The sequence below is a fragment of the Pinus tabuliformis genome, chromosome Q (assembly GCF_031772625.1).
Source record: "Pinus tabuliformis cultivar Carrire ecotype Pingquan chromosome Q, CPIR1, whole genome shotgun sequence".
In the NCBI taxonomy this organism is placed as follows: domain Eukaryota; kingdom Viridiplantae; phylum Streptophyta; class Pinopsida; order Pinales; family Pinaceae; genus Pinus; species Pinus tabuliformis.
The window spans coordinates 1,377,855,648-1,378,144,005 of NC_142296.1; the positions used below are offsets into that span (position 1 = coordinate 1,377,855,648).

The window sequence follows — 288,358 nt, forward strand, 5'->3', positions numbered from 1 at the left end:
CCTAAACCAAACCACTTTTATTGTGTTGTCTAATTCTAACCCAATAAACCAACCACGATGTTTCTTTCTAGCCCACCATGCTTTGTGATTGTGCTTAATTGGCCCCGCAACAACTTCTCTTCTTACAAAATGCTAATGAGTCTCTTGAGGCCATTAAAGGTCCTTTTTCAAATATTAAACAATAGTCTTGCCTTTTTTTCATTAAACAATGATACTATTGGTTATCATCGATGACTAGAATAATGAATAATGAATAATGATATTAGTGGTTCGCAATGATAAGTCCAAAGAAGCCTTGATGAGTAGAATAATGAATAATGATATTAGTGGTTCGCAATGATAAGTCCAAAGAAGCTTTGATGACTAGAATAATGAATAATGATATTAGTGGTTCGCAATAAGTCCAAAGAAGCCTTCATTTTCAACTAGGGGGACTTCTCATATAAATCATTTATTTATGGCTCTTGCTCACATCTTTCCATGACAAACATTACTTTCATCTTAGTGATCCAACTATTTTTAAAAGTTGTAACTTAAATGACAATTTCATAAAAGAATAGCAATAGTGCGGCCGTCCACATCCTAGTAAACATGTTTGCTCTAATAGCACTATATTCTTCAATCTTCCAACGAGGTTTATCTAAACTTTCTTGCTCAAAAGATATTCTTGTTGGGCACATTTCCAACTTTTGAACTATAATGATCCTTTTTAATGCAAAACAATTTATGATCCCACGTGCTTTTGCACTTTACTAATAATCAAGATATCTTTGTGGCGTGGGTTCACCTACTTATTTCAAAATTTGATCACTTTTATTGCTTAGTATGATTATGAAAATTAAACCCTTGAATTAGGAAGGCACATAAAATAGCATGATGATGTTTTTTAAAACATCATTTTACCCTAATTTCTATAATGTGTTTTGTAATGAATTGTTACCCAAATTATATCAGTGTGTTGTGTAATGAGTTGTTTATCTTCAATTATAAATGTTAAATTTCTTTTTAAATGTACTTGCTTTAGTGAAGTCTCATGCATGTTAGAATTATTCCATGTTTTTGGCCCTAAGTGGTTACTTTAGTGAAGTCTCGTGTATGTTAGAATTACTCCAAGTCTTTAGGCCCTAAATCGTTTTTGTAAGCCAGCACTACAGAAAAATTTTGTGTTGAAAAAGAATTTTTTTGAATAGTTAGTGCCAAATAACATTATCAGATTTTCCCTCTTGGGCACTCCATGTGCATATCAAGGGCATGGGTGCAGGGATACACACTCAGAGAGCATCATTTTGACATCCATGGTCTAACGAGGCCACAATTTCGCCCAGAAAACAATGGAAATTCCAGCACGATTTTGAGAAAATCTGGGAGAAATTTTTGGAAACCCAGGTTATAGCTGTCAAGCTTCAAGGTTTTGGGTGCCCCAAGGGTTCTTGATGATGCTGAATCCATTTTCACTATCAAACAAACGATTCAAGAACTCCCAAGATTGGATTTCTTGAAAAAAATCTTGCCTGATTCCAGCGAAAATTTCTTCCCATAGGCGAAATTGTGGCCTCGTTAGGCAACACCATTTTGGATGTTTCTGGTTTCATAATGTACAATGCACTATTAAGTGGAAATTCCAGCACAATTTTGAGAAAATCCGGTAGACATTTTTGGAAATACGGGTTACAGTTGTCAAGCTTTAGGGTTTTGGGTGACCCGAGGATTCTTGATGGTGCTGAATCCATTTTCACCATAAAAAAAAACGCTCCACACAATCTCAGGATTGGATTTCTTGAAAAAAATCTTGTCGGATTCCGACAAAAAATTCGCCATCCGGCCAAAATTGTGGCCCTATTAAACAACACCATTTTGACATGCATGTTGACTAGGTGTGTTTCTGGTTTTAGAAAGTACAATGCACTGTTGATTGGGAGTGTTTCTGGTTTCATAACGTACGATGCACTGTTCACTGGGCGTGTTTCTGATTTCAGAATGTACACTGCACTGAAGTAGATCAGGAAGCATTTCATGTATTACCAGGAAGTCTCTACAGTGCAGGGCCCCAATAAGAAATTTGAAAAAAAAACTTTACTTAATATAAAAAAGTATATGGGGTGTGCCCACAAAGTCTCCAACGGCCAAGTTGTTCTCTGGGTAGCTGTGGACCCCATGCAGCATAGAAAGCAAAATAATTAATAATCAACATTGTACTAAAGAGGATTATCGAAGATGGTGAATTTAGGTAAACTCCGTAAGGGTTTAGGGTAAAACCCTAGGTTTTACTGCAACATCTCTTTGCAGGCACCTGGCGCTGGGCACCCGATGACCGATAGTTTCTCTCTCCGTTTCCGTTGCAACCGCGCCTGTCTCCATCTGTCGACGGTTACTGCTAGCATCATGGGCGATTCTATGGATGTCGAGGAGCTCGATTTTACCGAGGACCCTTTCCCCGACCGTGTCATTTTCAGAAACCCTAATCTCTCTTCACCGGCATCTGGCTCTACCCTCCCGTCCGAACCTGCTCTGTCTATTTCTGCGCCGATGGTTTCCTTTCCGGGGCACTATACTGCTCCTCTGTTTATCGGGTCGCTTTCTATCGAATCTCCAGCTCTGGACTGCCCCCCGTTATCTCCTGGTACTCTTCACATTCTTACAGCTAACACTCCTCCTTCGCCCTCATTTGACCCAAACCCGTTGGCTGACCATCTCCATCCGTCCATCTCGACCTTTTTCTCTGCGCCATCTGAAGATATTCATGCATCTGAGGCTCCAAACCCTCCCTTTTCTGCGCACTCTCTGTCGGGATGCTTTGAGACCCCTGCAGTAAAAGTCAAGCCTGCGAAACATACCTCTCTGGAAGGTTCACCTGATCCGTTGGCAGATCATCCATCTGCCCCTCGTACTGGGAAGCGGAAGACAAAGTGTGTGAAGGCGACTTCAAAGGACATCATCATTCGGTTCGGCAAGACCTCTGCTATCGGGGAAGCGGCATATATGGCTAGCACTGTTTTAGTTGGACACGTTCGAGGCAAAGCATATTCAGCAACCAGACTCACCCTATGGGTCCGTGAGATTTGGGGTGGAATGCTAAAGGAACTGCCCAAGGTGCAGGTCTTACCCAGAGGCTGGTTCGCCCTACATTTCGCAAAAGAAAACTACACGGATTTGGTACTTGCAAGGTACTGGCACATTGAGATGGCTCCGGTACTCCTCAAGAGATGGAGTCCCCTCTTCGACCCAGAGAGGGAGCAAATAGGGGCAGGGCCACTCTGGGTACGCTTGCCAGGGCTTCCATTACAGTACTGGTGCGAGGAGGTTTTCATCAGAATTGGGAATGCCCTAGGAACCTACCTGGACCATGATCGAACTTTCGTGCGGTCAAAGAATAGAACCCTAGCTCGCATCATGGTTCATCTGGATACACTCGAGGGATTGGAAGAGAAAATCACACTTCAATGGGGGAAATACACTAGGGTTCAGATCTTGGACTATGAAGGAGTTCCCTTCCGCTGTCGGAGATGTCACAGGGTTGGAGACATTTTTAAAGACTGCCCACTCATCAAGAAATCAGAGGATCCTCCGAAGGCATCTCCTGCACCTACAAGGATTGACTCGTCGGCTCTGCATCGCTCACCTATTCCGAGCCCTATCCCTCCAGCCAGCAATGTCCCCTCGAAGACGGTGGACGAAGCGCACAGATCGCCATCGCCCCCACTTACCAGAGCTCGGGCCACAGTTGAAGCCGCAAAAGCATCGGGTATTCCTCTGACCTCTCTATCTCCTTCAATTGCATTATGCACATCTTTTGTTCCATCCTCCATTATCACTTTTGTGGCACACTGCTCTATGGCTACACCTCCTTCCATTGCCACCACCGCGCCATCTTTGCACTCACTATCCACATCCTCCACCTCTCCATCTTCTAATAGGAATTCATCATCTCACCATTATAATCTTCGCTCTCGTACCCTATCTAGCGTTACACCGGCACATTTCGCTGGTTTGGGACTCACCCTACCTGGTTCGGCTATTCTATCTTCTCGGGGGAGGAAATCAGACCTCTCCAAAGCCATCAAGCAAGCAGGGGCTGAGGTCGCCTCTGGCAAACAATCCACTCTCGATGGGGTTCTTAGAGCACTGAACACCCCAGGTAGGGTTCCCCCATGAAGTGTCTCTCATTCAATTGCAGAGGCATGGCTAGTGCCTCCAAGAAACTAGCCTTGCACATACTTTTTGATGTAGAACCTTCTGACATTATCCTGCTTCAAGACACCCTAGGTGAGGCTGATTTCATCACCAGCTCCCTAAAATCTATATCTCCTGGATGGAATTCTATGGCGCTGGATGTTATGGGTCGATCAGGGGGCCTTGCCATTGGATACAATCCCCGCGCCATCAGAGTTTTAGCATCTTGGGGTGGCCATGTATTTATTGGCTTTGACATTTTTTCGGCAGAGCTTGGTATTAACCTAAGGGTCATTAACATTTATGGTCCCTGCCATCAGAGGGAAAAATTTTGGCAACACCTGCTTAATCTTACAAATTTTTTCCCCTGATCACATCATCCTAGGAGGAGATTTCAATTTCTCTTTGGGTTTTAGTGAATCTTGGGGGTCAATGGCACAAGTGGACTCTATTACGGGATACATGACCAACCTTCTGGAGCAGCATAACTTGGTGGATGTTCCCATGAATAAGCCTCTTCCTACATGGTGAAACAGAAGGGTGGGCGAAGCTGCACTTGCTCGAAGATTAGATCGGTTTCTGATGAAGGTCCCCCTTATGCAGCATTTGCATCACTATAAACAATGGGTTGGCTCAGGGGGCATCTCTAATCACTCCCCCATTTATCTGGAGGTGTTTGGTCCTCATCCTAAACCAAAAGCCCCATTTAAATTTAACCATGTTTGGCTACAGGACCCTGAGTACATTAACATGGTCTCGGAATTCTGGGTTGCCAACCCGATTGATAGGTTTGATTCCTTGACTAAGGGTTTCTGTCAAAACCTGTCTCAGCTTAAGCATCTATCTATCAATTGGGCAAAAGAGAAACATCAGAGGGAGGAATCGCTTTTAACTCACATTGAATCTGAACTGAGCACTTTGCTTGATGATCGAAACCTGGGTTTTGTTTCAGTAGAAGACAAAACTCATTTGATTGAGCTAGAAAACCAAAAGGCTAGGATATTGAAGGAGAGAGAGGAATCCTTGCGCCTCAGAAGTAGAGCTATATGGTTAAAAGCAGGGGACGACAATACAAGATTCTTTCAGAATTATGCAAATGGTCGAAAGGTATGAAACACCATATGGAACTTACCACTACCTGAGGGGGGGAGTTGTTGATACCTTTAACAAACTCTCCCATCTTGTCACTTCACATTTTAGGAATCTCTACAAAAATCCCCCTGGGTCAAATCTCGCTGATATCATCAATGTGGCTGGACATTTTTCCAGATTTGTAAATGATGATGAGGTCGAGGAGTTAACTGCTCCTGTTACTGCAGGTGAACTCGAAGGTACACTGAAATGGTTTAAAAAGGACAAGAGTCCTGGAGCGAATGGGTGGACCATAGAATTCTATCTTGCATTCTATGAACTATTGGGGAATGATCTGTTGAAAGTTGTGGAAGAATGCAGAATGTCTAGTTCTCTTTATAATGTTGTCAATTCGACCTTTATAGCCTTCATTCCGAAATCTGATACACCTTCCTCTTTCAATGACTACAGGCCTATTTCATTATGTAATTGTCTGTACAAAATCATCTCCAAGGTCATTGCTAATCATCTTCGCCCCATCTTATCCCGTCATATTGCCCCCCAGCAATTCGTCTTCCTTGAGCATCGCCAAATACATGAAGCCATTGGCTCGGCCCAAGAGGCCATCCACTCGATCTGGACAAAACACCTAAAGAGCATTATCCTAAAGATCGATTTGGCTAAAGCCTTTGACCGTGTCAGCTGGCTTTACATTAAGATGCTTCTCATTCACCTGGGCTTTCCCCATGACTTCATCACTTGGATTATGGCTTGTATTACCTCCCCTACCTTCAGTGTTCTCATCAATGGATTTGCCTCCCATTTCTTTCATGTTGAGAGGTAGCTCAGACAAGGTTGCCCTCTCTCACCCCTTCTCTTTCTAATTGTCATGGATGGGCTTAGTCGTTAGCTCGCCTCGGCCAAAAGAGATGGCAGCCTTCGGGGTCTTAAGATATCTGATGCATGTTTCCTTACTCACCTACTATTTGTAGATGATGTTCTCATTTTCCTTGATGGGAGCATTCGAGACTCTCTCACTTTTTCCAAAATTCTCACTTTTCTCGTCGGCTACTGGTATGCAGGCAATCATGCAAAATCTACCATTACCTTAGCCCTCACTTCCATCCAGGATTCACAACTTGCTCAACAACATTTCCCTTATTGTATCATACCCCTGGACAGGGGTTTCAAATACTTGGGTTTCTGGATAAAGCCTCTCAGTCAGAAAATCGCAGATTGGGTTTGGCTTGTCACCAAACTGGAAAAAAGGCTTTCAATCTGGAGCCACAGATACTTATCCAGAGCTGGCAGATTAGTACTTATCAAATCTGTTCTTAGGGCCACACCTGTATTTTGGATGGCACTTGCATGGATCCCTGGGAACATTCTAGCCCAATTACAACAACTTTGTAACGGATATCTTTGGAATGGCCACCAAGACAAAAAGATATTTGCCAGGGTCAGCTGGAACAAGATAGCTCTGCCTAAAAAATGGGGAGGCTGGGGACTAAAAGACCTTCCTCTCTTTGCACAAGCCCTCGCTGCAAAAATGGGCTGGACTCTTCTGACTGGACAGAATCTATGGACTTCTATCTCATATCATAAGTATATATGGCCACAGCAAATCATGGACTGGGTTCGCTTGCCGAGCTGGCCTAGATCTGGTATTTCATCTATCTGGAAGGCACTCTTACACTCCCTGCCTAGCATCAGGGACAACCTTGTTTGGAGAATAAACGATGGATCAAAGGCTCGCATTGGATTGGATCCTTGGACTGGAGGTGGTGGTAGATTTCAATTGTCTCGAGATCTCATACATCATCTACACTCCCATGAGATCAAGGTGATAGCACATATTGTGGACCCATAGAATACCAACATTTTCTCACAAGGATGGAAATCAGCCCAGCAGCTTGATATACCCCCTCTTTGGCAACAGGAATGGCAAGAATACATCTCTACATTATGTGAATCTCACATCAGGATAAAAGATGGACCTGATGAACTGGTCTGGTGTCTAGCTGAGAATGGCATATACTCTCCAAAGACCGGATACCTCAACCTAATCTCTCACAAACAGCTGGAGCAGACCACTTTCTGGTGGAAGAGTATATGGAAATTAACATCACCTCCAAGGACCAGACTTTTCTTTTGGTGTATACTCAGAGACAAAGTTCCAACAGGAGAGTCTCTCCCATCGAACTTTTCATGGTCCACATTCGTGTGTCTTATGCAATAATTCTTCTGAATCGACTCTCCATTTATTTCTTAAATGCACTTCCCTGATCAATCTTTGGCAAAATATAACCACTTCCATTCATTTTACCGGGCATTGGGAAGGTGAAGATATTGGTCGAGCATGGGAAAGCTGGTGTAATCAACATCAGGGTTCTAAATTACAAAATCTACCCCTTATCATCAGCTGGCATATATGGCTGGCTCGGAATCGTGTCATATTTGATAACAGACCTGTGTGTTGGCCTCACGTCACAGCCCGCATTATATCTGCTTATAACGAGCTGCCTGAACCTCATCAACCTCGACCCCGGAGGCCACATGACCCAGCACCTATTGACAAAAATTTACCTTGGGCATTCTTCGGTGGCACGGCACAACACCATGGATGCGATGGTGGTTTTATTTTTTACTTAAACAATCAGCGTTTCTACAAAGTAAAGATGGGATTAGGAGATGGAACAAACAATTTTGCAGAACTCGTTACTCTTTGTCATCTTCTGCATTTTTCATTGGGTCATAATTGCATGAATTTAAACATATATGGGGACTCAAAGATCGTTGTAAATTGGTTCAATAATATCACTGTTTGTCACTCTCACACACTCAGTAATATTTTGGATGAAGTGAATTTGTACAAGGCACAGTTTAACATTATCTCATGCAATCACATTTACAGGGAACATAACAGTTGTGCTGACGGGCTATCCAAGGAGGCCACGGCACTTCCCCAAGGAGAGTGGATGATCCAGGAACAGTGAGGGGCAAATGAATACCGCTACTACCACCGGCCGTATATTGATCAAATCTACCACAGGGCAGGGAGCCCTTGATTACTGCTTTTCTTGTATTTATTTTTTGATGAACATGCTTGACAAACTCTGTGAATATATTTTTTTCAGGCTATATTTTTAAGTGTTATTGCCCTGTGTGGCATATGTACAGCCATATAACAGAGTCTTTTTTATTTTTCTGCATAACAGAAAATGACCGAACACCCTGCGTGGTGATGAAAGCTCAAAGTAGCACAAGTTTTTGGCAAAATGTATATTTTTGACAGAGCCTTAGTGGCAAAAAGGATACAGCATATGCTAATAGCATCTACAACATGTAATTTTTCAAAATTAATGAAAGATTACGATTTTTCCAGTGGAAAAAAAACATTTGTACTAAAAACACTAAAATACGAATATTTGTACTGGAAAGTAGTTTAAAAGCTCATCTGTTTGTGAGTTGAATAATAAAGACAATAAAAATGTAAAGCTGGAGTACAACTTACAACTTGTCTGTATTTGATACAGCACTAGTTGTGTTAGTTGTGTTAGTGGCATTCTTGGTGTTTTGAAACCATAAATTATTATTGCAATACTGGTTTATTATTGATTTATTTCTTATAAAATATGCATTGGATATAAACATTAACACTCAAATATATCAAAAGAAAAATATTATTGTCACAAAATGCTATGTTCAGCAATATGAGAAAATAGTGGAAAATCGTCATGTGTTGCCTCTAAAGGCACCGTGTAGTACATATAAGCAACCTGGAGTACAACACTTTAAATGTTCCATAAAAGAAAACATCTTCAAAAAGTTAAAATAACAAGAAGGAAATCGGTAAAGTTTTAATGATTATGTTTACTATACTAATATTTCATTTCATCTCAACTGGCATTTCTAGCTATTTTTCTGATTTTGAAAATATGTAAATTGGAGATTTCCGCAACACGTTTCTTATATTTAAGACCTCTACCATACCTGCACCAGCACATGTGCACCGGGTAAGTTTAGATGCTCACTGATTCAATCCAAGTTTGGAAGACTTTCGAGGCTACAATGCTTCCTTAACATAAGTGATGTGCATCCACCACTTATCAAGAGGTGGAGGACCATTTACATTGTGGGTCGCCCACTTAATAGCCATGATGGCTCAATCGCATGAACAACGGCCACCTTGCACGAGTGTGCCGGCACTCTTTTTACGCATCAACCCCTGGTGGGGGGTATAACAGCACCCCACATTTAACAACCGGTTAACCTCTTGTGGCAGATTCAATCAAACTTAAAAGCTGTGACAAATCAACTTGAAATACCTCTCAAGGTAATCTTTGGTTGTGAGTTCTAAATATAGTTGTTTGTCATGATAGCCTTCAATCCAGAGGATTATTACTCATGCTCATATCCATAAAAAAAATTCACATATATAAAGGAACATGCAAGGATAAGTAAAAAGGGAAACACGGAAGCCTTCAGTCTTAATGGACGGCGGCAGTTAATCCTGTTCTGAATAATTTATATAAGTGAAAAGTCATACGAATATTTGAGTCATTTTTCTAGGCATAGGTAAGCCAGCCCAGTTGTTACAGATCATGAGCATCAAAAGCCAAAGCAAAGGGATATTTCCAGACAGAGGATGAACTGGTGTTGGAAGAATACGACAAACTTGCTTTCAACACTAAATTCTTCACGCACACTATATTTCTGTCCCATGACTGGACTACATCTTAGCTTTTGACCATTCAATGATCTATCACTTCCGCAAATAGGGACATTTCTCCTCCATTTGAATCTCATGAGATTTTTCTTGCAGTTCGTAAGTACCCCAAATGACACTGCGTTTTCTCAAAATTGAGCATCTATCAAATGATTTATATGGTTTCAAGACTATAGCTTGAGAGAATGTATAGTTTTCATTCTGGCCACCCTACTCTATACAGATAGTAGTTGGATGCTTCCCTGTTCTGCACACATCCTGCAAGAGGCTTACTTCTGCCAATTTAACACATTCATTTAGTTAAATCTGACCTATCTTATCTGTCTCCACAAAATTTGCCATGCCCCTTTTATAAGAATGAAAAATATTTGTTGGTGCTTCTTGGGTTTCTTAGTTATGAACTTCTATTTATTATCAGTCAATAAGGCTTCAATGCAATGTTGGTAAACCATAAAGACAGTTTGCAAGTTTAGAAACAATGTCAATTTGCATGTTGACGAAAGACTATAGAGCAATGCTTTCCTAGTCAAATTACATGTCCTTTTGCAAGACATGCTGAAACAGAATATGAAAGAAACATTTATAAGCAAAGATTCTTTGTCGGGATATGCATACGATTATCAAAATGTGCATAAATAGTAGACTGGTTAATCTCAAGCTGCCACTCCAGACTTTCTAATTGCTGGATTTACTAAAAGAATTGAAATGGAAAAACAAAGGTAAAAAATCACTTGTTTATATGTGACTTTAACCTCCACCGAGAATAGGAGGAACTGCTACATGGATATGCATTCTGAGATGGGGCACTGTTGTTTGCTTCGGGTACCTGAGGCTTGTTTTCTACAGGATTGGTGTCCCAAGAAGATGGACCACCTGTTCCAATCTCAATTTCTGTATGGTTTTGCAGAAAAACATGTCCAACCTTGGAGATTTTTCCTTTAGGTGCATTGCCTTTCTTGTCTCCACCCAAAATAGTCACTACTCCACTTTCCACTTTTGCTTTGAAGTCGTGTATATCACTAGATTCTTCAAAATTCCTTTTCCTATTTTTAATAGCTGCATCAATCATTGGTTCTACAGTCTTTTGTCCTGGAGCAATGAAATCAATGAAAGGCTTATCTTCATCACTTTCATCTTTGCCAATTTCCTGTTCCTTTTTAACTTTATCCTTGCTTTTCATACTATTTCTTTTGGGATTATCATCAAGAACCTTACTCTGACGAGGTATTAGCATCTTGCTTGTGCCATTGGCATCTTCTTGACCTTCTCTGATTGGATTGTTTCCATCTGATGACATCTTGTTTGTGTTCTGATGCTTTTGGATATTCAGAACTGGATGTGCATCGAGAATCTGCAACTTTGGATGCAATTCTTTGATCTGCTCAGAAAAACATTTGTTATCCCTCTGAATTTCTTATAAACATAAGCATTTGAAAAATCAATTTGTTATTTGTACTCCTATTTTTGAAAAGAAAAGATGAAATACCTTCTCTTGATATCGTTTTTCTTCACATACAGGGTTCCCATGTAAATTTAGGTTTCTCAATTCATGCAGACTACTAAGGACCTACAGTTTATAGCATTAAATAAAATCATATATTCAGAATATATAGAGAAGTTACTTTCTAAACAATGAGATATTACAGGTATTCCACACTCCCAGTGGAATATATTAATAAAAGATAAACTGTTTCTCTGTCCCTTTACCTCTATATCTGACCATTGGCGTAGATAATTGTGTCCCACATCCAGGATTTGAAGCATGCCATTTTGTTCCAATTCTAGTGGGAGACTCTGGAGAAGGCGGGAAAGGGTTATATAATATCTTATACTCTTGCTTTTACAACCATTTGTACCAAAAAAACCAGAGTGCCAAATTTAGACCTAAGAATGAATCTGGAATATGCACCAATGTTGCAAAACTAAACATTGGAAAAAAACCAATGTGGGTCTACTCAGGAGATTGGAAAAATTAGGAAAAAATGGGGAAAAAACTGAAACTCAGCATGCTGAAAACACAGAAAAAATAGGAAACTTTGAGAGAAATTGAAAAGCTTTGCAACATGATTAACACAGCCACCTACTTACACTCGTTTTATATAAAGAAGCATAAGGGAAGTCATATATAAAAGCATTATAATCAAGACAGAAAGGAATGCATGAGAATACAAATAAAAATCCTAGTAACAGCCATTCTTAAAAGAAAGTAAAAAGTAAGCTAGCTATCCATTAAAGTCCTTTCACAGATAGAAACACAAAGGTGATAAAAAAAAGGAGACTAAGAGCATTAATCAACTGATCTGTACACTGCCATGGAGATTCCACTGGAACAGTCTGTTACAACAATCTTACAATATTCTGAATTCTTTTATTATGCAGTGACTTTCTTTAGATTCAGATTTAGTATTGCTAGCTTAATGCACAAAATACTGAAATAAACTGAAACTGAAAGGGAAGGAGCTAAGAAAATAACACACCATCCACTCAATGAACACAAGATGTACCCTGGGAAAACCCTGCTAAAAGATGAGTTCTGTGCTCTGCTCTTTTCTTCTCAGTTATGAAATGCAAATACAAAAAAGGGGCAATCATTATGGACACTGTTGCCAGTATGGCTGCTAAAAGATTTACTACTTCATCTATTCTTCTTCAATATCCCACTCCTAGATGCCCTCCTCAACTATGGAACAATACACAATACAATAAGAATGGAACACCTTCCATTCCTTGTAACCAAATATTTAACATGGTCTGATCTTTGTTTACAGTTAGGGTTAGGGATTTTGCATGCCTCAACCCCTTAATAGGGTTAGGATTTTGGTCCCTCTAGAATACTCTTGAAAGTCCACATGTGACTAGCTCGAGTAATTTGAGCTGACATGGCATCCCCTCCATATCATGGTGGTTAATATGATAGGCCAACTATTAGGATACATAACTTATAATGTCCCCACTAATTAATTTTAATAAGTACGTACCAGTTTTTTGTAATTTTGGCAATGGGGGAAAATTTTGGCATCAAAACTTAAGAAAAAGTGGGTGAGGAGGCACCACTTAATTTTTGAAGAACAGAGGCTCCAAACATTAGGAAAAAGGGAAAATTAAATGGTGGAATGTGGGGGCCACCTCAAGGAGGGAATTTAAACACCTTGAGGAAATTTGATGTGGAGGGAAGAGACAATAAGGGAGGTCAAATTGCAGTGAAGACAATTAATGAAAAACAAATAATAATATCAAGAGACAGAAACATGGCGGAAAAGGGTTTTTAAGCCTGATTGTCTATTCACAAAGAATGATGATGCAATATTTATACATCAAGCTATGTCTCGAGATAGTTAGTCTATCTTGGACATGCAATCTCTTGGTTGAGTGAATATCTCAACCACACACTAATCTAGGAGGCTAACTAGTTGAACGAATCTCTCAACCAACTAGACCTCAACAAACTCCCAAGTATTAAGAACAAACTCATTCTAGAATTAATGAGCACATCAAAGACAAGTAGGAATTATATTTTCCAAGTTTCATAATTTTATTATTTTGGACTTATTGATTGTGAGTATGAGGCTAACATTCCCCCCCTCAATCATAAGTCCAGAGTAAGAACCTAGTACCATCTCCATAATCTTCATGCTGAAACCACTAAGTTGAGCCTAGTGTTTTAAAAAAACAGCCGAACCGATTCGAAATCGACCGAGCCAACCCCTACACGGGCCGGCTCAATACAAAAATTGGTCCAAAGATCGGTTTGTTACCGAACCAGCCAAGCCGGTCACTAACTCGGTCTGTTTGGTAACAGACCGGCGGGCGCATCCGCTCTTGTCAAACTCGGTCTACGGCGGAAAAGGGAGGGAAAGTGAACTCCAATTTAGATTTTTTTTTTTTTTATAGATATTTTGCAAGTCCATCTAACCTCTCCAAAGCCTATAAAAGTTACTCAACCCCATAAACTTTCCTCGCAGCTATCTCATTGCATTTGTGTGAGCATTTGTGAGGAGTTTATGAAGAGTTGTCGAGTTGGTTTTTGGAGCAGCAATGAGGAGTCTCTTGGGCAATCATTGGAGCAGCAGTGAGGAGCTTCTTGGGAAGTCATTGGAGCAGCATTGAGGAGGTTGGAGCCTAGAGGTTTTTTTTTTTTCACTTCTCAAATCTGTCTTTGCTTGGTTTTTTTTTACAAATCTGGAAATTGAAAAGAGTAATTTTTGTAAAAGAAATGAACATTGAAGAGTTGTTTTTTCTTCTTTTCATTTTCGGATATTTTTCCTTTCATTTTCAAGTCCAAATATAAGAAAATGGCTCCTAGAAAGAAAGATGTTTGGGCATATGCTGAGATGATTGATAATCAAATGCATTGCAAATTTTGTCATAGAAAAATTAAGGGAGGTGGAGGGGGCATTCATAGGCTGAAACAACACTTCGCTGGTATTAGAGGCCAAATTGCCCTATGTGCAGCGCCAGCAAAACAAATTGGGGGTATTAGAAAGGAGTTGCTAGAAATTTTTGAGAAGTTTGAGGAAGAAAAAGCTAGGCAAAAAGAAATAGAGGCTGCAGGAGGAAGAGAAATATAAAACACATGATGGCTACCAACCCCAATTTTGATTATTAGGGCTCTTCATCTATCCCTTGCACTGATGCATCCAACCCCTTTCGCTATCTTCCTCCCTCTTTGGAGTCTATTCAAGAAAAGGGTAGGGGTAAAATTAAAAATAAGGGTGATATCAAAAGTTATTTCACACCCTCCTCTCCCTCTGATATTGCACATGGTCCTCAAGCTAATAGAGGTCAAATGCAACCCACTTTAGATGACCATTGGAAGAAAAAATTGAGAGAAATTGTCTGTGATTACATAGCTAGATGATGGTATGATGTTGATATCCCCTTCAATGCTTCTCGTTCACCATATTATGAACCTATGTTTGATGCCATATTTGTTGTTGGAAAGGGCTTCAAAGGCCCTACTATGCATGAGTTCAGGGGATCTCTTTTGCAAAAAGAGGTTTTGTCCATTGATGAATATTTGAAAGATTTCGAAAGCTCATGGGCAAAAACAAGATGTACCATCATGTCAGATGGATGGACTGATCAAAGGAATCATACCATCATAAACTTTCTTATCTTTTGCCCACAGGGAACCATGTTTCTAAAATCGGTGGATGCATCTGATAGGGTGAAAGATGCACACTTGTTGTTTTAGCTTTTGGATGAGGTTGTTGAAGAGGTGGGGATGGCTAATGTTGTTCAAATCATCACAGATAATGCCTCTAACTATGTTCTTGCTCGTAAAATGTAAACACAAAACCATCTTTTGGACCCCATGTGTTGCACATTGCATAGACCTCATGCTTGAGGATATTGGTAAAATAGATTGGATCAAGAACACTGTAGAGCATGCCAAAAGCATAACAAAACATATCTACAATCACTCATGGATTTTGAACCTAATAAGGAAACACACAAGGGGCAAGGATATTGTTAGGCCTACCATCACTAGATTTGCAACTCATTTTTTGACATTGCAATCTATGCTTTCCCAACATAGAAACTTGCAGAGGGTGTTTTCCAGTGATGAATGGAATGAATGCCAATGGCCTCGCAAACAGGAGGGCAAAGATGTGAGAAAGAAAGTTAATATAGAAATATTTTGGAAAAAGGCAACAGATATTGTGAAGGTTGTTGAGCCATTGGTTAAGGTGTTGCGATTAGTGGATGGGGAAAGATTGGCTATGGGCTTCATTTATGAGGCTATGGATCAAGCAAAATAGCAAATAAAGGCAGCATACAAGGATAGAGTGGCTAAGTATGGGTCCATTTGGGAAATAATTGATCAAAGATGGAACAATCAACTCCATCGCCTTATACATGCAACTGGGTTTTTCCTGAACCCAAGGTATCATTATAAAGCTCTCGAGGTAGCAGCTTTGACTAGGGAGGTTAGAGATGGATTGATTGAGTGTCTTGAGCATATGGTCCCTATGGAGAATGACCAGCTGGAGATACACTGACAGATCACTTGTTTCAGCAGAGCCACAGGTACCTTTGGCAAGAACCTAGCAAGGATTGCAAGGGAAGCAGATGAGCCAGGTCATCAAACAATTTCAATTTTCAAATTCTTACTTTGTTAAATTGTTTATAATTTGAAAGTTGGATATAATTTGTTGAGCTAACTCATTACAAAACTATGTTTTTTTGCAACACAATGGTCGGAGGCATTTGGTAGCCATTGTCCTCAATTGCAGAGGTTTGTAATCCGTATTTTGAGCCAAACTTGTAGTGCTTTTGGGTGTGAGTACAATTTTTTTGTCTTTGAGAGGATTTACACGAAGAAGAGAAATCATTTGGAACAAAAATGGTTAAATGATCTAGTCTATGTCCAATACAACCTCTCGCTAAGACGCAACCAATTGTTGAACAAAAGACCTAATACAAATCCCATTTTGTTGGAAGATATTGATCCAACATCAGATTGGGTAGTGGAGAGTCATCTAGCAGAGTTTGATTATGATGAGGATAATGATCTTGATTTGGATTCATACATGAAGGCATTAGTTGAACATGATGTTCAGTTAAATGCAAATCCACTAGTACAAGGCCCAACCCCATGTCCTCCAGTTGCAAGCACTTCCTCTACTCAACCACGACGTAAGCACATAGCTCGTCTATCTCAGTGTGCAATTGTTGCACCTGCTAGTGCTACTACTTCTACAGTTGCAGTTGGAGATCATGATGAGGAGGAGCCATGGGTTTCCCTGTCTGATTCTAATTCAAAGTCTGAACCAAATGATGATGGCTTCTCTAGCAGTAGCCAGTAGTGACTAGTGATGTTTTGTTGTGGAGGCCATTTAGAGCCTCCTTGGTTATGTGTTTTTGTTCTTATCTCTATATATTACATGTATTGGACAGTGCATTGGGTGCCATTTTGATATAATGGATATATTCATGAGCCTACTTTGATCATATGTTGTCTTCTCTCTATATTCTAATGCTTTGTGTTTGGAAACCTGAATGAAATCTTTAAAACTATGTTTTTCATACAAAAAAAATATTTAATGTATTTTTTACAAAGACTGAATCACTGAAATCAACTAGGTCGAGTCAATACCGAGTTGGAGTCGGAGTCGAAGTCAACCCTAGGCCGATTCGGAGTCTGAATCGGAGTTTTAAAACATTGGTTGAGCCTCAATGAAAAGTGCCTAAAAACCGCCAAAACTGGATGCCAAAAACTCCAATATGAAGAGAGCGAACCAAGAAAAGTGAATCAACTGCAAGTCTGACACATCCCTGAAAATGCTTGACAACTCAATCTAATGCCAAGCTACAATGCAAAAGGATCTATCTATCCTTTGCTAGGTCCAATGACCATCCAAGTGAACAAAAATGCCCACATTTTCTCTCAATCAACATCCCAATCGCTTGTCCACTGACAAATTTTGATTCCCACTGGAAAATTGTGTTGTTGTCGAAACTTTCAGTCTAACAACCATCATCATCAATTCAATTTCAATTTCATCATCAATTTTCCCCTTTGTCAACTAAAATGAGAGACCATAACCATCTGCATTTGTTTTGAACTCCCTCCCCCCCTTCAAATGTAGGAGAGTTTCATTGTTGTACTCCCCCTTTTAGGTGCATGAGAGTATTATCTTTTCACTATTGGCTGCAATATTTGTCTTCATGTGAGATTGAATTCTACGATAAAACATATACAATCATTTGACTATAGATAACCACTCCCAAGGATCAATCCATGCATAATTAATCTTCAATCTAGTTGGTTGGTTTCATTTGCAACATTTCTCTGACGAGTGATTCTTCTTACTGCAATGGTGACATGGAGATCAAAACAATGATCTGCCACATGACCTGCTCTTTTACAATGCTGACATTTTGGCTTTTCTTCAACTTTCTCATTGATTTATGATGTTGCTTGATCAAGAAATCCTCCACTGATGAACTTGATTGGTTTTGAATAATCAGGAATATGCAAATTGTTGTCATCTTTTTCATATCCTAAACCACGTCGATTTTCGTTGTATTGAGTAGTGAAGATAATATCGGCGATATATCGCCGAATATCGTAAATATCGCAATATTTTCGGCGAACCGAAATATCGCCAAGAAAATATCACGATATTTCCAAGATAATGGCGATATATCGGCAAAATATCGCGGGGCGTGTTTTGCCGCGGCTAGATAAAGGAAAAATCGCTTTTTTTTCTTCATTTTTATTTCTGAGTGTTGGAGAAGGAAGGGGAAGAGTTTTGTGGTGGTTGTCAAGGAGGGTTTGAGGATCAAACAACGATTATCACCACCAACTAAGATTTTTTTGTGGATCAAAGATTGAAGAATAGTGAGACAAACTTCATTTCTTCCATTAACAGGTATGTTCTTAAAAACCCCTATGTTAATGATTTTTTCATAGATTTAGGGTTATGCTTGCTTGCCTCTTTGCCTACCAACATTTTGTTTCTTTGTTTTTTTCCATTTGCTATGATTTTCATGCCCATGAACCAATGCAAGGGTTTTCTCCATATTTGGACAGCAAGCTTCATTTTTTTTCAACTTTCTTATGCACCCTCTTATTGCCATTTTTCATTCACATTGCAAAATGCAAATAATGTAGTAATTTTTTTTGAATGAGGTGGTTATTACTTATTATTTTTTCATTTTATGTTGGGGGGTTTAATGCCAATTTTTTGTTTTTTTTGTGCCCTAGGTTTGAATTAGTTCACTACAAATGTCAAATATGCCAAAACCCTTGGACCCATTTTGGGAGTATGGGGACACTGTTGGTGGGGCAAATCAGGCATATATATCATGCAACTTGTGTGGGACCAAGATGTCAGGAGGGGTTACACGATTGAAATACCATCTGGCTAGACTCTCTGCATATGATGCAGAGGTAATGCCTTGTATGGTTTCTAGTGCAGAGGTTATACAAAAAGCTCGTGAAGCAATTGCTGAAAAAGACAGAAAGAACGCTGTTAGGGAGAGGCCAATGGTCTCAGATAGATAGCTGCTAGTTTTATTTGTTTTGCAACTTTTTCTACATATAAGTTTATAACTCATGATGATGAAATACTTTTAAAGTTTTATATATGTGATGTTATTTTGTTTGAGTCCTTGATTGGACAATTATCACTATCAAGGATCAGCAGGATATGTGATGTTATTTTGTTTGAGTCCTTGATTGGACAATTATTAGGGATCAACAGGATTTGGTATCGCCTTTGAAGTTTGATGTATCATTTCTATTTGACATCATATATATCAGTGCCTTCTTCATATTTATGTGCCAATGTGTTTAGTTCATGTTGTTATTGCTTTATATGTTTAGAAATCTGAAAAAAAAAAATGAATATATTATGCATTTTTTATGCTTGCCAATATTTGCCGATATTTTCGCCGATATTGCCGATAAGATATTTTCTGGACCCTCGCCGATATTTTGCCAATACCAATATTTTCAACACTGGTATTAAGTTTCTTCCCATGGTTTGATGATTGGCTTGGAAGAAGACAGTTGAACTTGTTTATGTACAACTCTACACTTGAAGTTGTATCGTTGAGTGGCTTGGAATGATCTTCATTATTTGAATTTGTGTTGTTTAATGTCTTATGACTCTTTTGTTGCACCTCACCACACTGTAGTTGTGACTCAAGTTGGAGAAATTCAACCGTCTCATGTGCATAATGTAGATGTCTTTTAATATCAGCAAGAATGACATTGCTAATTTTCACTGCGTCTTCAGCAGTGGATAGTATCAGATTGTTCACAAGCTTAACAATTGAATACTTTGCTCCATTTGAACTCGCTCGCTTGCATTTGTTTGCTTAAACTTGCTTTCTTGAACTGCACGCTCGCTTGATCTTAGATTTGTGCTTTGCTTCTTTCAATTTCACGCTCACTTGATTTTGTTTTAACAAGCTTAGGGTGTCGGCTACTACCGAAAATGCACCCAAGTTAATGATTTTACAACAAGTAGATGACGAGTCCAAATGACTTCTCTTGAAAGAACTCAACCTTCTATCAATTCTGACTTGATAATTCAATCAAGGCTTGAGTGTTGGGTTCAACTGAGAATGCCCCCTTGGTGTTACAACATGACAAAGACAACTTCAGCATTATAAGCTTTTACTTGACTTCAATTTGACTCCTAACATTAATGACTCTCAAATACATGATTTTGACTCTTTCTCGGTTGACTTACGTTAAATGTGTGCTTCAAAGAAAATGTTTCAACTTTGATTTTACAAAATTTTGACTAGACTCCAATATATTTTTGACTCACACCTTATCACTCCAAAATTACAAAAATCACTTATTACTCTAAAAAAGCATTTTTCACTCCAAATTAAAAAAATCACTCCAAAACTATAAATAAAAACCTCACCTTCTCTATCCATTAAATCACTTTTACACACTCCCCATTAAAACAATTTAATATTTTTTTAATTAAATTACTTTATAAAAAGTAATTTAACGAACTTTAAAACTTTGAAACTTTTATGCATGTAAAAGTGAAACTTTATGTACTCAGGGTAGTGCCTTGTGTAAAAGAACCATGCAAGGACCTTGTCGAAGAGTTGTTGCAGACGCCAGTGAAGGTGAGGTCGAGGTGTGTTGGTCGTTTGTGTCTTCTGGCAGCTCCAGTGGGCCCTCCTTTTTCTGACAATTTGCATGCTCTTCAAACAAATCTACGAGCAGCACATCATCTGTTGGCTACCAAATCTACATAATTTCTATGCATCCATATGTTTGGACCCTGCCATGTTTCAATGTAGATCACAACCTCTCATCCACACAACAAATGTTGGATTTTGTTGTCACCTAAGTCACCTGACACGGGGATTCGGGACACGTAGGATTCGAGATTCGTGGTGTCGGATTCGGACACGCTGACCCCCCGGAACAGGACACGTTAGGACACGTTATATATTATTTTATTAAAAAAAAAAAAATATATATATATATATATATATATATATTAAAAATTAGATATTATCATATTTCTTACACAAATTTTAAGACAATTGTAGTTTTCTCATTAAGTCATCAAATCAAAATGTGTTACATAGATAGTGTTGGTGCAATGCCAATGGCAAATAGAAATAGAAAATATAAAACAACTACAGGTATACAAGCCTCAAGGCATCAATCAGCATCAGAATCAGCATCACTGTCCCCATCATCATGGTCCCCACTGCTCTCCTCTGCATCCTCCTCCTCCCCTGTATCCATAGTCGCCTCTGCATCTACTGGTATGGAGGTTGACCCCTCTAAGTCATCAAATCTAATAGGCTCTAGCACTGGATCATTGAGATCCATGTTGGCCAATGCCAACTCAACAGTGGTGTCCAAACCCATATCATCAGGAACAGTGTTACTTGGGAGCGGGAGCGACATATTCAGAAGCTCTTGGTTTGGTGCTCTTGATTAAATACGAGTTCCATACCCTAATACATGACAAAATTCAATGGAAACATTGCAATCCCCCAATCTTAAAATCCTGAAAAACTGATAAGTCTGCTGGATTTTGAATGAAATCTAAAATTCTACTTTCTCCAGATGAAATCCAACGAGGCCAGAACCACTCTCAAACATCCTGAGTCATTTCATGGTAATGTTAAAAATTTAAGTAAAAGGATGAAAATGAAGATTAAGGAGAATGTCACTTTTACTTTGAGAATTTAACATTACCATGAATAGCGTATCAATACTAGGGCCTAGACTTGATCATGACGCTGCCAAAATGCTCTACTCCTTGCTGCAACAACACAAATCACTTGCCAACAGCACAAATCACTTGCCAAATGAAAATATTAATGAGCAAACACGCCCTTTTCTTTCCCGCACTGAGCTTATCGAGTCCTGGAAACAGGACACGTGTCCCAAAATCGTGACACGCTTCTGAAAATCGCGACACGCCCTCGGACACGACGTGTCCTGTGATTTGGACACGAATCCGGACCGAATCGTGTCGGATTCGCCGGATTTGGGATTCGCAGGGGGTTTAGGACGAATCCGGTGACTTAGGTTGTCACGCTCTCAACTCAACTCGTTCCATGGTTCTACGCTCAGCTCGCTCCACTATGTTGATTAACTAGCAAAAAAACGCTTATAATGAAATCTGTGTTATGTGAATAATTGGATAAATGGCTTGTATGTAGGAAGAAATCATCAGTAGGATAGAACGCATTTGCAAAGTAGACACATCAATGCCCAATCAAGTTATCACAGTAGCAACACGGAGGACACAGAGATTAATACAGATTTCAGAAATGAGTAACCCGTTTCAAATGATTCAACAATGTTGAGCAGTGGATCTCGCTCTTCCACCACTCCCATCCAATCAAAGAGATAGAATGAGACTCGACGCCTCCACACAATAAATTTTATCATGCAACTCCACACAAATTGTAGCGATCTGCAACAATCTTTCACACATGAAAATTATCACAAATTTCACAAACTCTTTCAAGAGACTCCAGTGTGATTAACACTCGCTCCACGCAGGTCTTTTTCCAACGTGGCTTCACTAGATCATATTCATGTAGTCTTCAAAGTAACGATTCCCTTTTGGAAATGATTCTTTCAACATTTCGATTTGATTTGTAATGACTTTCGTTCCTCAAAGGAAATGAATCCTCGAAAACGCTTCATGAAGGAACGCCCAAACTCGATTCTTCAATGTTGCTCTCAAAATAATTTATGAGATAGAGGTATGCAAAGAGCCCTTGTTACACAAGGCAAGCAAAATCAGTGTCTCCACTTGAACCTGAGTTGTGCAATCAACAAATTGCCACACTGTCCAACAATTAACTGAGATTCGAACGCATTCGAGTAAATTGAACAAGAATGAATTTTCTCTACAATAATTATGTCAACACATAATTCATTTGAACACGCTCTGCTGCATAGCAAGGCTTTTTTCTCACAGTTATTAATCCATATATGCAGAAATTTATAAGCGGCGGATTAAAAGAACCCAAGACATATTCCTCAATCCAATCCTCAACATCGATTCTCGTAGCTCACAAATGAGCTTACCACACAACTCTCAGCATAATAAAAATCAACCAATGTTGCAACACTCTTGCAGACAACGAACACATCTCCAATTGTTGACACACTATGCAACTCCACGCAATGATTTCTCTGAATTCATCCTGTTAACAACAACTACGTCAACATGATTAGAGCAGACAGCACATCGCCTCAATTGCCAATCCACCCAGCGATTCGTACAAGGGATCTTCGATAGGAAAGAACATTGTTCTTTCTGATACCCGGATAAATTCACCAACCTAGCATGGCCATTTTCCATTGGTCACTGAGTTATCTCCAGCTTACTATGGATGTCGATGGAGGAATCACCTCGACACTGAGTGCTAGTTCACACTAAGTCTTGAAACCACTCATCCACTGTGCTCGGCAAGCACACAAGACCAGCCGCCAAATCACCTTTCGTCAAGTTATACAAATGATCCATGCCAAATTTCGGCCTCCCTACGCTGAGCTATCAATGGTCTTGCTAGACTGATAATATGTATATCGACGGTCAACAGATTGAGTTACTTCGGCCCATTGTGTTGCATTTGTTCAATACATGTCCTTACCCTGTCACGTCTTAATCAAGATTTAATAATTGCGACAATAATAAAAAGAAAAGAATGCAAAAAGTAAAAGCCAGAAAACTTAACACTCCACACACTAGCTCTACACGCCATACATCTTTCACAAACTCTTTGAGCCCATAGCTTTGATACCAATTCAAGGCAATTAATGAAAAATAAATAATAATATCAAGAGATAGAAACATGGCGGAAAAGGATTTCTAAGCTTGATTGTCTATTCACAAAGAATGATAATACAATATTTATACATCAAGCTATGTCTCGAGACAGTTAGTCTATCCTGGACACGCAATCTCTTGGTTGAGTGAATATCTCAACCACACACTAATCTAGGAGGCTAACGAGTTGGGAGAATCTCAACCAACTAGACCTCAACAAACTCCCAAGTATTAGGAATAGACTCATTCTAGAATTGATGAGCACATCAAAGACAAGTAGGAATTATATTTTCCAAGTTTCATAATTTTATTATTTTGGATATTATTGATTGTGAGTATGAGGCTAACATGGACGGCCCACAAGTAGAGAAAAGGGCAACAAGGATAAATAGAAGAGAGGAGCATCATTTTGGGGCATTTTGTCAATTTTAAAACTGAACTAGAGCTTCTTAGCCAAGTCAACTCGTGTTGCTTAGCACAAGGGAATTTCCAAGCGGAAATTTCCATCTCTCTCTTCGGTGAACCTTGAGTGTCGCCCTAGGAGAGCCATTGCTATCATTTGGAGTTGTTTTGGAGTTGATTGCAAGAGAATCTAGCATTTTCTACATGTTGCTTGGGCGTAGTTGAGGAAATTCGCATCATTTGGGGAGACAACTTCTTTGCATGCTAGATTCTGGGAATTTGGGAGTGATTTCTCCTGGAATTTTGCTGGAGATTTGTGGTGGTTTGCAGGTCAGAACTCGGGGAGAATCTTCAAGCTAAATTTGGCCTTTTGAGGGCTTGGGCAGGTGTCATTGGTAGAGCTTAAGCAGGGGGCAAGAGACAAGGAGGTTTGGGGAGATAAAGGGCTGGAGAAATAAGGGAAATTTAAGGAGGAATTTACAAGAATTTTGCAGAGAATTTTGAGGAGATTTGTGAGCACCCTACAACATTTATCCAGCAATGTGTACAGCAGAGGAGACTGGGAAATTCACACTATCTTGTGTGTCTCCATGAGAGTTGGTTTGGAGCCAAACCCTTTCAAGGATCTGTTGGGCTTGTTGAGAAAAGGCACCAGCTCAATTTGTAGAATTTTCTGAGCACATCTAAAGCCGATTTCCCATTTTCTTTCTAGCAACAGATGCAGTGAATTTTATGAGTCAGCGCAGAGTTTGGAGGGGAGATTTTCCAACACTTGGGAATCACGATTACAACTGGGGTTTTGCCTTGCTTGCTGTAGCAAGCCCAGTTTTTTCTATTCCTATCTATTTGTACTCCATTCTGCTCAAAAATAATAAAATGGTTCAGAGATTTTGATGCACTCCCATGCGTATTCTGATATATTGTGTGTGTAGAAATTTTGGTTTTTCTTTGTTGACCACTAAAATGTACTTAAAAATTTAATGACTCCATGCTTGAGGATATGTCTGAGGGATCATGTACCATCAAAGATCATATATCATCAGAGTTTTTAAGCTTTATCTTCTTCTTCTCATTCTTCTTTTATATTGTACTCAGATTCCGCAAGCTCTGCAGGGATGTTGTAAAGTGATGCTAGTATGATGAAGCAAATCATGTAACAGGCCTAGGTAACTTGGGACATTGTCATCAAGTGGGTTTACTCTAGAAGGCTTTTTAACTTGGTTAATTATTGGTATTTTTTAGCACTTAATAATTAATTGAGTTTTTCTTCCAATCTATAATGCTAAAGCCAAAGTGCGGCTTGATGACAAGGCCTTGTGTGAGACCTAGTGTCTATCATCATTGTATATTACCATACTAGATCACTCAAAAAAAAATAGTAGAATTTGATTAGGTTTAGGGGTCAATTTTTTAATTTTTAAAATTTCCCGCGGGACGAAAATTTAAATAAATTTTGAATGTAAATTGAATTAAATGATGTCTAAAGAAGTTGTATGGCGTATGTGTGCTCAAAATTAGACCTCTACTTCTATACTTTCTACTAAGACACACTTTGAGGGGTAAAAAATAAGTTATAAACCCTCAAAACCCACTTTTCCTAAGTCTATGGGAAAATGTGGCAATAAATTGAGCCAGCAATTAAATAAATGGAGAAAAATAAATATCCACACATGCCAAAATGATGTGGAAATGAGGTGGAAATTCATCAAAAGGTCAAAGTCAAGTTAGAAAGTGATGTGGACTCCACCTAGGCCACAAATCAAGGAAGTCAAATTTCTCAAGGAAGGGACCACGAGTTCCAAAAAAAAAATGCACTTTTTGTGGAGATAACTCAAGTTTAAAGGAGTGATCAAGAGTTTACTCAAGATATGATTCGATTTCATGGAGGAGTGGAGAAGTGGTCTCCTACCACTCTACTCCTCTCCACATGTGTCCTCCTTCATCTTCCACGAGTCCCTCTTCTTGGATAGCGTGGGCCTCCTTGGAGAATTCGACTTGCGTGAGGTTACATTGAGATTCTCACCATTCTACATTGGGATTCTCACCATTCTTCATTGGGATTTGCTCCCATTTCTCTATTTAAGTGAGCTTTGGGCTCTCACTTTGTATCTTTGAAACGAGCTATTGGGCTTAAGGAGACTTTGCTGGATTGTGTACTTACTTTCATATAATAAAAAGACTTTGGGGTATTACATTGATGGTGTTCTCCTTCTCTCTTTGAGGTGATGTTGTTTTGATTTATGTGCTTTACTTTCTACATGCAATTTGGATTATGTTAGCTATCATCTTGCCATTCATTTTGGATTAATATATGCAAGTTATCTTGTGTTTATTTTTTATTAGAGAAATACTCTTAGAGTGAGAAGCACTAGATGATTTTAGGAGGAATCTCTAGCCTTCTCACCTATTGTACTATCTAACTCCTTTATGAATGCTAATATCTATTTCCAAGTGTGTAGAAAATGTTTTGAAGTTTTGTGAAGGATTACTTGGGCATGGGAGAAATCTCCAATAGACTAACTCACTCTCAAGCTCAAGGATTGAAGGACCCAATTGATTTTGCCTCAAGGATCTTATCTTACGAATTGCAAAGAGGGAGTTTCCTTTCCTTTGGCTCTCTTAGATCACAAAAGCATAATTTAAATTCTTTCTTAATCTATGTGCTTCAAATAATTTATTTGGCTTCTAGAGCTATTGCAAAGGCTTGGCCTTTCTTGTTTGCACAAGAGAGTTTCTCTCTTGTTGCATGCATTTGGATTTACATTGAATATCATTTTTTACATGAAACCATGAAGCTAATTTTGTCCTCTTGCTTGCATTGTGTAGATTAAAAGGAGGATTGGAGAGCTTCATCTTGAAAAGTGTTGATTGAAGATCAAAAATATGATTTGTTTTGCAGCCCCAATTAGCTCACATTTGGGGCAGATTTGAGGAAAAGAGAGATCCAAACGAATAACTCTTGTTTGCAAGACCTTTAGCACATACTTGAGCTGAAAATCAAAAAGACTGTGAGCCCATAGAGGCCTAGCCTCTAATTTTGTTACTATTTCATAGCTTTGTAGAAGGCTGATTTTTGTATATAAAAATCAGTCCTAATTTTTCAGATTTCAAAGGGCTTCTCATTTGCTCCTCATTTGCTTAGATTTCCAAGGAGAAGTTTGAATTTTCTTGAGTACTATTGTAGAGTTTCTCCCTTGGTTGAGTTGAGGCCTTTGAGAGGCTCATCATTGTAACAAAGTCTCCAATAAAAATTTAATTTTGCTTGTAGGAGCTTGCAAGATTTCTCCCATGGTATCCTATCTCCCCATTTAGAGGGAGGCTCCTCTTGGGTGGATTGACATTGCATGGTTTAAATTTTCACGCTTCATTTCACTTTCATACGAGGTGAAATGTATGAAGAAGGGCCATGACCTATATTGCATTGGTTTTCGAACAAGGGAACGGCAAGGATGCGTCCCCGAGATGACTAGAGAGCATCCCCAAATTTTTCAAGGGATGGTGGGTTGGGGACAACAACAATAATAATAATAATAATTTAGAATTCACCATAAACAATTGTAGTTGCTTCAAGCTTGAAAGCATAACAAACTATACTACATAGTATTATGCACAGCCTTGACACATGCCAATTCTCGAAAAGCTCAAGTAATTTCAAAAAGGGCTAAGCGACATTCCATTATTGGCTGCTAGACATGAGCAAAATGCAATTTAGCTATAAGAATCTTAAGCACAACAATTTTCAACTTGCAATAAGATCCATGAAGGGTCTATGAGTCAGAGAACCATCTCTATTATAGCTTTTCTTCCTCATATTCTTATTAATGATGATTATATTAGAACATAAAAGGCATTTCCTTCTCAATAGGTTGTGCAAACTTTTACAATTATGTTGAAAACCACTATAAAACACTTTGTAAAGAGATTAGATTCATATTTAAAATTAAGAAGGTGATTGAATGGGAATTTATTCAAACATTTAGTACCCAATCTAAGTTACTAATGTTTGATTCTTTTCACAGTGCTTGAGGTTGGGATGGTGGAAGCACTAGACTTGAATGAAACTTGGAAACCCATGTAAACTATGTAAAAGTTGAGACAACACGAAGAATCATGTGAATAGGAGCAATAAACACAAGGATCAGCCCTTTGAAATGTTGCAATTCCCGTTTCCTTAACATGGAAGCTTTGCTTGTTGTAATGTTGTTGTTGGATATACAATATTTAAATCACCAGAAATCCAAGTTGGAACCCAGCGTATAGAACCCATGTTTTGAGCTACAACTTTAGATTCAATGTAATACAAAAATATGGATGGGAAAATTGATCATATTGTCTAATCATCAATGTCGGTGATTGTCAAAACTAAAAATATCAGTGTTGTTAAAATCGCGATATTATCGTTTAATCGTTATTATTTCAACTAAACGATAAAATCACGCGCAGTAATCGGATTAAAAAAAAAAAAAAAAAAAAATATATATATATATATATATATATATTGAGGAGGAGGTGACCCAAGCTACCCCTGTCACAAGTAGAGGACATGGTCTACCTCCTGTAGCTCCTAGTTCTTCAGCTTCTAGAGCACAGCAAACTCCAGAGTCTACTGCGGCCTGCCAATTCCACTGACATCTACATCTAGAGGGGCAAAGGAAATCAGTAGTATTAGACTTTAGTTATTTGGTTCATTTCATTGTATATGACATTATGACTCATGAAATAAGATACATTATTATATTTTTTGTTGATATTTTGAGGTTGAGTTGAGACTCAAGAGTCAGGACTTACTATTCAGGACATGATTCACTGTTATGTGTGATTTTAGCACTAGAAATGATATTAAACATCTTATATATTAGTTTTTTTATCATATTTATGTGTCAATGTATTTATTTTATGTTGTAGATGGTTTAGATATTAAAAAAATTGAAAAAAAATGAATATTTTTGTACCAAACGATTTTTTCCCGATTATTACCGATTTTTTCCGATTTTTTCCTTGCGCCGATATTATCCCGATAACGATTAGTGCAACATTGAAAAATATTATGCCCTGAATATTCCTAAAATCTGCCCAAAAAATCTCTAAAATTTGCCCGGACATCCCTAAAATCTACTCAAACGTCTTAGGGATGGCCAGCGACTCTCAAAGTCCGTGATGATGTCCCCAACAATTTGTGAATGTTCCTAAGGGTCCCTAAGTCCCCGAAACACAAGAACACAATGCACATGGGTTTTTTTGGGGGGACAAGTCCTCATGCAACATACCTTATAACCTTAAGTGGCATATCATTATTATTTTTATTTAACATATAATTTATGTTTATTACATTGCTTCTCGCTACAAGGATGCTTTGTACTAAAAGAATTATAATGGAAATACTTTGTCACAATTTTAGCTTGTAATGCCTTCTCATGATTCTCTCCTCTTATAGCAATGATGGTTGAAAATATGAGATTATATGAGCTATGAGGTGTTGAGCAAAATCGTTTCATTGTGAAGGGTCTAACCACCCTAATTTAACCCTTTGTGGCATTGTGTTCCTCACCCCAACCACGTCGTCAGCGATTAGGATTAGCGAGATACCCTCCCTCTCTCTCTCAACACCAAGATCTCCACTCTCTAGTCCTTCTATTGTATTATTGCACTTAATAATATTATATCTTTTGGTTAATTTGCTAGCAAATAACTTAGCTAGACAATTATAATTCATTCTTTTCATTTTTCTTTTGCTTTCAGCATTGATATAGGAGTTGTTTTCCCACTCCGACACTATATTTACAATAGGTGTACCTTTTAATCCTACTAACCTACTTTTGTGTTCATTTGTAGGACATTAATAAAATTATCTTATGTTATAGGAACATATAGGTTGTAGTGTTCCTCTGTTTTGTGGCACAGGATTGGCAGTGAATCGAAGTAGTTGATTGAAATTATTCTAAGACCCATATGCTCTCTCTCTCTCCCCCTCCATATATATATATATATCAATATATCAGGCATTCTGGACATAAACTACATTAGGTTTATGTGAGGTTCTGTAGAGTGTGATAGAGGTGTTTAGAGGCCCTGCTTCAATGAAGAAAACTCTTCTCTCTGGTTCTAGACAAAGCATTACTGTGGTGTTTATAGGCTTTCTTTTTATTAGGTCTATGCAGAAAAAATTTCTCTCTCTATCGTACTCCAGCAATATTGATTTTGGCAATAAATGTTCCTTGATTTTGAGTTGGGTGAGGCATCAATTTTTTCTATGTTTTCTTGTTTGAATGTGTGATCATTGTTGCCTCACAATCTAACAAATCCTATGAGAGGCCTAACAAGACAAGGGCCAGACCAAAATACAACAATGAGGTGGAGGCCACTGTCACCTCAACACTCCACCCCATGCTCTTTAGTGGAGTTTCACCACAACGGAGGCTTCCCAATATAAGTCACGTAAAAGATATTCTAAGGCAAAAGCTCAAAGGTGACAGCTTTAATAGGCTCAAGAAGGGCCCTTGGACTAAGAACAAGGCTCAATTCAATAAATCAAGGAATAGCATGCCTTCCAAGGAACCTACCAATAGTACTTATAAATTATGGCCTAGGGTTTGAGTAATATGGTGCAAAAGTGGCACACCTAGGCATATAAGACCCAGAAAAAGGCTTGTAAGATAGGTAAACAAAAATGAGCCACAACCCTTCAATAGCCCTAAGTGTTAATCTAGGTTGTCATTGATGTCAATATGGCAGTGTTTGTGATGGCAAATTCTTTGATACAAGATTGCTCATTGATGCCAATTGATCATAATGTTCATAGTGATGAAAGTTTGATATATGATGATATGATGAGATGGAGGAGCCAAGTGGATTGAATATATATATATATATATATATATATATAGACAGAATAGAAGCAGTAGACCCAAGAAGGAAAGCCATTGAAAGTCAAGAACAGGAGCAGTCAAAGAAGAGCTATTGGAAGAGTTCTTCGGAAGAGTTATCGGAGGTCACAGGAAGATAAGCCACAGGAGCAACAACTATCGGAAGAGCGGAAGAGTGAAGAGAAGTCACAGGAGTAAGAACCCAAGAATAAAACCATGTAATAACACCGCATCAGAGAATTTATAATGGAGGAACTTGTTAAAATTGGCAACTAGGGCCAAACTTCATGTGGGTCACCTTATTTATGGCTGCTAATATTTTTCCTAGATTCCTCTTGTCGAGAGGTGTAGGATTGATCTAAAGATCATTCGATTCCGATAAGTATTTATGAAGATATGAATTTATTTTGATTATGGACAAATTGTCAAGGTCGGCCAACAAACTTATGTAGGCTCAGAAGCCCAACAGTCATGTCTATTCAACCTCAACATTTTGCATATAAATACAAGGAGCATTCTCCTCATTTGGACACTTCACTCTCACACACCTCTCTCTCTCTCCTGCGCAGAAAAAAGTCTCTCTCTCTCACACGTGTGGCTGAAAGGAAGATGTCCTAGGGCAAAGAGGACGCAGAAAAAGGACAGCAAGTCATCTTTGACCAGCGTTGACCTTCCAAGAAGTGTGGATTGGGTGTGGTTGCCTCTCCTAGGCAGGCCACAATTTTTGGCACAAAAATCGAGGTGATCTGACCTCTGGTTTGACCGGTATTGACTGCCCTAGTTTAGGGTTGCAGTTGACTTCAGAAATCTGCACTTTGACTGAACTTTTGGGGCTGTTCTAGGGTTGTTTCTTCAAGCTGTTCGAGGACAAGTTGACCAGAAATTGACCAAGTATTTTAGAGGTCAATTTCAGCTAGTTTGACCAAGTTTGACTTTGCTGATCTAGGGTTTGTTGTTGCTGATATAAAATTACAGAATTCAGATTTTGTACTATTTCTCTCTACTGAACTATTGAAGATAAAAGAAGATTTGATCAAAGGGTTTCCCCAAATTGGGGTTTGTCCCTGGCTAGCTACCACATCTTGTGTCTCTTGTCTTGGCTTGTTTTCGGTTGATCATTTAATGTTCTATCTGCACTTTACTTAATGTATATGTGATTGCTAATAAAAAGAAAAATAATTAAATTGCTCTAAGCATAAAACATACCATAATTTAACATGGCATCGGAGCTGAGGTGAAAACAAAGCTCAAGCAAGAGCAAGAGCAATCACCGAAGAGAAGGATTAGCAAACAATCTTAAAACATGGGGTCCTCAACACACTTCCCTGCTGAAGACAAACTCCGTGAGAAGTCTGACTATCACGGATGGAAGATGTCTCTCAATCTAACATTAGAAGAACAGGAAGTATTGGACCATGTGAGAGGCGGAATTGTTGAGCCTCCATCAAATGCATCCGCTGCTGCTAGGAACAAATGGACCAAGGGAGAATTCAAAGCAAGGAAGATCATCCAGGACTCTATCGACAAACGCTTGGTGGCCTATGTTTTCGAGCTGAACACCTCCAAGGAAATCTACGATAGACTGGTGAGTTTATTTAAAGTTAATGATGCAAATCAAGTCTTGTTTCTTAGAAATAAGCTGAAGGAAATTAAGAAGGGCAAAGATGAAAGTATGCAAGCATATTTCTTAAGGATCACCGAGATCAAGAACGATCTCCTATCTATTGGGGAAGTAATTCCTGACAGGGAAATGACACTCACAACTCTTGGAGGACTACCATCTGAATGGTATATATTCAGGACTACTCTTCTCAACAATAATGTAATTCCTGGATTTGAGGAATTAATGGCAAGATGCATTCAAGAAGAAACAAGGATGGAAGAGCAAGAAATGCCCATACTTAAAGGTCATCCCGCTGCCTTTTCTTCTCATGCTAAAAGAAGAAACAATTCCGGGGCTAAATTCAAAGGAAAGGCTGGACCAAAGGGTGGAAGAAAAGGACGATGTTACAATTGCAATAAAACAAGTCACTATGCAAGGGAGTGCCCTGATAAAAGGGACTCACACCAGGACGATGATCAAAATCCCTCTAAAGGCAATCAAAGGAATGGCAGGTCAAATGGCAAAGGCAAAAGAAGTGTCGGAAATCAAGGAAGAGGACAACCATTCAAGAAGGCAAGAAATTCCAGGTATGAATCTAACACCGTTAACAATAAGCAAGATGAATATTATCTACCAGCAGCTCTATCTACCTCTGCTCCCCCAGACTCGCTGGGAAATTGGCTTATTGATAGTGGTGCCTCAAGGCACTTCATTGGTTACAAAGAAGCTCCCTATAATCTGATAAAGAAGGAAACCAACCTGGAAATTGTTCTTGGAGATAATTCAAAATATCCCGTGAAAGGCGTAAGAAATGTCACTCTTCAATTGAATCAAGGTAATACAATCCACCTACAAGATGTATTATATGTACCTGATCTCAAAAAGAACCTGGTGTCCATTTCGGCTATGGAAGACAAAGGCTACAAGGTGGCCTTCAGCGATGGCAAGGTACGTGTATGGAAAAAGAATATTAAAGATGCCTTCACACTTGGGTTTCAAGTTGATTCATTATATCAGGTCGGAGGAAGTCTGCTAGGTGTCATGTCTTGTGACACATCTCTTCAGTCTGAACTATGGCATCAGAGGTTTGCTCACCTTCATTATAAAGCTCTACCCGATGTGAGACAAATGGTGACAGGGATGCTCAAATTCCGAATAGAACAAGAAGGTGTATGTCCAAGATGTGCCGAAGGAAAGCTCAAAAGGGGACCATTCCCCTCAAGCCAAAGCAAGGCCTCCGATATATTGCAGTTGGTTCACTCAGACATATCTGATATGATGCCTGTGAACTCCTTGGGAGGATATTCATATTACCTCACTTTTACAAATGATTATTCTCGCAAGACTTGGATATACTTCTTGAAAAAGAAGGATGAAGTGTTCTCCTGGTTTCGACACTTCAAAGCCTTGATCGAGAATCAAACCGAGAAGAAGATCAAGACCTTAAGGACTGATAATGGGACTGAATATGAATCCAATGAGTTTCATGACTTTTGCAATGAGGCTGGCATTAAGAGGGAGACTACTACACCATATACTCCTGAGCAGAATGGTGTGGCGGAAAGGAAGAACCGTACGATTGTGGAAGTTGTCCGTGCTATGCTCCATGATCAAAGACTTCCGAAGTTTTTATGGGCCGAAGCTGCAAACACCATCGTATATGTACAAAACCGATGCCCTCATCAAGCATTGGGTTCCAAGACTCCCGAAGAGATGTTCACTGGTAAGAAACCTGATGTATCTCATTTTAGAATTTTTGGAAGCCCTGTATATTTTCATGTGCCAAAGGAGAAAAGGAATAAATTGGGTGCATCTGGAAAGAAAGGAATCTTCGTGGGCTATAGCGAAAATACCAGTGTTCCACGGGGACGCGTCCCCCAGGGTTGGGTGCGCGCACCCCTCGCACCCCGCGCACCCGGGACGGGGAGTCTCTTGGGGGTGCGTTTCCCCACGCACCCTTTTTGGGGAGTCTTGGGGAGACGCAAGGGGGTGCGTTTCCCCAGTGTGGGAGTCTAGACTCCCCAAAAAGGGTGCTTCTGGGCGTCCCCCTTCAGTGTGGGAGTCTAGACTCCCCAAAAAGGGTGCCTCTGGGCGTCCCCCTTTAAATTTGTCTAATAAGACTTAAAAATTCAAAATTCAAAATCAAAAATTCAAAAATCAAAACCATTAAGTTTTTTTTTTAAACTAAAATTAAAACTAAATAACTAAAACTTAAAAGTCTAAAGAAAAAATTAAAATTAAAACTAAATAACTAAAACTTAAAAGCCTAAAACTTAAAGTTAAAAGCTCATTTCATTTCAACCCAAAGTCATTTCCATTTCACTCTTAACTATTTTTGAGTTTGAACTTTGAAACTTTGAGTTATATAGATTTAGTGCTCAAACTTTGAAAATATACTAGTATGTTTTGCTTTCAATTTAGATTCTAGAATGATGAATGATGAATTTAGTTTTTAAATCAATGTAGATTGTAGAATGATGAACCATTGAATGATGAATGATATCGATCAATGTATTTGAATATTTTATTATTGATTTTTATTTTTGCTTTTCGAATCTCATGGTATGTATGAATAATAATTAATTCAATAATGAGACTTGTCACTTGAGTATGTCATATGAATGATGTATGTATCAAAATGAATGATGAGGATGGATCAATGATTCAAATTTCAATTGTCTATTTAATATTTTTATGCTTTCATTATTGAACAGTGAACAATGAATATGAACTTGATATATATATATATATATATATATATATATATATATATATATATATATATACCTCGACGACTCCCCGCACCCCCGAAATTTCCCTAAAATTTGAGGGTACTCCCACACGTCCCACCTGTGCGTCTCCCCGCACCCGCGTCTCCCCGGAACATTGGAAAATACTAAGGGCTATAGAATTTATGTCGCTGGTCAAAGAGAAGTCGAGATTAGCCATGATGTCACTTTTGACGAAGATATGGCTCTTAGCAAAGTAGACAATCTTCCTACTCTAAGAGGATCTAAAGAAGCTGACACCAAGGAACCGAAGGAAAAGGAAGATGAGACGATGCCTGATGTGATAGAACCTATGGATCCTATTGATCCTCCTTCGCAAGAGCCTTCCTCTTCTAGGAAGAGGCCTTCATGGCTTAGGGGGACACTTGATGATGTTGAAGGACACATTGCATCCCGAGGAACCTTCCGTGAAAGTAAGAAGTCGAACAGGTATCAGGGATACCCGACCATCATGAGCACGATCATCCAAAATGAGCCTTCATCATTCACAGATGCTGTCAAGCATCAAGTATGGAAGGATGCTATGACCAAGGAATATGAGTCCATTATGAAAAACGATGTCTGGGATGTGGTCCCCAGACCCCAGGACAAAGTCGTTGTCACTTCAAAATGGCTTTACAAGATAAAGCATGCAGTTGATGGAAGTGCGGAAAAGTATAAGGCTCATTTTGTCCCTCGTGGCTTCTTCCAGAAGGAGGGTATAGACTATGACGAAATATTTGCACCTGTTGCCCAATATACCACCATCCGCTCAATCATAGCCCTTGCTGCTTCGCAAGGATGGAACCTACATCAAATGGATGTCAATACTGCGTTCTTACATGGTTCGATCAAAGAGGAGGTATATGTGGAGCAACCCGAAGGATTTGAGATTTATGATCGAGAATCTCATGTGTGCAGGTTGAAGAAGGCCCTCTATGGGCTAAACCAAGCACCCCGAGCATGGTATGAGAGAATCAATAGCTACTTGATGAAGCTGGGATTCACTAGAAGTGAAGCCGACCCTAACCTTTACTTGAAGGTTATAGATGACAAGCCTCTCATACTGGTGCTTTATGTTGACGACCCCTTTTTAACAGGTGCAAACCTTCTCATTCACGAATGTAAGAGGGAGCTAGCTTCTGAGTTCGAGATGAAATACCTAGGACTCATGCACTATTTCCTAGGACTGGAAGTCTGGCAGAAACCAGGGGAGATTTTCCTATCTCAAGGAAAATATGTGGTGAAGATATTGGAAAGATTCGGCATGGTGGACTGCAAGCCCGTAACTACCCCGATGGAGCTTGACTTCAAGAAGTTAAGCGGTAGTGTTGCCAGACCCGTTTTACGAAATGCTACCGAGTATCGACAACTCGTCGGAGCATTAATGTTCTTGGTGAACTCCCATCCGGATATATGCTTTGCAGTCAACACTTTGAGTCAACATATGGTTGAGCCTCGCCACTCACATTGGATTGGTGCCAAGAATCTGCTGAGATATCTTCGTGGCACAATCACTCATGGGTTGAGATACATTGCCAGAGATGTGAGACTACTTGGGTATACTGATGTTGATTGGGCAGGCAGTGTGGTGGACCGAAAGAGCACTTCCAGGTGCTGTTTCTCTTTGGGATCTGCCTCGATATCCTAGATGAGCAGGAAGCAGAAGTCGGTGGCTTTGAGCACCGCCGAGGCAGAGTACATTGCTGCTAGCATGGCCTCCTGTGAGGCAGTCTGGTTGCGAAAGCTCTTCAATGAGTTGTTTGGATTTACATTGGATACCACCGTGATTCTATGTGACAACCAGAGCGGGATCCGTTTATTAGAAAATCTCGTATTTCATGATCGCTCCAAGCATATCGATATCAGGTACCACTATATTCGAGATATGGTGCAGCGAGGAGCAATAAGGCTCCAACATATCGGTACAAATGAACAAATTGCCGACATTCTGACAAAGCCCCTAGGAAAGGTCAAATTCCTGACTTTCCAAGAACGACTTGGTGTCGTTCAGAGACCCTCTTATGAGGGTCGAGTATGATGTATTGAGCTCTGGGAGCTCCAGGGGGGCGCGAGGTACTTCTTGGAGCGACATGTGACCACAGGGCGACTCACCATCCCCTGGTGGTGCACTATGTACAGGGTAAAAGGTTCAACCTTCCCCTGTGACACCCCGTGGCGACTGTGGAACAGGATGATTAGTTCTCCTGTGGGCCAGGATGATTCGTTCTCTGTGGCGACTATGGAACAGGATGATTAGTTCTCCTGTAGGCCAAGATGATTAGTTCTCCATGGCATCCACAAGACAGTATGATTCGTTCTCCTGTCGAGGCATCCTACCCATGCAATCTGGGACTCATGGGAAGTACCTCTCATCTGATCAATGAGAAGGGAAATGAGGATAGGGACCATAGTAGTTCTATCGATGGACGCATCGTTGTATCTACCATACTCCCTATGCTAGGATGACCTCCATTGATCTGGGATCAATGATACTGATCTGGGATCAGTGAGAGTGGTACACACTCTGAGACTAACTTCGAGTCAGTGGAGGATGGTATGATACATCCTCGATCATTTCTTGTTCTTCATAGTTCGAGCAAAGCAAAGCAGAGTAGAGCAAAGTGGGGTCAAGCTGTACAGGACAGTGCATTTGATGGATGGATAGCAGTGACAGTCCGACAGATTGCAGATGAAGTTCTCCCTAGTTGAGAGGGAGTGTTAAAATTGGAAACTAGGGCCAAACTCCATGTGGGTCACCTTATTTATGGCTGCTGATATTTTTCCTAGATTCCTCTCGTTGAGAGGTGTAGGATTGATCTAAAGATCATCCGATTCTGATAAGTATTTATGAAGATATGAATTTATTTTGATTGTGGACAAATTGTCAAGGTCGGCCAGCAAACTTATGTAGGCTCAAAAGCCCAACAGTCATGTCTATTCAACCCCAACGTTTTGCATATAAATACAAGGAGCATTCTCCTCATTTGGACACTTCACTCTCACACACATCTCTCTCTCTCTCCTGCGCAGAAAAGAGTCTTTCTCTCTCTCACACGTGTGGCTGAAAGGAAGACGTCCTAGGGCAAAGAGGACGCAGAAAAAGGACAACAAGTCATCTTTGACCAGCGTTGAGCAGCATTGACCTTCCAAGAAGTGCGGATTGGGTGTGGTTGCCTCTCCTAGGCAGGCCACAATTTTTGGCACAAAAATCGAGGTGATCTAACCTCTGGTTTGACCGGTATTGACTGCCCTAGTTTAGGGCTGCAGTTGACTTCAGAAATCTGCACTTTGACTGAACTTTTGGGGTTGTTCTTGGGTTTTTTCTTCAGGTTGTTCAAGGACAAGTTGACCAAAATTGACCTAGTATTTTAGAGGTCAATTTCAGCTAGTTTGACCAAGTTTGACTTTGTTGATCTAGGGTTTGATGTTGCTCATATAAAATTACGGAATTCAGATTTTGTACTATTTCTCTCTGTTGAACTATTGAAGATAAAAGAAGATTTGATCAAAGGGTTTCCCCAAATTGGGGTTTGTCCCTGGCTAGCTGCCACATCTTGTGTCTCTTGTCTTGGCTTGTTTTCGGTTGATCATTTAATGTTTTATCTCCAATTTACTTAATGTATATGTGATTGCTAATCTGTGGCTAATAAAAAGAAAAATAAGTAAATTTCTCTAAGCATAGAACATACCATAATTTAACAGAACTTTATCAGCGGTTCCATTATATTAAGTTATGTAACACCGCCCAAAACCTCTGATGTGCGATATAAGGTGCGGACCTGACGTGATTATATAACAATTAATATAACACCGCATCCGCCACATCGCAAGTCCTTTTAAAAGTTGTTGTCATGTTGGAGTTCCGATTGCGATATAATATATGGACCCGATAGGACTATCGAAACAGGTTTATTGTATTATTGCGTTCGCAACGTCGGAAGTTATGTACCGCAAGTCTTAAAGGATGTCACGTTAAAACACCGATTGCGATATTACTGCGGACTCGACTGCACCACTATAATATGACTCAATGTAATATCGCATCCGCGTATCAGAACTTTCATATCACAAGTCTTAACGGGATGTCACGGTAAAATGTTGATTGCGATAGTATTACGAGCCGACGATTGTGATAGAGTGGTGGACCCTGAACTGCCGATTGCGATAGAAGCTATGGACCCGTCGGATTTATTAACAGCTGCTTGATACTATATCGCATCTGCTCCATCGGCAGTAGGGGTATCGAGATGTTATATCGTGAAGCCATAAGGTTGCGATTGCGGGATTTTCACGAGTTGCGATTGCAGGAGTTCAGAAAAATTGCGATTACGATTAAAGCTATGACATGGCGTGTGGGGACCTCTATTGATGCGATTTCCGTAAATAACAAGGCTATGTTATAATTTGTTGAATATTAACAAAAGACTCTCTGATATATATTTTTAATATACAAGTCGGCCTCCCTCCAATAGACGTGACCTTTGGTCATTGGTGAAACTCGTATAAAAACAAGTTAAAACACTTCACTTCAAGGCATGGATCTCGAGCATCGATAACAGAGAAGAAAAACAACTCACAACTCGTGAACTTGAAGGAAGCTAAAGGACGGGCGAAAAGAAAAACAGTGAATTTACGCTAAAGGTTGAGCGAGACAGAGAAAAGAACAAAGTCAAAGGTCGAGCGAGTGAAGAAAGAAACCGAAGGTCCAGCAGAGGAAGAAGAAAGCCGAAGGTCGAGCTTCTGTTAACTGGGTTATTCATTAAAAGATCGGACCTATGATGAATCCGTTAAAGCACAACCCGCGATCTATTACAAGGACTGCATAGACAAGATTGTTTCTAATTGAACGCACAACGTGAAGCTGTGATGTTCACACCTCTGAAGTACTCCTAAAGCAGTTACCACGACAGTTAGAACAGAGGGTTGAAACAGAGAATTGTTTGTGTACAGAACTTAGTACAGTTCATTGTAGACACATTGAAGTTGTGTGAAGACTATTGTAGATCATGATGGTTATTTGAAATCATCATGAGGTAACTCTGCAGACTCTGTTTGGGCAATATGAAGAATTGTGAAGACTCCTTCATATGAAGACAGGTTGTCATTGATGTAGCAGTGAAGTTGTAGATTGACATAACACAGTGAAGAAGATTTTGAGAGCAGTATAATACAATCAAAACATTTCTTGACAAAGCAAAACTATAGGGTCGGATCCCTTGGGGTTGGTGCCTCAGAATTGGAAGGATTGGTGTCCTTGGAGTTGGTGCTCCTAAATCCAAGGTTGGAGCCTTGACAAGATAGGGTCGGAGCCCTTGGGGTTGGTGCCTCAGAATTGGAAGGATTGGTGTCCTTGGAGTTGGTGCTCCTAAATCCAAGGTTGGTGCCTTGACAAATATAGGGTAGGAGCCCTAGAGGCTGGAGCCTCATAAAAGACCAAGTTGGTGCTTGGCAACAGGTTGGAGCCTAGGAATTGAAGATCGGTGTCTTCATCAAGGGTTGGAGCCCTATATATATTGCACCCGATTTACTGTAAAGATTATATTAATAAAAGAATTTATTTCTATTGTTCATTTTGTGTTCTAAATATAACTAATTTAACTGGTAAAAGTAACAATTGGAAAGGAATACAGATTCACCCCCCCTCTCAGTATTTCCAACACTAAGTTGAAGCCTTAATGCTAGATTAGGGTCTCCTAAGGAAAAATTGCCTAAGGTTTGTGATGTCAACCCTAGTTGTTCAAAAAGGAAGATTTTGATGTTACAAGGTTCAATCAGCAAGAAAAGCCTCAAAACAAGGCAACGAGTTGACCCTAGTTAAATTCGACCTTATGCCCTAGCCCTAGTGACTTACTGTGAAGGGCCAAAATTGAATAGGAGGGTGAAAATAATGTTCTTGTAATTTTTTACCATCTCTGTGGAAGCCAATGCCCACTACTTGAGTGATGGAGTCTACAGGAAAATTTAAATGGAGATATCAAACTTCGGAAGGGAGTAAGGGGGAAACCCTAAGCTACCACTTTCAAAACCTTAGCTATCACTCATTACGGGGATATAGGCAAGAGAAAAGAGCTCTCTAGGAGGTTCTCAAGGGATGTTCAAGATTCTTAATTAAAGCATGTAACATTTCACCAAAATTTCATACAAAGATATGCATTTAGACAAGGAAATAGAAACCCTAACAAAATATATTGTATACAATAACTATAAAAGATATCCCACAACAAAAATACTCACAAGATATCAATGAACAATCCTTCATTATCCCAAAGTAACGTCTCCACAATAAGGATAGGTCTCCAATAGCAAAAATATCCACAAATATCACATCTTGACAAGAGAAGCAAGCTACAAGAGCTAGGCCATAAAATCTCTAAGAGGGTTAAAATAGTCCACAAGCGATGATGAAATGAAATGTGAGGTCACCTTTTATTTACATGAAGTCTACCTCACCTAATTTTAGCTAAGAAGCACCTAAAACAAGTTTGATAATGAATAAACACAAGTAAACCTTGGGTTGCAAGCCAACCCACTAGCTCAACATGAAAGTATGCCAAAATATACCCATATTTGTGAGTCATAAGCCTCTAAAACGATGACATCGTGCCCTTTATTAGCTCCAGTTGAGTGATGGCGAAGAGAAGGATGAAGTTGTCTCCAAGCATCATGGTCATCCATCATTTAAGGAGCAATCCTCAAATCCAAACTCAAAGCAGCTCCAAAGGTCCCAAATCCAGCTAGGCTTCCCCCCATGTCATCTCCATGGGTCTTCATTGGTCAACATAGTCCTTCCTTTCTCCAGCGTTAGAGCTCCATTAGGTGCAACAAGCCCTCCCTAGTCATCTCATGGAAAACCATCCTCATCTAGGCGTTGAGTTATGGTTTTCCCATCAGGTAGTGCCAAGGCTAGCCTAGGGGCATGTTGGGTGCAATGGTGCAATCATCAAGAATCCTTTACGCTAGGAAAAAGTAGACCAACATCATGGGTCCTAGGGTTACACTAAGATCTGCATCAACTACTCAAGTCATCATATTGCCCTGTTGATAAATCTATAGGGCACTAATTAGAATGGTTTCTCTTATACTTGATAACTATTTGTGATGTCTTTTAACTTTTTCTTACTTATTAGCTTCTTCTCTTATTATTATGTTGTTCTTATCATCAAACAGCTACAAAACAAAAAGATCAACAGTACACAAGAAAAAAGGATATAGGTTGCAATCCAGGGCCAAAACCTCTCCACTTGAGAGGAAAACCCACAAATCTCCTCTTCTTATAGATTCTTCAATTGACGAATTCCAAGACCTCTAGACCAAGACCAATACCCTTCCAAGACCAAGTCCAACCTCCTTGATGATGTGCTTCCTTTTGTCCAAGTCAAACCCAAACAAATCTCTTCCAATAGCACAACTTCGACCCTCAGCAACAGAATTTCAGCCTCTACTATAGGTCTGAAATTTTCAGCCCTCCCAGCAGTAGCTACTTCCACACGTGTGAGCTTATTTAGGGTTTTCAAGACTTCTTCAGACCTTCGCTTGACTTTCTCCTTCTTATAGGGCTTGAGGATGGCCTAATGAGCCTTCCTTCGACCTTCTTTCTGTACTTTTCCAAGTTCGATCCTCCAGCAGCAAAACCTAACTCAGCAGCAGAAACCCTAGCTTCCTTCCTTCGCACATGTGAAAAGAGAGAGAGAAAATAGCCCAATCACTTGATCTTCATCCTTCTTCCTTCGCTAGCCTCTTTCTTCTTCTCCTTCGCTTGCTTGATGAGAACGAATTGTGTCTCTAGGAGGTCAAGTTCCCTCCTCTATATAGGCTTCCAAGGTGGACGAAGTCCCTCAAAATAGGTCGACTTCTTAGCTGGCAAGCCAACTTGGCCTTGGAGGTTATTTTGACACTTTTAAATACAAAAATAATTCTTTTTACAATTTACAATGTGCCCGATGGGGTCTTCAATATATGACAATGACTCTTTTGACTTCTTGACCTAGGACAAACCCTAGAAGCACTTAATGGGTGTTTGACCTCTAAAATAAAAGACCTTGAGCATGAAACCCATGCTCCACAGTAATAATAATATTTTTTCTTTCATTTTACAATATACAAGAATCAAAAGTACATTTCATATTTATGAAGACCAAACCTAGTTACACATTTTTCAACATGCCCAACGTTTTGGTGCAAATGGGTAACGTTGCATTTGCTAAGTCATCAACCTCTCCGTAGGGCCTAATTACACCTATGGAGTGGGTGCCCTTAAGGCCTGTGTTGTTGTGGGCCACCTAAAACGACCAACTCAAACTCAAGTGAAAGCAACCATTCATTACAAACTAAGATCATATAAGCATCTAGGCGGACTAAACTTGTATGTTAAAGGCATATTAATACTTCAAACTAGGATCACCTACCAATATCTAACTAGAGCAAGTCCCATAAGGTTTCCCCTACCTTGGTAGGAGAGGTTAATAAACCCTATTAGGTGCTTCCAACCCCCAAGGGGAAGTGGCATTTTCGAGGTTGACCCTTCAACCAATAGGTGTTGGTGTAAATGAGTGGCAATGGAGGGGGAAAGGCTTCATGGCCAAGTGCCATGATTAAGGCAACCAACTAATGGGAGTCCACATCCTGAGTGTATAGATGTAATGGAGGGAGCAATCGTGGAGGCATGAGTTAACCCTACTCAGTCTGCTTTTTCCACCCCTCTAGTGCACCTTTTACTTTTTCTTAATAATGCTTTTTATTTTGGGTTCATAGCTCAAGGATATAGCTTGCTCTTTGTGATGTAGCATTTAATTTTACACCCTAAAATGAGACAGTTATCACTCATCAGGGTTGGGACAGGCAAGGGTTCCTTTTGATGAAATAGATCACCAAGTGCTCAAGAACATAGTGATGGATAATGAGGGTAGAGCTCATGCTAGGATTTTTCCAACGCATTAATTTATGTCCTAACCATCTTTTGCATTTTGATTTTTCTTTTTCTTTCATTGTGACCATCTTATGCTTTTCCATTCTTTTAGTTGCATCAACCTCCAAGGCAATGTTTCCCAACCCTACTCAAGGATGTGGATAAGAGGATGCCAAATCCCAATGAACCAATGATAAGTTGGACCCAAAGAATGGAGATGGTATATAAGAAGTTTATAATGTGACATGGAAAGTGTTAAGTATGGTGTAAGGGAGAATGAACACGCTATTTCAATCCAGGTTTTCCAAGTAGTGCCCCTCCCATAACCCTATGGCCTCAAGGGAGGTCCCACTGGAATAGGGCTAAGCGTTAACCCCTCTAGTAAGGTGAGACGAGAGAGAACAAATTTATAGTCAAGATCGGTCAATCTTCCAGATCAGCACTTTATCCATACTAAATGCCCAAAACAACAAGTATAAGCATCCAATTGCAAAATGATTAAAGTCCCTGTCGAGTGGTAAAGAAATGCCAAATGGTGAGAGGTGCATGGTTGATGCAAATGGTGGAGGCATATGGCATACCATCATCAAGTAGTGAATGTCAGGGCTCGTTGGCTAGCTGGCTATCAAATATAGGAGAAAAGTTTTCTCCTATACCCATTTTGGTGGGTAATAATCACATTAGCCTACAAGGCACATAATTACTCTATTCACATTTGCTTGAAAGATGGGCAACATGCCTGCAAATTCACTGCCACTGATAGATGGTCATAGGCTAGCAGAAGGAACTATTGAGATCACAAGAAAATGAGGAGATCGGATGGTGTTGAGAAATCTATAGGGCAATAGTTAAGATGATTTCTCTTTTCTTGATAACTACTTGTGATGTCTTTTTACTTTTTCTTACTTATTAGCTTCTTCACTTATTATTATGTTTGTATATCATCAAACAACTACCAAAACAAGAAGAACAATAGTACACAAGAACACAGAATGTAGGTTGCAAGCCAGGGCCAAAACCTCTCCACTTGAGAGGAAAACCCGCAAATCTCTTCTCTTCTTATAGATTCTTCAATTGACGAATTCCAAGACCTCTAGACCAAGACCAATACCCTCCAAGACCAAGTCCAACCCTTCCGGATGATGTGCTTCCTTTGTCCAAGTCAAACCCAGTCAAATCTCTTCCAGCAGCACAACTTCGACCCCCAACTTCAGAATTTCAGCCTCTACTACAGGTCTGAAATTTTCAGCCCTCCCAGCAGCAACTGCTGCCACACGTGTGAGCTTATTCTGGCCTCCCAAGGCTTCTTCAGACCTTCGCTTGGCTTTCTCCTTCTTCTAGTGCTTGAGGATGACCTAATGTGACCTTCGTTGACCTTCTTTCTCTTCTTTCTTCAAGATTGAACCTGTTGTGAACAAATAAAGATTAAAATATAGAAGAAAAAAAACCCTAGTCCAGCAGCAAAAACCCTAGCCTTCCTTCGCACGTGTGAGAGAGAAATAGCCCAGAAACATTTATTCTTGGTCCTTCTCCTTCTTCGTTGCCTTCTTGGCCTTTCTTCTTCACTTGAATGAGTGAGTGATGAATGTCCTCCAAGGAGTTCGAGTTCCCTCCTTTATACAGGCTTCTAAAGGTGGAATGGCTCCTCAAAATAGCTCGACTTCCCAGCTACCAAGCCGACTTGGTCTTGAAGGGTATTTTCTTTACAAGTTACAATGTGCTCAATGGGGTCTTCAACTTATGACAATGACTCTTTTGACTTCTTGACCTAGGAAAAACCCTAGAAGCACTCAATGGGTAAGACCTCTAAAATAAAAGACCTTGAGCATGAAACCCATGCTCCAAAAATAATAACAATAATTTTATTTTATTTTACAATATACAAGAATAAAATGTACATTTCATATTTATGAAGACTGAACCTAGTTACAGATTTTTCAACACTCCCTCTTAACTAGGGAGGTATTCATAAATGGTACATGGACATTCTCAATCTGAAGAGATCTCATAAGAAGAGTTGGATTGGTAACCCATTTGTTTAGCATCATAACAGCCCGCATTGTCATATAGCACAGCTTTGACTAGCAACTCTATCTCTCCACAAGATCAGAGCACAATGCTTGCGACACCAATGATTTATAGACACCATCATCATTGTCTCTCAAGGCACAAACCCCACTTGGGTGTTCACAGAGTATGTCCTTCCTTGGACTATTCTTATCTTGGATTGCTAGTCTTCAAAGAATATCGGTACTCAACTACTCTTATCTTGGATGCCCTACCACATCCTCAAAGAGTATCGGATGCCAGATGCTTACCCAATCCTCCATTCTGTCTTCCCAAGTGAAGACAAGAATGATGCACATATCTCTCCCTCTCAGCCAAGGAGGATATATCAACCAAACCAAGCTTGTATCTCAAATACACAAGCTTCTCACTAGGAAGAGATTTTGTCAATATGTCAGCGACCTGCTCATTGGTGGAGATATACTATAGCTGCAGCACAACATCTTGTACTAGCTTCCGAATGTAATGATACTTGTTGTTTATATGCTTTGCCTTTCCATGAAACACTGGGTCTTCAGACCAATGTGGAAAAAGTCTAAGTCGGGATTAAATCGGCAAGGGTCCAAAAGTTGAAAAAGTCGTTAAAGTCGGGAGTTTTTTGAAAAAGTCGGCAAAATTTAAAAAATACAAAAATATTCATTTTTAAAAAAATCCGGACTTTTCAATAAAATCCCGACTTTTTCAATAAAATCCCAATTTTTTCAAAAAAAATTAAAAAATCGTTAAAGAAACTACCTCATTCACGATTTTTTGGAAAAAGTCCCGATTTAATCCTGACTTTTTCGATTTAATCCCGAATTTTTCAACTGGGAAAAAATAGGCAAAAATCGACCGATTTAATCGGCCAGCCAAAAAAATCGTGTTTTGGGGATTTAATCCCGGTTTTTTTCCGACTTTTTCCACACTGCTTCAAACAATCTTATACAACTAGTGTTATCACAATGTAGCATTGTAGGGTCCACGGGTCCTTCGAATAAGTCGAACAGTAGCTTCCTCAACCAAACAACTTCTTACTTCACAGGCTGCAATATATTCAACCTCAGCACTACTCAAAGCAACCGTATCTTGCTTTCTGCTTATCCATGAGCTCATGGAGGGTCCCAAACTGAAACATCCACCTGTAGTGTTCCTTCCATCCTGCTCACTGCCTCCCCAGTCGGAATTTGTATATCCAATCAAGTGGACATCATTCCTCCTTACATATTTTAGCGAGTAGTGGATTGTTCCTTGCAGATATCTCAGTATGTGCTTGGCTGCTATCCAATGATCATGCTTCAGCTCCACTTGGAACTGACTGAAAATATTCACTGCAAAACATGTATGGTCAAGTATTCACCAAGTACATCAGTGAGCCAATCATTTGTCTATGCCTAGTAGGATCCACCAGGCTAGATTCGGAACTCCTTAGTCTCTTCAAGTTTGTGATCATCGAGGTTGTCATTGGTTTGCAATCCATCATGTCAAACCTCTTCAACATCTCGATTACATACTTCCCTTGACCTAGGTATATCTCATCAGGTCCCTGCCAAACTTCTAGTCCCAAATAATAGTGCATCAGACCAAGATCCTTCATATTGAATTCTGTTGCTAGCTACTTTTTGCATTCTTCAATTCGACCCTCCACACTTGTTAGGAGAAGATCATCCACATAATTACAGGCTCACCTTTTACAACCTTGAAGTAAAGGTTTTAGGATCAACAGAACTTTTTGTGAAGCCCAATCTTTGAAGGTATGCATCTATCCTTCCATACCATGCCCTTGGTGCCTTCTTAAGGCCATATAATGCCTTCTTCAATCTGCAAACATATGCCTCTCTATCTTTGACTTCAAATCCCAAGGGTTGCTCTATATAGACTTCCTCATCAATTGTGTCATTCAGGAATGCAGTCTTAACATCCATTTGATGTATATTCCATCCCATCGATGCTACCAAAGAGACCAATGATCCAATAGTTGTATACCTTGTTGTTGGAGCAAATGTCTCTTTACAATCGATGCTTTCTTTTTTACATAAAGCCCCTAGCCAAAAATCTTGCCTTATACTTGTCAATACTTCCATCTGCTGCATGTTTAATTTTGTACAGCCACTTGGAAGTTACCACAGACTTGTCTTCAGGCCTAGGTACGATCTCCCATACCCCATTCTTCATTATCAATTGGTATTCTTCGTTCATAGCATCTTTCCATTCTTGATGATTGACAACTTCCTCAAAAGTGGATGGCTCTGCTTCTATTAACTTTGTCATATATGTTGTGTACCCTGAATATCTTTTGGGCTTCTTGCTTTCTCTAAATGTGTTTTTAGCTGCTCCATGTCCCTATGCATCTAATAGGGTGTCTTTCAACCAATTAGGTCTCTTTCTAGTCCCGGAGACTATCACAAGTTGTATAGGTTCACTAGGACCTTCATCTTCATGATTTGATTCTTCTTCCTCCCTAGCAACTTCCTCTTCCAATACTAGAAGTTCTTCATCATCAGAGTCCATAGGGAGATCTTTTGATTTCTTGAATGCAATACTTTCGTCAAATATCACATCTCGACTGATTTCTATTTGGTGTCCTTCTTTTATGTAGATCCTATAGGCCTTTGATGAATTACTGTAGCCAACAAATGTTCCCTTCATGCCTAATGGGTCCAACTTCTTTCTCTTGTCATTCAGTATATGAATATAATTAGGACAACCAAAAATTCGAAGATGATCTACGTTTGGTTTCTTCCTTGTGAATACTTCTTCAGGAGTCAAGTTATCTAGTGACCTGTGGGAACTTCGATTTTGTATGTATACAATTTTCTTTGTTGCTTCACCCCACAGGAATTTCAACAAATCTTGATCATGTATCATTGCTTTCACACTTTCTTCAATGGGTCGATTCTTTCGTTCTCCAACTCCATTTTGCTCGAGATTATATGGGACTATCAACTCCTTCTTAATCCCAAACTCATTACAGAAAGCTAGAAGTTCTCTTGAAGTATATTCTCCTCCATTATCAGATCTCAATATCTTGATTCTCCTTTTTGTAAGGTTCTCTACTTCAACTTTGAATTCTTGAAATTTGGTAAAGACTTCATCCTTGGATTTCATTAAGTAAACCCAAGTTTTCCTAGAGTGGTCATCTATAAATGTGATATAATATAGATGACCTCCAAGTGACTTTGGAGTCATAGGACCACAAACATTGGAATGAATAAGATCCAAGATTTCTTTTGACCTTGAAGCATTGCTTCCAAATGGTCTCTTGGTGTTCTTACCCAATGCACATCCCTTGCAAACTCCTTCATGATCTTCTTTCAGTTTGGGGATGCCATTTACTATGGTATTTAAGATTGGTAAGATTTTGTAGTGGAGATGACCATATCTTCCATGCCAAAGTTCACATGGGCTAACTTCAATCTAAACCAAAGCTTGAGCGAGGGGAGTTATTGTTAATTTTTCATAGGGCTCTATTGTTTTTTGCTTTGATAATTGCATTTCTCCATTAACACATTAAGTTCACCCCATAACACCATAACATTATACATATTTACATCATTATTCGTCAACAAATGCAACTACATAGAAAGAACAATAACATCATCATCAATGTAGCGGAACAAAGAGGAACATTACAAGAAAAGCATGCACACATAGAGACCAAGATTGGTCGGAGACTAGGGCAAAACCCACTATGGGGAAAACCCTTGCAAATCTTCTTCTAATAGATTGTCATCAATGATTCAGAAAAAGAGAGTACAATGATCCATTTCTTCACAACAACTAGAATATCCATGGAATCCATCTAAACATCAAAGCTCTGATTCAGATAATTGTAATGTACTGTCATTGCCTGTAGTCTACTGCCGAACACTTCTGTAACTAAGCGAAATATTCGAAACACTGAAATCTCATCTTGGAGTCCCGGACGCAGGGAAGAGGAGTTGTGTGAGCGACTAGACAGACATGGTCGCTCTCTATGAACTGCATGACAGCGACTATGGTAGCTTGATCGCTCCCATACCATTTTGTGCCAACGACCGGGGACCAAACTCCCAGTCGCTCTCATGAAGACTCGATGCCAGCGTCCAAGGGTCCCTGGTCACTCTCATGACCACTCTGTGCTAGCAACCAAGGACTAAATTGCTCAATTTTGTGCCAACGTCAAGAAATCAGAAAACCCTAGTTGAGTGCGAGCTTCACCCTATAGCTTCGGACCCTTGTGCGAGCTTCCTCCATTAGACCTATGTGAGCCAAGACAAAATACAAGAGGAGAAGAGAGCTTGATCAATGTGTCTAAATGAGCTTGAGGCCTCTTCTATTTATAGGCTTCCATGAGGGTCCACTTGATCTATCCATGGTACATGTGCGTAGGGCCGACCTGATCCAGAATATATATATGAATAAAATAATTCATAACTCAACTTTCGCTTGTCCAAATGAGGTGATCTTTACGTCAATTTTGGTCCTCTCGAAAAGAGGAATCTGATGCATCATCATCTACATCAAATGAGTAGTCCAAAGTGGAATTTGACCTCAATTGCATATTTTTAACACTCCCTCTCAACTACGGAGAATTCCACCTGCCAATATTGGACCATCAATCAACATGACATACGTCCCATCTCAAGTATATCATCATCTTGGATCATCAATGTACATCTCTTGCTTATTCCTGCTTCTTTGTCCCTGCTCATATGCTGAATATTCTCAAATCTAGAAGAAGAAGAATTTGCTAATGGAGGGGAACTTAAGCTTCCACCCTCTATTCATCAGGCTACAACCCGAAATCTCTATCAACGGACTACTACCCAAAACATCAGTTGATGGGCTACTACCCGGAATATCAATCGACGGGCTAATACCCGAAATATCTGTCAACATGTTACTACCCAGAAATATGTGTCAACGGGCTACTACCCAAAAATATGTCAACGGGCTACTAACCAGAAATATGTCAACGAACTACTACCCAAAAATATGTCAACGGGCTACTACCCGGAAATATGTCATCAGGCTACTACCTGGAAATGTCATTAGGCTAATACATGAAAAGTCATTGGGCTACTACCCGGAAATACCATCAGGCTACTACCCGGAAATGTCATCGGGCCACTACCCGGAAATATCGGCAAGGAGTCAGATCTACGACCCGCATCATCATCGGAGAGCATATCATCAAGGAGCACATTTCAACCTAGAACCATAAAGGGGAGCTACTACTCATCCCGGAATATCATGGGGGAGATACTACTACGACCCCATATCGAGCAATAGGTGATATAGGGGAGCTACTACTCAACCCATCCTATTGCCTACTGATCTTCCCATCAATGACCCTGAATAGTCAAGTGGTAGAACACCTACATCATAATCCTATCTTGGGCGAGATACCTAACTTACCAAAGGTAAGGATCTCACATCCCCAAGCCTCCTCAACTATTGGCCAGACGGAGAGGGATAATCCCAACAAGCCCAGCTTGTGGGTATGATGCCAACTGGGGTATACTCTGCAAAGACCAAGATAGGGTGAGCTACTACTCCAACCCTATGGGTAACAGATAGGGGTAATGCCCTATTGTCCAGAGTTCCCTCAACCCCAAGAGCCCTCTATCTCAATTCCTCACCCTGGGAGCTCAAACAGGGGGGAAGAGTATGGCTCAATGTCCTTGATCAGCGCTGCTCTCATCATACTCATATCATCGTACTTGTATCAAGTAATCATCATCTATCAGTAGCAGTTGACACCTGATTAGACAGGACATCAAATCAAATATCATGTTAGAGCATAAATAATCATATAAATCACAAAAGGATACCATAATCATCCTCCCTCTTAAGGAGGTGCCAACCACAAGCCTAAGCTTGTCTCGTACAGTTGCACTGTCTCAATATATGAGAGTATCGCAGTGCCAACTATATATATATGGGATTCTCTTCCAATCAGATCCCACTTTTTATTATCGTAATGTATCCATGTCATATCCACATCATGATCAAACGGCTCTCTAAGGAGCTTCTTCATTCTGCTCATAGCTAGTCATGCTAGCAACATCATACTCAACCACGATTGTGACACAGACCTCTCATCATGGCAGATCTGATACTAAGGCAGCACTCATATGTGCTCATCAATAATCAACATCAGCATCTCCATATAGTCATATATCATAAGAATATCTCAAACCAAGAATAGATCATATCATGCAAACATCTCGAAGGATTCTTGGCGGAAATGTGTATGAAGCGGCTCAATCATGAACTTATTCAGGTTCTATGCACATTATATATATATATATATATATATATATATACAGATGGATGTTCAAAACAGAACATCAATGCTTCAATCAACTATCGGATGTCATGTCAAGTTCAACAACATCTTTAACTTCAAATCAGAGTGTCCAAGGATTTGCATTTCCACTTCTCAATGCTTCTTTAATAGTTTCACAATATAGATCATCTTTTCCCAACTTCAGAAATCAATTCATCATGCCATGATACATTATTACGAGCTTCAGAAGCCATATCCCTCTTACTTAGATCATCAGAGGATCTTTACCTGACAATAGTAGATCGTCAGTAAATAAAAAAACAAAATCAAAATCAAAGTCATACCTTGGAACACTTCTGAGGTAGAGGCTTGGATTAACATATCATCCTAGCTTCATCAGATAATTGTCAATGCTGACATATCTGGATTGGGGGAGCTTGCTTCATGCAATGCTCACTACAACCATAACACTTTACAAAACCATCAACCTTTCATAAATCCTTATTGTGCAATCAAATCAGCTCATCAAAGTTTAGAAACCAGATCAATATTGATATCAAAAGTCATCAATATCTCATTGTCAATTCTTTGAACCAGATGACAAGTAGGGCTTTCATCAAGTCATGACATCATCTATTATCATGCCAACAAGTTGTCATCAACCACACAATATCAATCAAGTCATTCCCATAATACAAGTCATTGGAAGTCACTATGCTCATATATCATTGTCATCAAGACAAATCATCAGTCGTCAAGTCAAAACATTAGACATCATGTCAATATCCAAATTTGCTATCATAAAACATATCTCAATCATTGAGTCAGAGATCTAGGTCATCATCAGACATCATACAACTCATATATATCAATTAGCCAAATCATGTCAAACTCTTATAGCACAAACTTCAAACATAATGACATATCTATATGTATGTCATGGTCACCTGCAAACATTCAAACTTCCCTGCTTTCAAATCTTTCGAATATTTGCTACTTATCTGTGGAACTGACATCCTCCAGGTGAACATCTTGATTCAGAGTTCAGACAACTTCAAAAATCTTCAGATGATGGTCAACAGTAGTCAAACCTCTAGATGCTCCCTTCAGGTTAGCATGGGAGTGACTTTAGTTGTCTGGACGCTACCTAGGCCTTAGCATGCGTGCGTCCAGGGACAAGTATTCCCAATTCTATGCATGCGTCTAGAGAAGAAACCCTAATTTCTGTATAGGCTTCAGATCTGAGACCTTGTTGCAGATCAATAATGTCAGATGCACATAAATCATATTCCAATAGTACATAATGCAAATAGTAATAAGAGTAAGAATCTTGAGAAGAGATTCTCCCTCTGACTGGGAATCTACTTCATTTGTCTTCTTTCATGTCATCAACCTATCTTTACTAGAGTCATGCAACTGCAGATCTGTTAGATCATAAACATCTATCTATCATGGCTATCAGCATCATGTTCACATCAGCTACTACATCATATCATGAAATAAATATTTCATCAAACGTTAGATTCACGTGATAGGGACAGCGGACAAGTTTGACAACATACTTCAAAGATCATGAACACAATATCACTTCAATCAAGTCAATCCATCAGGTTTAAGGCATTCATTTTTACCATATGCCATTGTTAAAGACATGACCACGATTAATAAGAGATCTAGAGTATCAATCGCATAGCTCTATCATCAAGGTCACCATAGGACCAAGTTAGGACCAAAACAACAAGAGTGTCAACATACTTTCATTGTACTTATCAAAGGCATTATCGGTATCAATGAGGTAACCTTCTATAACAGATCCATCATGTCAAGGGCATGTCAAGTATCAAGAGTATCATTTACAAGAGTCAAGGTACTAGCCTTCTTCACAGAATCAAGAACAACATATGTTAGCCAAACCTCAAGTTATACCACTATATCCAAGATCAGCAATAAGTAGCCTCGTAGAATCAAGAATATCAACATGATCAAAATATTCAATACCAGGTGCACCATTTCATATAAGTTCAAATCTCTTTCATATGCAAGCATGAGCCATTTGCGAAGTAGACATTCACAACAGACCATGAGGCTTACCTAGTCATCCAATGTTATAGCTAAAACATAGCATTGAAACAATATACCTTCCATACCTTGTAGTGTTCAAATACATGTGCACCTTCTCATAGACAACTTGCAGTGCTTGTTACCTTTTCATCAAGTACCTCTTTACCTCTTTCCAGATCTAGCTTTTCTTTCCTGCATCTCAAATGATCCTCAAGAGGGATCTACTTATCACATCTCATCAAGGAGGTTAGATACAAAATATACATGCAGGAAGTAAAAGCAATGATCAAAACAAAAATTATAATAATCAGATCCATAAGTCTAAACAAGAGTAAAGACACAAAGAAACATTATAAGTCAAGGAGTACTTATCTTCAATGTGAGGTGATCCTCTCCCTCTCGAACTAGCCTTCAAGACTCATCACGACCCATAGTCCACATAAGAAAGTTGCCTTCAATCAACTTTATCAATAACCAAGTCATCTAGGGCTTCATCAAATCTGTCCCAAGTGCTTGAGCATCTTCACATAGATCATGCTAGAGTTTCATACATCAAATCTCAAGTCTTTGCCATAAACCAAGGTTTCTCTCAAACCCTAACCATCAAATCCTTATGCACTAACTACCTAGGGTTTCCTTCATACCCTAGCATTCTTTTAGGTCTCCACCATCCTCTTCTTGCTTCCATCAAAAGTGTCTCCATGGGGGTGATCTCCATGGCTTTTCTTCAACCCAGCTCTGATACCATGTTAATTTTTCATAGGGCTATATTGTTCTTTTCTTTGAATTGCGTTTCTCCATTAACACATTCAGTTCACCCCATAGCATCATAGCATTATACGTATTTACATCATTATTCATCGGCATATGCAACTATGTAGAAAGAACAATAACATCATCATCAATGCAGCGGAACATAAAGGAACAATAGAAGAAAAGCATGCACACATAGAGACACCAGGATTGGTCGGAGACCAGGGCAAAACCCACTATGGGGAAAACCCTTGCAAATCTTCTTCTAATAGATTGTCATCAAATGATTCAGCAAAAGAGAGTACAATGATCCATATCTTCACAACAACTAGAATATCCATGAAATGCATCTAAACATCAAAACTCTGATTTAGATAACTGTAATGTACTATCACTACCTGTAGCCTGCTGCCGAACACTTTTGTCACTGAGCAAAATATTCGGAACACTGAAATCTCATCTTGGAGTCCCGGACGCAGGGAGGAGGAGTTGTGCAAGCGACTATGACAGACATGGTCACTCTCTGTGAACTGCATGATAGCGACTATGGCAGCTTGGTCGCTCCCATACCATTCTGTGTGGGTGACCGAGGACCAAACTCCCAGTCACTCTCATGGAAGACTTTGTGCCAGCGTCGAAGGGTCCCTAGTCACTCTCATGGACACTCTATGCCAGCGACCAGGCACTAAATTGCTCAGTTCTGTGCCAGCATCCTGGAATCAGAAAACCCTAGTTAAATGTGAATTTCACCCTGTAGCTTCGGACCCTTTTGCGAGCTTCCTTCGTCAGACCTGTGCGAGCCAAGACAAAATAGAAGAGGAGAAGAGAGCCTGATCAATGTGTCCAAATGAGCTTGAGGGTCTCTTCTATTTATAGGCTTCCATGAGGTTCCACTTGACCTGTCCATTGGTACATGTGCATAAGGCCGACCTGATCCAGAATATATGTATGAATAAAATAATTCATAACTCAACTCCCGCTTCTCCAAATGAGGTGATCTTTAGGTCGATTTTGGTCCTCGAGAAAAGAGGAATCTGATGTTATCATCATCTACATCAAATGAGTAGTCCAAAGTGGAATTTGACCACAATTGCATATTTTTAACAGTTATCAATCTATAGTCTTCCTTCACGAATCCCAATAATTCTAGCATCTTCTATGCTTGATATTTTACCCCATACTACAACCTTTCCATTAATGAATGCAACTTGATCACCCTTGTCTTCTAAGCATGAAATGTAAAGTAAATTCTTGTGCAAACCTAGAACAAATAAGATATTGTTGAGATGAATGTTTCCTCCATTTTCCAACTCAATCGAGGTTGATCCAATTCCTCTCACATGGTAGCTTTTATTATCACCAAGTTCTATCGAGTAAGAGGACTTTCCTTTTGATAATGTCTTCAATTGTTTATGTTGATCAGTCAAATGCCTTGATGCTCCACTGTCGATCACCCAAATATTCTCATCTTGAAATGTGCCAGTGAGTGTTGAGAATAATCCTTCATCCTTTGCAGATGTCTTGGTCTGTCTCGGTCACTTCCTTCTTAGGAGAAAATAGGAGATCCCATACTTTTTTGATGCCCTTCTTGAGTTGACTTGCCACCTTCATACACTTCTTTAGGAACTTCTTTAGTGTAGTAGAGATCTTCATTATGCCCTTAGCCAACCTTAGCTCTGATACCATGTTGATAAATCTATAGGGCAATAGTTAGGATGATTTATCTTTTCTTGATAGTTGTTTGTGATGTCTTTTTACTTTTTCTTACTTGTTAGCTTCTTCACTTATTATTATGTTTGTATATCATCAAACAACTACCAAAACAAGAAGAACAATAGTACACTAGAACAAGAATGTAGGCTGCAAGCTTGGGCCAAAACCTTTCCACTTGAGAGGAAAGCCCGCAAATCTCTTCTCTTCTTATAGATTCTTCAAATGATGAATTCCAAGACCTCTAGACCAAGACCAATACCTCCAAGACCAAGTCCAACCCTTCCAGATGATGTGCTTCCTTTTTCCAAGTCAAACCCAGTCAAATCTCTTCCAGCAGCACAACTTCAACCCCCAGCTTTAGAATTTCAGCCTCTACTGTAGGTCTGAAATTTTCGGCCCTCCCAGCAGCAATTGTTGCCACACGTGTGAGCTTATTCTAGCCTCCCAAGGCTTCTTCAGACCTTCGCTTGGCTTTCTCCTTCTTTTGGTGCTTGAGGATGACCTAATGTGACCTTCGCTGACCTAATTTCTCTTCTTTCTTCAAGATTGAACCCACAGAAGAAAAACCCTAGTCCAGTAGCAGAAACCCTATCCTTCCTTGCACGTGTGAGAGAGAAATAGCCCAAAAACACTTCTTCTTTGTCCTTCTCCTTCTTCGTTGTCTTCTTTGCCTTTCTTCCTCACTTGAATGAGTGAGTGATGAATGTCCTCCAAGGAGGTCGAGTTCCCTCCTTTATATTGGCTTCTAAAGGTAGACGTGGCTCCTCAAAATAGACCGACTTCCCAGCTGCCAGGCCAACTTGCCCTTGAAGGGTATTTTGACACCTTTAATGACAAATAATTTTCTTTACAAGTTACAAAGTGCCTAATGGGGTCTTCAACTTATGACAATGACTCTTTTGACTTCTTGACCTAGGACAAACCCTAGAATCACTCAATGGGTGCTTGACCTCTAAAATAAAAGACCTTGAGCATGAAACCCATGCTCCAAAAATAATAATAATATTTTTCTTTTATTTTACAATATACAAGAATCAAAGTAAATTTCATATTTATGAAGACCAAACCTAGTTACACATTTTCAATAGATGCAACTAAACAACAAACCCAGAGCCTGCAAATGTAAAGGAGAAAACCGCACAAAACAAATGCATCTAGAGTTGTCGAAAAGATGTTATAGAGTGAGAAAAACACAACCATAAAACAAGAGAACGCCGAAAGATATAGTGTCCGTAGGCTTCATCGATTGTATGATAGAATGACGCCCATAGGTTAAAGAATAATTGCAAGATCATATAGGACATTACACGAGAATTGGGTTGTGTATTTATACACACACAAGTTGGGTATCTTCCCTAGAGAGGTTATGGGCCCACATAAGTAGGGCATGCTCGCCATAAGGCTTACTGAGACTAAATATCAAAGTTGACTAGGTCAACATTAAGCATAACCTAATAATACAATAAATGATGCCCTTGGCCATAATTATTGCCTAACAAAATGCATCAATGACACAATTTGAGACAGCGGTGTCAAGAACACACACCATTCTCAATAGGAACCACTTCAATACCATTCATAAAAGACTAATTGGTTGCTACATAGAGCCATCATTAGAAAAGGAATAAACCAATAAATCTAAAGTCAAATATAAGTCCAAAGACAAAAATGTTTTTAAAAAATGTTGAATGATGGTAATTACAATTGAACAACGATAGCTAAATCACAATGGAAGAACATGACCTTTAGAGGACTTTAATAATAATTTATATTAACAATTTTGTCAATTAAACTCATTACAACAAGGCTAAAAAGAATTGTTGTGCCTAGATATGGAAACCAAATCTTACAGCCAAAAATATACCATTACTTGTCATTCTTGGTGATTAATTTATTTTAAGAAATGTAAGAGTGCAAACTCTCTCTCATCTTATGAAAGATGGAACCTTATGTCAAAGGGCAGATATACAAATTAAGAATATGAAAAAGGGAATAATTAGGAAGTTTCTAAATAGTACAAGGAATGTCAAAATAACATTTTTATAACAACATTTGTTATACTTGAATTTATGTAACAAAAAGTCAAAGGATCTTAACTCAAGAGGTATGGTTCACAATTTGTGAACCAAGTAGCATAGGTTCAAGTCTCCCGAGACATGTTGGCCTTTGTAGCACTCATTAAATATTGGTTCTATGAGGCGGAATAGTGGCAGTTGTTTCTACGAAGTTATTGATTGTGCCTAGCGGAATGTACTCATTATTGTTTAAAAAAATATATGTAACAAAAAATATATATTGATTGATAGAATAGTTTATATGAATAAATGATGATACAATAACCCTCTTTACGGTCTACTTATAGCATTGATTGGTCTCGAAATGAAAGGGTACATGCCCCTTGAATTTTTATTAGTTAATTAAATTATTATTATTTACTATTATTATGTTTATAACATTGCTGCCCTCTTAAGAGATGCTTTGTCCTCAAAGCACGGTAAATAAGATTTTCTCTAGTTGAGCATGTCTTTGTGGTGGAATGAATTTTGTCTGTTTTTATGGGTTTGAATTTGTTCGTGTTTTGAGTGTTGGTGAGGTTCGTGTGTATTGTCTGCATCTTCTTGAGTGGAAGCTTCAAGACCATATAATTTATAGCATTGACCTTGCCAATTAAACTACATGAATTGTTCTTCAAGGTTGGTAGTATAACCTCCCAACTGTAACAACCATTCCACACCTAGCACCATATCCATTTCCTCGAGAAATAAAGCATAGAGTCATGTTTGTAGCTCTAGTTCTTATATTTGAAATGAGGTTTTATAACATTTTCCTACTTCTTTGACCTTTTTGTCCATTAACGACTATAACGGTGAGGTCCCTGGTAGGGTACACAAAGGGTTAAGTCATTTAGCAACAACAATGTCTATACAATTATGAGTACTACCATAATCTACAAGTATTTGTGACATTTCCATCTCGTATGACTCCTTTATGCTTCAAGGTCTTAGTTTATGTTTGCCTTGTCATGGTTGTTGGTAGAACTGTTGGGTTGCTCTTTTTTTCTTATAGACTGGATCATCTCCTTTTTGAGATATGGTGGAATGTATTTTGAAATTGATGGTTGTAATTGCTCTTTTAGAGTAATTATCTTTTTTTGAAGTTTGTTGTTTTCATTCCTATTGGGCTAAGCACATGAAATTGAAGCTACTGATGCTTTTTTCAGCGTATCATCATGGTTTGAATTTGCATTGTATGCTACAATGATTTCATCATTTGTCTTCTAGGCGTCTACTTGCTTCCCATCCATTATTATATAGTAATGAAATGACATGTCTTCACATCTATGCCCTGGTGTCCAATTCAAGGTTGCGGAGGAGCGGCTCCCCCCCCCCTCAAACCTGCTCCCAAAGCGCGCTCCCAAAGGGAGCGACCCCAAGAGCGTGCTCCTGAATTCTCTCCCGCAGGGAGCGCACTCCCTAAAAAAATTTCCCTCCTTGACCATTTTTGCAAATTTGTTTTGCAAAAACATTCCAAAGGAAATTTTTTTCAAAGGAACAAGAATTTTTGAGTGGGGCAACCTAATGATCAAGCTTATGGCCCTAATATTGATATGTGATTCATGGTAATGTTAAATTCTTAAACTAAAAGTGATATTCTCCTTTATCTTTCATTTTCATCATTTTACTTAAATTTTTAACATTACCGTGAAATGACTCGAGATGCTTGAGAGTGGTTCCGACCTCATTGGATTTCATATGGAGAAAGAAGAATTTTAGATCTCACTCAAAATCCAACAGACTTATCACTTTTTCATGATTTCAAGATTGGGGGGACTGCAATGTTTCCATTGGATTTTGTCATGTATTAGGGTATGGAACTCATATTTAATCAAGAGCATCAATCCCTCTATGTACCTTGATGTTAGTGACATTGGTTGTTGAACAACTCTATCATGACCCTACTAAAAATGTACCCATCACTCAAAAAAAATCTTGACTTGAGATGCTATGTTTTTTCTATCTTATGTTAATGCTTAGAGGGTGATATTAATGACAAAGATCCCAAGATAGGCAATGATTTTGATGATATGTAGGTATTTGTTGTAGCATGATTTGTTTGGATGCCAGAGGCCATCTAGAGCCTGTTTGTTGATGTATTTTCAATTTTAGAGATGGATTGCACTCTATGCTATTTGGATATGTGCACCCTTACATGTTATATAAATCAAAATTTGTAACTTGTGGACCTGTGGTTGATGAAGACTTTAACTACTAGATGATTGATGTTATATGATTTAATCCATGTTTTTATGCTTTTTATAACTAATTCATCATTCTACATGCTTGTGTTGACATATATGCACCAAAATATATAAAAATATATATTATATAAAAATTCGCTCATGATCCGCTTCCAAACTGGGAGCTTTTGAAAATGTCGATCCCCGCTCCCGCTCCCAAGTAACCTTGGTCCAATTTTTCCCATAGTTAAAACCAATGTTTTTCTTCTTTTTCCCTCTCTTTGATTCACTGCTACTTGTGTCTGAGTCCTTCTCTACTTCGCAAGTATATAATTTCTTATTGTTGCATTTCTTCCTTAGTGACCATTTGTCTCCACAATATCTACATTTGTTTACTCCTTTCTTATCTAGGTCTTGGTGCTAGTTTTCATCTTCCCTGGTGAATGATAGCCTATTAATCTTGTTTTCTTGTCCAAATAATTTTGGTGCATGTCTAGCATCCTCAATAGTTTTAGGGTTCCATAATTTTATTTCATTACAGAAGTAATCCTTCAATTCACATTTGCACATTAGCAATTGTTCATCTATGAATCAACTTTGTCTTGTTGCTAGAACTTCCCAATTATGTGTATGGTCACACTTATATTCATATTTCCACCAAGTTTCTGGGACGTGGGGACGGGGGAGCAGGGAAACGCAAGAGAGGCCTATGTAAAAGCTCCCCACCAATTTTTAGGAAACGTGGGGGGACGCCGGGATCTTTAACACAGGGGACCCCGACAAAAATAGTAAAATACTAAAAAACTATAAATATATCATTGAAATTTTATAATTTAACTATCTTTATCATTATATAACACTTACATCATGAAGGATAAATCGATGAATCATATAATTGAAACAAATTTAAAACAAAAAGCGTTATACAATCATACATGTAACTATAACATTGTACAATGAAAATAAAATTTTAAACCATATTGAAGTTCCAACTGTGAATACTGAATATTGAAATAAAAGTTAAGCTCGATACATCAAGATTCAAATTTTTATAGAGTCAAGTCTAATATATAATATATTATATATCAAGATTCAAAACAAACGAAAGTCTACAATTGAAGTCCGAAACAGAAAAGCAGATAACATAAGAACATATCAAAGGACAAATGAGCATAATTGCTCAAGGTAATGCCCCACTAGTCTCCTTTGATCCAACTACTACATGAATAAATTAGGATCAATCATGTCACCATATGAATCAAAATCACTTGCATTCTCAAACATGCTAAGTGGCACATCAACCAACCACATCTACGTCTCATCAAGGCCCTCCTCCATATCTACCTGTGGATCATCCTCTGGATCAACATCCCATCGTGTTGTTGGTCCCTTCAAATATCAAATAATCAAACCCCCCCCATCGATTCATAGTATATTTATAATATTTTATAAAAAAGTTTAGAGATTTGACTTTTTTTATGATTTGACCTCAATTTTTTTGGAAATGCAGGAAACGTTTCCTCTTTTGGGAGGAAACGCTCCCCCTTCGAGTTTCCTCGCGTTTCCATTTTTTGGGGAAGTGGGGAAACGTCCCCACGTCCCCGGAGCGCAAGGAAGCGTGGGAACGTGATTCCTAGGTGGGGGGACGCGTCCCCGTGGAACACTGCTTATATTTCCTTTTTGTTTAAGATGTATCAATTTGTTGTACAGATCATTGTCTTCCTCATCATGAAACCTTTTTAATAAGACAGTTGTGAAACTTTGCCAATGAAAAGAATGAGCATCACATTTTCCGATCCACTATAAAAATCAATAGTACACTTCCTTCTAAGTTGTTGGAGGTTGTCTGGCCCCAAAGAAGTTAAAGTTGTAGAGTATTCATGGGGCTTGGGATGCATGACAAACAAACAAGTTGAAGCTTATGCCTTTCAGGGGATTCAATTAGCCAAAGAAAAACAGGTAACTTCTCTCACTGTTTTGGGAGACTCCCTCCTTATTCAGCATTTGGTGAAGGGCTCCTCTTTGAGGTACAAAATGTTAGAAAGTCTTATGAAAAGAATTAAGAGAGCAGCAGTTCTCTTCAATAGTATATTTCCATGTTCTTTGTGATCTCAATATAGATGCGAACTTACGTGCTAATGAAGGGTGTAACTTAAGAATGGGAGATCTAGAAATTAATGGTTGAGTCAGGCCTTCCCTGATTCCTTAGAGCTAAATGGATTAGCATTACATAATTATGAAAGACTGCATTATCAATCAGTGATAGTATGATGTAAATTTTGTTTTATGTTGGGTCAGTTTTGTAAGGTATAGTCCCTCTGGGAAAATTTGTAGTTTTGTTAGATAAGAGGTATCAGGAATTTGAAGATATAGATATGTACTACCTGATGTATTTGCGGTGATCCAGGTGCAAACTTGCATATAAACACAAAATTTACATTTTGGTTTAAAGAAAAAAATTGTTGGAGGCTGTCATTATTTTCTCTTCACTCAACGAGGTGTTTGATTCCAAAACACTGTCTATTTTGTTGACCCAAACAACTGCTCCTCTATGGTCCTTATAGTCATACTTCGGTAATTCCTTTTTAATTTTTTGATTATCTCTATTTGGAATTCTTGTGTGATAATTATTGTCTGAAAAAACTACTTTAGGTGCTTCTTGATGTCCCTGATCATTTGTAATTTGTGATTCTTGACTCCGTGTTTGTTTTTTAGTCAGCTAAGGGTTTTACAAATAATGTGTCTACCCTTTTGATTAGCTAATCAATTTTTTCGCCATGGAAGTCAAGTATCCTAGTCATCATTTCTCATGCTTAATGCAGTTTGCCATCGATTCTCAAATTCCACTATCAACTTATCAATTTTGTCTTCTTTTCTACTAGTTTATTGATTTTATCTATTGACTCTTTTTATCCTTCCCCTAGCTCTTTCTATTCCTTCTCAACATTGCCAAGATGATATCTTATGCTATTGACCTCATCTCTATATCGATTAACCTCTGAAAGTAATTTGTCATTGCTAACCTGAAGCCAAATTTCCGATATAAATCCCAAGCTTTTAAGAAAAGCAATTTAGGGAGGGCAGCCACCTTTAGGAAAAAATCATACAAATGCAACTAAATGACCACTGAGAAAATCAAGTGGTGTATGGGTTTTGGGAGAATTGGTTGTCCAGGTTGATTTGATGTTGGGTACAAATTTCAAGGGCATGTCAGTACGAATTGTAGTATGACAGCAAGGGCAGCTGAGTGGCAGTTAGTGTGGTTGCAAATCTTGTACCACTGTGGATGGTACAGTGGCAGTGACAGGTAGTATAGTGGAGGTGGGAGTGGATGGTATGGTGGTAGAGCTATAGACAATACAGATTGACAGTGAAAAGATGGTACGACTAACAGGTTGAATCAGTGTGTACAGCGGACTGGGTGGCCGAGCAAATGCACAGGCCAAAGTATGGTAATGTATGGAATGCAGTTTATATGACAATTTACGGCTTCTTTATACAGCCTGTGTGGATGACAATTGTACGAATCGCTTGTATTGTGCTAAGCAGATTTAATGCACGAAACTGGCCAAGATTGGCTCTGATACCAGTGTTATAACAGTTATTGTTATACTCAAATTTCTGTAATAAATTATATATTGATTGATAGAATAATTGATAAGAATAGACGATGATAATAACCACCGTGACAGTTCACTTATAGCATCAACTGGTCACAAAGTGAAAGGGCATGTCCCCTTGACTTTTCATTAATTACTAACTTATTATTTTCATTATTATTCTATTTATAACAAACAGGAGAGAGAGCCCCGAGGGTTAGCTCAATTGATTGAATTCCCGTTGTTAAAAACACCTCGCTAATGGGAAGTCACGGGGTCAATTCTCCTCGATGCCCTCAGGGTTAGGCTTTGCTAATAAGCCGGTGGGAAGTGATCCCTTTGGGTGGATCTGCAAGGATATTTCTTCAGAAAAAATAAATAAATAAATAAACAAAGTAAACAAATAAAAAGGCAGGAGAGAAACATGTCACATTGAACATCACATATAGCAAAACCAGGAAATATTTTCACACAAAGAACTCTATTCTAGAAGTAGATTCTGCAATTCTAGGTGTGCTTGACGTATACCATTAGCTGATTATGGGAAAGACGAAGTTCTTTCAAAGCTGTATTGCGTTTGAGTGACGATCCAACAGTTTGCAATCGACAATAAGACATGGATAGCTGCCATATATAAAAGGAAAGAATAAGAATTGTGTAACCACCAATCAACCAGTAATTCCATCTTCCTTTTCTAAAAAAATTATACAGCAAAACACCCTGCTGATCCACAAGACAGATGACAAATGAAACATTGAAAACAATAATAGTCTACTTACTTTTGTGATTGAAGATAACTTCCCTAGTGATTTGTCCAACTCTCGAATGGGATTATGTGAGAGCACTGCAAATTGAAATTAGAACCCATAACCTTATAACAAAGAAGCAAAAAGATCAAAGCATAAGGAAATCTAAGAAAATACCCACTGAGGTTTCCATCTTACAGACATAAATCATTTCAGTTAACAGATATATCATTACCGTTGGGACTGGATAAAAGCATCTAAAAGCAAAATACCATTTCATAGATGAACATATTATTCAGCCTTTTGAGACACTCAATATTTGAGTCCTAACAGTCTGGCCATATTCACCACACAAGTCGACACCATTATAAAAATCGTTCTAAAAGATGAGCTTTTTATGTTATCTTGTTTAGAAATTAATTTGTAATCAAAGCCAAATAACAGTCAACTTTTCAAATAAAACATACAGTTTCTGCCAACAGGTCCTTTATTTACTGCTTTGATTGATGGAATGTTGAGCAATCATGTTTAGCTGCCCACCAGCATTCATTCTTACTGCTGGAATGGCATTTTAAAAGAGATGAGGTAAGCTGCAAGTTCCAGGTGAATTTGGCAGAATCGATGCCCCTCAGACCTGCCATCTAAGCTTAAGGAACTCAATGTTATGTGGTACATTGTAGTACAACCACTCGGGATGTGTTTCTCAAAGCACTTCCAAGAGGGAAAAAAACTTGCAATTTCTAACATTGTTGCCATATATATGGATGCACCTTCTGTTGAATTTTTGTAGCTATGGTTGGTCTCCATAATGTATCACTTGTACTTGTAATGATGAGAATATAAATTATATTTGTAAAAGAAAATTTTATTTGAAGCACGTTTTTCATGCTTACAACAAAAAGAAAATATTTATTTGTTTTACATTCAAAAGAAATTTTCATAAAGCATGTTCCTCATGACCTTATCAAAGCGCGAAAAATGAAGTATTTGAATTTTGTATTTTTCCTCCACAAGTGATCAAGTCAACCCTCCAAGAGACATCCCGGCCTGCCCATGAGAGACACCCATTTTCTTGATTGGAAGGCTATAAGTAGCCTATTCATTCCTCTCCAAGATTGCACTTCGGATCATCACATATCTCTGTTCTGTGCGAAGAAGACAAGGAGTATAAGGAAGAATTCAGAAGGAAGATATTCACTCTATCTACCCTCGCTCTAGCAATCAAAGGGGCTGAGTTCTGGATGATTTTCTGAGGTATATTTCTCTGTGGCATAGTGCGAAGTTCTGAAGTACTGATTTTGTGACATCATCCGAATTCTGAGGCTGAGACAGAGGACGAATTCTGGCCCTCTTGGAGACCTTGTTCTGTGGTATACTTCTGTGGCATAGTGTGAATTCCTAGGCAGAGTTACAGGATGAATTTCGGCCCTCTTGGAGACCTTGTTGCAGAGATTCTGTGGATAGAATTGAGGACACTTGTCTTGGATTTTGTGGAGGGTTGGCTTGGCTCTTGGTGGATGGTCATCTTGCTGGTTAGTTGACTTTGATGTATCTCTTGTTGCATTGATTCTCTAAGGAAAAGGTTGGCTGGGTTTTCCCCCATTGTGGGTTTTCCCAGGGTAAAATCTTCTTGTCTCTTTGTGCATTGTGATCTCTATTGCTCTAGTGTTTCTATGGTTGAATTTCTGAATGTGTAATTACTTAATGATACATTGAAAGAGCTAAATAATCATCTATATCATTGGAAGTAATTATCAAGTTTCAGAAATAAGTACTTGTATCTATTGTACTGGAAAAATCAACATGGTTTCAGAGCTTTGATGAAAGAAAGAGCACAGAGATCATTCTTGAAGAAGAGCTCCTTGAGATCACTTTGAAGAGCAGCCCTAGTTCAAGGTCACATTACAAAAGGAAGTAGTCAGAGGTCTGCCATTCTACCAAACCAATGATGAAGATGTCACTCAAACCACGTCATGAAAAAGGGGCATGAAATAGAACAGATAAAGGACCAAAGTCCTATCTCTAAATCTCCGTCTATCTGCCTCAATAGGCCTCAGTCCATTTCAAAATAAAGATGACACAGAACCTATTGCCAAGGTCAAAGACCAAATATTCAGTAAGTCTGGAAGGTATTCTTTCTTAATGATACAACAGTTTCAAACCTCAAAGAACCAGGAATCATTCTTAATTTTGAAGGCCGAAACTTTTTGAAAAAGATCAAAGTCTCATATTGAAGTTAGATCAAATAAAGCTCCAGCTTGTCTTCAGTAGGAAGATCTGTAATTCTCAGAGCTTATTACGTTAGGCCAAAACTTTAAGATATCTCAGAGGGTTCAAAGGTCAGACAATCTCAAAACAATTGCCTTAGAAGGCCGAGGATCTAGATCGTAAAGCCAAGTTAATATGGAAGAAGCAGTCCAAAAGAATCTGAAAGTGTCTCTGTCTAAAAATAAGTCAGTCTACATTTTATTCATTAATAGAAGTTATCAAGGCCGAAAATAAAGCAGATATGGCCTCATATGAATGCTTCAGGAATACTAATAATCTTGTCAAGAGAAAGTTCATCTACCTATCCAAAAATCTAGTCTCTAAAACAAATATACAGTTGGATCTGCTTGTATGAGTAATTCGTGCTCTACTCAGGTCAAATTAAAAAGGAGGAATCACCATCCAAAGAAGCGAGTTCTGCTCTATGCGAAAGAAAATCTCTGGAAGAATCCTACTGAGTCTCTCTGTAAGCCTGTAAGGCTGATTCACTGAGGCTTTGTGGTAAGGCCTCAGAGCTTAGAGTATAAAGGGTGAAGTTTTGTATCTCAGAAAATTTCCAAGGTCTGAAAGTTTCATTAAGTCAACAAAGCAATCTCAGAAGGACGAGGTTGTGTTAAGTGGCAAGATTGAAGCTTAGAGCAAGCATTTGTACAAGTGATGAGTTAAACAAAGGATCCAGCAAAGTCTGATGCGTGTGATCATAAGAGCTAAGATGCATTTCAAGGATCCGAAATGATGTCTCTTTGAAGGAAGAAAAGATCTCTGCCTACAAGCAAGCTAAGTGACCTTTTTGTTTTTTTTTCAATTGGTGTCTTGGTAATTGTGAATGTGTTTTATGGTCCTCATAGATCTGTTATATATTATTGTCTAATCCAAATAATCTTGTTTTTCATGTGAGCTCATTACAATGATGAGGACCGGAAAGCCAGGGATCCAAGCTACAATGAAGTCTGAAGGCAAATAATGGTCGCTTGCGGAAAATATGTGACCCCTACTGAAAGGTTAGGTTGCAGCCATTTCAGATATGGCAAGAAATGTGATAGGGTTTCTGGAAATCCATTGCATCAAATACAGCAGTTGCATCCCAGATTAAAATTCACTGGTTGTCTCTAATACTATGACTGAGTAATAACCTCCAGTTTTGAGCTATACGACTCTAGGTGCCATCACCTGAATAATAGAGTTATGTAAAATAGTTCTTTCTCCTCTCCGAACAAGAGGAAGTTATAAAGGATATTGGAGCTGACTGTCCCTTTGATAAGAAGCTTGAAAGATTCCTTGATAAAAATGAATACTGAATGAAAGGAATTGAAGCAGAATCCTGAACTTCTTGAATAGATCTGTTGATAGCACATACACTGCTGTGTACATTTGGACTCTGAAAACAAATATTCTGTCCAGAACGATATAATTCATTCTCTGCACATTGAGATGAAGAGTAAAGTAGCTAAAAGACTAAACATTGCTACTGCTACAATATTGCTTAGTTTACAAGCATCAAGGATAATCTAGGGTTTTGGTCATATGAAGATAAAATCTAGGGTTTGGAAGTATTTAGACTTCTAGGGTTAGTAAACCCTAGTAAGTAAAAAGGGTTTATGAACAAACCCCAGATTTGGACGTTTCCGCTGAAAGAAGAAACCCCAGCCCTTGCAATGACACCATGATGATGCAATCAAAGCCAATGAAGTTGCAGATGGATGCAAGAGGACTAAAGATCAAGAGGGAGTTGGTATCCTCTGAAAATATAGGTATTCCATATCTCTCTTATTCGATTATTACTATTGTTGTTGATTTTATTAGTTGTTAGTCTCTTGTTTTTAGATTCTTTGCTTGGTTGTGATTGTTCTCCCTTGGTCTCCTAGTGAGGATTGTAGGTACTTAATGAAGGCTACTAGAGATTTGATAGAAAGTGGGAGAACAAAGCAAAGATATGAAAAGATGACTATCCCAGAAATAGGGATTTGTGATGAGAAATCTGGACACAGAAGGAGCAGACAAATCGGCAAGATTGAAGTATGCCATCGATCTACAATCGAAAAAATGTCAGTGATGACTTCCAAGATGAATTATGCAGTAAATGGCAACTTGAGGAGAAGTAAAAAGCAGAGGATTGCCTCAGTAAGTGGGAGAAGACTATTACAGATCTTGTCAGACTCCTCAGATTTGATACACTGGGGTTGATGGATCAAGGTCGATCCTATATATATGATTTGTTTTTCTGATAAAAGGAAGAGCTCATGTGTCAAAGGAAGCTGCATTGACCGAAGCAGTGAAGGCTTTCCTAACTTCAGAGGGAGTTTGCTGCTGAATTTGATATGAAAGATTTTGTGTTTGATGCACTACTATTTGGGAATGGAAGTTTGGAATAATGGATTGTAAGTCCATGTCTACTGCCATAGTGAACAATCTGAGAAGATTCTGAGTCACAACAGTTGATTGGCTCCTTGATGTATTAGGTTGGACATTTGTTTTTGCACAAATGTTGAAAGACAGGAAGAGCTCATCCAGAAGTTGCTTTTGTTCTACTATGATTTCATGAATATGCAAGAAGGAGAGGTTAAGTATATTGTAGCCTGGTTGATGAGTAGTGAAGCAGTGTGGCTTTGGAAAACTACTCGAGGGACTAGTTTATCATGTGTTGGAGTCGACCGTGAGAAATTGTGACAATCAAAGTTGTGTGAGGCTTTCTAATAACCCTGTGTTTCATAACAGGTTGAAGCACATCGAGATCAAGTACCACTACATTCGTGACGTAGTGCAAAAGGGAGCAGTGAAGCTCTGGTATATTCTGTTGGAGCCTGTCTTGAGTGAAACTTGTATACTTCAGGGACAAGTTGAGACTTGTTGATACCTCTCATAGTGAGAGGGAGTGATGGCAATATAGCAGAGGACGGTCATTCTTCCTATGTCAAGTGTGTTGACCCAGATTAGGAAGAATGGTCCTCAAGGCCTGGTTACTCAAAAGAGTGGGTGCCTTTCAGTGTTTTGGCCCGTCACAAGAAAGAGTGGGTGCCTTTCAATAAGAACCCCTCTATCAGTGAGAGGGAGTACTAATGTGATATCAACAAGGACATTGCTTGGACTATTAGTGACAACAAGAGCATGGCTCGGACTGTTGATGAATGGACAACAGGGGCAGGAAAATTGCCCGAACTGTTGGTGAGATAGCATGAGGGATGGACATTCTCGAGAGGAATGGTCCCTCGAGCCTGAACACTCAATGGAGTGGGTGCCTTTTTAGCATCATGGCCTTTTTAGCATCATGGCCTAGAGTGAGGCCTTTGGAGTTGGGACATGTGTTTCCCTAGGGTTTGACCATGGGTGATGGCAACCCTGAACTAGGAGGAGTACCATGAGGTGAGGCACCCACCGGATCATGGTAACCTAAGTCACCTGACATGGAGATTCAGGATTCGACAAATACGGGGGGATTCGAGTGTCGTATACAGATATGTTGACCCCCCAGAACAAGACACGTTCAGATACGTATATATTTTATTATTATTATTATTACTATATATATTAAAAATTAGATATTTCTTACACAAATTCTCATTCATGATACAAATTCATTGATTTAAACATAAATCTTCATCTAGATGTAAGTTTTACAAAGTAACATTACGCATACAAAATTACAAATACAATTGTGACATAAATGATAAATCATAAATTATAAATTTATAATATATATTCAATTCATCAATGATCCAATCAGAGAAAGACAAGATAGTAAGATAAAGATACTGTAGTTTTCTCAATAAGTCATCAAAATCAAAATGTGTTACTGTTTACATAGGTAGTGCAATACCAATGGAAAATAGAAATATCAAATACACAACAACTACAACTACAAGTCTACAAGTATACAAGCCTCAAGGCAGTAGGTAGCTCATGACTGATGAGACATCAATCCTCATAGTCATCATCAAAATCAGCATCATTGTCCTCATCATCATGGTCACCACTGCTCTCCTTTGTCGCATCCTCCTCCTCTGTATCCAAAGTCATCTCTGCATCTGTTGGTGTGGAGGATGACCCTTCTACAGTATCACCATCATCAAATCTGATAGCCTCTAGCACTTACCTGTTGCTTGAATCTCCTTGAAAATGCTCCCACACCCTTTGCTCCTTGCTCCCAAACACCCACAACAAACTAAACAAGTGAATGTGCAAATAGAATGGGGAAATACGCCTTTCTAACGCCGCACGGGTTCTTGATTTCTGGATTTGTGTCCGAAAATCGGACACATCGTGTCTTGATCGGGACACGTTCTGGATTCAAATGTGTCCCGGTTTTCGGACATGAATCCATCTTAATCATGTCCGATTCGCATGATTTGGGACACGTAGGGCTTGGGGGACGAATCCGGTTTCATAGATGGTGACAAGTTTGAGTGAGTACCACTAGTTAGGAGTGCTAACCTGGGTTGTGGTACCTATTGATGATGATGATGATGTTGATGTAGGTCAAGAGTGTTGACCTAGATGTTGATGTTATCAATGAGTTGTACCTTTCCTTGGAGAGATGATGTATACAGAGAAAATCTGGATAGTCATTATGAATACCTCCCTAGCTAAGAGGGAGTGTTGAATTTTTTTTGCTATGGTCGATCTTCATAATGTATCTCTTGTACTTGTAATGATGAAAATATAAATTATAATTGTAAAAGAAAAATTTATTTGAAGGCATGTTCTTCATGACCTTATCAAAGCGGGAAAAAAGAAAAAATTGAATTTAGTATTTTGCCTCCACAAGTGACCAAGTCGGCCCTCCAAGAGACATGTCAGCTTACCCATGAGAGACACCCATTTGCTTGATTGGAAGTCCACAAGTAGCCTATTCCTTCCAATCCAGGATTGCACTTTGAATCATCACAAATCTAACTTAGACACAGAAGATGATATGAGATGAAGATGGAAGGATCAAATGATGAGAAGAGATGAGAGGACCAAGGACAAAAAACACTATCCCCGACAACGGCGCCAAAAACAAAGTGTCTAAGCATTGTGACAACACTATGTTTCTACATTGAAACCCTAGCTCATTAGGGTTTGGTGGAATGTGGGAGCAAGACCCTTATATTATCTTAGAAATGATTTCCTTGGTATGTGTGTTTGTCTGATCAAACCCTAGTCTAATCAAGTTTGTATATCTAACTCTTATTTGATATTTTTGTGAAGTTGGGTTTGACTAACACATGATATGAAATGTATTTGCATGATGATGAAATCTAGGCATATATAGATATGTCCTTTTGATTGAAACCCTAGCTTGGTCTAGGTCAGATGTATTAATGTTGTTGGACATATGATATGCTTATGAATGATTATGAATTCCTAGATATGTGTGTTGACCTAGTCATTGATGGTCATAAGTCTTAGGATTTAATGGAAGTCCTTGTCTGAGATTCTAGGATGATGATATTTGGAAATCCAGGGTTTGCGGCTAAATCCTAGTAGCAGTTACATTGTCTAGTATGTGTGATATAACAATTTGAGATCTATTTATTTAAAGATTGTTGAGATTGTGAAAATGGAATTCTAGGGTTTTTGGAGTTGAACCTTAGTCTTAGTAAAAATCTCTGATATATGATGACAATATGATAATTTGAGATTTGTGTAAGATTGTTGAAATCTGAGTTTTGATTGGGATTGATGGTTGATCGGAAATCTAGGGTGTTCAACTAACCATAGTGGAAATTGGTCATGTTAAATGACTAAGCTGTGATTGGTTTTGATCGACTCTTGTGTATGAAATCTAGGATTTGTATGAACCCCTCGTGCAAAGACTAACACATGAATTTTGAAAGGTTGTTAGATGCTTTGTAGATCTATATTTTGTTTGAATTGTTTCTAGGGTTTTCTATATGTTGAAGTAAGGTATGTCATACCTTTGGAAGAAACATTGAAATGGAATGAAAGTTATTATGAAGTAGTCTAGGGTTTATGACGAAGTCCCTAGCAAGATATTGATGAGTATATGTCTCTTGTTTGTAATTAGGTCTCAGTATCTGATATGTATAAAGTTGAAATGCTTCTATGATTCTGATATGGCTAACTTCATGCTTCTATAGACTTGGTTGTACTTGCTATTTAAGTTGTGCAGGTAGACAATCTTCAATATGGTGAAGATGCTCATTGATGTGATAAGCACGAGAAGGATAACTCTGATGAAATGGTTGGAAGCCACGAAAGATTCTCCGATGTCGAAAAGAAGAAGTTGACCTCCCGAAGGAATTCTGCATAGAAGAGATCTCCATAAGATTAAGAGGGAGTCCGGATAGAGAGGTGCTTCCTGGTTGAGAGGGAGAGCATAGCTTGGTTTTGATTAAAGAATGAATTTCGAAGGATATGTTGTTGCATGAGTAGGAAAGCAAAGTATAAAATTGAGGAATCTTCTATCAAAGATTCAATTGATTGTCCTACTGAGTTGAGAAGCAACATCTAAAACAGCCCCGGAGGTTTGTATTTGATTATGTACATGTGAAAGTATGTTATTGATTGGGGTTGTGTTTGTACAGGTGAAACTCTCGAAGAGCATGCTAGTTGCCGATCAATTTGATCAAGAGAGATTTGTTGTCCTTGATCTGCCGGATCAAGGGGTGTTGAGGCTTTGTGAGTGAAACATTGCCTGGGAAGACATCTGGCCGACACTTCGTGTTGATGCCTGGGTCCCGAAGTTGGAAAGGTGGTGTTGGTTATTGAGCTCTGTTTTGAATACACACCTGGATTTTTGGGTTGATGGTTAACAAGTAACCCTGATGATACCTATAGGGGTTGAAATCTTGAGACCATCTTATTCCCACATGGATAGATTGCCCTGGTTAGGAATCTAGTTTGTGGCATTGCAGTGCCTAAATTGTTGCGAAACCACATGGATAGATTGCCCTGGTCAAGAATCTAGTATGTGGCATTACGGTGCCTAAATTATTGAAAGACCACTCGAATAGATTGCCCTAGTTAGGAATCTAGTTCATGGCATTGCAGTTCTCCATGGTTCATATAGTTTGAGATTTTCCATTGTACTTGTACATTATGAATAGCTCCCTAGTTAAGAGGGATTGTTGGAAAATGTAACTATGTTTGGTCTTTCTTAATGTACTTGAGTCATCATGTAATGTACTTGTCGAAAGAATAAAGAAAAAGAATATTATTATTATTATTATGACTTATTAAAGCATGGGTTTCATGCTTGGGTCACCTTGTTTTAGGTCAAATTCCCCATCGAGGACTTCTAGGATTTATTCTGAGTCAATAAATTCATTGTACTTTTAAAGAGACCCTTCTTGGGCTTTTGAATCATGTAAAAAGGTTAAGTATTGAGTCAAATATGATTTATGTATCCTCCACACCATGTCAGCCTAGAAGAAGATCAAGTCGGCCTAAGGACCCTATTCGACCTCACATGGAGCTTATAAATATAAGCTCATCGAATTCATTTGGAGCATCATTCTCTCACACAAGTTCGATACCTATTATAGCTGGGAAAAAGTGTGAAGTTCTCTTGTAGCTGGGAAATGGTGCGAAGTCTATTATCAGGAAGCCGAAGTAAATGCGAGTTTGGGGAAGTCTAAGGAGAAGGGAAAATTCAAAATTTTGGTGCCTCTCTCTCGCGGTTTCGTGCTCTGGATTGAGAGATCGAAGTCTTCCAAGTTTGTTTGTTGTCGGAAGCTGTTGCCAGTTGTCGAAAGTTGCTGGAAAGGGGTCGAATTGTAGGAGGCTGACTTGGTGGGGAAGAAAGAATATTATTGAAAGGAACAATTTCTTGACAGGGTTTTCCCCTCGAGGGGGGTTTTTGCCCTGGCATAGTGCCTACATCTGGTGTCTATTGTTTTATGTGTTGCTGCTTTGGTAATTGCTTGATGAACTAAAGGAAACAAGATATAATCATATAAAGAATCGTAATATTCAGAAACATCACAAGTAATTATCAAGAATAAGAAAATATTTCTGCGTTTCTAAATTTCTAGCAAATTTTAGCCCACTTATGATGAACTACTAATCATAATATCAGATTTGAAACACTTATTACAACTATAAGTAAAGTGAACAATCAGTGCATTATCAATGCTACAACAAGTGCCAAATTATGCCCAAAACTTACAGTGGGCTTGCCAAACTGAAAAATTAGATTTTTAGGGCTTTTAAGATGTGATATTCAGAAAATATCAGATCTGATTTCACAATTATGCAGAGATATTCCAGCAAACAAAATAGTAGATCTAAGCTAGATATGCAATGCCCAAGTGGCCAAAGATTTAGGTTAATTTTATAATGAAATTTTTAGGATGTCTAGACCACTTAGAAGTAATTTTAGGGTTTTTAATTCAATGAACATTTTATTACAGTGAGAAAAAGAGGGTTTAGAGAGCAAACCCTAGGCCCAAGGCTTTGTAGTGACCCAAATTTAGTCAAAATTTCACCAATGGTTTTGCCACCTGAAAACATCAATTTTGAGCCACTTTCTCTTGCAAAACCCACCAAGCTTCAGTCCAAAAAATTTCAGAAATAGGCAGAGGTCAAATTTGGGCCAAAAGAGGGCAACGCTAAGCCTAGTAGGGCTAGCGTTGGGCAAGAGAGGGCTTAGGAGTCCAAGGAAGAGGCAATGGAGGCGGGAAAAGGCCAAGGAGGATTGACACAAGAGGGAGAAATCCCTCTAAGGGCTAGCAACTAGGGTTAGAGGTTGAATGAGGGCTAAAAAGGGGTCAAAAACGGGAGAGCGAAGGGCAGAGAGGAGGCCAAAAGGAGGATGGAGGAGGAAGAGGCCAAAAGAGGGCTTGAAAATCCCACGGCTAGCCCTAAAGGTAGTTGTCTAGGGTCAATGAGGGAGGCCGAGGCCTTCTAAGGCCATGGCTAGGGCCAAAAATGGCCTTAAACCCGTAGCGTTGGGCCAAGGAGGGAAGGTCGAGAAGCTTGGAGGGTGACACAGGCCTGCAAGAGGCCATAAAAGGTAACGTAAGGGCCTCTTAGGCTGACACAGGGCTAGGAGAGGAAGACGTTGGACTTGGAGAGACTGGATCCAAGCCCAGGAGCGCTGAAACTTGAAACCCTTCTTTCAGAAAAATTAATTTGCTCCAGATCTAAAATTTATTGCAATTTTTCCGAAGGTTGGCCCTGCAAAAAAATTGGAGACTAGATCTTACCCTCAATGGCCTAGATCTAGCTCCTTCACTAGATTTCATCTGCAAAAATGGAGATAAAAAATATCCAAAACCCCAATATATACAAAAATTCTCAAAACCTCAAAACCCCAGTTAGAAAATAACTTACAAATTATATTATACAAAATTATTCACAAGACTTACAAATATACTAGGCTTTTGAAATAAATTTTAAGAAATAATTTTTTTGAAATTTTCTTTGATAAATTGCTAATAATACTTTGGAAAATTAATGTAAGCTATTGCCTTAGCGAAGTTAAATAAACCATAATATTTGAAGTCCAAACAAGGTCAGTTCATGCCCATAGTTTGTGAACTTGGAGCCCAAGGACTGGGAAACCTGCAAACACTATATATTTTTCTCAAGAAAAGCTTGTTAGACATATGGCGAATCAAATCACCTAAGATAAACCCAAAATCTACCAATAGAATGATCTTATCCCCATCTAATGAAAAACAAACTTTTAAAAATATTAAGCACAATATAGGAAAGTCTATACCCAGCACATACCACAAATCAATGAACAATGAACACCATGAACTGCACCCCAAAGTCTTTATTATGATTCAAAAAATGTTCCCAGCAGGACAGTAGTGTTACATCATTTTTTTCTGCATAAATTTTTTAGCCAAAAATCAGATGGCTTGAGACTCAAATGACTCTCTATTTATAGATAAATCCTCCAAGTGGAAAAATAACGGCCAGTTGGCTTGATCCTCGTCAAAGTAATCTCGGTCGTTGAAAACATTTGATTTTCTTTTAATCTCCACCGTTGAGATATTAATTTTTGAGGAATTTTCGAATTTATCATTAAATCTCTTTTTATTAGCTCAAAATTAAGTATTTTGAGCGAATTTCCTCAAAATTTTGACTTTGACTTAACCATCAAGGTCCAAGGATCTATTTTTTCTTGAAATTTCCAATATTCCCTTGTTAGAGGACCTCCAAAAATTAATTCCTTTGAGACCCACGAATTTTTCCACTTTGAGAAATTAATTTCTCTAGACATTTAATTTTGACCCTAATTAATTAAATTTATGGCTTAGGATTTTAATTTATTTTTGCAAAAAAAATTAATTAATCGACACTTGAGGGGATTTAATATTTTTTCCACCCACAAATATTTTAGCCATGATGTCCAAGTATGAGGAACCATGCACTAAAATATTTTTTCATAATATTTTTACATTCAACCCTCAAAGGGGGAACACCCGTTCAATATAGACCCTCAAAGTACATACCTAATTCTGCGACACAATATGATCTAGTAGACCAAGTGATTTGTACTAAAATAATTTAGCCAATTAGCTTAAATTATTCCCAAACCACTTTTACATAAGACTCAACTAGAACACTAGGACTCACCTAAGACTTTGATAAAGAATTCCACCCTAGCTTTGGAGTGAGGCTGGAGGGAAAAACTTTGCTGATCATCTGTGTTTAGAAACACAAATGAATCAGTGAAATGAAAAACCTCCTAGAATGAAACTCTTGCCAAAATAATAGGTTTACCAAGGTTGTTACATGTTGAGAAATCTAGGGCATTCAAAGTTAAGAGATTTTTCCGCTTGATAATTGCTTGTGATATACTTTTACTTCTTAACTTATAGTCTTCTCTTTGTTAGCTTATTAATGTGTTCTTCTCATCAAGACAATTACCAATATGCACAATAAAAGACAAGTGACACAATATGTAGGCTTCTTAGCCAGGGCCAAAACCTCTCACCTCTTGAGAGGAAAACCCGATCAAAATTCTTCTTCTAGATCTTCAATTGATAAGTACCAAGACCATGACACAGACCCTTGACTCTAGTATCCTCCCAAGAACCTTGTCACTAACCTTGATGCTCTGCCTCTTCCCTTCCTCACCTTTCTTCTTGATCTCGAACTACTCTCCTCAGCTCCTTCTAGAGAAACTTGGTCTCTATCCTTCACACTGCTCCTTCTCGACTTTCTCTAGAGAATCTCGGTCTCTAGGCTTTCATTGGTCTCCTCTAGAGAAACTCGGTCTCTAGATCTCTACTTCGGTCACCCAGAAGAATCTTCCTTTGTTGCCCCAAAAGAAACCTTCCTTCATTATTCCAGAAGAAACTTCGTTGTCCCAAAAGAAACCCTTCTTCGCACTGCCCCAAAAGAAACTCCTTCATTGCCCTATCTTCGCACTACCCAAAAGAATCCTTATCTTTTCACTTCCCAGAAGAAAGACTCCTTTCCTTTTCGCACTTCTCTTTTACCCTTCTTCGCACTTTTGTTCTTCTTTCTCCTTCGCACTTCTGCTTGTCGAAGTTGGACCGAATTGCTTGCTCATAATGGAGGACAAGTGTGTCTATATATACACCTCACCTCATGTCCTTTAGGCTGACATGACTGTTGGAGGTAGGCCAACTTCTTCTAGAGAGTTCCTTCATTGTTGTAGGCTGACTTGAAGAGGATAGATGACAAGTTCTTGGAGGATACTTTACATAGACAAGATTGACCTTTTACAAAGTGTAACATGACTTCATTACATGACAATGACTCTAACATTTTATGACTAGATGACAAATAAATCCTAGAGACTCTCAATGGGAGTCTTGAATCAAAAACAAAATCCCTTGCTCATGAAACCCATGAAGAAAGTTAATAAAATAATTTTATTTTTCTTATTTACATCTCATTACATAAAATCATATTTACATGTCATTATGAAGATCGAACCTAGTTACACTTTTCAACATTACATACATTCATGATCCTACTAGCATCATTTATATTACAAATTTGCAGAATGGGTTTACAATGACTCAATAAATTGTTGATTGATGATCCGACCTTTTGAAAAAAAATTGGTGAATCTGCTTCCTTGTAACTTTGACAAAAAGTGTGCAACAGCGCCATTATCACCCCCCCTCGTCATCAGCTATCAAACTTGGGCATTCTTGACATCATCAACCTCCATCCGTAGACTTATTCACTTAGTATTCTACATCACCGAGGGCCATTGATCCAGCTATAAACATGTTCTTGATGTTGTCCTATTGTTGTATCTTTCTTTACTTCATTTTATCCTAGTATTAGCTTTGGCATTTTTTAGGTGTTGTGTTTGCAGTTTGCACTCCCACATTGTACTTGTACTGGATGTATCCTTCAGTGCCATTGGCCTACTTTTGTGGTCATCTGTTGGACATTAATACAATTATCTTATCATTTATTTTTCTCCTTAGGTCTGACTCTCTCACTCTTCACTTGAGAAAATCATTCCTTAGGCTTTCGTTCATAATTTCTTATTGAGCTAAATCTCTAACCCTATTCTCCAAAATCATGGATGGATAGGATTAAATCCTAACCCACTTAAGATCAATGGTAGATATTAGATCTAATTCATGAAAGTGAATAATTCATTTTTCTTTATAAAACCTTAGCCCAATAGCCAACATTAATTAATTAATTAATCAATGTGTTTTTCCTAAGTTAGACTTGGGAAAAAAAACACAAAAGTCAATTACTCAACAAATTAAGCAAGTGCCTAGAGAGGTTTCGGACAGCACCTACATGCTTGACACTTAGCCTATGCAAAAGTACCTATCCGTTGTTATAATCATTAACATGCCATTCTCCATTGGTTCAAGAAGAATTCCTAATTGTTACAATTTGACCATGGGTTGGGGTTGTTCTGCATCAATTAGAGAATGGGAATGTGAGGAAGCATGCCCACTTTAAAATCTATACCGTTTCCATTTACAACTAGGGAATCCGTGAGAAGAAATAGGTAGTATGCCCTCTTCAACAAGAGACATTGTCTTCTTACTCAAATGTGTTCTTTCACACAGCCTCGACCTATCAACAGCTCAACCACATGTGCTCAAGCCTCAACCTATCCACTTCTGCTCTTGACCATAGGGAGCAGTTGACACAAATATTCAACCCGTACAATAGGCCCATCCATCTTCATGCGGGTTAGTGTAAGTTTATATAGTTTAAAAAGTTTAGTATATACTATATACACATAATTTTATGTTATATGTGGATTTTTATTATTCATAAAGTTAATATGAGTTGATTTATATAATTTAGAATGAATTTAATTAAGTTATATAATTAGATAAACATGAGCCCACATAGCATAGAATAGACAGTGATGTGGTGTACCATTAAGTCACTCCGTGATGTGAAGGTCACTGGTTCAAAACTCTGTGGGCAAAAATCCAAAGATGTTAAGGGTTGGTGTGACCTAGGCCAGGTGCGATCCCCAGGTGATTTTGACAGCTTAGATGCCCTTGGGTCACGGTTTCTCAAGCCACAGGTCAAACCTGAAGTAATCTCCAGAGAACTCGGACAACTTGACAAACACAATTAAAAAAATAAAATAGATAAACATGTAATCACACACAATTTATTATTTTATGCTATAATTTAATTTTAAAATAATATAAAGAATGTATATATATATATATATATATATATATATATATATATATATAGATATTGATTCTAACTTAATGGTGAACCTCATTCGAACTTTATCAAAAAAATTGAATCCGAATCAAACTTAATCATTGCTGAACCCAAAAAATGTGCTGTAGCTTCCTTGGGGCATATACATTCTTCCTAAATTGGAAGGAGGCTTGAGTTTGATGGATATTTTCTCGCAGAGAAGGATTCTAGTAGCAAAACAGATTGTGAATGCAATAACAGCATTGTCCCTTGAACAGACTGAAACAGGTAAAAAAGAATCCACAAAATTCATGAGTAGTTTGATTTATATGATATTGTCTCAGCATTGCATCTGTTTAAAGTGCAAGATTCATTTATAATCAAAGGCATATGGAATCCTGGAAAAATGTTGCCAAGTTCCTCGCCTGGAGTTACTGTAGAAGTAGAAAAGATTGGGTTTTCTCATTTTGTCCCTAAGCAATTGGAAGCTTCATGATCATTTTTCTGTGCTTCTTCCCTGTTTTAAAGCTAGGTAAGTAAGAAAAGAATCGTCCTTTGAAGCAACTTCTGGGATTCAAAATCCAGAAATTGGAGAGTGGTGGACACTACTCTGCAACAAGGTGGTTCTTCCTTCTGACAAAACTGCAATTGGAAAGCTACAGGAAATTATACCCGCTGATGAATTGTCCTAGATAAATAATATAATGCAAGGCCGTACTTGGCGACGCTGGAAATGGGTGTGAGATAAACTGATTTACCTACTACAAAAGTAGAAGGTTGTGCTTTATTTTGCATAAAATATACCCTTTGGCTCCTACTCTTAACCCTCGACGGGTTTCTCCAGATGCACAATCCCAATGGATTAACAGGTTAAGCAAAGCTTGGTCTTACAGACTCTCTTACAAGCTTACAGACTGGTCTTATCAGTGATTGCCAATAAAGGTCAGATTCTTAAGCAACAGCTTCACAGATCATAAGCAACCCATATGTCCTAATGTTGAATCAATCAAACATATTTTCTAGGAATATCATATTGCTCGTGAACATAACAAGTTCAGCAGAGATTTGCATTCATGTTGCTGTCTGCCTTACATTGGAGAGCTGCTATTCTTGGGGACTCTAGTTTGCTTATTCTCTCTATTATGATGGGCTTTGGCACTGTGATCGTATAGAAGCTCTATATTCATTATGGAAAATGTGTTGTCAGTGTACTTTTGATCTCATTGCATTAGTTTTGGCAGGAGGAAGTAAGTGCTCAAGCCACAGCTGAAGGATACTTGCTTCTAAAAGATGATAAATTATAAAAGTTGTTCAGTGGCTGAATACTTAAATCTTGTAGCAGCTTTATCTGCAATTAGGAGATTTTCTTGATGATTGTACATTTCCATATAATCTCGTCACTCTTTGTATCCCTGTATATACCTTTCAATTCATATAAGCAGTACAAGTAAATAATGAAGTATTATAAATGAGTGAGAATGCATGACAACACACATGCCTACATACACACAAATATATATATATAGTGTTGCATGCATATGGATATTTACACACACACATAGATGTGTCTGCATAACATGTAAATTCAACATTTCAACAAACCAAGATATTGTTCATATGTCAAGAAAAGGCAAAGAGGTCATATATAGTTACAATAAAATAATAGTGAATAATTAATAACTATATGCATGATTATGCAGTTAATCATAAGACTTCAATAATGAATCTACTAAACATGCAAAAAGATTAGGAATTCATGTCTACTCTTTTGATCTTTTAGCTTTTTTTTTCTTTTTTTTTAAAGCTATTTTTAGCACTCATAAAGGAATCAACATGTTGGAAACCTTCCTTGTTGATTGGGTATTTCATGGGAAAAGCATTGTTCCTAGGTTTCAAAACTTCAAGACAAAATTAAAATATAGAAAATGGAGGCCAACTGAAGAAGGTTTCCAAGGGTTTCTAAGCATCCAAGGTTCCAACAATGACAATGGTTTTATCTATCTGGCTGCAAAAGCCTGGAGGGTTAACTACAGTGGTTGAGTGCTTTAAGCTTTATGCAGCTGGTCTCATGGTCACTCTGTTGCATGCCTCACTTGAGGTCCCTACCAGGTCAGACACTGTTGTGGGTTCAAACTGGGTTTCCCTACAGGGAATATATCACTGAGGGTGCAAAAACAGAACTTATCAAAAATACCAGGGAAAATATCAAAATATATCGGCAGACATAAACTTGGCCATTAAAAGCTCAGAAAATCAGCAACCAAGAAAACTCAGAAAAAATGGAAAAACTAGAGATTTTAGTAACACTGATATATATATATATATATATATATATAAAATAGATTGGTTTTGTAAAAGACACATAAGGTAAAGTTTTGGTCAAAGATCTGGTAAAAGTGCTGCTAGGCACATTCTGTGTCCTCTGTGGTGGACATAATATGTATATTTCTCTACGAAAAATAAAGTTTTTTTCTCTGGGATAAATAAAATTTAAACATGTGCGTGTGTGTGTGTACACCCTTCTGTATGATTTTGAGTGTGGCAAATAAACAAGTTATTTTATTGAATTTGCTTTTCAGATACCCAGTAGCTATGATTCCGATCTGCATGTACCTATTGTCTTTATATTCCAAGATTCTTTTCTTGGCATGGCATTCCCATTTTCTCAGAACATTGGACTAAAATACTGAAATATTATAATTTCCTAATAATGAAGTTTGGGAATGTCTCAAAATGTAAAAACTCAATTTCATGTGCTTGATTCTGGTAAAATTAGTTCAATTAGAATTTGAGCATACCCAGAAAGATTTCTCCTGTGCAGCTTGCCCTAAATGCCATATTTAAGGAAACACCTATTCCAATATACTGATAAAAGGATATAGTATGTAATTGGTGACAACCATTAAACCAAAACATTGAAGCTACAAGTGTCATCAAACAACGATATACAATAGAGAACACAGAAAAGCGTACCAAGAGCATTGAGATTAGTAAGTCGATCCAATTTGCAAACTGAAGTAATTTCGTTATCTGCAAATTGATGCACTTTCAAGTCAACAACTGTTCAGCTAAACAGCCAAGCTCAACAGTGTCTTTTAACATACGAGTCAGGTTCGTTGCAGTCCAATGCATTCTGAAACCAATCCTTACATAATGCAAGATCACAGAAATATATGAAGAATAGACTCAGAGATATGAATATATCAACTTACCATTTAGGATGACAGCCCTCAGATCTACAAGACAAGCAACCTCATCCATAGTTGTAAGCTCATTATGACTAGCATTCAATACCTATAAGAAAGTTCAGATCTACAACAGAATGAGAAACGTTAAAACAAACATCTAATGCCATAAATATAAAGGCTTGTGTACACACACAACTCTTGATCATTCTATGATCCACGAAAACAAAAGACAATAGAGATGTGGATATTCTCGAGACAACTGGTTGTAGAATATAACATGCTAGTATATGAGTCATGAGTAGAAAGGAATGTAAGGTTTCAAGCTAAAATAAAACCATGTTCCACCAAGTTTCCAGGAGTGGGGAGATGAACAAGTGAGATGTGTGGGAGCACCCCCAAATTTTAGGAAAACATGGGGGGCTATGGGATGTCAAGTCCCTAACATAGGGGTCCTTATTCCTAAAATTATAAAATATAAATATAATAATGATAAAATCCCTACAATAACAATTCATCCCATGAAAATTCATCATTGTGCAATCCAAGTGAAAATGCTATAGTCCAGCCAATCCTAAAAGCCCGAAAAATGTTAAGTCTGCTGAATTTTGGATGGGATATGAAATTCTACTTTCTCCATATGAATTCTGATGAGGTTGGAACCACTCTCACACATCTTGAAACAATTAATGATAATGTTAAATTTTTAAGAAAAATAATAGAAAAGCTAAGACAAAGGTGTTAAAATTGGCAACCAGGGCAAAACTTCATGTGGGTCATCTTATTTAGGCTGATAATATTTTTATTAGATTCCTCTCATCGAGAGGTGTAGGATTGATATAAAGATCATCTGATTCCGATAAGTATTCATGGAGATACGAATTTATTTTGATTATGGAATTATTATCAAGCCGACCTACAACTCATGTAGGCTCAGAAGCCCAACAGTCACATCTATTCACCCACCAACGTTGTGTATAAATATAAGAGGACTTTTCCTCATTTGGACTCACTCATCTCATCACATCTCTCTCTCTCTCTCTCTACTGCGCAGAAATGAGTCTCTTCTCTACTGCGCTGAAATGGGTCTCTCTCTCACACATGTGAAGCCGAACGCTGTTGAACCTGAAGCTGCAATTGCAGAAGTAAAGATTGACCTGCGTGGCCTAGAAGATCTCCTCTTTGGAACTGTGTTGTAGGTTTATCTGAACCTCCTCTGAAAGCCGCAACTTTTGGTGGTGGAATGAAGTCAATCCGACGAACGGTTTGCAAGATATCGACTGCCCTAGTTTGAAGACGGAAACTGCTGAAACTGTAGCTGCAACTGCAGAAGTAAATATTGACTTGCGTGGCCTAGAAGATCTCCTCTTTGGAACTGTGCTATAGGTTCATCTGAACCTCCTCTGAAAGCCGCAACTTTTGGTGGTGGAATGAAGTCAATCCGACGAACGGTTTGCAAGATATTGACTGCCCTAGTTTGAAGCTGGAAACTGCTGAAACTGAAGCTACAACTGCAGAAGTAAAGATTGACCTGTGTGGCCTAGAATATCTCCTCATTTGAACTGCGTTGTAGGTTCATCTAAACCTTCTCTGGAAGCCGCAACTTTTGGTGGTGGAATGAAGTCAATCCGACAGTCGGTTTGTGAGATATCGTCTGCCCTAGTTTGATGATGAAGCCACTAATGTTGATGCTGCTGATCTAGGGTTTGCTACTGTTGATATAAATCAGATTTATTGTACTGTTTCTCTCTACTAAATTATTGAAGATAAAAGAAGATTTGATCAAAGGGTTTCCCCACACATTGTGGGGATTTTCCCTGGCTAGCCGCCACATCTTGTGTCTCCTGTCTTGGCTTGTTTTCTGTCGATCGTTTAATGTTCTATCTGCACTTTACTTTATGTATATGTCATTGCTAATCTGTGGAATATAATAAGAAAAAGAAGTAAACTGTTATAAGCATAGAACATACCATATTTTAACAAAAGGTGAATGTCACTAAGGTAATATAAAGGAGAAGGAGAATGTCACTTTTACTTTAAGAATTTAACACTACCATAAATTACCAAGGTCATAGACTCCTCAAAGCTCTACCCCTTATTTCTGATATATCTTCATGGTTTGTTGGACAAAAAATGTGGGTTGAAGCACTTTGACATCCCCCTTCTAGGGGAGGAGGATGCCCAAACATCCGCCTTTTGGGGAAATGTTTCCCCATGTGTTTCGCCAAGTTTCTCCCAAATGGGGATCAGGGAAACGTTTCCCCTGTACTGTCCTTGGGCAATTTTCCTTCCTAGGATTCTTTACTTGCCTAGGGTTTTCAATAGAACTTAAAACATTTGTATAACAACAAGCATTCCCTATACAATTCACCATTAATTTCAATAACCATAATGGATAGTAACGTCAAAATTCACGATGGAAGTCGATGATCCAGCGACCCATATTCACCTGTCTAGTATAAGTACACCCAATGCCAAAACAATCCAAATAGTTATAATTTTATTTTGAGCAGAGTTAGGTTATTGGTCACTGAATTATGCTAGTGGGGTTCTGACAGTAAAACATATAGTTCATTCACCCAACAAATTATCCGTAGTTTAATTCCAACAATCCAACACAAGACGTCGAATCCCAATACAATTCCGACAATGCTAATTCTAATTTCAGAGCTTCAATGTTGATTAACTACACTAATGCGACTATACTCTACTTGGCCAATTATGACTTCAGTACGAATCCTTGGTCCTGTTGTAGGGCTGACTGAAGGTGCGCTTAAACTTCAGGAATGAACTATGCGCTGCTTGAGAGAGGGAGCGAGGTATCTAAGGGGTAACCGAACTCTGGACTGATGTTAGATAGAACCTCCTATGTTGGCCTATCCTTGTTTCCAACAGTGCAGATCTGTGCAACTAAAACCCTCATATTTCCTTAGAAACGCCTCGTTGTCCTGCACTTAATTTTCATAACCTCAATCTGTGTTCTGTTCAAAAACCCTAGGACCAAAAGAGATGCTGTTATTCTCAGGAGAATACCCGTCTGCTACAGGAAATGTCTCCAGGGGACTTCATTCAACCTTAAGAAACTCAGATCTACCCACTAATTCTCTTCAAGGACCCTCGGTTGTCATCAAAAAACACTTCTGGGACTTCGGCCTGTTTCAGGTGGGCTACAGGGCCATGCAGATCTGTCACAGAGCACTACAGGAATTTCGTATAGTCTTCAAGCTATGTGTCTTGTCTCAGAGAACCATCCAATTTATCACAGAACAGATTCGTGTAACTTCAAGAACGATTTGTCACAAAACTCTGATATGTTTCTGACCTCAAACAACTCGTTGAGCCTTAGGGTTGAATTCAAACTAGTTGCTTTCAATGGACATTGCCTTAGAACATATCTGCTCAACTTGTTAATGCTTCATTGAACCAGAGACTTCTTCAATAACCTGTAACAGAACAAAGCAGGAAAATAGAAAAAGAACTAACTAGGGTGGAATCTTTCACCACCAAAATTAGTAGAAAGAAGGGGTCTTAAAACCCTCAAGCTCAAAGAAAATAGAGATAAAATTATCCAAATTAACGATGATCCAAATGAATTCAACCCTCTTGTATTTATAGATTTCCTAGAGGGGATTCTCTCCTTAATTGATGCAGTAAAATTCACACCAAACCCCAACTTTGGGTTTCTTTGCCCAGCTGCCCCAAAACTTGCCCAAACATTGAGTATTTTAAGGTTTTCCCCTTTATCAAGGACTATAGCTTATGGGGATCAATAGGCTTCATTTTCTCTTGAACGATTAATCTCTCGGGAACATTATAGTCCCCCCTTCCCGACATTGCTTGTCCTCAAGCAATCACAAGTTCTGCTGCTGCCCACAACCTTGCCAACCTCACCTGTGATTCTTCATTAGTGGGAACTTCTTTCGAATTAAGAGAATGTTCGATGGAAACAGTTTCCTGAGTTCCCAAAAATGACTGAAAAGGAAGAGCTACCAATGCCTTGATTTTCTCCACTTTGCTTCTTACACAATCCTGCTCAGTATCAAACCCTTTAGAACTCCTTTCGCTCTTTTGCTTCAATCTTGAAGGACCCAGCATAGCTGCCAATCCTTGAGTTGGCCTTTTATGTGCCTGTACCAATGTCACTCCAATTTTTGGACCAACTTTATCTCTAATCTCTGGTGGCTTCCTCCAGGGCCGCACAGTTGGGCTCCAAGAACTTACAATCAGATGTGCTTGCACCATTCTGGATCATTTTCCCAGAATTTGAAACTTCCATTTTATTCTCTATGTTTACAACTGCAGGTTTCTCAGAAGAGCAACCTTCCATTGACAAAGGTTGTTGGAAAAATTTTCCCATGATTGACAAACCAGATTACCCTTAGTTTTATTTATGATTGCCTGATTGCCCTTTACAGATTCACATTTCTTATTGAAAAGCAATGAATTAGAGGCTCGACCAACAACAGTAGAAACCAGACTGGCCTTCTTGCATGGAATTGTTCCAACAACAAAGGTATCAGTAGATGAGCTTGAAGATTCTATGAACTCTGCCTGTTTCTTTTTAATAAGATTCACGGGTTGTTCGGTATACATATTTTCACGATTATCAGATTTGATAAAAACTGAATCTGTTAGATCTAGGACTTTTGTGATCCATAATGTAGATATCAGTCTTTTGGATTAATCACATTGTTTGGATTTGGTCGACGTTTCGAACCAACTAATGTGGTTCATCCTCAGGACAAAGGTAGAAATCGACCGATCAGAGTGAATAAATAGCAGGGATGTATCATTGCTAGGGTGGATCATTTCCACCACAGGAAACTCATAGAAGCGATTGAAATTGAGAAGCATGCCAAAAACCTTAATAGGGATGATGGCTGGAAATTGAGTAAAAGCTGGATTCCAGCTCTCTCCTCTTGACTCTTCCTCCTTTCCTCTCCTTTCTCCTCTTAGTTTCTTCTGGTTTCCCCCCCTTTTTCCGCCCTCAGGCCCTTTTTCCCCCTTTTTCTTTAACTTCAAATTTTTGAGCTTAACTAATCCTGATTCTTACCTTGTAATCCTTTAGATTTATCTTAGGAAGATTGGTTCTCCTCTAAATATTTTAATCTTAATTAGTCCAATTACTAATCCTCTTTTCTAGTAAACCTTTAATTTCATCTAAGGTAGATAGGTTTTCATCTAATAATTTTAATATTAAATTATAATTATATTAAAATATTTTATTCCAAATTTATTCCAAGCACTGTGCCTTTAACCTAATTTAACTTGAATTAATTTCAATTACACCTCATAAACCTCATAAATTATTATTTACTAATAATATGGGTAGATAATTAATTTATGTTATCATAACTAATTATTTACAGATAATATTACTATTAGTAAATAATCTATTTCATAATTAAACATTTGATCACTACATAACGGCTAGTATCACTCCAAATATGAGACCATTAGATTAGTCAAACCCTAACAAACAATTAATTATTCTAGATAATATAGAATTTGATATTATTTAATAATAAAATTTTAATAAATAATAAATATTTAACTACTATATAACAGCTAGTTTCTAACTAAATTATTAAACAATTCAACTAATTAACGGCTATTTTTCAAACAGCTAACTCTGGGCAATGATACATCCCTGCTATTTATTCACTCTGATTGATCGATTTCTCACCTTGTCCTGAGGATGAACCACATTAGTTGGTTCGAAACGTCGACCAAATCCTAACGATGTGATTAATCCGAAAGACTGATATCTATAAAAAACTGAATCTATTCTGTCATTTGGAACCTCTCTTGCAGCCTTCCTAGAAACTTGTTTCAGTGGGTTTGGAGAAATTTCAACTGCTTTATTTCTCATTTCCCTGGCTTGTTTTATAACACCAAGTATAGCAGCAAGGTTCTGCTCAACAAAAGGATGCCTGTCATTGACAAACGCACACAGGTCATCTGTGGTACAAGGAATCCTCTTAGCAATTTGTAGTAGTACTTTGTTTGACAATATATAGCCAGTGCTATCTTTTTCCACACAAACTATCGTGTCCCTCCATTCATACAAGCCAGCGGGAATTGAGAGTTGTTCTTGTCTGAGGTTTTCTTCCTGTAATCCATAACCTTGTAAATAAGACATTTCTGTCAGAAGTTCTTTTTCATAGAGCTGCAAGCATATATCACGGCTGCTTTTATAAACCTCAAAAAGTGGAAACTCCCTGGTCACCAATGGCATGAACTTTAATCTCTGTTGCATTACGTCATGGATATACTGAGTATCCTTTCCCGTATACTTCAACATTTCTAAAGGCAGTTGCCCTAGACGCCAATCAGCAGTCTGGTAATCTTTATCAGCATTGATATCACAGAAGTGTTGTAGTAGAAACTTCAGGCTACTTCGCTTCAATTGCAATACTCTTTAGGCCTGGCCAGTATCAAATAAGTTACATATGAAAATTCCAAGGTCACACTGCAGCCATAGTATATCTCGATCTGCTTCATGCATCACCCTTTTCATACCAGGGTTTGCAAATATGTGTCTCAAACAAGGACCAATGTACTTGTGTAATATCAGGGTATCAACCACAAAGGCCTCTGCTCTTGTATAATTTTTCATCAAACATGTTAAGCCCTAGAAAGAGCTATACTGATTGTGCTCAAGATCAACAGCAATTTCACTTGCTGATTCCAATTTCATGGCCACTTCTTTAGGGTTCTGAACTCTCTCTACAATTTTGAATGGCATACTCTCCCATGGGGTAGGCTGAAGAGGTTCAAGAAACTCAGATTGATCATAAGCAAATTCAACTTTATCAAGCTGTCCCTGTAAAGGATGAATATATTTGCTCCCATCTTCAGCCTTCTGCAACCCTGGATGCTTGAAAGGCACATTACTATTATCCACAAATATATTGTATCTGTCCTGTGGCCGAGGTATGCTGAGGATATGAAACGTCACCTGGCTATGCCCACCACTGGTTTTCTTATCCAGTGAAAGCACTTTCATGCTTCCAGAAATATCCCCTTCGACTGTCATGGCCTTCACACTCAGAGCCAACTTCTACTCTCCGCCCTTTCTTCTGCTTCCATAAACCAACTGAAAATCACTTTCTATGTCATCCAAACTACCCGGTTTACTGCTACGATGCTCCTGTCCAAACCCTTGAACTGTGATCCAAAGCAGAACATGGGTAGGCTTTGAATACCCTCCCTGTAAACTACCTTGGGACTCTTGTATAAGATAAGATTTTGACTTTCAGCAGAGTGTATATCTTCCAATTCGCCAAAAGGTGGCGGTAAAAGAGAATTCCCAGTTTGCCTGAAGTTCATAAACATGCACCTATCCATATCTGAAAACTCACTGTTGCTGTTGACAGTATTGTCAAAACCGAGCTTAGATAAGATAAGATAAGATAAGTGTATTTATGTCCAACTAATGACCACAAAGTAGGTCAAAGGGACTGTTGAGTACAATGATGTATATACAAAGCGGGAGAACCAAACGGTCTCCTATAAAAGATACAATGCATGAAGTAAATCAACATTTGGCCCTAGCGGAGAAGATCCAAGAGCTAATAGGTCTGAGGATTAGACCCATATCTCCTAACATCCGAGGCTGAATGAATAACACTGAAGAAACTCAACAAAGTCTGTTGGCCCGATGAAGAGCCGGTGGCAAGTGCAAACTGTCCACTAAATCATTTCCTGGGGGGGTCCGCGTGCTGCTGAATGCTGGAGGACCTAGTCCGTCTCCCAGGAACGGATCTGAGACAGATCTGCTGTTGAGATCTCGTGTGGCAAGGTGAGGTCCCACGAATCCTCACTGATCTGGAGTCTGGATACGTATTGGTATCATCTGGATACGTATTGGTATCAATCGATCTCTTAGTGCCCCTGTCTGAAGATAGTACCCTGAAAAATGTCGTGATCCTTTATGCGGGGTCTGGTCTGATGGGAGGTTGAAGAATATGCGCTCAGAACCTAAGAGCCTCCTGCATATATAGGGCCAAACATCTCTGATCGAGATACCTGAAAAAGTCGGCAAGGGTCTGAGAATCTCTGAACAAGCAATGAAACCTTCCTCTGAAATGCACCTCGGTCCCCACTTCCTGTAAGTGACATACCTGGCATAGTTTGTCTGGTCTATCCACTTAGTGGTCCATCTCTACTCGAAGTCTATGAGAACATACTCTGAAATGGCCTAGAGGAATGCGAAGAGCATGCATCCATTGGTGAAACATATACTGGGGTCGAACAATGAGCCCGTCTCACAACTCCAAGGAGTGCTCAGCGTAGAAGGCCATCTTTGGGCGCAACCCTCTCGGAGGATGACCCAGGTGACCTGGACAAACTGCCTGTAGATGTCCTCCCTAATGATCTTGTTTAGCTCCTGTCTAGTAGGTAAAAGGTGACTAGGAGCTTCTAAGGAATATCGTAAAGGAGGGAGCTGATCCAACTGAATTCCCACTAACTCTAAGAGATTTGTAACTCGTGTAAACCAACATCTAGCTTGGCCTGAGGGAGTAGAATAGGCAATAGTCTCAGAAGAGCAATATACCAAGTAAGGATAATGGTCCCTACTCTTTATCGATTCTGCAAAGCCCTGGACACAATGCAAGAATGAAACCAATCTGAAGACCGTCTCAAGCCGAAAGGCTGAGCTCCAAACTCTGCAAGGATGATGTGTTGCGATATTGTCATTTTGCACCTAATGATGCGGCGGAGAAGAAGAATTTGAACTCTCTCAGCTGAAGCAAAATCTGACTCAAGTAAAGACGATCCCCAAATCTCTGAGCCATATAGAACAGTGGAAAAGATCAAGGTGTCCATGAGGCTCATCTTGGACGAGATGTCCTGGAAGTGATGTCGAAAGCACTGTCTCTCGAGAAGGGCTAAGGATCCATATCCTTTGTTGATCTGCGGCTGAAGCGTTGGTCGCAAACTGAAGCGGGGGCCTGAGAATTGCACCCCCAAGTAAGTATACGTGTTGGTGATCTCAATCTCCTCCCCTCTAAATAGAAAGTGAAGGTATGAGGTTTTCTTCAACCCAATGAAGATAATAACCTTGGTTTTACCCCGGTTGACCGTCATCTGTCGATGATCACAAAACAAAGCTAAGGCATCCAGCTGCCTTCTGTAATCCTTAGGGATAATTTCTCCATCTGTGTCTTTCCCCAAATCTATACCACCTTCACAATCAAGATGTTCCCCAAATCCATATCATTTTCACAATCAAGGGGGGCACTAGCTATCTCCGCTAAGGTTAGCATTCCAACTTCTGGTTAATGGTTGGACAATCCATCACAACCATTATCTTCATTCCCTTCCTTCTTTTTAGGGTGTACAACCATGTCCATGCTTTTGTCTTTGTTTCAGTTTCTTTTGTACTTTGATTTTCAGGCTTGGGCTTATTATCAGTATCATTTGATCTGCCTTCCCGCAACTAGTCCAGAATTCATTCCATTTCCATATACTTGCCTTCTGTTGTATGCTCTTATCATCAAGTTCAAGCTATTGAGTTTCCAAAGTACTTAGGAGTTTCCTAATTTCCTGCATTAGATTCTCTTCATAAGGGTTTTCAAGGGCCATAACCCTCAAAACTTCCTTCAAACAGCATGCAGCTACGAGCTTCAACATTTTGTCTTTATGCCTCCTGTATTCATCCAAGTTTGTCAGTGCAGGAACCATAGCTGCTAGAACCAGTTGAGAAGGTGGTTGTTCCACCACCTGTAGTTGTCCTTCACCTCTTCCAATGAACAAAGAAGGACAACTTCGGATGGAGAGGAGAGTTGATCTATTGCTTTAAAAAGTTATCTTTCCATCATCATATCGTTATTCTGATTTGTAAGACTGTTGGTCCTTCATCCAGTTAGACTAGATCCCATAGGTAATCCTTAGGCTAGCAGGATTCCAGCTCTAATACCATTGTAATGTCCTAAGGTGATTTTCCTCTCTAGGATTCCTTACTTTGCCTAGGGTTCTGCAATAGAACTTAAAACATTTGTACAACAACAAGCATTCCCTATACAATTCACTATTAATTTCAATAACCATAATGGATAGTAACTTCAAAATTCATGATGAAAGTCGATGATCCAGCGACCCATATTCAACTATCCAGTATAGTTACACCCAACGCCAAAACAATCCAAATAATTATAATTTTATTCTGGGAGGAGCTAGGTTATTGATCACTGAATTATGCTAGTGCGGTTCTGACAGTAAAACATATAGTTCATTCACCCAACAAATTATCTGTGGTTTAATTCAAACAATCCCGCACAAGACGTCCAATTCCAACACAATTCTGACAATGCTAATTCTAATTTCAAAGATTAATTGTTGATTCTTAATTTCGGAGATTAATTGTTGATTCTTAATTTCAGAGCTTAATGCGACCATACTTGGCCGATTATGACTTCAGTACGAATCTTTGGTCCTGTTGTAGGGTTGACTAAAGATGCACTTAAACATCAGGAATGGACTCCAAGCTACTTTAGAGAGGTAGTCAGGTATCTAAGAGGTAACTGAACTCTGGACTAATGTCATATATGCTCTGAACGTCCTGCGTTAGCCTATCCTTGCTTCACACAATGTGGATCTATGCAGCTAAAACCCTCATATTTCCTTAGAAACGCCTCATTTTCCTGCACTTAATTTTCAGAATCTTGGTCTGTGTTCTATTTAGAAACCCTAGGAGCCAAAGATATCATTAGTCTCAGGTGAACACCCGTCTGCTAGAGGAAATGTCTCCAGGGGACTTCATTCAACCTTAAGAAACTCAGTATAAGACTTAAATGAGTTTGAAATGGGTTTGTTCTCGATAGAACGCCCTGCAATCGATGAAATACACCTACGGTTTGACAACCAGCAGAACCCTGACAATCCTGAAGGAGCAGCCTGGAAACGAACGGCTACCGATCGATAGGGAGACATGCAAGCCCCAGCGGGGGGGGAGATCCCCTCCTATCGGAATGTAACAACCGGCGAATCAAGCGAGAAAACCCAAAATCAGCTAAGTTCCCCTGAAGTCGTCGGCCCTAACAATGGTCCTATCCTTGGAGCTCGATGGCAGGCAAGAAGTAGAGGGCAATGTTTGCCATGTGCAACAGAGAAACCCAGATTTGTAATACCTCTGAACAAACTGGAGAAATACCACAGTTATATGAAGGATCATGCGATGATATGCAAATTCGTCAGAGTCTGGCTGACGGAGAAACCCCTGATAAAGTGGATCCGTTAGAAATGGCAACCAAAAGGCAATGTAGGGCTCAAGTTGGGGGCCAAAGGATTTTTCACAGTAATATTCTCAAACCTACAGGATAAGGAAAGGGTCTTTGAAAATGGTCCATATTTTCACCACAATGCAGGGTTGTTTATGAGATATTGGGAGGAATGCTATAACCCAGATAAGGAGCAATTTCTGGCAGCCCCTGTTTGGGTCCGACTCTTTGGCCTCCCAATGGATTTCTTATTGATCAGTGGTTGTCATTGATGTCAACCCAAGCAGCACCAGGGGCTACCCCGATCTTGCATGGGCATTTTGACTTGACAACTTACTCTATTTTGAGTCAAGGATCTTCTAGATGGATTCTACTCGTCGAGATGTTTCCGTTGATATATGGCACGCCAAGTAATTCTTCATGGTTTGAGAGATATTCATGTTTTTAGTTAGTAACCCCAGTGAGTGGGCTAAGACCCTATGGGGTTGTGGCATGGCACTCATAATTGGTTGTGGTCGTTAAATAGTCAATAATTAATAATGTTTTTTTGCTCCTAAAATCCCTCCAATATTCACTTCTTGAGGATCCTCTCAACTCAAGACATTCATATAAATAATGATCCTCATACCCTCCTCTAGTAGGGATTTTGTGGCTTCAAACAGGGCATCGTGGCATTTTCGCTATAACTTTTTTTCTGTGAAGCTTCAGAAGCTGAAATAAAACCATTTAAGTCGAAATCTTAATGAACCTCGTGACCGAATTTCAGATCATGGTTCGCTATATTTTCAGAGATATGATATGAGGAAGTTAGGGTTTTTGCAGGCTCCCGAATTCCATGTCAAACAGGTGAAGTTGGGAAAATTGCCAAAACTTTCTCTCTGAGCACTGGATTCAAATTTCGTAAATAGTGACAGAAAGAGGATGGACTGTAGTTTGTTGGGTATCGTTTTTAGGGCTGAAAGTCGCAATAGTGACACGTGGCACTTCGTACAAGTTCGCTCTACTAAACTAGTCTATAATCAGGTCATCGTGGGAGATTGGGCATAACTCTTTCTTGAAGAATCCAATCTTGATCAGACCTGTGGGGTTGGAAAGAGGACTCAGAGGGCTACCACAGGACGAAATTTCAGACCTTGGAGATCCGAAATTACATAGATACAATAGATTCAATATCGAGCTCCTACAAGGCAAGAAAAGGCATGCATTCAAAGATCACTACAGTAAGGACCACACATCAACAGTCAAGGGTAAGTCTCCTACAACAAGGTATGTATGATTAGTGTTTACATTTGAAATATAAGTATCATCTCTGACATATGTTTTTGCAGGACAACGTAAGTACATAAAGGGTCTCGGTTATATCTCTATGTCTCTATATGCCACTGTTAGTTTTAACTTTTGATACCACATTTCGGATGTCCTATTCTTGATACTACACATTTGATGCTACATATTCTTTATGCTACACCAAGTCTGCTAAATCTATATGATGTTGTAAGTTCATGTTACTTGTCTTGTGATAGTTAATAGAATGGTCTCTATTATCGTACTTAGAACTTGGTCCATCACAAGCCTAGGGTCTGTCATCAATTTTTATTGTCTATATCTTTAGGTCAGTTTTGGATATAGTCTTGCATAGAGTCCAGGCCTATATCAAGAGTGGAAGTCTTTGTCTACTGCTGCAACAAGTCAACAACAAAAGTGACAAGCACACTTCAAGTACGCATTGTAATTTTAATTTGTATTTATTCATTATTATGCACTTACATGTGTTTTGTAGGCAGAGGTAACTTGAAGGGTATTTTGTTTTGTTTTGGGATTGGTTTCGTCGAGCAAATTTTGCATGCAGGTAGAAGAAGATTCAAGTACAACTTCAAGCAAGAATTCAAGAGCAGAAGTATCAAATCAAAGGAAGCATTGCAGCAAGACATCCTTTGAAGACATGACAGTCATCCGTATATTGTGAAGAAATGTCAAGGCCAAGAGAAATCATTGTAAAGTTGTAAAAGAGTCATTTGTAAAGGTGTCATCATTGGAAGAGTCATTATTGTAAAAGAGTCAATCTGCCTAGAGTCAAAAGGGCATTATTGGGAGGTATAGGAGTCTTTGTTGGGATGATGTCATGGTTCGGCTGCAGGTCATAGTGTGATTGGGTGTTCGGACAAAATCATTGTAAACCATATTGTATTGTGGATCATTGTCCCTAGTACGGGAATCCACACTCTTGTCTCATTTCAGTCATTATAGGGTGGCAGGGAGGTGCTAGGCTGGTGCATGAAGTCGCCTACAGGTTGGAGCCTGTGAACACTTCAGGGTGGTAGGTTGGTCTAGGATGTTGGGGCATTCATTCAGTTGACTACTGAAGAAACTGGGGTGTTGGGGCGTCCTTCCAGTGGGAGCTGGAAATGAATGTTTTTCTAGAATTCTAGAAATTTGTTGCTTTCATTTCAGTTGGGGCTGAAGATTAAAAATTTATTAGAAAAGTGTTCGGTGGTTTTTTTGACCCGGAGGGGGTTTTCCACCTAAAATTCTTGTGCCTATTGTGTTCTTTTATTTATTGTTATTACTGCATAAACATTAATAATAATTGAAGATTAACTAATGCCCTAAAAATATTTAAAAGTGCTAATTGCTAAGGAATATTGATTCAGCCCCCCTCTCAGTATTTCCAACAATTGGTATCAGGGCTTGGTTCCTTCAATAACATCTTAACCACTAGAAGTCAGTTTTCTGAGCATAGAGATGGGAAAGTCAAAGAAGCAAGTTACAAGGATTTCAAAGGAAGGTACAGGTATAACAAAATGTAAAGAAAGTGAGTATTGTGTACCAACCCTTGATTTTCATTTAAACAATTACTAGATATGGGAATCCAAGTTGGAAGTACATTTGCAGGCACATGGAGTATGGGAATCAACTGTTTCTGGAAACACATCTACCGACGAAGCTAAAAGGTACAATTGACCCGGAGGGGGTTTTCCACCTAAAATTCTTGTGTCTACTGTGTTCTTCTATTTACTGTTATTACTGCATAAACATTAATAATAATTGAAGATTAATTAATGCTCTGAAAAGATTTAAAAGTGCTAATTGCTAAGGAATATTGATTCACCCCCCCCTCAGTATTTCCAACAATTGGTATCAGGGCTTGGTTCCTACAGTAACATCTTAACCACTAGAAGTCAGTTTTCTAAGCATAGAGATGGGAAAGTCAAAGAAGCAGGTTACAAGGATTTCAAAGGAAGGTACAGGTACAACAAAATCTGAAGAAAGTGAGTATTGTGTACCAACCCTTGATTTTGATTTAAATAATTACTAGATATGGGAATCCAGGATGGAAGTACATTTGCAGGCACATGGGGTATGGGAATCAATTGTTTCTGGAAACACATCTACCGACGAAGCTAAAAGGTACAATTCAAAGGCCATGAATGTAATTTTGTATGTTTTGACAAATCCTATGAAAACAAAAGTTGGTCAATGTTCAACAGCTAAAGCTCTTTGGGAAAAGCTTCATAATCTCTATTCAACAAAGCAATCAGGTCAAGATGTTATTGAAAATTCGGATACTTCTGATTATGATGAAGAAATGGGAGAAATGAGTAAAACAGAAATTCAAAATCAAGTGATCAAGGTGATAAAGGAACTTAAAAGTCAAAAGGAAAAGACAAGACTTTTGGAAGCAGAATTGAAGACAACAAAAGAACTCATCAAAGAAAATGAAGAGTCTGAGAAGATGATTAGTAGTCTTAGAACTCAATTGGAAGAAATCAAGAATACAACGACACGAGACCTCAAGAGAGAAGTCCAACAGAAGCAACAAGAACTCGACACAGCATTTGCAGAGATTAGCAGGATCACACAACAGATGCAGGAAGCAAAAATTGAAAGGAAGGAATCTGATCAAAGATACATATCCGCTATTGACCAAAAGAAAAAGGAATTAGAAACATCTTCAGTAGAAATAAGCAGGCACATGATTGAAAATGAGAAGCAAAAGGAACAGATACAGGTTCTCAACGGAGAAGTAGAGAAGACCACTCTTCTCAAGCTACAAGTTGAGGAGGCAGAAAAAAGAAGGAAGATCTTGAAAAGATGGTTTCAAAAAGATCTTGCTCAAAAGCAAGAAGAACTTGATGCAACTCATGATGAGATCAACAAACTCAAGGGATCGCAAAAAGAGCACTTACAAGATAAGACAGATGAAGAAGCAAAAAAGAAGGCAATTAAAGATGGTAAAGCTCCAGTTGATGAAGGTACAAGCTCCACATCTTTGCAAAATGATTCTAAGAAGGAAGTTGATCAAAGTGAAAAGCCAAAGAAGAATGTTACAACTCCAAAGAACAAGACCAAAGCAATCAAGAACAAAGGACCACAACAAACTACAACACCACCTCCAAAGAAGAATGAAAAATATTCCAAGTATGTTCATTTATTTAATGGTTATTGTTTTTCATGCGCTAACTATGGACATATGGCCAAGGATTGTAAAGTTATTGACAGGTACAATTCTCAAGGACCATCGCATCCGAATGAACCATTCAAGTACGCACATTTATTTAATGGTTATTGCTCTTTATGTGCCAACTATGGACATATGGCTAGGGATTGTGAAGTTTTTGACATGTACAATAATTATCTGCAAAACCCTAGAAGCAAGTTTGCAAGATCACGAGACAGGTTCCATGATGATTTTTGTCAAAAGAGAATACGTGCTAGATGGGCCAAACATTGAATGTTTCAAATGCCATAACTATGGCTATAGCACTCGCGGTTGCATATATCAGATGGAATTACCTATGGACAACATTGAATGCTTCAAGTGTCATAACTATGGGCACATGGCTTGAGATTGCAGGAATAAGAAGGTCTGGAAAAGGAAATAGGTATAGGAAGACCAAGCAGATAACAGGGTTTCAGCAGTTATGCTTTCAGGATTTGTAAAAGCAAAAGGTCATGAGGAATTAGCAGTTGCTTCAAATAATGACTCTAGTCAAGATGGCCCGTTAGGTGACTCGCTATTTTGAACAATCTGGCTTGTTGACTCCTTAATGTTTGTAGAGGAGGAGTCTATGCAGTAGTATATGGCACAAGTCTATGATTGACAGGAAGGTAGTTTGAACAAGATGGCAGTTTCATTACAGGTTAAGGGGAGCAAAACAGTTGAAGGATTACAGGTTACCAGGAACAAGGAAAGATTAGTCTGCAAAGGATATGCATAGGTTGAAGGAATCGATTTTGAAGAAAAATTTGCTCCTGTTGCCAGAATGGAAGCTATTAGGATGTTTCTCGCTTATGCTTGCTCGAGAAAAATCAAGGTCTACCAAATGGATGTTAAGTCAACTTTTCTAAATGGTGAATTGGAGGAAGAAGTTTACATTGAAAAACCCGAAGGTTTTCTGCTCTCTGACAAAGAAGACTACATTTGCAAATTAAAGAAGGCTCTATATGGTCTCAAGCAAGCTCCTAGGGCTTGGTATGCTCGTCTTGATGGATATCTACATCAACAGGGATTCAAGAAAGGAAGTGCTGACAACAATCTTTATGTGAAAGTGGATCGAGAACCTAACAATAATCGTATATGTGGATGATATAATCTTTGGAAGCAGTGATGACAGATTAAGTAAAGACTTTGCCACAAAAATGCAAAGTGAGTTTGAAATGTCTATGCTTGGCGAACTGACATACTTTTTAGGGCTTCAAATTTCTCAGCAGGATAAAGGAATATTCATATATCAAACCAAGTACATCAAAGAAATGCTCAAGAAATTCCAAATGGAAGATTGCAAGCCAGTCCTTACCCCCATGGTAACAGGTTGCAAGTTAAGCTTAGAAGACTCATCAAAGGATGTGGACCAAAGGTTGTATAGATCCATGATTGGTAGTCTCCTATATGTGACAACCTCCCAGCCAGATGTGATGCAGGCAGTTGGACAAGTAGCACGATTCCAAGCAGCACCAAAAGAATCTCATATCATTGTCGTCAAAAGAATTCTTCGATATCTTAAGGGCACAGCGGAATATGGTCTCTAGTATCCCAAAGGAAATGATTTGGTCATCCAAGCTTATACAGATGCAAATTGGGCAGGAAGTGTTGATGATCGTAAGAGTACCAGTGGAGCAGCGTTCTACCTAGGTGGTTGCCTTGTCTCATGGTTAAGTAAAAAGCAGTCTTCAATCTTGTTATCCACAGCGGAAGCAGAATACATCGCGACAGCAGCTTGTTGTACTCAAGTTCTCTAGATGAAGCAAACCTTGCAAGATCTTCAAGTTAAGTTTGATGAGCCTATTCCCATCTTTTGTGATAGCAACAGTGCCATCAGTGTCTCCAAAAATCCTGTGATGCATTCCAAAACAAAGCACATTCCGATCAAATATTATTTCGTTAGAGAGCAAGTCGCCAAAAAGAATATCAAGCTTGAATATGTTGGCACAAAGGAACAAATTGCTGACATCTTTACCAAACCATTACCTCGTGAAGCATTTGAGTATCTGCGCCAAAAGCTTGGGATTCTCCCAAGTTCTCATTAGATTTTTTCTCTTATCTAACTAAGTAGAAAGGGGGAGAGAAGGTGTGTACAGGTCCACAGGATGACAGTTTGTCAAGGGGAGTTACCCTTTGCCATTGATGACAAAGGGGCAGAGAAGGCAGTAGGAAGAGGAGTCATGATCAAAGGGGGGGTACTTGTGTTGCCATCAATGCCAAAGGGGGAGATTATTGATCAGTGGTTGTCATTGATGTCAACCCAAGCAACACCAAGGGCTACCCCGATCTTGCATGGGCATTTTGACTTGACAACTTACTCTATTCCGAGTCAAGGATCTTCTAGATGGATTCTACTCATCGAGATGTTTCCATTGATATATGACACGCCAAGTAATTCTTCATGGTTTGAAAGATATTCATGTTTGAAGTTAGTAACCCCAGTAAGTGGGCTAAAACCCTATGGGATTGTGGCATGGCACTCATAATTGGGTGTGGTCATTGAATAGTCAATAATTAATAATGTTTTTTTCGCTCCTAAAATCCCTCCAATGTTCACTTGTTGAGGACCCTCTCAACTCAAGACATTCATATAAATAATGACCCTCATATCCTCCTCTAATAGAGATTATGTGGCTTTAAACAGGTCATCGTGGCATTTTCGCTATCACTTGTTTTTTGCGAAGCTTCAGAAGCTGAAATTAAAACCCATTTGGGCCGAAATCTTGATGAACCTCGCGACTGAGTTTCAGATCTTGGTTCGCTGTATTTTCGAAGATATGATCAGAGGAAGTTAGGGATTTTGCAGGCTCTCGAATTCCATGTCAAACAGGTGACGTTGGGAAAATCATCATAACTTTCTCTTTGAGCATTGGATTCAAATTTCGTAAATAGTCACAGAAAGAGGACAGACTGTAGTTCATTGGGTATCGTTTTTAGGGGTGCGGGTCGCAATAGTGACACGTGGCACTTCGTACAAGTTCGCTCTACTGAACCAGTCTATAATCAGGTCATCGTGGGAGATTGGGCATAACTCTTTCTTGAAGAATCCAATCTTGATCAGACCTGTGGGGTTGGAAAGAGGACTCAGAGGGCTACCACAAGACGAAATTTCAGACCCTAGAAATTTGAAATTACATAGATACAATAGATTCAATATCGAGCTCCTAGAAAGCAAGAAAAAGCATGCATTCAAGGATCACTGCAGTAAGGACCACACATCAACAGTCAAGGGTAAGTCTCCTACAACAAGGTATGTATGATTAGTGTTTACATTTGAAATATGAGTATCATCTCTGACATATGTTTTTGCAGGACAATGTAAGTACATACAGGGTCTCGGTTATATCTCTATGTCTCTATATGTCACAGTTAGTTTTGATACCCAACATCGGATGTCCTATTCTTGATACTACACATTTGATGCTACATATTCTTTATGCTACACTAATTCTGCTAAATCTATATGATGTTGTAATTTCATGTTACTTGTCTTCTGATAGTTGATAGAATGGTCTCTGTTATCGTACTTAGAACTTGGTCCATCACAAGCCTGGGGTCTGTCATCAATTTTTATTGTCTATATCTTTAGGTCAGTATGGATATAGTCTTGCATAGAGTCCATGCCTATATCAAGAGTGGGAGTCTTTGTCTACTCTTGCAACAAGTCAACAACAAAATTGACAAGCACACTTCAAGGACGCATTGTAATTTTAATTTGTATTTATTCATTATTATGCACTTACATGTGTTTTGCAGGCAGAGGTAAGTTGAAGGGTATTATGTTTTGTTTTGGGATTGGTTTCGCTGGGCAAATTTTGCATGCAGGTAGAAGAAGATTCAAGTACAACTTCAAGCAAGAATTCAAGAGCAGAAGTATCAAATCAAAGGAAGCATTGCAACGAGACATCCTTTGAAGACATGATAGCCATCCGTATATTGTGAAGAAGTGTCAAGGCCAAGAGAAATCATTGTAAAGTTGTAAAAGAGTCATTTGTAAAGGTGTCATCATTGGAAGAGTCGTTATTGTAAAAGAGTCAATCTGCCTAGAGTCAAAAAGGCATTATTGGGAGGTATAGGAGTCTTTGTTGTGATGATGTCATGGTTGGGTTGCAGGCCATAGTGTGATTGGGTGTTCGGTCAAAATCATTGTAAATCATATTGTATCATGGATCGTTGTCCCTGGTACGGGAATCCACACTCGTCTCATTTCAATCATTATAGGGTGGCAGGGAGGTGCTAGGCTGCTGCATGAAGTCGCCTACAGGTTGGAGCCTGTGAACACTTCGGGGTGGTAGGTTGGTCTAGGATGTTGGGGCATCCATTCAGTTCACTACTGAAAAAACCAGGGCGTTGGGGCATCCATCCAGTGGGAGATGGAGAAGAATGTTTTTTTCTAGAATTCTAGAAAGTTGTTGCTTTCATTTCAGTTGGGTCTGAAAATTAAAGAATTTATTAGAAAAGCGTTCAGTGGTTTTTTGACCTGCAGGGGGTTTTCCACCTAAAATTCTTGTGTCTACTGTGTTCTTTTATTTACTGTTATTACTGCAGAAACGTTAATAATAATTGAAGATTAACTAATGCTCTGAAAAAGATTTAAAAGTGTTAATTGCTAAGGAATACTGATTCACCCCACCCCAGTATTTCCAACATTTTTGTGACCCATAAATACTGGAAGGTATAGGTAACTCAATAGGCAGATTTGTAAAAATATCAGAATCCACACGTAGGGGATGATACACCTCCTATGCTCGGATCTGTGTTTATATGAATATTTCGGAGCCCATCCCTGAATCGATAGAACTGGAATATCAAGAAGAAATATGGCAGCAGACCTTGGATTATGAGCACATCCCGTTCCGTTGTCACTGATGTCATGAGTATGGCCACTTGTACAAAGCATGCCCGATGAACCAGGAAGACTGGCCAGACCTAAAGGAGCAACAGAAGAACCCCCCACAAGAGGCAAACAAGGGGTTCAAAGAGGTCATGCATAAGAAGAAGACCACAAGAGTGCAGCAAAATCCAGGAAACCATAACCAAAAGCAAAAGGCAAATAAGAATAGATATGAGGTGCTGCAAGAAGAAGAAGAAACAATAAACGAGACAGAAACAATGGAGAATCAGGACAAAGAAAAGGAGAACAGTCATGCTAAATCAACGACCACCCCAAAGAGAAAAGCCCAAATAGATCTGACAGAAAAAGAAGAGCAGGAACCAGTAGATCTCACCACAATGGAAGTCGATGCAGCCAGGGATGAGTTGAGCACGGAAGAAGTTCTGAAAAGACTCTTGAATGAGTGGAGACACCTTGATGAAAGATTCATTCCAGAGGATCAAAAGAAATTGTATAAAGAAACCTTCCAGCAATACATGGCTACCCAAGGACAGAGACAAGGAGACATAGCAGAGCAGCTCGGCATGCAACAAGAAACTTCCCAGGAATAGCACAGCCGAAGTAAAGGAGGGAAGAAAAGGGGGAGAAGAAATCTACAGGAGTCAATTCAAATAATGGGAGAGATGTTGGTAAACACGGGAAGGGTAGTACTACTCTCAGCAGTATTCCAACAACTTAATAAAGTTAACCAATGATAGTGATCTCATGGAACATAAGGGGCCTTAACAGCTAAGGAAAACAGAGGTACTTACAAGATCGTTTGAAAAAGGAAAAGCCTCAAATAGTTCTCCTACAGGAAACAAAGGTAACAGGAGAAAAAATAGAGGAGATACTATGAAAAATGAAACCGAGATATGAAGTAGTAGCATTAGATGCGATGGAATCACTATATTATGGAATCCTACCAAGGTAATGGTGGATTACTGGATAGGAATGCCAAGAATTTTGACTGGACGATTTCGTAACATAGGGACCAAAGAATGGATCATCATTTCAACAATGTATGGGCCTCACACTCCTGGAGAGAAGGAAAGCTTTATCCAGAGCATTAGGAAACTAAGCCAAATGCATGCAGAAAAACTATGGCTAATAGGAGGGGATTTCAATCTGATAACTTCACTGGAAGAAAAAAAAGGTGGGATAAGAAGGGAAGAACTAGAAATGGAGCAGTTCAGGGACATGCAAGAAGAGTTGCATCTAGTAGATATTCCGACCATCAATGGAACTCATACCTGGAACAACCGTAGAGGAGGAACCCGCCAAATAGCATCAAGGTTAGATCGGTTCTTGGCAACGGAAAATTTAATAAGTAGGGATGTATACTATGAAGCGTCAATCTTGCCATGTATGGGATCTGACCACTGGCCAATTAAGCTAGAAGTAGACATGAAACAAGGGCAGAACAAGAGGCCATTCTGGTTCGAAGCCTTCTGGCTTCGCGACCCTACCTTCTTAGAAAAAATGAAGGAATGGTGGAGATCAAGTATAGAACAAGGGAGGAATAAAATGCATACATTCCAGCTACGCCTGAAAGAACTCAAGGGAAAAATAAAGAAATGGAATAAAGAAGAATTTGGCAATATTCAGCAAGATCAGGAACTGCTACAGGCTAGGATGCAACGAGTTCAACAACAGATGATAACAAATGGCCGTTCAGAACCCTTAGTGGAGGAAGAAGGAAAGCTACTGACTAGGATTGAGAAAAAGGAGGAAGCAAGAAGAGATCTTGTGGAAACAAAAATCGAGAGTCCAGTGGCTCTGGGAGGGAGAAAGGAACACCAGATTCTTCCACAAAGCAATGATACAACATAGACAATACAACCAAATATTCTCATTACTAGACCAGGGAGGAAACTGGCTGGTGCAAAATGATGAGATGGAAAATTTGTTGGTGAATCACTTCCAAAACATAATGACAGAACCGAATCCTGACAGGTCAGAAGCAATAAACAGGATAACCAGGCATATCCCCTAGTTGGTAAGCAGGGACCAGAACTTAGCACTAATGAGGGCTATTACCTTGGAAGAAGTGGAGGAGGTAGTTAAAGGACTGGAAAAGAATAAAGTGTTCGGTCCGTATGGCTGAATTTTTTCAGGCAACATGGCCGATTCTAGGAAAAGACATCCTGGAAGTAGTGGAAGAATCCAAAAGAACAAAAAAGGTACATCCTGCCCTAAACTCAACTTTTATAGCTCTTATTCCAAAATATGATCACTCTGAAGAGCCCCAAGGGTTTAGACCTATAGCATTATGCAATGTAATTTATAAAATCCTCTCAACTATAATGGTAAATCGGCTCAAACCGATCACGGCAAATTTTGGACGATATAGTTACTGCTCAAGAGGCAATCCACTCCCTTAAGAACCTCAAAGCCAAAGGAATGATGATCAAGCTAGACTTGTCGAAAGCATATGACCGTTTAAGCTGGACCTACCTTCAAAGTATCCTGAAAGCCTTGACCCCTGATGGATAAATTGGATCTCTTCTTTCATATCGACCCCTATGTTCTCTATCCTACTGAATGGAGCACCATCTGAGGCTTTCAACGCAACAAGAGGGCTAAGACAAGGAGACCCGATCTCCCCCTTTCTATTCATTTTAGCAGTTGAAGGTCTAGGAAGATATGTCAAAGCAAAAGTTCAAGCAAGACAATTTAAAGGTCTGCGCATGTGGGGAAACGATCTTCCTTTAACTCATCAACAGTTTGTTGATGACATTATGATGTTCTGTCAAGCTACTCTCAAGGAAGCAAGGTCCCTCTTGGCCATACTGCAAGATTTCATGAATGCCTCGGGAACTCAGATCAATAAAGATAAGTCTGATATCTTTTTCTTTAATACAGCTGCTCAATCTCAAGCCTTCCTGGCAAGAGTAATGGGCTTTCGAATAGGAACCCTACCATCGAAATACCTTGGGATTCCGTTAAGCCTTAACCCACTCAGAGTGGCAAATTGGAAGGCTCTCCTAGACAAGATTCAAGGTCGCCTTCAAAACTGGACCTTTTGAGCACTTAACATGGCTAGTAGAGTCATCCTTCTAAAGGCGGTGTTACAATCAATTCCTATCTACCAGCTCTCAAGTCTAGCAGTGCCCAAAACTGTTTGCAATGATATGACAAATATCTTTAAGAAATTCCTGTGGCAAGGGCCACAAACAACAAAGAAATGGGCTCTTCTTTCCTGGAACTGGCTAACGAAGCCAAGAAAAGCAGGGGGTCTGGGCCTTCGAGACCCGTACACTCTGAACCAGGTTATGGGGGCCAAACTATGGTGGAGATGGATACAGGGAGGTAATGACTTATGGAAAGAAATCTGGGGAAGAAAATACGGAATGCCTAGGACGACCGAAGGAAGACTGAGAACCCAGGAAAATACAAAGGGATCGGCTATATGGAACCTAGCAGCAGAAAATAGAGAATTGATAAGAAACCACAGCTTCTGGGAGATCAGGGGAGGGGATAAGGCCAGGTTCTGGCAAGATGCCTGGCAGCAGAGGGAAAAACTATTCAGTAGGCAGGACCTAGTGGAAATATTCTTAAACACAAACCGACTAGCAAATCAGACGATGAATAAATTCTGGGAAGCAGAAGCAGGATTAATATGGAGAAAATGGAAGAGGAGACAACACTGGCCAGATGCACCAGACTCTCTCCAATGGGCAACCTATGATAAAGAGGTGGACTCCAGAAGAATAACGATAACAGAGGGAACGGATATTATAAGGTGGGGATACAGAATTAAAGGAATGTTTACTATACAAGAAGGATACTACCTGAAAGCAGAACATCAACAACAGCAAGGGTTACCCATATGGGAACGAATATGGAAGGATCAACTATGGCCGAAAGTAGCTTTCTTCCTATGGGTGGTCCTCCATGGCCGCGCCCTAACATGGGACCAACTACAGAAAAGAGGGATGCAAGGACCATCGGTTTGTTGCACATGCGAAGGACAAATGGAAACAATGGAACATCTACTAAACGCCTGCATATATAGCAACGCCCTATGGCAGAATCATGAAATTCTCTTCGGACACTCGGACAGAGATTACTCAAGCACAAAAACAACAATGGAAAATTGGAGGAAGAAAATATACCAGAGCCCCATCCTTAACCAAGCCTGGAACATCTCCTTAGGATTTCTCTTGTGGGCGGTGTGGAAAGAGAGAAATCGGAGAATCTTCAAAGATGAAAAAAAGACAGCTACGGAGGTGTGGAAGCTGATAATACAGAATATCCGTGAAACTATTTTGGCCGAGAAATGGTACCCAAAAGACTGGGAAACAACACCATAGGAGAGCCGAATAATGGAGATGCTAAATCTGAATCTGCAAATGCTGATGCCTAACTCCTGGAAGCTAAAACCTACACCCCTGCAATCCCTATCATACTTTGATTTCCCTCCTAAGGATTTCATAAAACTAAACTTTGACAGAGCTGCCAAAGGAAATCCGGGAGAAGCGGGACTAGGAGGAGTGTTCAGAGATCACCAGGGCCAAACAATCCAGTTGTTTGCAATGGACTGTGGAATAGCGAGCAACAATGAAGCAGAATTCAACGCACTCAAACAGGGACTAGAAATCGCTCGAAGGGAAAGATATCAGAAGATGGTGGTGGAAGGGGATTCCACATTGGTGATTGACACAGTGAAAAAACTCCAGCAGGGAACCCAATGGGAAAAATTAAGCAAGAGCTGGAGAACAGCTAGATTAGTCCAGGAAATAGGAATCCTGGTACAAGGGATAGAATACCTCATCCCGACACATGTTCGCCAATCAGGGAACATGGCAGCTGATTTCTTAGCAAATTGAGGATGTGGCAAACCGAGAAGCAACTTGGACATCCCGGGGAACGAGATAAATCAAACCGAAGGAATGAACATTCTTAGGGAGATCCTGGGAAAAGATAGGGAAGGAGGACAAAACCCCCGATTGGGGTGTGAAGGGACCCTAGATCCGGACGGAATACAGTTATGACAGAAGGAATAATGAAGAGGGTACGTGGGCGGCCCATTCAAGGACCCCACATGAAGGAGGTGGAAGAAGCTGGGAAAAGGAGGCAAGTGGAGGATGCCTCGGGAACGCAAACAGGTAGGTGGGTGAACATTCAAGAAAAAAAGGTGGCGAGAGAGTTGGGTGAATGCATGCGAAGTGTGAGAGGAGAACGAGAGCCAGGTGTTGCGGGTGGTAGCCGAGAGGAGAGCAAGAGAAGGGGCGGTCGTCGGCATCCGGATAACCTGGAACGAAACTGGTATGTAAACCAAACTTCCCTAAGCCTAGATTTGGCACCAATGTCGCAAAATTGGAGGAAAGTCTAGCATAAAAGGAGGGTGGTGTCGAAAGTAATTGGAAAATGTTGGTCCTGTCTTAAGATGTTGATGTCTGGTTTCTTAATTGCTGAAAGAAATGAAAAAATACATGAATTTGGGTTCAATTGTCTGTTGTTAATGTCTGGACATGAATTGACTACATTTCATGGAAGGCGGGGGGGAAAATTAATCTGCGGAGGGTTTGGAGGGTCTCTCAAACCCGAGGGAAAGAAATTGATAACTGCCATAGGGAAATTCTGCAGTCTGGGATTGAGAAGAGGCTATGACTCCTCTGTTAGCCTACGGGGGTCTAGTAGTTTCCAGAATCAGTGGGGGGTGAGAGGGGGGAATGGGAAATGTAAGACAGGCCCTGTGAGGTTAGTCTGGCTACTGGGGGGTTGCCAAACCCCAAGGGGAAGGAAAGAGATTCAGGGGAATAGGAATGGGGGGAATCTAGACCAGGGGGACTCTACATGGCCGAGGGGAAATCCATTCTCAATGACCCTAAGTCGAGATGGACTGCAAGGGCGGGCCAAAACTCGAAAAGATAAGAGGGAGGGGTTGGTGCATATCAAGTCTAGAGGGTCTGCCCTGGTGGCAGAATCGGAGCCAAAACCCTGCTTTCCCGACGTTGGAATCCCAAATCCTTGTCGGCCAGCTCCTAAGAGTGGAGAGGGACCACTGCGGGGATCCCAATTGATGGTCTCCAGGGGGACTTAGAGTTGAGGAGAGAAGTGATAACCCTGTTGTTGCTAAGAATTGGGGGCAACCGAGTTGCCGAGAAGCAAACTTGCAGTTGGAATGCTATAAAGCAGAATTATAAGGAACGACAGAATGTTATGAAAGAAATTCGGATTGGTTTTAATGTATGCACTTATGTTAACATTACAGGTTTAATTAACTCCTATACTCTTCAGTCCTCGACGCTCCAACATCAGGAACAAGTAAGAACGCGAGAGGGGTGGGGACTGAAGGAATTGCTGAAGGAAAAGATGGTGAAAGCATAAGCGAGACAGGGAAGAAAAGGAGGTCGGCGAGCAGGTAAGCAGGCAGAGAAGAAAATGAAGGGTCTAGTGGCTTCAGCGAGCAAAACCCAGCGAAAAAGGGGAAGAAAAACAGGCGAGGAAAGTATGCATAACTTAATGCATGCTTACCATGCAGGCACCCCAGCACAGGTAAAAGCAGTAATAGTGACGTGGGAGACAAAGTTAAATGCCAATGCGGCAAACGAAGAACTTCCAATGGAAGACTGGGAGCCATTACTTATTGACCCAAGACATATTAGAGGCCACCAAACACTGTTCAGACAAACCATCCAGCAGTACTGGGTCATGAAGAATTTGCTGGCAAGGGCAATGACAACATATAGGGACAGAGAAGAACCAAAGCAAGCAAGGTAGGAGGAACCAAGTTTAAAGGACATTCAAAAGGAAATCCAGGCTGTGTAGGTACAGCAATATCACCAAAACCTTCGTTTTGGGAGAATGGAAAAGAAGATCCAAACCTTGTTGCAGAACGAAGTGCCTGGGTCAAGTGCCAAGGAGCCGGCCCCTGTCGAGTCATCTGATGACTAATGCAAAGTAGTAGAAAGTTAATTTTTGTTATTATGACGATTAGCATTTACTTTACAAGTCAAACATTAAGAAAAGCATTAAGTATATAATAGATACAGTCGCAAAATTAACATGGAAAATAAGGATCAAACTCTTTAAATTTTGGACAGCTTTTGATGCTGATCGATGGCCAACAGACCTAGTTTCCTTCGGGCAGGTTGAGGCCACCAGATATATTTTGTTATCTACTTATAGATAATTAATAGAAAATGGAAGTACAACCAAGCTTACACAAAAAAATACCTTAAGAAACTCAGATCTACCCACTAATTCTCTTCAGGGACCCTCGGTTGTCATCAAAAAATTACTTCTTGGACTTCAACCTATTTCAGGAAGGCTACAAGACCATGTGGATCTGTCACAGAGAGGTAAAAGAATTTCGTCTAGTCTTCAAGCTACGTGTCTTACCTCAGAGAACCATCCAATTTATCACAGAGCAAATTCATGTAACTTCAAGAACAATTTTTCACAAAAGTCTGCTATGTTTCTGACCTTAAACAACTCGTTTAGCCTTAGGGTTGAATTCAAATTAGTTGCTTTAGATGGACGTTGCCTTAGAATAGATTTGCTCAACTTGTTAACTTGTTAATGATTCATTGAACCAGAGACTTCTTCAATTACTTGTGCCAAAACAAAGTAAGAAAATAGAAAAAGAAGAACTAACTAGGGTGGACTCTTTCACCACCGAAATTAGTAGAAAGAAGGGGTCTTAAAACCCTCAAAGCTTCAAGCTCAAAGAAAACGGAGATAAAATGATCCAAATTAATGATGATCCAAATGAATACAACCCTCTTATATTTACAGATTTCTAGAGGTGATTCTCTCCTTAATTGATTGAGTAAAATTCACACCAAACCCCAACTTTGGGTTTCTTTCCCCAGTTGCCCCAAAACTTTCCCAAACATTGGGTATTTTGGGGTTTTCCCCTTTATCAAGGACTATAGCCTATGGGGATCGATAGGCTACTTCGTCTTTTGAGTGATTAATCTCTCGAAAACATTACAGTGTCCCCCCTCCCTAGAGCATGGCAAATGTAGAGGGCACACCCCCCACCCTAGGGATGCATCCCAATGGAACACCAAAATAAAACATTGTTTAAGAATGACACTATTGAACATTAACATAAGCAACTAGTGAAATTGGTGCTAAAAACGAGAGAGAGCTAGGGTTTGAGAAGGTAAGGATCTAGGTTTTGATATAGTTCTTTGCAATGGAGATCAAACGATGGGTGGGTGTTGCTCCCTCCTTCCACGATGTTTTGGTATGGGACGATCACAATCCTCACTAGCAACCATTGCATAATGAACAAGATAAAGCAACAAAGATCCAATGAGGAGAGGGAATGGAAAGAAACTCTGATACACAAACAAGAGACTCAGGTGACTCAAAGCAGAACACTAAGGAGAATATTGTGGAAATGTGCATCAAAAAATTCATACCCAAGCCGATCAAAACATCAAAGTATGATATTACTTCACCTAGAATCAATGAATATACTTTGTACACGCAAAATCATGCAATTATAGGTAAGTCTATGGGAATTTAACCATCTAAGAGGGCCCTAATTTGGTATATCAATACAAGATGGAAACCAGAAGGGTATGTGGATCTAAATTTAGGCTCAAAGGGTTTCTTCACAGCCATATTTACCAACTTGAAGGATCAAGGGCAAGTCATTGAGAATGGCCTTTAAGAATGACTTGTGATTCATTGATCCTTCAAGTCATTGAAAATCTCTAGTCTACATTCGTTCGTATTCTTTGTTGCAATAATTCTGGGATGCGAAAAATCCTATAATGGTTAGGCAATACCTTGGGTTCCTTTGTCAAGATATTTGAAGTCACCAAAGGTCACTACACCTCTTACGCTCACATCTATGTTTACATGAATGTCTCACAAGCCCTGCCAAAATCCATTTTCTTAAGCTACAAGAACTCGAATTAGATCCAAAACATCGATTATGAGCACATGCCATTTCACTGCCGAAAATGTCATGAACGTGGCCATCTCTTTCATGATTATCCCTTAGATGCACCACCAACTCTTGCTAAGGTATCCCTAGAGAAAGATGTCGAGGGTTTTGAGAAGGTGATAAATAAAAGAAAGCCCATTAAAAAACCAATAACACAGCAAAATACAAAAGGAAGCAAGAGAAGCAATAGTTTTGAAGTCTTATCCAAGGATTTTGAAGGATAAAAGGAAAGAAAAGGTCTTGACCTAAATCCCAGAACACTAGAAGATGATTAAAGGTTGCATTATGGATCCTAAGGAACAGCACCAAAGAAGGAAAGTTGATCCAAACCATCGATTATGAGCACATTCCATTTCACTGTCGAAAATGTCATGAACATGGCCATCACTTTCATGATTATCCCTTAAATGCACCACCAACTCCTACTAAGGTATCTGTAGAGAAAGATGTTGATGGTTTTGAGAAGGTGATAAATAAAAAAAGCCCATTAAAAAACCAATAACATAGTGAAATACAAAAGGAAGCAAGAGAAGCAATAGTTTTGAAGTCTTATCCAAGGATTTTGAAGGAGAAAAGGAAAGAAACAGTCTTGATCTAAATCCCTGAACACCAGAAGACAATTAAAGGCAACATTATGGATCTTAAGGAACACCACAAAAGAAGGAAAGTTGATAATGAGAATGACTATATCTATACAGAAGGAAATGAAGAAATGATATTTGGGGGAGAGGAAATAGGAGCCTCATAAGACGTAAAGGAAATGTTAATTTCTAATACTAGATATGACTATATTCCAAGAAATTTTTAAAACCAGTAAATTATTTTATGTAATTACCGAATAAAATACACTGGTATTTTAACTCATAAAATTAGCAGCAGAAGCACAAATAGGAAATCAATCACACAACAAATATAAACTCTCCAATTATCCTTCATTTTAATTTCTCAAAATAATGAGGGCTCCCTTACAAGGAAATCGGCCCATAGAGAATTACAAAATTTTATACATCAATGGTGTTAAATTTTGAATACCAGCCAAAATTATTTTCTCACGGCAATTTATTTATTTACTCAAGTAAACACTGAATTACTCAAAAATAAAATCACTGGTATTTTTAACTTCTAGAAATAAATATATGCAACGGAATTTAAATCAGAGAGATCAATCACACATTGCAAAAAATAATTCACCCACAACAATTCTTCGTCATCTATTAATCTAGAAAATCTAGGTTTTCGACACACAAAGATACAAGGAGAAATACAATATCTGAAACCTATAACTCGGCTCCCACAGAATGAATTCAGCCCAAGGAATTCTGCTTCTACGAAATCAACCTCCGAAAGAAATCGGCCCAAATAATCAACCAACAAAATCGACCTACGCCCTCCTTGCATGCCACTGTTGCGCACTAGGGAAAACTCGGCCCTCCAACAATTCAACTTCCTCCAGATCAAATCAATCTCCCTCTCGCAACTCAACCTTGCAATTCCCTCCACTCAGCGTCCTGGATTCGCCCTCAATCCACTTGCATGTCTCCTTCTCTGCGCTCCAGTGCACTGAGCCACTCACACTAGAGAAAATTGCTCTCTTCGTGATGACTCGCTCACTTGAGTTATGTGTGTCTTCACCTCTTCACTAGGCCTCCCTTATAATCTTCATTGAGACCAAGTTCCTAACCCTAATCTCTCTTCCAAAACATCTAGGAGATCAACAGTTGAGATTATTTCTAAGTCACTTAAATAATTAAATTATTATCCTTAGAAAGTGACAATTGTCCACAATAATTAATTGACTTTAATTATTGTATTTTTCCTAAGTTAAGACTTAGGAAAGAAGGCATAAATCACTTACTCCACCAACCAAGCACACTTAGGAAAGAAGACATAAATCACTTACTCCACCAACCAAGCACCTAGAAGAGGCAAATAATGTCTTCCACATGCTAAGACACCAAGCCTATGTAGAAGACTTTCTGAAGCTATCACAAACTTCAACAAATAGAACATGGAAAAACTCAACCCCTTAGAAAACTCAGCCCGCTGAAGAATCCCAATCTGCAAATTCTGCTTTCCTCTCTCCTAACCGCCCCCATACAACCCATTCACTGGACAACTCACTCAAGCCAAGCCAAGCCAAGCCGTAAATCATATGGCTTCCCTGCGTAAGCCCTCAACTTGTGCAAGCTATATCTCGGCCCTCAACAAATTTGGTACTCAGTAACTTGACCTCCACAAGTTTCCTTCTCAAGAATTTACTATTGAAATGTTTCTTCTTCCTTAGCCCTGGATCTCTCACTCTACACTTGACAAAATCACTTTCTCAATGATACGATGTGTCTTCCTCCTCTCCTTATGCTTTCTTTTATAATTTCTTATTGAGCTAAATCCCTAACCATAATCTCCAAAGTGAAGGATGGCTAGGATTAAATCCTAACCCACTTGAGATCAACAGTGGATATTAGATCTAATTCACTGAAGTGAATAATTCATTTTTCTTTAGAAAACCTTAGCACAATAGCCAATGTTAAATAATTAATTAATCAATGTGCTTTTCATAAGTTAGAGTTGGGAAAGAAACATAAAAGTCAATTACTCAAGAAATCACGCAACTACCTACAGAGGTTTTGGTGAGTCCTACATCCTTGACACTTAGCCTATGTTACGTACCTATCCACTGCTATAATCATCAATGGAAATACGAACTTGGGGAACTAGATCTACAAGGCACAGCAGAAACAAGGAAGTGAAAAGATACTAACTCCATCACGGAAAAGCGGTTACAACTCCTAAAAAATGTGTTCATCGAGAGTAAAGAAAAGCAGAACACTCAGATTCGAGGTAAGAACCCAACATCCCCTTCTTTGGGAGTAAATACTAAACACCACCAATGTCAAAGAGATTTCCAAAATTGCAAAGGAGGAGAGAAAAAGAGGTAGGAAAAGAAATGAACGATGGTTTTCCCCATCAGGGTTTCTAGGGTAAATCACTGTGTCAAAATTTTTGTGTAGATGGTTTCTATTTCCACTGCATTTTAATGTTTTGGAACTCAGTGTATTGCTGTTCATAAAATCAGATCTGGAAAATATTTTATCTTTCGAGTTTAAGAATCTAGGAATAATTTTTATTGGAATAGTATATCAAATCTTAGTTTGGAGAAACAAAAAAAATAACAATTGGATTTTGTGACAACATTCCTAAAACCTGAAATTACCCTTTTGAAACCTTCTTCTTTCCATGCATGCACCAAGCACTGCATGTCATACAGGTGCATGGGAACCCTATTTAAAAATAGCACTGAGGTTTGAAGATGTCTAAACTAAAGTGTTGACTATGGCATCCCCCAGCGTAAATGAGAAAATTTTGAAAGAAGTCGCCCCGATCTCAAACACTAGAACCAAGAAGATGTTATCATGAAAGTGTTGAATTCAACATTTGAACTTGCATGGGCAAGTTAGGCATAAAAAGGACCTCCTCACTTATGAAAACGGTGATGATCTTGTACTTTCATTTCTGCAATTGTTCAAATATGGAAATGAATTTTGAAGAATATTTAATCTAATTCCCTTCAGTTTTCCAAAAGACCTTCTTGGTCCCAGGGGACAGTAAATCATCACCACATGAAATAAGATATCGATGAGTCCGAGTTAACATTGTGATAGCATGCTTAGATCTTTTAGGGTAGCACCAATTCTTACTTTTATAGGAGTAGCATTTGCACTCCCACTTTGTATTAACACTTACGTATTGTGCAATCTCATTGACATACCTGTGGTCATTTGTTGGATATTAATAAACTTATCTCATCTTATCTTATACAGGTCAAGAAGGTTCCCGTGCAAGTACATGATCAATTGTCACAACTTGCCCCAGTCATAGTAGGGGTGGTGTCTATGCAAAATGAAAATATATTTTTAATTTCATAATCTAGAGACAAATTTTGGAGCAAAAACTAACTATGGAACTATCACAAAGAGCATTAAACTACTCTGACAAGCTATAAGCAATTCTAGAATAAAAATCCATGATCACAAAATGCATCTTGTTTCCTTCTTGTAATACCTGGATCACATAGAAGTTGAAATGATTATCAAAGAACAACTATTTTCCTGCTTGATTGTCTAGTTTGTTTATGATTACAACATCTCTTGGCCATTAAAGGTATCTGATCCCAATTCATTCCTCCATCGTGGAGAAAAATGTAAAAGGGCTTAGGCACAAGCGTGCCACTGCAAAATAGTCAAAAGGTATGTCGAAAAGAAGGAACACAAGATGGAAAATGAGCAAAGAATCTAACTCATAACAAAATAAAATACGAATTCCTTTCAATATTGTTGTCAGCTATGTCCTGAAATGCAATATAACTTTTCCAACAAGCAGTGGGCTCATAGTAAGTAGGAAAAGTTATAATGACAATGACCAGGGTACAAAGCCCAGGAGGTGTACTCCCCATGCTAATATAGTTGAAGCGGATAGGCTAGGTGCAAGTATTGGGTGACTGACAAAATAGATACTGCTTAACTGTGGCATTTAGATCAAGGATAGTAAGGTAGTTGCAACAATGATACGTAAGGGGAAGTGGGGCCAACTATTGAAGCAAGAAGCCATTACCTATCAAATAGGGAAAATTGAAATGTAATGCAAGTTACAAACAATATTGTGTACCTCACAACCCTACCAAAAGTCAAAATAAAGGAGAGTTATTTCTGGAAACATTGCTTGCTCATTACCATGAGACATAAGACAGCTTTCTTATTTCAAAAGCACATATGAGAAACGTACTAAGACTGAAACAAGTCAAATAATTCAGGAAAAGATTAACACCACTCACAGTCATCTTGGATAAACCTTCAATTCCTTTTAAGCTTTGAAGACAATTTCCTGCGACTGAAAGCCATTTCAAGTTTGCACACAAGGCCAATCCCTGTCCAAAGTCATCAAAAAATACATGTAAAAAAATAAAATGGCTATAGCTAAGGAAAATACTGTTCACGGCATATTGTATCATAGCTAGAGTCACACTTAACACTGTTTTATTCCATTGCTCAGGTTTCTTGCCCAAAAAAAACAGATCAGTTTTATGTATTACCGTGGTTTTCACTTTTCACCCTAATAGCTTTACACTGAAGCATTACCAATTAAACACAGTAAGTAGTGATGCAATAAATATTCTGTGAGAATTCCTTCATGAAAAAAACCAAAAAGGCGTACCATAAGCAATAGAAAATAATAAAAATGATTAGAATCCTAGAAAGTAGGAATGAGTAACGACGAAAACAAATGATAAAAAGGAGAACAGGTGTTTGCAGCTTCAGACTCTGAATTGAACTAGGACAAAAAGATAAAGTCAAAAGATTTGAGTCATCTTTAATGTGGCATTCACCAGATGTTTGGGTCCATATTTCCAACAAAAAAGAATCTAGTGTCACAAGGGAATGACTTCACCCAAATGGAGGGTGCACCATCCATGCTTCCCACATTTCTGGGACTAAGAAACTCAGGAGGAAGTTTCCCTATGTACCCCTTTGGGCATGTTACCCACCAAAAGTGGGTGATCACATAGGAGAAATTTTTCTCCTTTCATCTCTTCAACCAGCAGCCAGCAGCCCCTGACAGCCACTAGTAGCCAATGATGATGTGCCATTCATATCTCCATTGCCTGCATCAGTCATATGTTTCCTCACTTGGTTGGTGACCACATAGGAGAAATTTTTCTCCTTTCATAGCTTCAACTGGCAGCCAGCAGCCCCTGACAGCCACTAGTAGCTGATGATGATGTGCCATTCATATCTCCGCCGCCTACATCAATCATATGTTTCCTCACCCATGTGGCAAGAGCGCACATTGGAAGGTGGGCTTCCAATCAAAAGGTACTTTTTATTCATTTTGCAATCGGGTGCTTATGTTTGGTTGTATTTTGGGCATTTGGCATGGATTATGGGGTAACTTGGAAGGAAGATGGGCTTTGACCATCGTTTTGTTCCCTCACCTTATATGGGGGTTAATCTTTCAGCCTAGTCCAGTGGGATCTCATTAGTTCATTTACTTGGTGTGGAGGGAATCTCTGTCCCAGCATTTACTTCGTGTGGAGGGAATCTCTTTCCAGTGGGTTAATCTTTCCACCTCCCTTCTTTAGGTTCAACTGACCATTCTGGTACAAGGGGACTGTGAGGGAAAAAGAGGTAAATGGATTGCTAAAATCCAAGAATACGACATGGAGATCAAACCCACGAAGCTGATCAAGGGGCAGAGATTAGCTAAAATCTTGTCTGAATCAAACTGCCAAGCCTTGGGTATAAATTTACTGACAGAGGAAGAAGAAAGCTGAAGAGAAGAGGAGCAGAATAAGGTCAAGACTGCAACACAGAAAATCCAAATGAAGTACCTCGTGTCTCACTGGTATAAACATATAATCCACTATTTACTTTTTCTGAGTTGTCCAGTCAATTTTGATAAAGTTAAATACAAGGCTTTGAGGCTACAAGCCCAAAAGTTTGTCATTTCAAATGGCCAACTATATTGGAAAGACCCAGTGGGGATTTTTCTTTTATGCTTGGTTGAAGAAGAGATCCATAAAGTGATGGATGAGTTCCATAATTGTGTGTGGGGGGGGATTATAGTTGGAGAGCTATAAAGGCCATAAAATTCTCAAAGCAGGTTTCTATTGGCCCAAGTTGTTTGGTGAGGTACATGCATATGTTCAGGCCTGTGAGAAGTGCCAAATGTTTGCTGAAAAGCAGAAATTAGCACCTTTTCCTTTAATCCCTGTTTTTGTTGAAGAACCTTTCAGACAGTGGGGTTTAGACTTCATTGGGGAAATACACCCACCCTCCAACGGTCAGCACAAGTGGATTCTTACAGCCACTACTTCACTAAGTGGGTGGAAGCAGTCCCAGCTAGAAATGCAACCGATGTCGTGGTTATCAAATTCATGGAGGAAAATATCCTTGCTAGGTTCGGTTGCCCAAGGAATATTATCACTGATAATGCTCAAGTTTTTAAATCTGCCAAGTTTCTGAGCTTCTGCCAGAAGTATAACATCATTGTGGGTCACTCCACTAGCTACTATCCACAGGGAAATGGATTGGCTGAATCATCAAATAAAACCTTGGTAAGGATTCTTAAGAAGACAATATCAGAAAATCAGAAAAACTGGGACTCACAACTGAAGTTTGCTTTATGGGCAAATAGAGTTACTACCAAGAGGTCAATTGGAAAATCTCCTTTTGAATTAGTGTATGGGAAAGCTGCAATTTTCCCTATACAACTAGCAATGTCAGTGGCCAAAATTCTACAGGATGTTGATGAAGAGCCAAATTCTCTAACCAGGAGGATCAATCAACTAGTAGAACTTCAAGAAACCAAGGGGGAGGTGACTCAGAATCTGATTCAATATCAGGAAAAGATGAAGGCTTTGTTTGACAGAAAGGCAAAAGACAGAACCTTATAGCCAGGGGATTTGGTGCTCAGGTGGGATGTCAGATGAGAAGATAAAGGAAAACATGGAAAATTCGATCCCTTATGGTTTGGGCCTTTCAAGATTGCTAAGGCAAAGGGGAACAATACTTTCTTGCTGGAAAACTTGGATGGTGAAGTGCTTGAGATGCCTGTGAATGGGCAGTTTCTCAAGCTTTACTTCCAGCACTAAAGAGGTCCATTTTCACCCATTGTACATATTGGCTACTAGTATGCAGGTTCTCAGCACTTTGCCAATAAGGCACTGTCCCGAGTTGGAGCCACTGTTGTCACTTATTACACCTTTTTGCAATGATGTCAAATGGTGGCCAAAAAAGGGAGAGCCTGAGTGCAAAAAGGCCAAAGAGGAGAGCAAATATCAGAGGCTGAAATCACGAGGAGGAGGCAAAAATCAAAAGCCTAAGTTTTAAATCCAAAAGGAAAGTTGAAATCCAAAGGGACGCCGGAATTTCGGGACCCGATCACATCGGAGCCCAATATCGGGAAGGCTGGCAGGAAGGCACATCGGAGGTCAATTTTTCGGAGTATTGGAACTCTTTTTAATTCCTTTGAAAAACTTACAATGAAGAGACACTCTGATTTAAGCTAGCACTCGATCGCCAAGGGTTCCAAAGGACCAAGGGGCGCAGAACACAGCGGGACCTCTGAGCATATGTCATCGAAACATCTGAGTTTCGGAACTCCTTAACAAATACACCTTTTTGGAAAGCGCTAAAATCTTGGAGGAAAGGGAAATACAAAGGAGACTTTTGAAAATCCAAAGACCCCATGACCTTTTCTCTCTCCTCCGAAGAAGACACTTGGCAACTGGTGATTTGTCCCGAAAAGCAAACATGGTTTATCATGTCAGCGTGACATGACGGCATGGGGGACACGTGTCAGTCAATTTTGGCATTTTTAAGGGTCTAAATGGGCAAATATGAGTGACACGTGTCACTACTAAGGAGGCGCCACATGGAGATGAGGACGTCAGCATGACATCACTTCGAAGGTCTGCATTTCGGAGGATGGTCGCCATCGGAACTTACTTTTAATTCCTTTTTTAAAATCTTCCGATGAGAGGGGCTTCGATATACGCTTGTACTTGGTCACAAAGACTTAAAAGAACCAAGGGCGCAATGCTGGCCGGAGCACCTAAATGCTAAGAAGGAATATCGGAGGTTGAAAGCATCAGAACTCTTTCGGAAAAAGTTCTGATGAAGAGGGCTTCCGATACAGACTGTTGCTTGGACACGAAAGTACAAAGGAAACTAGCGCAAAACCAAGGACCCTAGGGACCCTCCTTTTCTGTTAATTTTAGGTATGTTCTATGCTGATAGCAAATTTACTTCAATTTTCCATATTAGCTCAATATCAATTCCAAATTAGCAATCACATTAAGCATGATAGTAAAATGTAGACAGAACATAGACATAAATCGTAGAAGACAACCCAAGACAATAGGACACAAGATGTGGCGTCAGCCAGGGACAAACCCCAATGTGGGGAAACCCTTGATCAATTCTTCTTATATGTTCTTCAATAGTTCAGTAGAGAGAGAGAGATAGTACATATACATCAGAAGTCAACATTTTTACTTATCTAAATAAGAGAAGAGATCTTCTCTAAAAAGATGGCACATGAGGCAGCTGATCTGATCTCAAGTGAAGGCATACTGCTTCAACTGATCCTCCAAGGTGACTCCATCACAATGCAACACCCATCATTGTGCTGCACCTCATCATCATGCTGCACCCGTCACTGTGTTGCACCCAATCATTGAGTTGCTCTTCATCACTATGTTGCTCCCATCACTGAGCAGTACCACATCATCATGTTGTACTCATCATCAACAAGTTGTTGCAATGTATCGTGTTGCTGCTATATCTACATGCCCATCATCACCATGTTGTACCATTGTGCAGTATTGTACTGCATCCATGCTGCCCACATCAGTCACTGCATTCATCCAAGTATGTTGCATCTAAACATATTGTCAATACAACCATGCATGTGCAGCACCATAATGTCCATTGTGTTGCATCTAAACATACACTCATCCATGCTTGTTGTAATCATTATGCTGTACATAAAGCATCCAATATGTTGCAACCTATTTACACTTATCAGCCTTAGCTGCTTGCTATGGCTTGCAGCCTAGCAAAGCAGCTAGTCTATGGTTGTTTAGGCTTCATATTCAGGCAGTGGAGAGCTTCTCTATGACAGCAACCAAGTCCTCTAACAGTCCTCTTTAACTGCCTCTAACAGCCCTCCTAAACTGCCTCCAACAGTCCTCCTAAACTGCCTCTAACAGTCCTCCTAAACAGTCCTCCTTAACTGCGGATAAGTTCCTTCCATTGATTGTGTCTAGGGCACCAACATGAAACATAAGACTGCGGTTAGGAATTGCAATTCACAGCAGTTAGGGCACATGAAAAACCCTCCTCAAACTGCGGCCTAGAACAACGTATGAAGGATCTCTTTTAGGGACAGTGTTTAGCTCTTCAACATGACTGTGTTTAGGACAGCTTTACATGATTGCATTTAGGGCAGCTTCACCACGACTACGTTTTAGGGCAGTTTCACCACGACAGCGTATTAGGGCAGCTTCACCATGACAGCGTATTAGGGAAGCTTCATTATGCAGCGTAGCTTCTTCTTACCCATGACAACAACTAGGTCTAGGGCATCTCCTTAACTACCTGTACACCTGCAGCTAGGGCATTCTGCCTTCATGACTGTGTTTAGGGCATCATTAGGCCAACGGTTAGGGCTTGCTTCATACCAGCGTTTAGCCTTCTCCATTAGGGCAACATTGTCTCTTAGGATCTCTCCTCCCACCAAAACCCAAAGACAAGTGGAGAGGAAGAGACCACAAGAAGAGTGTGTGTAAATGACTAGCAAGCCACCTCTTTTTATACTAAAACGTTAAGCACAAGTGTGGGCAATTTGGTTGCTGGCCGATCTTGACGAATTGTCCCATAACACAAATAAATTCATATCTCCATGAATACATGTCGGAATCGGATGATATTTAGATCAATCCTACACCTCTCGGTGAGAAGAATCCAAGAAAAATATCAGCTGCCATGAATAAGTATACCCACGTGGAGTTTGGCCCTAGTTGCCAATTTTAACACTCCCTCTCAACTAGGGAGAACTCCATCTGCTAATCCATCTACCAGACTGTACTATCTCTGCCATCAGTGCCCTGCACTGCTCTGCTGAACTATGAAGAAGAAGAAGTGATCGAGAATGTATCATACCATCCTCTACTGACCCGAAGTCAGTCCCATATAAAAGAGAGTGTCTCATACCACTCTTACTGACCCGAAGTCAGTTCCAATAAAGAGAGTGTGTCATACCACTCTTACTAATCCGAAATCAGTTCCAAAAGAGAGTGAGTTATATCACTCTTACTGACCCGAAGTCAGTTCCAATTGATCCCATATCAATATCATCCTAGCATAGGGAGTACGGTAGTAACATGATGCGTCCATCGGTACTACTATGGTCCCTATCCTCATTTCCCTACTCATTGGCCAGATGAGAGGTACTTCCCATGAGTCCCAGACTGCATGGGTAGGATGTCTCAACAGGAGAAGGATGAACCACTCATCCTGCCTACATGTCGCCAGGGGTATCCCAGGGGAAGGCTGAACCACTCACCCTGTACACAACAAATCACTAGGGGAAGGCTGAACCACTCACCCTATGACTGTGTCTCGGCATGAGAAGGATGAACCACTCATCCTGTCTACATAGCAGACCACTAGGGGAAGGCTGAACCACACACCCTATGGTTGTTCATCGCTCCACGATGTACCCCCAACCCCCCCCCCAAAGCTCCCAGAGTTCAATGTCCATATCATACAGGACCCTTAGGAGAGAGTCTCTCCACGACTCCTAGTCGTTCTCGGAAAGTCAAGAATTTGACCTTTCCTAGGGGCTTTGATAGAATATCGGCGACCTACACATTAGTCCCAATGCAATGGAGCCTTCTTGCTCCTCGGTGTACCATATCCCTGATAAAGTGGTACCTGATGTCTATATGCTTGGAGCGATCATAGAACACGGGATTCCTCAACAATTGAATCCCCCTCTGGTTGTCACAGAAGATCACGACGGTATCCAGCACGTGTCCAAACAGCTCACTGAAGAGCTTCCACAACCAAACAGCTTCATAGGAGGCCATACTCACTGCTATGTATCCGGCCTCATCGGTGCTCAAAGCAACCGACTTCTGCTTCCTGCTCATCCAGGATATCGAAGCAGAACCCAAAGAGAACCAGCACCTAGAAGTGCTCTTGCGATCCTCCACACTGCCTGCCTAATCAACATCAGAATAATCATGTAGCTTCACATTTCCAGCAATGTATCTCAATCCATGAGAGATTGTGCCCTGAAGATATCTCAAATTATTCTTGGCACCAATCCAGTGAGACTCAACCATATATGGTCTCAGCATGCTAACAGCAAAACATATATCCAGACGAGAGTTCACCAAGAACATCAATGCTAGTATGAGTTTATGAAACTCAGAGGCATTTCTAAAATCAGGTCCGACATCACTACCACATAACTTCTTAAAGTTAGGCTTCATCGAGGTAGTCATGGGCTTGCAGTTCATCATTCCAAATCCGGAATCCAACTCCCTCTTACTTTTGCAAATGAGAGGGTTTGCACCTGTTAGAAAGAGGTCGTCCTCATAAGGTGCCAGTATGAGAGTTCTAGCATCCACAACCTCAAAGCAAAGGTTTGGAACGACTTCACTCCTAGTGAATCTCAACTTCATTAGATAGCTATCCATCCTCTCATATCAAGTGTGGGGTGTTAACTTCAAGCCATAGAGGGCTTTCTTCCACTTGCATACATGAGACTCCCGATCATGAATCTCAAACCCCTCTGGTTGTTCCAAACCTGTGGACTTGCTACATGAGGGGAATGGTCCCCTTGTAAGATTTTCCTTTGGTACATCTCAGACATGTACCTCTATGCTCTTCTTGAATTCAGGCATCCCCATCACCATCTGTCTCACATCAGGTAGGGCCCCATAATAAGCAGACCTTCAGTGCTATAGAAGAGATGTGTCAACTGACATGGTCCCCAATGGACTTCCTGCAACTTGATACAAATTGCCAACCCTGAACCCAAGAATAAAAGCATCTTGAAAAATTCCTTTTTCAAACACGTACCTTTCCATCGATGAATGCCACCTTGAAACCTTTGATTTCCATTGCCGAAATGGACACCAGGTTCTTCTTGAGATCAGGTACATAAAGAAATTCTTGTTAATCAATCGTGCTACCCTTATTCAATTGAAGGGTAGCATTCCCTACACCCTTTCCGGGATAGGTGGCATTGACTCTAAGTATAATCTCCACGATTGATTCAATCTCTACCAAATTAGAGAGAGCTTCCTTCTATCCGATGAAGTGCCTTGAAGCACTACTATCAATAAGCCAGATTCCCAAAGAGTCTAGAGGAGAAGTAGTGGAGAGGGCCAATATAAGATAATACTTCTTTAGCTTATCAGAAACAACATTTGATTCTTCATACCTGGAGTTCCTTGCTTTCTTTGAAGAGTCGGCCATTTCCTTGATGACCTGCATTACCTGTCATTCCTCCAGTCATTGAAGATGTCCCTGGAATGATTGTTATCATCATCAAGTGATGTGTCCCTACCATTCGGACACTCCTTTGCATAATGGCCAAACTTATTGCAAGCAAGGCATCTGCCTTTCCTTCCACCCTTAGATCCGAACATCCCATTGAAGTGATCTTCAGGTAGGCCATTAGATGCTTCTGTTGCGCCACTCGGATAATATTCTCTTCTTCGACTTCACCCTTGGTGAATTTGAAGTGGGATGAGGAACCCATTGAGCCTTTTGTCCTTTTCCACTAGTCTTTCGTGATTGCTCTTTCGCTCTTGCTTGGGCTCTATCTTCACCTCAGCTTTGATTCCATGTTAATTTTAGGTATGTTCTATGTTGATAGCAAATTTACTTCAATTTTCCATATTAGCTCAATATCAATTCCAAATTAGCAATCACATTTAGCATGATAGTAAAATGCAGATAGAACATAGACATAAATCGCAAAAGACAAGAGGAAACAAGATGTGGCGCCAACCAGGGACAAACCCCAATGTGGGGAAACCCTTGATTAATTCTTCTTATATGTTCTTCAATAGTTCAGCAGAGAGAGAGATAGTACATATACATCAGAAGTCAACATTTTTACTTATCTAAATAAGAGTAGAGATCTTCTCTAAGAAGATGGCACTTGAGGCATAGCAGTTGATCTGATCTCATGTGACGGCATATTGCTTCAACTGATCCTCCAAAGTGACTCCATCACCATTCAGCACCCATCACTGTGTTGCACCTCATCATGTTGCACCCAATCACTGAGCTGCTCTTCATCACTACGCTGCTCCCATCACTGAGCAGTACCACATCATCATGTTGTACTCATCATCAACAAGTCGCTGCAATGCATCGTGTTGCTGCTATATCTACATGCCCATCATCACCATGTTGTACAATTGTGCAGCAATGCACTGCATCCATGTTGCCCACATCAGTCACTGCATTTATCATGCTGCATTCATCCAAGTATGCTGCATCTAAACATACTATCAATACAACCATGTTGATGTTGACAATACAACCATGCATGTGCTGCACCATACTATCCATTGTGTTGCACCTAAACATACACTCATCCATGCTTGTTGTAATCATTATGTTGTACATAAAGCATCCAATATGCTGCAACCTATTTACACTTATCAGCCTTAGTTGCTTGCTATGCCTTGTAGCCTAGCAAAGCAGCTAGGCTATGGTTGTTTAGGCTTCATATTCAGGCAATGGAGAGCTTCTCTATGACAGCAACCAAGTCCTCCTTAACTGCCTCTAACAGCCCTCCTAAACTGCCTCTAACAGTCCTCCTAAACTGCCTCTAACAATCCTCCTAAACAGTCCTCCTTAACTGTGGATAAGTTCCTTCCATGGACTGTGTCTAGGGCACCAACATGACACATAAGATTGCGGTTAGGGCTTGCACTTCACAGCAGTTAGGGCACATGAAAAACCCTCCTCAAACTACGGCCTAGAACAGCGTATGAGGGATCTCTTTTAGGGACCGCGTTTAGGTCTTCACCATGACTGTGTTTAGGACAACTTTACCATGACTGTGTTTTAGGGCAGCTTCACCATGACAGCGTATTAGGGCAGCTTCATTATGCAGCGTAGATTCTTCTTACCCATGACAGCAACTAGGTCTAGGGCATCTCCTTAACTCCCTTTAGACCTACGGCTAGGGCATTCTGCCTTCATGACTGTGTTTAGGGCATCATTAGGCCAGCGGTTAGGGCTTGCTTCATACCAGTGTTTAGCCTTCTCCATGATAGCGTAGAGCCTTCTCCATTAGGGCAGCATTGTCTCTTAGGATCTCTCCTCCCACCAAAACCCAAAGACAAGTGGAGAGGAAGAGATCACAAGAAGAGTGTGTGTGCAAATGACTAGCAAGCCACCTCCTTTTATACTAAAACACTGAGCACAAGTGTGGGCAATTTGGTTGCTAGCCGACCTTGACGAATTGTCCCATAACACAAATAAATTCATATCTCCATGAATACATGTCAGAATCAGATGATCTTTAGATCAATCCTACACCTCTTGACGAGAGGAATCCAAGAAAAATATCAGCTGCCATGAATAAGTATACCCACATGGAGTTTGGCCCTATTTGCCAATTTTAACACTTTCTCTCTCCTCAAAACTGGACACATGGCAGCAAATAGTTGGTTCCGAGAAGCTAATAGGGCATATTACATCAGCATGACGTGGCGGGACAAGGACATGTGGCAAGCGATTTCAGTGTTTCGGAGGGCCTAAAGGTACAGATCTGGGTGACACATGTCACTATCCAGGAGACACCACGTGGAGATGAGGACGTCAGCAAGATGTCACTTCGGAGGTCTGCATTTCAGAGGAAGAGGCCATCGTAACTTTGTTTTAATTGGTATTCAAAAAGTCTTCCGATGAGAGGTGCTTCAATATTTGTTGGCACTTGGTCACGAAGACTCAGTAGAACCAAGGGCTCGGACCAAGGCCAAGCACCCAAACATTATAAAGCATTTCAGAGGGAAAGGCCATCGGAAATTTTATTAGAAGAACCTCCGATGGAAGGAGCTCTAAAATCATGTGGCATTTGGTCACAAAGACCTAAAAGAACCAAGGGCGCAGAGCTGGGGCCGAGCACCGAGAGTTGTGAGCCCATCGGAAGTGGGAGTTTTCGTAACCCAAATGTTAATTCCAATTTGAAAACTTCCAATGGTGAAGGGGCTCTGAAATAATGTGGCAGTTGGTCCTTGCCATCCAAGGAACCAAAGGCGATGCACAAATTACAAAGGGAGATATGCCCCCGACAGGGGCCCAAAGGCTTTAGCACCCAAGCATTGAGCCTGAGTTCACAGCACCCGGTCCCATGGGATAAACAGGAAGAGGAGCTTGAAAGGCATCGAAACTTTATGTTTTTAGAAGGTTATTTCAAATGAAGTTACGAGGATAGAAGGCTCTAATATTGCAGCACCTATGTATTACACCTTTGGTCACAGGTAGTGGTCCCATGGTTGAGAAACAAAGAAGGAGCTTAAGCAAGAGGAGCCAAGGGCAATCAGATTTTTGTGTTTTCGTAACCATCTTTTAAAAGAGTTATGAGATATATTGGGTTCCGATAAGTATGGCCTAGAGTGTATGAAGATGGATGGGTCGGCAGTTATGTTACTCGGCACCGCCAATGCCACCACAGTTGATTGCTTCCAGCTCGAGAAAGTGGCGAATTCAAGCAATTAAAGTGAGAAAGCAACAGGCATATCGATCGGTAAATGCATAGGAACACCGTGGCAGAGACGTGGCCTGATTAGAGGCGATCACAGGAATTAGCATGGAGATATTTTGTCGTGGTCATCATTAAGTTGTCCCAAACTTTGTTATTTTGTAATTTCTACATTTTAAAAAAGGAATCAAATCTATGGTAATCATTTGGGCAGCAAAGCTTCCGCATGCCGAGACAACTAGTCGATCAGACAGCTGGAGCATCGCTGAGATATTTTGTAACTATTGTTTCAAGCTTCCCCTCTCCTTATAAATAGGGGGAAGAAACTCATTTTAAAGGTTCCCAAATCTTGTATTCTAGGGGTCCGAATTTTGTCTCTACAGAGGTTTCGAGTTCTGTTTACAGAGGAGGTTCCAATTTTGGTCCGAATTTCTTGCTCCATGAGTCTGCTTCGTTTCTACACATTTTCGCCTGTTTGGGCCAATGGTATGTAATTCATTCTGGAAGATTAATGAAGAAGTCTGGGTTATTCCAAGCATTTAGGGTATGCAATATGTGTTCTCCTTTGTATGTCATTTCATATGTGTTTCTCTTCCTCTGAAATTGTGTAAATAGAAGTTGTTGGATTCACTCACAAATCATGGATTTACTTATGTTATATGGTAGCAATAGTACCTGTGAAATCAGAGATTTACTATGTTATGCTGTAACAGAATGTACCCATGAAATATCGAGCTAGAAACCTTAAAATGCACTCCACAATTTCTACACTTTCATCTTCTTATTCTTTCATAATTCTGCTGGGATTTGTTGCTTAGGATTTTGTGTTTATCCATCCCTCTGCACTGAATTCCCTCCTCACTTTCCCTCTTCCCATCTTTACTGCAACGACAAAGTTTAAGCTGCATTCTCTGTGTGTCGGCCACCAGTCCTAAAGCATTTATTCTTTGGAATGATACATAGTTCATGTGTATATTCAATCTGTCTTTGTGAAAGGGAATTGAACCAACCACCTAAATCACTTTTATTCATCTCTTGAGTTGCATCGAGTTATCTTTCAAGAGAGACTAAGATGTCCTAGGCACTGACCCTTCCCTCAACCCGGGGGTTGTCTCTAGGAGCTACAACAGGTTCTCTAGGATTTGGCACCATACATCCTCACACCTGGGTAGGGCCCGAACTTGGCCCTAGGAGGTTAATGCGACTAAAAAAAATAAGAGAAAGCATATTATGGCAACAAGCAACAACAAAAGAAGATCAAAATGCAAAAGATGGCAGGGACATGTACATTAGCACATGAGCAAAAGCCTAGCATGAGCTCTACCTCACTCATTATGACCATCACCCGATTCCTGAGCACATGTTGCTCTTCATATTATGAGAAGAAACCCTTGCATGTCCCAACCCCTGGTGGGGAAGAGATGACTCACCATTGAGGGGGTAAGAACTGTTATACATCATACAAAGCAGGCTCTAACCCTTTGAGCTACGAGCAATAATCAATGTTGCGAACATCGGCATCGGGATAAAATCGGCAAGGGTCCAGAAAACCAAAAAATCGTAAAAATCAAGAAAATATCGGTAAAAATTAGCAAACATCGGCAAAATCAAGATACCATCAAAAAATCGGTAAAAATTGGCAAACATCGACTAGGCCAAAAAATCGTGATTTCGAGATAAAATCAGTATGTTACCTAAGGAGGTAACATCATTACAAATTCAAAGCCTTAATTTTGGAAGGGAAGCCTTATTTGATCTGTCAAATTGCCCATTACTTTCAAGCTTGGTCCACTTAGATGCAAAAATGATTAAATGCACATAATGATGTAGTTGCTAGCACTGGATATTGTGTGTAATTGTCAGGTGGTTCCACAGCCATGGCTTGGGCAACTTAACTGGGGCCCAAGCCTTTTAGAGGAGCATATTGACATCCACAGGTGGAGCGTTGAGAGCCATGGGTCTCCAATCTGTAGTAGAGCACCACACAACCATGGGCACCTCCAGCACCCATAGTGTTCCAGTACTTTGCCCTACATTGATGACTTTTACGGGATGATTCACCTAGACCCAACATGCCTCCAACCAATTTGACACTTCATGACGGCTTGGCAGTTGATCTAAGGCATAAAGGAGGATAGTTTCATACCTTGAGGCACGGGAGGGCTAGCACCACCTTGAAAGCCCCCAGCATTAGAGCAGTGACGAGCATTTTGGCCACCTAGCCCTTAGGAGATGATTTTAGAGGGCTCCTACTCACACCTTGGCACCAAGAAGATTCAACGTTAGCCCTAGAAGGGTTCACACATGCATGACGCCCTAATTTCTCTCATCTATGGATCACACATGTGGGCTAGAGTTATGCTTGTTCATTGGATACTAGGTTGCCTTATGACCTAGCTTGTTAGTAGCACATTATTTTATGATTTTTAAGGGGTAATAGGCTAAAATTGGAACTCGAATTCCTCATACAAGTAGAGGAATGATTCATTGTATCAAATGATCATCACATCACACTTGGAATTTTGGCGTCCTTAAGCAATTTGGCCTTCTTGTCTTATGGAGTAATTGGTTTCTATGAATGCATTTTGACATTTGGAGCAAATTGTTTGTCTTTGGAGCTATTGTCTTGGATCAATGGATGGAATCTTTTGCATGTTATATTGTAAGTGAGCTTATTGTCGAATATTTATTTTCTCTATGTGTAATGTATGGAACATGTTGAATCTAGGGTTCGTTATTGTGTTGTAATTTGTTGAAAACTTATTGGATGGTATCTAGATGTCACTATTTCATGCATTACTCATGAATAACAAATGAACGAATAACAAATTAGCTCTCCCACAAAGCTCCTTGATCCATTGCATAGGTAATTGTTATGGTTTGTGGTGCTAGGGCATCAAGAATTCAGCCTCCTTAGCAACTTTTTGGTCATTCAATCAAATCATAGACTCCATTCTCCCAAGGATCTAGGCATTGGCCTCCTTTGTTGGTAATCAAACTCAATTCTTATCCATAAACTTCTCTTAACCTAATTTGGCCCCTTTAAGGCTAAGCTCTCAAACTAGGGCTTAGTGCGAATTTCTAGGCAAGGGTGATTTTTGGGATTGGAGAGTCTAAATGCCAAGGGCATGATTGGTTGCCACAAAATCAATCCTCTTGGTAGGCATTCACTTCAATTTTATCCATAAATTTCCTTGCCCTAGTTGTTGGCCCTAGGGTAAACCCTAGCTTGTTGTCGCTTCAACTTGAGGGATTTTTTAGGGCTTCATGTGCCTTGTTCTCATTGAAAATCATTATTGGAAACATTTCTCCTTGCCTTGACCTTTGGCCATCCCAACACTCAACCTACTAATCAAGCCCTTGTTGGCATTATGGATACTGTGTTGTCCTTGATGGCAACCCACTCGATAAATATGTACTTGATGTCAACATTTGATGAGATAAAGATGTACTTGATGGACAGTGCAGTGACAGATGGATGATAAAAGTGAAGTTTGAGAAAGTATATGTGATTCCTGTGAAGAAGAGTCGCGTACATACGCAGGCCTTGTGAGGAAAAGTCGCATACAGAATCCGAACCATGGTAATCTGGATGCCAAGGATCATTACCATGGTATTGGCCCATAATAATGATTGTGGCAATGTTTATTTGATCCCATCAAAGAATACTAACAATACTACCAAGGGATTAACCTAGGTATTGGCTAAGGCTAAAACTATATAAGGAGATGGAGATCAAGGTATTACGTGTGCAAGAAATGGGTTATTCATATGTGATTTGATCTGGAACAAGTGTGCACCAGGGAGCAAAGAGATGGCTCAAATTTGATAGCTCTGAAAGTATAGTGAAAACTAATGAATACACTGGCTTTATTTGTTTATACTTGTTGCTAACAATGATAGATCTATAGTTGTAATTATGCTATGATATGAATATGTGACAGTAAAGGTTACGACATGTGAGTTGTGGTTGCAGCAAAGGTATGTTTCAATGATTAAAGATTTGTACACTGGTTTGCTTCTGAATGGTCGCGAACATATGCGGATTTGTCTCTATAGGGTCGCATATATATTATGAGATATGTCTTTCAGTATGTCGAGATCTGTACGCAGGTGTTATGCATGGTAGTCGCGTACATACGCTGATATGCTTCATGGATGTCATGTATATGTTCTAGGGTTTGCAGTGCGGCTTAATGATGACATTTGATGAGCTTTGCTATGTTTGTTGTTATCTATCAATGATGTCCCTATCTTGATGACTTGTGTCTTACAATGTCGATTGGGTTGAATGTGGAATGAAATATTGATTCGTAATGATGCTACAATGTGGTGATCTGTGATTGGTTCAATGATCTATGGTTGGTTTAATGATCTATGTATGTTTCAGTGGTTCATTCAATGATACAGTGATTTAATGATTTAGTGTTCAGTAATATGAGATCTGTAAGCAGGTGTGATACAAAGGAAACACGTATATACGTAGGTTTTATTCTAAACAGTGGTGTATACAATTTGAAGATTAAATCTGGTCAAGGTTTGCAGGGCTGCTGGTTGATGACAATTGATGAGTTTTGTGTATTTGCTATGATGTCTGGATCTAAATGGTTTATATTTGTTATGGATTGGTTTGATCTAGTTGTAACGGTTGATTGAGATTCAGTTCAGTAATTGGGTTGTTGATGATACAGTGATTCAATTGGTTCTATGATTGTAGTCTAGTTTCAATATTCAATTTGGTATTGAACATAATGTTGGGCGTGGGTCCAGTTTGAAAATATGACGAAAGGTGGCCTACAGGTTTTGATGTTTTGAGTCAAGTGGAGCCAGTATGAAATATTAGGAAACATGGTCCACAAAGAGGTGTTGAAGGTTGGAGCCTTCAGTGAGGGAGTCAAAGTTGGTAGTTGGTCAATTTGTTCAAGGGGTAGGAGCTCCCTTTTGGTAGGAGTCGGTAACAAGATCACGAGGTTGTAGCTCCCTTCCAGTGGGTGCTGGAGAACGAGTCGAGCTTGTAGCCTCCTAGGGGTGGGTGCCTGCGTGCTGGTAAGAGTCTGCGTCAGTACAAGATGTAATGAAGTTTTCTTAATAATAAAATAAGAAGACAGAGACAACGGCAATGGTGGTTTTCTCCCATATTGGGTTTCCACCTAAAATCCTAGTGTTCTATGTGTGTTGCTTATGTGTTGTGATTTATCTGTTCTTTATTGCATACTGAATGGTTAATGAATTAACAATGCAATGGTTAAGCTAACTCATTGTTGGAAGTTATGGTAAATTAAGTAATCTATATATACATTGTTTGCATTCACTAGAGTCACATACATACTTTGGTTGCATGAAGAACAGTAGCGTACAAAATTTAGAATAAGAAATGAAAAAGTTAAAGTGAGTTAAAAACAATGATTCACCCCCCCCCCTTTCAGTATTTTTCTTAACAATTGGTATCAACGCAGGTCACTCCCCTCCCCCCCCTCCCTTTCAATATTTTTCTTAACAATTGGTATCAAAGCAGGTCACTCCAACAGAAGCTTAACCACTTGAGAGTAGATCAGGGACAATGGAAAGAAAACACAAGAAGAAGGCAATACAAAGGAAGAGGTCAAATCAAGAAAGCAATGATAGTGATGCATTTGATGTTGTGGCAGTATCTGCATTCATAGGCTAGGAAGAATCTGCAGCAAATCAAGCCAAGTCAGTAAACATGGACAACAAAGGTATGTTTGTACTTAATGATACTAACTATCAAGAATGGAAAGAAAAGATGAAGGTTAAGTTAATGGACCTTGGATCTGATGTTTGGCACTTAGTATGTAATTGTTGCACTAAAACTCCCCCATCAAGTGAAGAATTGCAAAAGAATAATCAGGCATTAAATGAAATCTTTGGAAACATACCTAATTCAACACTAGAGAAGGTTATGCATTATGCAACTGCAAAGGAAGTGTGGGATAATCTGCAGGAAATCCATGAAAGAAAAACAAAGGGAGATTGTTCATCAAGGAAACCAACAGGTAATCTTGTTTCAGAAGATGAGTATGATAATAAAACAATCGTTGTTATGTCAGATGGAGTTACTGATTCAGAAGAAGACGGGTTAGAAAAAGCACTTAATTTTAGAAGAAAACTTGTTTTTTCTTTGAAGAGGATTAGCAATCTTAAGAATAAGTTGTATGCATATGATAACAGGGATCATGTTAAATCGATAAACACTGTTGTAGAATCTAAACAATATTGTGAAGGACTTGAAGCTGAGATTCTCTCTAAGATCAGATCTTGAAAATTCAAACAAGCGAAATGAAGAGCTACTTCAAGTATTTGAAGAACAATAGAATGGGCTAAAGAAAGAGATTATCAAACTAAAAGATCAAGTGGAAGAAGGAAGAAAGGTTGAAGAAGGAATGAGGAAGCAGTGTTTGGAAAAGGAAGAACAGTACCAAACGCTAGAGATTGAGGTAAACATTCTAAAAGGCAAATTAGAAGAAAAAGATAACCATTTGAGATTTCAAGATAGTACTAAGATTTTGGATAACATTCTTAGTTGTCAAAGGAGACCTCCATTAAATCTGGTCTTGGTTTTCATGAAACTGTAAAAGGAGAATCTAGTTCACAGACTTGTGCAAGGAACTTGAAGGATAACAATGCAAAATCTAAAATTCTTGATAAAAAGATAAGAAGTCAACCTAATCAACATCCAAGGAAGATGAATTTTCAAAGGAAATCATTTTCTCCCAATAATAGAAACATTAATCGATTCTCTCCTCTGATCAATGATGTTGAATGTTTTATATGTCATAACTATGGACATATTGCAGCCAATTGTAGAAGCAGATTGTTTCGATCTCAAGCAAATAGCCACTTCACAGGAAGATCATCAGCTCCCAGGTACTCAAGTTTCTTTAAGGGATATTGTTTTGCTTGCAACATATTTGGTCACAAAGCTATTGATTGCAATAGGAGGAATATGAAACAAAAATATTATGATTCCTCTGCTCCCTTTTCTAGTCATGTAAGATGTTATACTTGTAACAAGTTTGGACATGTAGCAAAAGAATGTAAGAACAAGTCAATGGATCTCCACAGACAACATGGCAAGCAACCAAACAAGAATATTATTACCAAAAGACCGAAGAAAGATGAATCCACCAGCACTTCTCATATTAAGCAAAAGGAAGAAGAACAAATTAAGTGTGGCCTTGCTCTGTTCTCATTTGAAGATGAAGATGAATGGTACATAGACAACGGATGCTCTCATCACGTCTGGAGATAAGAACAAGTTTGAGTCTCTCAAGAAAAACAAAGATGGTAAGGTTATTCTTGGAAATAGTGCTCCAGCAAAAGTTCTGGGAAAAGATAGAGCCAAACTTGATGCAGTCGATGCATTATTAGTTCAAGGTCTGAAGCAAAATATTCTAAGTGTAGGTCAAATGGCTGACAAAGGACATAATTGTATTTACATCAACAAAATGCAAAGTTATAGAAGAAGAAACTGGAAACGTTATAGCAAGAGGATGCAGAAATCTAGACAAAGTATATGTGTTAGTAAAGAAAAATTCACGCATAAATAAGAGGTATAGTTCCTCTTCTTCAGATTCAAAGTAAAAGAAGATGGTTTCCACTGTAGTCTATTTTGCTTAAACAGTGACTGCATAAGTGAAAGAGAGGTACATAACCTCATGAAGAGCAAGTGATGATTATCAGGTCCACAATATCAGTGGTGTATGATCTCAGTGGGAGTTATGCATGAGTATTTTGGTGATGGTTCTGTTGAAATTTCTAAATTTACTTAATTTAGAAACCCTTCATGCACTTTTTCTGAATTATTCCTACATACTTGTTATTTTTCTTTAACAAGTTATTTACAAAGTAAATACTGAAATAAACACCAGTGCATGCTCAACATATTACAGATCAGCAACTAAAAGAAACAAGAACAAACACACCACATGACACCATTATTTTTGGACCAATGTTCCTGGAAAAACCCAATGCAGGAAAACCAATGCAGCTATCTGAGGGTTTTCTTATTAAGCAATATCATAGTACAATCTGGGTGCCGAAACTGGCCTACCCAACAGAGAATTTCCTTAGCAGTTATACCTCACAGTTTGAGAGAAATCTCCTAGCTGAAACCCCGGAAAATCCTTCCGGCAACTCTTCAGCACAAAACTGCTCTGCAACCCCAGTGTCTGCCCAATCTGGACTATGTCTGCCCCTCTCTGTCTCACGCTGGCCCTGCGCCAACCCCATGAGGCCCTGCATCAGCTCTGGGAGCCTCTGCGTCAACTACGCTGGCCCCTCTGGTGCTCCACGCAGCACTTGGCTGCCTCTGCGTGAGCCCTTGCTGGCTATGCGTCACCCTCCTTCGCTGTTGCGCTGCTCTCCCGGCACAATCTCTGCCTTCTCCGTTATTCTGTACTCAATGCCCCTCAGTTGCTCTCCCGATCATTGATTCTATCTCTCTTAGCAAACCCCGCTCTAGAGAATAGAATGACTGATCATCTGGTGTACTTCTCCAAGTGACCCACAAGCCTCCTCTTATACTTTTCCTGTTGGCGATTCAACGGCCGAGATTAAGTCCCTAATAAATGGCTAAGATTAGATCTGGCTTGATCCATGTCTTTTAATCCATTCTAACACAGATTCATATTAATACACATTAATATTTTATTTTCCCTAAGTTTAGACTTAGGGACTCCATTAAAAATATTAATTATTTTAATATCTCCTAATCTGTTTAAAATCTGCCCAAACCCTTTCTGGGTATTGGAGATCTCATGTGCCCCAACCTCTCCACCAAATTTTGTGGCTAGAGCACATTCGATGCTACCCCAAATCAACAGGGTCTCGATTTTGTTTTGATATTCTTTTGATGATGTGTATATTACTGACATTGCATCTGATGAAGTACAATGAACGGGAACATACATGAAAAGTTTAGGGGGAGCTGAGAAATTAGCAGTTTACTTTCTGTACGCGGATCTTATGAAAGACAGTCGCATGTATGCGCGGTTTTTTATCTAGACAATCGTGTATGCTTCTCTATGATGAAAAGAGTGGCACAAATTCAGTGGGAGCTTCTCATATGCGTCCATCAATTTATTATTGGCATTCTAATTCTGATTTTGATTTATTATGCTCTGTTGATGATGCCCTTATGTTGCTTAGGGTATTGGCTTATGATGAGTTTATGAGTTGTTGTTGCAAATCTTATATCACTGCTAACGAAATGGTTCTTTGGTGCATTTGTTCATTGATGAGATGGATATAATGTGATCAGAATTAATGGTGTAGAGTTGGCACAGGTTCAGGGGGAGCATCTGCTATGCTTCTAATAGTTCATTGTTGGCATTATGATTTCTTGTGCACTACTTGTTGCATTATGATGAGCACATATCATTGTTGGTAATCTGAATGTATGGTTGTTACTACTGAAGATATATATGTTGTCATTTTGTCATGGGTTATCAATGATGCATGGATTGCATGTGATGAAGTTATGCATGATGACTTGCACTTGGTGAAGTTGGTTAATCTTGCTTGATATTAACAAGAATGATGTATATGTTATGTCCATTGAAGATGTTGGTTATGTTGTTGATCAGTGCTATCCTACTCAATGATTTGTGATGTTGGAGGTTCTCTTTGTTTTTTATTGATGAATGGAGATAATATGATGTTGTATATGCTACCTATGGCGTTGTGGTTCAAAAGATTGATATTGTTGCTTGTGGATTACGGCTCTTCCTATATTTGGAGAGAGCACGTTGACCTTGATGACATGAGGTCAAGGAGATGAGTTGATGACAAATCTTTATTGCACTATCTTATGTTATATTTGCTTGGTGATGCTTGGAAGCACTGCACATTTGGTCACATGTTGATGAGATTGGAAAGATTACATTATTCATGTTGTTGTCATTTATGTTGCTCCTGTCAGATGATTATGATGCACATTTGGAGCATGATGGTTGCTGATGATTATCTTGGCTTTGCTACTTCATTGTTGAGAGACTTTTTTATGATTGTAGATGTCATCTATATCTCTTGATGTAAAGGTCATGAAAATACCCATGTTGAAAATCATTGTAAAATTCAGTCATGTATGGGCTATTGGGATAAGGTCATGTCATGTATGTAATCCCATTATTTTGGGACAATGATGTAAATTTTGGGTCAAAAATGTAAGCCCAATATGTTGGGTGATTGATGTCATCATGAGCATTGGTGATAGGAAAGGTCATATTTGTTTGAGTCTTAAAGAATTGTACTTTTATTACATATCTTTAGAAGGTCCAGCATATGCTCAAGGGGAGCATGGTCAATATGTAGCTTTTCAACCGATCAGACCTACAGTAATCAGCACTACAAGGGAAGCACTTCATTTAGCTTCGGTCAACCCTTTTCCCTTGATGTCAAAGGGGGAGAGAAGCTTGGTGTTTGGAGAGAGGTATTTGGAGAAAAGACTTTGTATTTGCAAGCGTGTTTGCAGGAGGTGTGCAAACACCAAAGTGGTTGCCATCAAGTCCAAAGGGGGAGATTGTTGGCATTATGGCTATTGTGTTGTCCTTGATGGCAACCTACTTGATAAAGATGTACTTGATGTCAACATTGATGAGATAAAGATGTACTTGATGTCAACATTGATGACTGTGGAACTAATGCAGGCTTGTACAAATGCTATAGATGATATGGGCAGAGAAATGACAGTTTAGTGACAGATGGATGAAAAAAGTGAAGTTTGAGAAAGTATATGTGTTTTTTGTGAAGAAGGGTCACATACATACGCAGGTCTTGTGAGGAAAAGTCACGTACAAAATCCGAACCATGGTAATCTGGATACCAAGGGTCATTACCATGGTATTGGCCCATAGTAATGATTGCGGCAACGTTTATTTGATCCCATCAAAGAATACTAATGACATTACCAAGGGATTTACCTAAGGTATTGGCTAAGGCTAAAACTATATAAGGAGATGGAGATCAAGGTGTTAGGTGTGCAAGAAATGTTTTATTCATATGTGATTTGATTTGGAGCAGGTGTGCACCAAGGAACAAGAAGATGGCTCAGATCTGATAGATCTGAAAGTATAGTGAATACTAATGAATACACTTGCTTGATCTATTTATATTTGTTGCTAACAATCATAGATCTATAGTTGTAATGATGCTATGATATGAATATGCGATAGTAAAGGTTACGACATGTGAGTTGTGGTTGCATCAAAGGTATGTTTCAGTGATTTAAGATATGCACATTGGTTTGCTTCTGAATGGTCGCGTACATATGTGAATATGTCTCTGTAGGGTCGCGTATATATTCTGAGATATGTTTTTCAATATGTTGAGATCTGTACACAGGTGTTATGCATGGTAGTCGCGTACATACGCTGATATGCTTCATGGATGTCGCGTATATGTTCTAAGGTTTGCAATGTGGCTTGATGATAACATTTGATGAGTTCTGCTCTATTTGTTGTTGTCTGTCAATGATGTCTCTATCTTGATGATCTGTGTCTGACAATGTTGATTGGGTTGAATGTGGAATGGAATATTGATTGGTAATGATGCTATAGTGTGGTGATCTGTGATTGGTTCAGTGATTTGTAATTGGTTCAATAATCCATGCATGGTTCAGTGATTTGTAATTGGTTCAATGATCTATGCATGGTTCAGTGGTTGATTCAATGATACAGTGATTCAATGATTTAGTGTTCAGTAACCTGAGATCTGTACGCAGGTGTGATACAGAGGAAACACGTATATACGCGGGTTTTGTTCTAAACAATAGCATATACAATTTGAAGATTAAATCTGGTCAGGGTTTGCAGTGTTGTTGGTTGATGACAATTAATGAGCTCTATGTATTTGATACGACATCTAGATTTGGATGGTTTATATCTATTATGGATTGGTTTGATTAGTTGTAATGGTTGATTGAGATTCAGTTCAGTAATTGGGTTGTTCATGGTATAATGATTCAGTTGGTTCTATGATTGTAGTTCAGTTTCAGTATTCAATTTGGTATTGAGCATAATGTTGGGTGTGGGTCCAATTTGAAAATATGATGAAAGGTGGCCTACAGGTTTTGATGTTTTGAGTCAGGTGGATCCAGTATGAAATATTATGAAACGTGGTCCACAAGGAGGTGTTGAGGGTTGGAGCCTTCAATGAGAGAGTCAGAGCTTCCTTCCAGTGGTAGCTGGTAAATTTGTTCAGGGGGTAGGAGCTCCCTTCCGGTAGGAGCCGTAAACGAGATCAGGGGGTTGTAGCTCCCTTCTAGTGGGTGTTGGAGAACGAGTGGAGGTTGTAGCCTCCTGCAAGTGGGTGCCTACGTGCTGGTAAGAGTTTGCGCCAGTAAAAGATGTAATGAAGTTTTCTTAATAATAAAAGAAGAAGGCAGAGACGTCAACAGCAGTGTTTTTCTCCCACATTGGATTTCCACCTAAAATCTTGGTGTTCTATGTGTGTTGCTTATGTGCTGAAATTTATATGTTCTTTACCGCATACTGAATGGTTAATGAATTAACAATGCAATGGTTAAGCTAACTTGCTGATGGAAGTTATGATAAATTAAGTAATCTGGATATATTGTAATATCCCTAAGGAAAATTAAGTAAATATGCAAAGCAAACATAGACAAAAACACCATAAAATAGTGAACACACAATCAGACCATAAATTGCACCAAAAACTGCGTTGTTGAGCTCTTTTTATTAATAAATATGGGTATACAATAAGGTGTTGGAAGGAATGCACCCGGGTAGCAAGCCCCAAATGACAAATAAGACACCCTCTGATCTGCTGCTCTAGCTCTGCGCTGAAGATGCCCAGAAATACGTTGTTGGCTGAATAGATCTGCTGCTAGGGCCCTCTCCGGTGCTCAGAAAATTCCAGGAAGTTAATCCCGGCCTCTCCACCAAATACCGAGAATAACCCACGAAGGATTTGGCCAATGCTTGACTTCATAAATTCAGCCCTATTTTCTCTCAATGGCTCAATTGTTGGGTGATTCGACCCACCTGTAAATTCTGCTGCAAAAGGCCTCCAAAATGGCTGCAATACTCCTCAAAATGCTTCCCCGGCCTTCACTCCAAGTTTCAACCCCAATCACAACTCACTCCTCCACCTCTCGGAGTGCTCCCACCAAGAACTGCGCAATCCTTGCGTTGTTGTAGTTGCTCCTCTCCCAAGAAATCGACCCTCCTGCTGGTAGTGCGAAAAGACAAGGTGAAACTCCCTCCTTGCGCTGGCACTCGAAGTCCACCAAAGCAAGGGTTGAGATCTCCGCTCGGAGACACTCGTGTGCTAAACAGCACTTGCAGACTTGGCTTCAGCTCAAGCGTGCTCTTGTCATAGACAATTTTGCAAATGATGAATGAATGAGCAAATGAGTGTTCCCTCCTCCTTTTGTCAAGATGCCTCCAAAATGCCCATGTGGGCCCAGCTCGAACTTCCCACACCAAATCCGCTCCAATGAGAGCGTACTTCCCATGTGGGCCGAAAATCTCATGTGGTGGCCCCCACGCTCCACTAAAGCCGCAATTTTTCCCTCCAAATCTAATGATTGAGTGTATTCTAAGCCAAAAGTCAAGTGTGGGTCCTCTAAGCGCACCTTTCCTAAGTGCATCCGTGCAATAAACCAAAAATGAACAAAATTGATATAATACTAAGTAGGAATATCACAGTCCTCCCCACCAAAACGTTGCTTGTCCTCAATCAACTACAATGAAGGATGATGAAGTATCTACACCCCCCTCCCAAGTGGCATCCTCATCTAGCAGATTCCTCCATCTGATCAAAAACCCCTTGATGACTCAATTTCTCAAGAGTCAAATGCCTCTCCCAGGTATATCCAAAATGGCCTCTGGTTCGAGCACTAAATGCCCCTCCTCGTCCATAGGAGGTAATTTTGTAGTTGTTGTAACTTGTTGTCCCAGTGCCTTTTCCAGGCAAGACATATGAAAGACATTGTGCACCCAACTCCCCGGGGTAGCTCCAACTCATATGCTACCTACCCCACCCTCCAAGTGACACGATACGGTCCATAGAAGTGGGGTTTGAGCTTCTCGGCCCCCTTCTGTTTGAGTGAAGACTGTTGATGCGGTTGAAGTCTCAAGAAGACCAAGTCCCCTACTTCCAACTGCCTCTCAACTCTGCCCCTGTCTACATAAAGCTTCTGTTGGTTTTGGGCCATCCACATGTTGTCTTTAAGAGCCCTCAAAATGTCTTGTCCTGTATCCAATCCTTGGCCCTTGGGGCTCTGCTATCTCCAAACATCACGTTAGCGAAAGACAATGCATGATAACCATACAAAGCTCGAAATGGTGACATGCATATGGACATGTGGTATGTAGTGTTGCAACAGTATTCACCCAAGTGTAGCCACTGTACCCATGCTCGTTGTTGACCTGTCACATAGTTACGCAAGTAGCCCTTCAGCCACTTGTTAACTATCTTCGTCTGCCCATCGATCTGAGGGTGATAACTAGTACTCGGAGTGACCTCAGTGTCCACCAACTGAAATAGCTCCTACCAGAATCCACCCATGAACCGGTTGTCCAGGTCACTGACAATGGTCTTTGGGAAACCATGTAGCCGAAACACCTCACTGAAGAACAATTCGGCCACCTGTGAGGCCAAGTACCGGGCTGAGATGGAGAAGAAATGAGAAAACTTCGTCAAACGATCCACCACTACATAAATGCAGTCTTTGCCCTATACTGTGGGTAGCCCGGTAATGAAGTACATCAATATGCTCTCCCATTTCCCCTCCAGAATGGGAAACGGTTGCAATAGGCCTGCGAGTGTGACTGCTCACCCTTGTTCCGCTGGCATGTGTCACACTCCCAGATATGCCTCAGAACATCATCCTTGAGGCCCCTCCATGCAAAGCGCTCTCTAATGGCCCTGTATGTCTTCGTGAACCCCTGGTGCCCTGCTAGTGGTGAGTCATGGGCAACCTGTAGAATCTTCTCCCTCAGTTGGGAGCTGGGTACCAAATAAATCTGGTCTCGAAAGTAGATCACCTCGTTCATCACCCTGTACCAGTCATCTGTCACCAACCCATCAAGGACCTCACACGCGAACCGATCCTTGGAGTACTCCACTAGTAGTTGTGCCCTCCAATCCGGGGCAATACTCATCAAAGAGAGATCAGCTGACCTCCTCGGCAATGCATGATCCACCATGTTGTGCCTTCCCTTGACATACTCAGTGTCAAAGTCATGTTTGGAGCTTGCTAACCTACTTTTGCTACCTCTCCTACCACTGTTTCTGTTCCAAGAAGAACCTGAGGTTGTTGTGACCCGTCTCGACTTTGAACCTGTTCCCCACCAAATATTGTATGAACTTAGCCAACGCATGCATGATGGCCAGCATCTCCTTGTCATATATGGAGTACAGTAGCTCATGGGGTAGTAGCTTCTGACTCTCGAAAGCTATGGGGTGCCCTCCCTGCATCAACACAGCCCCCACACCCACTCCTGATGCATCGCACTCCAACACAAAGGGTTGAGTGAAGTCAAGAAGTGCCAACACCGGACAACTACTCATGACCTGTTTGAGGCGCTCAAAAGCCTCCTGCGTTGTAGTGGTCCACTCAAATGCCCCTTTCTTCGTCAAGTCAGTGAGGGGTGTTGCTAGCTGGGAGAAGCCCTTCACGAACTTCCTGTAATAAGTGTAGATGCCCACGAATCCCCTCAGCTCAGTCACATTCCGAGGCTCTGGCCAATCCCAGATAGCTCGGATCTTCTCCTCATGTACTCTCACACCATCCACCCCAATGATGTGCCCTAGGTAGAGCATCTCAGTCAGCTCAAACTCGCACTTGGACAGTTTAGCATAAAATTGTTGCTCCTCCAGAATGCGCAGCACTGTCTCAATGTGCTACAAGTGCTCCTCCCAAGTCCGGCTATAAATCAATATGTCATCGAAGAACACTAGCACGAACTTCCTCAACTACCCACGAAACACGTAGTTCATCCATGACTGGAAGGTAGTTGGTGCACTGGTGAGCCTGAAGAGCATAACCAAGAACTCGAAGTGCCTATAATGGCAACAAAATGTTGTCTTTGGGACATCCTGATCCCTCACCCGGATCTAATGGTACCTCGACTGCAAATCAATCTTCGAAAAGAACTTAGCCCCCTCAACTCATCCATCAGCTCGTCTATATGTGGGATGGGGTAGCGGTTCTTCAGTGTCTTCTTGTTGAAGGCCCAGTAATCTATGCACATGTGTAGGGACCCATCCTTCTTCTTCACCAGTACAACTGATGAAGCAAAAGGGCTAGAACTGGGCCTGATGTGCCCAAGTGCCAATAGCTTGTGGATGGCCCTCTTTATCTCATCTTGATATGCCTTGGGATGTCGATAAGGAGTGGTGATGAAGACCTGCACTCCCGGCTCTAGCTCAATAATGTGCTCAAACCCCCAGTCAAGAGGTTGACCCAGTGGTATGTCTCCAAACACAACTGGGTACCCGTCCAGAATAGTTGTATCTCCGAATGTAGTGGCTTAGACTTGCCCCCAACCTCTGAGATACTCAACTCCATAGCCCACTCAATGTCCCCTGTCTCAAATCAGCCTCCATCCTGTGGGCTGAAACAATTTGTGGCGGGGATGAGTGCATTCCCTGTAGCAACACTGGTTTCCCATCTGGCCCTACAAACTCCATCTCCAACTTCCTCCAATAAGTCGTGACTCTGCCAAGTGAATAGAGCCATTGGACCCCCAATACCACATTGGTGTCTGGTACGTCTGCTACAAAGAAGTGAGCTGTCATGGTCACTGTCAAAGTTGACACATAGCGAGTGCACTACATGGTCCTATCCCCAGGCACAAGAACTGAGAATCCCTCAAACTCCTCAGTTGTGATGTCTCTCCTCTAAACCAACTGAGCATCAATGAAATTGTGGGTAGCCCCACTGTCCACCAGAACTGATACACACTGCCCCTAAACAGTGCCTCTGATCCTCATGGTCAAAAACTTGGGTACCCCACGCAGTGATGCAAGGACCCCTCCAGAAAGTGCAAAAGAAACCCCCCCTCGTGGTGTTGGTGGTGGTGGTGGTCCTCCCTCCTGAGGTGTTGTGTTGTCATCTCCACCCATCTCAAAATATGTCTCATCCTCTACATCGTTGTCAAAGAAGACCTCAATATAGTGGGACTTGCATGTTGCACATCTGTGGCCTGGTGCCCATGGCTCCTGTCAGATGAAACACAATTTCCTCCTCTTGAGGTCTCTCTGAGTCTCCTCATCCCGCTGCCCACGCCCCAGATTCACCCTCGGTGGTGGAGCCCTGTTGTCTTTTCCCCTTTGTTGGAAACGCTATCTAGGGGGTAGTGGCGCTCAAGCCCTAGGTAGGGCATCTTGTAAGTCTCGGGCTCTCCCTACTCTATCCTGTAATGTAGTGGGCCTATTGGACCTTACTAACCCGCATAATGGCTTTGCTAGCCCCTCCACAAACATGTAGATCCTCCTAGACTCCGACAAATCTGGCACCATCGCAGACAACCTCAAAAAATCTGAAATGTATGCCTCCACACTCTCGGTCTGCTTGAGCCTTGTCAGCTCCCCAAAGTACTCATCAAGATCTTTCCTCTTGAACCGCTCCAACACCTTGTTAATTTTAGATAACAATGGTATGTTCTATCCTTTAGAGCAATTTACTTCAATTTTTCTTATTAGCCCAATATCAATTTCCAAATTAGCAATCACATTAACATTGATGGTAAATGCAGATAGAACATAAACAATAAGTAGAAGACAAGACGACACAATATTTGGCGGATGCCAGGGAAAAACCCCAATGTGGGGAAACTCTTTGATCAAATCTTCTTAGTACAATATACAAAATTTACTTGCCCAATCACTATAAAACAATGCAGTCAACAGGATGCCCTACCCAGAAAGTCAATGTTGGTCAAAGTTCAAACCAACAATAAGTCTCTTCCAAATCATCTCGGTCAAACCCAGTCAACTCAGCCTCCAAAGACAGTCCAAATCAGCCCAAAATACTCCTGAAAAATCCAGTCAAACTTGGTTAACGCACAGTCAACTTCTGCAGTCAATGCTGGTCAAAGTGCACAGAAAATCTCAGTATCTGTGCCAGAATATGCGACCTGCCCAAACAGAGATTCTCCCAAAAAAAAAATGCAGTCAAATGAAGTCAAACAATGCCTGGTCAACACTGGCCAAAGTTCGTTGCAACTCGATCAAAGCAGAAAACAGAAATGCCCAATCAAACCTTCGCACGTGTGGAGAAGAACATGCTGCAGCCTGCATGTGATTTGTACGACCCAATCAATGAAGAGAGAGAAAGATGTGTGAGTTGATGTGTGTCCAAATGTGGAAAGTGCCCTTTCTATTTATACATAACGTTGAGGGTGAAGAGACACGTTTGTTGGGCTTCATGAGCCTACATTAGACTTATGGTCGACCTTGACAATTTGTCCATAGAAGAAATAAATTCATAATTCCATTTCTACTTGTTAGAATGAGATGATCTTTAGATCAATCCTGCACCTCTCGGAAAGAGGAATCCAATAAAAATATCATCTCCATCATATGAGTTGTCCAAGGTGGAGTTTGGCCCTAGTTGCCAATTTTAACACTCCCTCTCAACTAGGGAGAACTCTACCTGCTAAACCATCTGTCAGTCTAGACTCTATACCATCTCTGTCATCCCTGCTCTGCTCTATTCTGCTCTACTTTGCTCTGATCTACTCTGCTCTGCTGAACCATGAAGAAATAATGAAGAAGAAATGATCGAGAGTGTATCATACCACTCTCCACTGACCCGAAGTCAGTCTCCATTGATCCCAGATCAATATCAAACATCCTAGCATAGGGAGTATAGTAGTACACAATGCGTCCATCGGTAGTACTATGGTCCCTATCCTCATTTCCCAACTCATTGGCCAGATGAGAGGTACTTCCCATGAGTCCCGGACTGCATGGGTAGGATGTATCGGCAGGAGAAGGTGAACCACTCATCCTGCTCATATGCCATAGGAGAAGGTGAACCACTCATCCTATGCATATATCAACCATCATGGGGTATCATAGGGGAAGGTGAACCACTCACCCTGTACACAACGCACCACTAGGGGAAGGTGAACCACTCACCCTATGGTCGCTCATAGCTCCAAGAAGTACCCCAAGCCCCCCGGAGCTCCCAGAGCTCAATATCCAACTCAAATGGGACCCTCATAAGAGGGTCTTTCCACGACTCCAAGTCGTTCACGGAAGGTTAAAAATTTGACCTTCCCCAGGGGCTTCATAAGAATATCTGTGACCTGTTCATTAGTCCCAATGTGATGGAGCCTTATTGCTCCCCATTGTACCATATCCCAGATAAAGTGGTACCTGATATCAATATGCTTGGAGCAGTCATGAAACACGGGATTCTCAAAAAGACAAATCCCACTTTGGTTGTCGCAGTAGATCACGGTGGTATCCAGCACATGCCCAAACAGCTCACTAAAGAGCTTCCTCAACCAAACAACTTCACAAGAGACCATACTAGCAGCAATATATTCGGCCTCGACAGTGCTCAAAGCAACCGATTTTTGCTTCCTGCTCATCCAGGATATCGAAGCAGAACCTAGTGAGAAGCAACATCCCAATGTGCTCTTACGATCCACCACACTGCCGGCCCAACATCAGAATAACCATGCAGCCTCAAATTTTCAGTAGTGTATCTCAGTCCATAAGTGATTGTGCCCTGGAGATATCTCAAGAGATTCTTGGCAGCAATCCAATGCATGTGATGAAGCTCGACCATAAATTGACTCAATGTATTCACTGCAAAGCATATGTCCGGACCGGAGTTCACCAAGAACATCAAGGCCCCCACGAGTTGACAATACTCAGACAGAATTCCAAAATTAGGCCCAGCAGCACTTCCGCATAACTTCTTGAAACTAATTTCCATCGGAGTAGTCACGGACTTGCAATCCACCATCCCAAATCTTTCAAGTAGCTTCACAATGTATTTTCCTTGGGAAAGGAAAATCTCACCTGGCTTTTGCCAGACCTCCAAGCCTAGGAAGTAGTGCATCAATCCTAGGTCCTTCATCTCGAATTTGGAAGCCAACTCCCTCTTGCATTGATAAATAAGAGGGTTTGCACCTGTCAGAAAGAGATCGTCCACATAAAGTACCAAGATGAGAGGTCTATCATTTTCAACCTTAAAGTAAAGGTTCGGATCAGCTTCACTTCTTGTAAAACCCAGCTTCATCAGATAGTTGTCGATCCTCTCATACCAAGCCCAGGGAGCTTGCTTCAACCCATAGAGGGATTTCTTCAACCTGCATACATGTGTCTCCCAATATTGAACTTCGAACCCCTCGGGTTGTTCAACATAGACTTCCTCCTTAAGTGAGCCATGCAAGAAGGCGGTCTTGACATCCATTTGATGTAAATTCCATCCTTGTGAGGCAGCAAGGGAAATGATCGAACGGATGGTGGTATATCGGGCAACTGGTGCAAATATCTCATCATAGTCCACACCTTCCTTTTGAGAGAAGCCTCGAGCAACAAACCTGGCCTTGAACTTTTCAGCACTTCCATTAGCTCCATGCTTGATCTTGCAGAGCTATTTCGAGGTGACAACATATTTGTCCTTGGGTCTAGGTACCACATCCCAGACATCATTCTTCATAATCAACTCATACTCTTCGTTCATGGCATCCTTCCAAACTTGGTGCTTCACAGCTTCTTCAAATGTGCAAGGCTCAATTTGAACAATGGTGCTCATGGCAGCTACTTACTCTTGGTACCTATTCAGCTTCTTACTTTCACGAAATGTCCCCCATGGTACAATATGTCTCTCGGAATCTTCGAGAGTGTCGCTAAGCCATGAGGGTCTCCTTTTTTAGGAGGAGGGCTCATGAGGAGGTGGATCAATGGGATCCATCGGTTCTTCAGCATCGACCATTGGCTCATCCTGTGGTTCTCCCTGATTTCCTTTATCTGCTTCTTTGTCCTTCCTTGGAATAGGAAGGTTCCTAATTTTCCCAAGGGTATCATCTTCGTCGAAGGTGACATCATGACTTATTTCCACTTCTCTTTGACCAGGCACAGATTCTATATGCCTTTGAAGTTTCATTGTAGCCCACAAACGTTCCTTTCTTCCCAGATGCATCCAATTTGCTTCTCTTTTCTTATGGCACATGAAAATACATGAGGCTACCAAAAATTCTAAAGTGAGAAACATCAGGTTTCTTATCAGTGAAAACTTCTTGGAGTCCAATGCTTGATGAGGACATATATTTTCAACATACACGGCAGTGTTGGCAGCTTCTCCCCGCGTAATGTAGTGGGCATCCAATTCTCATAACCCGCACAAACATGTAGATCCTCTTAGACTCCGACAAATCTAGCACCATCGCGGACAACCTCAGAAACTCTGAAATGTATGCCTCCGCACTCCTGGTCTGCTTGAGCCTTGTCAACTCCCCAAAGTACTCGTCAGGGTCTTTCCTCTTGAACCGCTCCAACACCCTGTTAATTTTAGATAACAATGGTATGTTCTATGCTTTAGAGCAATTCAATTCAATTTTTCTTATTAGCCCAATATCAATTTCCAGATTAGCAATCACATTAACATCGATAGTAAATTCAGATAGAACATAAACAATAAGCAGAAGACAAGTCAAGACAAGAGGACACAATATTTGGCGGATGCCAGGGAAAAACCCCAATGTGAGGAAAACCCTTTGATCAAATCTGCTTATTATTCTTCAAAAGTTCAGCAGAGAGAGAGAGTAGAATATACAAAATTTACTTGCCTAATCACTGTAAAACAGTCCAGTCAAACTGCAGTCAATAGGATGCCCTAACCAAAAATTCAACGTTCGTCAAACCAGCAGTAAATCTCTTCCAAATCAGCTCGATCAAACCCAATCAACTCGGCCTGCAAAGACGGTCCAAATCAACCCAAAACAGTCCTGAAAAAACCGGTCAAACCTGGTCAACGCACAATCAACTTCTACGATCAAAGGGTTGCAGTCAACGATGGTCAAAGTGCCCATAAAATCTCGGTATATGTGCCAGAATATGCGTCTTGCCCAAACAGAGATTCTCCCACAAAAAAACGCAGTCAAATGAAGTCAATGCCTGGTCAACGGTGGTCAAAGCTAGCTGCAACTCTATCAACGCAGAAAACAGAAATGCCCGGTCAAACCTTTGCACGTGTGGAGAAGAACAAGCTGCCTGTGATTTGTACGACCCAGTCAGATGAAGAGAGAGAAAGATGTGTGAGTTGATGGGTGTCCAAATGAGGAAAGTGCCTCTTCTATTTATACACAACATTGAGGGTGAAGAGACACGTATGTTGGGCTTCATGAGCCTACATTAGACTTCAGGTCGACCTTGACAATTTGTCCATAGAAGAAATAAATTCATAATTCCATTTCTACTTGTCAGAATGAGATGATCTTTAGACCAATCCTGCACCTCTTAGAAAGAGGAATCCAATAAAAATATCATCTCCATCATATGAGTTGTCCAAGGTGGAGTTTGGCCCTAGTTGCCAATTTTAACACACCCTCCTCGTGAAATCATCATAAGCGGTTACTCCTGCATGTACCAACGTGGTCAGCCCATGGAACCACTAGTCATCGGCTTCCCCCTCCAGATGCAATGTGGCAATCTTGATTGCCTCTCCCTCTGTCATCTGATTCAACTGGAAATAGACATCCAACTTTTCGACCCATGCCTTGGCCGAGCTCTTGGAGGAGCCATCGAAAGTTGGGAGAAACAGCCTCCCCACAGTGCGCTGTAAATTTGTCCCCTGCATGTAGCCTCCTCCACTCTGTCCCTTGGGCCTATTGTTGCCCTTCAACTGGCAGAAATCCTTGAAAGTAATGGCCTTCCCAAAATCAAGTCCATAGGACTGATACTCCAAGAAATAGTCCCCATAAGGCGCATCCTCCTGCTCCAGTTGCCCACCAGCTCCAGATGTTAGGAACATAGGAATGGTAGACCTAGGGGGTGTGTTTGGAATTAGTGGCATGTTGGGATTAAGGGATGCGTGGTGCTATGAAGTGCCAGACCCTTCTCCAAATTGGAAATCCCCTTGGACTCCCTTACCCTTGTTGCCATTGCCATTTCGCTGGCCCATTCCTTCGATATTCCGGGACAAGTCTTGCACTACCCTCAACAAAAGATGGGCAAACTCCTTTTCCTTCATCGTCAAACTCCTTTTCCTTCAAGAAATAGTCCCCATAAGGCGCATCCTCCTGCTCCAGTTGCCCACCAGCTCCAAATGTTAGGAACATAGGAATGGTAGACCTAGGGGGTGTGTTTGGAATTAGTGGCATGTTGGGATTAAGGAATTAAGGGATGCGTGGTGCTATGAAGTGCCAGACCCTTCTCCAAATTGGAAATCCCCTTGGACTCCCTTACCCTTGTTGCCATTGCCATTTCGCTGGCCCATTCCTTCGATATTCCGGGACAAGTCCTGCACTACCTTCAACAAAAGATGGGCAAACTCCTTTTCCTTGCTCCTTTTGTCTCCCTCATTGTCCCCCATGTTTGCTTCTTCGACCTCAGGCTCTGTTGTCACAGGGTCAGGAGTAATCTGCAACTACCTCTCTCTGCTTCTATACCTTTGCCTTCGATATGTCACGTTTTACCTATCCTCCGGTGTCATAGACTGCGCTACTCCCACAGGGTGTGCCAAGTCTATGAGCTCTAATACCATTGTAATATCTCTAACGAAAATTAACAGTAAATATGCAAAGCAAACATAGACAAAAACACCATAAAACAATGAACACAATCAGACCATAAAATGCACCAAAAACTGTGTTGTTGAGCTCTTTTTATTAATAAATATGGGTGTACAATAAGGTGTTGGAAGGAATGCACCTGGGCTTGCTCAAGGCAAGCTAGCAAAGCCCTAAATGACAAATAAGACACCCTCCTTTGATCTGTTGCTAACAGCTATGTTGCTCTAGCTCTGCGCTGAAGATACCCAGAAATATGTTGATGGTTGAATAGATCTGCTGCTAGGGCCCTCTCCGGTGCTCAGAAAATTTTGGGAAATTAATCTTGGCCTCTCCACCAAATACCCAGAATAACCCACAAAGGATTTGGCCAATGCTTGACTTCAAAAATTCGGCCCTATTTCCCCTCAATGGCTCAACTGTTGGGTGATTCGACCCACCTGTAAATTCTGCTGCAAAAGGCCTCCAAAATGGCTGCAATACTCCTCAAAATGCTTCCCCGACCTTCACTCCAAGTTTCAACCCCAATCACAACTCACTCCTCCACCTCCCAGAGTGCTCCCAACAAGAACTGCGTTGTTGTAGTTGCTCCTCTCCCAGGAAATCGACCCTCCTGCTGGTAGTGCAAAAAGACAAGGTGAAACTCTATCCTTGGTCTGGCACTCAAAATCCACTGAAGCAAGGGTTGAGATCTCCGCTCGGAGACACTCGTGTGCTAAACAGCACTTGCAGACTTTGCTTCAGCTCAAGCGTGCTCTTGTAATAGACAATTTTGCAAATGATGAATGAATGAGCAAATGAGTGTTCGGTCCTCCTTTTGTCAAAATGCCTCCAAAAATGCCCATGTGGGCCCAGCTCAAACATCCCACACCAAATCCGCTCCAATTAGAGCACACTTCCCATGTGGGCTGAAAATCTCATGTGGTGGCCGGTGGCCCCCACACTCCACTAAAGCCGCAATTTTTCCCTCCAACTCTAATGTTTGAGTGTATTCTAAGCCAAAGTCAAGTGTGGGTCCTCTAAGCCCACCTTTCCTAAGTGCATCCGTGCAATAAACCAAAAATGAACAAAATTGATATTTTACTTCGCAAAATACTAAGTAGGAATATCACATATAAGCTGTTTGCATTCACTAGAGTCGCGTACATAACCTAGTTGCATGAAGAACAATAGCGTACATAATTCAGAATAAGAAATGAAAAAGTTAAAGTGAGTTAAAAATACTGATTCACCCCCCCCCCCCCCCGGCAGTGTTTTTCTTAACAGCCCTAGGTCTTGTGCCTCCTCTAATAGGTCTCTATCAAGAAAGTGAACTGTCTCCTATTGGAGCCTTGAGCCTAAATGCAAAAAGGGGGGTTTGGTTGTGGTGACAATGGGCCATCACCCCATTGTTGTCACTTGGTCTAGTGCTAGCCTTGTAGAGTACCCCTCTCCAAGGCCTACTAGATTTTGTGGCAACAAGATCATCACAACCCCATTCTCTCTTGTTCCAACTATGGCTAGCTCTACATTGAGTTGGGTATTCCCACTCATTTTTCTATCTTGTACTTTTGCCTCTTTGTTAGCACTTCATTATCAAATAGCCAAATCAATATCATGTGTCTCTAGATGATGAGTAGTTCAGTGGTTGCATTTCCTTGGGAATTGAGGAATTCTATGATGATGCGTAGGTCTTTATATATCATCTCATACCCAATCTCCTTTATATTTATGTTATGGTTGTATCTTTATTGCAATGGGTATGCTCATTCCTTATGTACTTTATCATCCTTCTTCGTGTCCCAACGATAAATCAAAAAGGTGGGGGGCAGGTGTGGGGTGTGTTGTAATGATGGCAATCTTCACATGTGGTCATTTATGGCTAAGCACTCTCTTTATTGTATCACTAGGTTATGGCTTAAGAGATGACCTAATCAACACTATTTTATTACATTTTAGGTGACCAAGGTCAACCTAAGCATTTATGTAGGCCTATAATCCCCTCGTGAGCAAAGGCAACCCACAACTCATGCATCATTTGTAACATCATCTCCTCATATTCTTTCATAAGTAACTAAATTTTTAGCCTGTACGCACCCACATCTTGTGTTCTCTTTTCATGATCTAGTGTTAGACAAGTGCTTATGGTTTACGCTGAGTTAGGGTTTGTCGGTGGTTCGATTTGATCACCTCTTCATTAAGAACTTTTTGGTTCTAGGGAAATTAATGCAACTTCAGAAATTTCACCTCTTTACTACAGGATTCCTAGATCAAGATTCCTATGAGTTTTCAAACATAGGCCTGATTTGAGATGTAATAAAACAGCAACAAACAACAGATAATATTTCACTTCTGAACAACCCCAATCCACTAGACAATTCAAGAGAAAAGAAACCAAAACTTATGCCACAAATTTCAACCCTCTAGGGCAACCTTATCATGCATAAACCAAAATCTGATAATAACTTTATGGGAGCTAATTACAGAAGTAAATTATGTTCTAGCATCTTCAATATCAAAGTTAAAGTTAACCCTAGGTTGCAATAAATGTGAAGAGTATGGTTGTACCATGCACGTTTCCATATAAAAATGTGGAAATAGGTGTTACAGCACTGACATGTGTTTCTGGCCGTACAAACATGTCCCACGTATGGGAAACACATTGTATGGCCAGAAATCCAGAAATGCATTTCCGGACCATACCAACATCCATACAACACATTTCCAACATTGAATCAACCTGTTTTTAATGGGCTTGACTGTTTAGACCTACAAATTTGGAAGTAAACCTTAATTAGAGCTTAATTAATCATTAAAGAAATTCTTAGAAGCCTCTAAGAAAGGAATTTTTTTATAGAGAATTTCATTCTCATTTTTGCCTCACGTGATTTGAGGAAGGGCAATTTGAGCAAGAGCGATTTGAGAGGTAGCTTGAGTAAGGGTGTTTCTAGGGAGAGGGAGTTCATTTCTTTACACTGTTATAGCAAGCATTTAATGGTGTTTTGGGAAGCTACAGCCATCATTGTGTTCACTCTTATTTTTTGTCACACATGGTTTGAGCAAAGAGCAAATTGAGCAAGAGCAATTTTAGAGGTAGCTTGGGTCAGAGGTTTTCAAAGAAGAGAGAGTTTGGTCTTTAGGCTGCTACAGCAAGCTTTTTAGTGGTGTTTTGGCAGCTACAGCCATCACCGTGTGATGTTTTGTAGTGTTTTTGGGCAGCTTCAGCTATAATAAGCATTTTGTGGTGTTTTGAACACAGTAAATATTGTTGAAGCTTCAGCTATAACAAGCATTTTGCGGTGTTCTGGACAGCTTCAACAACTATTTACTGTGTGTTTAGATAAGCAGCCAGCTTTCTTGAAGATTCTTGTTGGTTACTTAGTATTTTCTTAGGGCTTATGCTTCTATCATTCATTTTATTTACCACATATCTGTTTTCATTTTCTTGCAGCAGCAATGGCTTCCAACCATGCTATTCTCTTCCTCCATTGCCTAAGCCCAACAAAGGACTGACTGCCATCCTCTGTAGAGGCATGTTAAAAAGACTGCAAAAATTCCCAGTGATGGTTCATGGGAATGGCAGTGCAATCTCTATAATAACCCAGACGAGGGCTCTTATCCAAGGGTGAAGGGACATTTCTTGCATGAATCAAGAAGGGGTGTTGATTGTTGCCCAAAAACAAGTGATTTAGCAGAGAGAAGAAACTATGAGGGTGAGCAAGGAGAGGTTAATAGGATTAAAAGAAGACACGAATAGCTTGTTAATGCCACTCCCCAGGTTCCAAGCATTGAGCCAAGGATCGTACATGAAGCAAGGAAGAATAAAGCACCTTAGCAACAACAACCATAAGCATCAAAAGATTGTAAAGGTTCATCTTTTGCAATTCAAAATATCAGAATAGCTTAAATGGTGAATGTTCATGGGGGAGAAAAAGCTAAAACAAGAGTGGCAAGAGGCATCCATGCTTGTGGTATCCCTTTTAACACAACTCCTTGAGGATTCAAGGGGCCTAACTATGAAAAGCTCCAAACCAATCTACTCAAAAAGGAGAAGGAGCTTGTTGAGGATAGTTTAGCATCTATTCATGCTTCATGGAGTAGCTCTAAGGTTACCATTGTCTCAGATGGATGGACAAATACTAGGTGTAGACCACTGATCAATATCATTGCCACTTCACCAAAAGGAGCAATATTTGAAGGCCAAAAACTATTTAGGTGAGGTAAAGGATGTTCAATTCATTGTTTATATTTTAATCAAAGTTATTGAGCAAATAAGGCCTGCTAAGGTGGTGCAATTTATCATGGATAATGTACTAGTTTGCAAAGCTACAAGTTTAATTATTGAGAGTGGGTATGATCATATTTTTGGACTCCTTTCATTATCCATAATTTAAATATGATTTTTGAATACACTGATAATAAAGTTCCATGGATTGAGGAACTCACATGACAAGCAAGGGAAATAATCAAATTCATCACCAACCACCACCACTTTTAAGCAATATTTCAAGAATACTCCATATTGGAATTGTTGGAAGTTGTTGACACAAGATATGCCTCAAACTTTATCATGTTGTACCACCTTGTTGAGGTTAAGTAGCCATTAATTTTTAAGGTGGTGAATCAACTTTGGGCTACGTGGAGAAAAGCAAATTCAGGGTGTGGAACCATGTGGTGTGAAATTTCCTTAATTGCAGCAACTAGAATTTAATATTCTATCTACTAGAGATTATTTGTCTTCAAAATTTAATTACGGCAAATAACGATTAAATCACTACTGCATTTTTCACAAATAAAAACAAGAACTGAGAAATAATGCACACACAAAATAATTGACACCGGTATTTTTGGACAAATTGTCCCTGGAAAAATCCCAATGTGGGGAAAACCAGTTCCGCAAATGAGGGTTTTATTATTATTTTCAGCAAAATTGAGAAATACAATCAACTTGCCTCTCACTGGCAAAGCTCTGGCATATAATATCTCCACTGGCAAAATCCACTAGAAATACAAAGTTTCCTTCTGCAAAACAAAACGCCTCCTTAGTGCAATTTGCACTCCCTGCCTACTACACGCACTAGCTGAATTAGAAATGCGTATGGCCCTATCTATAACTCGCACTACCTTTGAAAAATGCATTCCGGTGATGAAATTTACCTCCTACAAATCGACTGAGCAACTCACACCTCCTCAGGCACCTGTCTTCGACAACTGGAAATCGAACTAATGCCCAGCTATGCGCACTGGCTAATTCGCGTGCCTAGTACAGCCTCACTGCAGAATGATTCGACCTCCCTTCCTCACCTGGAATGTTGGAATCTCTATGGAGAATCTCTCTGGAAATTCTCTTCCCAATCTCTTTGCTAAAACCCCGTTGTTGGTGTCTCCCTTTGTGTCCTTGCCATCACCGCAAATCACTATTTCTAAGTGATCTCCAATGTCCATCAACTTGCTCTTATAATCTTTGGTTGAGCAACCAATGGCCATTGGCTAATCTCAATCGATGGCCAAGATCATCTTGACCTAATCAAGTGACTTTTCCAGAAGTCTCTAGAGCAAAATTGATTTACCTCAATTAATCTAGTTTAATTAACCAGTTTTCCTAAGTTAGACTTAGGAAAATATTTAATAATTAACTTAGGAAAATATTTAATAATTGGCTAATTAATCTAATTCAGGCATTTTCCTTAGAAATATTTTATGGGTCTTGGAGATAATTATCCTCCTTTGTTCCTTGGCCTCTTAGACGCCAAATAGAGACTAGAACACCTGTTCATTGGTACCAAAAACTAACATGGTGCACAAATTGTGTCTTGATGTGGAGTGGTGGAGCATGATATATTTCTTGTTCAAGTTCACATCCCCTGTTTGAGCTTCTCCAAAGTGCCAACACAAACAAACCTTCCTTAGGAGAGGTTTACATTGGCATAGATACCATGGTTGAGAAAACTATGGAAATCATTTCACAGGAGTCCCTTCAACTATTATTTGTTGAGGCTCATTTTGTTGATTCAATGATAAAATCATTGTTGAAAACTAGAACCAATTCAACCCTCTGTTGTACACTTTAAAACATGCCCTAACCCAAGATTTTATTATGAAGACCTTATTGCTCGATGTAATAGGATGAGAAAGGTACCAAACAAGGATAGGGAGGTGGAAAATGGAGCGAAAATAGCCCTTATGGGAATATCCTACTCCTCTACACAAGGGAGGTGAAGAAAGAATTTGCTATTTTTGTTGTTGGTTGGATGATTATTTAGACATATTAGCTTTGGATGAGAAGTGTGCCATGAGTCAAATTAGATGGTGTATTTATGGAGTAGATGGTGTACATTTGCAAACCTTTTCCATTCATATTCTTTCACAAGTGACAATTTCTTCATCATCGGAAAGGAATTGGAACACCTATGGTTTTATTCATTCAATAAAGCACAACAATTTGGGTTTGTAGAAGGCCAAGGATCTTGTTTATATGCATTCCAACCTTTGACTTACATCCTGTGGAGATTCAGAATATAGTAGAGGGTATTCAAGACCCAAAACCCTCTGACTTGGACACATCTCTTGCTGCACTAAATCTTAAGGAACCTAGAAGTGGAATCAGAAATACTTCTTCCACTCCACATTTCACCATTGAACACATCTTGTTATATCATTCATGATGAATATGAAGATAAGACTGATGACTATTAGCCCTTACAAGCTTAGCTTATGTTTTATTTGTATTTTCACAATTCCAATTTCTATTTTCACAATTCCCAATTCAATAAATTCAATACATGTTGCATTGAAGCCTTGTATATAAAGGGTAATTTTGGATATAGCCTCATTTATAAAGGTTGTTTTTGGATATTATTACTTACATTTTGTAATCATCTATGAGAAAAAATATAATGATGGATTTAGCAAGTAAATTGTGATGTATCACTTGTCATTTATGTCCTTGCTCATTTAGTCATGAATAAAAATGCTTTTTTTCAAAGTTTCAATATAATGTGCCATTTATAAACTAGCACATTATTATTATTATATTAGTATTATTATCAATATATATATATATATATGAATGATGTATCATTTGTCATTGATGTCCTTTCTCATCTATTCATGAATCATAATGCTTTCTTTCAGCGTTTCAATATAATATGCTATTTATAAAAGGTGCCTTTGGATATAGAAACATTTATAAACGTTGTTTTTCAGCATTATTACTTACATTATGTAATCATCTATGAGAAATTATATAAAGACAGATTTAGCAAGTAAATTGTGATGTATCACTTGTCATTTATGTCTTTGCTCATTTATTCATGAATCATAATGCTTTTTTTCAACGTTTCAATATAATTTGATATTTATAAAATAGCTCATTATTATTATTACATTAGTATTATTATCATTATATATATATATCGCAGTATCGTGTTTTTTCTACATCTTTGAGGGGTCACGTTTCCAATGCCCATTTGGGAAATTTGTACTTGTTTCCCAATATCATGCAACTTAGTGTTAAACCCATGACAATTTCAGCCTTGACTTATGCCAAATCAGCAAGACATATAAATGCCAAAAATTACCAAACCATGAAGACTAGGATAGTTGAAAATAAAACCTATAGTAAGATAATTTTGAACCGCTAAAAACTTCATATATATATATATCAGAAATGAAGTTCAAGTACATACTCTCAACTTAGGATATACGCTAGTACAACTCTCCACTCCCCAAGGGCCAAAATCCTAGCTAGGGAAAAACAAGAAAAACCCAACTCCACCAAAGATGATCCAACAATAGAGTCACATTACCAAATCCTATTTGGCCTAACAAAAGGCATCTTCTCTTCTCCTCCTCCTCAACCAACATAAATTAGGTCTATTCACAAACCCTCACTCCATTGTCTCCTTAGGGATGAAACCCTAACCTTGGACTCCAAGAATTTTTAAGAAAACCTAGAGCCTCAAAACAAGAGAGATAAAGTACAAAGAAGAATGATTAAGAGAGAGAGAGAATAACTAATGCTCCTACATCTTTAAACCCAATATATATAAGATGTAAGCTCTCCAACCATAAATTATCATGAGATCATTATCTCCAACATCTTGCACCCAAGATCAAACCCTAGCATCTCGCAAGAGCAATCTCCTTAAAGAAGATGTCTTCTTTATTCTTCATAACTTTTTCTAGGGTTTCTTCATGCACCTTAGCACCTTACACCTATAAGACAAGCACAAAGAAAAGAGTACAATGATGATGATGAGAATGACTTTCTCCTTCTTCTACATATCTAAGTATTGAAGATAAGTCTACAAGTCAAGTGGGACCTAGTCCACTATAAGCAACCTACAAGAAGGTCCACACATATGAAACACTCCTACAAGTGACACAAGTCAAGCTCCAAGGTGATGATGATCTACAAGCAAGGCTCCAAGACAAGGGCACTCCTCATCCAAGGTCCAATGTTCCTCCTCCAAGGGCTCCAGTGCTCCAAGGCCCCTCCTAGGCCATGTGCTCCTCATGACCCAAGCATCCCCAAGTCAACTCCAAGACTCCATAGAAGCATCCAAGCAACCCAACATTTTCTAGGGCTCAATGCCCTCCTTTCGAATACCATGTGCTCCTCCAAAGCAGGGTATTCTCCAAGCAAGCAACCTCTCCATGTGGCCAACATGTAGAATGTCACCAAGCTATCTAAGAATCTCCAACAATCCGAGGAAGAATGTCAATCAAGCATCCATTTGAGGTCTAGCAACCAATGAATAAGCCACCTCCAATGTGCAAGTCCATCACAAATCAATCAAGGGATACCCATACACCCCACCTATAAAGAACCCTCAAGCATGGTATAAACATTTTCAGAGTAAACCTTGAAAGCTAACACTTTATGTTCAGGTCGCGGGACTCAGAAAATAATGTCAAAAGAAACATAGTAACCACTACATCAAACATGATACATCCATGTACATCATAAAGCATATGAAATAGTTCGTAATCATAATGTAAAAAACAAAAGAAACACATTATGCACGGAAACTTTTGATAGCTAGAACCTGTAACAGGGTGTCAAGGGAAATTAAGGTGTGAATGTTCATATTTGATTTGAGCGGTGCTTCTCTGGAAATATTTATCGATAAACCTTCCTAGATATCTTGGTAGGCACCCAATGTCATTGTCTATCATGTTTGATACCAGGGATGCTTCTTTCGAAATGGTATTGATAGAGGTTCCTAGTAGGCACTCAATGTCACTGTTGACTTAGTATAAACTTCTTCCGCGCGGAAATAGACATGCCATTGATTAATTTTTATTTGCAGTGAAATTTCAGTTTCTATGCAAGTTTGCAAGACAATTTGATTGCGTTGCAGTGTGCACCTATGTTCCAGGGATGCTTCTTTCGAAATGGTATTGATAGAGGATCCTAGTAGGCACTCAATGTAACTGTTGACTATGTATAAACTTCTTCCGCGCGTAAATAGACATGCCATTGATTAGTTTTTATTTGCAGTGCGAAATTTCAGTTTCTATGCAAGTTTGCAAGACAGTTTGATTGCTTTGCAGTTTGCACCTATGTTGCCAGGAATGGAAAACAGGAAACGGAACACAAAACGAGAAAGGAATGAGAAATGGGGCTAGAAGGCTCCAGGACCTAAGGAACGTGAACCTACCACCCCTCCCAGCGTGTATTATGCATATCAAATCGATTAGCAATGTACTATCGTAGTATCAGGACGGGAATGGGAACAAGAACGGACCGAAACGAGTCTCGTGGACAGGTTTCTGATCACAAAAGTCATACCCACATGTAAGAGTTAAATAGAATAAACCGGTTGGGCCGACAAACCAGTTAGAGTTGCAAACAAGAGCGCGATTGTCAGAATACATCTACTGTTTGCATATTTCATATTAGCTCGTATAGTTAGATAATACAACTGGAACATGCCCAAAGTTTATATGTGCTAAACATAATTTGTACCTCTAAGGAAGTTAAGTTGTTGTTGCTGAGGTCAAGGCGTGACAGCTTCTCACAAGCATCAAGCCCTACGATCTGTAAGACCCCATAAACCCTTAGAAACCCTCTGAAATGTAAAATATAAGGAATGTGTATTGACATTAGGAACATACACGTACCTCTTTGATGCCCCGTTTGGGAAAGGAGAGACTTGTAATAGAGGCCAAGTCCTGTTCTGGGTATTGAGCTGATATCGAAGCAGCAGTAAGGCGCTGCATACCTCCCATTCTCCTCTACACTCTGCCTTTCAATCCCTGTTTATTCCATCTCCACTACACATGTCGCAGGCTAGATTTGACTCTGGTTCATAGATAGGAAAAGACTCGTGAGATTATTTCAAGTGAACATAACAAGTGAAGAGTACTTTGAAGTTTGATTTGACGTGCAGTGTTCGGATATGTTTTGATAAACGATGTTCCAATTTTGATTTACAATCCCATGAGCAAGCATATTAGTAATTATCGCTTGCATGCCCTATTTCGTTATTTTGGTCGCATAATACCATATGGAATAACTATGTAACTATCATTAAAATTTGAAAGAATGGATTCATTGAAACCATATGGTTATGGTTTGGTATATAAGTATTCGAAATACCATTTAAAGGTGTTTTCCATGGACCAGTTTAATTTTGTTAAAGTATTTGGGTTAATTTGTAATTAATATGATTTTATTTTAATGTGTAATTTATTAAATATTAGGATAAAGAAATTTTTAGAGGTATTTAAGTTTATATTAAAAAAAAAAATGGTATAGTTAAAGTGAATTAAGAGTTGGTTTATTTTGGTATGGTAAGTTGTTTTTTAATTTTTCATTTTTATTTAGGTCATTTTTAATTTAATTTATTATTTTTATAGCCAAATATATGATATAGGTGTACATAATTACTTTTTATACATTATCTCAAATATATTACATCAATTTTATTGACTACAAATAACAAAACGTTTAAGTTAAAAATTATTCTCTCTCAAAATTTGTATATAAGATAGTTGTGTTCAAATTAAATCAAATTATTTGATGGGTGTGTCAAACTTGATATTTAATTGTAATTGATAGGAATTTGATAAAGTGAAAGGAAATGGATATTGCAAGAAGAGTGGAAATATAAAATAGGTACGTGTTGAAAAATAGTTTTTTAATAGCATTGAAAAATAAGGGGTGGTTGGAGTAGGAGGGGTGATTCTTGGCATCAATTAAAAAGCTGAGATATAATATGTATGGGATTGGGAACAACAACCAATAACCAAGTGGATTTTCTCGCTCTTTAGCAAGGCTTAAATTTCGTCATTGAAAAGAAACTCCAAAGAATTATGATATTTGGTGATTCAATGATAGTAATTCGGCGAGTTTGGGAGGCTAAACATCGTCCTAAATCGATTCAATCTCCCATGTAACGAAGGATCCTTCTCCAACACCAACACTTTTAACAGGTAGACCTCTTTCATGTTTTAAGGAATTTAAACACCATGGTTGATTCACTAGCAAATCAAGGTACAAGGCTCAATCAAGGGACCATAGTATTGAATTATGAACATCAACAAATCATCCCATTACTATGATGTTCCCACATAGTGAAGGTAGATTATTAAGTCTCATTAATGAATACTTAATGAAGAGGAAGAATATTTTATGGAGCAAGCATATCGTTGGAGAATTGTGGTAGTAGATCTGAGGGTCTTCAAGTTTCGGCGGTCATCGTTCTCTGACAAGCCTCAATCATACCCCCTGACATCCCATTGTCGACTAAGCTATTACACTTGGCTCGTGAAATATCCCTCTTGTTGCCTTGTGTATTCTCAGACTGGTGTTGGGCTTCGTCTAGTTAGCAAGTCGAGAAAACGACATTTAATTTGCCTTATGCAAAGGCCATTTCCATATCTACTCCATAGTAAGTGGTTCTCTCTATAAGAATTTTGAAGTTGACTTCTCATGGAAGAGTCAACTCCACATTCAATGGTGACAAAGCAGATAAGCAGTAGCCATGATAGTTATAATAGTCCAGGCATTGGGATCCCTCAAGATTGTGTGTATATATATATACATACCTTCCTTCGAGCTCTAAATTTTGCATGGTTCGGCTCTAGTATCACAATGCTTAATAATGCTCGTCCCTACAAATTGGCGTTGACGTTGGGTAATTCTGTTATGGCAAATGAGGGCTTCTCCTCCCGTGACTCCAAAATTGTTGATATCAATGCAATTTTAGATCAGGTTCTCGAGGCTATGGAAAGCATGCAACTCTCCCTCAAGCAGTGATAAGAAGCTGAGGGAAAGGCTTATAATTCTCTTCAGATGATAGTCAACTCCAAACTTGAACTCATGTGGATAAAAATTAACCGCCTTCATAATGAATTAAGGACCAAGGTGGCAACCTTCCACTGTAAATGGCAGAGATGGAGGACTTGTTTGTTATCGAACTATAGCTAGTTTCAATGGATGTTGATTCTAGTGAAAATGTAGCGAGGAAAGGAGGGAAGCTAGTCCAACTCCATACTAGCCAAAATAATTCTAAATATGTGCCTTGGCTGCAAGTTTTTGGACAGTCCTTGATTAATCTCTAGTTTATAATGATGTGCAAGTTTTGCTTATATTTAGGCATCTATTTTAGGATGTACAGTAGGTATCTAAGCATAGGTTGCATATGTACTAGACTTCAGAATGTTGGCTTATGATGGAAATAGATGACTTATGAAAGGGTTTTGGCTCGAAAACCATAAGTTTTTTAATAGAAATCTTATAGCTATTCATTTGAAAAAAAAAATTTGAGAAAAGAGTATTTATTTTTCAAAGTTAAACATTATAACTTACATTGGTCAATGTTAAACTAATAGTGGTCATTAAGCAAATCGATTGTTATTGTCCCATCTTGATAAGGACTAATAAATTGATATCTGAAATGGAGAAACTAATTACCTACTCATGCATGAGGACTTGCATAAATTTTACTCCTACTTATTAAAGCGTTGAACACATCAATAATGGTGGGTAGTAACTCTTGGTAAGCTTGTTTATTTACATCTTAATCCTATACATTTTGATGCAAATACTTGCTTAAGTTATTGTCGACAATAATTGATGGTATAATATGTTATTTACCTTGGGGTGGCATGAATAGGGGGTTCTCCATGGGGTTGGTTGACAAATTGAATGTGAATATTCATGGAGTTTAGGGGTAGCCTCAAATAACCAAGCATAGATGTATGTGTTCCTTTAAGGCTTGTTGTTAACCATGTCATTTCCAATCCCTTGTAATTATAGGTGACTCAAATAACATAGTCACGCATCTTGCTCACATTTATATAGAGAATCATTTCATTGATAGCATCATTCTCAAACATTGAAGTTAAACATGTTTTCAAAGCACTCAACAGTGCCTTAGATAAACTAGCAGACCAAGTAACACAAATAGCACCTAGATTCATGTTGATCAATAGAACCTTAGGGGAGGCTCCCATCCCATAATTAGTAATCATGTGCACATTGTTGGGCCCCTATTTTTGACATGATTTCAAAGGTCATTTTACCTAATATTCAATAATTTTCCCTTTATTCCTCATTCATTATTACCTTCATTATCATATATTTTTCCATTTTCATCTCGTACAAACTGCATAAGACATTTGAGCATTAATATGGCTTATTTCCATGATTTGGTATTTTTTATTTGTTAGGTTATGTGAGTCCTGAGATGACTGGCACACTTAACATGTGGCTTGAGTAGCCATGACCCAGGGGCATCTAAGTCATCAAAATCACTTAGGTATTGCACCCTGCTTGGGCAACACCAGCCCTTAGCATGGTTGGATTTTTGCCCACGAAGTTTCGAACCAATGACCTTTGCACCATGGAGTGTCTTAACGGAACACCTCGTCACCATCTGCTCTACACCTAGTGGGCTCCAGGATTTGATGGTTACTTTGAATTCTCTTTGTCTTTTCCTATCTTGCTTCTAAATTTTTTGGTGTTTTCTTTGTTTTTTGTAGCTAGAGAAAACTTGGTGTAGCTACAAAAAGTTCCAATAGCAGACAGTTGGAGAGGCAATTTTGCCACATCATTTAAAAATCGATGAAGATGAATCAAGAAAATATAAAACATGGGTTTTGTGCATAATATGATTATTTAGGTTATTGGAAAATCGGGAGGCTTTATGATTAGATTAGATTTTCCTTTCTTTGATAATTGCTTGTGAAATCTATTGGCTTCTCATTAATTTAATTATTTTTTCTTCATCAAACAATTATCAAAACATAAACATGAAGATCACAAGCAACAGAGAACACAAGATATAGGCTTCGAGCCTTGGCAAAACCCCTCCAAAGGGGAAAATCCAGAAAATTCTCTTTAGATCAAATGAGATATCCAAGACCCATAAATAGCCCTCTAGATGCCAAGTCAAACCTTCCTTTCTGCACAACAAATCCATCACTAAGAGACTAGCAACAAGAGATGTATCAAGGCAGAACTTCCACAAACTTTAAGTTTTAGAAGAAACTCATTCTCTCACACTTCAACCCTCCTTTACATCTCTGACCTTTCTACATTTTTCAGACCAAAATCATCGAAGTGTGTGTCCAAATGAGCTCCACCTTCCCTCTGTTATGTTATCCAAAGGGGTGTGAATAAACATGTCCATTGGGGCATGGTCAACTTGTCATGTTGGTCGACTTAGCACCTAGAGGGGTTTTTGACCCAAAAATACATAGTTAAAAATTCTTTTTCCTTTTTCTTTACAATAGATCCAAATAGGACTTTAACTCTTTGACTCAAAAGCCTAGAAGCACGAAGAACATGCTTATCTAGAAAAATAATAATAAATTTTATTTTTCTTTTCTATTCTTTTTCTTTTTACATAAAATAGATAATGGTGCAAATTATGAAGACCGAAACTAGTTACATTCTCCAACACTCCCTCTTAACTAGGGAGGTTTTCATAATTGTACACTCAAGGACAGGGATCCTCTCAAATTGAAATATTCTCATAAGAAGAGTCAGATTGATAAGATATATTTAAGCATCAACATCATAACCAACATTGTCAACATAATAAGGCCTTTAACTGACAAGCTATATCTATATCAAAGCATAATGTTGGGAGGCTTTACATGAGACACCACATTGCCTCTTTAAACACATACCTCGTCTAGATGTTCAGTACGCATGTCCTTTTAGGACTATTCTTTTCTTGGATTTATAATCCTCAAAGAATATTAGTCATCTTCGACCACTCTTGTCTTGGATACCTGTCCAATCCTCAAAGGGTGTCAGTCCACAAGACTACTTCCTATCTTGGCTTCTCCATCCTCGAGGAGTATCAATCTCACGTGATTATCCAATCCTTCATTCTCCATTATCCCTCCATGGCCTTCACTATACATACAACTATTAGTCTTGGACTAGTGCATGACACATGAAGAAGAGAATACATATACAATGTCCATTCACAACTCCCTCTCAACCAAAGAGGAGAACCCCATTCCCTCTTGATCATGGAATAGATCATTTCTCCTTCTTAAAAATTTAAGGAGACTAATCACTCCTATTAAGCATAGAGGAGTTTCCTTATTTCCTTTCAATTGGGAAGCTCTTTAGCATGTCTTCATCAATACATCAACTACTAGTTCTTCATGGAGACCTTGAAGTAGTTGCATGACTCCTCCTCTCCTTTACATCTCATCATATTGAGCTTTCATCTTTCTAGAGATAATGGAGCCAAACTATGATAGGGTTTAGGCCATAAATTTTTCATATCACTTTCCTCTAGACATCATCAACAAATGCAGTATATTGAGCCAATCAAAGTAGAGTTAATCACAACTCCCTCTAATCATGAAAGTGATCCTCATTGTCATCGAAACATAAACATCAGGGTGTCCTTTTGTACTGTTACCTTTCAATCGCAATATGATGTAGATATCTTGATCATATAATCCTCCAAGGATTACCAAAGCCATCCACTCAACCCACGTATTCTTTGAATTGAGATCAGTTGTAGATACATTTGCCTCAACTTCCATTATGCATTTTTGCAACATTCTTCTAGGTAGAAAAACCATATACCAACCAAATAACCAATACCGATTATGTTCTCATGCTCGTCCAAGCCATTAAAAGTGTTATCCACACAATCCATGTGTTCCATGATCAAACTATGCAATTGTGGGTACAACATCATCAAGCAAGATTTCCTTCCAGGCTCTGCACACTTTTATAATATGTTCTACCAGGGAACCAAGCCATATCCCAAGTAGATCATCAAAGTTGTCAAATTATAATATCCTCTAGTCAAAATGTCATGTCAAGTTTTGCTACTTTCTCCCTCAGAAGTCAACATTCCTTTACATGTTTTATTGTCATATTGCAACAAGGTTTTGCTTCATCTTTAAGTCATCAATGTGTTCCTGGAATGAACTCATTTGCTATAAGCTTCAACAATATGTCCATCAGTGTCCTTACAGTTCCCTCTTTCCATCATGCTCTTCATTTTAAAGGAGTCATCAACAAGCATGAGTGTTGCTTTGCTTTGTTCTTCCATCCTTCTCATCTTGCTTCCATAATTTTGTACCTGTAATTCCGACAAGTACAACCAAGCAAAATATACAAAGGCAAGAGCATGTGTCAATTATGTCAATCTAAGTTTTTCATGGTTTCTCAAAAGGTGTAATTTTAGGGTTCTAGTTACAAACCCTATATTACTTGATCTAACCCTTATTAGGGTTTTTAGAGGAAACATCAGCCCTAGTTTTTTATTTCAAGCCCTAGGTCTTATCCAATTCAACCCTTGCTAGGGTTTTACTACATACCCTATATTATCCTTTATAATTTCAAATCTACAAACCCTAGATGTTATTTTTCCAAGTGTTAGGGATTTTCTTAGAGGGAACAACCTATCAGTATAAGGGTTTTCGCTCCTAGGGTTAGTTCAATCTAGGGTTCATAAACCCTAAATACCAAGGGTCTTCAAGATGACACATATCTACAAACCCTAGATGCAACATATTATTTTGCAAAACCATAAATACTTTACATACCCTTTCTAATGATTATTACTATAGTTTAGACACAAAACATGAAATGCACATAAACATTATACATACCTCTACGATATTACCATGCCTTCAAAGGTCCAATCTTTCTTCATGTGTCAACGCTTCTTCACCAAGTGTTTATATTCAACACAAATACATCAATTTCTCCTATGTTGAGCTATCAACTTTTGTCTTCTCGCAAATCTATACTAATCTTTAGATATTATTTCTTTCTTGAACTACGTCATCACACTTCTTGGAGATGATATAAATTATTGTCCATTGACCATCATAATTACCATTAAGTCATGCATTACTGTTATGCCCATCTGGTTACTGCCATATTATAGATCACAGTTTTATTGTTACTGGTATGTCATAGAGGACATGGTCATCATGATTCTCCAAGATCAATTTTTTATGCACATTATAGTCATTCCTCACATATAACTCCAAGATTGTTCATATTTCAAGTTTGAACCTACGACAACAACACAATAATATATTTGCAATCTATAGGTCGACTTCATGATGACCGCTTCTCATAGTCAATATCCTTGCTTTATAAGTCATTATTGTTAATAATATATCCCTATCATCGATCATTTGTCATAGCATCAAATTTTCTACCATACCAAGGATTAATGATTTATGTTATCATTGTCCTTGTACGCCATAATTCCCCTCTTCTCATTATCCCATAGGTTACGTTCTCACTGTTATTAATAGTTTTTGTCATATGTGTCTTGCCAAACGATAGTCACATAGAACTGGTCAAATGTAAGTGTGATGCCACATATGCGGGTTGATGAGTCCCATCAATAGGTATATTTTGAAGATCACCATTCCATCCTCCAGCCTTAAAACTATCCTTTTTCTCACATTAATTCACATTTTTTGTTATAATATTCTTAGTAAGAAGAGTAAAAGGTGTGTGTCATAGTATGTGGCCTAATGTGGTTTAATTGCGGGAAAAAAGAAGCATTTTTTATTCATTTACTATGCAGGGGCTTGATGGAGACAATCAAGAGAGAATCTAGGGGGCTTTTCCACTTCATTAACCCCCTAACTCAGCATGGAACCACAACATCCTCTCTCACCAGTTCCAATTCATTGACAGTTCAGTAACTCCTAGTACAAGTGAAGCTCAAGAGGGACTAGATCCACCATTTAAGAGTTCAAGGAGGGAATCACTCCTATTTTCAACGGATATGTTATGAGTTATCATTTTGTATAAATAAACAAGATGAAAATCTCATTAGGATTCAAAGTTTTGATTCAGCTAGGTGTAGCTATTGAGCTAAGAACTTGACATTGTTATTTTTACTTTCATGTGATGTATGAGACTTTTACTTTCTGATAATGAGAAGTTGGTTATTCAGCTACACCCGAGTTAGTTTTAGAGGGCTAAGACCCTTGGGTTTGGACCCAACCTAGAGGCTTTGGTCCCTATTTTGTACTTTTGTTTTGTTCTTAGTTCCAATCATTTCATAGCTTTTTTTCATTACAACAGAGGTTAAGCTATAAAAATATGTGATTGCAAGCTTGTACATCACCTCTCTTGTAGGATAATTGTTTGAAGGATTCACAATATCAACCCAAAAACATTGTGTTTATGATTTTTTGGAAATAGATAGATGCTAGTTTTCCTCCTTCATATTTAATTTATGTAACTTATGATTTAGTTTAGTGGTCAGACTAGTGTTATGGCATGAAATAGATGTTATTCAAATTAAACTCATCTTTTCCATCATAGTTTATATCACTGTGTTAATGATCAATGGATGTATGTATGTGGCTGGTTGCAGGGTTGTGTTGATCTGCAGGGGAGGGCACCTCTTTCACCTCCATTTTTGACTTCTCCATCTTCTCTTTCCATCCCTCAATTTTGCCCCCAAAACTTTGTTTCCACAGTCACTTTTCCTAGGAAATTTAGGACACCGTGGGCATTCATCCTGGTGCAAGACAGACCTCTGAGAGGTCCTGGGCTTGGCTAGGAGGCTTCCCCAACCTTCCTTCACTCTCTCCAACCTTCATCTACCTCTTCATTCCCTCAAGACATCATCTCCACCCTAAAAGGGCTCTCGGAACCCCTCCTGTAGCATTACAAGTCCTCTAGTAGCATTACAGGTCCTCCTGTAGCAATATAGGACCTCCTCTAGTAGTGCCTGTAGCACCACTTTTCTTCACCTGCTTTGCTCCCCACTTCAACCTTAGCTCAGTCAAGATGAATAATGACCCCAAGTTGTGATTTGATGATCAAGAGAAGCTCCTAGACCACTCCAACCATTCCTTTTCCTCACTGCAAAACAAAGTAGAATTAGTTTTTTTCAATCACAAGTATGATGCAAGTTAGGTTTCTGATTTTCAAGAAAGTGTGAAATAGATAGATGATACATGCAATTGTTTTATTGGTTTGATGAATTATGCAAGATAGAGTAGCTTTCCTTCTACAAGTAGATTAGCCATTTTCCTTTCATGAAATGATTAATTAGCATATACAAGTTGAGAAAATGGCATTTCCACTTTCATAGCTAGAATCAGTTTTCAATTATTTTTTCATCAACAAGTATTCACTATAGTTCAGTAGGAGGAATGGTCTCTAAACATCTTTGTCTAATGTCATGACTGAGGGTGGCATGAGTAGAATCTAACCTACTGTGCATATAGCATTGTCACCTCTAAGTTTGTACGAACCCCAAGTTGATAATTTGAGTTGAGGAGCCCTTGGGAGTTGCAACATTCTTGGTGCAATACCAAGGCTCACCATGGGCCATGTCATATGAGTCACCGAGACCACATATGTGGGCCATGTCAGACGAGTCACCAATACCATATATACGAGCCATGTCATACGATTCATCGAGTATATCAGATCTTTAGAAATGATCCAAACAAGTCACATATAAGTCATAAAGGCCAAACCACCGTTGATGTCACTTAGAAAAAAGAAATATAGTGATGTTATGACATCACAATAATTGCAATACCACTACAATACCAGTTTCAATGTCAATTAGAAAAGCTGTGACATAGTATTGAGTTAGCACGATGTTGTGCAAGCCATAGTAGCATTATGAGTGTGATGTTATTAAACCCAAGCGATGTGAGCAAATCTTTGTCAAACACAATTGCAAGTTAGAGGCATGTAAAATGTTGCAAGTTCAGAACTATGAATAAGTTATTCATACAAATTTCTTCGAGTCGACGTTGAGACCTTTGACAATATATATCGAGCCATTTAATTATTGCCATATACAAATGTGAGAGTCCTTTGAAAATCATTATAGCATTCGGTCCATATAGAGTACTGCTACAAAATTCGATGTCATAATATATAATGACAAAATCTGAGCCACATAGGATCCATCACTTACAAAAAATAGAGGTGTGTACCATCTCTGTAGATGTGTGTCAGTGAACAAGAAACAAGTTGTTACAGAATAATATATCTGAGCCGCCAACTAGCCATGGAACAATGTATGACGAGGATTTGAGTAGTGTGAGCCATCCTCGACAAGTCAAAAGTTGATCCACCATGACAAATCTTAACAAATTCGAACCTTCACACAATGTAGTGTATTTCATAGACATATCATAGGAATTGAGAACTAAATGAGTAAGCCATCAGTCAATGAAACATCAAATTATTTTGATGCGGATTACTAAAGTGTAACGGCAAGTGTAATGCCAAATAGAATTTTTGTTTCAAAGGTTAGGTTATTATAACCACTAGAAGCCCATAATCAATCCATGTAAGCTACAATGATCCACATAAATCCGTCCAATAAAAAATAGAGAGAGATCCTTCACATACTCAACAGAAAGTGATCTTTAGACCTCCTTCCTTCAACCTTAGCTTTGATTTTGTGTTGAATTAGGAGGCTTTATGATTAGATTAGATTTTCCTTTCTTTGATATATGCTTGTGAAATTTGTTGGTTTCAAATTCATTGAATTATGTTTTTCTTCATCAAACAATTATCAAAATGTAAACATGAAGATCATAAGAAATAAAGAACACAAGATATAGGCTCCAAGCTAGGGCAAAACCCCTCCAAAGGGTGAAACCCATAAAATTATCTTCTTATAGAATTAGATCAAATGAGATGTCCAAGACCCATAATCAACCCTCTAGATGCCAAGTCAAACCTTCCTTTTTTCACAACAAATCCATCATCAGGAGACTAGCAATAAGAGATGTATAAAGGCATAATGTCCACAAAATTTAAGCTTAAGAAGAAACTCATTCTCTCATGCTTCGGCCCTCCTCTACAAGTCTGACCTTTTCTGTGATTTTTCAAACCAAAATCATCCCAAGTTCCAAATGAGCTCCATCTTCCCTCTATTTATACTATTTAGAGGGGTGTGAATGGACATGTCCATTGGGGGCAAGGTTGACTTGTCATGTAGGTCGACTTGGCACCTAGAGGGGTTTTTTACCCAAAAATACATATTTAAAAATCCCCTTTCTTTTTCTTTACATAGGTCCAAATATGACTTTGACTCTTTGACTCAAAAACCTAGAAGCATGAAGAACATGCTTGTTTAGAAAAATAATAATATTATTTATTTCTATTTTCTTTTGTTTTTTACATTAAATACATAATGGTACAAATTATGAAGACCAAAACTAGTTACATTCTCCAACATAGGTGACCCTACAAGCAAAATCCTCAAAAAGCAAATCAAATGGGATGTTTGGATGAGGTTTCAAAAGGGATTTATTAAAAATGTTCCCTGGAATTTGTGCTTCCCTGTTTCACCAACAAATATTGTGTACTACTTTAGGCGCATAGAATTTAGGAGGTTTGATGCCATTTGACATTCTTATGATCTCCACATGATCTACATATGATCTCCACATAATATTCATACGATCTTCACATGATATCTGTTATCCTACATCTAAGATAAGTTGGTTGTACATCCACTTATTTAGGGATTAGTTATATGTTGTTGTAACCTCTTTCCATTTGTAAATGATGATTTATATGTACAAATATGAGAGGATATAAGTCATTTGGGGAGGCTGGAGCTAAATGAAGGTAGAGGATAAAGAGAGGCTAAGTTTTAAGCATATGTTTGAGAATCAAATGTAAGGAATTTATATTTGTTCCTTTGATTAATATCAAACAACTACTTTCTCTTTTCCAATGTGTGTTGAGTTAACTTCAGTTCTGTAGACTCTTTAGCAACGCTTCACCAAGCTGGGAGGGCCCCCTATGTAAGGGATGTGTTGCTCCTTTTTCATTAATTTTCTTTAGCTATAGTTGAATTGAATTAATGCTTAGTTTAATGCTTTTATTTTCAGTTGATTTGAATGTATGCTTTTAATCCTCATTACTTATAGTTTTGTGTGGTATGACAACACCGTGTAGGTTATTCAAACGAACCATCTGATTGATTAAAGACTTGTTTATTTTCGATGGAAGAACTCATTAACTGAATTATAAGTTAAATAATTAGATGATTTTGTGATTGTTTCATAGCAAAACCTTTACATGGAGAGGGTTTAAAAATGTTTGGAATCGTGACTCTGTTGATTTTTTAAGTTGTAATTACTTTTCATAAGTAAGAAATCTATTGTCATAGTTAGCTTGCAAAATGATTTTTCATAGATAAGTCAAAAATTAGATCTTGCATATACTGTGCAATACACTTTATAAGTTTAAGAACTCAGATTGATGATTTAAATGTAACAGAATTCTAGTTCAAAAGAATTGACCAACATTTTTGGCATCATTGTTGGGGAATTGTTCATAGGATTTGTTTTCTAATTTAGGTGTACAATTAGTCGCATCAATAAAGCATGATAAATATAATGCATGAATTTCAATCAATTTTAGGTACTGTAAGAACCCCCAAGTACTAAAACATGTGCTAGATAGTGATTATCAACCAACAAGAAGAATTAAAGCATGTTCAAGAATTTGTTGAGTAAAGGAGAATGTTACTTCAAGAAAACTCTCAAATCCTAACACCAGTTGGAAAACATTCAAGAGCATACTCACACTCCAGGAAATGACAGTAGGTCGAAAATTTTATGAGCAACATCAAGACAAAGACCAAGAAGAAAGAAAATAGTCATGGAAATCATTTGATGGTTGTAAGATATTAGAACCATATATTGAGGAATTTCTATTATGCCTATCATTAAATCCTTTATGCATCCAAGAGATCAATCATCTAATAGTAGAAGATTCACGTAGCATGACAAAGGAGGATATACAAAGTGTTGCTAATGAGCTAGTGAACTAAGGGCATCACAATTATATTGAAATTTGGTTCTAAACAATAATTAGGCTAGAGCATCACTCTCTTCTTCAATAATTTTTAACACCACATTAATCAAAGAAGTTGGTTCTCATTTTTGGTAACTAACAAAGCATATTTTTCAAACATGGATATGACAATACTTGTTTTTTTGTTTGTTTTTGTTTTTTTGTTTTTTGTTTTTGTTTTTGTTTTTGTTTTTGTTTTTTTTTTTTTCTATATATCTTAAGAGCAGGAGGTCCGACGCTATTTTTTTTTTTAAATTGTCAGAGGTTTTCGATGCCGGATCTAGGGTTTCGAAATGCTAGTGTAATAGGTGAAGGTCCGAGTAGGGAGTCTCCATGGGGAGAAGCCCATGGTCTCTTAGCTCACATGGGGTCTCATGACGCAGTCGTGAGACATTTTTTAGTTATAGTTTAAACATGTTTTGTGACCGGCAGTTGGATTTGTTATTTCCGATTTTTAGGCTTGGGTTGCAGTTGACGTGAACCTCATAACTTTCTTGGGGTCTCCATGGTTCCCGTGGCGGTTTCGGTTGGTGTTACGGAGGTGGTGTAGTGGGTTCAAACTTCAAAGTTCTTCTTTAGGGTTTGTGGGTTTGACACGATTTTCTTAGAACCTCCAAAGATCTTAACGTCATTTGTCGTTTAGCTGGTGGGTGTATGGAGGAGGAATTATTAGATTATTCCTCGGATAGCTTAACCCCTTCGAACATCTAGGTGGAAGACCGACCCATGTCAAGCGCTGGGAAAAAACCAGAGACACCTCCCTTACCGGAAGCACAGGTTGATATTCTTGAGTCAGTAATGGATGACATGGAGGTGACTTTGCAGGGTCTGGGTCTTTCTCAACTGACTGAGGTGGTGTCTGAGGGGTTGTTACATTTGGGAGAGGGCTCGAGCTCATTGTTCATTTCTATTCCGTTATCATCAGATTTTCAGACTTGGACAAACCAAAATCAGTGTGTCGAGGAGTTATTGCGAAGTGTGGGGGTTTCGTTGGAAGGGTCAAGTGGTATGGTTCATGGCCTAAATGACTCTATGAACATACCCGTCAACGGTCACGAGGTTTATCAGAAAGCTTTCCAACCATGGTTTCAACTGGGAATCCCCATCCCTCGAGGGTTCTTTGACGACATTGCGAGAAGGGAGACAAGGACATCAGACTCAGAGGAAAATCTGCCGGGGGAAGGCCCTTAGAAAAGTGCAGCTCAGGGTTCTGGTGCTAAGGTTCGCAAGAAATCAAAAATTTTGAAAACAAGAGAGAGGGGTTGACTGCTGGTCTTTGGGGCAGGAATAGGTATGGACAAAGCAGCCCTGACAGAGAGCACGGTGTTGGTGGGTAGGGTCCGTGGTAGGAATTACTCCCTGGGGTGGTTGAAAAAATGGATAGTGGAGGTGTGGGGTAATGTTATGGAGCAACTTCCAGCTGTTTTAACAATGTCTAGGGGTTGGTTTTCCCTTATTTTTCCAGAGCCAGAGTAGGTGGACTGGGTGTTGACGCGATATTGGCATTTAGAAATGACTCTCGTCCTGCTAAAGCATTGGTCGCCTCTTTTTGACCCGAAAAAGGAAAATTTGGGGGTTGGGCCGATTTGGGTTCGCCTCCCGGGGCTTCCACTTCAGTTCTGGGCAGAAGACATCTTCAGATGCATTGGGGATGACTTGGGGATTTACCTGGACCATGATAGATCTTACCAGGACACCAGTTTCCTGACAATGGCCATAATTCTTGTGCATTTGGATACTCGTGAAGGTTTAGTGGAGAGCTACCGTTTTCAAATGGGGGAGATTATCAGATGGCAGGAGTTGGACTACGAAGGTATCCCCTTCAGATGCAAGCGTTGTCATGAGGTTGGCCACCTGTAAAAATCTTGCCCTTTGATAATTGGTAGGAGGCCGAGTCCATCGAAATCCTTTGCCACGACAGGCACCCAAACTGAGAAGATGGTGGATTTTGCGCAAGCTGCTCTTTCGGTCAAGGCGGTGTAGGATCTGGGGGTTGCTGGAGAGGCTCGGCCTAGGACGGACACCTAGACCTCTGTTGCATCGGTCACCATAGCTCGCTCCAGAGATTCGGCCTTGTTTTCAAGGAAAGGAATGAAGTCATTGATTTTCTATCCAAAGAGGCCGCGCAGTTGAACAGAGGTCACTGGTTGATTCAGGAGTTCAGGGATGGGGCTTTCTTCCAGTTTTTTCATCGCCCTTTCATTGAAGGGGAGGAAAACCTCTCAGAATGATCTTGAGGATCATTCTTTTTTTGCATTTTGTAGTGTTTATATTATGATCTGGACCGATTTTTTGGACTATATGGCTTTCACAACTTTGGTTGTATTGTATGATCATGGACTATTTCTGTTCGGTAGTGAAAGCATTTCATACATGCTGGCTTGCAACATGTAATTTTCTTAATTTTATTTAATGAAAATTACGTTTTTTCCTGGGAAAAAAAAAGAAAGAGAATAGTTGTTATCTTGTTACACACATGGTATAGTTGGAAACATTCATACACTTGAGAGATATTTCTTTTCAAGTATAGTAGGATAGAATAAGCGAATAAATAAAATAGAGAAGAGAAAAATAAGTCTAGTTGTGAAAACCAGTTTACTAGCACAATCAAACATGAGCTTTGCTTAAAAACCAGGCAATTGGTGAGCAAAGTTCATAATAAGTTTTGTAAGTTCATGTTGGTTCCAATATTTTATTATGGTTCTTTAAAATCATCTTGGTTCTATGCTCTAATTGGCTAATTTGGATTTCCTTAAGGCCCACCTTCCAACATATCACGTCCCATCGATTTCAAAAAGCTATCTATGATGAAGGTCAAAGATTCTTTTGAGTGCCTTAGAGTTTGCATACATCAATGCCAAATTTCCTCGTTGATGACGAGGGAAGACCTTAATGTCTTTGGATTATCAAATCCTATAGGTGAATTGACTTCAACACATTTATTTGTACCTGTCAGGATGCACTGTTGTACCTTAACACTCATTCATGTTATTGATGAGTTGTCTCAGATTGGTTAACAATTGTCATTAGTGGTCAGTAATCCAATGAATTATTTCTACGTTCGACTTCAAATAAATCCATTCACATAGATTGAATTGTACATTTATGGGTTAAATATGAAGATTACATGGTTCATGGTATCAACAACAACTTGTAGCAATTCAAGTTCTTATAACAATATGTTCATATTTTGTTCCAATAAAGATTTCCATTCAACAACAACATGATGGCGACCACCACAACTCCTCTTCATTCATTTTCTTTTCTAACAAGTTAGCAAATTTATTTTAGTTCTCACACTAAAAAACAACTTCTAATCATCAATTCTTACATAAATTAGTCAAATTCATAGTTCTATATGGTTACGGATATTCTAGGACTAGATCATGACTTGGAGATGGTTTCAAATCATGAACATATGGTCATCCACCTATTAGCCAAGATTTTAAGTCCACCAAGAGTAAGTTCAGCATAGGAGCAAGGTCAAGTGTTGGTCAATACATAATGTGGTGGTTGATTATTGAGTTGAATCAATGCCAAATCAACCATGAGAGTGTGTTCTTGCTCCTGCTTGAGCACACACTACCAATTCAAGACTTCATGAAGGTAAAACTCGATTATGTTAAATTCTGTTTAATTTTCTTCAAAGTAGTAGCACCCTCATTGGTTTGTATATGCACACAACTCCAAATTCAAATCTGATGGTTGGAGGGTGTTTTACGTGATAATGACATGCTTTGGCACCCATTAGACTACAATAAATTAAATTGGGCATTCGACGAAAATGGTCAAAGTAAAAGTCAAAAAACACAATTTTTGTAACTACTAGCAATCTATTGTAGCTACATAAAATTCTTTTAGTATGCTATTTGCAGGCGAAACTGTCGACATTATTTGAAAATTGAAGGGACCGAATTGGAAAAATATGAGATATGTTTTTTGTTTGTTTGCTTGTTTTTGTTTGTTTTTTTTTTTTTTTTTAGAATATAACAATTTAAATACTAAGCAATCATAATTCTATATGTGAGCAAGCTTTTTAAGGCATATTTTTACTTTTTACCACTGTGCACAAATAAAACTATATTTCAATATTTCCACATAGCAACCTCTTTTCTTCTTTAAAATGAAATTTTGAAGGCCTACTATCGTAAGATAGGTAAAAATACACAATCTCCCTTTTGAAGCATCAGTTTGGCCTTAAAATGAGCATGTGGTATATTTTTGTGCAACATTGGTTAACATGGAAGATGAAACATGGTAGAAATTGATTTGAACATATCTTGTAGATATGCATTCGTTGGTCTCAAAATTTGGAGGATTAATGCATCATTGTATGGTAAATAAATGCAACAAATTGTAAGAAATTTCAGTGTATATTTTTCAAGAAACTAACCATTGTCTCCTACATCCATTTCTCATTTTTCTCGATATTCGTGCATCAGTTGCCCCTTGTTTTTGGTGAGAAGATGCATAAAGATGATGGTAACAAGCTCATCAAATTTCATGAGAAACAAATTTTTAGTTTGAGAAATATTGGCTAAACAAGTTTGCTACAAGAATTGGTTAGAGGGATTTTTATCAACAACAAACTTATCTCAACCATCCATGAACAAGTCATCAGTTCTAACGTTGGTTTTAGCATTCTCATATTTCCATGGATAACGAGACTAACAACTACCAAAAATTTCAAGATTTATAGTATGAATAGTCTTCAGTTGGTATTTAGCAGATTCCCTTCCATATCATGCAACATGAGTTCAATGCGTGTTTCCCAAAGCATCATACAAATAGGCAAATTTAGGTAAGTAGTTTCTCTTTTTAAGTAGTCATATAACATGGATTTAATGCACATAAAGTTTTTGAAGTTTTTCATTCCTTCACAAGTCCACTTCCTTGCTTTACATACCCTGTTGTCGATCCATCATCATCCATTACACTATGACCTTAATAAACTTTCTTATGTGCTTCTTGCATGAGGACATTTCCTTCTTTCCCCACAATTCAAACATTTGATAAATCCATCAAGTAAGTTTGGATTCATCCGATTTGAAGTGATAAAAATAGGGATGTCTATGAACAACAAACTTATCTCAACCATCCATCAACAAGTCATCATTTCTAACATTGCTTTTAGCATTCTCATATTTCCGTGGATGATAAGACTAACCACTACCAAAATTTTCAAGCTTTATAGTATGAATTCTCTTCAGTTGATATCCAACAAATTCCCTTCCATATCATGCAACATGAGTTCAATGCTTGTTTTCTAAAGCATCACACAAAGAGGTAAATTTAGGTAAGTAATCTCTCTTTTTAAGTTGTTATCTAACATGGATTTGATGCAGATTTTTTTTTTTTTTTTTTGAAGTTTGTCATTCCTTCACAAGTCCACTTCCTTTTTTTCATACCCCATTGTCCATCCATCATTATCCATTACACTATGACCTTGATAAACTTTCTTATACGCTTCTTGCATGAGGACATATCCTTTTGTCCCCACGATTCAAACATTTGATCAATCGATCAATCCATCAAGTAAGTGGAGTCATATGATTTGAAGTGATAAAAAAAAAGTTTGAAAATTTTCATTATCATGGCTAGACATAATGTCTTAAGGGGAAAATGCGTTTTAGTTATACAAAGACAATGCAAAATTGTCACCTCAAAACAAACAATTGTTCAAGTTTGCCAATAAATGGTATAAGAAAGCTAACTTATTAGCTTTGTATGATAAAACATTGATTAGAAAATCTAAAGCTAAACAAAGCAGGATACATGGACCAATTTACTCTAATTTTGGGAGTATTATCTACCTCTCTAGTTTGAACGAGGACTTGCAAAATCTTTAGTGCGGGGGAGACGTTGGGCCCTTATTTTGACATGATTTCGAAGGTCATTTGACCTAATATTATTTAATTTTCTCTTTATTCCCCATCCATTGTTACCTTCATTACCATATATTTGTCCATTTTCATCTTATACGAACTTCATAAGAAATATGAGCATTAATATGATTGATTTCCATGATTTGATGGTTACTTAGAATGGTTTTTGTCTTTCCCTAACTTGCTTCTAAAAGGTTTGGTGTTTTCCAATTTTTTTGTAGCTATAGAAAACTTGTTATAGCTACATAAAGTTCCTATATTGTAAAATTAGAGAGGTAGTTTTTCATGTCATTTAAAAATCGATGAAGATGAACCAAGAAAATCTAAAACATGGGCTTTGTGCAGAATATGGTTGCTTCAAGGTTCAAAAGGAATTTGTCAAAATTGTTCCTTGAAATCCACACTTCTCTATTTGACAAACAAGTCTTTTGTAAAACTTTGGGCGCATGGAATTTAGGAGGTTTGATGCCATTTGACCTTCTTATAATCTGCATATGATCTCCACATAATCTTCATAAGATATTCACATGATCTCCATTATCTTACATCTAAGATAAGTTGGTTGTAGATCCACTTATTTAGGGATTGGTTCTATCTTGTTGTAACCTTTTTCCTTTTATGAAGGATGAGTTATATGTATAAATATGAGAGGATATAAGTCATTTGGGGAGGTTGGAACTAGCGGAAGGTAAAGGATAAAGAGAGACTAAGTGTTAAGCATATGTTTATGAATCAAATGTAGAAGATTTCTATTTGCTCCTTTGATTAATATCAAATAGCAACTTGCTCTTTTCCAATGCATGTGTGTTGAGTTAACTTCAGTTATGTAAACTCTTTGGTAGTGTTTCACCAAGCCAGAAGGGCCCCTTGTGTAAGGGATGCGTTGCTTCTTTTTCATTACTTTTCTTTAGTTATAGTTGATTTGAATGAATACTTATTTTAATGCCTTCATTTTTAGTTGATTTGAATGTATGCTTTTAATTCTCATTGCTTATAGTTTTGTGTGGTGTGACACACAATTTAGGCTATTCATACGAACCATCTAATTGATTAAAGACTTGTTTATTTTCAATGACATAACTCAATATTTGAATTGTAAGTTAAATGATTAAATGGTTTTCTAATTATTCCATAACAAAACCTTTACATGGAGAGGGTTTAAAAATGTTTAGAACCATGACTGTGTTAATTTCCTTAAGTTAGAACTATGCATTAAACATTGTAAGTTTATGTTGTTGCTGCGACAACCACCCTCCAAATGATCCGGATTTAAACAGGAACGCAACAAATTACAGAGATAACCATAAAGACAAAGATGTAGCGAAAATAATACTTCATTTCATTAATGTAAAATACCAAAATATGCTTACAAACATAAATGGAAATAAACCAGCTAGGGCGATGATAGCTTGTCTATGAGAAGAGATGTGGTGGCTACACGCCTATGAACTATGTTACAATGAGGCTCAAAGGCCTATTTATTGTTGAGAAATAATGGAAAACCCTAAACATCCAAAAACCTAACCCTAGAAGATGAAATGCCAAACTGTGGGCCCCGTTTGGGTAAATTGGTACGTCAACTTCCCTCGGTCGTAACTTTGGCATACGATCTCCTTTTGACATGCACAATATCTCGTTAGAAATATCCTTCTGAGAACTCCAACTTTGGGAAGAGCAACGAGGGTCTCCCAGTTTTCCCTAAAAATGTCGTTTAGGGCCTCAAAACGGCTCCGGAAGTTCAGCACCTGAAAAACTGCTAAAAATAGTAAATTGTGCTACAATTAAGGAAACTGAAAAGCTGAGAGAAAATGTTGACACCTAATCCTCAGCGGTTGGGTGTACCCGGAATGTGAACAGTCATCAAGTAGATGAACTGATCAGTCACATTCCTGTATATAAACAATAGTTACCCAATGAAATCAATCAATCAGTTTTCTTCTGCCAAGTCTGGAGTTAACCTGGCCTGACATGGTATCAGAGCCAGTCCTTAGAATAGTCGTAATTCCTCTCATTGATTCTCTGCGCATGAATACCTGAGCGCTGCCTCTGTCCTGCGTCTCATTGATTGTCATGAGTCTCATTGATTGTCCTGCGTCTCATTGATTCTCTGCGCATCCGTTTCGCTGCCTCTCCACACCGTATACCTTGCTGCCATTGCGCACAGTTTTCTTTTGACATTCATAACCTTTACAAAAATCTATCAGGAAGTTTAACAATTTACGATATTCCCCGCAACAATCTTGAATCGTTAAAACTTACAGCTGATGATGAAGATTCCTGAAGGCAATTTCAAGTTCCTCGTGACCGGATCATATCATTCCCACGGCATTTGCCTCTTCCAGCCTTTCGAGCTCGCTCATATTAGGGGGAATTAGCGCCATATACACAAACGGATTGGCTTTCCCTCCACATCCGAAGCGCTTAACCCTATGCTGCTTCACCAACATTCTGAGAGCCTTGCTCGTGTCGGGATTGTCACCGAAGGTTTCCCGGATGCTCCTCTCCGAGCCGGTGGTCTGGTCTAGAAGAAACTTCTGGATGGCCGTACACCGAAGCTGGATGCGCGATCCCAGGGTTTGATCTCTGGTCTTCTTCTGGTTTGATGTATTCGACTTTCAAGAACGTTTTCTTAACACCTTTATGACCAGCTCTTTAATGGATAGTTTTCTATGGTCAAATGTTGCAGAACATAAATTGAACCTATAATTTTGAATGGGCACTCACAGATAGTAGTATAGGTGATGCGAACTGCTTCCATTATTGTTCTTTATGGATTGATGGGATAGAACGCGATGATTGCAAATTAGCAAGCGGCCAGTGCGGACCTCCTAAGCCACAGAGTTACATTTGAGTCCCGAGCTTGTTTAGCTCAAAATCAAAACTGTCATTAGTTTTTAGCATTTGTAACCTGGATATTGCTAGATCAATCCGTTAAAGAGTCATCATTTGCAAAGGCCATATAGACTTTAATTGCAAGGAAACATGTACCATTATAGGGAATTGGCGTCTATAAGATAGAAACTGTAGTTTCTTCAGTATATTGATGATTTGGTATTGCGCGTTTTATTCCATCAGAGTGTGAATGTCCGAATGGTAATGTTGTGAGTCAAAGTATTGCGCAGTTCATGTAAGCAGTCTTTCAAAGCAGTCAAAGTATTGTGCAGTTTTCAAAGCGTTTATTTATCATTCAGAATATTGCGTTGTTCTTCAAAGTGTTTATATATATCAATCAAAGTGTTTGATATTGCGCACAGTTTTCTTTTGAATGATAATGCTGCATTGAAAAGTTATCATTTCTAGCAAACATTAGAGGGATTTGAAGGCTGTAACGTAAGGAAGTTTTTTTTTATCAGCAGAAGTAATTTTTTTACAGAATGCATTCAATCATTTCTATGGTAGGAATAGTTCTCACTGACAAGGAGAACTATCCTGAATGGTCCCGGATGATAAAACACACCCTCATCTTCAATGGGTTGTGGAAGGGAGTGTGTGTCGGAGAAGGAGACAATGACCCAGTACAGCCTACACCAGACAAAGAGCTCGTCATTTGGGATAACAAGAACAACAAAGCATATGCATTAATCGCAGCATCTGTAAATGAAGAAGTAAGTCGCCATATTTCATCATATTCAACTGCCTTTGAAGCTTTACAAAAGCTCAAAGAACTCTATGACTCACATTCTACACTTGAAGTTGTTCAGCTCATGATTAAACTCTTCACTCTTGAACTGAAAAATAATGATCCTCTTGCTCTTGCATCTGAAGTTAAATCCATAATGCATGATATCAAATCCACTAAAGTTGAGCTGGATATCCCTCTTATTGCTTTTCTCAAGGCACTCTATCCTACTTACTCCAATTATCTTGAGTCTTTACAAGCAAATGGAAATCTTAAAGATATAACCTTTGACTCTCTTGTGAAAAAGTTTGCTGAAAGAGAGAAAGCCTTTGGAAAGAAGACAGTCCCTGAATCTTCTGAAGAGACTGTTTGCCTTGCTCATAAAGAAAAGCATCCTGCTCAAGATTCTACAAGAGGAAGAGGTGGACGAAGAGGAAGAGGAAGATACTTCAGAGGCAGGGGGGCAGACACTCTCAAGCAGAAAAAGCAGATCTGCATTGCATTCGCTGCAAACGAAATGGATCACATGATGCTTCTACATGCAAGCTACCATGGGACAAAATTGAGCAGAAAAGAAACCAACAGAAAGGTAAAAATGATGATACAGACAAAGGTAAAGCACCTGAATCCGCTCACTATATTGAGGCACAATGTAACATTGGAGTAAATGAAGATTTGTTTAATGCTTCACTTGCTTCTTCGAAAAATGATTGGTTGCTTGATTCAGGAGCAACCTGTCATATGACTCATAGGAAAGATTTTTTTGAAGATTTCACTGACAATGTTGATGAAGCAGTATACTTTGCAGATCAGTCAAAAATCAAGCCATCAGGGCTTGGCACAATCAGGCTTAAACTACCTGGTCTTCCAGACTTTCTTCTGAATCATGTTCTATATCTCCCACAGCTCAAGAGAAACTTGTTGTCCTTGGTCCACATCCGCCAGCAAGGTCACTCCATTCATATGTTTGATGGCAAGCTTGAGGTAAGAAAAGCTTCTGACCACTCACTTGTCATGAGGGGAATAGAAGAAGACAGGCTTCTCAAACTGCAAGGAACCTCTGCTCATGCACAAAATTTCTCATATATTTCTCATCATGAAGAAGGTACACTTCCATCAAGTTTACTATGGCATGCTAGGTTTGGACATTTAAACTATGAGAGTCTCCGCTTATTGAAGAAAAATGGTATTGCTGGTTTGCCTACAATTCCTAGGAAACATAAGCAATGTGATGCTTGCATTCTAGGAAAGCATAGCAAACAGTCTTTTCATGATTCACATTCAAGAGCACATAGGAAGCTTGAACTCATTCATTCAGATTTATGTGGTCCAATGCCTGTTCCTTCTGCAAATGGAAACAAATATATCATGACATTTATTGATGATTACACCAGAATGTGTTGGGTTTATTTATTGAAGAACAAATCTGATGCTTTTCAAACATTCAAGAATTTTCATAAATGGATTGAAAATGATGCACAATCTCATATTGGGTCTATTCGCACTGATAATGGAAAAGAATATACATCAAATGTATTTGAACACTATCTTCGCCAACATGGGATTAAACATCAAACAACTGTACTTTATAATCCCCAACAGAATGGTGTAGCAGAAAGAATGAATAGAACAATTTTGAATATGGTACGATCCATGCTTTTCTTCAAAAATGTAAAGATAATGTTTTGGGCTGATGCTGTTCTATGTGCTGCATATATAAAGAATAGATGTCCATCTAGTGCTATAAGAAACAATACTCCTTATGAATTGTGGTATGGACATGTTCCTTCGGTAAAACATCTCAGGATCTTTGGTTCCACCTGTTATGCTTTAATACCAAAGGTACATAGAAACAAACTTGGTGCTATAAGTCGTAAGTGTATCTTCCTGGGGTATTCAAACACATCTAAAGCATACCGCCTCTATGATGAAGTAAATAAAAAGTTTGTTGTATCTAGAGATGTCATTTTTCTTGAATCACCCAAATCTGACAATGTTGTTGAGTGACAACTTGATCGCTTGGATAGATTCGTAAAAACGAAATCATTTCAAGAATTTGATAATCAGATTCCACATCTTGAAGGGGGGATTCCTATACTAGAACAACATGTGGAATCTTCTTCTGAAGAACAATCTCCCCTGCATGAAATTCCAACAACGGATGATGCTTTAAGTGATGTAATTGATAGAATTGGGAGACTCAATCTTGATTCAGTCCCAACTCAATCAACAGAGCAGCCTGGACCATCTCAGAAAGGTCCCCCAAAGTGGCTGACAAAGACACTTGAAAGTTTTCATCCTGATGAAATTGGAAAAACAGGAACCAAAAATACAAACCGACAAGATGGAGGTGATGTAGATGACTCTAATTCACCTGTTGATATGGATGTTACTTATGATTGTGAATTGAACTTGTCTACAGATTTTGAACCAACTTCATTCAAAGAAGCTGCTTCTCATGATGAATGGAAAGAAGCGATGCAAAAGGAGTATGATGCCCTCATAAAGAATGGCACTTGGAAGCTGGTTGACCCTCCATTTGGAACCAAACCAATTGGCTGCAAGTGGGTCTACAAGAACAAATACAAAGCTGATGGCTCACTTGACAAGCACAAAGCTAGGCTTGTGGCAAAAGGTTTTGCACAGAAGGAAGGGGTCGATTATGAGGAAACTTTTTCCCCCACAGCAAAATGGGCCACCATCCGGACACTCTTTGCACTAGCTGCTCAAAACGGTTGGAAAGTCCATCAAATGGATGTAAAAACTGCATTCTTGAATGGAGATCTAAAAGAGAATGTTTTTATGTCCCAACCTGAAGGATTTGCTGTGAAAGGACATGAACATAAAGTATGCAAACTTGTGAAGTCCTTGTACGGCCTCAAACAAGCACCACGAGCCTGGTATGAAAAACTAACAGAGCATCTTCTGAAACTCAACTTCAATCATTTTGATCTTGATGATGCAACTTTATTTATCAAGAAAGTTGGCAAAACAGTTGTATATCTTGTGGTATATGTAGATGATCTTTTAATGACAGGGAACAATGAAAGCTATATTGCATCCATAAAGAAAGAATTAGGAAAAAGTTTTGAAATGACTGATTTGGGCTATGTTCATTGTTATCTTGGCAATGAAGTAACCCAACATCCAAAATCCATATTTCTTTCTCAAAAGAAATACATTGGAGATTTGTTAAACAGATTTGGCATGACAGAGTGCAATCCTCTTTCTACTCCAATGGAACAAAACTTAAAGCTCACATCTATTGAAGGAAAGGAATTTGAGGATGCAACAAAGTATAGACAGCTTATAGGAAGTCTCATCTACCTCACTACTACCAGACCAGACATTTCATTTGCTGTTGGAATCCTCTCCAGGTTTATGCAAAAGCCTTGTGAGGGACATTGGTCTGCTGCAAAAAGAGTTCTAAGGTACTTGAAGGGAACTCAAGACATTGGAATCAAGTATACACAGGTGGACGACTTCAGCTTGATTGGATACTCTGATTCAGACTTCGATGGAGACAAAGAAACTGGAGTATCTACTTCAGGATATGCTATGAGTCTTGGATCAGGAGCTGTCTCTTGGAGATCACGCAAACAATCAGTTCCAGCAGATTCCACAACAGAAGCAGAATACGTGGCAGCAGCTGAAGCAACGAAAGAAATTGTGTGGCTCAGGAAAATTCTTGAAGATTTGCAGGTAAAACAAGTACAATCAACTCCACTCATGATTGACAACACCTCTGCAATAAAGTTGGCCAAGAACCCAAAGTTCCTTGATCGTACTAAGCACTTCAATACTAAATATCATCTGATCCGACATCATGTTGAGGCCAAAACAATCCATCTCCATCATTGTTCCACAAATGAGCAAAGCGCTTGGAAGAGAAAAGCTTGAAAGATTCAGAACGATGCTTGGACTCACCAACATCCCTTCAGATTAAGGGGGGGAATTGTTGACACCTAATCCTCAGCGGTTGGGTGTACCCGGAATGTGGATAGTCATCAAGTAGATGAACTGATCAGTCACATTCCTGTATATAAACAATAGTTACCCAATGAAATCAATCAATCAATTTTCTTATGCCAAGTCTGGAGTTAACCTGGCCTGACAGAAACAATGGTGGGGGTCCAAGTGGACTTGGCGGGTGGCCACCAATATCCACCCGAATCATTCCTCCCCCCTTAGGAAGCAATGGTCCCCATTGCGTTGAGTTCCTCCATGAGATGAGGAAACTTCTGCTGAACTTGGTCCCTGGTGGGCCGCTTGCCTTGGTGAAGGATTTGGCCTGCTTTGACAACAAGATACAGTTGGATATTCTACTGGCGAGCGTGCTTGATCTGTGTGTCCATGATCCAATGAGTTACATCTTGTTCCATGCAATCTGGATTTAACTTTGTGGGTGTGAGCTATTCTGCAATGTCGGATGTGTCTAGTAATGGTGGGAAGTATGGCCGAAGGCGGTCCACATTGAACATTGGGTGCAGGCCAAGGAATGGGGGAATGTTGAGCTCAAATGAATTGTCTCCCACAACCTTGGTAATGGTGTAAGGACCATATCAGAGTGGTCTGGGTTTCCGATAGGCTCCGGTAAGGCGTTCCTTTTGTAAATGCAACCAGACTTTGTCGCCCACCTGAAACTTGTGTGGCACCCGATGTTGATCATGTTGTTGCTTGTACTTGGCATTTGATTTCTCCAGAATGTCATGCACCTGCTAGGGAATATGTTGGATGTGCTCAATGAAGCTGTTTGCCTTATCTTTTTCGGACTGGACATGAGCCGAATCTGTATGAGTAGCTGCAAATGGCATGGCCACATCAATGGAACATAGTGGCTGGAATCCCAAGCCCACCTGAAAAGGGCTGTGGCGAGTCGAGCTATGGAGAGCCCGGTTGTAGCTGTGTTGAACATAGGGGAGGCTCTCGTCCCATGTGTGTGGATGCTTTCAGTTGTACAACCGCAGAATGTGTACGATCATCCTGCTGACAACCTCTGTTGGCCATCAGTTTGAGGATGGAAGGATGTGGACTTAGTGAGTTTTGTGTCCAGCATTGACCAGAGACTGGACCAAAATGTACTAAGGAACCTGCTATCCCGATTTAAGATGATAGACTGTGGGATCCCAAAGTGTACCCACACTCATTCAAAGAAGAGTTTAGCAGTGGCTTTTGCTATGATATTCTTCTTGCAGGCCGCCATAATGGCCATCTTCGAGAACCTGTCGACGACCACAAAAACACAGTCGTTTCCATGCTTAGTGGAAGGAAGGCCTGACATGTAATCCATGGAGATGGATTCCCAAGGTCGACTAGGGTAGGCAACGGGGTATAGAGGCCTTGCTTCCTGATGGTCGGTTTGGCAATGGCGTAGGCAGTGCATGATCTGATGTACGTCCTGACATCCCGTCGAAGATTCGGCCAATAGAAATACTTCTGCAGTACTGCCACCGTTTTCTCGACCCCGAAATGCCCAGCAGCCCAATTGTAGTGTGCTTCCCAAATCATCTTGGCACACTCGCTTGAAGGAACACAAAGGTGACCCAGGTGGCATAACAGGGCATCCTGAAGGTGAAAATCTGGAACATGCTGACCCGCCAAGAGTGTCTGGTATGTGTGGCTAAATTCTGGGTTTTTTTTGTAGAGAATTGGCCAATCAGAAGTCTCATGCCCACAAGAGTTGAGCACGGTGGTTAACGCCATGATTTGTGGTCGACTGAGGCAATCTGCAACATTATTGGTGCTGCCCTTCTTATACTTTATATTCAAATAGAACTGTTGCAGGTATGTGGACCACTTCTGATGGCGATCATTTTGCAATTTCCCTTGGGTCTGTATGAACTGCAGGGGTTGGTGGTCTGTGTGGATGATCGTTTCCTTCCCCAAAATGTAATGCTTCCATTATTGGCAGGCCTGCACAATGGAATACATCTCTTTGTCATAAGTGGGATACTTCTGAACTATGTCTGAAAGTGTCTCACTGTGATATGCCACTGGATGCCTGTGTTGAATAAGGACTGCCCCAATAGCATAGTCAGAGGCATCTGTCTCGACCTCGAGTGGTTGTTGCAAGTTTGGTAATGAGAGCACTGGTGCTGAGTAGAGGCGATCTTTCAACTCTGTGAATGGTTTCTGTTGAGATTCAGACCAAAAGAATGTTGCTTTCGCTCCTCCCTTGGTGACTTGACTCAAGGGCCAAGTGATATGAGAAAATCCCAACGCAAACCTGTGGTAGAAGTTGGCAAGACCTAGAAAGCTGCGGAGCCCTGTCAGAGTGATTGGAGATGGGCAATCCCGAATGACTTGGATCTTGGCTGAATCCACATGCACCCCTTGTTCATCAATAATGTATCCCAGATATTGAACCTGGGTCATGCCAAAAGTGAATTTCTCCAAATTGGCACATAACTTGTGTTGCCGCAGTGTTTGGAGAACCTGTCGGATGTCTTGGAGGTGCTCTTCCCAACTCTGTCTGAAGATCAGCATGTCATCCAAGTATACCACTACAAATGAGTTGGTGAATGGCTGCAAGATGTCATCCATTAGCCTCATGAAGGTTGCAGGAGCATTCGTCATTCTGAAAGGCATAACCAACCATTCGAAAAGGCCCTCCTTGGCTTTGAAGGCAGTTTTCCACACATCGGAGGGCTTGATTGGTACCTGGTGATATCCTGACTTCAAATCGATCTTGCTGAAATATTTTTCCCCCTTCAGTTGGTCTAGGAGGTCATCAATCCGTGGGATCAGGTACCTATTACAGACAATGATCTTGTTCAGCGCCCAATAGTCAATATAGAGGCTCCAAGTCCCATTCTTCTTCTGTACCAACACGATCGGGCTCCCACAGGGCGATGAACTTGGACGGATGTGACCTTTCTGAAACAGCTCTTGAATCTGCCTCTTGATTTCATCGTTCTCTAGAACGAAGCACCAATAGATTAGTCCATTCGGTAGCGGTGCACCTCGGGTTAGATCGATGGAGTGCTTGACCTAACAGTGCAGAGGAAACCCTGTGGGGGAGGTGAAGATGTCCTCGTACTCCTCCACGACCTTGTCCATCTGTAGTTGTCGTGCGAAGGGGCCCTGTCTGGAGGTCGTGGCCACCGTCTTCTTCTTTTCTTGAGAGCGTATCATCAGGAAAACAAATTTCTCGGTTTTGGAAATGAGCTTACTGCATTGTTTTGCAGTAACCAAAGAGATGGCGGTAGGCGGTGCTACCTCCAGTATCCTGTACAATTTATTTCCCAAAGTAACAATAACAGCACGGGGCTTTGATTCATACATAGCTTGTCGCTTCCACAAGTATGGTTGTCCTAATAATACATCACAAACTTCAAGGGGATCAATGTCACACAATACCTCATCCGTGAAGGGCTTGATGTTGTATGGAAGGCGACACTACTGGCTCACACAAAGATCTCGTCCTTGGTGAAGCCACTGGATGGTGTACAGGTGTGGATGTGTTGTGGTCGGTAAGCTCAGCCACTTCATGGCCTGTGCTGAAATGAGGTTCTTTTAGCTCCTGCTGTCGACAATGAACTATAGCGGGGAGCCCTTTGCCCACATCTGGGAGTGGAAGAGATTCTCCTCCTCCTCTAAATCTTCAGGTTCCTCCTATTGGATCTTCGTGGTGGCAACGGTGGCGTTGGGCTTTGCATCGATAATCTGCTTCCCTTTGTCATTCCCCTTGTCGGGTTCTGACTCAGAGTCGGAACATGCATCTGATTCTGAAACCTTTAGCTCGGCCACCAGTGATTGCTTGGCCTGACACTCACATGTGTTGTGAGTGGAGCTATTATGGAACTCACACAACTTTCCCATGTCCTTTTTTGGCTTCGCAACACTGTTCTTTGCTTGCAGCTTTGGCGGGTTGTCTTGGGCCACCCCGCCTTGGTTTTGTCCTTTGTTTTGCGGTTTGGGGGCACCTTTCCCTTGCTTCGGATTCGCAGATCCAAAGTATCGCTTTTTCTGTTTAAAATTTTGCTCGACCTTGACAACATATCGGTATGGCGTGCTGAGCGAGGAGATGTTCAGGAATTCTATTTCTTCCTAGATGTACTTGTGCAGGTAGCCGCGATATTTGAGTATCAAATGCCGCTCCGAATTCTTGATACCCAACTTTATGCGAAGGGTATGGAAAATTTTGGTAAACTCTGACACGTCTTGGTCCCTTCCCTACCGCAGCATGGTCCACTTTATGTATTAATCCTCATAGCTTCCAACAGGGTAGTACTTCTCCTTGATGGCATCCTAGAATGAATTCCAAGTGGGTGTGCCTGAAAATAGTGAGCTTGTACTTTCATCCTTCTGCTTGTAGTAGGTTTCCTTCCAGTCCTTGACGTGGGGAGCTGCTTTGAGAAGAGCGAAAATAATATTTTCCTAACTGGAAAAATCATGAAAAAAAAAACAACCCTCTAGCAGATTTAACCATTTTTCGACTGCATCTGCATCTATCTGACCCTCGAATATGGGTATTTCAAAATTAACTTGTACCTTAAACGGTGTGGCGTTTCCAGAGTAGCTGTTGGAAGCCAATGCATCATCCCTGGGTAGCCGCTGAAGGATCTGGGCAAAGTTATCCATCATTGCGTTCCCTTGTCGCTCGAGGGCTTCTTCGAGTAAGATTTTGATATGATCTCTTGCCCCCTCGTATTTCTTTTCATCCGCCATGGGAGGCCATCAAGGTTTGCGAGGCTGGTCTTGCAAAGGTTCGACCAGTTCAAGCCCTAACTCCTTATATCCCGACCTCGTTGGGGACATGCAAAGAAAAACAGAGAAAAAAGCAAACCGCTCTGATACCACTGATCCAGATTTAAACAAGAACGCAACAAATTACAGAGATAACCATAAACACAGAGATGTAGTGGAAATAATACTTCATTTCATTAATGTAAAATATTGAAATATGCTTACAAACACAAATGGAAATAAACCAGCTAGGGCAATGGTAGCTTATCTTTGAGAAGAGATGTGGTGGCTGTTAGCGCTCGAATTTGCCTCAGGCTGAGGAAGGCAGAATCCAAGGCAACATCAAACCACTTAGCCTCGTAGTTAGCCCTGCGAGAACAGGAGAGGGCTCTCTCCAAGTCTATCTCGACAAAAGGTTTTCAAAGGGCTGAGATGACCAATAAAGAACACTAATTTTAGGCTAGTAAACTGATAGGGAAAGTTTGATTTCAAATTTTTAGGGTTTTGTTGGAAACCTGAGCACAACAATTTTGGGTGCGGGGATGAGACACAGTTTTTGCAGAGGTCTTTCTGGGGCAAGGTAGGAGATTGTCTTGATGCCTTTGAAGGAAGTGAATGGATAGGTATGACTGGTGAGGAGCTAAGGAGAGCAAGAAACCATCAGGAGTGCTCCTTAAATAGATGAAAACATAGATATTAAGCAAACTTAAAGGCAGAGCATAGAAACCATGAATTCTACCTTAACACTTCATTTACTTAATTTGCAGAAGAGGAGAGTAGGAAAATGATACACATAACAAACTTACAAGTACATGAGAGAAACACACCATCAACACAAATCACCACAGGAATCCCAAATAGTGCTGCAAAACCCTGGTCTTTCCTTTGCCAAAATTGCAGAGATACAAAGAGTAATACAGTCTAAGCTTATCCCTCAAGAGTCCAACCATGAAAATGACTAAGAAAGTACATAATATAGGCAAGCTAACACATTTCCTTGCCTCTAGGGGTCGAGCTCATCATCATAGGAGCTGTTTCAACCAATTCTAAACTGAGCACTACAATCTAGGCAATCAAAACAACTTGCCTCTATAAGCTAGGAAACCAATTCATCCATTAATTTTTGGGTAAAGCATGAAGAACGGAAGGTAAAACAAGAGGTTTATACCGATCTGGAATTTTACAAGGTGTAGGGGTATGTACAGCAGGTATAGAATTAGTCTTGGTCTCTTGAGATTCATCAATTTGAAGATGGTCATCACAAAATTTAAAAGAAAGGTCTTGATCAAGCTCAAAGGTATGCAAATCTTTGGTATTCACAATTTTCAAAGGGAAAGAATCAACTGCAGGCCGAGGATCTCTTCTCAAATACAGTATACTTTGCAAAGCATTCTTGACATTCTTGGGGAAAGAGAAGAAATAATTTATGACAAAGAACAAAATGTCTTGGATGAAATTCCAACTTGAATACCTGATATGTCCATAGTGTCCTTTCATGTTTCTGCTGGTCGGGATCATCTATTTTATGAATGAATCTTCTAGAATAGGTAAATAAGTGTCATGTCAACATAAAATTACATTAATTACATCAAGGAGGGTGAAAAATCCCACCAAAAGTCAAAACTGGTCAAATGCTGCGTTTTCCTGAGCTGAAGATGAAAAATAGAGAAAATGTCCTGATGCGTAGCGCGCCATTTCTCAACGCGTAGCATGCCTTTGAGCCCACTTTTGGGGCACTTCCCGGCATCCAAATGAGGCACAAGTGGGCTTGTTGGAAAGTTCTGGATGTCTACTCTCCAGCCCAAGTAGAATTTCTCAATTTGGTGGCCATTTTCCCCTCAAAAAATGCAATCTCCCAAGACTGCTTCCTGTGTGTCCAAAAAGTGGCAGAAAGTCATTTTTTGCTTGTTTTTTGACCTTTTGGGGGCCCAAATCTCCATGAAATGTCTTGGCAGTGGCTGAGCAAGTGTAATTTGTCATGAAAAATCCAAAAATGCAAAGTTTTTTGTGAAATGGACCTCCCCATCTTTAGGGTAGCGCATGGCGCGCTACGCATTGAGGGCAAAAACCTGTTTTTTAGTGCAAAAATTCCAAAATGTCAAAAATTTCTACAAATTTCTTGAAATTTGGACTGTAGGTTCTTCATCAAGGGCAATGATGAGCCAAGGATGCCTCAGCCAATATCTAGAGTCCTTCATCCACTTTTTGCCTCCTTGAAGCTCTCTTTACCTTTGCTTTCAAACTTCCGATTCTCGCTTTGTACACCAAGTTCCGGGACAAGTAATGATATTTCTGCCACCTCTATGAAGCCTCATGAGTGCATGTCCTTCCAAGGGTGAGTCACTTTGAGTTTCCACTTCATAATCGGATGAATGACCAGATGACATAACTTTTGTTGCACGACTACCTTGGATGAATGCTGATATGTGAAACTGCTGTATACAACTGAATGTGAACTGCTCTTCTGATCTAAACAATGTTGTGACCAAGGGGAAAACAAATGTAACAAGGGAATATTAGGAAGGGGAGAATATCAGGGAATTAGGGAATAATGGAAATAAAACAAGGAATTTAGGGAAGGGAAGGGATATGGAAATCTTGATATTGTAGGGTTTTGGGGTGAAGTAGGTTTTGGGATTAAGAGAGGAAAATTACGAAATTTTATGGGAAAATTTGAAGGAGAATGTGGATGGAGATGAGGGAAAAGAGGGATAAAAAATGGGGAACCTTGGACAGCAAAATATTTTGAAACCCTAGCACCATTAAGTTTTTAAATCTTCCACAGCAAATTAGGGTTTTGACTTTTCATTTTCATGGCATTTTAATATATTAATTTCTCATTCATCTTGCAAAACCAAATCTAGCCATGGAGGAGAGGCCTACCTGCAATTTGCTTGAGAGAAAAGAGGATTTGGTAGCTTGCTGGCAGTTTATTGGGAGAAAAACCCAATGCGTAGCGCGCCTTGCCCAACGCGTAGCGCCCCTCTGACGCGTAGCGTACGTGAAATTTTGTTCTGAGAAAGGCAGCTTGATGCGTAGCGCGCCCTCCCTAATGCGTAGCGCGCACCTAGCTACATAGGGAATTTTGCAGGAGGCTTTTGGAGGCATTCCCAGTGTCAAAATCAGGCGCAGGATAGCTCTTTGGAAAGGTATTTGAGTCTACTTTCCAAGACAACTAGAATTTTTCAATTTGGAGTTCATTTTACCTGTCAAAAATCAAATCTCCCAAGACTAGTCAAAATGTGCCAAATGAGGCTGCCTCAAGGCAGAGTGCTGTTGCAGTCAACTTTTTAATGTGTTCCTCAACTCCAAATTGAGCTAATGATAGCTAATTGGAAGGCTCTTTGTGTCTAGTTATCATTTGACTCATCAAGAAAGTCATTTGGCCAACCAATCTAGGAGAAAACTTGATTTTCCCAAGGTCAGTTCAGAGGTGCATTCGATTCTCCTGAGGCAACGATATTTTTGACATTTCTATAAAACCATGACACCGGTGTAAAAAGTGAAGGAGATTTTTCTTCCCTGGCATGTTTGGGACAAAAACCTCTCTCAGTTTTCCCAAATTCATTTTTGATTGCTCAGAAACATCATGTGAGTAAAACCTATCCCGATGTGTGAAACAAGGGATTTTGTCGAAATGAAGCGTAATGAAGGGGATGAGGGGCTTCTAAATTCTTGGGGAAATTTTTGGAAGTAGGGAGGGATGTTAGGAAGCAGGGGAAAGTGGAATCTCAGAGATCGAGTGAGGGGAAGGGGTCCAAAAGGGCAAAACACAGGCCTAGCCTAGAAAATTGCCAAGTTGTGGCAAGAAACCAGGGTTTGTGCAAAAATGAGGAATTTGGGGGATCTCAGTGATGGGAAGTGTTTGATAAGGTACATGAAGGATAGGGGAAGGTGTATGAACATCTGGATACAAGTTTTGCTAATTATTTGACCATCCAAGAGAAATTAGCTTTCAAAACCCTAGGAGAGGGAAATGACCTTGCCTAGGTGCAACTAAAGCATGAACAAGGTGTAAAAATGACCCAATGGAAACTGACATGATGAGGAAAACTCTATGAATGATGATAGACTCAGCAGAATGATGATATGGACTGACATTTGGACAACTTTAGAAGGAGTGAAAGCAAACCCTAGACCTAAAGCCTAGTGACCAAATTTTGCTTGAAGACTCTTTGAAATGACAAAATTTGACCTTGACACTCTGAGACAACTTTGTAAGAGCATATTTGATCACTGGAGGAAGGCTGGAAAGACTGACACTAACAGTGGCTACATGCCTCTGAATTGTGTTACAATGAGGCTCGAAGGCCTATTTATTGTTGAGAAACAATGGAAAACCCTAAACATCTAAAAACCTAACCCTAGAAGATGAAACACCAAACTGTGGGCCTCGTTTGGGTAAATTGGTACATCAACTTCCCAGGGTCATAACTTTGGCATACGATCTCCTTTTGACGCACACAATATCTCGTTAGAAATATATATCTGAGAACTCCAACTTTGGGAAGAACAACATCAGTCCATGGACCCATGTTGCTCCCAGTTTTCCCAAAAAATGTCATTTAGGGCCTCAAAATGGCTCCGGAAGTTTAGGACAAGAAAAATAGCTAAAAATAGTAAACTGTGCTACAATTAAGGAAACTGAAAAAGCTAAAAGAAACAATGGTGGGGGTCCAAGTCGACTTTGCGGGTGGCCACCAATATCCACCTGGATCACCAAAGTTTTTGTCTATGTTAATTTTGGGGCCTACGCTAACTGTCATTTCAATCCCCCTTGCGTCGTCACGTGGTTTGATTTGTCATTTGTGTGTTTTCTCCTAATGTCACATCCTCCTAAGTCAATGTGTCTCAAGCATCGTCACCTAACCATTATAAGGGTTCGAGTTGGTAAGTTCATGGTTAAGTGAACTCATCGTCTGTCTTGACTTTGAAACTTGCCTTCTAGCTATGCACACACTCAAAGGGCACACAAAAGTGAAAAAGCAAGCAAAAGCATAGAAATATCTCACAAAAAAAAGCGCACTTAAAGATGACGCAGGCTTGCGCTTAAAGAAAGTGCACTTCTTCTAGCCGAAGGAATGCACCCTACTTGGGTGCACTCCTTCAGGCTGAGAAAGTGCACCCTACCTGGGTGCTCTCCTTCCTGATGAAGACTTGTTCCCTACCCAGTTGCATGGATGATTCAACTTGTTGCATGAGGGTGCACTCCTAGAAAATATGAACCACCTTAACTCATTCTTAACTAATCCTTTCATCTGACGATAAGTGGCACTCATGAATTAGTTAGTTTTGCATGTTTATCTCTTTAAATAAACTCAACTAATCATTCCTTCATCATCTTTTCATCTAAGCACACAAGTAGAAAATCATTAAGCCCTTTATCAACCAGTGCAACAAGTAAGTTTGCATGCTCAAATCTTTACTACTTTTCATTATTTCACTGTCAAATCTTGCTTTGTTTGTTGTTGATTTCTTGTTTTGCAGTGTGTTTATTGGCATTTTAGTTGGATCTTCATCTTGCAAGTGTTCATTTACTGTCACATGCAAGAAAACTTTCACATTCCTGAAACTTATATAGCTTTGCAGATCATTCCTCTCCTTATCTTAGCATCAAATTTTTCTTTGTGTACTTATTTCTAGGCTCTTTTCAGACAAAGCGTACTCCTTGAGCTTGAAGCTCCTCTAGCCTTAAAAAATGCACCCTGTTCAACCTAGTTTTCGTCGTAGGTGCATGACGAAGGCCATAAGCTTTCCCCTTCAGCCCTTTCGAGTGCTATAGTGCACCCTCTTTACCGTAGGATGCATGGGCGCATCACGAAGGCACGAAGCCTCATCATTTAGCCCTTCAATATGTGATCATGTTCCCTCCTTTGTCTTGAGCGCATAGGCGTACTTTGAAGACCAAAAACTTCCTTTTCCTCATCCTTTATCAGTTCGAAGTGTGACAGTGTGCCCTACTTGTCTCCTAGAGTGCATGGGCACATAGGGAAGGCCTAATGCCACCTTTTATCATTCCTTTGACCCTTCAGGGTGCTACAGTGTGCCTTAGCTAATTTTTTCCTCTTTCTTTAGCACGTTAGTGCATTATGAATACCATGCATGTCTCTTCGTGCTTCAAGAGTGTGCCTTCCTAGTTTGCATGTGTATTTTGCTTACATGCAGCTTATTTTTGGCCATCATTAATAGTTTTCCATGCTTTATCATTATCAGTGACTCTTTGAACGTGATTTACAAATATTTTTGCATAGTTAGTGGTTTTAAGTTGATCTTATTGCTATGAGTGTGCTTCCACAAACAAGTGTCTATGCTACAAGTGTTACCACTGTGTCATTATCTATTGGAGATAAGACGTTGCATAAAGTGGCCTCTAAATAAATCTCATAAGCAAGCACTAATGAGTTGCTTGAAGTTGGAAAGTCCAATATTACTATATATATGACACTCAATGTTTTATTGACAAGACAACAAAGGTTTATAAGAGCAAGATCTACAACACGTTCATGCAGGAGACATTTCCTGAGGAATTAGAAGATGTGCATGCATATATAAACATTAATAAGTCCAGGATACATAGGATCATGTGTAGATACCCAGTCATGCCATGTGTTGAAGCTATTGAATGGATAAGTACACATATGGATTACTCAGACCTTGTGCTAGGCAATGAAAGTGGCAGACACCTCGCCACCTATTATGGCGAAGATATGTCGACATATTATAAGATGCTCAAGACCAATGAATATGAAGATGATGCCTTTTACAGAAGATGGGCTAACCTCGACACGACTGATGTTATTAAGCAATGGTGTCGAGAACCCGCCAAGTTTTGCCATTGCCCAACAACAATTTATTAGACAAAGCTCTTGAGAGATGTATATCAATATTTGATAGCTATGTATTGTTAGATGTTTGGGTGCAAGAACGTTGAGGTATTCCAAGATAATTGGATATATATGCTCAATCTGGTGGTACGGAACCTTGGGAAAGCTTTTAATTGGGCGGATATATTATCATTTGAGTTGCAATGACAAACGAGGTAGGTCAAAGTATCTTTGCAAGCAAATCAAGCTCCAAAATTTTACATGTCTGCATATCTCTTAGATGGTATATGTGCATGATATGCATTCCTGAAGATGTATTGGAATTGGATTCCTAAAGAGAAGTTCCCATTTTATGCCCACTGCAGGGTGTTATTAGAAGGAAGCTTCAAAGGCACGTACGACAAATTGGCCAAACACTTCTTTGTAGCCATATTTTGCCTGATATTCAAGACTGATTCACTATGCATGAAAGATCAAGTGAAGGAGTCTCTTCAAGATATTACTGACTGGTTTGTAGATCCCGAGGTAACTTACATGAGATGCTTTGGATGTCAAACAATGCCTCATCTTATGCCACAATATGTGAAAAACAAGGTGGTCATGCAGGAGGTGGAAAATCAATTGGACAAGGGACTGTCAGGAACCCTTCACAGGAGGAAGAAAGCCCCTTGGCTCATATTTCCATTAAGGATTGAATTATATGAATTAAAGAGTCACAAGACATTGGTAGCCGAAACTGAAGAGTTGAACCGCCTACACTTCACCACCAAATTTTTCCATGGATATGATCCTAGGAAAATTATCATGAAACATTGTGAAAGTATCAAGCATAATACAAAGTATTCATTAATATGCTCACCAAAGGATGAAAAGATAGAGAACTGGTATAATTCCAGAATGAAAACACATCCAACCATGAATACTAGTTCACCTCACAATCCTTAAAGTTAGGACTTACAGGAGAAGGAATAGGAGGAGAAAACAATGCCTCAAGTAAAGAAGTTAGCTCCTAGGAAAAGGATCAAGTACTCATTAGGCGAGAGCAACATAAAATGGAAAGTCGATCCTTTAAATATAGGAGCTACACAAACTAAATTAGAGAGGAGAGAAGGAGAAGAAGAGGAGAGCAGGAAGTAGGATGAGTTGGTTAAGAAGCAACTGGTAGAATACGAAGAGAGGAGACAGATAGAGGAAGAACAATAGAGGTAGCCTTAATAGGAGGAAGGAGTGAAGAGGTTGGAAGAAGAAAAATTGACTCATGAACTGGAGGAGGAGTAGTATGAGGAAGAAGACACCATCCAACCCATGGATGATGAGCCCAGTACTCCAGGTGAACAACCACTCACAGGAGGACATCTTCCATTCAGAGAGATGGGGATTACACCTCCACCAACAAACAAAGTCACAAATGTTTGCAACGTAACATTTGATCAGCTAAAGAAGAGGATCATGCAACAAAGGCATAGGTACTTTCCCAATGATCCTCAGAACCTAGTCTCAGTAGTGACATAAAAGGTGATCACCTCCAACACTAGAAGAAATTTGAGGCCAGTTATGGTGAAAAATGTTGCATTTGCTACAACGATACATGATAACTTAGAGTATTTTCTAAATGAGAATGTTAAGCTAAGAAGAGAACTTGTTGCGACGAAGCAATAGGTATATGATCTTGCAGCAGAGAACCAATGAATGTCATCACAAAACTTTAATTCCGCAAAGTGGCAGTCAACAATGCTAGAAGAGTTGGGACCAATGGAGGATACCATGACACGACTATATGATGAGATGATATTTATACAATAGGTCATGGCCCCTCTCATTGGCATTTAGAAGAATGCACAAGAAGTAGTGAAACTCTTGAAGATAGCAACTAGAGCAGTTGACCAGATGCAGGAGTGGACTACCAAATATCCAAATGATTCACAACACTTAGAAAGGAAGGACAAGATCTTTGTAGAGGTTGACAGAGTGCATTTGAGACTCCACCTGCAGAACTACTCGCATGTTGGAGCATAGTTGATTAACACCAGGTTTCTTACAATCGAATGAAAAATGGTTTTGAGTCTCTTACACATAAGCATGGGATGCCCGCCATTGGATCTCTTGAAGCAATCATAGGCAAGGAGGTCATCTTTCAGGAGATTAGAGAATGCATTGAAAAAATCAAGCAGGTAGCATAACAAGAAGACTTGGAAGTGACTAAAGGTGTTATTCAGTAGTATGCCTTTGCACTAATCAAAATGCACATGAAGCTTTCTGGCTGTGGAATAATGTCCATTCGAGCTCCAAGAACATATTGTTAGAGGCATTGGAGGTGAGGGCGTGCTAGAAAGGAGACTTGCCAGACCGAATCGAAGCCCTCGCAAAGGAGTTCAGAGCATGGAAAAATTATATCACAAATGAACTCCATGAAGAAGCACATGATCTGTCCATTTGATGAGTTTTGTCTTTTTAGGCCTTCGTCTCATGTGTAAATTGTCTTATGTAATAAATGTTATGTAAAGAATTCTAAGGGACACAAGTGGAATACGAATGGCCAGACATTGGAATGTAATGAGTCATAATAGAATATGAATAGTCATATAAGTTAGAGAGTCATGAGAAGCTCAAGAGTCATTGTATTTGTTATAAATAACTCCTCATAACTCAAGCAGGGGGCTTTTGGGGACCAATCTTTTTGTCGGGCTTTTGGAGGCCTAGCCTTGGTTTCTCTTGTACTACATAGGAGATAGATTATTCTTTGGAGAAGCAAGTTGTGGCTTCGTCTTCCACTATTGGATACAATGTTTCACTCATGTAACAATGTTCTTGGGATCTTACACCTATAATCAAAAGCTCAATGAGCCGACATTCCTTCATACATGTATCATGTATATAGTTGGACTATTCTAGTTATGTGTACAATATATGTTGCTTTATTTACATGCTAAGTCAATGAACTATTTTGTTTCTTGGTTATGGATGTTATTGAATGAATGTTGTTATGCTTTAACGATTGTTGTTTATTATGTGGACTAATCCATGTAGAAATTCCTTGTAGATTCATACTGTTAATTGTAATTTACTAAAACAATAGACTTGAATCTACTCTACTCATAAGAGAAAATAATTAAATGATCACAAAATAACAAATCATACAAGAGAAAGAATTCAATCAACACATTACACAATGATTTCCCGGGGAAAGCCGCAACTAAAAACCTCTACTATTTGTATATATTGCATTAGTCAGAAAATATGAGAAGATTACAATGATTTTCTCAAGCCGAGCAACCTCTGCACTATCTCTATCTGTCTCATAGCTGCCTAGACAAGCACATGCCAATACTTAACCAATTTTCCGCATGCCAAAGTCCCTTATTTCCTTACGTTGCTTCCTTGGGAATTACCCCCTATTAGTTAGGGAAATTCCTCAATTGGAATTGCACAATCCTCATAGGCCTTCCTATGACTGCATGCACCACATGTACGATTCAGATGATTATACAATTGATAGTACATTGTCCCTAAAATACAATCTCAATTGGGTAACTCTTAGATTTAACATGCATGATTTATTTATGTGTGAATCATCAGTTTACTAGTTGATCAATGCAGGTAGCACCACACTACGCCGTAGACAACACCACACTGCTAGACCTCCCACTAGTTGGAACTAGTTTAACTAACTTGAACTGAGTTAAACTGAATTAATTAATTATAACTCAAAATAAACTCAACTAGGTCTCCTATGATGTACGAGACACTCTACATGACTCAAGTTAGACCCTCAACTCGAATTAACTGAGCCAACTAAGTCAAATTAACTTAGTTAACTAATACAAGTTGTCATGAGATGTGGAATTACAATTTTATTCCTAATTTAATTCAAGGACAAAATTAAATTAGGATTTTCTTGTTGCATTTTCAACACTCCCTCTCAACAAGAAAGGGATTATCTGCTACCCCGATCCTGCCTCTATGAAAATAAAATTTGCATCTTGACAACGCCTTTGTCAAAATAACTACATCTTGTCCTTTTATAGGAATGTACTCCAGCAACATGATTCTCCTCTGCACACAATCTCGTAGATGGTGATAACGAATGTCAATATGCTTGGACCAATCATGAAAAACTGAATTTTCAAAGAGTTTGATACAACTCTGATTGTCATAGTAAATCATTGTAGGGTCCATCTGCTGACCAAATAACCCAACAATTATCTTCCTCGTTGAGATAAATTCACAAGTTGCTTGACTAGCAGCCATGTACTCTACTTTTGTTGAACTGAGTGTAACTGATCTCTGCTTCCTGTTGTACACAGAAATTGTTGTTGACCCAATGCTGAAGATCCCCCCTAATGTTCTCTTCCCGTCAGATGGACTCCCTACCCAATATGAATCTGTGAAGCCTTGAAGCTTCACTCCCTCTATCTATATCTACTAAAGACCAAATTGAGTGGTGCCTCTAAGGTATCTCAACACATGTTTAACTACCTTCCAATAGAGTTTGGTTGGCTTAACCATTGCTTGACTAAGTTGGTTAACTGCAAAACATATGTTTGGTCGTGTGTTCACCAAATACATAAGTGAACCCACAAGCTGCCTGTAAATAGTAGCCTCCACTACTTCACCTGAAGTAGCATCTTCCTTCCTCTAATTCCCTACTAGAGGAGTCTCCATGGGTTTTTTGCTCTCCATGTGGAACTTCTTCAGTATCTCGTTGGCATACTTTCCCTGAGAGACAAGCAGTTCCTCATCTCCTTGCCATACTTACATACCAAGGGAATAATGCATGCGCCCCAGGTCCTTCATCTCAAATTATCTTGCAAGATCCTTTTTGCAAGATTTTACCATCTTCTCATCACCTGTTAGAATTAAATCATTGACATATAATACTATAATAAACAATTTACCTTCAACCACAATATGGTAAAGGTTCGCATCTACTTCTTTTGGTGAATCCCAACCTGATGAAATAACTATCAATCCTGGTGTACCAAGCACGAGGTGCTTGTTTCAATCCATACAACGCTCGCTTGAGTCCACACACATGTGACTCTCTTTGAAGGTCTCAAATCCTTTTGGATGCTCAATGTACAACTCTTCCATAGTCACACCATTGAGGAATGTTTTCTTCACATCCATCTGATGTATCTTCCATCCCATCTACACTGAAAGTGCTAGAATAGATCTGAATGAAGAGTACCTTATTGTTGGAGCAAAGGTCTCCTCGTAATCAATTCCCTCCACCTAAGAGAACCCTCTAGCCACAAATCTATCCTTGTGTTTCTCCACACTCTCGTCTGCTACTTGATTTACCTTGTAAAGCCATTTGGAACTCATCACTTGGGACCACTTCCAAAACACTGTTTCTGATAATGGAGTCATACTCCTCAACCATGGCATCAACCCATACTAGTTTATGCACTACGTACTTGAATGAGGATGACTAAATCTGTACACTCTCACTCATCAAAGCCATGTAGCCAGTGTACCGATCTGGTGACCTCCTCTTCCTATGATGTGATGTGGGTGCTCCCACATTCTCTCTAGCATCATGCATCAATCTGTCAGCCTCTCTAGTGCGCTTACTCCCATCTATGGAAGTCTTTGCATTAGTGGGTGCTTCCACTCTTTGCTCCTCTACATGAGGTTTTCGACATCATCCTGAGGTTCTTACTTTGGAGCTAAAATATCCTCATCTCCATGCAACTAAAGCTCCCTCTCAAGGGAACATCTCATGGCCTTCTCTTCATCAAACTTAACATCTCTACGAACCACTGTCATCCTGTGAGATGGTAGGTACACCCGATAATTGTGAGGTGTATCAGTGTACCCCACAAATATGCCCAACTCAGTTGTTAGCTCTAGCTTTTTCCATGCATCCTTGGTAGCATGATAGTAAAATGATGAATCGAAGATCCTGAAGTGTGCCACATCTGGTTTCTTATCTGAAAATTCTTTTTCTGGTGTATTCATCCCTAGATCCGATGAGGACTCTTGTTCTGCACATATACAACTTCTGCACATATACAACTGCGTTGCATGCTTAAGCCCACAAAGGCAACAATGGGCCCTAATCATGTAACATCACCTGTGCATCCTGCACAATACTTTTGTTCTTCCTTTCAGCCACCCCATGCTGATGTGGGTTATGTGGTGCTATTAACTCTCGTCGAATGCTTTTTGATGCACAAAAGTTCTTGAATTCATTTGACACATATTCTCCACAGTTATTGCTCCTAACAACTTTAACTTTCTTGCCAGTTTCTTTCTCAACAAGTGCTTTAAATTCACAAAATTCAGCGAACGTCTAATCTTTCTTCTGCATGAAGAAAATCTGGCACTTACGAGAAAAATCATCTACAAATATTACATAATACCTGTGCTTGGTCATGGAGGCTGTTGACAACGGTCCACACACATCTGATTGAACTCTTTCAAGGATTGCTTGCGCTTGACTGTCCTTATCATGAAAGGTATATTTGGTGTACTTCCCTAATGTACACCCTTTCCATGTGTCTCTCTGCTCCAGTGTACCCTTGGGAAGTCGTTTAGAAATTTGTTGCATGATCTTCAAAGCTCCGTGGTGCAAGTGACCCAATCTCTACGCCACAACTCACTGATGTCTCGGCGTTGCACGTTCTCTACTTTTGTTCTCAAAGAAACATAGTCTTCTACATCCAATTTATAGAGGTTCTTCACCTAAACCCTAATCCGCTTCACTCATCCTAAGGCTATGTGATGAAGGAAAGCCTTTCCTTGACTAAATATCACATCGTAGCCACATTCCTCCAACATGGCAATTGAAACCAAATTCTTCTTCAAGCCTGGAACATACATGACATCTTTTAATGTGAGAGGAGAACCAAACTCCCTCTGAAAGGTAATAGTACTAATGTCGGTCGCTTTATACCTCCCATCATCTCCCATTTCGATGTGCATCTAGAGGTTGTTCTCCTCTAAGTCATTGAAGAATTCTTTGTTGCCGGTCATATGGAATGAAGCTCCACTATCCAGATACAACACACTACCCATCATTGATGTCACCATGCAAGTGATGACAGTGAAATCCAACTCGAATTGTGAAGCAAAAGCTTCACTGCCGCTCCTCTTGAGGGCTTCTTGCTGACCTTCTTATACAGACCCTTTGTGGCATAATGTCCCAACTCATGACAGTGAAAACATTTGATATTTGACATGTCCTTCTTCTTACCACCTTGACTAGAATTTTATTTGGAATGGGATGAATTCTCTTTTCCTTTCTTCACATTTCCAGCTAAGGCATAATTCTCCTCATCATCATGCTTGGATGAGGATCCATCTCTGGTGTTCTGCCGAATCTCTTCTTTCACCAAGTCAGACCATAAACGCTCCCACTCTGGTAGCTTATCCCTCCCATTTATTGAGTCTTGATAATTGTGCCAGCTCTTAGGAACGCCTAGAAGTACTAGGCTAACCAAATCATCTTCAACAACTGTAACACTGACACTTCCAAGATCATCCCGACATTGGGTGAACTTGGTCAAGTACTTTGGTATTGTGTTGCCTTCTCTATCTTGATTTTCTTGAGCTTGTCCTTCAATGCCAGCTTCCTCTGGTCAATGTTGTTTTGAAATAGGTTTGTCAAGGCCTTCCACATTGCATATGGAGTCTCCTTACTGTGAAGGTTCGATACAATATGATCCTGAACTCATTCTAGGATAATCCTTCTCGCCTCTGCAACACATTTTCTCCACTCTATCCGATCTTAAGCATCAACCGTTGGAGGCTTAGGAATATCTTTGTCTATGAGTTCCTTAAGCCCATTGTCTTCCAACACTACCTCCATCCCTTCCTTCCAAGCAATATAGTTTGAACTAACCTCAAGGGCATATTCAAGTCTCAATCCGTAGAACGACATCCTGCTAGCTCTGAAGTGTGATATTGCAATTTCCATTTCACTTGCAAAAGAAAAACTTGTATTCTCCTCATTTAGAGTGATTTCTTGTTAGGTCTCGATACTACTAGTGTAACCCCTGATTGTTATTAGTGCATCCCCCTTATTATATCGTTGTGCCCATGCAGTCCCCATATTGTTATTATTGTGCCCCATAGAAGCCCACTATTGTTATTATTGTGCCCTTACATTATAATTGTTATGTCGGCTCTGATTATATTAGAACCCCTTCGACTCATATATATAGAAAGGAGGTCTTGTCATTTGGATCATCTAAGAATTCTTCATTTTCATAATGTAAAGGAGGTTGCCCCCTCGCAGAGGCTTATTTCTAAGGTGTTCATCTATCTTTTCTATCTTTTTGTGAGCTGGTTTCATAACATTTGGTATCAGAGCTTTGGATTCTAGGGTTTCGCTACTCCAAACATGTCATCGTGGAATTTTCGCTACGAAGTTTTAGAAGCTAAAACAAAAACCCATTTGAGACAAAATCGTTTTGCACTTCGAGTAAAAATTTTAGATCGTATCTCGCTATATTTTCAGAGATATGATCTGAGGAAGTTAGGGTTTTGGAAAACTCTAGAATTCCATCTCAAACAGGTCATCATGGAATTTTCGCTATAATTGTTTTTCTGCGAAGTTTCAAACTCTGAAATTAAAACCATTTGAGCCACAATTTTGGTGAAGCTCGGGCCCGAATTTCAGATCTTATTTTGATATATTTTCAGAGATATAGTCCAAGACATTTAGGGTTTCTGCAGGCTCCCGAATTACATCCTAAACAGGTGACCTTGGGAAACTCATCATAACTTTCTCTCTGAGGATCAGATTGAAATTTCGTAAGAAGTTGCAGAAAGAGGACGAATTTAGTTTTCTGTGGATCAGTTTCGGGTCCTAAGGTTGAAATAGAGACACGTGGCACTTTGTACAAGTGCGCTCTACTGAACCAGTCTATAATCAGGTCATCGTGGGAGATTTAGCATAACTCTTCCTTGCAGAGTCCAATCTTGATCAAACTTGTGGGGTTAGAAAGATCACTCAGCGGGCTACTGCAGGATACAATTCTGGAACTTGGAGATCTTGAATTACAGAGTTACAGTCGTTTCAAGATCGATCTACTGAAATCAAGAAAAGGCGATATGAGGAAGTTTGATGGCAAGCATCTGATAAATTGGATACTACAGATGGAGCAATATTTTGCTCTACATGAGGTGCAACTATTACAAAAGGTACGTATTGCATCTTCATATTTAGAACCGAATCAATTTTTATGTTATAAAGGGATTTGTTCTCGTAAACCACTTTTTACGTGGTCAATTCTCACGGAGGAAATGATAGAACATTACGAGGATACAAAGAGAAACACCTTCTTTAGCCAATTGCTAAATCTCAAACAAAAGTGTTCAATGGCAGAGCACATTGAAGACTTTCAAAAATTGAATATAAGGGAAAATGATATTCTAGAGAAGCAGAGGATTGATGTCTCCATAGGGACTTTAAAGGATAACATTCAACATGAGGTTCATCTTTGGGAACCTGATTCATTGGAGAAGGCATTCAGGTTGGTAAGAAAAGTGGAAAACAAAATTATGGAAACAAGGAAGTCTACCCTTTAAAACTATAAAGATGGAAGTGTTGTTTCTCCTAGCCTTCCACAACCTACAAGGTTGACACCACAACAATTGGAAGAAAAAAGAGCAAAAGGGATTTGTTACAATTGTGATAACGAATACATTAAAGGTCATAAGTGCGCTGAGAAGAAATTATTTTACATAGATTGTGAAGAGGAGAAAGAAAAGGATCAAGAAACATCAAAAGAAGAGTATATACTCCAAGAACCAACCCCAGAGAAAGAATAAATGAATCCGACCATATCTTGTAAAGCATTGGAAAGAATTACCACTCCTCAAACTCTCAAGATAGAAGGACATATCAATAAGAAAAAGGTTCAAGAAGTGAAAGATCACATCAAGAAAGAAGAATGAATCCGACCATATCTTGTAATGCATTAGCCAAAATTACCACTCCTCAAACTATCAAGATAGAAGGACATATCAAGAAGAAAAAGGTAATAGTGTTGATTGATTCGGGTAGTACCCATAATTTAATTCATTGTAAGATAACCAAGGAATTGAATTGCTTCCTATATCCAGCACCAAAGTGTCAAGTGATGGTTTTAAGTGGAGGAACCATAAATTGCTCTGGAAAGTGCCATAATATCAAGCTGTCCATGGGAGAATATGTATTGAATATCCCAATGCTTTCCATTCCAATGCGTGGTGTTGATGTTGTACTAGGTGTCCAATGGCTACAATCCTTGGGTACAATAGCTTTTAATTTTCAAGAACTTCTCATGAATTTTTCTTCGAAAGGAAAGGAAGTTGAATTGAGGGGTATCACAGGGAAACCGGGAAAGAATATCAGCTCTAACGGACTGACAAAGATTCTAAAGAAAGAAAAACGAGGCGTAATTGCACAATTATGTTCGCTAGAGGTTCCCACATCGAAATCATCTATTTCTCCACATCTCCAAAAAGTCTTGGACAATCATTCCAAGGTATTAGAGACGCCCAAAGGCCTCCCACCTATTTTTGATCATGATCATTCTATTCATTTGATTCTAGGAAGTGTTACTCCAAACATTAGGCCTTACATATATCCCTATTCCCAAAAGAGTGAAATTGAACGTATGGCTGCAGAAATGCTAGAGGCTAGTATAATTCAACCTAGTCAAAGTTCTTTCTCTACTCTAGTAGTATTGATGCACAAGAAGGATGGGTCATGGCGCATGTGTCCGGATTATAGAGAGCTCAACAAACTCACTATTAAAGATAAGTTTCCCATTTCTGTCATTGATGAAGTATTGGATGAATTGCATGGATTAATTTACTTCACCAAGCTGGATCTTCATTAAGGATATCATCAAATAAGAATGAAGACTGAAGACATCCTGAAAACAACATTATTGAAGAAATATGCCATTTCATGGACTCCAGAAGCAACGAAGGCCTTTGAACATCTTAAAGAGGTAATGTGCCAAGCACCGGTCTTAGCTACGCCAGACTTCACAAAAACCTTTATTGTGGAATATGATGCATCTGGAAATGGAATTGGTGATGTTTTAACACAAGAAGAAAGACCCAATGCTTTCGAAAGTCGTCTAATCGTAGGAAAGTATTTACACAAAGCTATTTATGTGAAGGAAATGTTGGCAAGAATACATGCACTTAAGAAATGGCGACCTTACATAATGAATAGATCCCAGTTCAAACAATATTGCCAGAACTTGATGAGGAAGGAAAAATCATATTGGAACCTGGAGCAGTCATAGAAACAAGAACCCGACAGCTACGAAATTGATCAATTTCAGAGTATCTCATCAAGTGGAAGAAATTACCCACTAAAGATTCCACGTGGGAGGACAAGAATTTTATACAAAAGCATCCATAACTACTCAAGCGTTGAGGACAACTCTTTTTGAAGGAGAAGTGCACGTTAGGTCCCTATACTACTAGTGTAACCCCTTATTGTTATTAGTGCATCCCCCTTATTATATTGTTGTGCCCATGTAGTCCCCATATTGTTATTATTGTGCCCCATAGAAGCCCATTATTGTTATTATTGTGCCCTTACATTATAATTGTTATGTCGGCTCTGATTATATTAGGACCCCTTGGACTCCTATATATAGAAATGAGGTCTTGTCATTTGGATCATCTAAGAATTGTTCATTGTGTAATGTAAAGGAGGTTGCCCCCTCGAAGAGGCTTATTTCTAAGGCGTTCATCTATCTTTTCTATCTTCTTGTGAGCTGGTTTCATAACAATTCTGCTCCGATACCATGTAGAAGTCCTTGTAGATTTAGAATGTTAATTGTAATTTGCTAAAACAATAGACTTTAATCTACGCTACTCATCAACAAAAAACCATTAAACAATTGCGAAATCATGAAGCATACAAGAGAAAGAATTCAATCAACACATTACACCATGATTTCCTGGGGAAAGCCACAACTCAAAACCCTTGCTATATGTATATTGCATTAGTTAGAAAATATGAGAAGATTACAATGCTTTTCTCAAGCCCAAGCAACCTCTGCACTATCTCTTTTGGTCTCACATCTTCCTAGACAAGCTCGGGCCAATACTTAACCAATTTTCTGCTTGCCCAAGTCCCTATTTTCTTGTGTTGTTTCCTTGGGAATTAGCCCCCTATTAATTAGGGAAATTCCTCAATTGGAATTGCCCAATCCTCATAGGCCTTCCTCTGACTGCATGCATCGCTTGTACAATTTGGATTATTATACAACTGATAATACACTGTCCCTGAACTCCAATCTCAAATGGGTAACTCTCAGATCTAACATGCATCAATTATTTATGAGTGAAACGTCAATTTACTCATTGACCACTGCACACAACACTGCACTACGCTATAAGCAACACCACACTACTAGACCTCCCACTAGTTCCTCCAACAGTTGGAACTAGTTTAACTGACTTTAACTCTGTTAAACTGAATTAATTGATTAAAACTCAAAATAAACTCAACCATGGCTCCTATAATGTAGGAGACACTCTACATGACTCAAGTTAGACCTTCAACTCGAATTAACTGAGCCAACTGAGTCAAATCAACTTAGTTAACTCATACAAGTTGTCATGATATGTGGAATTACAATTTTATTCCTAATTTGATTCAAGGACAAAATTAAATTAGGATTTTGTTGTTGCATTTTCAACAATCTGCAGGTACACAACAAGTCTTTCTCTTTACCCCAGGTCCCCTTTTAGGATATTAATATTACTTTTCTAACCGGTGGCTCATTTCCTTCACCATTCGTAGAAGTCATGCTCGTACACCTTACATCGAGTGTCTCACAAATCTCACATTCTTGCTGACCCAAATAGGCATTATGTTGTCTTATGTCCGATTGTAACCAAGTCATTTCTTGGAAAACCATTCCAACGGTGGTCATACCATATGACCGGATGGGACTCTTACACCAAACAGAGTGAGGTCTACTTTAGAATTTACATTGGGGGAATCCCCTTGAAATGTTGGCGGAATCCAACACTGTGAATAGTTTACAAACTCGTATTGATGATTTAAATGTAACAAAATTATAATTCAAAATAATTGGACAACACACGTCAATGAGGCCATGCACCATAAGGAAATTGCTTGTGAACATCTTGGCACCAATGTAGACATAAAGGAGGCAGGGTACTTGGCTTTCCATTTGATATTTTCTTAGGGGCATGTGACAACATCCTATACTGTGCCATCAGAGACCACCCTGATATGGAAGCATATATGAAGACAAAGTTTAACAGCTTCTGCCTGGAGTAGGATTTGAAGCAAAGCAAAGATATTTGCTCCGTTCAAATCCTCCGTGGGAGTATGATGAAGCAACAAGGGATGTTGATTTAGGGGATTTGGATTTGGAGACCCACTAATTTTCCAATGATAATATCAACTAGCAACATCAACATTCAAGCATATAAACATAATTGGATGATGGTAGGAGTGCAATGGTTAGAGTGCAAGGTAGAAAAGTTGAGATTTCTATGAGGCTACGTAGAGGGGGTAGAGAAATTACCAGTGGAGGAACATGGATATAATTCATAATGTACTTAGTAATAATGGGTAGCAAAGGGAAACAACTACATGGAATAACAAAGAATTAAAAACTTGAAGAAGATCTCCTAATTGAGATCGCAATGGTTAATATAAGGGTGGACATACTCGTCATTTAGATAGGAACTATGATTGATATTCTCTCCTCACACAGGCAATCTTTTATTGAACTTTAATGCCTTCAAGTGAAATTACAAGAGTTGTTGGATTAGAAAATGGGGGAAACACAAAGACCAAGGGCACAAGCTTCATTAATCAACTCAATTAGTCTGATTCAACCCGAGCAGCTCAATCTTAAATAGGTAGAACTAGAAGGAAATATCATTATTATTGATGATTAATGATGTCATTTAGAGTGCATTTGTGTTTAATGCCATCTAAATATTTTTATATATCATGCAACTTTCGTAGATTGTACCCATACAACCACAAATGGTACTAAAAGCAGACAAAATAGTAAATTGAAGGGTCATCCTATATTAGCCTTCAAACTCTTTGCTTCTTACTATATGAGGAGAAAACTATTTTACTCTTTTAGTGTTTAAGCACATTTTGCTAATACAAATATTCATTGTTATAGTTATTAATTGTATTGAAAATATGTGCTGAGAATCACGACCTGACATCATATAGTACAGAAAAGGTATCTTCCACTGTTGAGATCCAAGAAAAGTTTAGGCCCATTTGAGTACAAAAATCCAATTTTTCTAACTACAAAGATATCAAAACTAATTGGCCTAAAAATATAAAGTCGCTAGGGAAACTCAAAAAACTTAATACACTTAAACTACATATAAACTATTTATGGGTAAGGGGCGTACCTCAGTTACCAAAAAAAAGTTTTCTACACGAGGCAAATTTAATTTTTGTAGGCTTTCAATGTCCTTATTAGTAAATTTCCCAAAGAAGACCATCCTTGTTGAAGATGACTAACTAAGATTTGAAGCTCATTGATATATTATTAGAGGGCCACAATTTCATCTTGAGCGCTTCGAAGATTGACTCTATGCTCCAATAAAGGATTCATTATTGCAGTCAAGGTTTAAATTGTTTATTTGTGATGTAGTTGCAAGTGAATTAATCCTTGTTGCATTTGTTTCGTGTCCTCTGCCTACTCGGGGGTAGTAGTCTTCCCAAGATCCTTGAGCACCATAATTCCAGCAATGGAGCTGATAATTAACAAGTCTACCTAGAGCCGTCCTTGTGATCTTAACTACATGACAAATTATCAATTTTTTTCACATTTTTCCTTTCTTCCCTTGCCTAGATCCCAACACATGTGTACATCATCACAACTAGCCCAAATACATGCAAAGAAAAGCTTGTAGTCCAACCCAAACTAAAAATACCATAGAATTGGCACAAAGGACCTAGACAGGCCCAAGACCCCCTGCCCATTGGCGAAAGTCCACAAAATTTGGGAAGGAAGGACACTCAACTACGTATGGAAAATGATACTTTTTTAGATTGACGAAGGATCTAATGGAAGAGTCTCAATGTGTATAAGAATTGACCAAATATTAATCAAAGACAAGAAGAAGCAATCTGGATGCAAAGTATATTCAGAAGGGAGGAGGTTAATAAAGCCAATTACCCAAATGCAAGCCTTTAAAGTAGGGGGAGTGAGATTGGAACCCAAGACAATCCTTTTTGGAGAATAAACACTAGCACTAGGAGGACAAGCCTTCAAATTAATAAAAAAGAAAGTGTTTACGGTGCTGGAAATCTGTTAACCAAGGGGATCTACCCGATGTGAAGTCCCAATTAGACCTCACACAGTTTGGAATAGGAGCCCCATCCAGGGTATTGGCCCAACTGCCATATATTCTTATAGATTTTCATTTGGCTCTAATTGTCAACAAGAGAGAGGAGTGAAAATGTGCCTTCGAAAATAAAGGGGGTGTGCCTGGTGAGTTTTCGGTCGTATGTGTGTCAAAGTTATTTTACTTTGAAGGGGAAGAGAAATGAGACTCTAAGAGAGAGGTAATAGTACCACCCCAGTAGAGACACACATAAATAAGAAGAATTCGTACAACATCCATCAGAATAGTCCACAAATATGTGACGGTCATTGCAACCATTACAAAAAGATGGATTTGTCTAATATCCAAGCGGAATAGTCCACAAGTACGCGAAAATGATAATTACCATTACAACACATTCTTAATATGATAAGTAATAAAATAGCCGAAATAGTTCAACTACTTTAGCACATATGAAAGTGAACATGAATTACAAGCATTTATAGAATAGTCTTACAAATATTCATAATCCATGCATGAAGAACACGTTGGCGATAAGGCTTTTGATATTAAGAGAAGTTACAAGATATATGTATACATTGAACACCACTAGCTTCAATAGTGGAGCATTGAAGCCACTACTTGCTTCCCAAAAGAACTGGTCTGTCTCTTTAATGCCTTGCGGGAGGAGCCAAGGTGAAAAGTCATTTACTCATACAATGAGGGTGTATAAATAACCAATGAGGTGATGCTTCATCTTTCTTGTGACTCTTTGACTACCCTCATGACTATTTGACTTCCTATGACTTTTCGACTTTTACATGACTCTTCATATTTTGAATGTGTCCTTTGGATTTCCACTTACAATACATTTTGAATAGATTATTATATAATCCACAATAATGATGTGGCATATGATGACTCATGACTAGACATGACATGACACTGATAACATAGACTACATGATGATGTGGCAGTGCCAAGCTATCCTTCTTGCTGCTTCTTTCTTTCTATCTTTAGTAAGAGATGTACCCAATGTTTCATCTTCATGAGAGATATGCTTTGTTCTTCATATCTACCCTCCAAAGGGTTATGAATCAAATGGAGTCTTCACGCAGTACTCATCTTTGGTCTTCTGATGATTATCTTATCTCTTCAAATCCTTAGGTGTCTTCTAGCATGTCATCCTTCTCCATCTCCTTCTTCATCATCTTGCCATAGCATGATAGAGTTCTTGCATCTGCAATCCACTCATGACAAGATGGCATCAATCCAATAAACACCTATCTAAGATGCTACATGATGATCCACTGATTGAGTCAGAACCAAGTGGTAGGCTAAGGGAGAGGCTCAATGACTGCACAATTGCACAACTCAGGTAGTCAAGGGTCAGGCTTGAGCCTTGAGACTGTGCAATGCATAGTTTAGGCTTGGACGTGGAAAAAATATTGCGTAGTTGGGAAGCTTAGGGAGCCAGGATGAGGGCTTGAACACTGATTTTGCTCATTGTATACTTTTGGAAGACAGAGGAGCCCATGTGATTGCGTGGTTTAAGAGCTCAGGGATGAGGCTTGAGCCTTGATACTACGTAATTTGTAGTTCAGGCTAGACTGTGCAGGGAAATTACACAATTTTGGGGCTCATTGAGTCAGACTGTAGGGTTTTTCACTGTTTCATTCAACTGCATAGTTTTGGGATGCAGAGCAGACTTGGTGATTGCACAGTTGTGCATTTCAAGAGATCAAGGTTTGGTCTTGAGCACAAAGATTACACAATATGCAAATGGAGCCAAGTTGGAGTGTCGGATTGTGCAATTCTGGCAACCAAGGTCCGGGCTTGAGCACTGGAACTGCACAATGCATAATATTAGGAGGCAGGAAAAATGGATCGCGTAATGTCAAGGGACAGGGTTGTAGCTTGAGGGTTTGAACTACACAATGCATAGTTGAGGAAGGCCAGATGAGGCTAGGTTACAAGGAAGTTTATGAAAAATGGCTAAGTGTGGGATTAATGAGACTGATGCGAACAATGATATGACTTGACTGTGATCACATAATTAGAACACTTTATGACATAATAACATAGATAATTCAAAACACGTTAACAACCTATTTCCCTCAATGTGACAACTTTACGTCAAGTGTGACACTAAAGATACACTTTGCGACGACCGTGACAACACTTGTGCGACAATGCTTAAAACTTTGGAAATGAGTGCGACAAGTGTTTACATGGTAAGATCAACTCATTTTCACAAAGATAAACCTTTGAAACCACCAAAATGAGCTTACACACATTGTGCGACATCTAACATGCATAAAGATAACATTTATTCTAAAGGGAGAGTGACACTTGTGATATGCGGACAATATTGAAAGTGACACATGCCATAGCAAAGATAACATGAAAACAATGCTAATTAAAGTTAGAGAAAGTAAGAGCGACAATGAAAATATTGAAAATGAGATTCACGAAAACGAAGGTGTGCAAAAGCAACAATTTGAAAAAGCACCAAAATAGAAGTGCAAACACAGCCAAAAGTGAGGGACTACCAATAACAGCGCGCACTAACTATCGACATAGGTTGAACATTGCACAAACACTGTCTTGATGGAATATGCTTATTCAATCTTGTGTGGAAGAATTTGTTCATGAACTCGTTGCAAACTGAGCATGCGTGAGCCAGTGACTTCGATCGATCAAGAAGTGACATGGAACAATCAATCACAAGATCCATAGTAGGTTCCAAAATCCAAGTATAGGAAAATTTTTGGAGGGTTTTTGTTGCAGTGAAAACACTTGGCGACACATTGGTAGAACTCCATCTTCTCTGCCTTGGTCAATTCATTTGTGCAAGGTCTAGTTCTTTAGGAAGTATTGATTCATCGTTAAGATTACCATGGATCCCCCACCTACCCCATGCATAAAAATAACCTCCTTCATTCCTTTACTCGGTTAAACACAAACATAAGATCAATGGTCACATAATGTTTTGAATTAGGATAGGGTAATGAAGTTCATGAGCTTTAGATTTTCAGAGTATAGTTTTTCATCTCTGGTGTTGCTCCGCTACCAGTAGGCCTAGATAGTACCTCGACATAGTCGATTCAGGGACACAAACATTTCTTTGCTACCATCAGGCTTGGACAATACCCCGATGAAGTTGCTTGCTTCACCTCTCTACACAAGAAGCCTTTGTCTTCTTTTGCCTTTATCTATTTATTTTATATAGGACTGTGCATCGACACTTATTTATTTAATGGGCGGAAGAGGGATCCCAACTTGTTGAGAGCATGAGAGGTTGTCCCTTCAGAGAAGCATATATAAGACCTCTGATATTGGTTTGTTCATTTAGATTTTCCCCTTGTCCTTATCTACTTTATTGGATCAGCCTGAAAACACCGAAACACAAAAAACTCGAGTGTAGGGATGAGGTTTCCAAAAGAGACATGGATATCATGGTTCAACACAAGGCTTTCTTAACACAAGGATCATATTTTTCGTTAGAACATAATCGACCAAACGATGTAACCAAGACAAGGAAGAAGGACAGAGAGTTAACCAAATGTTGCAGTGTCACAAAACCCTTTTTTGTTTTTCCACATTCCATTTTGAGCCAACAGATCATTTCCATGCAAGGTCTTACAAAACAAATAAAAGTCAACACATAACAAGGAAGCAAAACTAGAAGACAAAACGGAAGGAGGCTAACCAAAAAGACGATGTGAAACCAAAATAAGTAAACACAAGACAAACTACAAAAAATGAATGCAAGATGGATGTCCAAGTAAACTAATATGTTACTAAACCTACTCCTAAGCTAATCATCTAGAAGGTCGGGGTAACGTATAATGAAATTTACAATGAAGCCATCGTAACTGCCTCCGACCTACATTCACAAAGAAATAAACAATTAAAGATGATATAAAGTAATGTGAAACGAAACATATAAGAACTTGAATAACTTGCACAAAAATTTGAAGGTCTTTCCTATTAGCCATAGCCACTATTTCTAACCAGTTCACATTCTTACCTCTTTGATGAAAGCCATCATTCAACAAACCTTGGAAGCTCTTACGAATGTGCCTTCAACTACATTGAACTCCTAAGAAAGCACGCAGAAAGATCGAAAGTTTTTATTTGCGACAGAGCCTGCCAGGTAAGATTGGTCTAACCATTCAAGGATTGGATTGTAAAATTTATGACAATCCTCTTGAAAACCCCGAAATCTTTGAAAATATAGATTTGAATTAAAGGCACGGGATTACAATGAGAATCTTGTGAGGAGAAATAGATATGATCATATTTAGCAGATGTGTCAAGAGAGGGAGGACTTGACATAACCATTCACAAGTGCATAAGTGCCTCAACCGCTTACCAAGTACCTAGATAGTGAGATGTTAAACCATAAAAATCAAAGGATGTAAAATGACTGTCATTGGATGTGTTGATGGGAAGTTGAAGATAGTCATCAAAAACAAAATCACAATCAGATGGGTTGATTAAAGCATTAGATTCTTAGTTTGTAATTATCAACGATAAATCAATTTGAGCAGTTCTGCAAATGCTCTGCATAATATAATAATCTTTCTCACGTGACAAGTGTAACAAACCATTTTCTTGTGACTGGTTACAAACTACACTAGCATCATAATCGTTGAAAGAATTAAGAAAGGAATGTTAGTATAACAAACACATGAAACCAGTCCAAGTAAAACAAGTGAAGAAGAATTTGATTCGTCAAACAATTCATTCATTCACTGACACTCAAGACGATTTCAGGTGCGATGAAGAAAAATATTAGCACTAGAATATTCATAAGAAGGATAAGAAGTTGATTGTTTTAAGAAGAGTGTGATAGGCATGACTCCTTTGGCTAAAGATAATATTTAGAATAATCAACTTCACAGTTCCATGATTCAATGAGAGATACACATTTTAGAACTGAGTTTGATATAGGAGATTTGCATGAATATGAATCACCTTATATACGATAAAAAATCAAATCTTGAAGGTTCAAAAGATCATTTCTGCAATGCCAAATATATTTCAAGAAGAATTTACATTGAGTGAAACCGTGCAGAAAGAAGAGGTTTGTGAATAAAACCAGACTTGACTCAATTTAGGGGTCTTACCAGAGTTGCGAGATCCTGACATAAACGTCAACGGAAGTTAAAGTGCCTCGACTCTCTGGAAAGTCCCGAAATTTTCAAGGATTGTAAAATCACATTCCGAAGGTTGAACCAGATCATGCATGGTGTGAGGATAAGTTCTTTCATTGATTTGGATGAGATCACTATTAACGAGATGACAATCATCTTTGTCACTGATTTGATAAGATTTTACAACTTCGACAACCATATTACTCAAGCCGAAAGATTCTTCTGATCTAAAATCTAGAGATGTAGAAATTTAATGAGCACGCTGATTTGAAGAGTTGTCTTCATGCAAAACAAGAGATGATACGGGATGGAAAGGATACTAAATGATCTGATTATTTTCTCTTTCATTAAGGACAACCTCACTACCTTGTGTTAATTGAGAAGTGAACTCATGTGATGAATCACTTGAAGAGCATGGAGTATCTTCATCACATGTAGATGCATAATTGCAAACATGAGAGCACAAGGGATAGTGGGATGGAGAGGAAGTTTTGATGAGAGCATTTTCTTTGACCGAAAAAAATTGTAGATCTAAATATTTTAAATTAAAATTTTCATGAGAAACCAAAAGATCAACTGGTGCACTTGGGCATTCATCATCGCATACATCAACATAATTATCATCATTAGAATGGTTTTTGCCCAATATTAAAGATATAAACAAATTGATTTCATTTACTTCATTATCGAGATTAACAGATTCAATATCAGTCAAGAAAGACGAGACACCATATTCACACGGAGGATTTGAAAAAGAGAAGAAAGATTGAACGAATCTTCACCTTCTTGCTCCTCTACCCGTGTAATGTGTCTATCTTGAACATATCACAAATTGGGCCAACAACTTGAAAATTAGGAGAGTGTGCAAAACTAGTTGATGGAGTAGATTGATCAAGTGGATCATAGTACAAAGAGTCACGACATGTAGATGATAGAGGACAAAAAAAATCCGAATAATATTTGAGACTAGAGTTATGAGTGTTGATACTATATTAAGGAATAGAAAAAATGGTTTTCATTGTAGGCTTCATGAGCCATTCTGAGATTTCCTCTATTGGATTTGAATCATGAAAAGTGGAAGGAGGATGAGAAGATAGATTTGGGATTTGATGTGCAGTTTTCCCAAATTTACGATCATCACAAGGAGGAACCTGCATTGGAACTGAAAAAGGAGGAGGATAAGGAACAAAAGGGATAGCAGGTTCGTCCTCTAAAATTATGGCTATCTCTTGGTTTACAAATTACAAGAGTTGGGACGGAGAAACATCAGGTGGTCTAGATTCACCATGCAAAGAGATAAGAACCTATTATAGTGACTACAACCACCCTCCAAAATTTGGCTTAGCCCATTTTGGAGCCTCCCTACCAACCTTTCACGACACTTTGTCTTGCTTCGTCAAGTGCACAAGCTTCAGTGTTTTTCATGCACAAAGGCATCCCGTCGATAACAGTTTGATCCATTCCCCTCACAGGTTGTTCACCCAGACTTGGTCCAGATGCAATTTGAGTAGCTTCCCCTAGAAAATTACGCATTTCTGGAGGGAAACCATCCTTCCCTCCAGAAATTGCACAATCCTCTCTGGCAGCCTGCTGGGCTCTAGGATTGCGCAATCCTGCCAGTCAACACTCCCAACAAGATTTGTGAAATTTTCCCCAGCAGGGCTGCTCAGCCCAAAATTTGTGCAAATCTGGGTAGTAAGTAGCTGCTATGCCCAGAAATTGCACAAACCTCCTGGGTAGTCAGCCCAACTCCCAACCAGGAATGCACATTTTTCTCAAGCAGTTGAGCAACTACATGCATGAGCAGTCTAGTTGACCAGTTCCACTTGGGACCAATGAAACTTGGCTTGCATGCATGCATGATTGGTTCTTCCCGAAATAGCAAAAGGGAACATGCTAAAGGCATCCCATGATTCAAGGAGCTATTTTTAGCAGCCGGGGGTTACATGCAAAATTGTTTTACAAGTTTCCCTCCAACTGTCGTTTTTTCCTAGATTTGTGGCATGTGTGTCATGAGCCCAAACTTATTTATTCGACGCGTTAGAGCTCATTGTTTCACATCAACCTTGCAACTATGACATCCCACATCACATCTAGGAGCAGCCAACACATTCAACTCAAGTGTTTTGGGGTAAGCCTACTTCCCATGCCTTGTGTTGCATTTTTGTCGCTTTTTGTGTTTTTGCTTGTATGAGTAATGTTTGCTTGATTTCTTTGAACACTTGTTATCGTTTACATGTATATTAGCTTGTCCCAACACCATTTCAGTTTTCCTCAACATCTCACTGCTGTCGCATGCATGAAACTATTTTTTGCGAACGGTCGCCGATTCGGCAACTTGCCTAACCCACATGCATGTTGTTCCATTTTCTGAATCTGTCATTCACCATTTGCATGCATGATCATTCACTTATGCTTACACTCAGTATCAACATGAATTCACATTCACATTTGGGTTCAGTTTCCTGTCGGCGAGTTTGGCCAACCTTAGCCTAGACTCTACCTCACTAGAAAAAATTGCACAATCTTGAGAGGGAAGGCTCTACCTTCCTCTCCAGAAATGCGCATTTCTACCCACCAACTATTCTCCAGGCCTGTTTTGCACAATCCTGAGGGACAACGACTGCTCACCAAGAAAATTTCTCAATGTAGTCACTGAGCCTGCAACCATTGCCAAATGAGATTGTACATTGCGCAATTCTAGCTGTCAGTAGCCAGATTGGACTGTGCATTGTGCAGTTCTAGCAGTCAGTCAGTCTCCCAGTAGCTCGAACTGTGTCTCGTGCAGTCTTGGCAGTCAGTCTCCCGACCTCTCGACCGAAATTGTGCAACCTTCATGATCAATCACATTGGTATGTTGCAAGTCAGTCCTCAAGTTCAGTTCAATTTTTGACTGACATATTGCTTACCATGAGTGTTGCCATGTCTCCAGGTATTGCAAGTGGTCATCTGCCTCTCAGAAGTGCAGGTACAATGGTTTCTAAGAGGGCAGAGTCGAAGACACCGTTCAGAGCATGCCTGTATATGCAGTCAACCAAATGTCTATGAGCTTGCCTACTCATGAAGATATCAAGTTGTTCGTAGACAAGAACATCAAGATATCACAACAAGAAGCATCATGAACAACAGATGAAGGCAGTATACCGAACACAGTGAATACAACGAATGCAGCGAATACAACAAACTAGTGAGTGCAGCGAACATAGCGGATGTAATGAATGCAAGAGGAAGGTTTTTGACAACACAGAGGTGGAACAAAGTTGCAAGATCAAGCAGATCCATTGATAATGATGTAGAATTTTCTCTACAAATCAACGAGCTCACTGATATCATGTAGAAATTTCACCTGCAGATCAAACTGATATATGCAATGTACTAAAGCATAATACTAGATCTACATCTACCATAAACTTTGCGGAAGCTTAATTGAACATGAGCAACATCAATAAGAACACATATAACTGATAATAAGGAATCAATCACACATAACACAGAAGATATAACCCAGGGAAAGCCTCAGCCTAAAACCCCATCTCTATATTATCATACATAGGATTTATACAAAGCCTTAGCTCTCACACAGCTAGCCAGCTCTCAATACAATCCTCACAGATGAAGGGGGAAATACATCAGGATTACACAAAGCCTTAGCTCTCACAGCTAGCCAGCTCTCAGTGCAATCCTCCTGGATGTTCACAGGCAATTAAGACTTCTCCTAAGCCTTCTCCTCTGCCCTCCAAGCCTCCTATTTCCTTGGACAGTTTTTCCTCGGTGATCCTCCTGTTACCAAGTGTAACACTGATCTCTCACACTGATCTCACACCCTGTAAAACTGTACAATCCTCAAGGAACCTTGATCCTTCTGCTTGGATGATTTTCCTTTATAGGAAAAATCCATTCAATTGATAGTAGACTGTCCCTCCTCTGATCTCAACTAGGTCTTTCTCTGAACTGACATGCATGAGTTATTCATGAGTGAATCTTCAGTTATCTGAAATACATTAGCTACATGCATGCAAGCATTAACTAATTGAACTCTCATTAATTTAACAACCTGTTAAATTAATCTAACTAGACTTGACTAGTTAAACTAAGTCAACTAATTACAACTCATCCTTATCTCTTTAACTGATGGATAAATTCCTCAATTAATAGATAAACTGTTGCATGTCCCCACATAGACTTCAAGTTTGATTTTCCTTAAGTAATTAACTCAAACTGAATTAATTAATTAATTTACAAACTACTGTTAATATCAAATTCGAATTTTACTTCCTATTTCTAGTTTAGGGACTGACTAAAAATAGGAATCCAACCTGAACTGCTAAAAATAGAACTTCTATATTTAGCACTTCCATTTTTCATTCCCTATTGCCCAATCCAGCACGGGTACCCAAACTGCTATTTTTAGTAGTGCTATTTTTAGAACTTCTATTTTTAGCATTTCTTGTTGCCATTTTCAACAAATGAAATCAACTTTGGAGACTATGTTGATTTGGGGTAGCATCGGATGTGCTCTAGCCACGAAATTTGGTGGAGAGGTTGGGGCACATGAGATCTCCAATACCCAAAAAGTGTTTGGGTAGATTCTAAATAGTTCAGGAGATATTAAAATAATTAATATTTTTAATGGAGTCCCTAAGTCTAAACTTAGGGAAAATAAAATATTAATGTGGATTAATATGAAATTGTGTTAGAATGGTCCAAAAGACATGGATCAAGCTAGACCTAATCTTAGCCATTGATTAGGGACTTAATCTCGGCCGTTGATATGTCAACAGGAAAAGTATAAGAGGAATCTTGAGGGTCACTTGGAGAACACACCAAGGTGATCAATCATTCTATTCTCTAGAGCGAGGTTTGCTAAGAGAGATAGAATTAGTGATCAAGAGTTGCAGCTGAGGGGCATTGAGTAAAAAGAGACAAGGAGGTAGAGATAGTGTCAGGAGAGCAGCGCAAAAGCTGGGGAGAGTGATGCAGAGCCAGCCAGGGCTCACGCAGGGCCACGCAAAGGTAGCTGGGAGCTGTGCAGAGCCTCAGAGAGGCCAGCGTTCTTGACGCAAAGGGCCAGAGGGCTGACGCAGGGCCTCCTAAGGCTAACGCAGACCCATATGGGGTGACACAGGGCCAGTGCTAGGTAGAGAGGGGCTGACACAGTCCAGAGGGAGGCTGACGCTGGGGTTTTTGGGGTAGATTGGTGCTGAGGAGTTGTCGTAAGGATTATCTGGGGTTTCATCTAGGAGATTTGTCAGAAACTGAGAGGTATTATTACCAAGGAAATTCTCTGTTGGGTAGGCCAGTTTGTTACCCAGATTGTACTCTTATATTTCTTAATAAAAAAACCCTCAGATAGCTGCACTAGTTTTCCCACAATGGGTTTTCCCGGGGACATTGGTCCAAAAATAATGGTGTCATATGGTGTGATTGTTTCTGTTTCCTTTAGTTGTTGATTTGTAATATGTTTAGCATTCACTAGTGTTTATTTTCAGTATTTACATTGTAAATAACTTGTTAAGTAATAAAACAAGTTGGTAGGAATAAATCAGATAAAGTACATGGAGGGTTTCTAACTAAGTAGACTTAGAAACTTCAACATGGTATCAGAGGTGTGATTGCAGATCATAGGAGGACTAAGGACATCAGTTGAGCAGAGCAATAACAACAGAAACAATTGTCCCGAGGTGACATAACCTGTTTCTAGCAAAGCAACAATAAGGGAAGGGTGACGCAATGTTTGCATCATCAAGGGTGTGCCGGGAAGAGGCAACGCAGAGTCTAAGGAAGGAAAAAGGAGCCTCACGCAGAGCCACACAGAAGTTGGGAGGGCTGACGCAGTTGGCTGAGGAGGCCGGGTTGCTGGTGTCGGGATTTCACAGAGCCTAGGAGCTCTCACCTTCAGGTTGCTGGTGTCAAGATTGCGCAGAGCCTAGGAGCTCTCACCTTTAGGTTGCTGGGGTTTAGAAGGTTGAGGGAATATTGCAGAGTGGATTTGGTGAGGTACTGTAGTCAGAACAGTACTTGACAGAGCAAGGTCAGGAGGAGGGAGTTTCTGCCGAGGGTTTTTAGCCGAGGAACCTAGATCAGGTGGTGCGGTTGCACAAGACGATCAGAGTAGGGGCATCTCGACAACGACAGAAGGATTTCCAGGAGGGAAATCGAGACTTAGAGGGAGTCCAGAAGAGAACTTACAAACGGGAAGTAGAGACTCGGAGGAGTTGAACAGAGAACTTCCAGGAGGGAAGTAGAAGAGCATCATGGCACTACACAGAGTAAGAGACTAGGATAGACTGGACGGAGCATCGAACTTCACAGTCTGGAAGGCGATAATCCTATCTGTACTTGATAGAAATCATGTCAAGAACTTCGCCTTGAAGATTATAGCTATCCTAGTCAACCCCAACGATAACGACAAGTACGAGGAGGTAATGACGAGGGCCAAGAGCATCATCCTTGATGGGGTCAAGGACCATGTAGTACCACACATTTTCGAGAAGGAAACAACATATCAGATGTGGGAGGCCCTCAAGAAATTGTACCAGCATACTTCTGTGTAGAGAATAATGTTGCTTGAGAATCAGTTGAGGTCGTATCGGATGAAGAAGGGAGAATCGATTGGCACCTTACTCGGAGGACTGAATGAGATCCGAGATCAATTGACTGCTATAGAAGCCATGCCGGATCAGTAGTTGATGGTGAGGACAACCCTAAATGTTGTCTCAGAAGACTAGGAGGTATTTGTCCAGAGTATACTGAGTAGTGGGACACTCCTACCTTGGGATGAGATGTGGGCGACTCTTCACCAGGAAGAGATCAGACGACAGTCGAAGATAAGTAGCAGCAGCAAGGGTATCACAGTCAAGTAGGAGGAGGAAGATGTTGCCCTAGCATCAGAGGGAAAACATGAAAAGCAGAAGAAGAAGGATCTCTCTAAGATCAAGTGCTTGACTCTGGGGAGTTGGGTCATTATGCGACCCAGTGTCCAAGGAAGAAGAGTAAGGGAGAGTCTTCTGAGACTAAGGCAGCGCTAGCACGGGCAGAGAAGGAAGTTTTGATAGACGATGACTATGCCATGAGTACACATGCGCCAGTTGAGAAGAAGTGGGGAGACATCGAGCTGTAGTAAGGCAGACTACAAGCGATGAGGGGAAGGATCCTCGAGGTGCCCAACCTCTTGGATTAGACCTTGCTACGGGAGCCCCGAAGAGGAGTAGCAGGACTGGCTGAGTTGGGTAGAGATGGATGCGGATGGAGCAACAGAGAGAGCTACAGTGCAAGAGTCCCCAGAGAGAGTGAGGCTAGCATGTTGCAACAGTGTGAGAGGCATAGGAGTGTTGCACCAGTGCAGGATGGCACAGAGAGGTGCGCAATAGTGCAAGATGCAGGGAGTTGTTGCAGCAGCGCAGAGGTCAGAGAGGGAGCACTTGTCAGCGGCAGAGGGAGCTTCAACATCAGTGGGTGTCTCTAGCCCAACATGGATGTTAGATTAGGAGATAAGTTACTTCCTTCTTAGTAACTGAGTTGCAGTGCAGCAGTGGGCAGCAGGATGCAGCATGATGAGAGGAGGTGCAGTACAGATGTAGTGCTGGGAGAAAGGACCAGCAGCAACACAGATGCAGAGGGAGCTGTCGTACAGATGTAGCAGTGGCAGTGGCAGAACCATTGGCAGTAGTACAAGATGCAACAGTGCACAAGATGTTGGGCAGGAAGGCCTAACATCAGAATAGGTACCGATGTCAGATGATCAGAGTAATACTCAGTGAGGAGTATTGCTAGAGCACAGTCCTTGCGAAGAGGAAGTGTTGATTTCGGGTAGCATCAAATGTGCTCTAGCCACGAAATTTGGTGGAGAGGTTAGCGCACATGATATCTCCAATACCCAGAAAGGGTTTGGGCAGATTCTAAACAGTTCAGGAGATATTAAAATAATTAATATTTTTAATGGAGTCCCTAAGTCTAAACTTAGGGAAAATAAAATATTAATGTGGATTAATATGAAACTGTGTTAGAATGGTCCAAAAGACATGGAACAAGCTAGATCTAATCTTAGCCATTCATTAGGGATTTAATCTCGGCTGTTGATATGTCAACAGTAAAAGTATAAGAGGATGCTTGATGGTCAATTGGAGAACACACTAGAGTGATCAATCATTCTATTCTCTAGAGCGGGGTTTGCTAAGAGAGATAGAATTAGTGATCGGGAGTTGCAGCTGAGGGGCATTGAGTACAGAGAGACAAAGAGGTAGAGATAGTGCCGGGAGAGTAGCGCAGAAGCTGGGGAGAGTGACGCAGAGCTAGCCAGGGCCACAGAGAGGCAGACGGGAGCTGCATAGAGCCTTAGAGAGGCCAACGTTGCTGATGTAGAGGGCTGACACAGGGCCTCTTAAGGTTGACGCAGACCCATCTGGGGTGACACAGGGTTAGCGCTGGGCAGAGAGGGGCTGACGCAGTCCAGAGAGAGGCTGACGTTGGGGTTTCTAGGGCGGATTGGTGCTGAGGAGCTGCCGGAAGGATTATCCGGGGTTTCAACCAAGAGATTTGTCAGAAATTGAGAGGTATTACTGCCAAGGAAATTCTCTGTTGGGTAGGCCAGTTTCGGCACCCAAATTGTACTATGATATTTCTTAATAAGAAAACCCTCATATAGCTGCATCGATTTTCCCACATTAGGTTTTTCCATGGACATTGGTCCAAAAATAATGGTGTCATATGCTATGATTGTTTCTGTTTCCTTTAGTTGTTGATTTGTAATATGTTGAGCATGCACTAGTGTTTATTTTCAGTATTTACATTGTAAATAACTTGTTAAGTAACATAACAAATAGGTAGGAATAAATCAAATAAAGTGCATGGAGGGTTTCTAACTAAGTAGACTTAGAAACTTCAACAGACTCAGGCTATGAGGTGACGGTGCGACATGAAGATCGCGCAAAGATAGAGAATGGAACAAAGAAGGATCTGCATGTACTGAAGCAAAAACTCAGGAAGAACATGAAGCTGCACAGACATACGAATGAGTTGTAGAAGGAACATGAACAACAATGGGCACAACATGCACTCATGGATGAAACTGCGCCGGTACAAGTTAAAGATCCATCCCAGCAGCTGGCATAGAGCAGACATGGTGAACAGTGTTGTTGATTGCATGCAAGGGATTCAGCAGCATGCATGTCATTATGTGCACACATGTAATTGAACCCTTTCAACACACTCACCAAGTCGAAGAAAAGAAGCAAGTCCAACTGGAGATGAACATGTACTTCGGCAAGTTGATGCACATGACCACCAGCACACACTTGAAGATCAATGCTGACACTATGCATCAGTGTGTTTCCAGTTCAACCGCACCCAAGAAGACCATGTTCATATTAGCAGACGAGTTGGATGAAGGAGTCGAACCAATGCACTGTTGCAACGGAGGCAAGAGTTCGCTTCAGCAAGATGTCACCATGAATGTATGCACACCATCACGAATGATCAAGCTTGGCATCAGCTCACCACCTTCACCATCACAAGCATGCCAAAGAGTTGGTCTCATCAAAACGGACCAAGTGTCAGTGATTTCTTGCATGGCTTGCTCAAGCCATGTTGTCTCACATGAGTACATGTGCATTATAATGTTGAGTCATGTCAAGTGTAATTCAAGTGTCAATAGTGGATGTAATAGTCATATAATAGGTGAAGAGTCATGAGGGTAGTTGAATAGTCACAAAGGGTAATTTCAAGGGTCACCCCACCCGTTGCTATAAATAGTCCCTCATAACTCATGGTAAAGGCTTTTGGTGAGCCAAGCTTCTATTAATACTATCTTGAAGAAAGCTTGGACAATATTGTAACATGCCTTGGCTTCTCCACTACACGGAGCTAGTTCATCTCTTTGGAGGAGCAGGTGGATGTGGCTGTAACGTTTCACTGATGGGGCTAGTAGGTTTACATGGATGTATTGTATGATTGGAACTTAGACTTCTTTATATAATAAGAGCCAGCACATTTTCATGCGTATGTTGTTATTGTAGTTGGACTGTTCCAGTTGCCTTAATGATATATGTTATTTAACTTACGTATTTGTGTATGAACTGATTTGTATGCAATTATAAGAATCTTGTTGCAAATGTGTTGTTGGTTTAACCATCACTTTGGATTGTCGACTGTTCTGCTTTCCATCTTGTGATGCATCTTTGCTCGTGTGTTCCCTTCCTAGCTAAGTATTGATACAGGTTGTCAAGGGGAACACACATCCCACCCGCTTTGTGTTAGAACCTCTCATGCACCTTCCTTGACTCACTGCAGCGGTCACACCCTTGCTACTAACAGAGTTATCTTACTTTTCTCTATGCGACATGACGGTCAAGGCATTACCTTACGACCCACTGCTAGGACTCCTCCACCAAATGGTCTAAGGTATAATTGGGACTTCTTACTGGGGAGATCCCCTTGACATGTTGGCGGTCCAGCACCATCAACATTTCTGGTGCTAGAAGGAGGGCCTGATGAAAAGCTACGTCATCTCATCCGATTTTGAACCTTTGCACATCTTTCATGGAGTCTTGCACTCTTCTTCCCCCGCGGTGTTTTTCAAATCGTGAAGATGTCTCCATCATGGGGAAGCTTTTCAATCTCTTGTCCACTTTCACGTATGATGGTGAAGGCGAAGTGGGCTGACCTTGGCACTTACATAACTTTCTTTCCATGATTCATGAGGAAAATTAGTTTCTGACAGACAGGCTGGTTTGTTGCTTGCATACACACTTCACGAATCTCCATTTCATTGGTTGCTCAGCCTAATGGCTAACACTGTGCACTCATTTGAGCACTTATGTGATCTTATTGAAGACACATTCTATCATTTTGATCCAAACCATCTTGACCAAAAACTATTATAGCAACGGAGGGCTCCACATGAATCAGTTATTGATTTTTGGCAGCGCTTCCGTGACTTGCAGTTTCAAGCTCCGAGGAGCCAGATGAAATTTGCTTATCTTTGGGACCGGTTCGAGTATTGCCTTAAGAAATCTACCCATCCCAAGAGAAAGCTTGAAATCAAGCCTCGCTCAACATTCTTCATTGATGGAGCTGCGCAATCTCATGTGGATGCGGACACCGTCTCAAATGACTATCTGCCTTCCTCTCATTCACTAGCTCCACCACTTCCAAGTGATGCTGAAGATCATTCTCACACACTTGTTCATCTTTCACACTCTCCCAACATCACTTCACTCAATTTTCGTGCATAATTGGTTGTGAGTTGTTACACAACATTTTGTCACTGTCCCTGTACTCCCCGTTTCTTTATCCTGGAGTACCTCTACAGTGAGCCCTATATGCTTTCCCTTCATGAAGAAACTCCCATTGTGTCCCTCTTCATGAGCAGAACAATTCCCTTTTGCACCATTTTCCCAAAATCTTCTGTTTTTCCTAGTTTACAAGACCGACGCTAATGACCTTTGTCCTCCTCGTGCATATATGTAGGGATTAACACTGTCCCTAGTGCCAACTGGAGCGACTAAGCTTTGTTCCAGTCGTGTCGATCCTGTTTTGGAAAGTTTTTTTAAATAAAGAGCTGAAGCTTCTAGCTCTAGAAGATTTGTAACGAAAGTTTGGTAAATGGTTGCGGCAGATGGAGTCGAGGATGTCAGTTTGGGCTCCTTTCCCCTATAAGGATGGAACTACCTCAAGAGATAATACCTTCTCCCATGAGAAGAGGAACCATCTCCCATCCATTCATGCTATATAAACCTCCATTTTTCCCAAGCACAAATGATCCAAAATGGATATTGTATAAAAACCTCTAAGTCTAAAGTCTTCATTTGATTAAACAGCGCAAACATAAGAATGGCGGAAAAACCCAAAATCCAAAGGGAAGCGGAGAAGTGCAGCGTGAATTCCCAGAGCGTTGGATCCACAGGATCAACAGATGAGATCAAATTGCATCAGAGGAAGCCAACAACATATCAACCTTGGCCTCAAGTGATTTGCGATCAGCAATGACATATGAACCATTGATCGAGCACATAGATCAATGGTGGAGCGGGATCGTATCGCATCGCAAATACGCTAAAGGGAGGACTTAACACAGGCGGAAGGCTTTCAGCAGACCTGCAGGAGTTATGAATTAAACAACGAAGAATTTGAGTTCCGTGGTAAACGGCATTTCGGGCGGGCTTTAGGCAGTAAGTGGTATTGGAAGGGCTTCACCCGATTCCATACACCAGCCGACACATAGCATGCCGCAAGAGAGAGAAAACCATTTTTTCGGGTGGGTAATCTCCGTGCAAGTGGGCCACCCGAAGTGGCTGTTAGCCATTGGATTAGAGATCGTGGATCAATGGTGGAGATTGAGTGGACTACTTGATGTTTCGGGTTGGATGTGAACTGTCAGATTGAAGGCAGATCAACGGTGTGGAATACAAAGGGATTATGACCCGTAGCTAATGCGACTTGTGACTGTGATCAAGGCGGACCTGAGAGGATTATAGGGCAGACTTTATATCATTTGAAGTCCGGCTTTGGCGTTTCGGTCGGATTTTCCACTATTTCAGTGTATTTCCGTGTATTCCCTGTGTAAATGGAAAAGTGTGTTCTCAGGTATTTTCACCGTACCCGGTCCTTCCGTTTGTAAACATGTGGCCTCAATGATTTAAGCGTTTTTGCAATGATTGTTTAAACGCTCAACAGGGAGATGAAGGGACAACGCTAAGAGATAGAGAGCCCAAGAAGGGGATTGAACCGACAACACCGATAGGCTTAAAATCCATTCAATGGCAGCACAAAGAGAGGAGGAGGTTAGAGATAGAGAGTCAGAGAAAACACACAGCTATGAACAGTTGATCAGAGGCACTAAGAGGGAGAGTCTGTGACTCTTTAGACTCGAGGTTTCAAGTGAAATCCCTGTGTAATATCACTATTTGTTGTGTTATGGCTCTGATTGAGCTCACACCTGTAAACTATGCTCTTGAAGACATAATATAGAGGTTGACACTGAAAGCTGGACTAGGAGACGTAGCCAGGAAGTCTGGGAACTCCTTGATTATTTTTTGTGTTGAAATGTTGAATTGTTATGCTTTCCAATTATTAAATGTTTGTATTATTCACAATCTTTTTGATCCATTGCACTAAATAATATAGGCATTCCTGCACATGAGTCTGTAATACCTTTTCTTCTTGATTTAGTATCCATTTCGGATCAAGTGGTATCAGAGCATTTGGTTTTGGTTTTATTAAGGTTAGACAAGCTTGTGCTAGATTTTGAATGCTAACTAGATTAAAGCTCAGACTAGGAGAAGGAGAACTTGTTGAGGCTAATCCAGAGATTGGAAGAGTCTATTCTCAGAGGAGAATGGCAGAAGAAGCTCCATTGGGATCAAAATCTCAATTTATAGAAAGTTTTAAGACACTCCAAGCCATGGTGGAAGAGATGTATCTAGAGTTTAAGAAGGGTCGAGGTGAAAGCACTACAACACTCAAACTAGACAAAGGAGCAGAGGAATCTTTTCTAGTTGCCCCTCTAGAAGGCAAAGAAAAAGGAGGAATGACTCCTCCACCATATCCTCCACCATCTCTTCCATCATCATCCTCATCATCATCATCTTCTAGCTCTTCTAAGAAGAAGAAGAAAAATTCCTTTATCAAATTAGATGTGAAGTTTGATTTACCAATTTATGATGTAGAACTCAATGCAGAAAAGCTAGATAATTGGATAAGACAAATTGATGCATAAGGCAGGGTACATAACGTTGATTCAGAAAGGAAGAAGATTCAGCTGGCTAGCCTTCGACTTGGAGGAACTGCACTAGTATGGTGGGAAGGCAAGACACAAGCTGATCTGCAAAAACATGGTAAAATCATTTCTACATGGAATGAATTTGTTTTTGCTATCAAAAACCAATTCTATCCTTTAGCTTACATGCAGTAGGCAATGATGAGTTGGAAAACTCTTCGTCAGTTGAAGGGTCAAAGTGTACAAAGTTATACTCAGGAATTCAGAAAAAGAGCTTTAAATATAGGTATATCATTAGACTCACCTAAGACTTTATTCAAGTATATAGGTGGTATTCATAGCTATTTAAAGCATACTATTCTCATGTTTAATCCCACTAGCTTAGATGATGTATTAGTTCAAGCCACACATCTAGAAGCTAGAGGTAAGAATGTAAACCGAGAGGTTGGGGGATCATCTAAATATTCTGTAAATAAGAATAAGGAAAAGAAGAAACTGAAATGGAAGGAGAGGAAAGAAAACAATGTAAAGAAGGATACACCTTCATGCACTCATTGCAAGAAAGAAGGACGCAATGAGGCACACTGTTAGTTTTTGCATCTAGAATGGAAACCTAAGAAGTTTGGTGGTAAGAAGAAAAATAATGTTGCTGCTATTCAGCAGGACTTGGGATCAGATTCAGGTGATGACACAACATTTACAACCACAGGTATTAAAGGTAAATATTCTGAAGCATCCACAAGTAATTCTGCAAAATCTATTGATAATGAAAATAATGAGAGGGAAAGAAATGAGCTTTTTCGTATTAGAGTAATTTCCAAACACAATAAGATTGATACTTTATTTGATAGTGGATCACAAGTAAATTTGATTTCTGAAACAATTGTAAAGAAGTTGGGATTAGAAACAAAACCTCATGAGAAGCCATATCCATTAGGTTGGGTGTGTGATAAAATAAAGCTACAAGTAACGAGACAATGTAAAACATTTGTAGATGAGGTTGAGTTAGATATAGTTCCACTGGATATATGTGGTATTGTTTTGGGAAGTCCATGCTTGTATGTTAGGAAAGTTATTTTCTATAGAGCTGAGAATAAGTATCAACTCACTAAAAATGGAATAGAATACATTGTAAGAGCTCATAAACTCAAAGGTAACTATTCTCTCATAAGCTTGGGACAGATGAAAAGAATTGTGAATTCAAGTAAGCAGTTTTTACTAATGGTTGTAAAGGCAAAGGATCCTGATAAATCCAATGCATTTGAAGGTTGTGATTCTAAACAGAAAGTTGATTTAGTTAAAGTTGTTTCAAAATATGATGTTCTATTTCAAGAACCTAAAGGTCTTCCACCCAAGCAAAAAATAGTACATGTTTTTTATTTGCAGTAAGATGCTCCATTACCTAACATTGGAATGTACATGTTGTTAGCTTTAGAGAATGCAGAGATAAAGAAGCAGGTACATGAGTTGCTCAATAAAGGGTTTATATGACCAAGCACATCACCATGTGGATCTCCAATCGTGCTTGTGAGAAAGAAAGATGGTTCGTGGAGAATGTGCATTGATTATAAAGCACTAAATAAAATAACGATCAAGAATTGTTATCTTCTTCCTCGTATTGATGATTTATTAGATCAATTGAAAGAAGCAATTTACTTTTCTAAGTTAGACTTGCGAAGTGGTTATCATCAGGTTAGAGTTGCAGAACATGATGCATGGAAGACTGATTTCAAGACAAAGCAAGGACTGTATGAATGGTTGGTTATGCCTTTTGGCTTAACTAATGCTCCTGCTACATTTATGAGAGTCATGAATGATGTACTCAGACCATTTATTGATGATTTTGTAATTGTTTATTTAGATGACATTTTAGTTTTTAGTAAGACATGGGAAGACCATGTAAAGCATGTGAAGCAGACTTTAGATGTTTTAAAAAGAGAATCTCTATGTAAAACTGTCAAAATGTGAATTTGGCAAAACATCTTTAAATTATTTGGGTTATATTGTAGGGGGTGGTGAATTGAAGATAGATCCCTCTAAGGTTGAAGTCATTGTGAATTGGCCTAAACCCAAATCTGCTACAGAGGTTAGGAGTTTCCTTGGGGAAGCATAATACTGGAGAAAGTTTATTGCTAACTTCTCATTGATTGCAACTCCATTACATGCTTTAACTGGATTGAAATAGGTGTTTAAGTGGGGAGGCAAACAACAGAAAGCCTTCGACACCTTAAAAGAAAAAATCAGTACAACACGAGTACTAGCACTGCCAGATCTTCAACATCCATTTGAGATTGAGACAGATGCCAATGACTATGCCATGGGAGCAGTGTTGATGCAACACAGAAAAGCCATATGCTATTATTATGAGACATTTACTTTTGCAGTAGTTAATTATCCCACATATGATAAAGAATTGTATGCATTAGTACAAAGTGTGAAAAAGTGGAAACATTACATAATGGGTAAAGAAACAATCATACATACAGATCATCAACCACTTCAGTATTTGCACTCACAAACTAAATTGCAGCAATCAAGACATTATAGGTGGATGGGTTTTCTAGAGAAATTTCATGTTTTCATCAGATATAAGAAGGGCATACACAATACGGTTGCAGACATGTTATCAAGATCAATCATAAATGCATCTACTATACTTAAGCATAACTCAGTAATGCATGAAAGTTACATTGAACAATATGCTCAAGATGTAGATTTTAAAGATGTATATGAAATTTTAAGTCATGGAAAGCAAGTAGAAGAATTGGATTATTAATTAAAGGACCAACTCTTATATCATTTGGGAAAGTTATGCATTCCACAAACTGAAAGAGTTAACATAATTCGATAAGCACATACTTCTCTCATATCAGGTCATTTTGGTGTAAGTAAAAGAATTGCACAATTGCAAAGGTTTTGTTATTGGCCAAGAATGCATGAGACAGTTTCTAGATATATCAAAAGGTGTACTTGTGTGCTACAAGCAAGCCCAGTAATAGAAAATTAGGTTTGTACACTTCAATTCCTTCTCGTCCTTGGGAAAGTGTTTCCATGGATTTTGTTGGGGGATTGCCAAAATCTAGGAAAGGTCATGATTATTTGCATGTTGTTGTGGATAGGTTCAATAAAATGTGTATTTTGATACCATGTAACAAGAAGGTTACAGTTGAACAAATAACAAAGTTGTTCTTTCAGAATGTATGGGTTCATTTTGGGTTACCCACTTCTATTGTATCTGATGGAGATTCTCGATTTGTTGGGAAGTTTTGGTCAAGTTTATGGGAGTTGATGGAAACCAAGTTGAAGAAGAGCACAACATTTCATCCACAAAAAGATGGTCAGACAGAAGTGGTCAACATGACAGTGATCCAGTTGCTCAGAGGCTATTGCAGCAAGCATCCCAAGCTTTGGGATGAGCATTTGTGTTATGTGCAGCATGCTTACAACCGTACCAAGCACTCATCTACTCAAAGATCTCCTTTTGAGACTTGTTTTGGTTTTATATGAAAGTCTCCCTTGGATTTTGTCTTTGGTAAAGACATAGCAGTTGATGGACACAATGATGTGGACAAAGCAACCAAGTTCATTGAACAAATCCAAGAAATTCACCAGGCAGTACAGGAACAAATGAAAAGAAGTCAAGGCAAGTACAAGGCAAGAGATGAAAAGCATCGTGCTGAACATAGTTTTCAAGTTGGTGATCAAGTTTGGTTGTATATCAGCAAAGACAAAATGCAGGGTGAAGGTAAGAACCTAAAACCAATAAGGTATGGACCTTTCAAGATACTTGATAAAATTGGTGAAAATGCTTTTCACCTTGATTTGCTAGCTTATATGCAGATCTATTCAGTCGTTAATGCAAAAAACTTGAGATTGTATGAACCTTCATTGATTGAGGATCCTGAACAACAAAGTCAGTTGCCTTCTATTGGGGATTTGTTGCCTGAGTATCTCAATAAGTTACAAGAGGACACAGTTTTGGATAGGAAGGTAAGAACTATGTGTCAAGGGGATGTTGAGTACCTGAGAGTGGGACTCAAAGGTTCAAATCCAAGCAAAGCACGATGGATAGAAGTTAGACAGGTGAAGGAGCAGTATCCTCACTTGCTCGAATGCTAAAAGCCAACTTTTGGTGGTCCAAAAGCTTTTCAGTAGGAAGGCGTGATCCAAAATGGATCTTGTATAAAATCCTCTAAGTCTAAAGTCTTCATTTGATTAAACAACACAAACAAAAGAATGGCGGAAAAACCCAAAATCCAAAGGGAAGTGGAGAAGTGCAGTGTAAATTCCCCAGAGCAGTTGGATCCACCAGATCAACGGATGAGATCAAATCGCATCGGAGGAAGCCAGCGGCATATCAATCTCAGCCTCAAGCGATTTGCGATTAGCGATGACATATGAACCATTGATCGAGCGCGTAGATCAACGGTGGAGCGAGATCGTATCGCATCGAAAATACGCTAAAGGGAGGACTTAACATAGGCGGAAGGCTTTCAACAGACACGAAGGAGTTATGAATTAAACAACAAAGGATTTGAGTTCCTTGGTAAATAATATTTCGGGCGGGCTTCAAGCAGTAAGTGGTATTGGAAGGGCTTCACCTGATTCCATACACCAGCCGACACGTAGCACGTCGCAGGAGAGAGAAAACCACTTTTTTCGGGCAGGTAATCTCCGTGCAAGTGGGCCACCCGAAAATGGTTTTCAGATGTTGGATTGGAGATCGCGGATCAATGGTGGAGATTGAGTGGATGGGCTCCTCCAGTTGGACCTGCTTATCGACCTCCAATGCCTTTTAATACTCATTTGCAGTTCTTGGCCACACTAGAGTTGCCAGATGTGTCTCGCCTTACGCATGATCCAATTCTTCATTCGCCATACTGGCCTCCAGTTCCATCCAAGATCCCAAGCGATTGTCCTAAGTTTTATGGGAAAGAAAAAGAAGATCCTCACGCCCATGTGATGACATATCACCTGTTAACCCCTAGATTTACCTCAGGCTGAAAAGGTAGGATCTAGGGCCAACATCAAACCATGCTCAGCCTCGTAGCTAGCCCTACAAGGATTTGATTTTATTATTTGGGTGTTTTTTTGGAATCAAGGGGAAAACAAATTTTGGGGTGCGGGGATTGAGGCTCAGTTCTGCAGAGATCTCGATGGGGCAAGGTAGGCAATCGTTTGGGCACTTAAATTTTAATGAGATGGAGGGAAAAGACAAGTGAGGTGTTGAAGAGGGCAAGGGCAATCATGAATCCTCCTCAAACAGCTGAAAACATCAAACAACTAAAGCAAACCTCAAGTAGAGCATTGCACTTTCAATGAATTCTATTTACACTCTTGTTTGTTTAGTTCAGAAGAAATAATATAGATGATGGCATACATAAACAAAATTCACAATTACAAAAAGAAGCACTGTACCAATACAAATTTCCACATGAATCCCAAAGAGTGCTGCAAATCCCGGTCTCAATTCCTTAAACACATATTTCATTAAATATGGAAGTATTCAATGGATCTAGAATTTATAACTTTAACTAAATTAAGTTTTTTCAAAATGAGGAATTAGAAAGTCACTTAATCCACTAATTTTAATGTAGATATTCACCATTTTTGTGTAAAAATTATCATGATAAACTTTATAAAACAAATTTATATAAACTTGCTAAAAAAATATTTCACATTTTAATCTTGGATTCCTTACATTATCTATTTTAATATTTTTTATGGTTTATAGTAAAAAATAAGTTTGTTAAGGTTCTTTTATGAAAATAATGATGCATATGTTACTATTCTTAATCCATTTAATTATAATATGATATAGTAAATATCATGTATGTGAAAAGTCATGATTATTACTAAGGAAGTGTTGGCACAATTTAAAAGTCTATCACCTTTGCAACACTAGTTATATTATGGTTGAAGATTAAAAAACCCTCAAAGCATCGAGTTTATACTCATATTAGAATTAAATTTCAATATATTTGTGACAGTACCAACCTTTTTGATTGTTTAACTAAACAAAATTATGATGATATTGAAACACTTCTTTTAATGCTTTTTCAGCATAACAATAAAATTCGAAATAACTTTTAATAATATCTTTTTATCTCCTTATTTACCATAGTTGGTCTTAGTGGATGATAATCATCATTATCACCATCATAATTACATACTATTGTAGAAAGTTTGCACCATTTTAGAGTTGAGGAGAAAAATAAATTTATGATCAAATTAAATGTTGAATGTGAGTAGTAGCATAATTTATTTTTATTTATTAGTTGTACGCTTATGTTAATAAAGAAGTTGATTGAGGCTCGCTTTATGAATAATAGATTAATATGCAAGATATATATTAAGTATAAAGTTATTTAATGACAAATGAAATTTTTGGTAATGTGTCCAATATATACCATTATTTAGAACTTTAACTAGATTATTTTTTTTCGAAATGAGGAATTAGAAAGCCACTTAGTTCACTAATTTTTATATAGATATTCACCATTTTTTGTGTAAAAATTATCATGATAAACTTTATAAAACAAATTTATATAAACTTGAAAAAGAAAATATTTCACATATTAATCTTGGATTCCTTACATTATCTATTTTAATATTTTTATGGTTTATATTAAAAAGATAAGTTTGTTAAGGTTATTTTATGAAAATAATGATGTGTGTGTAACTATTATTAACCGATAATCCGATATAGTAAATATCATGTATATGTTGATTTACAATTATTACTAAAACAATGCTGGCACAATTTAAAATTCAAAATAACTTTTAGTAATATCCTTTTACCTTCTTATATACCATATTTGGTCTTAGTGGATGATAATCATTATTATCACCATCATCATTACATACTATTGCAAGAAGTTTGCACCCTTTTAGAGTTAAGGAGAAAATATTTTTTTAGGATCAAATTAAATGTTGAATATAATTTATTTTTATTTATTATTTGTACTTTTATGTAAGAAACGAAGTTGGTTGAGGCTTACTTAATGAATAATATATTAATATGCAAGCTATATATTAAGTATAAAGTTATACAATGACAAATGATCATAGTAATGTGTCCAATATATACCATCATAGATCCATTTTAAGTGCAGATGTAGGGATCAAATTTCAAGTGCAAACACATTTAGAGTGAAAGATACAATGTGTTATTTTTAATTGCTGAAACTATATTTTTGAATGCTAAATAGAGTATATATACGAACAAATAATAATTTTAACCATAAGAAACTTTTTTTTATATATATATAGATATATATGAAGTTGATATTGACATAAATTAGTTAACATAAATCTTCAATAGTTACTTTTGAAAATTATAAGATTTAAACCTCTGATTCACACATTTTTTTTTACTTCTAATTACTTTACTTCTAATTACTTTACAAAATATTCTTTTTTTATATTTTTCTATTTAGAACATAATTTTTATTTTAAACGGGCAGGATAGACAAACTTACACGTCCCCCCATATTGGGCTGTAAAATGAGCCTCTCGTCTCAATTACTAATCATTTTAATGATCAAAATCAATCATGAATTAGAATAGTAACAAAGTAGTACAATTTGATTATTTTCAAATACAACAAGAAAGAGAGAAAAATGATTAAGATATTTATTACACATGTTTAGTTTTTATCCCTGTAATGTTTAAGGATACTATATTGAAAATAACATATTAAATTTCATCTAAAACTTAAATTCCTTACATTATTTCTATTACCATTAACATTTATATTTATGTATTAAATATGACCATGAATACTAGATTGTGTAAAAAAAATCTTACCTATAAAGTTATTTAACAATATATTAATATTGTTTTTCTTACTATTATTGACCATTTTAAATTGACACTAACTACTTTTCCTAAGTTGAGTACAAATTAATTATACTAGTATAATGTTGGCACCACTTCAAAATCTATAAGTAGAAATATTTTATAATTCTAGTTGTGTTGTTCAATGATCAATTTTTTTTTTTTTTATAAATTAACATGCAACAAAATAGGGAATTTGATTATATCAATTATAATAAGGAAAATTAAGGAAAACTCACCTCAAACATTATATCAAGCATCTAGCATTTATTCATTAAGTGTTTAAATGGTTTATATTAAATATAATACTAATTAGGTACCCCACTGTTGTTTTAATATAACAAGTTTAGAAGATGTTTTTAGGTGCATTATTGAATTTTATTACGCATATTTGATATGGTGAGAAGTCATGCTGGTCAAATAAAGCTTTGAAAACTTAAATATTTTATGGCATTGTCATGTAATTTGCATAACACATGATTACATTGAACTATTAAATAATATAAAACTCCTTCAAAAAAAATATGAAGAGAATATTTATACAACAAATATGGGAAAATGTGTCTGAATGTATATTAATAGATCCTCCAAAAAAAAATTACATTTATGTATCATATAAACCTACTCTTAAGATAATCGCTCAAGTAGATCAAGAATGGCTTCTACACCATATTTATTTATCTTGGTCTTCTTGCAATGTTCTTTCTTTGGCATCCATGCCCACACTATGGTATTAATTGGAATAGAGCCAAGTTCTTTGTCATCAGGATTTGGTACCCAATATTGCTCTAAAAATTTTCCATTGTATTTCCCTAACACAGGCTTCCACCAGTCAACCTTTACATGAAGATTCTCACTTTCATTATCCCTAAAGATATTTGAGATGGATTTTGCCATCCAAATCATCTCACCTACATCCTCATTTCCTGATCTAACTAGCAACATCTTTCCTTTCTCAACATCAATCATCGGATTGAATGTTGGCTTTGGCTTGTTGCATTTGGGTCCAACATATATTGGTTCATCTATCGCATTATCAAAATCTCCATCCATAATACTTGAGATTACTTGGAGTGAATTACGATCAACATCAACAATGTGCCTTGTCTTGGGCCAAAAATCCTTAGAAGATGAATAATTTCCATCTATTATTCTATGATCATTATAGATTCCATCTAATGTATCAAGAACTTTTTCCCAATACACCACTTTATTTTTCCATTCCTCTGTAACAATTGGTGAATCCTCATTCCCAATAGTGTCTTTCCACATTTTTATGTATGATGTTATCCCTTCCTTTAGTTCTTTTAAATAGACATCATTCTGTTTGGAAGATAAGAAAGATGGCTTCCCTATGGGAATTATAGGTCGACCTTCATCATCTATATTCCATAACTCAACTGGTTCTGACCACTCAGAGTCTCTAATTGATTCTTTATACCTTAGTACTGGAACATCATTGAGTATAAGAAATTGGAAGTATTGAACATTAAGATGTCCAACTAGTGCATTTTTTCCCTCCTTAATGTATCCACTAAGGAAACTTTTGAAGTCATAGACCTTGTCAATAAGTGTAGGTGGAAACACTCTATTTTCTTCAATTATGCGATATGTATCCATCATTTCAGGTAAAGAATAAATATCTTTACTTTTTAGGTTGGAAGACATTCTTCCATAGGTTCCATCTATGTCTTCATGGGTGTGCCCCACAGGCAAGAACCCAACCTCAATAGTGATGAAGACACCAAGTGCAGTTAACAGTGATAGAAACATGAAAAGATAGCGATTCTTATTATCACTTGCTTCATTGTCCAACTGTAACAACAAATGTGGAGGAAGAGGTTTAAAATCAACATTTTGACTTTTTGAAGTTCCATGAGATATAAAATCATCCTTGTACCCTTGACATTTTGGGTAAATAGAGGTGTCAAGTAATGCATTTGTAAGTGGGTTTCTTGAAATTCCACTTTCATAAAGTAGATCACCATACATATCCATTTGTGGGTCTTCAAGGTCCCTTAAGCACTTTGCAAGGGATGTAATAGTAAATTGTGATCCCATATGGACAAATGGTAAGGAGAAATGACCAAAACCTCCCGCCTTATGCCCATGTGTAAGCATACCTGTCAATGACAAACCCAAATTTGTTCCTACAACAGATTTTGATTTGACACGTAGCCTTGGGATTGATGTCTTTGTTTTGTCCATTTTATCATGGATAATGCTCAAATACTCCTTTGGAAACCGCTCTGACATAATTCTATGGGCATAGTAGCAATATCTTCCACACATAACAATCTTGTTATGTTTCGTCAACCTACCTCGTGCCTTTTCTTCCAACTCTTTTGTAGTTGCTGACTTCATTTGTGCTTTCAAGACAATACATTCACTGCATTTACTGAAGTTGGTGTTCTTTGAAAATGCCACATCTCGAAACTTAGTATTCCAGATCTTGGTCATTGTTGGTTGTGATATTGATGGGTAATTGAGCTTTTGAAGAGCTTCATTGATCTCTTTTAACAAAGAATTTTGTGTGTAAGTCGAAGGAAGCAGTCTTAAAGGAGCAGATGTTCCATCTTCTTCAACTTGACGTGTTTGATTTGGTGAAAAATCTGAATGATCCATTACAATTTTGTGCAATATTTCTATAGCTGCCACTGTGTGAGCTCATGCTTTGCATGTGTTGGTGTTACCATGAATAGCTTTGATCTGTCCATGTTGGAAATAATGCTGGTAGTTATAGAATGTGCTTTGAGGAATTTTATGTATCTTATACCATGCTTTCTTACAAATAATATTCCCATTAAATCTCATGTCCTTTACATTTCTAGCAATAGGTGGTAGGCCATGGCCATGGCCATGGCCGCTTGACATCACTGTGTTTGACATGAGTGAATTCAAGACAAATTCTCTAATACCATTTGTATTTATTTGTCTCATACCCCTTCTAGCACCTGCAATGGCCTTCCTATCGACATGTTGAAGACAATCTTTTCTACAACATACATCTGCTGCCAAAAGTCGAATTTCTTTCTCTTCATCTATTTTTGTTTGACATTTTGTAGTTTTTTTTGTAGCCATAACTCATTTAATCCTTTTATATGGCCTTGTTACATTCATATCAATTGAGTTTCTATATTTTTCATTACAAAGGTACCCATCCCATTTGTTTAAGGGATTTACGTCCTCTATAACATCCCATATCACCATTTCTTTGGTTGGTTCCTTGAACTTTTCCTTGACCCTTAATATCACACCTTTGTTGTCCACCAACTTATTTATTGGCCATCTAACCAAACAATGTATAGACTTATCTCCAATTTTGCATATCTCACAGTTTCCATCTATCTCTTCTAGAAAAACACCAAAATCCATTTCACCTAGTGTTTCACCCTCAACAATGTCATCCTCGCGGACATGAACTAGCATTCCTTTGGCAATGCACATGCTTGTTCCCATGCATTCATGTGTAAGAGAAACCTTTGCACATATTAATTTAACCCTATCTTGGGGAATATTTATGGCATGATCATGACAGTGAGGCTCCAAATCTGATTCTGGCCAAATTTCATAAGATTCTAATGCACCCCCAAGTGTATGCTCAAACCCTGTTGGATGTGGTAGAGGAACATTATGTTTTAACACCTTTTCAATTTTAACCACTATGCATCCTTTCTTTACCATCTTTCCATGCACTTTATGCCCAAGCTCTGTATTGAATATGGAGCCCTCGCCCACCTTCACTCCATGTTGTAGAAGATTTACCTTGTCTCCAATAGAAAATGTAGAAGAAACATTTGTACCTATAAACAAATGTAAATAATGTTAGTATTTACTCAAAAAAAGAACATTTATTATAATATCAAAAATATATAACACATGCTTCAATATTTTGATTTACCTATGTGGTGTCTCAAATCCACAATCTTCCATGGATGTATGTCCCCTTCATTAACATCATCATCAATCAAATGTGGTTGAATGAGATCAATTATCAAAATTGCAACATAACCAACATTAACCTTTTTTCCAACATAATAAGTTCCAGACTCTGCAGATTCAACCCTTGCTAGCCCAATGACTTGATCATTAATAAGGAGATCAACATAGTCCCCTTTTGCCAAAATTATATTTTCCATTGTAGCTTGCATCAATTCTGTAACAACAATTACATCGTAACTTGTAATTAAAAGAATGAACCGTGTAAAGTGTGACTTTATATTTCCCCAAAAACACACAACTTCCGAAAAAGTAATATAAATGCAAAAATAAAAATATTATGGTTGTCATGTTGTATGTAATGAAACATTGTTTCCTCAAATGAAAGCTAACAATCAATATCATTCCTTCTACTACAAACATAAGCATATTGCTAGAAGCAACATTACATGGTCAAATAAATCTAGCACATGCTAGATTTCCTTCTAGCACAAACACAAACACATTGCCAATAACAATATTCTAAGGCGAAGGAAATCCACCACATGCTAAATTTTCTTCTAATGTAAATAGAAGCATATTACTCACAAAAACATTTCAAAGTAAAAAAAATCTTACACATTATAGAGTTTATTGTAGCACAAACACAATCACATTGCCAAAAATAACATTGCAGTGTAGAAGATATCTAGCATACGATTGATTTACTTTTAGTACAAACAAAAGCACATTGGCAACAATAACATTGTAGGGCAAACAAAAGCCAACAAAATCCAACAACTTCTATCACAAACACAATCACATTTCCAACAACAATGTCGCAAGGTAAAATAAATTTAACGCATGCTGGCTTTACATGTAGCATAAATACAAGCATACTACCAATAACAACATTTTATGTCAGAAGAAATCTAGTGCATGCTATATTTCCTTCTAACACAAACAAAAACACATTACCAAGGTGAAAGAGATCTAACACGTGTTATATTTCCTTCTATAATAAACAACCAAATTGAAAACAACGACATTGCATAGCAAAAGAAATCTAACACAACTTCTAGCCCAAACACAAGCACAACATTTCCAATAACATTGCCAAAGTGATGGAAATCTAACACTTGCTAGATTTCCTTTTATAATAAACAACCAAATTGACAACAACACTATTGCAAAGCAAAAGAAATCTAGCATAGTTTCTAGCCCAAACACAAACACATTTCCAATAAAAATATTGCAAGGTGAAAGAAATTTAACGCATATTAGCTTTACATGTGGCACAAATACAATCATACTACCAACAACAACATTGCACCCCAAAAGAGATCTATTGCGTGTAATGTTTATTTTTAAAACAAATCAACAAAGTGTAATGGTGATTATTTGTTGTGAAGACCCATATGAAAAGTGGCGTAATGCTAATAAGACCAATGCAGCTACTGCAGGATACCCACTCACCTTTCCCTTTATCCTACAAAAAAACTCCGAGGTGTGAAATCCTTTTTTTGTCGAGTGTTTGCTTGTAAGAGGGGAAAGTAATGAATAATTCTTCCTGCTAGAATATATTTATTTGGGGAAAACAGGGTGTAAAACATGAAGCCTCATCACTTCAAAATTTGTGTTTCCTTGGGGGGGTGGTTGTTCCTCTAATGGTTGATTTCCCGTACTAATTAATGTTTCCTTTAGCTGACACATTTTTCCTTCCACTAGGTTGTCAACAGGAAGCTTATTATAAGAGAATATTCATCTATTGTGCTCCTTCCAAATTTCCCAAAGGATGAAACCTCGAATGAAATTTTAGGTAAGGTTCACCACCTCGTTTTTTGTATAATGCACCCGCCATTTCTTTATTGTTTCTTGTATGCTCTCTCGACTTTGGTTTCTTTATCTAAATATTGAGGCTAATTAGTCCCATAGTGCCTCCATATAGTTACAGGTGTTGAGTAAATGATTAAGCCTATTAGGCCCCTATACTACTAGTGTAACCCCTTATTGTAATTAGTATAACCCACTTATTATATTGAGGTACCCATGTAGTGCCATATTCTTACTATTGTGCCCCATAGAAGCCCACTATTGTTATTATTATGCCCTTACATTATTATTGTTATGTCGGCTCTGATTATGTTATAACCCCTTAGACTCCTATATATAGAAAGGAGGTCTTTTCATTTGTATCATCCAAGAATTGTTCATTTATGTAATGTAAAGGAGGTTGCCCCCTCGAAGAGGCTGAATTCTAAGGCGTGGATCTCTCTTTTCTATCTTTTCTTGAGCTGGTTTCATAACATTTGGTATCGGAGCTTTGGATTCTAGGGTTTTGCTGCTCCAAACAAGTCATCGAGGCATTTTCGCTATAATTTTTTTTTTTTTTTTTTTTGTGACGTTTCAGAAGTCGCAAAAAAAACCCATTTGAGAAGAATTGACGCTGAACCTTGGGTCCGAATTTCAGAGATTTTTATGCTATATTTTCGGAGATATGATCTGAGGAAGTTGGTCTTTTTGCAGACTTCTGAATTACACTCAAAACAGGTGACCTGGGGAAAATCGTCATAACTTTCTTTCTGAGCATCGGATTGAAATTTCGTAAGAAGGTACAGAAAGAGGACGGACTGTAGTTTCTGTTTATATATTTTTTAGAGTCAAAGGTTGAAATATTGACACGTGGCACTTCATACAAGTTCGCTCTACTGAACTAGTCTATGATCAGGTCACTGCGGGAGATTGTGCATAACGCTTTCTTGGAGAATCCAATTTGGATCAGACTTGTGGCATTGGAAAGAGGACACAGAGGGATACGACAAGTCACAATTTCAGAACTTAAAGATCCGAAAGTACAAAGTTATAGTCGTTTCAAGGTAGAGCTCCTAAAATCAAGAAAAAGCAAGATGAGGAAGTTTGATGGCAAGGATCCTGTAAATTGGATACTTCAGATGGAGCAATATTTTGATATACATGGTGTAAAACTGTTACAAAAGGTATGTATTGCATCTTCATATTTAGAACCAGATCAATTTTTATGGTACAAAGGGCTTTGTTCTTGTAAAAAACTTGTTACGTGGTCAATTTTCACGGAGGAAATGATAGCACATTATGAGGATACAAAGAGCAACACCTTCTTTAGAGCAACACCACAACAATTGGAAAGAGTAAAAGGGCTTTGTGACATAATGGAAAGCAAAATTATGGAAACCAGGAAGCATACCCCTCACAACTATAAAGATGGAAATGTTGTTTCTCCCAGCCTTCCACAACCTACAAGGGTTACACCACAACAATTGGAAGAAAAAAGAGAAAAAGGGCTTTGTTACAATTGTGATAGAAAATGCACTAAAGGTCATAGGTGTGCTGATAAGAAATTATTTTACATAGAATATGAAGAGGAGGAAGAAAAGGATCAAGAAACATCAAAAGAAGAGGATATACGTCAGGACACCACCCCAGAGAAAGAAGAAATGAATCAGACCATATCTTGTAAAGCATTGGCAAGAATTACCACTCCTCAAACTCTCAAGATAGAAGGGCATATCAAGAAGAAAAAGGTGCAAGAAGTGAAAGATCACATCGAGAAAGAAGAAATGAATCCAACCATATATTGTAATTCAATGGATGAAATTACCACTCCTCAAACTATCAAGATAGAAGGACACATCAAGAAGAAAAATGTTCAAGAAGTGAAAGATCACATCGAGCATCAAGAAATGAATCCGACCATATCTTGTAAAGGACTGGAAGAAATTACCACTCCTCAAAAGATAGAAGGACATATCAAGAAGAGAAAGGTTCAAGCAGAGAAAGATCATATCGAGCATCAACAACAAGTTCTCCAACTTTTAAAAGATAACGCCACTTCGGTGCAAAATCAAATGAAACAACAGGTAGATCAACATCGTAGTGAAAAATGTTTTGATGTAAGTGATTGGGTATTTTTACTGCTACATCTCAAGCAAGCTATTTATGAGAAGGAAATGTTGGCAATACTACATGCACTTAAAAAATGGCGACCTTACTGAATGGGAAGATGCTTCAAGGATGAGGATGTGGAAGCATTGTTTTGTGCTATTTATATTATCCAACCAAATTGGATAAAAGAAGCAACGGATGAATGGAAGAATAACGAAGAAGTATGGCCACTTATTCAAAAGTTGCAAAAGATCCCAATTCAAGCAATATTGCCAGAAATTGAAGAGGAAGGAAAAATCATATTGGAACCTGGAGCAGTCACAGAAACAAGAACCCGACAGCTACGAAATCGATCAATTTCAGAGTATCTCATCAAGTGGAAGAACTTACCCGCTGAATATTCCACATGGGAGGACAAGAATTTTATATAGAAGCATCAAGAACTACTCAAGCGTTGAGGACAACGCTTTTTGAAGGAGAGGGGCATGTTAGGCCCTTATACTACTAGTGTAACCCCTTATTGTTATTAGTATAACCCACTTATTATATTGATGTACCCATGTAGTGCCCATATTGTTACTATTGTGCCCCATAGAAGCCCACTATTGTTATTATTATGCCCTTACATTATTATTGTTATGTCGGCTCTGATTATGTTAAAACCCCTTAGACTCCTATATATAGAAAGGAGGTCTTTTCATTTGTATCATCCAAGAATTGTTCATTTATGTAATGTAAAGGAGGTTTCCCCCTCGAAGAGGCTGAATTCTAAGGCGTGGATCTCTCTTTTCTATCTTTTTGTGAGCTGGTTTCATAACAAAGCCTCTCTTTTGTGTTTTCGGAGAGGAAACACGAAGAGGAACCTATAAATCCTCTCTTTATAACTTTGTCCTGAGTTAGGACCTTCCAGTGTAAAATCAATGACATGAAAATTTAAATTTATGGCCAATGTGGCACCATCCAGTTTTCTCCACGATGGATCATTTGTACCTGTATATCCCTCACTAAGATAAGCTTTGACTTCCTTGAGATTGAACTCCACATCTTCTTTTTTCCCCCATTTGAGTTGGTCTTGTTCATTATTGAACATAATTCTTAATTTTCTTAGTTCCTTTGTTAGATATTGAATAGCTAAGTCATTCTGGGTTGGTCGTCGAAAGATATTAAAATTCCATCGCCTCCATTTGTTATTTTCTAGTCCTTGATCCTAGAATTGGTAAAATTCTATATACTCTGATATTTTTGTGCTTAGTTTGAAGGGATGTCATTCGTCCCTGCATAACTTAGCTTGTTTCTACCACGCATCATCCCAAAATAGGGCCTCCTTTCCATTTCTGATTTCCCAGAATAGTGTTTTTGCATTATACCTCTTTTATTCCATGCTAAATTCCAAATTGCCAACCCCTGAGTGGAACTTGATAACCAAACTAACTTTTTTGTATGGAAATTAGGTGCATATTTTGATTTCCAAAGCCTTTCCCAAGGTGATGACCCCCCTTTTAACCATATCCACCATAATTTTGCTCCATTTTCTTTGTTGGTTACCTTTGGATCTTGAAGACCTAGCCCACCTGCATCTTTTGGTTTGCACTCTATTTAAGGCCACTAGCGCCCATTTTCGTTTCACCTCTACCCCTCGCCACAAGAAGTTCCTTTGGATGTCCCAGATCTTTTGGGAGAAGGGAGGATAGATAACATATACCTTGGAATAGCTTGTAGCACTGTGTTTGTTAGAATCAGATGACCACCCAGGTTTAGGGCTTTGACATTCCATTGTTTCACCCTATCCTCAAGGTTTGATACAATTTTTTCCTAATTGGAGTTCTTCTAGGCTTCCACCATTAGAGGGACCTCAAGGTACTTTGATGGGAGGGATTTAAACATATATTCCCTGGTTTTTTACCTCTGCATGGTGTAAATATCTTGAAAATATGCTTTTAGATACTCTTTCGGAGATATTACTACATCGCAGTAATCCATTTGTATCTATTTTGCAAAATATTAAGCATTATATTTTGCTTAAACGGAGTATATTGTGGGAACTTTCTATACAAATTGATGAGCATTTTGCACAGCACAGCTGAAAGAGAAGCCCTTATGATCCTAACCTCTACTGCAAAGATCAAGGGGGGATATTGTGATCATCGTTGTGTATGTCGATGACTTAGTAATCACAGGCAGTTATGAGAAGAGAATTTTGGAAAGATTTGAAAAGGTCCTTTGACATGACCGATCTTGGTCTATTGCATTAGTGTCTTGGTTTGGAGGTGTGACAGACACATCACCAGATATTTGTATATAAAAGAAAATATGCCAAGACACTTATTGAGAAATCCCATATGAATGGTTGTAAGCCCATGCAAACTCCCATGGAACCAGACCTAGTAGGAACCGCACCTCTTATCATTCAAGTGACACGTAAGTTACAATGTGGCACACAAATAAGTAAAGTAACATGGAACTGGCACTTGCCCCCATTAATCCAACGCATTCAAAAACATCTGGAGGTGTTGAAAACCATGGAATTCACCTTAGTTCAGTGGTTTTCGAATGTGTTGGTGGATAGGGTGGAAAATAAGGGGGTAGATAATGTCCATTTGCTCACTAACGTGATGTGCAAGTTTTCATAGGGCTAGTTAAAGGAGGAAAGCCAAAGGTTGGCAGAGAGAGATCACTCCACACCATTAAGGCAGGTGGATAGAGAAGGGGTGGGCCCGAATCAGGACAGTGATCTACCATTTCATACGAACAAATAATCCTTCATTATGGACATACTTAGGAAACGAGAAGGGGTATGTGTCTGCAATACAAGGATAGAGTGATGGTTAATCATGGGAAGGAGAGGATTTCCCCCATAATAGATTGTTAGTGTGATTGTCTCATTAATAGGAGATGTGGCAAGAGGAGTGGGAAGGTACGAAATCAAGAGGGGAAACATACAAGAGCAAGGTCAGGGTGATTATGATTTTGAACAAACTGTTGGCAAGGGAAAATGAGAGGAAGGACATCCACAAGTACACACGAATGAACAAAAACATCGCTAGCAGGTCAAAGTTACTAAAAATTGAGAGGGAAAGTACTCAAATATCGGCGAGGCAAGTCTCATCTGGGGTGTCATCTTTAAATCATAGCTAGGGAGTAATCTCCATCGACATAAGGCAAAACACTGAAAGGTGGTGTAATTGTGAGTTGGTGATAGTAATTTCTATGAGGGAAATTTAGTTATCAAGGAGTGCAATGAGTAAGAGCTAAAGTGATGCTAGTAGGCCAAGAGGTAGTTCCCGCGGATGCTCAGGGCTTTGAGTTTTGCAAACAAACATGCATGGAGGAAGCAGCGGAGGTTGTTGCTAAACAACCACACAAAAGGGAAGGATATAGTGGAAATCTGGGAGAGTGAGGTTCGAAGACATTGTAGGGCTATCTTTGATGGTAGAATAGAGGAGGAAGGAGATTGGATCATCAACACAGGGAAATCCAAAACATAGATGATTGTGTACCAAAAGACCTTGGAGACCGCTTGGCATGTCAAGACTCTAGTGGAAAAGCTGCAAGCAGAGGCAGCAGAGTAGAGGAAAAAGAGGCAACTCGAGACAAAAATCGAGTTAAAATCTATAGACCAACGCCTAAAAGGAATTGAAGAGGCTCTCAAGGGTTTGGTTAACATAGAGAAATTTCATGTTGGCAGAATTGGGGATCTTAACAAAATGTTCTCAATCTATCTAAATTATATCGATAATGTGGATATATCGATGGGTGTAGAGATAGGAGATTTGGCCCGCTTGAGGAAGTATCGAGTTCGAGAGGCTTGCGCTGCAGGCGGCTGTCCACTGGCAACCCTAGAGGCTCCAGTGACAACCCTTGTGGAGGACCCAACAATGGGGCCAACGACGATAACAACTCCAAGCAAATAATATTGTGTTAGTTGATCATGGCATCGACCAATCTTTTGTTTAGTTTTGTGTTATGTTTATATAGGTAGTATTGTAGTTATTTTGTCAAGTTTAGGTCTGAAGATCAGAGCTATATAGCTATTCAGATAGGCAGACCTACATATAGTAGTAGTGGGAAGGGGAACTTTTTTGAACTATATAAGGGAAAGTAAAGACAGAAAAATCTAATGGCATGTCTGGTTAAATGTGTGACAAAGAGAATCTTCTTCTACAACTGGTTTGGTAAACCAACTACTATTTTTGTATTGTATGTTTATTTAGTAATATATTGAAACTTTACTAACTTACAAAAAAGTTATCTTATTATTTTTCCCTTTAATATATTGTCTATTAAAAATATATGCTACATATTAAAAGATATTAAACTCTTAGAAACTTAATCTTTCTTATAAATATAAAATATTTGATATGATAAACATAAAATTTTATGTAAAAAAATTAAAAAATATATATTGTGTATTAAAATATATTGAATTCTTCGATATATTTTTTACCACAGGATGATGTGGAAAGAAATTTGATGAGGAATTTGATACCATATAAACTTAAAATTTTAATTACTAAGTCAACTATATGGGGTTATTGGGTTATCTTCCTTTTCAGTATGTTATGTTCAAGCAAACATGTTTTGTATGAAAAAAATCTAATTTAAAAATAATTAAAATTTATTACTGAGTCAACTATATGGGGCCTATCTTACCTTTCAGCTGTTTTTTATTAAAAAATATAAAAAATTTACAAGAATATTTGTTTACGAGGTGTTTGGAGAAATTTGATCTCTCTTTCAAGGCCCAACAAGGTTCAAATGGATTTGCTCTAATGCAAGTGAGGACTAGCTTCATTTCGAGATAAGGTTTCCAAGGTGTGAATATGCGAGGAGCGTTTACTATTCCACCATAGCTGTTGTTATCGCAGAGGAAGATGTTTCTCTACTCCTTTACTGTTTCCATTCTCATCCTCTTTTTAAGTGTTATAAGTAAAACCAGATAAACAGAACAATAAAACTAACTGGGTACAGTGGCACATAGAGTGAATTCCAAACAAATGCCCATATTTCAGCACTCTTTTCACTTGTAATAGAAGATTGTCTCAGTGACCAGGACAAAGCCATTACAGCTGTGAGCAAATTCTGAAGCAAGTCATGAAAATCAATATTAGAGTTATTCACTTGGCTTGATATTATTCTGGAAATTTGCCTCAATAGAAAACTTTAGATTTCTTAATAGCTTACATTTATATGCCTGCGGTCCTATTGATGTCACTTAGGTGAGACAATGGCTGAAACATTGAGGCTTAGAATTATGGTATGGATTAGCCCTTAATTACGACAGACTTCCGAAGCAGTCCTTATTGTAAATGAGTCAGAATCTGTGGACTCCTTGTCACAGCAGGGCTTGAATCCTTGATTAAGGAATACACACTATTTGATCTACAAATCTTGATCCATAACTGCCATCTGAATTTCTGAAGCAACGATGAAGCATTTGGCATACGAAAAATACAGCAATGCAGCAGCTAGATATAGTATTTGAAAATGAAAAATAGGAGATACTAGAATGCCATAGTTAACATTGTAACATAGTGCTCTGCACAGTTAGGAAAGAAAATAAACATAGTTAGAAAAGGCTATTCATTACAGCAAAGTAAGCACTTGGACATAGCGAATTCAGATGTCCCATTTGTGGTTTGATATTCCTTTTTTTTCTCTGCATAATGAATTTCCGGAGGAAACCCACTGGGTACTTTCCCTCATTTTGATAATGGCAGCCAGGATAAACTAGATTCTTCAGGGCTCAAGGCCAGCTCAACTGTGAGCAATTAACTCATGAAGAGAGCAAGCATGTCACAAAGTGGAATATGAACCCAGATGTAGGAGGATAACTACTTTCCTCTCAACAACTGGAGCTACACCCAATTGACCTATGGTTTGATAATTGGCTAAATTTGATATATTTTTGTTAGACAGTTCTCTCATGGGGAGTGGGTACAGCAGATGGAGAATTACGTTAGATCAAGTCAGAAATGTGAGAGTAAATAGCCATGAGAGAAAAATCTATGGGAGACAACTTTTTCGTCTATGTAGAGAAGGATACTAAGAGCAAAGCCTAATGTGTAAAGGTGGTGGTACGCAAAACTCTGCAAATGGACGTCATTTATCAAAATTGATCCTAAATGTGAATATGTTTTCTACTATGCCTGCGATTGTCAACTTTTTTTGTGCCTTTGTGTAAGAAAGGTTGAATTTTTATTTTGTATGAGCACAATGATGACTCAGAACTCTGTCTTGTGTGTCAGTGTCTGATCTATGGAAAAAGATAAATATAGATTTTAATCACTCTTGAATAGACTGTAAATTTCTTTTGGCATTGCATGATGTTGAAAATAGTTAGGTGGATTAGTGCAGAGCTTAAGAAGATATTGAGTTTAATGGCACAACTGACACCATGAAAGAATCTTTGGAACAAGTGGTGGAGTAGATTGTGCCTGAGAAAAGGGTTGCAACAATGTATATGAATTTGGAAAAGGACCCCATGTAATGGTGGGTAAGCACATCAAATCAAGTTTCACTCATGGCATGATATGATAGAGGTACTTAATGATAAAGGCCTACCAGAAATTGGGGCTCCACTAGGTAATGACATTTTGGAATCTAGTTCTGTTAACCAGCCCCTACAATTCGGTGGTACTTCCAATCCAATGGGATACATGTATTACGGCGAAGTCATTAGGAGATATAGGAGGTTCCTATTTAACTATGGGTTCATAATTTTATGCAAACCTTAGAGCCATTTCCAAAGAAGTGATATCTTGAGGTAAAAATGCAGTGGCAGACAACTAGCTAGGTTGAATTATGAGAAAGGTTCTACAACACATTATATAACTCTACAAGGAGGAGGCACAGATTGCAAGTTTGATAGAGTTCATTTGGTGTTTCCAGTAAATGGACCACCCACAAAGTCTAATAATAGGATCCCCAAAGGAGTACCCCTTAAAGGAACTTTGCCATCTGTGGTATAAAGAAACTGATTCCATTTTGAAACTATTGATAATGTGGTAGGTGGTATTTCTCTGGAAATGAAAAGTATTGATCTCCTTGTTGTTTTGCGAGTTGTTGATAGTGTATGGGAAGATGGTGAAAATAGTGGGGAATAAGATAGATCTGCATTCTATTTAAAGGATCATTTTTCAGCAAGGAATGTGTTGTAGTGTAATTAAATCTGCATGTTGTTCCGAAGATTTCTCAATCAAATAGATCTGCAATCTTTTTAAAGTTTATTTCCTTCCAAACTCAGTGAATATCCAATATTGGGTCGTGAAAGTGTGCTTGATATCTAACTTGGACGGATCCTATCTGGTGTAGAGTATCCAATGTTGGGTTGTGAAAGTGTGCTTGATATCTAAATTGGACAGATCCTAGCTGGTGTAGAGTCCCCCTGAGGGTCCACTCAAGCTCACTACTATGTTATTGCTAATTCACTAATTTTTTTTGAAGCAGCACTAGCAGTTCTAGTTCCAATAGTATATCTAGTAGTATACCTAAGAGCATATATATGCATACGTAGCAGCAAAACAAACAGAGTAAGTATATGAACCTTAAACCAAGCTAGCATCATGATCAACCTCTGTTAAGGAAATATCTGCACGTGTTGTGGGGGTCTCACCACACCAAACGCATCTTAGAGACCCTTGTCATGACCAGGTTAGCCCTGTAACTTCACTGCCTTCTAACGTGTTTGGAGGTTGTTGTTACCACTAGATATTGGTTTCATTCATTGTTCACAGGTAGCAAACTTTCACTGCCATATTTTGTTGAGAAATATCAGGAGCCCTGAAGGAGGAGGGTAGGGTCAAGCCTTGCCTCCATGTACTCGATCATCCTTTTCATATGGTTGATCTTTTGGGGTAGAAACCTGCCTAGAACTGCATATGGGTTGTATCAATGGTGGAAATATTCAAAAAATCTTCATTTCCTCTGTTTATCACTTTGTCATGTAGGAAAACAGAGTACAGGAATATGGGTTAGTCTGACTCGTAACTGTAAAGTTGCTGAGTCTCGTAACTCCTAAACACCAACCCTTTTATAGGGTAATATTTTCTAGAGAAGATAAATCATCCTTTTCATTAAGAAAGAGGAGTACATTTACATATATATGACCAAAAAACCTCAGAGGTATGGACATCACCAATGCCAACAACAACATCCATCACAAAATTAACTAACAGGGACCAAAAACGGACATGAAAATAACATCTATAAACTTTGTAGAACATGGATAAAATTACTAAAAAAGATAAAAACCCGGATAGTATGGAACATTAAAATCCTAGTTACAAACAAGAATAACCAGTTCAAACAAAAATATTTTATTCATAAGATGACAAAAAGGATAGAATTTCTTGACATATCAAAAGAAGTGAGCCAACTGAAGATCACTGGGGATATGAACATATCCCCTTCTCAATATTTGTAAGCCTCCTGGTTCTTCAAATAAAAAGTGGCCCTTCCTCCACCCGTAGATATTTTTTGGACATATAGTCAGCATGTTGGCTACATTCCCTCAAAATATGCTAGAATAATAGATTATGAAAGAGACCCTTAAGAATTTAAATATGTTACATCTAGTGCTTGAGGGAAAGAACCTTAAAATTCCCCTTCTCCATTATCCAGTCCATCACACACTTGGAATCTCCATAAATTTGACAGGAGATAATGTTCAATGATGTTTCCATATATAAAAGGGCCCAAACTACAGAAACCTCTGCCTTGGTATTAGACTCTGAACCAATATTCAACCAAATATGATAAGACCCATTTCTAGGGAGGAAACTGATGGCACCCCCTCCACATACACCTAAATTATATGAATCATCAAAGAAACCTACATTTATAGATAGAGGACTATGAGGGAAGCATAAGGAGTGACTACGAGGAGGATTCAAAGGCTTGACATACAGAGAAGAAACCCATAATATGAGGCAGGATGTCAGAGATCTCTGCTTTCAAAGATATGTTTATTCTGAACCTTCTAGACACCCCAAGCGATGAAGATAGGAAAGGATTTATAATTACCCATGTTTTTCTCACATAAGAAAAGGAAATGGTCAATATGATACATTGAAACAAGGTCCAAAATATTAAATAACGCGACGGTTGCAGTCCAAAGTTCCATGGAAAAATCATAGAGAAAATATAAGTGATTGACATATTCAAAGTCCTTTGAATAGAGGATACATATATTTGGCCTAGACAATCCTTTGCACAATAGAGGGTCCCATGTTTATATCTAATTCTCTAAATCCAACCATATGAATAATTTGATTTTTGGAGCAATAAGCCAGTCCTGGAACTTATTATACCACCAATTTACCATGGGAAGGGAAGAACATGCTGATATAGAATTATAGGCATGGCAAAGAAGTTATTTTCCCAAATGGGGTGTTCCAAGCACAAGCAATTGAACCATCCTCCTATGATAAGATTAGACCATTAAGAATAAGATTCTTAATAAAATTGTCCCATTCATATGCTAGAAGACCATGTAGACCCAATTCAGAAGCACATTTCCACCTGATAATAAAAGACTGCAATGAGGAAGACAAGAAAGGATGACACAATATATAAACAACCCAGAATTTGAGATGAAATATGAGCTTTGGAAATAATTAGTAGAAGGGAGATCCCCTAATAGAAGGAGCTCCAGATGTTATTAACAAACGGGGTTTATGTTTTGCAGGTCAGGCATTGTGCTATTGAACAAAATCTATGGCCATTTTGACGACTTATGATGGGACTTACAGTTCAGTCTTTCCACTACTTGTAAGCATGGATATTTTCAATTTTGAGGGTTTATATGTTGCTTCATTGTGAAGGAAAATGTGTTTTTTAATGCTCCAGATGTTATTAACAAACATGGTTTATGTTTTGCAGGTCAGGCATTGTCCTATTGAACAGAATCTATGCCCATTTTGACGACTTATGATGGGACTTACAGTTCAGTCTTTCCACTACTTGTAAGAATGGATATTTTCAATTCTGAGGGTTTCTATGTTGCTTCATTGTGAAGGAAAATGTGTTTTTTTAATGCTCCAGATGTTATTAACAAACGGGGTTTATGTTTTGCAGGTCAGTCATTGTGCTATTGAACAAAATATATGACCATTTTGACGACTTATGTTGGGACTTGTTACAACAGATAGTCCATGCCCAATGATATCAAAATCTTCTATTTATGAAAAAGAAAGAGGGTGGTTTCGTATAAAGATGGAAGCCTATTAAATTAGTCTTCCTGAGAAAAAGGTGAAAGTTACTGTTGAGAAACTGGCTAGGGATAGGTCACTGAAATAACCACCAATTTGTATCTTTTCTGGACGTAATCTGGGTATCTCTCATCTCAAGCGTTCTTGTGGTAATATTCTATTGAAAATAAAAAGACTTGTGGTAATATGCCATTGAAAATACACCAATTTGTATCTGTTCTAGACGTAATCTGAGTATCCCTCATCTCAAGCGTTCTTGTGGTAATATGCCATTGAAAATAATAAGAAGTCCTAACATTTCTACCCAGAAAGTGCATGGTGAAGATGTTTCGGAAGCGATAAAGGTTTTTCTGCTTATCAATGTACTTAACACAAAGAAACAAGTAATCAAATTCCATTAACATGCACTTAACGTTACATATGCCCAAAAGCAGAGGAAATAACTAAGCTAGAATCCGATCCAAGAAAATGCAACGTTTTATCATCCTATGCTTAGTAGATATGTGTTTAAAGTCTACAAAATCAAAAAGATATAATCTAAAGGTAGCCCCAACAATCTGAACAGGCAACAGGATATGATAATAATTTATCCAAAGAGATATTTTTTAATAAAACAAACAGAAAGCCTAAACACATACCCGTTTTAGGCAAAAACTATGGAAGATCGACCTCACAGAAAAAAACGGAATTAAATGCAGAGCTTATAAAAATGTCTTGGCCGTCGGAAAGGGTTGTTGACAGATGCGCCTCACCTGTTAATGCTACAGTATACCCCCGACCATATTGGATATAATGTGTGCATCCGCTTCTCAAAGCACACGGATCACGGATTGTCAAAGCACATGGATCACTGATTATCTGTCTGTTCAAAAGTTTCCCAAATCGTTGAATCACGGATTATCTTATGTTTCGTGTGAATTCGGGCAAGCTTGGAAGTCGGGTTGCAAACTGCTACAGGTGTCCTTATTTTTCTACAAGTAACAGTCTAATGTGAAGGTGAATATGCTAAATGTGGTATTGGATGGCAATGATGCTAATGAGAAGTTGGAAAATTGGAAAGTGAACATATCCAATGCATTAAAACAATTTGTGGTAGGGTTAATGAATAACACATAATGAACCAAAAAAATTAAAAATAGTAATGGAAATGAACTAAATTCAAAGTAAAAATTCTATCTAACTAATGTAAGAGTGCTACAACTATCATCAACAAATGTTAAGATAAGCCGTAAGAAAAAATTGCTCATAAACAAATATGTGAACATAAATGATACAAGAGGGATATTGACCACCTAGGTCAATGGGCCAAGTTAACACAAGGAAACTTAAAAACCTTAGAAGAAAGCTAAACTAAGCGCTGAAATCAAATATCACTTCAATTAACAAACATGTTGTTTGTAACTTTGAAGATGACAAAGTTACAAAAAAATCTTGGAATCTGAACCTCTCGTATTATTCACATGTTTTCCTATGATTTTCTTCTAATCCTATTATCTTACTCAAGCCTATTGTTTGTACAAGTGGATAGGAGGAAAACTCCATGAGTGGAGGAATGCTTTCCCTCCGATAAGCAATAAAAACCCAGATCTTGTTTCCTGGATCACCACGCAACAATAGTAAGGAGGATTTACTATTCTTAGGTAGTCGTGTTGGGTTACTAAACCAACCAAAACCACTCGTACGCCTTGGGATGATAATGGTGTTTCTCCTTAGATGATGTCCAAGGCCCCAAACAAAGCCATCCTTGTGGGGGAAAATTATCCTCATATTAACACCCATACAACATCTATATACCTATGGTTTATAATGATGGCAAATAGTGCTCCCCATCACCTAATTGTGCAAAAAGACCCAACTAACCTGCCTGCCATGTCAAACTTGTTCTCGATATTAGCATATCATCCTACATTATTCATTAGCTCATCGAGATAGAGGGATCAAGGACTCTCACTCCATAGTTGGGGACTATAGTCCATCAAGTCTAGGTCAAAATTCGGGTTAATTGTATCATGGACACGTCAAGATCAACCAACATTAATGCAATGTATTAGTTGTTGGTACATCGACCTATCAAAATGTCGCAATATTGGGTAGTAGACAATAGTAAGTAGGACACTAGCCACCAACAAGAAACCTTGATGTTGCCGATGAGCACCACTAGGCCAACCATTCATCTTAGAGGCACTGGGAGGTGGTTTTGTACGATGTGCACAATCTGTATTATTACTAAACCAACCAAAACCACTCGTACGCCATGGGATGATAATGGTGTTTCTCCTTAGATGATGTCCAAGGCCCCAAACAAAGCCATACTTGTCTAGGGGCAAAATTATCCTCACATTAATAACCATACAACATTTATATTCCTTTGGTTTATAATGATGGCAAATAGTGCTCCCCATCACCTAAATGTGCAAAAAGCCCCAACTAACCTACATGCCATGTCAAGCTTGTCCTCGATATTAGCATATCATCCTACATTATCCATTAGCTCATCTAGATAGGGGGTTCAAGGACTCTCACTCCATGGTTGGGGACTATAGTCCATCAAGTCTAGGTCAAATTTCGGGCTAATTGTATCATGGACATGTCAAGGTCAACCAACACTAATGCAATGTATTAGTTGTTGGCACATCGACCTATCAAAATGTCACAATATTGGGTAGTAGACATTAGTAAGTAGGACACTAGCCACCAACAAGAAACCTTGATGTTGGCGATGAGCACCACTAGGCCAACCGTTCACCTTAGGGGCACTGGGAGGTGGTTTTGTACCATGTGCACAGTCTTTATTATTACTTAACCAACCAAAACCACTCGTATGCCCTGGGATGATAATGGTGTTTCTCTTTAGATGATGTCCAAGGCCCCAAACAAAGCCATCCTTGTCTAGGGGCAAAATTATCCTCACATTAACACCCATACAACATCTATATTCCTTTGGTTTATAATTATGGCAAATAGTGCTCCCCATCACCTAAATATGCAAAAAGCCCCAACTAACCTACATGCCATGTCAAGCTTGTCCTCGATATTAGCATATCATCCTACATTATCCATTAGCTCATCTAGATAGGGGGTTAAAGGACTCTCACTCCATGGTTGGGGACTATAGTCCATCAAGTCTAGGTCAAAGTTCGAGCTAACTGTATCAAGGACACCTCAAGGTCAACCAACACTAATGCAATGTATTAGTTGTTGGTACATCGACATATCAAAATGTCAAACATGTCCTCGATATTAACATATCATCCTACATTATCCATAATTTAGCTCATGAAGATAGAGGGTTCAAGGACTCTCACTCCATGGTTGGGGACTATAGTTCATCGAGAGGTCAAATTTCAGGCTAACTGTATGAAGGACACCTTAACAAGGTCAACCTACACTAATGCAATGTATTAGTTGTTGGTACATCGACCTATCAAAATGTCACAATATTGGGTAGTAGACATTAGTAAGTAGGACACTAGCCACCAACAAGAAAACTTGATGTTGGCGATGAGCACCACTAGGCCAACCATTCACCTTAGAGGCACTCGGAGGTGGTTTTGTACCATGTGCATAGTCTATATTATTACTAAACCAACCAAAACCAGTCGTAGGCCCTAGGATGATAATCAGATATTATTACATGCCATGTCAAGCTTGTCCTCGATATTAGCATATCGTCCTACATTATCCATTAACTCATCTAGATAGGGGGTTCAAGGACTCTCACTCCATGGTTGGGGACTATAGTCCATCAAGTCTAGGTCAAAGTTCGAGCTAACTGTATCAAGGACACCTCAAGGTCAACCAACACTAATGCAATGTATTAGTTGTTGGTACATCGATCTATCAAAATGTCAAACATGTCCTCGATATTAGCATATCATCCTACATTCTCCATAATTTAGCTCATGGAGATAGAGGGTTCAAGGACTCTCACTCCATGGTTGGGGACTATAGTCCATAGAGAGGTCAAATTTCAGGCTAACTGTATGAAGGACACCTTAACAAGGTCAACCTACACTAATGCAATGTATTAGTTGTTGGTACATCGACCTATCAAAATGTCACAATATTGGGTAGTAGACATTAGTAAGTAGGACACTAGCCACCAACAAGAAACCTTGATGTTGGCGATGGGCACCACTAGGCCAACCGTTCACCTTAGAGGCACTGGGAGGTGTTTTTGTACCATGTGCACAGTCTGTATTATTACTAAACCAACCAAAACCACTCGTACGCCCTGGGATGATAATGGTGTTTCTCCATAGATGATGTCCAAGGCCCCAAACATACCCATCCTTGTCCAGGGGAAAAATTATCCTCACATTATCATCCTACATTATCCATTAGCTCATCTAGATAGGGCGTTCAAGGACTCTCACTCCATGGTTGGGGACTATAGTCCATCAAGTCTAGGTCAAATTTCGGGCTAATTGTATCATGGACATGTCAAGGTCAACCAACACTAATGCAATGTATTAGTTGTTGGCAAATCGACCTATCAAAATGTCGCAATATTGGGTAGTAAACAATAGTAAGTAGGACACTAGCCACCAACAAGAAGCCTTGATGTTGCCGATGAGCACCACTAGGCCAACCATTCATCTTAGAGGCACTGGGAGGTGGTTTTGTACCATGTGCACTGTCTGTATTATTACTAAACCAACCAAAACCACTCGTACGCCCTGGGATGATAATGGTGTTTCTCCTTAGATGATGTCCAAGGCCCCAAACAAAGCCATCCTTGTCTAGGGGCAAAATTATCCTCACATTAATACCCATACAACATCTATATTCCTTTGGTTTATAATGATGGAAAATAGTGCTCCCCATCACTTAAATGTGCAAAAAGCCCCAACTAACCTACATGCCATGTCAAGCTCAATGTCCTCGATATTAGCATATCATCCTACATTATCCATTAGCTCATCTAGATAGGGGGTTCAAGGACTCTCACTCCATGGTTGGGGACTATAGTCCATCAAGTCTAGGTCAAATTTCGGGCTAATTGTATCATGGACATGTGAAGGTCAACCAACACTAATGCAATGTATTAGTTGTTGGCACATCAACCTATCAAAATGTCACAATATTTGGTTGTAGACATTAGTAAGTAGGACACTAGCCACCAACAAGAAACCTTGATGTTGGCGATGAGCACCACTAGGCCAACCGTTCACCTTAGGGGCACTGGGAGGTGGTTTTGTACCATGTGCACAGTCTGTACTATTACTTAACCAACCAAAACCACTCGTATGCCCTGGGATGATAATGGTGTTTCTCCTTAGATGATGTCCAAGGCCCCAAACAAAGCCATCCTTGTCTAGGGGCAAAATTATTCTCACATTAACACCCATACAACATCTATATTACTTTGGTTTATAATGATTGCAAATAGTGCTCCCCATCACCTAAATGTGCAAAAAGCCCCAACTAACCTACATGCCATGTCAAGCTTGTCCTCGATATTAGCATATCATCCTACATTATCCATTAGCTCATCTAGATAGGGGGTTCAAGGACTCTCACTCCATGGTTGGGGACTATAGTCCATCAAGTCTAGGTCGAAGTTCGAGCTAACTGTATCAAGGACACCTCAAGGTCAACCAACACTAATGCAATGTATTAGTTGTTGGTACATCGACCTATCAAAATGTCAAACATGTCCTCGATATTAACATATCATCCTACATTATCCATAATTTAGCTCATGAAGATAGAGGGTTCAAGGACTCTCACTCCATGGTTGGGGACTATAGTCCATCGAGAGGTCAAATTTCAGGCTAACTATATGAATGACACCTTAACAAGGTCAACCTACACTAATGCAATGTATTTGTTGTTGGTACATCGACCTATCAAAATGTCACAAAATTAGGTAGTAGACATTAGTAAGTAGGACACTAGCCACCAACAAGAAAACTTGATGTTGCCGATGAGCACCACTAGGCCAACCATTCACCTTAGAGGCACTCGGAGGTGGTTTTGTACCATGTGCACAGTCTGTATTATTACTAAACCAACCAAAACCACTCGTATGCCCTGGGATGATAATGGTGTTTCTCCTTAGATGATGTCCAAGGCCCCAAACAAAGCCATCCTTGTCTAGGGGCAAAATTATCCTCACATTAATACCCATACAACATCTATATTCCTTTGGTTTATAATGATGGCAAATAGTGCTTCCCATCACCTAAATGTGAAAAAAGCCCCAACTAACCTACATGCCATGTCAAGCTCAATGTCCTCGATATTAGCATATCATCCTACATTATCCACTAGCTCATCTAGATAGGGGGTTCAAGGACTCTCACTCCATGGTTGGGGACTATAGTCCATCAAGTCTAGGTCAAATATTGCGCTAATTGTATCATGGACATGTCAAGGTCAACCAACACTAATGCAATGTATTAGTTGTTGGCACATCGACCTATCAAAATGTCACAATATTGGTTAGTAGACATTAGTAAGTAGGACACTAGCCACCAACAAGAAACCTTGATGTTGGCGATGAGCACCACTAGGCCAATCGTTCACCTTAGGGGCACTGGGAGGTGGTTTTGTACCATGTGCACAGTCTTTATTATTACTTAACCAACCAAAACCACTCGCATGCCCTGGGATGATAATGGTGTTTCTCTTTACATGATGTCCAAGGCCCCAAACAAAGCCATCCTTTTCTAGGGGCAAAATTATCCTCACATTAACACCCATACAACATCTATATTCCTTTGGTTTATAATGATGGCAAATAGTGCTCCCCATCACCTAAATGTGCAAAAAGCCCCAACTAACCTACATGCCATGTCAAGCTTGTCCTCGATATTAGCATATCATCCTACATTATCCATTAGCTCATCTAGATAGGGGGTTCAAGGACTCTCACTCCATGGTTGGGGACTATAGTCCATCAAGTCTAGGTCGAAGTTCGAGCTAACTATATCAAGGACACCTCAAGGTCAACCAACACTAATGCAATGTATTAGTTGTTGGTACATCGACCTATCAAAATGTCAAACATGTCCTCGATATTAACATATCATCCTACATTATCCATAATTTAGCTCATGAAGATAGAGGGTTCAAGGACTCTCACTCCATGGTTGGGGACTATAGTCCATCGAGAGGTCAAATTTCAGGCTAACTATATGAAAGACACCTTAACAAGGTCAACCTACACTAATGCAATGTATTAGTTGTTGGTACATCGACCTATCAAAATGTCACAATATTAGGTAGTATACATTAGTAAGTAGGACACTAGCCACCAACAAGAAAACTTGATGTTGGCGATGAGAACCACTAGGCCAACCATTCACCTTAGAGGCACTCGGAGGTGGTTTTGTACCATGTGCATAGTCTATATTATTACTAAACCAAGCAAAACCAGTCGTAGGCCCTAGGATGATAATCAGATATTATTACATGCCATGTCAAGCTTGTCCTCGATATTAGCATATCGTCCTACATTATCCATTAGCTCATCTAGATAGGGGGTTCAAGGACTCTCACTCCATGGTTGGGGACTATAGTCCATCAAGTCTAGGTCGAAGTTCGAGCTAACTGTATCAAGGACACATCAAGGTCAACCAACACTAATGCAATGTATTAGTTGTTGGTACATCGACATATAAAAATGTCAAACATGTCCTCGATATTAGCATATCATCCTACATTATCCATAATTTAGCTCATGGAGATAGAGGGTTCAAGGACTCTCACTCCATGGTTGGGGACTATAGTCCATCGAGAGGTCAAATTTCAGGCTAACTGTATGAAGGACACCTTAACAAGGTCAACCTACACTAATGCAATGTATTAGTTGTTGGTACATCGACCTATCAAAATGTCACAATATTGGGTAGTAGACATTAGTAAGTAGGACACTAGCCACCAACAAGAAACCTTGATGTTGGCGATGAGCACCACTAGGCCAACCGTTCATCTTAGAGGCACTAGGAGGTGTTTTTGTACCATGTGCACAGTCTATATTATTACTAAACCAACCAAAACCACTCGTATGCCCTGGGATGATAATGGTGTTTCTCCTTAGATGATGTCCAAGGCCCCAAACAAAGCCATCCTTGTCCAGGGGCAAAATTATCCTCACATTAATACCCATACAACATCTATATTCCTTTGGTTTATAATGATGGCAAATAGTGCTCCCCATCACCTAAATGTGCAAAAAACCCCAACTAACCTACATGCCATGTCAAGCTCAATGTCCTCGATATTACCATATCATCCTACATTATCCATTAGCTCATCTAGATAGGGGGTTCAAGGACTCTCACTCCATGGTTGGGGACTATAGTCCATCAAGTCTAGGTCAAATTTTGGGCTAACTATATCAAGGACACCTCAAGGTCAACCAACACTAATGCAATGTATTAGTTGTTGGTACATCGATCTATCAAAATGTCACAATATTGGGTAGTAGACATTAGTAAGTAGGACACTAGCCACCAACAAGAAACCTTGATGTTGGCGATGAGCACCACTAGGCCAATCGTTCACCTTAGGGGCACTGGGAGGTGGTTTTGTACCATGTGCACAGTCTGTACTATTACTTAACCAACCAAAACCACTCGTATGCCCTGGGATAATAATGGTGTTTCTCCTTAGATGATGTCCAAGGCCCCAAACATACCCATCCTTGTCTAGGGGCAAAATTATCCTCACATTAACACCCATACAACATCTATATTACTTTGGTTTATAATGATGGCAAATAGTGCTCCCCATCACCTAAATGTGCAAAAAACCCCAACTAACCTATATGCCATGTAAAACTTGTCCTCAATATTAGCATATTAACTAGATTTATTATTTCTTTGTGACTCAAGTTAAAAAGTGGAAATACAAAATATTTAATAAATGAGAGAAAATATTATTTCAGGGGTGTTACCAAGCCTATTACTTGAGGTTTTATATAAGACAAGTATATATTGCTAGAAAAATAGAGATAGGGAGTAATTAATAAATTCTTAAATTCCTTATTTGAAATAAAGAAAAAACTCTACTTTTAGCTTTTTTAATAACCACTAAATTCTTTATTTGAACTAGTTCCTTATTTGAAATAAGGAAAAATCTCTAATTTTTTTCTTTTAGTAATTTCTAAATTCCTTATTTGATATTAAAAAATAAAAAATAAAAAATGGAAATTTTACTTACAATTCCATTCCAAATACCAACCTGCATCTACTGCACTATTTTGTCAGCAAATACATGCACGATTTTGTGAGTAAATGTTAGTAAGAATAAAGTTGCTCATAATAAACTAACCGTTGACCCCTCCACATCATCTGATCTGATTAGATCATCACTCAGTATAAATAGAGCAGTTCTGATCTCAGGATTGATCCCGCCACAACTGCACTGTTAAACTTACTTCCATGCACGATTTTGTCTGATTTTCAGAAGAACAACTGTTGAAATTTACAAGTGCAGTTCAGAATATCCTCTTTTGGAAGCTAGAGTTCATGAAAAATACAGGTACTCCTCATTGTACTCACTTTTTTAAACAGAGAACAATTGTGCAATGACTGGCATTTTACAGACGTGATGTCTTAATTTGGTTGATAAATGCTCTGTTTTTCGTATATATATATCATCAATTTGTGTAGTACATTTGATAATTTCATTGAAAATTCATTTCACATTGGTTGGTTAGTTGCAAATTTGTTTGCCTACAATAAGTTTTTTTTAGGATTGGACTGAAGTGGTCTGAATTTATTTTTTTTTGTCAGTTACCAATCCATGACCTAGAGGTGCAGCTCCACCATTGTCACGCTTTCAAGTCAATACCTTTGCTGCTAGCTATGTCCTGTGGTCTAGCCTAGCAGCAAGTCTGGCCTCTGATCTTCAGTCAACAAATACTGTCAATGCAGTAGTATAAGTCGTACAAGGACTTGACTCAATCTGAGTGTACTGATTTGAACTTTGGTCTAGGACAGATTTCATTAATATAATATGACTGTAGGTTACCAACCTTATAAACAGTCCTCAGGAATAGTTTCAATCACAATGCTGTCATCATCATGTTGCCACTGAAATACTAAGACGTGCTAGGTCTCTTTACTTGAACAACACCTAAAACACATCCTTTAGGACTGTGTATTGATTCTCTTTCTTATTGTGGATTAGGGGTTCATTTAGGCTCCCTTTGATTGCGTCTTAGCTGTGAATAGAAAACTGCAACTAGGGCTCTTTTGGAGCTTCCTTTGACAGCGTATGGAAGCCTCCTTGCTGTGATGAAGAACCTTCTTTTGGGACAGCGAAGGAGCCTCTCTTCACTGTGATTTAATCCCTGTGAGTGCACCTTTTCCATGCCCCAAAATTGTCCCTCAGCATTGACTTCATGTGGATTTGTTAGAGGTTTGTTGTCTACATTTCCTTTTAAAAATCTAGTGCATGAATGATTGTCCACATGTTCATGGAGAAGATAGATATGGGAAAACTCACTTTAAACTTTACAAAATACATTAAGGCAATTTCTGTTCGAACTATCTGTCTATCTAGTTATATGTGTTTGTCTTTATGAGAAGCAAGAAAACCTTTTGGCCAGGAGGTAGAGGGGAGACAGGAGAATGTCTATGATAACTTACAGTCTAGAAAATAGATAGCACATGTTGTTAATGATGTCAAGAAGAGTCTACCTCTTCTGCATTCGGTAGTCTCAATAAAGGAACCATGTCATCTTTCAAAGGCCTCCAAGAAAAAAATGAGAATGGCAAGGAAGTAATTCCACTACCTGGGTTTGGTATTTTGTTTCTTCCACCTTGCAGAAATTAAATGATCAGCATCGTTGTTTCATGGACTGTCAATAGGGAGCAGATCAAAGAGGAAGAGGAATTCTTTAACTATTCATGCAACTACTGCATGGGCACCTAGAATTAGCTATGATAGGAATCCATAGACTGTGCCCTTACAAGCTTGGGTGAAGATGGCTCAACTTAGTTGTCAGAAGAACAATTATTTTCTCGGCCAATGAGGTAAATTGGATTCACCTTTATGATAGCATGAATACTAGTATTATTTCAGTGATTTCTGAGGCATTTCCATTCACATCTTATGATAAATAAATGTCTTTCAACTATTTGAATCACGGTACAATCACTACCTTGACTGCTTTAAAGGAAATTCACTACTCAAATGAATTTGGTTAGCCCTCCCTAAATACGATTGTGGGAAGATTTGCTTTTGCATGAAATAATGTTAATTAATAATTCTTACATCTAGCCTTAATCATCACAGAACATGCCAATTTGCTATTGGCATAGCATATCCAATCAAGGAAAGTCCAAGCCATCAATTCTCCAAACTAGTACTGAATTGCACACAGCAGTAGTGCCATGCTGAAAACTAAATTATAACTGAAAACTGCCACAAACATATTAGACGGGTCCAATAATATGAACTAATTAGATGGGTCTTTCTATATACGATGTTCATATAATAGAGATAAATATCGAAATAAATAGATTGCTAATTGCTTCCGAAGACAACAAAAATAATTCAGAGACCCCAATTCACCAGCCTAATTAGTTCATTGGTCCAACTTCAGGGTTTTACCAAGTTGCAGACTGTCATTCTGGGAATATAAATGATAAATTATAATTAAGCAAATGCTGGCACACATCCGACCATACTACATCAGTCCCTTTTTCTGTTCCTCCATAAATAATGCTGATATACTAGAGATAAAAATGAATATCAATAGGGTATTTATTACTTCCAAAGGCGGTGAAAAAACTTTTTAATGGTTTATTGATTCCAAATGGAAATGGATACAATAAATCTGTAGATGGATATTCAACTCTTTTCAAAGCAAAATAGCCTCCGAGCATGACCTGTACAAATATTAAATAGCCATCAATTCTCCAAACTAGTACTGAATTGCACAAGGATTATAACAATATAAACTCTGTTCAAGGAACACTGAGCAACATTGTTCATAAAATGCCATTTCTCACCTCAGCACAAGCACAAAACCGAATCATCTCTATGGTGTACGCTTGTGCTGAAGAAGCCACAAATGCACATAAAGATGCACCCTAAATAGATGTGCTAATACCTTTCCGTTCATCCAATGAAGGTAGGTTGGCCCTCAGAGTTGTTTTGAGATTGCATGAAGAGAAGGCTGGTACTTTGCCACTGAATTTAGGATCATTCAGCCTATTTGGAAAGGAGAAAAATTAAAGAGGTATAGGAATGAGTTTGGCTATTGTGTTTTGTTGTTTAGAACGATCAGGTGATATGTGTTCTCCAAAACATAAGTAGAAGAAGGCCTGGCATTTAAACTTGTATTCTTGTAACTCTATTTTTTCTTCATATGATTAGATAATAAGCAACTATACAAAGTCAAACAACCTCTGCATTCCAATAAGAAGACTCTATATCCCCCTCTCCAAGTCTTGCAAGGAAAGGACATACATTGAGAAATGTTTATATACTCTCAAAACCTTCCAAGATCACATAATCACAATTGAGAGTCAGCAACTTTACAGTTACGAGTCAGACTAACCCATATTCCTGTACTCTGTTTTCCTACATGACAAAGTGATAAACAGAGGAAATGAAGATTTTTTGAATATTTCCACCATTGATACAACCCATATGCAGTTCTAGGCAGGTAGAAACCATGTTTCTACCCCAAAAGATCAACCATATGAAAAGGATGATCGAGTACATGGAGGCAAGGCTTGACCCTACCCTCCTCCTTCAGGGCTCCTGATATTTCTCAACAAAATATGGCAGTGAAAGTTTGCTACCTGTGAACAATGAATGAAACCAATATCTAGTGGTAACAACAACCTCCAAACACGTTAGAAGGCAGTGAAGTGACAGGGCTAACCTGGTCATGACAAGGGTCTCTAAGATGCGTTTGGTGTGGTGAGACCCCCACAACACGTGGAGATATTTCCTTAACAGAGGCTGATCATGATGCTAGCTTGGTTCAAGGTTCATATACTTTGTTTGTTCTGCTGCTACGTATGCATATATATGCTCTTAGGTATACTACTAGGGCAAATTATCCATGCTTACAAGTAGTGGAAAGACTGAACTGTAAGTCCCATCATAAGTCGTCAAAATGGCCATAGATTTTGTTCAATAGCACAATGCCTGACCTGCAAAACATAAACCCCGTTTGTTAATAACATCTGGAGCTCCTTCTATTAGGGGATCTCCCTTCTACTAATTATTTCCAAAGCTCATATTTCATCTCAAATTCTGGGCTGTTTATATATTGTGTCATCCTTTCTTGTCTTCCTCATTGCAGTCTTTTATTATCAGGTGGAAATGTGCTTCTGAATTGGGTCTACATGGTCTTCTAGCATATGAATGGGACAATTTTGTTAAGAATCTTATTCTCAATGGTCTAATTTTATCATAGGAGGATGGTTCAATTGCTTGTGCTTGGAACACCTCATTTGGGAAAATAACTTCTTGCCATGCCTATAATTCTATATCAGCATGTTCTTCCCTTCCCATGGTAAATTGGTGGTATAATAAGTTCCGGGACTGGCTTATTGCTCCAAAAATGAAATTATTCATATGGTTGGATTTAGAGAATTAGATATAAACATGGGACCCTCTATTGTGCAAAGGATTATCTAGGCCAAATATATGTATCCTCTATTCAAAGGACTTTGAATATGTCAATCACTTATTTTTTCTGTGTGATTTTTCCATGGAACTTTGGACTGCAACCGTCACGTTATTTAATATTTTGGACCTTGTTCCAATGTATCATATTGACCATTTCCTTTTCTTATGTGAGAAAAACATGGGTAATTATAAATCCTTTCCTATCTTCATCGCTTGGGGTGTCTAGAAGGTTCAGAATAAACATATCTTTGAAAGCAGAGATCTCTGACATCCTGCCTCATATTATGGGTTTCTTCTCTGTATGTCAAGCCTTTGAATCCTCCTCGTAGTCACTCCTTATGCTTCCCTCATAGTCCTCTATCTATAAATGTAGGTTTCTTTGATGATGCATATCATTTAGGTGTATGTGGAGGGGGTGCCATCAGTTTCCTCCCTAGAAATGGGTCTTATCATATTTGGTTGAATATTGGTTCAGAGTCTAATACCAAGGCAGAGGTTTCTGTAGTTTGGGCCCTTTTATATATTGAAACATCATTGAACATTATCTCCTGTCAGATTTATGGAGATTCCAAGTGTGTGATGGACTGGATAATGGAGAAGGGGAATTTTAAGGTTCTTTCCCTCAAGCACTAGATGTAACATATTTAAATTCTTAAGGGTCTCTTTCATAATCTATTATTCTAGCATATTTTGAGGGAATGTAACCAACATGCGGACTATATGTCCAAAAAATATCTACGGGTGGAGGAAGGCCACTTTTTATTTGAAGAACCAGGAGGCTTACAATTATTGAGAAGGGGATATGTTCATATCCCCAGTGATCTTCAGTTGGCTCACTTCTTTTGATATGTCAAGAAATTCTATCCTTTTTGTCATCTTATGAATAAAATATTTTTGTTTGAACTGGTTATTCTTGTTTGTAACTAGGATTTTAATGTTCCATACTATCCAGGTTTTTATCTTTTTTAGTAATTTTATCCATGTTCTACAAAGTTTATAGATGTTCTTTTCATGTCCATTTTTGGTCCCTGTTAGTTAATTTTGTGATGGATGTTGTTGTTGGCATTGGTGATGTCCATACCTTTGAGGTTTTTTTGGGTCATATATATGTAAATGTACTCCTCTTTCTTAATGAAAAGGATGATTTGCCTTCTCTAGAAAATATTACCCTATAAAAGGGTTGGTGTTTAGGAGTTACGAGACTCAGCAACTTTACAGTTACGAGTCAGACTAACCCATATTCCTGTACTCTGTTTTCCTACATGACAAAGTGATAAACAGAGGAAATGAAGATTTTTTGAATATTTCCACCATTGATACAACCCATATGCAGTTCTAGGATGGTAGAAACCATGTTTCTACCCCAAAATATCAACCATATGAAAAGGATGATCGAGTACATGGAGGCAAGGCTTGACCCTACCCTCCTCCTTCAGGGCTCCTGATATTTCTCAACAAAATATGGCAGTGAAAGTTTGCTACCTGTGAACAATGAATGAAACCAATATCTAGTGGTAACAACAACCTCCAAACACGTTAGAAGGCAGTGAAGTTACAGGGCTAACCTGGTCATGACAAGGGTCTCTAAGATGCGTTTGGTGTGGTGAGACCCCCACAACACGTGGAGATATTTCCTTAACAGAGGCTGATCATGATGCTAGCTTGGTTCAAGGTTCATATACTTACTCTGTTTGTTCTGCTGCTACGTATGCATATATATGCTCTTAGGTATACTACTAGATATACTACTGGAACTAGAACTGCTAGTGCTGCTTCAAAAAAAATTAGTGAATTAGCAATAACATAGTAGTGAGCTTGAGTGGACCCTCAGGGGGACTCTACACCAGCTAGGATCTGTCCACCTAACTATTTTCAACATCATGCAATGCCAAAAAAATATTACAGTCTATTCAAGAGTGATTAAAATCTATATTTATCTTTTTCCATAGATCAGACACTGACACACAAGACAGAGTTCCGAGTCATCATTGTGCTCATACAAAATAAAAATTCAACCTTTCTTACACAAAGGCACAAAAAGAGTTGACAATCGCAGGCATAGTAGAAAACATATTCACATTTAGAATCAATTTTGACAAATGACGTCCATTTGCAGAGTTTTGCGTACCACCACCTTTACACATTAAGCTTTGCTCTTAGTATCCTTCTCTACATACACGAAAAAGTTGTCTCCCATAGATTTTTCTCTCATGGCTATTTACTCTCACATTTCTGACTTGATCTAACGTAATTCTCCATCTGCTGTACCCACTCCCCATGAGAGAACTGTCTTACAAAAATATATCAAATTTAGCCAATTATCAAACCATAGGTCAATTGGGTGTAGCTCCAGTTATTGAGTAAGGGTTCTTGCTTCAGAGAACTGCAACTTCCACCTTCAGATTTCCAGAAGAAGGTGATCATGTTTCTGACTCATTTACAATAACGACTGCTTCGGAAGTCTGTCGTAATTAAGGGCTAATCGATACCATAATTCTGAGCCTCAATGTTTCAGCCATTTTCTCACCTAAGTGACATCAATAGGACCACAGGCATATAAATGTAAGCTATTAAGAAATCTAAAGTTTTCTATTGAGGCAAATTTCCAGAATAATATCAAGCCAAGTGAATAACTCTAATATTGATTTTCATGACTTGCTTCAGAATTTGCTCACAACTGTAATGGCTTTGTCCTGGTCCAAGGATGATTCAGAGATCTGAAATGGATCCATGCTTGAAATTAGGTTCATAACTAAGGCTGAAAATATATCCCTTGGTCCTTGAAATAATCCAGTATGACAATAACTAATGAATGCCCTTCAATTTACTTAGGATCCTGCTTCAGACTTGATGATACAAATAGTAAAGTTCAGGATTTGAAGACAACAGAGTTGAAGGATCTCGAATTGTTCAAAGTATTGAGTAAGGGTTCTTGCTTCAGAGAACTGCAACTTCCACCTTCAGATTTCCAGAAGAAGGTGATCATGTTTCTGACTCATTTACAATAAGGACTGCTTCGGAAGTCTGTCGTAATTAAGGGCTAATCGATACCATAATTCTGAGCCTCAATGTTTCAGCCATTGTCTCACCTAAGTGACATCAATAGGACCGCAGGCATATAAATGTAAGCTATTAAGAAATCTAAAGTTTTCTATTGAGGCAAATTTCCAGAATAATATCAAGCCAAGTGAATAACTCTAATATTGATTTTCATGACTTGCTTCAGAATTTTCTCACAGCTGTAATGGCTTTGTCCTGGTCCAAGGATGATTCAGAGATCTGAAATGGATCCATGCTTGAAATTAGGTTCATAACTAAGGCTGAAAATATATCCCTTGGTCCTTGAAATAATCCAGTATGACAATAGCTAATGAATGCCCTTCAATTTACTTAGGATTCTGCTTTAGACTTGATGATACAAATAGTAAGTTCAGGATTTGAAGACAGCAGAGTTGAAGGATCTCGAATTGTTCAAAGTATTGAGTAAGGGTTCTTGCTTCAGAGAACTGCAACTTCCACCTTCAGATTTCCAGAAGAAGGTGATCACGTTTCTGACTCATTTACAATAAGGACTGCTTCGGAAGTCTGTCGTAATTAAGGGCTAATCGATACCATAATTCTGAGCCTCAATGTTTCAGCCATTGTCTCACCTAAGTGACATCAATAGGACCGCAGGCATATAAATGTAAGCTATTAAGAAATCTAAAGTTTTCTATTGAGGCAAATTTCCAGAATAATATCAAGCCAAGTGAATAACTCTAATATTGATTTTCATGACTTGCTTCAGAATTTGCTCACAGCTGTAATGGCTTTGTCCTGGTCCAAGGATGATTCAGAGATCTGAAATGGATCCATGCTTGAAATTAGGTTCATAACTAAGGCTGAAAATATATCCCTTGGTCCTTGAAATAATCCAGTATGACAATAGCTAATGAATGCCCTTCAATTTACTTAGGATTCTGCTTTAGACTTGATGATACAAATAGTAAGTTCAGGATTTGAAGACAGCAGAGTTGAAGGATCTCGAATTGTTCAAAGTATTGAGTAAGGGTTCTTGCTTCAGAGAACTGCAACTTCCACCTTCAGATTTCCAGAAGAAGGTGATCATGTTTCTGACTCATTTACAATAAGGATTGCTTCGGAATTCTGTCGTAATTAAGGGCTAATCGATACCATAATTCTGAGCCTCAATGTTTCAGCCATTGTCTCACCTAAGTGACATCAATAGGACCGCAGGCATATAAATGTAAGCTATTAAGAAATCTAAATTTTTCTATTGAGGCAAATTTCCAGAATAATATCAAGCCAAGTGAATAACTCTAATATTGATTTTCATGACTTGCTTCAGAATTTGCTCACAGCTGTAATGGCTTTGTCCTGGTCCAAGGATGATTCAGAGATCTGAAATGGATCCATGCTTGAAATTAGGTTCATAACTAAGGCTGAAAATATATCCCTTGGTCCTTGAAATAATCCAGTATGACAATAGCTAATGAATGCCCTTCAATTTACTTAGGATTCTGCTTTAGACTCGATGATACAAATAGTAAGTTCAGGATTTGAAGACAGCAGAGTTGAAGGATCTCGAATTTTTCAAAGTATTGAGTAAGGGTTCTTGCTTCAGAGAACTGCAACTTCCACCTTCAGATTTCCAGAAGAAGGTGATCATGAATTCTTATCAACAAACTTCTAAGTGATTGTTTTTTCTCTTACTTGGGCTTGTCCTCACCTGAGCTCTGATACCATGTTAAATTTTGATTAACATGTTCTTTGCTTAGGACAGTCACTTCAATGATCTACATCAACCTATGAATTAGGCCATCTTATTTCCAAGATCTTGATGTAGATCTTATATAACCTCAGGTAGTAGATAGATTGGAAAAGGGGTTTTTTGTAAAGCTAATTAATCACGTCCCATTTAAATTTAACAGTCCATCCATGCTGCATAACAGTACTAGTTTCTTGGTGATCCAACCATACTCTGTCTTCAAATTTAACAGTCCATCCATGCTGCATAACAGTACTAGTTTCTTGGTGATCCAACCATCATGGATATCGCAGCGTATGGTAATTCTATTTTTAAGTGTTCGTTAGTAGTACTTTCCAATCAGGGAATTCCTAAACCTTAATATGTTGTGTTAAATTCAAAGATACTTTCCTATCAGGGGATTCCTAAACCTTAATATGCCATGTTACGTTCAAAAAGGGAAAAAATGAACTTACTCTGGAGGCAGTTGTCCTCTACAAGATTGAAAAATACAAGCTACTTGACATATCATTCTGATAGGAATAAAATAAATTTACATTTTATTGTTTCCATACCTCGTCCTCTTTAAGATTGTTCCAGCTACATTGATAAGCATAAAAACCTTTATCGCTTCCGAAACATCTTCACCATGCACTTTCTGGGTAGAAATGTTAGGACGTCTTATTATTTTCAATGGCATATTACCACAAGAACGCTTGAGATGAGGGATACCCAGATTACGTCCAGAACAGATACAAATTGGTGTATTTTCAATGGCATATTACCACAAGTCTTCTTATTTTCAATAGCATATTACCACAAGAACGCTTGAGATGAGAGATACCCAGATTACGTCCAGAAAAGATACAAATTGGTGGTTCTTTTAGTGACCTATCCCTAGCATCTAAGATACCCTTACTACACTAGTTCTCCACACAAACTGCATTTCCATCTACAAATCGAGACATAAGTCGAATGAAATAATTCACTGTGTCTTTGTTGTGAAGGTTGATTCAACCATAAGTCCAACATTTTGCTCTTGATAACCTGTTTAGTTGAGGCCACATAGCTTAGGACAAAACCAACTAGCATTTTCGCCAATTGGACTAGACGATGTTATTGATATAGAACAAAAATCCCCACAGTTTTTGTTTGGAATACTCGTATGGTACTTTTTTAAGCAGAGAACAATTGTACAATGACTGGCATTTTACAGACGTGATGTCTTAATTTTGGTTGATAAATGCTCTGTTTTATAAGCTCTGCATTTATAAGCTCTGTTTTGGTTGATAAGACATTTATTTATCATAAGATGTGAATTTTATAAGTGGTCTGAATTTATTTTTTGTTTGACATACACTGATATAGATCATCAGTTCGAGGTGTCCTTCAGAAACCTGACTCCTTGATGCATTTGTTAGTGCTTCCGCTTGTTATTAGTTGCTTGTCCCTATCTGCAGGAAAATTTTAATTTCTATGGACCTCTTCCACTTAGAAAAACACAACGTAAGGTCTTGATCTCCATTGAATCCATTCCCTCTAGTTCCATAGTGTTGGCATAAATAATTTTAGCTACTGCCTGCTCTTTGGGTATCCCTACAATTCGTATACCGTGGCTCAATGCAGTGATGATTCAGACAAGTGTATAATGTGATTTGAAGGACACCTTATCTCATTTGCAGTGAACATTGATTTAAACTAGTGCGTAATGAGATTTCATGTTTCTTACTATACTCTGTCTTCAAATTAACAGTCCATCCATGCTGCATAACAGTACCAGTTTCTTGGTGATCCAACCATACTCTGTCTTCAAATTTAACAGTCCATCCATGCTGCATAACAGTACTAGTTCTTGGTGATCCAACCATCATGGATATTGCAGCTTATGGTAATTCCATTTTTAAGTGTTTGTTAGTAGTACTTTCCAATCAGGGAATTCCTAAACCTTAATATGTTGTGTTAAATTCAAAGATACTTTCAAATCAGGGGATTCCTAAACCTTAATATGCCATGTTACATTCAAAAAGGGAAAAAATGAACTTACTCTGAAGGCAGTTGTCCTTTCAATTACCACACTTCGAGACTATCATTCATTTTACTTCAAAGTGGGAAGAGGTGAAATTTTAGCCTACCAAGACTTTCAGTGAGAAGATAATAATAATAAACACAAATAATTAAAAAAAAAAATCACTGGAAGATCATAACCCAGAATGTCAAGCCTAAGATCAAGGAAATCTTAAAGATGATATAAAAGATGTTCCAATTTGGTGTCAAAAAGTTAGTAGAAGTGATTTCACTATTAAACAAGGTATAAGGTAATTATGGAATCTCAATTTTCAAGAGAAGTGAGTGGTGGTGGGATTTATTATGATAACTGCATTTTCCTTTGGAAATTATAATTACATTGTAGTTAGCTTTATCAAATTAACTTCTCACTTGGGCAAGTGGAATTAAAATAGGTTAGGTTGGGCCTCATCAATGTCTGTTGTGCAAAAACAATGAGGAAAATGTTCATCATTTGTTTATCTCTTGTCGTTATATTGTTCAAATCCTATTTAAATTTTTCATTGAGCTCAAGCCAAAGGTTCCTTGGTCCTATGTTATTTTGATGGAATGTGCATAAGTTTGGTTCTTTAATAAGTTTCTTAAATGCTTTGAAGCTCTTGTAGTGTTATTCATATATGGTATTTGGTAAACAAAGAACTATAGCATTTTTCAAGACAAGGACATTCTTATTTCTATTACTGTTGGCTCTATTATATCTAGCGCATTAAAGGTTGGAGGATATACCCACAAGGAAGCCTAAGCTATCAGTAATGATAGCTTTGGATTTTGAGTTTATTTATTTATGGTGTTAGTTAAGACCATCCCTGCATTTGTGGGGTATGTGTTGTTCTTTTTCTCATTCCTGATCACTATTTCCATATTCAATATTCTCTCGATAGAGGATCAACTAACCAAGCATAGTTTACTTCCCTAAGAAAACTTATTGAGGTTGTTATGCTTAGAGGTGTTAAGAAGTTGCAGATCATGAGTGATTCCAACCTTGTATTGATTAGGCCAATAGGAAAGCATCAATTAATAAATATAAATCTATGTCATTTGTTGGTGGACTTTTATAACTCAATTATATCTTTTAAATGAAATTCTTTCATGAACATTCTTCACGAACTCAACACTTCAACAGACTTTGACAAATATTCTTTCAGGGACATTCTTCATGAACTCAATACTTCAGCGAATGAGTTATCAAAGGGGACTTTGACTTTGTCCCCTGTTGCCATAAATATTTACAAGTTCTTGACGGTGTGATGAAAGATTCTACAGACTTCTTTTTGAAGTCTTCCTATCATGTCCCTTATGTTATAAAGTAAGGATTTTTTTGAAGAAGATAAGGTTATATAACCTCAGGTAGTAGATAGATTGGAAAAGGGGTTTTTTGTAAAGCTAATTAATCACGTATAGTGGAAAGGCCCATAGGGAATGAATTTTTAGTTGTGAACAGATAACGTCTATGAAAACGTATATGTTATGTCTCCAATGCATGAGGATCACCTGTCTTCCATTAGTATTTTGAGTTTGTACTTGGAACATATGATCAAACTGTCCCTGTTAGCAAACTGTCTCTGTTATCAAACTGTCTGTTAGCAATGGGTCAATGTAGTGATGATTCAGACAAGTGCATAATGTGATTTGAAGGACACCTTATCTCATTTGCAGTGAACATTGATTTAAACTAGTGCATAATGAGATTTCATGTTTCTTACTATACTCTGTCTTCAAATTTAACAATCCATCCATGCTGCATAACAGTACTAGTTTCTTGGTGATCCAACCATACTCTGTCTTCAAATTTAACAGTCCATCCATGCTGCATAACAGTACTAGTTTCTTGGTGATCCAACCATCATGGATATCGCAGCGTATGGTAATTCCATTTTTAAGTGTTCGTTAGTAGTACTTTCCAATCAGGGAATTCATAAACCTTAATATGTTGTGTTAAATTCAAAGATACTTTCCTATCAGGGGATTCCTAAACCTTAATATGCCATGTTACATTCAAAAAGGGAAAAAATGAACTTACTCTGGAGGCAGTTGTCCTCTCAATTACCACACTTTGAGACTATCATTTATTTGCAATTAATCAATTAGAAATAGAGAGATTTTTGCTGTCCTACATCTCCATTGTCTTCTTCATCTTTTCCCAGTGCTTTTCTCATGGTTGTGCATGTTGAAGCTGCTTCTCCTTTGAAGGTATGAAAGAACCATGGCAATAGGTATCAGAGACAAAAATGGTCCTGCTGAGACTCAAATGGTGAAGATCAATAGATATCGATGACGAGTTTATGTGAAATTCATGGAGCAAACCTTTAATCGAAACATTTTGAAAGAGAATGGATGAGGACATAAAGAGCTAAAGAAATGGGCTGGTTTCAAAGAGAAAGAAGTCAACAACAACGGAAAATGGGACAACAAACAAACGAGGAAGAAGAATGAAAATGAGTAAGCTTTTTTTCAAATCAACAAAATATATAAACGAGAGGAGACATTTCTGTTTATCCCCTCGATCTTATTTTTCCTTTCTTTGTTTTGCGTACCACCACCTTTGCACATTAAGCCTTGCTCTTAGTATCCTTCTCTAGGAAGCAAGTAGCGAAGGACTATCAGGAGAGAGAGGAATCGAATTAGGAGATAAGCGCAAGATAGAGGTTGGTCTCCTTTGTTCTTCTCTCATCTATATTTCATAAAGGAAAAACGAAAGTAGCTTTACTTTGTTTGTTTCTAAGGTAGCTACCACACCTTAGTGGGATAAGAAGTTCTGTGTAGACACTTTTCCCTGTAACAAAATGGCGACTCCGCTGGGGAGCGACTAGGTTGTTTGTTTATCTTCCTTGTTGTTTATTTTATAAACTTACAGACGGAGTCTGAAGTCGAGCCAGGTAGCTTTCGAACTGCATTTGCTATGCAAATGCAAAGTAGATAAATGCCGCTTCAGTCAATCTCCGGGATTTGTTTATGAATTAAACAACTGATTTACAAACTCTCTAATTGCCCCTGTGGTAGCTCCAATAACCTCCTTAGATCTACCCCTGATTGTTGGTTTACTGATTACCATTTGCTCGGCCAAAACCCCTGAACTGAACTGCAAACTGTGACCTGGAACCCAAGCAAAGTCTCGTCTCTGGCCCAGCGCAGGCTCTGTTCTGTGAATCTGAAATTCAGCGCACTTCCCGAGTGTAGTAGGTGCGCTGCATTTCAAGTTCACTGTGTTACAGGTGCGCTGATCAGACTAGGCATTGTTCCTCAGTTTTGGTTTCTGTGTTCATTCTTTTCAGTTCTATTCATGAGTTTTGTTGTTTGTAATCAGTATATCTCTGTTTGAAACCCCTTTCCTTGCTGATATTTCGCCTCCATTGTGCAAAAGAACTGTAAATGTTTTTGTGTATTTGTTGAGTCATTTTCAGTTCTCCTTTGCAAAAAGTAACGTAATTGTATTGTCGTTTCTTGATTTGAAAGTGTCGCAAGTGTCGTTTTCAGTCATAGGAGAGAGTTTGGTTGCTCTTGATAGTCAATTACCCTGTTACTATTGTATTTGGTATGAATTTGTAGTTTTTCTAGTGTCGAAAGCAAGTATTCATTTCCGAATCGTAAAGTGTTGTGATTGTCTTCATTTTTTATTTTGAAAAGAAACTTGTTAGTAACTGTCGCTTGAAAAGTAATTCAGATTTGCGCATTAGCTTTCTTTTTATCATTCACATACTAAGAAAGCCGAAAACAAATACATGCATGTGCATTTGCATTTAGACTGTTTGATTGGTTTGATTTGCATTTGCATTTAGAGGGGAAGTACCCAGTGGGTTTCCTCCCGGAAATTCATTATGCAGAGCAAAAAAAGGAATATCAAACCACAAATGGGACATCTGAATTCGCTATGTCTAAGTGCCTACTTTGCTGCAATCAGTAGCCTTTTCTAACTATGTTTATTTTCTTTCTTAACTGTGCCAAGCACTATGTTACAATGTCAACTATGGCATTCTAGTATCTTCTATTTTTCATTTTCAAATACTATATCTAGCTGCTGCATTGCTGTATTCTTCGTGTGCCAAATGCTTCATCGTTGCTGCACTAATAGCCGTGCCTTTTGCTGATATTAACCATGCCAATTGTGTGATGGTATTTGATAAATGTTTATAAGTCTGTTAACTGTGTTTTAATCATTATCCTATTATCCTGTTCGAGCTTATTCGTCTCTTGTGCCAAATTCCAGTGTAGTAAGTTTTAATGCTTCTCTTTATTGCATTTCAGGAAAAAAATGGTCGTCTAAGTTTTATTAAGCATTGCACTCAAATGAAAATACCCTCTCCTATCACACTCTAATATTTTCTTTTGTTGCTTCTGGAGGCAGACAACATAAAGATGCTTCTCTCTTTTATTCAAATCCTTTTTTGCAGTTAATATGATTGGGTTCACTTGAACAGGTGCAGTAGCTTGTGCTGAGCACCCCCTATAAAGATCTGATGCAGTCTACTCGGTTCATCTACTTTCTCCTTGGCCTTTGACTTCTGTCTTTTCTGCATATATTCTGATCCCCTCTATGTCAGCCATGTTGGGGGCACAGGGCTGCCTCCCTTCTTCCTCGTACAAAGATTGGTTTAACAGCCCCTCCAAGGTTCCCTGTCTGCACCAGGAACTTGGTCACAGATTTTGATTTTATCCATCTTCCTCCCTCCAGTTAAATGCCGCCTCAAACATGTAACCCTCCAACAAACCCAAACCTGCCCACTAGATCCATCATCCACTACCCATTGTGTGAATGTGTGGCTTGAATAGATGGACCACCACCATAATGTCAACATAGGAGCAACATTAAAAATCCCCTATGCACTAAATGCCTAGATCCAACTGAAATATGAAGTTATGAACAAAATAGACCCTTGGCCCAAAGTCCAGTATAGCCATCAACATAATTAAAACCTTGAAGGGTGAGTCACATCAACAAAACAATGAACAATAAATGATATGGCACCTGAACACCTGCACCGTAGTAGAACAGGGAGGGTCATCATTGATTAGCTTTGAAGGCCATCCCAAAACATTGGGAAACATAAATATCACTGGAAGTTCCATCCTTCATTACCATCATCCTGAGGTCACCACATATTAGATAACCCCAAGAGGATGCAGGGTACCTTTTCATCCAAAGTATGCTCTACTAGATGTAGTTGTGGCAGTGGCATAGCCAAACTTAGCACCTCTCCCTTATTTCTCACACTCACTGACTTGTACTTTGTCACTACTCAAAGCCTTGTCTTGAGCATTGGGA

General features: G+C 39.1%; 1 protein-coding gene across 3 annotated transcripts; it reads right to left on the minus strand.

Annotated features, from left to right (window-relative positions):
* Positions 1-10,414: 10,414 nt before the first annotated feature.
* On the minus strand, positions 10,415-164,775 carry LOC149225074 (Leucine-rich repeat (LRR) family protein). 3 transcript variants are annotated; one of them, XM_089386440.1, is made up of 10 exons: positions 164,407-164,771; positions 164,252-164,323; positions 119,094-119,186; positions 84,795-84,876; positions 84,556-84,612; positions 65,767-65,831; positions 65,516-65,611; positions 11,678-11,764; positions 11,457-11,537; positions 10,415-11,348 (listed from the first exon to the last, which is right to left on the minus strand). In XM_089386440.1, exons 1-10 carry the CDS (start codon positions 164,512-164,514, stop codon positions 10,698-10,700), a joined length of 1,392 nt encoding a protein of 463 aa, XP_089242566.1. In that variant the 5' UTR covers positions 164,515-164,771; the 3' UTR covers positions 10,415-10,697. The 3 variants fall into 3 exon arrangements, with proteins under 3 accessions (XP_089242566.1, XP_089242567.1, XP_089242568.1); XM_089386441.1 differs by lacking the exon at positions 84,556-84,612 and having other exon boundaries at positions 164,407-164,775; XM_089386442.1 differs by lacking the exon at positions 11,457-11,537 and having other exon boundaries at positions 164,407-164,774.
* Positions 164,776-288,358: the final 123,583 nt, after the last annotated feature.

Coding starts and splice junctions, on each gene's coding strand:
- LOC149225074 (XM_089386440.1), bottom strand. CDS start 164,514: ATGGGAGGTATGCAGCGCCTTACTGCTGCTTCGATATCAGCTCAATAC. Junction 164,324..164,406: donor CCAAACGGGGCATCAAAGAG/GTACGTGTATGT, acceptor GGGGTCTTACAG/ATCGTAGGGCTTGATGCTTG. Junction 84,877..119,093: donor AAGGTTTATCCAAGATGACT/GTGAGTGGTGTT, acceptor ACTTTCTTATAG/GTATTGAATGCTAGTCATAA.